General features: G+C 44.1%; 2 protein-coding genes across 3 annotated transcripts; both read right to left on the bottom strand.

Annotated features, from left to right (window-relative positions):
- Positions 1–17,504: 17,504 nt before the first annotated feature.
- Positions 17,505–156,430, bottom strand: RRH (retinal pigment epithelium-derived rhodopsin homolog). Its single transcript, XM_085640847.1, has 7 exons — positions 156,282–156,430; positions 106,721–106,911; positions 94,960–95,059; positions 82,955–83,108; positions 60,718–60,886; positions 33,526–33,704; positions 17,505–18,020 (listed from the first exon to the last, which is right to left on the bottom strand). The coding sequence occupies exons 1-7, from the start codon at positions 156,421–156,423 to the stop codon at positions 17,915–17,917; spliced, it is 1,041 nt and encodes a 346-aa protein (XP_085496973.1). The 5' UTR covers positions 156,424–156,430; the 3' UTR covers positions 17,505–17,914.
- A 17,303-nt stretch (positions 156,431–173,733) lies between these two features.
- On the bottom strand, positions 173,734–243,835 carry GAR1 (GAR1 ribonucleoprotein). 2 transcript variants are annotated; one of them, XM_085635636.1, is made up of 7 exons: positions 243,701–243,835; positions 226,756–226,972; positions 214,260–214,414; positions 199,282–199,341; positions 188,807–188,951; positions 179,373–179,447; positions 173,734–174,161 (listed from the first exon to the last, which is right to left on the bottom strand). In XM_085635636.1, the coding sequence occupies exons 2-7, from the start codon at positions 226,964–226,966 to the stop codon at positions 174,151–174,153; spliced, it is 657 nt and encodes a 218-aa protein (XP_085491762.1). In that variant the 5' UTR covers positions 226,967–226,972; positions 243,701–243,835; the 3' UTR covers positions 173,734–174,150. The 2 variants fall into 2 exon arrangements, with proteins under 2 accessions (XP_085491762.1, XP_085491768.1); XM_085635642.1 differs by lacking the exon at positions 243,701–243,835 and adding an exon at positions 239,287–239,392.
- Positions 243,836–247,714: the final 3,879 nt, after the last annotated feature.

The raw sequence follows: 247,714 nt of genomic DNA, 5'->3' as shown, positions 1-247,714 counted from the left end.
AAATGAAACAGCAAAAGTGAAACATTGTGGAGCACCAGTGAATTTTATGTATTCTTATTTAGTACAGCCAACAACTAAGCAATCCATTACAAATATTTAGTTTTTATACTACATTATTAAATATTAATAGAAACCTCCTGCATAGTTGGTTGCAATTTTATCTGGCTGCCATTTTATTTATTATTTATTTATTGGGACAGACAAATTATTTGTACATACAAACAATGGTGTAATGTTAAACTGAAATTAAGTTTTACTTTTGAACAACCCTGTTTACAGAATGTTTAAAACAGGCTGCCATCCTTGTTAAAGGCAATGGAGCAGCGTAAGTTTTGCTCCTCCATATCCTGTTTAATTAGGACACATATATGTTTACATATGGCCTCATGTACTCGACTGATGTAACATTATTAATGCAATTTAGTGCACTTGAACAGTTACAGAAAGTGCATTTACTGTATAATCTCAACATTTATATGAGTGTTCATATTATCGTTTTCTCTTACAGTAATAATTAATTGTGGGAAGGAAAGAGATCTTGAGTGTAGTTGCAAAATCATGTTGTTTGAAGATGGAAATTAATGAGACATGTGACATGGGATTCTTGAAGGTTCTGTTGTAGGTATACTTGAGGACATACTTTAGCTTGACTCAGATTCCCTTTAAACTCTGAGACTCTCTTGTGTAGCTTTATGCTATACAATATTCTTTGTTTTTTAGAACTTCTATGCTGACGCCTTTCTCTGCTTTTTGGACTTAAATAGGGTTTCCTGATTTTTAGTTTAGAAATGATGCTTAATAGTTTTTTTTAGACAACCTCATGTATAGCCAGGACGATTGAAGCTTTCAATCGAATCACTAGACATTGTTTCTCATTCTTTGTATACCAACTACAGAATTCCTCATTTGTTTTTTGTTATTGATGATACATTTTGAACACCATTCAGATATCCCTTAGTGATTCTGTATTTTTATACTATGTTTCTGCACCTGGTTTATACCAGCTTGGCTTTGAATTTGTAATGAATCCATACTTATTCCCATCAATCCACTCTGAGGTTTACTGTGTGGCCAAATGGGTTACAGAGTAATTGGTAAATGGTAGTTGAACCTAGCTCCTTTTATTGCTAAGGCACCTATAACATTCTGTCGCAGGGGACAAGGGAAAAGGAGCCTAAATTCTATGCATTGTCAGATGGTAGCAGAGGATGGTCGGGTCCTGAGATAGGGAGCAAGGAGACTTTAATATGGGAATAATTAAAATCCCAGTCCCAGAGCTCATTTTCGGTTACAAAGGATTGGTGGAGTTCAAGTGGTTCATGGCAGAGTGTCAACAGTAGAGGAGTGAGTATTAATAGGGTTGCGCATGTGTGGCTTATGCTTAGCTTATGGTGTCATGGTTGGGTGATGTTTGGCGGAGGTATCCTAAATGTTCTGTGAATGGGGTGTTTGATGTTAAGAAGTTGAAGTTGTTAATGGTTCCGACCTGGCCTAAGATTCTGGAATGAAATTAAAAGTGCAGAAGACAGAAATCGTCTGCTAAGGTTTTGAGGGGTCTGTCAAGAGATGTCGTTGACAGCCCATTTGAGACAGGGACATTTATCTTTATGTGTGAGAGGGAGGTATCATTACTGTGGTAGACCCTTTGCTCAGAGGGAAACTGTATTGACTAGGGTGATTCCTCACAGGTTGAGTTTTTCATTCAAATGTATGGCAGAGTAGATCGGAAAGCATTGTTCCGAATTATTCCTTGTGTGATTGAATTCAGTTGATTCCTTAGTAAAGCAGACAATTATTATTTATTGCTACTGTACTGTATTTGTTTGTATGCGAATTGTTGAAGACAGTGTGTTCGTGAAAATTTTAAAGGAGGGTGAACCACTGCAAGGAGTGACATTGACGTCAAAGTGTGTTGCGCTGGGATTGGTGGCTTACTGTAAAGCTGCACTACTATTGGTAGCCTACGTCACGGAGTGCTACGCTGTTATTGGTTGTTGATCTGGAATGAGAATTATGAGCTAAGTATTGGGCACTACTTTGAAATAAACAATTCTACTTGTGATTGTTGATATTCTACTTGAAAAATGATATGTTTTGAGGTTGTACGAGATTTGATTAGGGGAGATATGACGATCCGTGTTAGGGAGGGAGAAGAAGCACCACCCGAAGATACTGCAGGTCAATATATGGTGATAAATGTAGGGCTAAACACTTGGATTTGGCTTAAACAATGGCACAAGAAAATTGAGGAACAAGGTGCACTAGTGTTGCCCCGCTATGGTCCATTTAATATGAGATTCATTGAAAACTGGAGGAGGATTTTATATGCAATGAAGCCACAACCTATACCTACAGAGTTTGAAGTCAATGCTTGGGAGCATGAGAGAGAAATCAGAAAAGAGCTAGAAAGGCAGTGCGCAGTTATGTCCATGCAAGTTGAGATGCAGAACAGAAGTGGAGAATGGACTTGATAGAGGGAGCTAATTTGTATAAGGCATTGACCGGTGATAAGTTTGAGAAGGGTAGAAAGGAGAAGAAAAAGAAAGAGAGAGGAAGTGAGGCAAAGGAATCAACTGAGGGAGGTGAAAACAGTGACAGCAATACTAGTGATAGTCTCTTAGATGTGTTGTTGTTGGAAGGTCCGCTTCCATACAATGAGACCCAAACAAGGGGAGGTGGAAGCGCTTATTCTAGTGGAAATTCTAGAATTGCTGCTGTACCAGGAAATGTCAGTTCTAATTCAATGGGGGTCACCACTGTGAATGTGAATCAAATCACAACGGGAGGGAGTTTGAGTATTTGTGCCACTTGCCCCCCTGCAGCATTGAATGCTCCAGATGCTCTCACCATCCTGGTCACAATTGGCCCTGTAGTCTCTATATGTAATGCCTTCTTCTCAGGGAGTGCAACACATAATTTGGCAGTTCCAGCTGAGTCAAGAGCCCAAGAGAAGGCTCCCACAAGCTTGGATGTAAAGTTTAATCCCTTGGTTCACATGAATGTCAGTTCCCCTTGTGGTGCGAGTACAGTCCCGATGGGAAATCCAACCGGATTTGGACCTTTGAGGTCATTTTAGGGTATGGCAAATTTAGATTCGCTTATTCGGGAGCTACCCCTGATTGTGAATAGTAACACTCTCAGAGAAGAACCAGTACCAAAGGTTTCTGAGGTGCCGCATAGGCTTGATGCTCAGGAGTTAGACAAATGGCTGAAGGTTCTCAATGTCACTTCGACTGACAGTGGAAGTACAGAAATAAGTCAAGGAACGATTAGGTCAACATTGAAAGTGAATTTGATGGATGCAGCTAAATTAAAACTTGATTTAGAGGAAATGATAAATTAAAGTATTGAATTGGCTCAAGTAGACACGTATAAGCGGAATTAGCTTCTGTTTATGAGCAAGGATGTTACTAGGAGAGCGAGACAAGCTCATTATAAATTATCTGAAGTAGCTCAGAACTATGAAGTAGATTTGGAGCGGACAAACGCTTTACAGAAGAGCCACAGCTCTACTTTTGCAATCAGGAGTTTGACAGCATCCAGATTTGGAGTGCGCTAGATAATTGGGAGGTTAAATGGTCAAAAAAGGAAAAGTCCCAAAAGGTCAATAGCGGAAACACTTTCTTCCGGAGAGGAGGAAGTGGGAACTACAATTTTACCTTTACGAAAGGTACCTGGCAGAGGTTATGTTCATGTACCTTGGAGTAGGAGTGATCTTGTGTCATCCACTAATGATTTCCCTAGGTTAAGAGAGAAACCTGTGGAATGGTACAAACAAGTTGAGTGGTTTGTGAAAGTTGTGAAGGTTTTGTGGACTGATTTGAGTGCTTCCAAGTGATTTGTGGACAGCATGTAAAATAACCACTGAGTGACCTGAGAGGGAACCAGTGAGAGACCCTTTGACTAATGCTTTATCACTGGTAGTAATGAGAAAGTACAACCAGGTGATGACATGGTTGAAGTCCAAAGTGTCACTCTAAGACACTGTCTGGGTCAAGATTGATCGAACAACCCAGGAACCCAAAGAGATGACTCATGCATATTATGACAGATTGGTGCAGGTGTTCAAACAGTAAAGTGGAATGGAAATGTTGGATACTAAGGACATGGGACATTTTGTGTCTAGGTTTGTGACAGGATTAAGACCTGAGATTAGCATGATGATTCAACAGCATTTGATATGTTGGCAGAATAAGTTGGATGATGACATCTTGCGATACACTAAGTATTGCAATGATGAGATTGACATACGGCAGAAGTAATTGAAGGGAAAGCTCATGGTAGCTCAAAGGAAAGTTTCTCAGAGAGGAAGTCAAGAGCCACCATTTGTTGGGAACACACCTGTATGCAAGGAGTATACCCGCAAGGAGCTCCTGCCATGCAAGGTCGAGATGGTTTTCAGTCACAAGGTAGGGGTCGGGGTATCCCTACATTGAAAAAGTCTAACCTGTGCCGCTATTGTAATAGGTTGGGGCACTGGAAGCGGAAATGTTGCCTTAATACTGCAAATTAAGTTCAGAATCTAGGGTTTACACAGTCTCAGAATAATAATTCTATTCAACCACAGAATGTACCCTGACCGATGTCTCAAGATTTTATTGTGACCCAAGCCCCTGTGATGCAATCTCCACAACCCCCAATACCTCAACAAGCTGCCAATGGTCCTAGATTTGTTTCGATTCAAGTTCCAAATGTGAATCAGAATCCTTTCCAGGATAACATTGCTTACCAGCAATACCCCATTTTTGAGACCATTGAGAATTTTGGTTCAGATCAGGGGAGGAAGATTGCATGCTTGGCACAGTCTTTGAAGTAGACCAGTGTGGCCCATATGTAGATGGTGAGGTAAATGCCCACACTGTCTGTATTATTCTTGGTTGGTTCCGTTGCTACCCGTTCTACTGCACAGCAGTGGAAGTTACAGACATACCCCTCTCAGGAAGAACTATCTAAGTTGTTGGAGTTGCTAATCAACAAATTAGGAATCCTTTTACTGAGGATGTGCCTTTGAGAATAGAATATTTTGAGGATAATCATCAGTTTGTGGTGTTTGATTCAAGCCCTGTGAGTTTGTTAGGATGTGACTTGTTGTGCATGCTGAATTACACCATTTACTACACACCGAGAGGTGTGGCGTTTCAAACCCACGATGAGTATGTTGCCTTTAAAATAGTTAATCAAACTCCAGTTGTTGCATGTGTAGGAGAGTAGGATCTGCTTCACATGGGTACCCCCACTTTTTGCTGGTGTTTCACTGTTTTTTTACCTTAGTCTGGCTGTGGCCCTGCTAATCAGGACCCCAGCCTAGCTGCTTCCTCTCTAAAATGGTTTGCATGTACATTAGGTAAATATCTAATTGGATTCTGGAGTGCCTTATAAGCCCCTAGTATATGGTATGCTATGTTCCTAGGGCATAGGTACCTCAGAGGCCTACCAGGGGCTGAAACATGTATTATGCCACCCCTGGGAAGCACTCAAAAATGGCACCACAGGTCTGATACTGCAGCCTGGGTAAGGATGTGCTTGCACCCCTTACAGTGGTATAGGCTACCTATATCACTACCACTGCACACACATATAAAACCTATAAGTCACTCCTATGGCAGGCCTTAACAATCCTGAAGGCAGAGTGCCTGGTTTTTATGTGAGAGGGTGCCCCTGCATGAGCAGAACCCCTCTGCAGCATTCGGAGTACCTCCTCTGATGCTGTTTGTGGTGTAGCCTGACCATATACTCTTAAGTGCATTAAAACCTCGCGGTAAATGCTACCTTTGGGATGGCTGCACGGAAACATGTAGTGTTTGGTGTCAAACGCTTTGGAATACTACCCCCCCCCCCGCCAGTTCTGGCGGCGGGGGTAGCATTCCACCCTTTTAGAGGGAGAGACATGTTCACACTGGTCTAACCCAGTAGGACTTTCCTGAGCCCGGGCATCACAAAATGGATGCCTCTGCCACAGACACGGGTCTGGCCTCCTGCTGCTGATCGAAACTCCGGCAGGGGAGGCCTGGACAATAGGCTTCCTGTCGAAGGGAGGTGTAACCACCTCCCCAGACAGGCAGATGTGTATTAGGGCTGGGCGGGAGCACTCTCTGGTGCTTTGAAGTCCTGCACTGGGGGCACACTTGGTGTCCCTGTGCATAGTCCAGTTCAAACCGGTTGCAGGGGCTACCTGCCCCTGCTCTGGCATGAAACTGGACAAAGGAAATGGGTGTAACCACCCCTCTTTCCAAACCCTCCCATAGGTGGGTCCCTAGAGTATGTCCAACCCCCAAACTTAGTATAAGTATGGGAACCCAGTCCTTGTGACTTTAGATTACCCTGGACGAAACTCTGCAACAGATATCCTGGACCTTCGACGTTTTATCCTGACTAAAAGACAGAAGAAAGCTCCCTTGGGGTCAAGGAGTGACTCCCCTTCTTGGCAGGCACCAAAGAAGCAACTGTCCGGTCTGCAATCCCGAAGCTCCCATTGGACGCCGAAGTCTCTGCATCACCAGAGGTAGATTTCCTGACTTCCTCGAGGCTACTCTGAGACCACAGCAAAGCTGAGGCCCGTGGCTATCGTGGGTGAAGAGGAACCATGACCCCTGGACACCGCGTACTATTGCTGGTACATCAACTTCTTGTGAATTCCTGAAGTTCTGCTTTGGGCTCTGAGTAGCCCCAGCCTTGAGCACAGACTGCACTGAAGATCTCTGGCCTCCACTCCACAAGTGACCCGTGGGCCAGGTTCCAGTGCGACCGCTTGAGGCTCCTTTGCGATCGCTAGCCCGTTGGCTAGTGGGTCCCCACGAAGGCAACTCCTCTTCTGCTTGGGCTTTCCTGGTTGCTCCAGACGTGCCCTGACTTACCCTCGCTGGGTGAGTCCCTCAGACCTTGCTGGTCTGCACCGACGACCTTCTTCTCTTTACACAAAACTTGCCGTTGCCAAGGCTTGTTGGGTCCAATCTTGTCGCCGACACTGCAGCACTCAACAGACTTTGTGGGACAGCTCGAATCCGGCTCGTGGACTTCGTCAAAGCCTCCTAGACCTCGTGGCTGAAGAGTCAAGGCACCCATCAACTCACCTGAAGCACCCGACATCTGTGGGCATTGGTCCATCCTGCCCTCAGTCACTGGCTAGTGACCCAGACTCTGTCCCCTCTGCTTCCAGGTTCCTTCCATTCTAGATCCAGGCTTGGATCTCTTCGGACACTTCTCCTGTTCACGGCAGCAGCAGTTCTTTGCAGGCTTCCATTGCAATCGACGCCGCAACCCTACACCAAAAGACACCTATGCACCCGGCTTCCCTGGGTGAAGTAACTCAAGTACTCCGGTGCTCCCGTGGGTGCTAGCCCTAGAACTTCTTAAGTCCAAAAGGGTTTGGTCCTGACTCGATTCTAAGTGTCCCTAATCTTTAAATTTCCAACCGCGACATTGCCCATAGAAGATAACGGGAACCCGCGGTTGTGTTTACACACTGCACACGGCCCCGTGGGTCCCCTGTGTCACTACCTTGGGTGGTTTCTTGGGGTCCGAGTGATTCTACAGGCTCTAGGCCTTGTGTCTAGTTCAGTCGTGGTTCTTATACTACTTTATTGGTATATGGTTTGGTACGCCCCTAGGGCCCAAACGTGTATTGGTGCTATTACTGTTGATTGCTAACTTGTAAATTAAGTACTTCGAACTCCAGTCTCATAAAGAGACTAGAGGGGTGTGTGTATCCTAAATACATATATTTTAAATATATACCTGGTGTGGTTGTCCTTTCATTTGATCATTCATGAGATTATAGACTGGTAAAACAAGCTGCTTTACATTCCTTCAAGACTTAGCCTGAAGGCTGCTCTCCATAGCTACCACTAGGATAGCTTTCAGTAAAGGTTGTCTTTAACCAATTCACCATAAGGGGTTGTTTGGGCTGATACAAGGTGCCCACTAGAACTAGTGGACAGCATATATCAGGCCACCTTCTCACAGCATTGTACTTTATGATGACAAGTGAAGAATTACCCTTGGATCTTAGAATACTGTGAGGTCCAAGGTTTGGAATTTTCCAGGAGAACATTGGACTCATTAAAAGAGTTGAGCCTGCCCATATACAAATAAAGCTAAATGGAGACTATCCCATAGCACCACTTATACTCTGACCCCTGAAATGCTTGCCGGAATAACTACCGTAATCAAGACAATGATTCAACAAGGCATTTTGAAAGAGGTTATGTGGAGTCTATCTAACTCACCCATCATGGGCCTGCAGGTCCCTAGCAGTAAGTCTGCATAGTGCAGAACCTTCACAAGATAAACAATATTGTGATTTCTTGTTGTCTCGTGTTACCGAACCCTGCTGGGATAATGTTTCAAATTCCATGTGAGGCTGAGTGGTTCTTTGTCACTGATTTGTGTCAAGCTTTCTTCTCCATACCCTTTGCATGAGACCAGCAAGTTCCTCTTTGCATTGAGGCTCGGCAGTCATGTTTTGGCATGGTGATGAGTCCCACAAGGGTATATGGAGAGTCCCTCAATTTTCAATCAGATCCATAAAATGAATTTGGAGTCTTTGGTTATGCCCTGTAACGCCGTCCTGATACAGCATATTGACGACCTGTTGGTTGCATCAAATACTCTTGCAAAACTGGCACTATTGCATTGTTGAAACAATTGCCTGAGAATGGACTTAAAGTGTCCTCCAGCAAGCTGCAGAACGGTTTGAAAGAAGTCTTGTATCATTGGCATCATATTGAGAAGGGAGTCAGAAAGGTGTTGCAGGAGAGGATCGCTACGATTTTGCAAAGGAAATGATTTATAGCATGAAAGGAGGCCTTATTTACAAGGCAGTGTTAAGCCACGTTAAGTGGCTTAACGCGACTTTATAAATAAGGCAAAGCCCCTATCGCTACAGGAAAGTAATTAAAAGTGACGTTCCTGTAGCACTAGGGGCTTGTAAATATGCCCTCAAATATCTTGAGAAAGCATGTCAGTAAAAGCCCCTTCTAAGGCACAAAGCATCATCAAATGTTTGGCTGAAGCATTCAGTCTGTCATCATTAAAGATGGCAATGCTAAGCTCCTTAGACATAGAGAGCAACGTGAGAATGGCTAAATTCTACAACTTTTCCAGTCTGGTCATGCCCTAATTTAAGTGAGGTGTTGAACTCTAAACTCCCTTTCAATTGTAATTTGAACTCCCTCCAAGTTGTAACTTTAAAAACGACCCCTTCAAACCTCTGCATGGTCTTTATTTTCCTCGCTCCCCAAACTCTCTCTACCCCATTTCTGGACCACATCATGCCCTTTGGAGCAGAAGCTAGACCCTAGCAGGCCCCATTCTGACCCCAGTGCTCCTGGTTCCGGACAAAAAAGTGGAGATCCGTTGTGGATTCAGTCACTTTCTTCTTCCGAGGTCTTTAGAGTGTCTCTACGCTGCCACTAAAGGTTGATGCACTATCATTGCCCAATGAATCACTGCTTTCGGCTCTTCTGTTCTTGGCTCTGAACAAGGTTTTCCCGCTTTCCCTTTTTTCACCATGAGTTTACATTTTAATGTTTGAGGCTGCGAAGGGCTATCTAACTCATAGTCACCTCTGGCTCTTTGTTGTTCTGTGTTTCATCTTGCATTCCAAGGATGTCTTTCCCCTCTGGTAGTGATCTCATCTGATGCAACTGTTCCTGCTATGTAGATATCATCCTGAATGGGCGACCCCATCTGTAAATTATGTCACAATCTTTAAGGAACTTCATCAGCTGCAGCCCGTGCAGGTAAGAGAGGTGGGGCGGTGGGGCCGCGTGGGGGGGATTTTGATGGATGATCTTGAGGGAAAATTTAATAAATAATTAATTTTCCCTTGTCATGTTTCGAAATCCCCCCTACCTGGCCCCACCACTCTTACCCGCACGGGCTGCCGCTGAACTCTATGATAGTCCAAGGAGCTCTCCTCTTCTGGAGGGTTGCTGAATACAAATCTTGGTAAATAGTGATCAAGTGTCCCACAAACCTGAAGAAGTAATTCTTCCTTGCAGATGCCCTATTTTTTCTTTTACTTACTAAAGGTGTTTTCTGGTCATGATATCAGGAGGGAGCGAGTCCCATGACAGCCTTTCTGTTGACCAAGTAGTGTAGCTAGCTGTTCTGCTGCCCGTGGAGGTCCTTGAATTTGCAGCCCGAAGGCCGCATATGAGAGCGGGGTGCTGGTGATTCCTGTGACAGCCGCCCCGCACGGCCGCAGGTAAGGGCGGGGAGGGGGGCACCGCTGACCCCAAATCTCATTCCACCCAGGACCAATCCCCCGCATCCCCTTGCTATGGCACTGTATTGACCTATTAGTTCTGTTCATTTTGTCCTCTACTGCAAGGAGAGAGTTAAACAGTTTGAACAAATAGCTCATTGTTATTGCCCTTTGTCCCTTGAGGGACTCCTCTAATTCTCATATTATTACACCAGAAGTAGTGCTTTAAATGGACAGACAATTCTAATGGGAGACTACAAATACTCTTTCTTTAAAAATGCTTCTCCATTTAAAGCACTGGCAAGCGGCAGTTTTCAAGGTCTTTAAACGTTTCTTGAAGGATTACATTTTGCTCTTAAAGGCAAATTGCTTCTTCCTCTAAAAAAGCTTTGCTCTAGGGATGTATTGTCAAATGATTTCTCTAATGGAAAGGTCCTTTGGCCCAGCTCATTGACATCTCCTGTGACTTCTTGAAGATCTTTTTCTAACTCCAAACCTATTGCTGACAGGAAGCCCCTGGAATAGTTGAACTAGAAAGACTGCAAACCTCAGGGTCCTCCTCATTTGAATGATGTGTAGTAACCCATCGATCAATGGAGTGTCATTTTTTTGGGGGGCTCTTCTTTCAGCTGACGTTAGCATGCCAGTCGTTCTTTTACAACTGCTTCTTTAAATTCCATGAACTAGCCATCTTTATTGTAGTGAAGGGGTCCCCCAGCCTCAGGTTCATGCTGAGCTTGGATTATGGACCGAGAGTTCGAATTTTTAAGGTTTATTTACCTCATGAGGTGTGGGGTCTACTTTCAAAGCAACTTCACTGGACCATGGCAGTCAACCACACTTTATGCAGTCTTGGGGACTCACCTGCCGAAAAGTAACAAGCTGGGTTATTACATCCTCTCTCTGTTTGAGGCAGCTGCATCACTACTTGGGCTGATGATATTTTCCAGGAGCTCCTGGAGCCAGCCTGCCTCCCTCCTCTCCGAATGGCATCTTCCGGGGCCCCATTGTCTCCAACCCGATGCAAATGGAGGCAATGGGAAATAAGCACGCCTCCCTACCCTCAGCTCTCCACAACGTGCCGGCCCACTCCGTCGTCTAGGGCTGGCTTGCTCTCATCACCTTGCACTTCACCGGACCAATCACTGCAGCGCTTACTTACAGCAGTAGGCAGAGCCGCTACCCGACTCCAATTTTTGTTCTCCATAATCATATCAGTAGGTGCCTTCAGCTACAGCCTTTTCAGCTCTGGAGTGCACATTAGGATGCTCCAGACTATCAGTCTGCCTCGAAGGGCAACACTTCTCTTGACCAGAACTCTCATGTGCCATGCTCCTCAACTTGCTGTCCCCAAAGAGCAGGACCATTCCCCAATCCCACTCCTCATGTTCTTGAAACACGGATGGTTTTTTATTTAGGCGTTCATCACCACAATGGCCCTTTGCCTTTGTCACCATCTTGGTGCACTACCACTCTCTTGGCTGACACTGTCCGAGGTGTGAGTGTCACCTTGGCTTTTCTGAAGGTCCCAGAGTTACAAAAGACTACAGGGCTTATTTACAAGAGGCCTGCGCTGACACTGCAGTGGCGCAGGTCTCTTGATCAGATCTATCAGGGGACGCAAAGCCACACTTCGTGGCTATGCATGGCCTCATAGAAATGGAGTAAGGCAAGGCGGCGCAAAGAACTATGTTGCCTTACCCTGTGTCAAGGAGGCATTGCAGTGGGTGTTCTCACACAACACCCATGGTTTTTGACACTGCCCCAGATTTACAAACTCATATAAATCCAGGGAAGCGCCAAAACCCTATGCCTCCCCAGAGTAGGCGTAACGAGGAGTAATGTTTTCATTTTGCCTCTTTTTATTCCTCTTTCCATGCAGCACACATAGAACGAGGAAAACGCCTCCATGGATCAATCTTGCCAATAACGCAGACACCCTTGCACCATGGTGCAATGGTGCCTGCTTTGGCACAAGGCACCAAATTGTGCGCCGGCCGCTGGCTTAAAGGACAGGAAACCACTGTAACTTGTAAATACAGTGCAATCCTGCCCTTTCAAATTGGCGTAGGGCAGCGCAGCAAAAAGACTTGCAGTGCTGCCCTAGGCCAATTGTTTTGTAAATGAGGCCCTCAGTGACTGGGCCACTATTTTATCATTGCTCGGTCATCGGCATTCAGGGTTGCTCAGTGGAACCAGGCAAACCGCAGGACAGGAATCTAGGGCAGGCGGCCATGACATCTCCTACTCTATGTCCGTCTCTGCCACTCCCTTCCTAGGTTTATTTGTTGTCACTAGCAGTAGAGGTGAAGGCAAGGGGGGGAAAGTAGGGCACGTTCAAAGGAAAAGCAAAGCATATGTATTGTGGCGGTACATGCAGTAGGAGAAGGTGGAAAGAGAGACATGGGATTTTGTGGGTTATTCTTGCCTGTGAGCTGCCATCACAGAAGATACTGGCAGTCAGTGGTTTACGTTATATCCATCAAAGAGACAAAAAACACAATTGAGTCTTTAAGTATCTGTCAATAATATTGACCTGTAATTAACTAAAGAAATTAACTTCCAAAGAATTATTACAAGGGTCTTCTTAGAAGAAGATTTTCTATCACTTAAATATTACTGCCAGGCACACAAGTTGTGGCACTACATTGTGAACATAGTGTGCTACCTGAACAGGAGGCAAAACATTATTATGAAAAATAATATACCATTAACTGGAGGCAAAAAATGATAAGGAAACCACAAATTATATTGGAACTGCAACCTAAATAATCAGACTTCTAAAATGTGAATAGCAGACACTCAACTCATTGAACCTAAGCTGCTGATTAATCAAACAGTATGGGCCTGATTTAGGGTTTGGCAGGCGGGTAAATGTTGCCCGTCTGCCATCATGCCTTTACTCTGCCTACCAAATTTTGAGATCTCCACTGCCCCTCGAATATCTCTATACATTGACTGTCAAACCTTTCCAAAAATGAAATTCATTTTATTCTGTGTACAGAATCCTGGCCATACACCTACCTCTGAATTTGGCGGGTGGAGAGTTTGGCGGAGAGAGTACTCCTTCCTCGTTGTGACTGAGTACCCCCTCTGCCTAACTCTACATCAGTCCCTATGACTTTTGCAACAAAGCACCTTGTACCACCAAGTTCTCTAATATGAGTGCTAAAAAAGCTGAGAAACTAGAGATTTGGAAATGAGACACCAATAAATCATTATGCTCAGCAGCCATTGGCCAAATGAATTAGAGTCAACACAGGCTCGACAGGGAAAAGCAGCATCCAATGAGCCCCCTCGTTTCTCCCTTAGGCTATCCATAGTCAATTCTGAATACTTAAAACAAGAAATTCTTGGGACTGAATTTCTTCCAGATTCCATTGGTGTACATTGATTTGCTTTCCTAAGACGTAGCACTCCACTATATATTTTTTTTCAAATTCAAGAAAGACACATGGAAACTATCTGAAACTATCTTTCCATTTCCTTGTGATATAAAGAGTGGCAACCAGCGTTGCAGTAAAGGCAGATTAGTTGTCAATTGCGTTTGTTAGTCCAAGGAACTCCATTTTAGCATTCCAGTGCTTGTATGGGGGTTTTCAACGATGGAGAAGATTTCTGTCCAAAACATGTGATGCTAAAAAGGAGAAAAGCACATGTCCATCCTGTGTCCTTCTAGCACACAACATCCTGGACAACCGACCTTGGCTCGGGCATGATAAATATCAAAAAGGGTGCAATAGGGTTGCAAAGTGTGGTTGGCAAGTACCGGGATTCCATGTGCTTTAATAAGAGAGACCTGCACTGCACCTGCAACAGTTACATGGATATAGATAACCCCAGCCAACCGCATCACCAGGTTCCCCACTTGAGCAAGTCATTATTACCACGTTTCAGAAAATATCTTGTATACTAAAGGTGTTCTATGGAGCTAGGGGTTGGAAAAAAAAAGGTGTACCTGACAGAATGGCCTCTTAGGGTTTTGCACTTTAAAAAGTTTATGGATCTGAAGTTGTTTGAAGAGACATTGTAATAGAAGGTAAAATTAAAATATACGTCGTTACCAAAACTATACTTGAAGGCCTAGTACCACTTTTAGTAAGTGGATGACGAAGTAAGAGATGGAGGCAAAGTGAGAAATAGCAGAAAACCTACACAACATCATATCTAGTTGTCATTGAAGGATATGAGTAATGTGCTGGAGGGCATGGCCTGTGTCCAAAGGGTATCAACCACCCAGCAACCATGGCCCCCCTAACAAAAGCTATTAAAAGAGTTGTGAAGTAAAAAGTTATTATATAATTACAAAAGACCTGTGATGGTCACCAGGAGCATTAGCACTGAAAACATATTATAAAACTGAATGCTATTTATTATCGATTGTCCCTCAAACATAGAGCACCAGGGGCAGTATTACGTATGCAGAGCATTTTCATGGTTAGCCCTTGGCACACCGTTCAAATGGTGCACCCAGCGCTAACTAGGAAAATGTGCCGCATTATAGTGAATGCATTGCCCCCAGGCCTGTCACAAACTCGTGCTGCCCTAGGAGCAGCACATTCAGGTGAAAAACAGAGCCGCTCTGTGTTTCACAGTGAAGGTGGCAACCCGCCTGCAATTTGAAGGGGGATTAGGGATCCTCTTGCAGGCAGGTATATTCAGTGACTGCACCCGCCTGCGAGGGGATGTCTGAGGGTCCATGGGATCCCCTTCCACCCCATCCAGAGGGCTGCCATCAGGGGGCATACTGACACAGTGTGCCACCTAGGTGGCACACTGTCAGTGCGCCTCCTGATGGCTTCTTAGCCTCTGCACCAATATCTGTAAAATGTCACAGGCGCAGAGGCAAAAGGATTTCCTCATTTGCATGGGGCCACGGATGCCCTCTGATGATAGCGGTGGCGCTTTATGTGTGCCGGGCGCTATCAGTATTACAGAAGGGGACGCACAAGTGTCCTCGGCCCTTTCTGTAATACCAAAGTTCCCCGGCGGCATACAAAGCAGGTGCAAATGCCTGTTGCACCCCCAGGGCACTCTGGTAATACAGCCGCTGGAATCACTGGGATGTATGCCGAGGGGTTTTCTTATGGCATACCAAATTCCACAAATTGCCATAATAAACTTGTATTTGACCTGCTTGAAGTTTTCACTGGTATCCTGATTTGTTTGTGCCCAGCACTCATGACAATCGTGTGTGCCCTGAGGCGTAGCCTGCGTGAAAGGTTCTGAGACACAGAGTGTGACACTGTGGTCAGGAGGGGTGTACCATGCGAATGGCTACTGTCCATGTGCTGGAGCAGTGATGTGGGCAGTGGTGGCAGCATATCCTTTTTCTGATCCGTAGTAAAGGACATGTCTTTTTCCTGTCCTTGAAGAGCGAGATACCTATCAGCCTCATTCAGGTAAATTTCTTACAACACGATGGGCCCGATTCACAGAACTAACTTAAGACAAAGTCCTAAACTTACTACCATTTTGGTATTCACAGAAGGCACTTACTCATTTTGGTATTCACAGAAGACACTTACTCACTTAGGTATTCACAGAAGTTAGGAGTCCTAACTTTAGGACTCCTAAATGCCTTCTGTGAATACCGAAAGTCTTAAAATTAGGATTTTTCTTAGTTTAGGAGGCCTAAAGTTAGGACTCCTAACTTTACTACTAAACTGAGAAAAATCCTAATTTTAAGGCTTTCGGTATTCACAGAAGGCAGTTAGGAGTCCTAAAGTTAGGAGTCCTAACTTTACTACTACTAAATTGAGAAAAATCCTCATTTTAAGACTTTCGGTATTCACAGAAGGCATTTAGGAGTCCTAAAGTTAGGAGTCCTAACTATAGTACTACTAAACTGAGAAAAATCCTAATTTTAAGACTTTCGGTATTCACAGAAGGCATTTAGGAGTCCTAAATTTAGGACTCCTAACTTCTGTGAATACCGAAATGAGTAAGTGCCTTCTGTGAATACCAAAATTAGTAAGTGCCTTCTGTGAATACCAAAATGGTAGTAAGTTTAGGATTTTGTCTTAAGTTAGTTCTGCGTATGCTTATCAAGGTGAGCCTGCCCATGTGAGATTATCATAAGCCTGATATGCTTTTGCCTGTTTTGCCTATAGTGCCTATTATAGACTCTGTGCGATGGGCATATTCCTTTATGTGGTATCTTTATATTAAAGAACTTCTCTTTTGTAAATAAAAAAATAAGCACTAGAATGGGCACTCATTATTGAAGGCTAGTTAGTAACTGCTGAGCTGTGATCTCTACCTCCCTACAAAGCCTTGGACTGCTAGCCTCACTACTCTGAGGGTCTAGTGCGAAACAGCATACTTGGGGGGTCATTACGATGGCGTAACGATCGCGACCGTTACGCCATCGTAACGAGTAACACCCCCCGCCATATTATAATGGCGGGGGTATCGCGGCGGATGCAAAGTGAGTCCGACGCTTTTCTGCCGGTCCGCAATCGTTCCGATTGCCAGCCGGGCAGACTTAGGCCACTAATATCGTGGCGGTGCCTAGCAGGCACCGCCATCCATATTAGAATGTGTGCAGTGAAAGGCCTTTCCATGGCGGCGCCATGGAAAGGCTGGCGGGGATTTGCTTTGGGGGCCCGTTGCGGGCCCCCAAGGGGGTGGGGTGTGCACTTGGGGGGTTACCATGGTACCCCCCTCAATTTCCATGCACAAGGTGGCAGGCATCGTGCGGTGCCTGCCACGTTGTGCATGGAAATTTGACAATGCGGCGGGTGCCGCTGTAAGCAGCACCCACCGCAATGTTAAACTGCGGAATGCGACCTCCAGGGTGGCAGTCGCATCCTAATTCGCGGTGCGGGACCGCTGCACGTCTGGCGGTCGGTCCCAACACAGCGAGGATGGCGGGCAGACTCAGGTCCGCCCGACATCCTAATCAACCCCTTGGTGTTCAATTTACAGTTCCATAATAGGTCAGGCTGATGAATAGCAGTAAGCTTCAAAAACCACAGCAGAGATCCATCAACCCCTGATTGCCCCATGTCGCCCAAACAGGTTCTGACAAGAGGTAAACGCTAAACTGGAATATACATCAATAATATTATTTGCCAGCCAATAGAATCTCATTAAAATAATTTAAACTTAAGGAGTAAACTTAATCAATGGTGTTAAAAAAGTGGGGTGCTCTTCATAGGGTCTAGAGCTCCAGATAAACAAGGCCAACATTGAGTCAACCTTCCGTGGCTGAACAGAATATGGCCTATACCTTCCTCTTTCTATTGAAGTAAACATGGACATAAATTTACTAAAATGCCAGGGAGAGCAGAAGTGGCACCTTGCATCTCTTCATATAGGACTGACTACTTGTACCACCTGTCACCTCTCAGTAGCCTTCTAAATGCTACTGAAGCTCTGCACAAAGAACAGACTGTATAGAAACTAAACAAGGGTATAAGAATGTGTTTTACTTCCTGTTCCTGCCACTTCCTTCAGGCTCCTTCAGACCAGGATTAGCAATGGGAGTGCCAAGGGACCAATAATCAAGACAGATTAAGAAACGGGTATTCCTAGTTGACTTTAGTAAAAGTATCTGATTTTGAAAATGTTCAAAATGTAAGTAAAAGCAATTGCAACCACACAGTAGAAAAACGTGCTGCCAGAATATGGCATATCTTTTCCTTGTCTCTTGGGATATTGTGAGTAAATAACTTGAAGCTGCTTTTCAAAGAGTGTTGCTTGTCACTTAGTTGTGGTCGTGGAAGAGGCGTTCATGGGTAGAATGTTGGTAATATTTATCTCTTTGTGAGACTGGCAACAAATCATCGAAATGATTGCCCTCCGGAACCTGAAATGGGAGACATTGAAAGTAGGTCATTAATATAGGCGATGGTAAAGCAATCTGAAATAATTAACATCAAAAGGACCGTTTTTCAGATAGAACGTCTTGTGAAATAGGATTAAAAGTAGGCTGCAATGGCTTATTAATAGATTAAAACTTACTGATTTAATTTTGTCTTTAAACATATATACATATATTTGCAGATGCAAGACAATACAAAGCACAAGGTTTAACCATTCTTCAACATAAAGCTTCAGGAAATACAATATATTAGATCATGAATGCCCAAAAAAAGGCTGGAGCCATGTTCAATTTTAGGATCTCCACAAGATACATTTGCCTAACTCAATCTCAGTGGGGGTCATTGGAATAGTCAGTGGGTGCCCTGCACATCTGGCATGGCCAGTTTCCTTCATGTACTTATGGTGGATGCCATTGAATTAGATTGTGGAATCCTGAATTTATAAAACATTTCAGAGGACTACAAGAAAAATGTTTCCTATATTTAGTATATGTAAGAAATTATGTTACAGGTTAAGTGGGGTGAAGCACTACTCAAGCTGCAACCACAATCCTTGTCAGGGTGAAGTCACACACAAACCCAAATTAACCCGTGCTCAACCCTCTGGTAGCTTGGCACAGAGCAGGCAGGCTTAACTTAGAGGCAATGGGTAAAGTATTTGTACAACACGTCAAACTGTAGTAAAGTGAAAGAAAACAACCACAAAAATGCTTTCACACCAGATGAGAAAAAGACCCAAAACAAAAAACATCCAATCAGTAGAACTTGAGATATGCAATTTCAAAGATTCTAGTGAAAATAGCACCAAAAAGCACATAGCGCCATTTGTGGATATCTGGTCCGGGACAATATCTGGACCGGGACAAAGTCACAAGTTCAGGTCGAGCACAGTGGAGCGCAGGCCAGTTAGGCCTGTTGAACAAGAGTACCTTAAATCCTTAGTTTTGAGGGGCTGCCCCATCGTCAATGATCCCGTTGTTGAGGGGTTTGTGATGCGAAGTCCAGAGTCGAGGATAAGTCACATAGTCGGGGCGATGTGTCGGTTCTGAGGAGCTGCAGGCAGCAATGTAGAGTCTGGATTTGTCTTAAAGGCTGCCATCAATGAGGGATGCAAGAGCCTGCACCAAGGATGAGTCACGCATAAATGTATTAACAATGTCCTACTGCATAATAAAAAGATTTGAAAAAAAAGGATGTGCCACGTAGCGGCGGTCCCAATGAGGCCGTGAGGGTGATGTGGAGTCCTTGGAACAGGGAGATCCACACAGCAGAAGCGAAGTGCCAGTTTTGCTCTGGGTTGAGCCACACAGCAGAGGAGATGTGTCAATCTGCTGGATCCACAGAGGCTGGCAAAGCACCTTTAGACCAACTTCCAAGGATCCAGGACTTGGGTGGCACCACTTGGCAGGGTAGGACTCATAGATAGCAGAGTCCAGGTGCAGGGGTCAAGGTTGTTGGAGCCGTTCTGTCCTTGAGGCTCAAGTCAGGAGGCCAGGCAACTAGCCCTTGGAGTCACTCCGGTGATCCTGGGTTCAACAATTGCAGGCCAAATCTTTTTCACTCAGGCAGGAGGGCAGCAGGACAGCAGTCCAGCAGAGTGGCAGTAGTTTCAGCAGCACAACAATCCTTCTTCCTGGTAGAGTACCCACAGGTTCAGACGTGTACTAAAGGGTTGATGTCTGAGGTCCAATAGTTATATCCAGTTTTGCCTATGAAGTGGGAGAAGCTTCTAGAGGTTCCCCATTGAAATGCACGGGTGTCCTGCCTTTTCTTCCCTAGCTCTAGACTAACTACAGGGGGTATGTTGTGTGGAGGCAGGACACAGCCTATTCAAGTGTAAGTAGGGCTGTGCCCAACTCCTCCCTTCCATCCTGCCAGCGATGGCCCATCCAGGCACACCTAAGCTCTCAGTTGTGTGTGGCTGTCTAGGAGGAATACACAAAGTCCAGCTGTCAACTACACCCAATCATGTTACACAGAAACAGACTGCAGGCTCCCAATGGCTAAGGCAGGAAAATGGCAGCTTTCTAAAAGTGGCATTTTCAAAATTGTAATAAAATATGTGACTTTACTATAAGAGAGGATTTTTCATTACAATTCCAAAAGCACCAAACATGAACTGGTTACCTGTTCCCATTTGGAAGGTACAGCTTATTAAATGTAATAAGGTAATGCAAATGTTATCCTATCGGAGAGGTAGGCCGTGCAGTAGTGAAAAATGAATTTAAGAGTTTTTTACTACCCGGAAAAGTACATGTCCAACTTTTTAAATACAGTGCACCGTGCTCTCTGGGCTGTCCAGGGCCTACCCTAGGTGTGCTTTAGATGTATTAAAAATGAAGGTTTGGGCCTAGCAGAGGTTTATTTTGTCAGGTCGAAGTGGCAGTTTGAAACAGCACACACATGCTGCAATGGCAGGCCTGGGCGAGGTTTGACAGGGCTACTTAAGTGGCTGCCATAATCAGTGTTGCAGGCCCACTAGTAACATTTAATTTACAGGCCCTGGGTACATGTAGTACCACCTTACTAGGGACTTATAAGTAAATTAAATATGCCAATTGGGTGTAAGACAATGTTACTATATTTTAAGGAGTGAGCACATGCACTTGAGCACTGGTTAGCAGTAGTAAAGTGTGCAGAGTTCTAATGCCAACAAAAAAGAAATCAGCAAAAATGGAGAAGGAAGGCAAAAAGTTTAGGGGGAAGACTAAGACTGACAGGTCTAACAGTATAGAAGAGGTCTAACAGTATAGAAAAAAGTTTTTTAGAGATGCCCATGTGTACACTAAATGGTGGTTACTTGATGGGGGTCAGTCCTTTGGTCAGATTGTGTTTCCACCTCCTCTGCATGCCAACAGCAATGGGTGATTGATGCTCATTGATCCCTGGGGACATTGTTACAGAAAACTCATGTTTATTCCCGCAAGAAGCCATTATAAGTGATTATGGTCCAGGACCAGTCATGCTAATAATGCACTGGGACAAAAACATTCCTACTGGCTCGGGGCATTAATGTTTCTTAATTACATGGGGCACTCTGTTTCCCTTCCAACTTGGCTCACTGATACTCAGAGTGAGAACATTTGCCTGTGCCCATTTATATTGATTAATCCAAGGGGGTATTAAGGGTCATTCCTACCGCAAAACGTGCATCCACATTAAGGCCTGCAGCACATTAAAACCTCTAAAAACCAACAAAATTGACTGAAAAGCCTTTAATGAAGGTTTAGATAAGGCTAACAGGCTAAGGGTACTGGCTGCACACAAAAGCACAAAAAATGCAAACCGGAGCCTCTAGGGTATCAATTGAAACCTTAACTTCTACCTCCAACATCAAGTGTGAAAGGTGGAACTCATATTTAAATAAGAGACAGACATGTGAGAGCGTGGAAGGTATGATAATTCCCTGAGAAAGTTGATAGATTGAGACATCAACTGAATCTGTAATTGTGCATTCATTATTTGATCTGAGAACGTGTTAGTAAAATTGTATAGGTTCAAGACATGATGTAAATGGGGAACATGGCGGCCGCTAGCTAAACGGTCGCGGCTCTTCTCTCCCCCTGGACGATGCGGACTTTGTGTTAGAATGACTATATGGGTTATACTGTAACTTTTTTCACCCCTCGAACTCTTCTTTTTGCTGAATTATACCCCCCAACACCCCCTCCCCTAACTACACTTCTGGAAGATATGCCCCCGGAACTTACTTGGGCTCGAGACTCAAGGTGTATGCTCACACCGAAGGTACGAGCGGCACTTTTGCAGGAGCAGGCACGGACACCGGAGCCGACGGGGGATAGAGCTCAGCGACGCCAGTGCTGGCGCTGGGAGGAGGCCGCACGATTGTATCAGAGAAGGGACCTCGTCTGCTTCCAGTTCCGGGTTGCGGGTGGTAGAGACAGAGGAAGCAACAGTCCAAGCAGCAGCGTCTCCGCCCTCCGGCAGGTTATTTTTGATCCATGCGGTGGTGGGGGCTGTGGAGTGGGAATCCCCCCACAGGTAGGAAGTCGGCGTTTTTCTCTTTTCTCTGTTCAAGGTAAGGCCTGTTTTAAGCTCGATAAGGTGGAGACTTATGAAAATCCTCCTGATTATACCCCACACAAGGCCATCCCTTTAAAAACAAGTCAAGATCCCCTTGTTGAATGTATGGAAGCAGGGCTGGAGTCAGAGTTACGCTTTGGCGAAGTTAAGAGACCGGAGGTAACAAAAGGCGATATACCTAAAGCAAACAGATACACCCTCCGGACGAGAGTGATTTGTGCTTCAAATATTGATAAGCCTGGATATCCCTCCCGCACCCCTCCAGTAATATCTAAAGTGAAACGGAGAGGCACAACGGAGAGAGGAGTTACAGAGGGGGGGGGGGGCGGAGTGAAGAATAAAAGGACGGATAACAGTAAGAGAGGTGTGAAAGGCAAAAAGGGCTCTCCATCAAGGGTTAAAATCACCCCCTCCCTTAAAACATTTTATAAGGTCATGTCTTCCTCAGGCACGAGTACCTCCGTTTCCGTATCTTCTGTTCCTGCTACCTCAGTCAGTGTGCACCCAAAAGTGACTAAATTTGACTCTGCACCATCCATTCAGCTACCTGTAGGGAAGGAGGGGAGTGCACCCACCCACGAGACATCCTCATTGTCAGTTGAGGTGTGCCCAGCCATATCTCTCTCTAACAGATATTCTCCCTTAGATTTACATGAAACCAAGACAGTGTGTTAAGAGGCGTGCAAACTGTGGGATACCAGTACCGTTTCTTCTGTCCCGTTAATGGGTTAAGGTGCCCCCGCAGACAAAGGCTGATTTTAAAGCATCTTGAACTCTCCTCGGCACAGGTCTGCATTTTACAGGAGACTCACTTGAGTCAAACAGAAAGCTCCCTCCTTTTCTCCAGGGTCCCTTGGATAGACTGCTTTTGTACTTCTCAGCAGTCATCCCACAAGGGGTGGCAATCTTGGTGAAACAAGGCTTACATTGCTCTATAAAAAACCATCTGACAGATACATCTGGGAGGTGGTTAGTGGCTAACTTGATGGTAGATAATACTAACTTAACATGTGTGTCATTCTATGGCCCAAACATGGATGATCCTACCCATATCTGTAAACTTCAGTCGATCCTAACATTAGCAACTCCTCCGTTTGTTATTGGAGGCGACTTTAATCTCCTCCTTGACCCAGTTAGGGATAGATCTAACTTGAGTTATTATACTGGCGCTCCAAAATCCCGTTGAGCTCTTATTAATATGTTACAGGATTTAGACTTGGCAGACGTTTGGAGGGCAAAGAAAGGAGATTTACAGGGAGTTACGTTTTACAGCAAAAAGTATGGACATTCCTCCCGGATCGATTATGTTCTGTTAGATACACCATCTCTGAACAACATCGAGGAGATATCAGTTAAGCCTAGCCACCTTTCAGATCACGCGTCAATTCAGTTTGCCTATAGAGCTAAGGAGACGTTATTACAGTCAAGATGGACCCTAAATAGAGCTATGTTGTCCGACCCCGAGATTATTAAGGCTGCTAAGCTTTCCTCTATTGATTTTTTTTAGCTAAATAGGGGATCTACGTCAATGGATTTTATATGGGACGCCTACAAGGCCAACTTGAGAGGTAGTCTCCATAGCCTCATCTGTTTTAAAAACAGATCTGAAGCTAGTGTTCTAAAATCTGCCGAGGAGAAAATAAGTCAGCTGGAGAGGGAGAGGAATAGACTACCCCTTGGGGATTTAGAACACCTACCGCAAGTTCTAAAAGGCTTAGAAGATGTAAGACGTGAGTATAGAGGTAAGCTAGAAGCAAAGTGCAGGGCACAGTGGCAGGCAAGGAATATGCAGAACTTTGAGTACGGGGAGAAAGCAGGAGCCCTTCTTGCTTGGCAGTCTAGAATAGATCGAGCAAAAAACAACATCAGTAGATTGATAATAAACACCACGGCGGAGACTTTAAGTAGATTTGAAGATCTGCAATCTTGCCTACTTTCCCTCTTTTCAGACCTATATAAAGAGGATCTGGAGCCCTCCCCCAGCTCAGTTCAAGCTTGGTTAAGCACAAAGTCTCTCCCCTCTATAACAGAGGACTGCAGAAATAAATTAGAAGCCCCTATCACCTTGGAAGAGATAAGTGGGCAAATTAACAACTGTAAGAACAAAAAGGCAGCCGGTATGGACTCACTTCCAAATGAAGTCTGCAAACTTCTGGCTGAAGAACTGACCCCTGCCTTAGCTTCTTTGTTTAACTCGGTCTACAGTTCTTTTGGTAAGGTTCCGGAGTCCTGGAAAGAGGCAACTATAGTTTTGATTCTTAAACCTGGTAAAGACCCATTAAGAGCCGATTCGTACCGTCCAATCTCCCTGCTCAACGCCGATTACAAGATCTTTATGGGCATATTGGCAGGGAGATTGGCGAAGTTGCTCCCCACGTTGGTTCATTCGGACCAAAAGGGTTTTATAGAAGGTAGGCAGATCCAAGAGCAAACTCAATTAATGATAGGTAATATCGACCTGGCCACTACAAGATCTGATCCATTGGCTATAATCGCCTTGGACGCGGCCAAAGCGTTCGATAGAGTTTGCTGGGTTTATCTATGGGAGGTCTTGGCAGCACTAGGGTTTGGCCCAATTTTTATCCAAACCCTGAGAAATTGCTACCAAGGCGCATCTGCCCGAATCCTTCTGAATGGGACACTTACCTCAAGCTTTAACATCCAGAAAGGGACTCGACAGGGTTGCCCGATCTCCCCACTTTTGTTCAATATTTATATCGAACCATTAGCACAAGCCATCAGACTAGATAATGACATCTATCCCTTTAAATCCCAACTCTACAGCTGCAAATTAGCCCTGTACGCTGACGATCTGATAGTATACACAAACAACCCTGGAGCAGCTCTTTCCCGTTTAGAGTTAATCACGGAGGAATTTGGGGCACTGTCAGGTTATCTGGTCAATAAATCCAAGATGGAGGTGATGGGCTGGAATGTTGATCAATGGGGTGGAGTCGACTCCTCAGAATTAAGATACTTGGGTATCTACATAGTTAAAGATTTGGAAAGAGTCCCCCTTGTAAATCTGACCAGAGTAATCAAGGAAATCGATCGCCTTTTCTCTAGATGGAGGAACCTCCCTTTGACCATATACGGGAAAGTCAATCTGGTGAAGATGATCATTCTCCCTAAGCTCTCCTACGTTTTTTCTGCTATCCCTCTCACATTTCTGCAAAACTTAATAAGTAAAATTCAGAGTAAGATAGGGAGTTTCATCTGGGGAGATAAGGGAACCAGATTGACTTGGAAAAAGCTGAGGCGTAGACTTGCTAAGGGGGGTTTGGCACTCCCGGACATAAGCTGGTACGCAGTAGCCTTCCAGTTTAAAGCTATCCGTATGCTACTTATGAGACCTGCAGAGTCAGCGTGGGGAAGGCTGTTGGGTGAAATGGCAAGAGTGGAAGGAGGAGGAGGAAGAGAAGAGGCCTTCCTGTATAAGTTTGGTGCACCAAAGTACTTTAAAAAAAGTTCGCCTAAAGGTCCTAGGGGCAGCCCTAGGTCTTTGGTATAAAGTAAGAACAGCATGGGGGATAGGGTATTATTCACATTATGCCCCCATTTGGGATTCCCCCGGGACACCTCATTGTTTAAAGGATGGTTTGGCTTTACCCATTAAGAGGGCTGGAATCACAATTTGGTCGGAATTGGCAGATTCAGAGGGGATTCACCCCTGGGAGGTTTTGAGGTCTAGGATCGGCACCGGTCTCTCTAGATTCAAGTTCCTACAGCTGGCTTCGTGGTTTGAGGCAGAGAAAGAACAAGTAAGAGGAAACTGGGAGATAGAAAGGCTATGTCACTCTGCCCATGTTATAAAAAAAGAGATATCGGTGTGGTACAATCTAGCCCTAGAAGCCGTAGACCCGAAGACCCCCCCTTCGATTCAAATATGGGAGCATTCCCCCCTCGAGCTAACAATAGAAGCATTGTTTGAGCCATCATTGAAGCTGCTGTATAAATATATTAAACCTGCGGCTTTAAAAAAGAACCATTTCTTTGTCATCAATAGGCTTTACTACACCCCAGCAAGAATAGCGAAATTTGCCCCAGTGCCAACCACGAAATGTCAAAGGTGCAAGCTTCCCCTAGCTAATGATCTCCACATATTTTTCGAGTGCCCAGAAATAAAGACCTTCTGGAGGGAAACCGGAGACACTCTTAAGGATGTTTTTAAATTTAACATCGAGATTAATTTGTCTCTGATTTTCTTTGGCGACGATGGCTCATTTTGCATAAAGGCATCACAACAGCAAAGAGGACTACTGCTATATTTGGTATTGTTGGCACGAAGAGAAATATATAAGAGATGGAAGGATCCCCAACCACCCAATAGAGAAGACTGGCTTAAGGTTTCCTTTGCTATGGCCCGTCTGGAATATGATGGAGTAGAGGAAAAATCCACCAACCTTTGGCATCCTTTTATGAGCTGGGGTCTTAATCTACGATTAAATCCATTGGTCCAATGATTACACCAGATACCCATACTAAACAAGGGCCTGGTCAACCATCGGAAACATATGTGGTAAGCCGGGTGCCTCCTTCCCCACAGATCGTATAAGCGGCTTCATAAGACCCACAGTTGTTTATTGGTGAGATGAGGACTAAAATAAAAAAAAAAAAAAAAAACAAGATGTAAATGTTTGTTTTATATTTATTACGTGTGATGTGTCTTGTGTTATGAAGTGATCCATGTCTACAAGGTCATGATTACACATAAGTGATGTCATCACTGATGATGTAGATGATGTATTGTGGTACTGAATTTGAGAAAAAATGTCTGACATTTTAAAAGTGTGTGGCGGGGGCATATGTTAAGTTTAAGTTAGCCCTTTAACTGCCCTACTTTATGGTAGCTACTATCTGCCCCCATTAACCACTGCTAACACCTAATTAAAGGTTTTGTGGTGTATTTTTACATACTTAAAAGCACAGTTGAAATAAAGTAATGGTTCAGGCAGTGCAATCACTGAAACATTGATGTGGAGGGAAAAAGCTAGGACATTCACTGAACTTAAAGTGACATTATGGTACCAAAGAAAAACCTAAAAACCAATGAAAATCACCAGTTATTGTCCACTGCTCAAAGCATAACTCACGTACCTACCATAAAAACAATGACTAGCCCCCTATGGACTGTTCCAGATCTCAAAATAGGTATCGTACCAGAATATAATTGTCTTACGACTGTCTGCCATAAATATAATGTCCTAAATATTGTTTACAAAAGTGTCACCCAGCTGAAGTTAACATTAAACATTTATATCCACTGGAATCATATTTTAAAAAAGAAATTGAAGGCACGATATTTATATCTGAAAGCAATACTCATTACGTATTAGAACATTGGAATGTGGAGCACTCCATTGAAGACAATGGAGTGCTCCGTGCTTCTACAGGCCGGTAAAGGCCCGCAAAGTGACATTCCAATGTTGTTTTCACAAAGGCCTCTCGGAGCCCGAGGGGATTTAAACCCCCTCGCGCTCCGAGAGGCCTTTGTTTTATTTGTTAGAACATTCTGCCCTCTAGTGGCAGAATGTTCTAATAGCTTTATAGTCCTTCTTAGCTGGGCTATACCGGCTATTAAAGTCCCGCTTCCTTGTTAAAGGCCCTCTGGGCCTTTAATAGCCAGTATAGCCCGCTACGGCGGGCTATAGGGATATAATAACACATATCCTAAGAAAGTTGCCATTGATAATATCTTCAATTAGGTCAATGTTAAGATAAAATGTAAGGTATCCGGTAATGTCATTTTTGATGGCATCTGTCACATCATTTGAGATCATAAGCAGAATTCAAAATGTACTAAAGATGCCCCCAAAATGTCATCTTTTAATATTTGGGAATCTTTACTAACGTTAAAAACAAGGTGCGGCCTTTGTGGATATCAATGTACCTAAAGGTCTAAAAATGGATGACATATTTTTTGCCTCAACCTGTGTGATATATTTCCTCAGGCATCTTTAGTTAATTTTAAATCATTCTTCACATGTTCTTTGGCCAATCTACTTGACAACATTGCGGCTAGAGAGACCTGGCTTAAGATGGCTTCTTGAAAAAAGATCTCTGGCAAACAGCCCATTTGTGGGGCCTGCTGGGCATTATAGCGCCAGCCCAATGATGAGCACAGACCGATGATGAAGCATGCTACCTAATGTGTTGGGGGGGGGGCTTGTGCCTCGCAACCTTGGTGCCTATAATTATAATATTTTTAAAGGAGACAGTTTGCCCATAGGCCATATATATTTTTGGTGAGGTGAAAAACAATCTTTTCACTCTGTTCGGAACTGCATACTTTTTTCGTGATTATATATGTTTGGGAGTTGGTGTGCTGGACGCCTGTACCTCTCATCCCTTCTTATTCGTTGATGAAAAGAAAGAGAGAATAGCCAGAGGCCTATCCATAGGCTGGGAGATGATCAAGTGGAAATGACAAAGGTGTACAGACTGGTCCCGGACATGGTTGCAACTTACTACCAGGTGTTGTATGCTTCTAAACTGACGTGTGATGATGAGCCAATAGTCAAGTTTGTCTTAGGCTGCAAGACTCAACACTTGCAGACAAAAATCCATCACCAGTTAAAAGAACAAATGATGAATGAAAAGGAGGAGACAGCTCTGCAGCAGCTGCAGTCCGGAATAGTGCCAGATCTCGTGGGCTGCCAATGGAGTTTCACAAGAGACCGGCCAGTGTTACACCCCGAATACTACTGGAAATGTTTCTAGGAGGAAGAACAGATGCTACACTCCCAGGATACCTGCTGACTGCTGCAGTGGTTCTAATTTACAAGTTAGGGAGTCATAGAGGGGACTATGCTTCATATCTACCAGTCTCAGTGAGAGGAAAATACTGGTGAAAACTCTTTTTACAAGGTGAACACTGATACATCATACATTGATACAGCTAGATCAATCCAGGTTTATGCCGACCAGGGTTGTTAGACCTAATTTACAACAATGGTGTAACAATTTATCATGGACTAAGAGAGAGTGGGGGAACTTGTGTGTATAACATCACTGGACGTCGCTAAAGCTTTTGAATGACCTTTCATTCTGCAGATCCTGCAAAAGGTGGACCTTGACCCTCTTTCTTGCCATGATTGTAGCAGTTGTATACTGACCCCTGAGCATACATACAGCCTAATGGCAAAAATCAACGGAGTTTCCTATACAGGGGGAAACCAGGCAGGGATGCCCACTGTCACCAGTGTTGTTTGCCATGGTGGTTGAACCCCTTATGCAATAGATAGGAAAGGATGCATTAGTAAGGGGGGGAGGTGTGCAGGGATTGTAAGCAGACAATGTTCTACTGTACCTGATAGAGCCAGATGATTCCCTGCATAGGCTGAGATTTATATTCACAGAATGTGGAAGACATTTTGGATTAAAAGAAGTCCTTCTTGTTTACAGAAGGTACAGTGGGCGCCATCAATGAACTTACCCATGATTCTCAGGACAGAAATGGTGCACTTTAAATATTTGAAGATTATGGATATCAACAAGTCATCGGGGATTCTACGCTGACAACACCCACCCACTGCTTCGAGAACTGGACAATATGATCACACATTGTTGGAATCTGCCTCTATCCCTGCTGGGGAGGGCGGCCTTGTTTAAGATGATGCGATACCAAAGGGGATGATGGATGGAGCGCTTGAGCAAATCAAACACTCACCCCCAGTCAACTGATCTGGGTTTGATCCATCATCATTCTTTAGCTCTCTCCACCACCCCAGTTCAGACATGGCCATATGCAAATCAGTCTGACCCTGTGCCTCATGGGAACAGTTCAGCCCGGACTGCTAAGCCATGTCTTCCCTGGACCAGAAACAAGCATCCTGGGACCGGTTTCGGGTTCATAACCCTCATCAGCCAGGCTATCTTGAATCCAGTGGCAAAGTGAGCAAGGGACCCACGTCTGGGCATACCCTGCCAACTTAGGGCGAACAAAGCGATACCAAAGGGGATGATGGACGGAGTGCTTGAGCAAATCAAACACTCGCCCCCAGTCAACTGATCTGGGTTTAATCCATCATCATTCTTTAGCTCACTCCACCACCCAAGTTCAGACATGGTCATATGCAAATCAGTCTGACCCTGTGCCTCATGGGAACAGTCCAGACCGAACTGCCAAGTCATGTCTTCCCTGGACCAGAAACAAGCATCCTGGGACAGGTTTCGGGTTTATAACCCTCATCAGCCAGACTATCTTGAATCCAGTGGCAAAGTGAGCAAGGGACCCACGTCTGGGCATACCCTGCCAACTTAGGGCGAACAAAGCGATACCAAAGGGGATGATGGATGGAGCGCTTGAGCAAATCATACACTCACCCCCAGTCAACTGATCTGGGTTTAATCCATCATCATTCTTTAGCTCACTCCACCACCCCATTTCAGACATGGCCATATGCAAATCAGTCTGACCCTGTGCCTCATGGGAACAGTCCAGCCCGAACTGCCAAGGCATGTCTTTCCTGGACCAGAAACAAGCATCCTGGGACCGGTTTCGGGTTCATAACCCTCATCAGCCAGGCTATCTTGAATCCAGTGGCAAAGTGTCTGGGCATACCCTGCCAACTTAGGGCAAACAGAGCGATACCAAAGGGGATGATGGACGATGTTTAAGATGATAGCTCTCCCAAATTATCTTTACATCTTACAAAACAAACCACACCACATGTCTGTTAAATATCTTCAAAGTTTAGATGACATGACCATTGTTCTAGTCTATAGGCTACTGCTGCCTCGTAATCAAGTTGCTGCGCGATGGGAATTAATTTCTGATCGTGCGCATGAAGGGAGCATAAAGAAAAGGACTTATCCTTCCGTGGCCAGTGTTGCCTGATTAATTTTAGCAGCCACAATGGCTATTAAATAAGCAGAGCTGAATTGAAAACTCATTCTGTATCATAAATATATTTTCCAATGATAAAGCATTGAGACCTACTCTTCTTGCTCTTCCTTATACAATTGGAAACTGTCTATTGGGATGCTCAGTTAATTTTATGTCCTGAAGATGACCATGTACTAATGACAAAGGTCAAAACGCCGTTGACGCAATTGTGGCCGCAATTAATGGAGGACACATTGTTTTGTTTGTTGTAGTTTCAGTGTTGCCCTGAAACTCCTTCTTTTATTTAATTTCTCCTTCTCTGTCACTTGTCTGGTTGTGTATGTTTATCAAATGTTATATGTACCAGCTTATATTTCTGAGCCTCTTGACACATTTTATTGAATACATTTTGTATGTTTTTCTAGATTTTTCTTATATTGGCCCTTCTCCTTTGTATTTCTGTGAGTGCACTGTTATATACGTTTTTTGCTTCAATTAATTGTTTGTTGTTGCTATATGTTTGTGCTATGACAATTTTGTGAACACTTTGAACCATTGTTTGGATTAGATATTGATTGCCCCTGGTTCAGGTGGTTAGGGCTGCCCCTGGGTTGGTTAATGATCATAGAATAGTTGTGGCCACAATTTAAAAATCATAGCTTAGGGAAAGCGCTTCCGAACATAAAGAAATATTATAAAGCAGCATACTTGTTGACTGGGCCTTTGCACCAATAGTTGACCCAACATTCTTCCTTACAGAGCATTGTGATGGAAAGAATAGCTACAGATATGCTCTATATGATGGGCGGCTGTCATTGATGTGCCTTCCTCAGTGGCTGTGATGTTGAAAACCTGGGAGCAGTTGACAAGGGAACCTGGGTGGAATGAAAACATTACAAATAAAATGTCACTGAGTTTGGAAAGCTCTAAGAGAAACGTCCCCATCCAGGGGATTCAGGGCATGGGACAAAGTCCTTGAGAGATATACGTGGTGGAGGGCGTGTGATGTCCATTGATTGATTGCAAACAGAGCAGAATTACATGGCTCACAGGTTTTTAAAGGTCTGCAATTCAAACGTGCCCTGACAGCTGACATTACAGAGGACCTGATGAGCAGGAGTCGTCACTGGAGATTAATCTTCTGGATGCTGATTTACAGAGGAAATGAATACCTTTCACTTATCGCACCATGACACACACTCAGGAGGATTTAAATGGCCTTGAAATCAGATGAGAACAGATTGAGGACCAAATGGAACAAAGTCACTGATAAGAAGCCTTGAGCTTCACACGTGAGGTACGAATTAAGTCAAGCTTCCATCTGACACAGCTGAAAGTCCTTAACAGAGCATATTAGACCAAAGTCCTTCTAAAGAAATTTGAAAGGATCCCTATGGAGTTGCTGTGTCATCCAGAGGTATTGCACAAATGCAGTTAGGGAACAAGAGACAGTGCCAGGGTTTTCCCTTACTATAAAGGTGCCCATGGTGTAGATTGAGAAATGGATGGAATAAGATGCCTCAAAATACCAGAAGCTATTTATTAATCAGGTATTGATTATGGCAAAAAAGGGCACAGCATAAGAATAGGGTAGTCTGCAATCACTGAGAATAAATAAACTGTCCCAGCATATGAATTTGTCCATCGTAGCAGAGAATTTGGTGTATAAAGTTAGGAGTTGCTAAGGAAAGCTTAAAAAAATATGGGGATTCTGGGCAGAATTTGCCGGTTTTGCTGATAAATGAATGGCTATGGGCAAGTTGCGGGCAAAGATATTTAAATTATGATTTATATACAGCTCTTACTAATTGATACGATAGCCAGATGCAATCGTAAACCAAGACACGCCTTGTTACCACTGTCCTATCTGACAATTTTGTCAGATTATGTGATTGCGACATATGATTAGGTCACACCGATACTAAAGAACAGTACCTTTCATGTATGTACATTTCTTGGCTTGTACTGTGGATTGTTGGACAAAACCCAATAAAATGTTTTACTTTAAAAAATCGACTTTCTTCAGATTTCATGAGGTACAGAGAAGCTGCACTTCTTGTAGCTTTCCATTTTCTCTGAAACAGAAACTTGCAAGATCCTTTACACTTAACAGGTACCGTAAAATGTAAAATGCTGTAAAAACGGTAAAATACTTTTTCTATCTTGTTAGTATAAGCGATAAAACAATTGTAACAAGTAAGCACATATAATTTGTAAGTTTGTGAAAAGCTGAGAGGCCCTCATTAGTGATGAGCAGGCCTGTCCTCTAGACACTAAACCAGTCATACATCTCAATGTATTCAATGCTAAAACAACGACCATGTTAACATACATCAAGGCATATGTGTACATAACATTATCTTTAAACACATAATAAAAGCCATGCCATACATGTCAATCAAATACTATATAGGTGGTATTGACTCAGATGTTTTTATTCATTAAAATGAAACTTAGGCCAATGATGTTCTCTGACAAGTATATCTAACAGGTCCTGCATGTATGACATTCTGACAGGCATGTAATGCTGCACACATTTCTATGCAACTGCAGATATGTCACCCCTCTCTAGTACAAGTTTCAAATGGTTATTTCACTGAAAACACTAACATACTTACTTTTTATTTGCAATGACATATATACAGGGATTGTAGAAAGTTGAGGATTTTGCAAACAGTGGTGCAATAATGGCCATTGCTGGTGTGATCTTCTTTGGGTCTCCAAAAGAAGCCCATAGGCACACAATGGAGTACGGGGACCATGCCACAAGAAACATGACAATCATTACCACAGACATCTGTAAGATAGCAAGCACAAAAAACTTATGTAAGTGTACACTGCACAACTTTCTTTATTACAATAGTCAAAACATATATACCAGTCCGACTACTCTATATAAGGAACCACCTTTGAGGCCAAAGTTTGTAGTTGAAGAGTGTACAAGTTCCATATTATGCCTTTGTGAACTGGTTGAAGGACCAAGAAAAATTAAATATATTTGTCTGCTTACATTTTCAAATCTGTATCAAAGTCACATCTTGCTTTCTTTCTATCTTCATGGCTACAAGACTTTAGTGGTCATTCCTACACAGTTCTATACTTTTAATATATTGTAATTTCTATTATCGACAGTACATTTGGCCAACATAAAAATCCATTATTTCTCCATGCATTTTTATTTACAAAATTCAATACTGAATCGCATTGCTTTAAGTTGTTGTCATGTGTTTTCTACAAACTCTTCATCACATGATGTAGTTGATTCTGAAACGCTAAATAAAGAGCAAGGGGACACCCTTCTCTTTTTAGGTCTCGCTGAGCCCAGCGCATGCGCTGGCTCAAAGAGACATTTTGTATGTGGGCTCCAAAAAGTGCTACCAGGCCAGCCTAAAGCTACAGTGCATGTGCGCGGGCGCGCGCGCCGCGCTTACTTTCACTTTCGCGGCCGCAGGGCCGCTTTGATCGCGATCACTTTCAATTTCGCGGCCGCACGGCCGCTTTGCTGCGCAGACCCAGCCTCCTCTGCCGGCACACCCACAACTGGCAACATTACTAGTTTCTTTTACTCCTTGCCTTTTTTGATATATTATTCCATTGAAGTGCATGCCTTGCTGGTTCGCCTCTCTTTTGTCCTCCTCTTTCTTATTTGAGCACTCGCTCATGCTTTTCCTTCACTCTCATACATTCTCCCTCTCGCTGACTTCCCAACTCCAGTCATTTTATGTTGACAGCTCCCTACCATGCCAAGCACTGCTGCAGCTTGATTTTGGGTTCTCTCTCTCCTCTCTTTAGAATTGTTTCTCAATTCTCTACACCTCTCCCACTGCTTCCCACCGTTGACTTTGCCGATATATCGAAGGGGGCAGGCCTCGTTGTCTGCACCGCCAACCACAGCAAACAAGCAGCAGGGCAAACTAGACCCACCTCGGGAAAACCAGCAGCAAAGCATGTTGACGAAGACCCCGCGGAGGGGAAAACACACAGACTTCTCTCCTGCCTACCTCCACATGGTTATATTGTGGCACGCAGGGCCTCTTTGTGGCATGGCAAGCTGGGCCCAGGCCTCAGAGGGGTGCACGGAGCTGCCTGTATTAACAGCAGCGTCTGTCTTGACACCAATGATTCCGACTAGACTGGTTCTACTCTCTTTTACTTGCCTCCGGTGCCGTTCTATGACCCATCCACCCCCTTCCCGCCCCTCCTATCTCCCTCCCCCGCCAAGGCACATCAGCAGCGCCATTCGCACCAGCAACAACTCGGCACTAGCTTGATGAAGCTACTGCTGTGAGTGACTCAATCACACCATGAGGGTCTCAAGGTGCTGGGGGATATTTTGGGTGAGTGCCGAGACGTTTGTGCTCAGAAGTCAGTCAGTGCTTTGATGCGTGATTGAACTGTGAATAATTTTATTCACCAGCTGCAGCCAGGGTGCCAATTTTCTTTCTGCCCAGGACGCTACATTTCTTTCCGCCCAGGGTGTTATTCCAAAGCAAAGGCCGACTATGACCGCACATTATGCCGTTCTGTGCGGAAAGCTAATAGCCAGGCAAACTTAAAACAAGCATTTGCAATGCAATCGGTCTCGCATTTACGTGAGTTTAAGCTATTAGCATTGTAAATGCCAATGCCTTTTAGTTATGTTTTAAAAACAAAAACAAAAATAAAAGGCATTGTCATTTGCAATGTCAATACCTCAAACTCACTTTTTTAGACTCTTGTAAGGCAAGTGATGCTTCTGAACGGATGATCATATTGTGCAGAATGAGTGACTTGTGAGATAGGTAGGGATGTTGGGGCAGTGGCAGAGTTGGTCACTTGTGTGGGACAGAGCAGCCACTGTTATAGCCCAGACATAAATGGATTTGTAAGGTCTGTGAAGCATCTGCTAGATGTTAATGACAAAATTTAAACAAGACCAAAAGTTGGAACATTATCCCCAGAACGCATCTTTTCTATTCCGCCTTTGAGAAAAAGTAAAATATTCCGTTATTAATTCTGCGTTCTGCACAAAAGTGGAGAAACATCATTTTATTTTGGAATTACGCTTGCTGGGCAGTGTAAGTGGCATCTTTTGTGATGCTCAGCCCCATTCTGCTAATAGTCCTGGGTATGCATGTAATATTAAAAACGTAGCGACAAGAAACATGAAAGTGCTGGTATTAAAATTGATATATTAATTGTATGGATGTAATAATTATTTTATATACATTTCTGTGGGTGCTTTGCCCACTGCTTTAAGACCAACAGTAGGTGTTCCATTATGTTTCAATTTAACAGAGAAGTTGTGCATTTTTAAGAACTAAGACAGGCACCATGGAGAAATCCCAAAAATGTATTATTTTTTCCGAAATACTTTAAATGGTAAATATTTCCTAAAAGCTTCAAATGTTTGATGGATCGTAGTTCACGTGTAACCCTGCATACATTCTGGTTTCTCAAGTATGCAAAAATACCATTTATTGCTAATGCACCATGGCTAAAATTGCGAATTTCCCCCTGGAGGCTAATCCTCATAATTCCAAAACACAGAATGGGTAGTATTTTCTGGATTTGACAATGGCACCAATGTGCATTGTTACAGAAAATTATAGAATAGTTTTCTTTCTAAATAATAATGCAACACTGTTTAACGGGTGACAGCTGAAGCTTGTCTTTACTCTTTTAGCAGTTAGTATGTTGTGGTTTAGAGCCCATCATTAAACGCTCAAAAACGAAACTGCAAGTCCTAAATGCAATGGGCTGTTCACTAAAATGCAAACAATTGGCTAAGGCGTCACATTTAACGAGGGGCCATTTGGTAGCTGTAACAGGCTTTGACTGTTCTATACTCATTCTACAAAAGACACAAGACTCCTATTACATGGGTGTCCAGGATGCACAAAGTACCGAATCGACTTCAAAGCCGACCTTAATTTGTATCCACTCATTCACACACATGCCTCTACCCCTGCCCTTTCATCCTGGGCACACTCATGCTCACAGGACCAAGCCATGCATCTTGAAGGCAGAAGTTACTTTGCACTTCAATTTGTCTGATGCCATCATTCCCTTCAGAATTTTGCACTATTTCAGGCACTAGCCCATCCACATATGGTAGAAATAAACAAGCATTTGCAATGCAATAGGTCTCGCATATACGCGAGTTTGAGCTATTGACATTGTAAATTACAATGACTTTTATTTTTGTTTTAGTTTTTAAAACATAAATAAAAGGCATTGTCATTTACAATGCCAATAGCTTAAAGTCTTGTAAATGCGAGACCTATTGCATTGCAAATGCTTGTTTTAATATGTTACCACCATAACTTGGTAGTCTGTAACTTTTCAATGTTCTGCAAATGGATTACGGTCGCAAAACATTAATACACTGTGAATTGCAATTTGGCAGGGAAGCCCTAAACACATCCCTTCCAAATAGCTATTAGTTATGCATTTCTAAACCCATTTTGCAATTCAGTAACCATTTAGTGAACCGCAAAAAGGCTTTAGTGCATAACAAAAACGTATTTTGTTGTCACAAATCCTGCGATTTAGAGATTTGAAGGCTTTGTGACCACAAAACGGTTTTGTGTATCTGGTCCCTAGTTAAGGGCAAGTGCAGACTTACAGGTTTCCAACCCCTTAAAACAGAGGTTTATCCTGCTAGAACAGAATTTATGAGTGTAAAGTTACTTCTGGTAACTTTCACATTTTGGTGGAAATGCCTTTTAGTAAACTATAGGTTAAAAAAAGGTATTAAAAGTCTTAAAACAACATTTAAAATATGCCAATGTAGAGGAAAAATGTAAAATACATTCAAATATTTTTTTAACAGAGAATTGAAACAAAATAAATGTTACAGCATTTAACTAAATAAAATGTGTTCGTTAAATGTTTACTTTTTAAATACCATCCTCACAAACGTTTTTACATTTAGTTATTATTTAGTAAATTTTAATAAAATGTAATTGTTTAAATACGATTCATAAATTTAAATTTTTATTAAAAATGTACGTTTTTTTTCTTTTTAAATAAAAATGTAAACATTAATGTATTCAATCTAAAAAATAAAATTGAATATAACTTTTAATCATAGATGTCTAATTTAAAATTCGAAATAACTGATTTTATTTATCATTAATTCTTATAGGATCTTTTTTTTAATTCTCTGCTGCCTTTATTTTTTAGTGTGTTGCAGTACCTGTGAGTGGCCATGTGTGGTGTTGGACTCACTCGAAGGCTAGGCTACAGTACATCTACGTCTCTTTGTGCCCGTTTTAGCTCTAGTAACTTTAGAAGTTCAGTTTGTGAATAGAAATGGGCTTGCTCTTTTTTGGATTAGTGTTTGTGTTTCCATGTCCCTCCCCAAACCCAGGAGTGGCCTGCACAGGTAAGAGCGGGGGAGAATTCGACAGTCGCCAGGGAAAATTAAATCATTTATTTAATTTTCTCTCGTCGTCTGTCGAATTCGCCCACCCGCTCCATCGCTCTTACCTGCATGGGCCGCCCCTGCCTAAACCCCTTTCTACTGACACCTAAATCCTCTTTACCCCTCCCTGAATCCCTACCATTTATTTCTACGTATTCTCCATTTTCCAGCTACTCACCAAGGTTCCTTTCACATTTATTACTGAACTTACATACCTCCACATACGGAGATCTCTGCAACCAGGGCAGAGAACTCCGCAAGATAAGAGATGTTGTCTCCACATATATGTTTATGAATAGTATTTGTAGTACTTGAGCAGTACCACTGTAATACTACTAAATATACTACACAGGGCAGTTTGTGAATAGAGTCCAAGGTGTTGAATTTCTTTGCTCCAGTTTTAGCCAGTGCCATTCAGACCTTTTTGCAGATGTGATCATTTTTCCTTATACCATAGGTCGAGCACATGATTCTATTTTGCACCTTGCATAGCTTCTGTGTTTCCTTCTTTGGCAGTCCTACATATGCTGACATACAATACTACAGTCTAGGTCAGTGGTGCTCAAAGTATGTTCCTAGGGCCTCTTGCGGCCCTGCTAAATGTACATGCGGCCCCATGATGAACAACAACGCATGGCTCCTGTTTGATTGACATGAGCACTACATTCAGAAAAATTTGGTGAAACAGGGGTGCCAACCCCACAGTGAAGGACTCCTTATTTCAAAATTCAAAACTTTCTTACTGCACCATAATTAAGTAAGTGAGCTATGAGACTAGATGTTCTCTCTCCCTAGTATAAAATCAAATAGTTGTTGGGTTACACTCCTGTTTTCTTATCAGATACTTAATACCAGTATTTTGCCTGATTTGTTTTTCCTATCTCTGTTTAAAAAGGAACAAAGAAATAGCTTGAGAAGTAATTATCCAAGAGCATACAATTTGTCACAATGGACAGATGAGATTAATAAAAAAAAAACATGCTATCTGGTTCCATAATTTCCATCTTTTTCCTTACACAACAAATGTGGTGTGAATGGCACAGATAGTGATACTTAGGGACTACCCTTACCAAAGAAATGCCACTGTGCTGTTCACAAGCAGCATATTTTGGCATTGTGGCAAAACAAGGAGTAGACGTTGAGTCTTGGTGTCATGGCAAAAACATTCCCAGTGTCCCATGTCTAGTCGTGGGGGTGGAGTGTTTATGTTTGTACACCTCAGTGAACAACATACCTTGTTTGGGGGGGTCTTTGTCAAGAATTTGTTTTAGCACTCACTACCTTAACTGAGCCTGTTTCTAAGCACCCCTAAAGTTGACAGATGAGAAACTAAAGGCTTAAAGAGATTGTGAGGTCAAAGATTCTATTTCATTCCAATTCAATAATAAAGTTACTAACTTTGTGCACTTAACTCACCCAGGGTAGCGATAGCAAGCAGAGAAGGCTTACCCAAGGATGCAATAGAGGGATAGTGACGCTGTATTGTCAGCTCTGTGACTCTTCTAGACACTAGGGGCTTGATTTAGAGGGCACTACAGAATGAAACCTTCAAAATAACTTGACGACTCACTGACCACGTGATGTACATGCTTTGCTTCTTTTACCCCTACCTTACTCCCCCCACACCCTCCTCCTACCCAACCTTGTTACCATCAATGCGGCCCTGAGTCACACAACCGACCATACTTTTTTGCCCCTAAGAAAATGTTTGTGAGTACCCATGGTCTAGGTAGTACCACTGCCTGGACCAGTAGGTAATTGTTCACAAAAGTGCATATTTTAGTCAGGGCATACAAGTGCAAATTGGCGGACTAAACTCTAGTCTGGCGGAGGAGAACGTAAAGTGGGACTCAAACAGGATCCGTAGAGTTTAAAAATGTGATCCACTGTTGTTTTGAAGTTTGTAAGAATATGGAAGTTTTAACCTTTTTCTAATGGCACATGTGCCATGGCCATCAACATATTGTCTTGGGACCAGCAACTGTGCTTGTAAAAATAGAAGTCTTTGTGAATCGCCCATCAGTGTTTATTTCAAAGGAGGTGTATTTTAAGCAGGTCTAAAAATAATGAGTGAAATAATACGCCCATTTTACATGTATATCTAGTCACATATTTGTTTTACACAAAAGATGCCAGAAACAACCCTATTTTGTTCGGCTGCAGCCAACAAACTTAATAGATATATTGAGGTGCATGGTTTGACAGGCAGATACAAAATACAAGATAAACAGTGCAGCAAATTGTAAGTGAAGAGATATAATTCAAAAATACAGAAGATATACAGCCCGCATTTATTGCATACTTCTCTGATTGCATTTGTGGAAAACAGACAAATAACATTTTAACTGGAAATAGTAAAGATATTTGAATGAATCAGCAAAAAGCAGTAAATATAGATAATTCTCGGCTGGCTGGCCTATTTGTGAAATGTTTCTTATTTGGCTCTTGAAACTGCTCTACAAAAATTGTACAATCAAATTGAACCAAGAGCGAACCTGGGTAATTAGAATAAAACAAGGCAACACAATCAGTTTGAGCAAACTGCAAAACGAATGGATTAGTGTATACATCTGAAAAACGTGTTCAGTTTGTATGGCATTATTTTTTTGCAATTTGATCAAACTAAATCACCAGAGGAGCAATTGTGCTTTTGTGTTCTTGATAAGTCTCAGGACCTGTAGTCTTACAATGGGTGATAGCCAAGTAGCTGACTTCATGGACTTCACATCTGTTTCGTCGTTACTAAGCGATGGTCAGTATTTTTTCTACCGATCAGCTCAGGTTTCTCTTAGTTTAAAAAAACTGTCAGCGCTTTGTAAGGTCTTTCGGGTCCTAACCAATTATGGAAATTTTACACATAATTCGCATAAATTAAAGCACCCCGATGACTTGAGTTATGGTTGCAGATATAAGGCGTGAACATTCTTGGAGGTTATTATCTGACAGCTTATTTTTCGTGTTTTAAAAAAAAAAATTCTAAATCTTTCATTAAAATCACATGAAATGATTAGAAAAAAGCAGCAGGAAGATGTCACACTAGTCATGGAAAAAATGCACTACCTTCAGTGGCAAGTGTTTTTTTTTCGCCTTGCTTTGATATACTAAGACAACTGCCCATTTAAAAATATATCGTTTTATTCATTTAATCTTTCTTAGAATACTTACCCTGAGCAGGAGAGTAGGGGATAGGGGAAATCCAATGCGGAAAATACAAACTTGGTGAAAAGAAAGTCATCTTCAAAGATGTTTCATCCTCACATGTAGGGTATGTTTTGGCAACCACATTGGCCCTATGCTCTTCAACCAGTTCGCAATAATTTGCATCTTTCAGTATCTTGCGATTAGTGTATAAATCTACTGTTAAGGTTGAAAAGCTCCTTGCATGGTGGCATGCGTGACCTGAGTGGCCCAGCTGCAAAGATGTCTGGATCCATGGTGCTGGTTTTTGTTGCAATAGGCGAACACGAATCATGCGTGTGCGCCATGGCATACGCCTGTCTCATGGATTGTGGTCTTGTCGGACCAGGAGGGACACCCAAAGCGATAACCTTATAGTGATGAACTGCTACGCCTTGATGTGGGTCCCTTGCTCGCTGCACCACTGGATTGAAGCTAGCCTGGTTGATGAGAGGTGAAACCCCGAAACCAGTCCCAGAATGCTTGTTTCCGGTCCAGGGAGGACCTGGCCTGACAGTTCGGGCTCGACTGTTCCCATGGGGAGCAGGGTAAAGACTGATTTGAATATGGCAGGGTCCAGACTGGGGTGGCATGGTGAGCTAAAGAACGATGGATTAAACCTAGATCTGTGACTGGAGGTGAGTGGTTGAAAAGTGTCAGCGCTTCATCCCTCATCTTGTTTTGTTAGCACGGCTACTGTGTTTGCCAGGAGTTAAGTAGTATGGGTGCGATAATTGCAGCATATTGTGTAGTAATTTGTAGACGTGTACAGGTCTTTTTACCTGTGTCACTGTAGTGGGGTCTACAGGCTCACCAGATCTGCTGCCGTGTGCTTAACTCTCACTTGGCCAACATAAAGTCAATGTGTAGTGATGTACAGTGCGCGTGTGTGGTATTCATGCCCTGGGAGTGCGTGTGTGCCTGTGAATGGTACAATATATGGACGATTCTGGGTTCCATTTTACGAGACCGAGGGCTGACTAGAGGAGCATTAGGGGGTAGAGGAACACCCCCAGACACATTTATGGATTGCTGCATTCCGGTGAGCTGGGAGGGACACACACTGGAGGAAAAAGAGCAAGGCTCTTCAGTACACTTAAAGGGTGCTCTTTGATTCACAGAGAGTTCACTAGAAAGGGGCCTGGGCACATCTCAGAAAGGAGATGGAGCTAATAAGATAATCACAAAGAGTAGAACTGATGCCCTGTGGTAACCTCTTGATACACATAAAACTGTGGCTGAGATCGATGTGTGAACGTCTAGTTACTCTCATGGCCTGTGTTGTGGATCTATCAGATTTGGTGACAAAACAAGGAACTTAGCCTTGATGAAGTCGTGGGACCACAATCCCTACACGACGAAACACGTGTTGGCTGTGGAGTGTCTTAGGGAGGCTTCTTGAATAAAAGAAAAGAAGAAGACCTGACTCATGACTCTTCGATATGTTTTGGCCTGCTGTGATTGTTAATAACTAACCGATACTTTGAAGTTTTCATATTCACGTGTGCTGGGGAATAAGAATAATTTGTGCTAGCTTTGCTTCCCTCTGTAGAGTTTGTGGTTCTCTACACCTTTCAGCACCGTCCTAGTAGTAGAGAATAGGCAACTAGTGTGTGAATCTTTTAGTGGCGCCAACATACCTATGACCTATACCACGTTGCTATTTGTATACCTTCACTGCGTCTATTGAAAGCACTATAATATAATGTAATATCATTGCCAATATTTAGACAAATGAAACTTCATTATATGACTTTTAAAACTATAACTCAATCATTATGTGCCAAATATTGAATGACACTGATATTCAAACCAATTGTGGACATAGTTTGTCCTATTGCTCACTGTATGTATACTCTCCTGTGTGCTGAACCAATCTGAGATGAAAACTTCAAGTAAGCAATAACTGGATGGGATTGACCCAAAGCTACTCTATGTATTATTTTTTGTATTAGTTTTATTTATTACAAAAGTCTGATAGACTGCTAAATCTGCCTAACAGGGCAGACCTAAGGATATTTTGTGCTCATCAATTGATGTAAATGTTTGCGCAAATTGTGCTACACTGGTGCAAAATTGAGCAGTTTCAGTGCAATTTCATAAGCTGAAGCTTCTCTTATTTACATTGCCATGAGCCAGCGAGGAAGCATTAGCAAGGACTATACTACAAGTTATTCTTATTAATATACACTAATTTCTACACTATGGCACTTTGCTTACTAGGTGGGAGAAAAAAGAGACCACATTTATCTAAACTAGCATAATTGACATACATTTCACTATGATAACTAAACAGCTTACTTCCAGAGAACATGCATGCCTCAATGTATGTGATCATACACATTTGCTGTGATAAATGCACAAGTCTACTTCAAGAGTCAAGACTTCATGAAACAAACCCTAAAAAATGCATGTAAGTGCAAGAATAGTAGTTAATACATTTTTTATGTTTTTTATTTAAATTTATTTTGAAACAAAATTGTACCTGCGTCATAAAGAGCACAAAGAAGTCTACCGAGGTATTTAGAAGTGTCTCTTTTTCATCAGAAGCCAAAATGTTTTTAGGTCTCGCATACAAGACAGTTCAAGCTGCCTGGTTGTGAAAGACCTATTATGAACTTACAGTGGCTTACAGCCCACCCTTTGCTTACCATCGGTTGGCTTTATTGTCACTCTCATTTGCTTGCTTCTTATTCAATTGTTTGTCTTCCCCCTTCCTGTGTTAGTCTCTCCCCTGGAACATAGCATCTTTACCAGACGTTTGATTGGCGGACTTGTATCCTTCCCCTGTTCACTTTTAGGCAACTACTTTTTACACAAGCACTCAAGAACGTATGTGTTTTCCAGCTCTCTGCCTTTCATACTTCTCTCCCTAATAACCCTCAGGCTTCATGTGGCCCTCACTCTCATCTGCTGCACTCTCTCTCTCTCGTGCTTTTCCTCAAAAGCTGCCCCGCCACCCTATATTTCTTTCTCCCTTGTGTGCTGTGCTAACTGACTCTCTCATGTGCCTCTACTACTGTCGAACTCCCTCGCCCCCATGCTCTGTGCTATTTTCTCCATGGTATGCTTCTCCCCCTGTACCCATGCTGCTCTTTCTTCCTCCTGGGCTGCTTTTTGCCTGCTCCACCGACCTCCGACCCCATTGTTCCTCCATACCACCCCAACCCTGCAGGTCTTTTCTTATTTTCTATTTTGCGACGTCACAATAAAAAAACGTTTTATTATTTACTGATCCCAGTGGCCTCTACAAAATGATGTAACCAGCAACAGCGATTCACAACTTTGCGCCTTTTTTCCTTCTTTTTTTGTTGTTGCAGATGATGTTCAGCATCAGCAATGCTACACATCATCAGGAAACTGCATGGGTAAAGCCAATAGGTCCAAACGATGAGACCTATTGGCTTTGTCAATGATTGTTAGTTTAGGAGCTGATCACTCATGCCCCAGCATTTTCTATAATCGGCAGAGTAGGAAACAAATAGGCCCGGCAAATATATTTTGATCATCAATACACTTGGGGGCTAGAGGAGTTTTAAGGACCTGCGTGGGCCAACTCCCCACCAAATTAATGTCACACAGAAAAAGGGGCCACGGGTCCGGATTAGAAGTAGGTTATTTAGCTGTCTGAATGTGCTCTGCCATGCAAAAACAGGGGGTTTCCCTTTTCAGGACGGTTCCCCTCACTGTCATGCTTCATCATAGGGGTGCCTCCTCACGTGAAAGACCTAGTCTTCATGTGGGCTACAAACCCCTCTCTACGAGGGAGGATCTCAGGAATGATTTTATTGAGTCAAGTGGGATGTACTAAACCCCATGTAAGGCTGGTGTGTGTGTAGAAAAGTGCAGTGTTGTGATGTGAGAGTTTAAAACTGGCTACAATGCTAGCTATATGTGACTTTATTCGGCTACCCGTGTCAGGATTAAAAACAGTGAGAAGCTGATAACACAAGTGCCGACATTAGCACACGTCCAGGGGTTTATTGCCCCTGGACATGTGCTGCCCGCTGGAATACTCCACGAACTTGTGGTTTTGGTGCACGTACCACATGACTAATATGCCGGGACAGACGTGGTGAATTCAGCAACCGACAGTGGTTGTATGCAGTACATACTGAACAGTCAATTATACTGGTTCAGTATCATACTCTTGATTTATTCACGTGTTTTTCATGTTCTTTTCACATAGTTGCACTTATTTATTGCAGTAGCTGAACAACTGACCCTGAAGAAGGCTGTGACACTATCTAGGTCTTTCTGGCCAAAACATGTTGGTCGAGTGATCTACACATCTGTCTCTAATGTCGGCACTTGAGGAGGCACCCTTATGATGAAGCATGACACCTCTGGTGTGTGAGGGGTACCGTCCTGAAAAGGGAAACCCCCTGTTTTTTCATGGCAGAGCACATTCAGACAGCTAAATAACCTCCTTCTAATCCGAACCCGTGGCCCCTTTTTCTGTGTGACAAATATATTTTGATGGCATTGCTACTCTTCAGTCTAAAGGCCTAGAGAAAGGACTACTGTAGTTAAGTATTTTTAGAGACAATCTGTAACATCTTATCGGTCAAGTCAAAGTCAAAAGTTTGCTTTATTCGGTTAAAATTTTAAAACCATCAAAGCACAAGACAAAATTTCATGGTACGGGTAAATGCAATTACAAAAAATTCACACAAAAATAAATACTATACATTTTGGCACTAAATACAATAAAAGTATGTCTTTCAATTAATTCAATCATATTACAAATCTATAAAATCATTTCTACTTCAGCATTCCGTCTTCAACAGTTTATTAAAAACAATAGGGTGGGGATTACTGAGAGTGCTAAACCCTATTTCTACACCTAATGGCCCCGACGATGAAGCTAGCAACCCCAAAACAAACCAGAGGAGACTCCAGCATTTGTAAATAGGCCAAAGCAGGCCTCACTTGCTCAAAATGACGATTCTTAAAAATCGGGAGAATATGTTTTTTACGCTGTGAAGAGTAAAAATTACAAAAAAATACCATGTGCAATGTATTTTGTTCAGAAATGTTGTCACAAGGGCAAGGCCCCAAAGTACCCTCTTTGAAAAAACCTTTGGGGTAGGCCAATAGCCAGGGAAGCATTCCATGTTTAAACCTTATTAACAAAAACAGATGGAATGGTTTGTTTATATAGGTTAAGTATGGCTGGATCTCACAACCTAAACTTAGCATGACAAACTTCCTAACTGCCGGCTTCCCCAATTCATCTCCTTCCCTCAGCAGCATCGCTCTGTTCAAAAATTGGGTCTTAAAGGCCTTTATTTTCACCTTGCTCAGCGCACATGGACTGTCAAACAATTTGAGACAGCCAAGTGACTCCAGATTGTTTTTAATGTAACGAATCCATGGGATAGACATAGCTTCATCAAGGGACAAACAGTCTTGAATAATTTGTTGGTTTAGATTCGGAGGCTGCTGTGCCCAAACTCTAAACCAACCTAATAGTGGAGCCACGGAAATTTGATCAATAAGATATCCCACCCCCAAATCCTCATGTATGTTAAAAATTGAAGCAGAAGGGGGAAGAGACAACAATTTCCGAAAGAAAGTATTTTCTACTATTTGGATGTAAGGCGAGGCCTTATAACCCCAAACCTCGCTACCATATAGGGCCATGGGAATACACTTAGCTCTATAAATCTTCATAAGAGCGGGAAGCGGTTTACACCCCAAACGTTTTGCAAAGCCCAACAGCGCTCCTGTTGCTCTAGCAAGGGTATTCTTTTTCTGAGCACGTTGCATGACCCAAGATCTTCTATCGTCAAATACGATCCCCAAATATGGGAAGGTCTGCACTTTTATTAGCTCCTGCCCATTACAGAAAAATTTAACCCTTTTCGCCCTCCCAGTGCCTATTGACATGGAATGTGATTTTTTGAAATTTATTAATAAGTCTAAGGAGACCATAAAATCATAAAAACCATTTAAAAGAGCTTGTAAACCTCTCGCGGTTCTTGCCAACAAGACAGTGTCATCGGCATATAGTAACGCAGGGATCATTTTTGAGCCGGCTTTGGGGATATCTTTACTAAACGAGGTTAAAACCGCACCCAACTTATTAATGTAAAGCGAGAAAAGCAGGGGGGCAAGAATGCACCCCTGTCTTACCCCGCGCCTTACCTGCCAAGCATCTGACAGACTCCCGTCTTCACTATAGCGGACAACTGTGGTAGTGTCCTCATGGATAACAGCCAAAAATGAAATCAATACTGGGTCAAGCCCCAAAACAGCTAGTAAAGCCCATAATTTTTGCCGATTTACAAGATCGAAAGCAGTGGACAAATCCATAAAAGCTAAATGAAGGTCCCCCTGCTTAGCGACCGTGTATTTCCCAATAATGAGATGTAAATTAAGGCATTGACCTACAGTACCCTTTCCTTGTCTAAACCCGTATTGTAGGTCAGAGATTATGGATTTATCCTCCAACCAACTTGTTAAACGGGCAAGGACAACTTTACCCATTACTTTCATGGCAGAATCCAAGAGAGAAATTGGCCGATAACATGCCGGATCTTCTCTTGAACCTTTTTTAAATAGTGGGACAATAACAGCTTTGCCCCAGGAATTAGGAGCACCGGCCTCAGATGCAGCATTAAAAACACAAGTTAAAAGTTTTGCCCAAAACCTTGGATCTGCCCTATAAAGGTCCGCGGGGACTCCATCCGGTACTGGAGCTTTACCTTTTGCCATTGACTCAATGGCCTCCAGGACTTCTTCTTCCTTAAAAAGGATTCTTGAGGCTAATATACTATCCGCAAAGTTTACTGGATTAAATTCTTGAATCTCCGAGTAAAGACCACTGAAATGAGCCACCCATCTATCTGGCGGGATAAGACACTCTTTGTTAGTATTCTCCAGTTCATCGGAAAGTGGACTATTAATCACCTTCCAGAACTGGATACTATTTTTCTGAACACTTGCGTCTGACAAATCGTCCCATGCCTTGTTTCTTAACTGAGTTTTCCTGTCCTTTATTGCTTTTTTATAACATCTTCTTGCCTCTGCAATCTTACTTGGGTTTTTACCGGGTTCTTTCAGTGCCGACAAGAGAGCGGAGTGAGCACTAACACAAGCATGGTCAAACCAGTTTTTAAGTTTCTTGGGCCTTGGTCTCCCATGACTGGTAAGATTGCCCACAACTTGTTTAGTTATCCTATCGAAGGCACCAAGAATTTCCCTCGGTAGCGCCACTACCGAAAGACAGACTAAAATCCTCTTTATTACTTTCATATAAGTTTTCAAGGAAATCAGCCGGGGTGATAACATCCCATCTCAGTCGTCTTCCCTGGCTAATAGACACTAAGTTTGTATTGGAAATCAAAGGCAGTGAAACATCTTTCATCAAGGCCTTGACTTTGATTTCCACAGTGAGAGGATTATGGTCACTTAAGGCATTTTGAATAACACGAAAATAACCCAATAAATCCTTCAAAAGGCGAGATACGAAGATATAATCAATCGTACTACAACGGCCTTGACCCGTAAACGTAGGGACAGGAACCAACAGGTCTTGAACAGGCGTATATAAATGATAAGCAGATACCATACTCTCTAAACATATCCCGCCCTTAGAGTGTTCAAAGTGGGTAGCCTCTTGCGGGCAAAGATCATGATTGTTATTGCCAAGACAATTAAGATGACATACATGAATATTAAAATCGCCAAAAAGTAAAAGAAAATAAGGTCTAACATTCATTGCATCGTACTCGTCCAGGAATGTGAACAGTGCTTTAAGATGCTCTAATTCATCGTGCCTAGTAAATGAATTATAAAAATTAACCACCAATAGTGATGGCAGGTTAACACCTTCCATTTTCACCGCTAAAATATGTGAGGAATTAGTCACTAACAGCTCCATACTATATAGTAACTTTAGGCTGAATAATAACAAAAGACCCCCTCGTGGTCTCCCCAAAATAGAAGGCACAGTATATTTAATAAAAGACTGATACCCATCCAAATAGTAGGGGTCTGTAGCCTCCCATGTTTCTTGAAGGGCGATTATATGATAAGTAGAAAGAAAAGCCCTCCAATTTTGATCGCCTTTTTTAGAACGCAAACCCGCAATGTTCCATGATAAAGTAGTAATTATATCCATTGCTGGAGTACCCCCTACACACCCTAGCTCTTGTATTATGCTATTTTCCAATCAAGTGAGAGAGATTGTGAATCAACTTCCACTCCGTGAATAGGCAACTCAACACTCAGATTTACAGGATCAATAGTGGAAGCTATACCGCTCCCAACTACAGGAGCTTCCTCAATGCACCTCTGAATGGCTCTTTTGCCGTACTCTGCCTGTAGAGGTAACATTTTATCTGTTGAATCACTAAAGTTAACCGTATTTTCCACAGCAGGTGCCCTGGGCGATAAAGACCCAGAGAAATTAGAAAAGACTACTCTAGATACATCATTGTGGGTGAAAACTCTATCAATCCTGAGTCAGTCATTAACATCTAAAGTACTAAGGACCTCATATCTATTACTTAATGCCAATAATTTACTTACAGGGGCGTGCTGAAAAGTATGCTCTCTCATTCCGGCAGGCACCAAAAAATGAGGTGGATAAAAAAAGCCCAATGGGAGAACATTAACATAGTCCTGTTGTATTCTGATAGACCCAGCTTGCCTCAAGATGTGATCTACTATGTCAGGGGAACTAAAATTCACAACAACACAATCACCCTTCAGTGTCTTTTTGGACTTCCCCACCCATGGAACCCTTCTCACCATTTTAAAACAATCATAGAGGTGACTCCCCAAAACTGTCTTACCAGCCAAATAGTGAAGGGATTTATTTTTTAAGGAGGACCAATGCTCTTCCTTGCCGTCACAAATTTTCGGAACATTGGCCAAAATAAGAGTATATGGGCAGGCCTCCGGTGGCAAATGTAATGGACGTTCCTTACGAGTAAGCTCCCCCCGTGAACTTAATCTTTCAGTGTGACCCCTCAACCCGGGACTAACATCACAGTTTGTACCCAGAGCAGGTAGTAGGGGGTTTATAGGACCAACAACAGGTGTCGTAATAGACTCTACCAGTTCAGACACTCTATATGTAACTACACTTAGGGGGTGGAAATCAGATGGATTATGCCTTAACACCGGTACGTTCTGACCCGCTATATGACGTTCAATGAGAACAAGTCTATCATCAATCTTACTAAGTCTATCCATGACTGGTGATATGATCGCTCTCAATCGCTCGTCCATAGGCTTAATCAAATCGACCGACATGTCCCCCATGGTAACTACATCCCCTTGAACCATATGCTCAATAAGCCCATTACCCTTATCAGGAGTTGCCTGAGCCACCAAACTACATTCCGGTCGAACCAACCCTTGAACAGGATCTTTAATCCTGGGTTGTTTAGCTTGTTGACGACCTCCTTTGGGGGCATGATTAGCTTTTCTCTTTCCCTTAGATGCTTTAGCAGGGGCAGCAGAAGGGATCTTTAACTGCCTAGTTCGTGTAGCTGGAGGGGAAAGAGAGGGGCTAGAGACATTCATAAAAAGGGGGGCTGTAACAAGACTGGGCTCTAATACAGGCCCAGAAGGAAGAGGATGGGTAGCCTGTGTAGAACCAAAATCTGCAATAGAATCACCATGTTGTAACACTGAATTAAACTGGGTTAAAGGCTCCAATGACAACCTTCTTTCCACCATTTCTATTTATCTTGACACGGCATTTTCAGCTTTTTTTAGGTAAGCATCTAGTGTCCCTGACCCCCCCGCTATAGAGCCCTTAATGTGGATTTTCACCATAGCGTATACTGATCAGAGACCTCAATGCGTTTATAACAACAACAGCCAAACCGTGGAAGTCCTTGAAAAAGCAAACCTTGAAATCCAGCAGGATGTTGGAACACACAGTCTCAGAGTATGACTAGCACTAGTTAGGGGGGTGGCCCAGTCCAGCCTCGTACAGCCCGCCCGGCGCGTCCCGCATAGCGGAACTCGGCGGCTCTTAAGTGCGCCTCCGGGCGCTGTGGTGTCGTCAGCTGTGAGCGCCGCCGCCGCAAAGGACCTTGGGAGATGTGGTCCAGTGGCGGCAGCGCGGGTAGCAAAATCAGGGGCAGGGGCTCCTCTCGTGGCCCTCTCGTGAACAGATTCCTGGCGGTGTCAACGGCAGGGTAAGAACCTGCAAATGATGCACAAATTGTCCCCCCGCTCCGCCAAACTCGGCGGCTCTTAAGTGCGCCTCTGGGCGCTGTGGTGTCGTCAGCTGTGAGCGCCGCCGCCGCAAAGGACCTTGGGAGATGTGGTCCAGTGGCGGCAGCGCGGGTAGCAAAATCAGGGGCAGGTGCTCCTCTCGTGGGCCTCTCGTTAACAGACTCCTGGCGGTGTCAACGGCAGGGTAAGAACCTGCAAATGATGCACAAATTGTCCCCCCACTCCGCCAAACTCGGCGGCTCTTAAGTGCGCCTCCGGGCGCTGTGGTGTCGTCAGCTGTGAGCGCCGCCGCCGCAAAGGACCTTGGGAGATGTGGTCCAGTGGAGGCAGCGCGGGTAGCAAAATCAGGGGCAGGGGCTCCTCTCGTGGACCTCTCGTGAACAGACTCCTGGCGGTGTCAACGTCAGGGTAAGAACCTGCAAATGATGCACAAATTGTCCCATCTTATCATTAGTGAGGTGAAGACAGCCCTGTGGTTGTCGCTGCTTTTTAAGTCGAGCCTGAGCAGCGCATGCAACTCTGAGGCATGCTGTATTCGAGTATAGACTTGAACCTCTGCCCACTCTCCGTCCATATTTGTCATTGGCTTGTGTCAGTACCCTTCGTAAATGCTGGCTTCTGATTCGTTAACAGGCGTTTTAGTCCCTCCTTAGTACCGTCTTGTTTTCATTTTTAACCTTCCATGAAGACTGTCCCTTTTACTTCTGTTGTTACATGGGATGTCTTATTTAGTCTGTTAGCACTATTTTTTTAATGAGTTTCTCCTACTTCAGGCACGACATGCTTTCCTGCAACATTCAGTGAGCCATGCGCGATTTAAATTTCCAAGCAGCCCAGGACAGTAGCGGCTGCTTCTTTGAAATGGTCTTGCATTTACAAGAGTTTGAGCAATTGCCATTGTAAATGACAATGCCTTTTGTCTAGGTGTTAATTATAAAAACAGATAAATAAAAGCCATTGTCATTTACAATGCCAATAGCTTAAACTCTCACAAATGCTAGACCGATTGCATTGCAAATGCTTTTTTTCTCAAGGTGAGCTGGATGTAAAGCAACATTCCAAAGCTCTTGACTGGTGTTTAATTGGGCATAAAGTGTTTTGGCATGTTTATGATGTGCATTAGTTTATGACTGCTTTTTCATGGGTGTCTCAGTGATTGTGGTTAGTGGGGTGTATTATTATTTCCATGCCCTTGGAATCAGCTGTAGAAGGTTTGCTGTCTACCAGGCGTGAATGTCCATAATGGAGCAAGTGAGGGGTTTGACGTTGTCTGCTTTATGTTATGTTATACAGTTTTGTAAAGCGCGCAGCTACTCAACAGAGTGTCCCAGCGTTAGGAAGTGGGAGACTAACCAGGCAACTGGATTAGCTGTTAAAGAGCAAGGTTTTCAGTTTTCTCTTGAAGATATCCAGACTGTGGGCTAGACAAAGGTCTAGTGGGAGTTTATTTCAATAGAGTGGTCCCAGAAATGGATCTCCCACCTATTCTGAGGCGATTGATGCGGGGCACGCTTGCAAGGTACGCTGAGGCAGAGCGAAGGGTGCGTGCTGGAATGTATGCTCTGATTCTCTCTCTGAGATATGACGCGCCCGTCTTGTGCAAGGCCTTGTGCATTAAGACCATAGCATTAAAGACCACCCTCTTTTTTACCGGGAGCCAATGAAGGCCCTCAAGTGAGGGTTCATGTAGGACATAGGTGGGAGTCTGAGCAGCCGTCTCACCTCTGAGTTCTGCACTATCTGCAGTCTGTTAAGAAGATAGTCTGGGAGACCAAGGTACAAAATGATCTCATAGTCGAGTCACAACATAAACAGGGCCTGTACTACCTTGCTACCAGCAGACTCAGATAGAAGAGGTAGAAATCTTTTCAACATTTGAAGCAAGTTGAACCAGGACCCAACTAGGGCTTGAATCTGAGGTTGGAAGGAGAGGGAGCTGTCAATTTTGATCCCTAAGTTCTTTATGCAGTTTTGAGGGGAACCAGGGTGTGGCACATCGCTCGGCCAGCAGGTTTCCACAAAATTGTGAGAGACATCGCCAAAGGTCACGATCCCCGTATTATACAGGTTGCACCTCAGATGCTGCAAATCCAGCCAGTGAAACACCTTGTGAGACATCGTGAGATCAGCTTCCCATCTAAGGGTGTCATTATGATGGCGGGCCGATTGCCACCACCCAGCCGGCAATGGCGAACCGCCCGCCATCCCAACAGCATTTAACCCCGCCACATTACCATGGCGGGGGGTACCGCGGCAGACGGAAAGTCCGTCCGCCGCTTTTTCACCGGTCGGCAATTGTTACGATTGCCGGCCGGGCAGAACTGGGGCATGATATGGTGGCGGTGCCTGGTAGGCACTGCCATCCATAACATGATGCTGGGTTTTCAAGGCCTTTCCATGGCGGCGAGGCTGCCATGGAAAGGCTGGCGGGAATTGCTCTGGGGGCCTGTTGCGGACCCCCGGGGGCATGGGGGGCTGCACTTGGGAGGTACCTATGGTACCCCCCTACATTGCCATGCTCAAGGTGGCAGGCACAGCACGGTGCCTGCCACGGTGTGCATGGCAATGCACGACGTGCCTCTGGCATTGCGGGGGTTGCTGCTTACAGCTGCACCCGCCACAATGTCAAAGAAACGGACCGCTGCACCACTGGCGGCCGGTCATCCTAATGGGGCCTTAAGTCCTTACCCTTCTCACAAGCAAAAAGAAGCTGTATGTCATCTGCATAAGAGATGACTTTTGTGCTTAAGGACTCTGCGAGAGTTGCTAATGGCGTCAGATAAACATTGAACAGGGTGGGACTGACAGCCAAGCCCTGCGGAACGCCCACAATCAGGGGTCTGGCTTCTGAGGTGTGGGGGGGCAGCCATACATCCTGAATCCGTCTGTCCAGAATTGATGATAACCAGTTTAAGGCCGAATGTCTAATCCCTATCTAATAAAGGCGCGCAAGCAACTTAAGGTGGGGAACAGTGTCAAAAGCCGCTGGAAGGTCCAGCAATATAAGCATGGCTTTGCCCCGGTGTCTAGAGTGCTCCGAACATGCTCCACCACTTCGAGAAGTGTGTTCTCCATGCTAAAGTGGGGGCGGAAACAGGATTGGCTGGGGTGGAGTATTTCATTGTCTTCCATGTGACTGGAAAGTTGGTAATTAACTTCCTTCTCCAAGATCTTGGAGAGAGCCGGAAGAAGGGAAATATGCCTATAGTTTTCTGATTGCTTGGTGTCCGCTGCTGTTTATTTGAGCAGCGGGTGCACTTTATTCTTTTTCCAAGCTTGTGGGACCACACCTGTTGCCAGCGAGGTGTTAAATATGTAGTTCACAGTAGCATTGATGGAAGGTGCCGCCATCTTTAACACTGTAATTGGGCAGAGGTCAAGAGGAAAGCCCGATTTTAAGCTCTTTAGTGCAGAGAGAAGGGAGAGGATGCTTCTAAGGATGGATACGTGAGAGGAGGTTCTCTATGCACCGGGCTCTGTGTGTAGGAAGTATGCACACTATTTTGGAAGCTATTTTGAATGGTCTTATTTTTTCATGGAAGAAAGTATCTAGTTTGTCACACCAGTCAGCCGTAGATGTGAAAACGGGGCGAAGGAAGGCATCAACGATTTTAAAGATTTCCTTTGCTTTATTGTCAGCTTTCTGAATCCTAGTATTGTAGAAGCTCTTTTTAGCTAGGTACAGCTTCCCCTGAGTGTGCACTTGTATTCAGCTTTATCATCAGGGTGATACTTACGTCTCCATTCTCTCTTGAGGGTACAGAGACAGAATATTGAGTAAAAAATATCGGGCGGCACAAATATAGAGTAATTAATATCGTGGTTCAGAAATATTAATAGCAAGAATATCGTACTCAAGAATATCAACTAAAGTAAGTTATATCGATTTTAAAAATATCAAAGTGTTTAATATCGTTTGCAAGAACATAGTTGTTGAAAATATCGTTTTCTTATTGTATGTAATGTATTTTAGTATATATCTTTTATGTATGTGCTGGTTTTTTTATAAGAATTGTTTGTATTTTTAATATATATGTTACATTTTTAGAAGGTATTAATTATGTTTTTAATTGAATTTTGAGTTTTTAGTTCTGTATCGGGTTCTGGGTTTATAGGGGAATAGGATGGGAAGTAATTTAATTATATTAAATGTATTGATTATTTTTTATTTATTAATATTTGTTTAATTGAGATGTTATAGTGTTAAATGTGTAAAGTTATTTATCATTAATTAATTAATAATTGGTTGTTAACTAATTTTAATTAATTAATTATGGTAATTGTGTAATTAAGGGTGGGAAGTAATTTATTGTTAATTGATGAATTAACAATTGGATGTTAATTAATGGGTAATTAATTGTGGTAATTGTGTAATTAATTTTAGGTGTGTGTTGTGGTGTTTATTGGAGTAAAGGGTGGGAAGTAATTTGTATTTAATTATTAAATATATAGTTGCTAATTGTAATAGTTTTTCATTTAAAAATACGTTTTAATTGTGTCTTTTTATTTTAGTTTAATTTAGGTGTGTGCTGTGAATATTATAGTGTTAAAGGGTGTGTAGTCAATTAATGTTTATTAGTTTTTTATTAATATTTTTAATTGATTATTAATTATGTTAATTATGTAAGTACATTTATTTAAAAATGTTGAAGTGTTTTTTATTGGTGTGGTGTTACAGGGTAGGAAATAAAATACATACATTTATGTATTAATTACTTTTTTTGTTTATAAATATTTTCGAGTTTAAAAGAATTATTTATTATAAATGTATTTATAATTTTATTTTCTATATTATTTGTAGTTTTTTTTATATGTAATTAATATTATAATATGTTTTCTTTTTATATATTTAATATATTAGACTTTTCATTTTTTAAATATTGTTTATTTATTTTTATGTTTTTATTTAATTTCTAATATGTTATCTTTGTTTTAACTGTTTGAGTGTGAATAGTAATTTTTGTCTCTCATCTGTCCAACACTTTCCCTAATGTTGCACTCACTGGAGTTGGAATAGTAATATTTACCCCTCCACTATCCAACACTTTCCCTACCGTTGCTCTCACCGGAGTGGGAATAAAAAATGTTACCCCTCCGCTATCCAACACTTTCCCTACTGTTGCACTCATTGGAGAGGGAATAGTAATTTTTGCCCCTACACAATCCAACACTTTCCCTACAGTTGCTTTCACTGGAGTGGGAATAGTAAGTTTTACCTCTCTGCTGTCCAACACTTTCCCTACTGTTGCTCTCACTGGAGTGGGAATAGTACATTTTACTCCTTTGCTATCCAACACATTCCCTATTGTTGCACTCACTGGAGTTGGAATAGTAATTTTTAGCCTTCTGCTATCCAACACTTTCCCTACTGTTGAACTCACCGGAGTGGGAATAGTAATTTTTACCCCTCTGCTATCCAACACTTTCCTTACTGTTGCACTCTTTGGAGTTGGAATAGTAATTTTTACCCCTCCACTATCCAACACTTTCCCTACTGTTGCACTCTCTGGAGTGGGAATAGTAATTTTTTTCCCCTCCGCTATCCCAACACTTTCCCTACTGCTGCTCTCACTGGAATGGGAATAGTAATTTCCCTACTTCTGCTCTCACTGGAATGGGAATAGTAATTTTACCCCTCCGCTATCAAACACTTTCTCTACTGTTTCACTCACTGGAGTTGGAATATTAAATTTAACTCCTCCGCTATCCAACATTTACCCTACTTTTGCACTCACTGGAGTGAGTTATTTTGACCCCTTTGCCTTCCAACACTCTCCCTACTGTTGCACTGATTGTATTGTGAAATTCAAGTTTAAATAATTTTTAATAGTTTAATGTTTTAATTTATTATATATTTTTATTTTATATTTTAAATTATTAATATATATTGTTATTTTTATATTATTTTAAACTTGTAACATAAATTAAAAATAATAGTTTATTAATTGTTTTAAAGTAAATAGTGATGTATAAATATTATGTTTGTGTGTTTATTTTTTATTATGTTTATTTGTTATATTTTATTAAAATGTATATTAAATGTATTCTATTTTGTTCAAATTATATTTAATATAATATATATTATATTATTTTATATAAAAGTCGATATTTTATACATCTATTTTTTACGTCAATATTTTTGTACTGACCTGTTTAAGTATAGGAGTCGATATTTTTACTGTCTATATTTTTACTAAATATTTTTTACATCGATGTTGCGTCAGTGAACCCTCTCGAGCTGCTTGCAATATTTATTTTATGCGCTAAACTCGGAATTGAATCAAGGAGCCGATGGGTATAATCTGGTCTGAGATTTCTTTTTAATGGGGACTAGTGAGTTCACAGTCTCACAAATCCAGCTGTCTAGGCGGGCAGTATCCTCTTGTACACCACCGGTCAGGACTGGAATGTTCATAGTAAGAGCATGATTAATAGTGTACAGCTGCAACTTATGAAAAGCTCGACAGGAGGATGAAGCGTTGTCTTTCGAAAGCGGCTTATGGCTGGTCTGGGGCCACGCAAAGGGAATAAGGTAGTGGTCGATCCATGGAAGAGGGGTAGGTTGAGATACCGCTTGGTCCAAATTAGAAAAAACCTGCTCAAGAGTATGTCCGGCCTGGTGTGTAGGGCCGAAGATCTGTTGTTTCAATGTCAGAGGGTTCATGATTTCTAAGAGAGCATTAGCTTCTTGTCCTGATGCGTTGTACAAATGGACATTAAAATCTCCAAGCACCAGGAAGTATCTCATTGTCCACGGGACCAACGCACTCCCCAACGAGTGCAGACATCTACTGGCTGGGCCAGGAGGGCGGTAAAGAAGAACCCCTGTCAATGACTGGTTGGGGGTGAGGGACAGGCAGAAACCCATTGCTTCCACCTCCTGGAGGCCTTTCGAGATTGAAGGATGAGCATTCATACTCTTTTTTTATACACTATTGCCACCCCGCACCCTCTACCTATATCGTGGTCTTTCCTAAAAATTCTATAATTAGGGGGAATGGGCAATGCTAGTGTGGGGTTGGCAGGGGCCGAAATCCCAGTTTCAGTGAGAAAGAGTACATCCAAGTCTTCATTGGTTAGTAAATCAAATACTGGCAGCTAATGTTTCTGTAGGGATCTGGTGTTCAGTAAGGCAGCCCTAAACTGTTTCTGCGCTTTGCCAGCATTATCTGGGCTGCGATGGGTCCTGAAGGAGGCTGGCGCACTATGGGTCCAGCCACAACTAGGACAGAAGAAATCTTCACATAAAGCGCCAGGAAACCAGAGGGCGGAACATTTCCTAGAAGGGGCAATGCGAAGTAAGGAGATCCTATCGTAAAACAATTGGTGCTTGGCTACTGACAAGGAACCAGCATAGTGGCTGCCGCTGGGCGTTTCTGGGACGCTGATGGGCGCAGATGAGCTTGCCTTTGGTGCGCCTTAGCTTTATGGTCTTGAGGGCAGGGAGGGCAGGACGATTAGAGAGTGCACTGACCAAGATGGAGCCTCTCAGGCGGCTCGGCCCTTCTCAACCCGGAAGAAGAGAGAGTCAGCACCCCCGCTTCCCTGCCAGGAACCGCCTCCACACCTCCACGCCACTTAATGCAAGCATGAGGATCAGCTGCAACTAGGGACCTCACCGGCCGGTAAGTAGCAGCAAGTGCGGCGTGTACATTCTTGTTAAAAACAAAGTGCAAATTCCCCGTTAAAGCCTAGATCGAATTCAAATTCAATGACAGAACACTGTAACAACTGTTACAAAGAGATGCGCGATGCAGTTACAAAGAGTGTAGCGCCATGCTACTAACGTGCCTGATGCCCCTAAGCCTTTATCCCTGAATGTGCCATTTCATTGGCCTGTTATGTTTCTGGATATTTGTGTAATGCAACAGTCACCAACACTTTGACCTCTTAGTGCTTTATACAGTCTATAATCTGCAGTTGTGATTCATGTAAAAGTTTTTTGCTGGGGGAAATTTATTCCTGAACTAGCGAGTTTATGGGGTTTGGAAGGTGTGGGTTATCCTAATGGAGGTGTTTCAAAAGGGTTGGTGAGTTATGTGACGATCTAATTTAACTCACATCAAGAGGGTCATCTCTGATGGATGGTTCTCAGTGTTGATAAGGTTCTTACAACCTTCTGCATAACAGAAGTTAGCTGCTGTTTGTCTGTCGTAAGTTTATTTTAAGTGGACCTTTTGGAGTTAGCAGGCATTGCATTCATAAAATGGCTAGGTGTAGCTAGAAAGAGTAACCAAACATGCTGGTTCTGCTAAATGTTTTAGTCCTGTAGGTAAGGATTCTGGCAATGGTTTAACATCTAATCCTCTTGACACGTGCTGTGCGATTCTTACGCTAAGTTGAAAAATACTTATAGACTGTTCCTTGAGGCTCTGAGTGTCTGTTCTTACCATACTGTGGTGAAGTCCTATTCCATGTTCTTACTTGCAGGTTTCCTCGTGTTAAATGTTTCTATGTTTTTCATTTATCATTTACCAGAAAGCTCAGTTTCTGTGCAGGGTTCCCCGAAATCCTGGCTGAGCTGTTTGGAATTTTAAGTGGTGTGCTGTCTGTGTGGGGAATTATTCACTTTGCTGTCATGGAGGCAGGGCACTGACGTTGTAGAGGAGAGGAGTATTTAGGGATTTCAGTTCAGCTCTGAGTTCTGGTTTTCCTAAACTGATTGAAGGATTTTTGTGCTGGTCACTTTAAGTGGGAGTTGACAGAGACGGCTGGCCAAACACCTCATGCGCAGTGATACGAGTGCACACCACTTCCCCAATAGCAGTGTCATCCCCTGGACCCGCCCACAAGACCTGTCGGAGTCCTAGGGGTGGGTCCAGGGGCTTAAAATAAAACCGGTTTAAAACCTGTTTTACTTTCGTTTTAATCACTGGTGGTGGCGGGTGTGGCACTCCTTGTCTCTAATGGAGCGCCGCCGCTGCATTTTTACAAAAGACGAATACTCTAGTGGCAACACAATAAATGTTCAAATTTTTATAGAAATAAAGTGGAACATATTAATTATCATGCATCATACTACCTTTGTGACATCTAGCTGGTCTGACCAATCCATGTTGAGGCTCTGGAGGCTGCTGCTATGAGTATACTGCTTCATTGCCTTCGAAACTTTGTAATAACAATAAAACATGACAGACAGCGGCCCAATAAAATTAACAGCAACCACACTCATTGTGTATGAGATAAAAGACCTGTGAATAAAACCAAATAGAATGAGTGTAACAAAGAACATATCACATTTCAAGCAACTTTTATTTGATGTACTATTTTGTTTCAGCACAATAGCTTACATTAGTTGAGCTTCACAGGCCTGATATACAAAGAGGTAGCCTCCCTGATAGCATTAGCATAAACATAAAAGTTACCCTGAAAAGTATTAGGGCACTCCTAAATATTGGCTGGTTAAGCTTAATATATGTTTCCATGCACACTAACAGGGCTGGCTCTAGGGCGGCGCAACCGGTACCACCGCATCTGGTGCTGACTTCGGATGAGGGCGCCCTGTTTCCAAGTATATTATGGTTTTAAAAATACCTGCGCTGCGTTCCTTGCCTCTAGCAATTTCGAATAACAAGATAATTCCGGTGATTAACCCCTTTGCCGCGGGGTGAATTCCGTCGTGGTGTGAGAGGGGGCGGGGTTGGGCATGGCGCTACCGTACTCAGGACGGCCCCCGGCCATCATAAATCACGGTGGGCGTGTGCTCAGGTTGGCCAGGAGCCGTCCGAACTCCGCCCACTGATTAATTCTCTTGCACAGGCGGGGAATTAATACCGCGTGGGCAGAGCGGCAACGTTTGGACGGCTCCCGGCCGTCATGAGCACACGCCTACTGTGACTCATGACAGCCGGGAGCTGTCATGAGCACTCAAGGAGTTAATGTTCTTCCCGCAGAGAGATCGGAGTTTTGTCGAGTGGAAGTTTTGACTGATTGTATGTAGCGCAGAGGGTTAATTTGCCTGCCGCAAACAGTGTGTACTATGCAGTTCACAAAGTGCATATAATGTAATTATGGCAGTGGGTTTCTGCTTTTGACAAAGAGATCATTTTGTTACTTGCAATTTATAAGTTAAAATCTTAATATACAGCAGAGAACTATGGGCCCGATTCACAGAACTAACTTAAGACAAAATCCTAAACTTACTACCATTTTGGTATTCACAGAAGGCACTTACTCTATTCGGTATTCACAGAAGTTAGTAGTCCTAACTTTAAGACTCCTAAATGCCTTCTGTGAATACCGAAAGTCTTAAAGTTAGGATTTTTCTTCGTTTAGGAGTAGTAAAGTTAGGACTCCTAAGTTTAGGACTCCTAAACTGAGAAAAATCCTAACTTTAAGACTTTCGGTATTCACAGAAGGCATTTAGGAGTCCTAAAGTTAGGACTCCTGACTTCTGTGAATACCGAAATGAGTAAGTGCCTTCTGTGAATACCAAAATGAGTAAGTGCCTTCTGTGAATACCAAAATGGTAGTAAGTTTAGGATTTTGTCTTAAGTTAGTTCTGTGAATCGGGCCCAGTTAACTGTCATCAAAGAGCTGCAATGCAACTGCAAGTTATATATTAGAGCTTATGATGTTCCCCCCCCCCCCAGTCTTTTCATTATCCTAATGTCACACAAAGGCTTAATTTGGGTAGAAACCAATTCTTATCAGTAAAGACAATGAACAGCCATGGTGGTACGTTTTAAATTTTGAGTTTATGCTTCTCCAGACCAAGCATTTTTAAACCATACTGTCTACCAGTAGGGATGACATTTGACTTCTACAGCTTGTAGCCCTCTGTCTTCTGTAACATTTCCTAAACACTGATTTACACATGTATGATTGATTGCCTCTGTGTAATGTGTGTATGAGATGCAAAGTGCTCTGACACCCTACACTGGTATGAGTGGCGCCATGAAGCGAATTAAATGCACCTGAGAGTGGTTAGGAGACTTGAGGTGCACTGTTAAAGGGTGTTAGTGAGGGAATCCATGACGGAAGTGGTCATGGGGGGGCACCAATAAAGAGTATCGCACATGGCACCACCGACACTAAAGCCGGCCCTGCACACTAATTTACTGAATGGAAACTGCATTAATGCTTAGGCCGCAAGTGCACAACGCCCATTGGGCTAAAAATGCTTTAGCCCAAACAATTGGCCCTCACCCCCTTCTACCTCCCTTAACCCCCTGTCGTCTCTGTTAGTCCAGACTGCTGCAGCTTCCAGGACACACACAGTTCTTTAACTGATGCTCTGAAAATGTGGCCTCAATGACAGCCTCAAACAAGTATTTTTGCAGGTCATCCAGAGGCTTAAGTGCAAACAAAAGTATGTACAATGGGGACGGGATCAGACTCGTGGCTGAAAAAAAACAAAATATGCTACAACTATTTTGTTGGCCTTTACCCTTCAGGTAAATACATATGAAATATAAGCTACACACCTTTAATTAAAGAATAAATGCAAGTTGAAGAAATTGGTGGGAAATGCATTATTTTATGGTATGAAAGCTCAATTGTTTAATGGATCCTGCAGGTGTCTGTGAGTGTAACCAGACAATCTCAGATCTGAATACCAGTTGGTGCATCAGTGAATAGTGGTGTGTATTTGTAGTGCTTCGAGGCCCCAGCCTGCAACGAAAAGTCATTATTTTAGACTTGCATTGCACTTAGAATACAGCAGGCTGCTGCAAAATGTGTAGATCTGGATTAAGATAAACAAGTGTGTTAAAAATATATATAGATTTAGTAGTAGACTGTACCTAATGTAAACCTCTTTTTATACGTTTCTATTAGAAGTACACACCGCAAAATTCAGCTGATACGCGTACATTGCTTCTCGTGCCTTATTATATTTCTTTCTCTATGCCTAATCAGCCCACTTGCAAGGTGTCCATAAAGGACATGTGCACCGATTGGGTACTGTGAGGAGCGGAATTCCACTGTGGAATATGAGTTGTGCATCAATTACTTCATTCTACAAATTTCTCCTGCCAGATTTTACTGGAAAAAACTGAGGAAATTGATTAGGATAAAATGTTATGACATAAATGCAAAATATCCAGTAATGGGTGTGGTAAATGGTGATTTCACATGTTAGGCCACTTTCTAAGATGGGGAACTCATACCCATTCCAGACAACCACCCCCCCTTGTCTAAAGTTAAGGCCGATACAGACTTAAGAATTCTTAGCTGGAATGTCGCTGGCCTCCAATCGAGGCTTAGCGATCAGGTCTGGTTAGGCCTGATCGACATAGTAATGTTCCAGGAGACCTGGGCTACACAAGACCAACATCTAAAAGGGTTCCATTGTTATAATATTTTAGTTCTGAATTTGGTCCCCCCTCGGGGGGCTTATTTATCGGAATTAATATCGCTGCAGGCGGCAGTATCAAGGTTCTGCCCACTAATAGTCGTAATTTTCAAGTTTCTTTATATAAAAGAAGAGTTTCTTTTTATTTGGTTAATTTCTATAATAATAATTTTATTACTATCCCCAATAGTAATTTTATTAAACTTTTTGATTTTATCTCCCATCTTGACTCCCAGCAAGAATCAGTAAAATGTACTTGTATTCTTCTGGGAGGTGACTTTAATGCAAAACCTATAGATAGACTAGATAGCTCTGGTTTTCACAACCCCATCCATACTTGTCGTAGGGTTGCTGAGCTGGCCACTTTTTTGAGTATGCATAACCTTACTGATGTGATGGACATTGTAGATGAAAATTGTGTTATTAATCCACATGTGCCAACATTTCGGGGAAGGGGGTGTTCTTCCACTATAGATTTTTTCTTCATATCCCCCCACCTCGCTGACCACCTTATGGAAGCTGAAGTTATTCCTATGAGTCAACAGAATAGGACTGAGCCTAACACCGTGGCCTATGTTTATTTCAGAATGCGGGGGTAGGAATTTAACCCCTCCAGTGACAATTTGAGGCTTATATGGAGGGGTGTAGATAACAATGACCTTTTCCAGAAGATGGTTAAGGGAAACATGCCCCTTATAAATTTGTGTTTATCAACTCAAGACCAGCTTCCTGAAGTTGTCCATAACTTTGACAAACTTCGTACAGCAGTAAAAATGTTTGTCAAAACCGATATCCTGAATGAAGCGTTATCCGAGATGGTTCGATCACGAGTGCTCGGAGGCCAACAAACAACTGTGGGGAGCCTTATTATCTGACCCTAGATGCCCTCTTGAAGTAAAATTGGCCAGGCGGAGGTATAAAACCACGATTTTTAATCGTAAAGGGGAGATTCTAAAGAATAGGTGTGAGGCTCTAGAGGTAGCGGCAAATACTAAAAAGGGGGACACATTTTGGGGAGCCGTGAGGGAGTTGCAGTCCATGTATCAGCTCCTCACTCCGATAAGCTGCACCACTGCGAGTGAGTCCTGGGAAAAGGACGTTACAGAAATGTATGCTGCACCCACACAGGAGGGTGACCACCTTGTGCTGGGGCCATTAACAAGGATACAGATGACCCTACCTGAGGTGGAAGAAGCAATTGACCAGAGTTTGGGTGCTAAAGCCCCAGGATCAGATGGCCTACCCATCGACCTTATCAAATGCAAGCCAGACCTTTGGTCCCCTTTACTCCTTAATGTTTTTAACAACTTAGCGTACGCCCCATTACCCAGCTCCTGGTCCACAAGTATTATCGTTCCGATTTTTAAAAAAGGGGATCGGTCCCAACCTAATTGTTATAGGCCTATCTCCCTAATTGATAATACCTTATAAATTTTAGGTAGAGTCCTATACAATAAGATTTTAGAGTGGTCTGAGGAAAATGAAATACTAGATCCCAGTCAACTGGGCTTCCGTAGTAAGGTGGGCACTATCGAACAATGCCTTAACCTCAACTTAATCATGGGGAAATACACCATTGCACGAGCTTCTCCGGTCTATTTGGCCTTCATGGATTTGACCTCGGCTTTTGACCTTGTTAATAGGTCAAAGTTTTGGTCTATCCTGCTGGCCTATGGATTGGACAAGCCCCTGGTGTATTTTCTGGCACACCTGCACAAAGACCTTAAAGCGTGGGTGAGAATTGTGTGCAGGGGTGCGGTTTCGGAAGCCATTGAAGTAGGTAGGGGGTCAGACAGGGTTGTGTATTGGCCCCCTCCTTTTTATCATCTACATCAATGGATTGAACAAATCTTTAAAATCCTTAAATCAAGATGTTCCAAAAATCAATGGGAGGCCTCTCCCCGTACTCCTCTATGCGGGCGATGCGCTCCTTATGGGCCGCACCCCGAACTCCCTACGCAGGTTAGTACATGGTTTTGTCAGTCATATGGACAGACTGGGTTTACGCACAAATTTTAATAAGTCTTTTGTAATGTCGTGCGGCCCAAGGAAGCGTCAACTTAATACTATACTTGTGAATAATCAGAAGCTGATGAATACTAGTTCTTTTCCTTATCTTGGGGTGGTCTTTGCTGCAAACAGCTCTTGGAGCGAGCATATGGCTCACGCCAGGAGCAAGTTCTCAAAGGCCACCAATTTGATTCTTAGCCTTCCACGCCCAAAGAGAACAGGTGCTATTTTAGCTATTTTAAAAAATGTAAGTCTCAACAGCCACATACGGTGCTGAGATTTGGGGCTTTGCCAGCAGTACCTGCATCCAACAGGAAGAAAATAGATGTTGTAGGAAATTACTAGGCGTCCCAATCTCTACACCTCAATATATTTGCCATAATGAACTCAATTCACATTTTATTGAAGATTTTATTAGAGTGCGTCCTGCACTCTTCTGGTTATCGGTCTGGAAAAAACCAGCAGCATCCCTGACAAGAGAGATCATTAGTGACTGCATGGCATGTGCAGAAGGTAAAGACATACCATGGCTGTCAGGGGTGCACCAGAGCATTTGTAGTGTCAATAAGGAAAAAGCTTTTACACCGATGGCCGCAAAAAAAAGTGAGCTTGGGAGCGCGATCTACTCATTTTATAGAACAGAAAGATATGAGAAGGAATACAATAAACCTCTTGTTCATAGCTACATGGCCATTGCGGATTGTGCACACCAGTTGGCTAATTATATCAGACTGCCAATGAGCCATTGGGAGAGGAGCCTTCGGTTTCACTTAAGGGCTGGTACCATCAAATTTGTATTATGTTTCCCTCTTGGTTACCACCATGACCTTGATCATATTCCATGCCCGTGCGATGGTCAGAGCGGACAATCCATCCAGCACTTTCTGTTCTTCTGCAAATATTATTTAAAATATATTAAGTGTTTCTTAACTCCTATTTTAAAAAACATACACCCATCAGTCTGGAACATGCCTATTTAAAATTACTTACCCTAGACAATGAAGAGTTAGTTTTTCGCACTGGCACTTTTTTGAGAATTGCTGCTCGAGCACGAAAAACGATGTCCAATCCTTAGGTTTTATGTCATTTATGAATGAATCATAATATTAATGTACATTGTATTCTGTTATGGTTTTAATGATGTATTAGGTCTTTTTAACCTGCACGTTTTTATCTGTTTGCTGTTGTGTTTTTTTGCTTTTATGGATAGAATGTTATCCCAATAAAGTGTATTTGAACCTTTGAACATTTAATGGGGAACTCAGGAGAAGTTAATTATGTTATGCATTGATTACCCCACACCAGGGTTGCAGCAATTACCAAGTGCACTAATTAGCAGCAGAATTCTACATCGCTGGAAACCATGGTCTTATTCTAAAAATCTCTCTTGGTGCTTTTGTCATGATGCTATCTATACAGGTACATAGCTTACATTAGTTTCATTTTGGGGTCACCAAGGCCGCCAAGGTTGCCCATTTTTATCAGCTTTAACTTCATAGCCTCTGATAGCCCAGGTGATGTATGCAGGATCAGGATGGTCTCATCTTTATCCATGGTTGATAAATCTGCTTTTACCGTCATCCTTTTTTTACCATTATTTTTTATTGGCATCAGCATTTACAACAAATCAATTGTGGTATAGACATTTCTCAGCATTTAGCCACGCATAACCAGGTACCAAGGTACATATTCACAATAGTACCCTTTTACCTTCATCCTGAACACAGGTTTTCATCTTTTCATCTGGCACTGTAACGAGCGGATAGGAGAAAGAGGTTTTAAAACTCCTTTTTAAGAAGTCAGGCTTGAACCACAGGGCAGAAGCTAACTACAGGCTCATCTTTCTTTTGCCAGAAGTCACTAAAATTGGTGAGAACTTCTTGAAGAGCATCAGTTCCTAAATGCTAGTTGGAGGAAAATAAAGACCTGGCTTAAGCATTGATGCTGCCCCAGTGACCCTGTACTGCATGACGTCAGACAAGAATACAATGACATTTCCACCCGCCTCATCCTGCTGTTGCAGTCTTGTCGCCCTGCTATCTCCAAATGAGGATCTTGAAGAAATATCTTTTGATTCTGTACCAAATAAAAGCTTATGTTGTTAACGTTACCATCATTTCTTCCTAGATTGATCTGTGCCAATGCTTGCTATGTGGGCCTTGCTTTGCCCATAGAGCCTATTAGAAATCAGGCCTTATTCTGCTTATGTGTTTGCTTCCACGTCTATATGAGCCCTTTATTTTGGATCTTTCCTCCTGATATCATTCCTTGGACTTAGAAGGACTCTGTGGTGGGTAAGGATGAGTGAGGAGCATATTCCCTCTATTTTATTGCTTCTACTATTTGGAATGCACTCCGTCTTGGCCTGAGCAAAACAGAGGAAGGCTCTTAACCCCTTCGCCGCGGCAGGAATTCCGCCGCGGCGCTGGGGGGGGTTTGGGGGCAGGTGCGGTGGCGCTGTGCTCGTGACGGAACCACTCCGTCACGAGCCACGGTTGAGCTGTGCTCATGACGGAGTGGTTCCGTCACGTCTCCGCCCACTGCGCTAATCGCCCGCACAGGCGGGGAATTAGTGCCGCGTGGGCGGAGCGGCCGCCAACGGCCGCAGCATGACGGAACCACTCCGTCATGAGCACAGCGCAACCGTGGCTCATGACGGAGTGGTTCCGTCATGAACGGGGAAGGGGTTAAAATGTATCTGTTTTATTGATTATCTTCATATCTTTTCTGATGTGATAAGTCAGCCCAGCGCTATGATGCCTTTGGGCATCTGTGCACTTTATAAGTAATATCTCAACTTATATATTGTATGTACATGTTTCCACTGTATTTAGTTGATGAACTGAGACACTAAACACATGGTTGGTGGGTATTTTAAAAGACATTTAGCAGAAAGGATGGAATGTGGCTCTTGTCCTTTGGTGATAGAGCATTGTCACCTGAAAGATAGCACAGGTGTCTGATGTCTGACATATGGGTAGACTGAGAGATAGCTCAGCTATATGAAGCCTGAACATATATGTTATGCCTAACCAGGGGCATACCTTTCCAACCTAAAGCAAATGCCTCTATGATCAGTTTCTCAAAGTACATTGTGATTCAGATGTAGATTTTCTTTAACACATGCCTTGTGTGATTCTTCTCAGGAATGGTGTTTATGCAGAGGCAGTACACCTGCACTTATCTTGTGTAAGCATTGCAACTCCTTGTCCTACCTCTTTGAACTATTGAGGTTTTGCAGCAAAATGCGTGTGTGATCATATTCTGCTCTCAAGCTAAGCCTGGGACTGTCAAAAGTAGCATAACTCTGACACCATGTAGATTACCAATGTGAAAGTATTGCAAAATGAAAACACTGCTTTGGGCACTACTTGTTGCTGTGTTACAAATGGCAAACTGGTACCCATATCGTCTGCCTTGTGTCTCAATCAAGGTTGTCCCTTTCTCTACACAGGCCAGGAAAGTGCTATAATTAGTAGAGATACTTAGGAGCAACCATTATAGAAAATATGGTCATTCTTCTCAAAGGAATTTTTGGGAGAAATGTGTAACAAATGTTGCCTTTTATAATGCACGTTGCCCTTATAGGATTTAAAAACAACATTGATATTTTAAGGGATTTAACACTTTATATGCAGGGGGCTTCAGAAAAGACAGGACTGAAGGTCTGACTGTTATTATAAGATATGTGATTAATAGGCACTGTTTCTCTTCCGGGGTGAGCTCTTTAAGGTCATTGCCCATCAGCCACACATTCTATGATTTTTGGGCGGTTGAAAGAATACTTGAATCTTTTGCATGCTAGAAAACATTTTTTGTAATGTTATTTAAAGGCAAATACCATTTTTTTGTCAGGTCAATAGCTCATTTCATATGAGAACTGCTAAATGTTGGATGCTAACAACAATTATTTTATTTTGATTTAGAATAACTCTGATTCCTGGCACAGTAATTAACAGTCAGTAATATCGGCAACTGATTTTTACTCACGTTTTCAATCTCAGGAGAAATGGAAGATGCAATATGAGTCAAGCTCGCTTGCCCATGACATATCCTGAAATCAGATGTGTTAAATGAGCTAACAAGCACGTGTGTGGCCTCCAACAAGCATATGTGCCAAAGTCCCAATGGGCAGACTGAAAATTATCCTTTCTTCAACAGTCAAGCAAGAGCACCTTTCTGAAGAGGAACTTAATATATTAAATGAGCTCATTGTCATTTCACAGAAGGAATTTTCGGAGAATGGTCAAAGAGAGTCCTCCTTCTTGACCGAACTTTCAAAAACCTAGTTGTAAATTGTTTTGTATTGAAATCAAGCTATCAGTTAGTTACCAAACAACTCATTTAACTTTATAAAGATCTGTCAGTAGATTATAAACTTTGTCAAATCGACTAAAAGATGTTTGTTGTAATCATATTAGGCTTCACCAATATGTTTAAAATGCGGAATTTATCACTCTCTTTTCTTGTATTGCCTCGATGACTACCCCCACCCCATATTTTGAAATTTAAGCCCCGCCTTCTTTGATTAACCTGTTAGCAGCCACACCCCTCAAAGTTCAGGTCTTGTTGCACCCACGAGGGGCCTTGTCATGATGTGCTGCACCTCATGATTTATGCACCTGCAGTATGTATAATGAATTTACTTACCCACAATTTCTTGGAGTTAGGCCGCGATATTCAGACAGTATAGTTGAGAAACAGTCAGTTAGGTTTGCCTCTTACTGTTTTCAGCTGTGCTGTCTAACATAGATCTCTAACTAAGAGAAACACCGGCTTAAATCGTTCCACTTTACACACGCAGGTGCATAAACACAAGTGCTCGGCTCTACACTGAGCCAGTGCAGCTCATCTTGATAAGGCCCCTTAACTTAATTAGTTAAAACAGTACCCAGGAGCAGAAACAAACAACGAACAAGTTTAAAAACAAAGGGGCATATTATCAAGGACGGCGTTAAAATTATCGCCGCTTTAGCGGCAGGAAACTGCAGCTAAAGCGGCGATAATGGGCTTGATAATATGCCCTGGAGAATTCCAATAGAAGCCCATGTTGACACCAGAACATGGGCTTCTATTGGAATTCTCTACGGCATATTATCAAGCCCATTATCGCCGCTTTAGCGGCAGTTTCCTGCCGCTAAAGTGGCGATAATTTTAACGCCGTCCTTGATAATATGCCCCAAAGTACCGCATGACGATCTGCGCAGACTCAGTCAGAGCCGAATGCCTGTGTTTTTGGCGTCAGAGGTGTCTAAGGGTCATTTATGTAACTCTGAAGTTCTCCAAGGTAATGCATGAGCTTCAGACACAACAAGTCAGAGACAGAAACAGGCAATCTATGCTCAAAGATTTCCTACTTGTTCTGTGTAAAGTTCATCTATTAAATCTGAGAAATTCTGAGGGAAATGTATGACCTTCTCTTCAGATGCTTAAGAAACAAAAGAAAGGTGCTCATGACACAGTCCCCTATGTACAAAGCATGTTGCGCACATAAGAAGAATTTGAAAGCAGTGAGGGGCCGATTCCGATACTGGTCAGAAGGGCACCGAACGCGACCTGCTCGGAAAAACTACAAGCCGTATGCGTGTTTTCCGGCTGACTCGTACAGCTGTACGAGCGAGCAAGTACGATGCGCGCTACATGAAATTCACCAACCGAGTCGTTTCCGGGCCCGAACCCCTCCGTACGTCTCGGTCGTAAGCTAACCGTGGCGTGCAATGGATGCGATTCATGACCGGGCCAGTACGATGCACGCGTCGGCCAGCCTGTGCATGCCGGAGTGTCCGGCTCGGAAATTGTCTGGGTGGTTGCCTTTGGGGGTTCGCGTCGGACCCCTTGTCACCCGTAGCCCTACGACTCAGACACAGGGATAGACCCATGGGTCTCCCCAACACAGGCATGTACGGTGCGGATTGCACTGACGCGTACCCACTGTAGGGGGCGCACTTGTCCGCGACGTACCCATTCAGTCAATGGGAGCCCATGTACGCGTCGTACGACCGGCTCCTATTGACTTCTATGGGAGTCCGATCGAACTGAGTCCGGCAGCATACGTCCACATCGTACTCGCTCGGTCGGACTGTAGGACTCTGGCTCGGTCAGAAAACACTCCGGATCTGGCTCGGTCGGAGTGCTTTCCGACCCGGATCGGAATCAGCACCTAAATGTTCTCTTTGTACTCAAAATTTAGATTAAAATATCTTCGCCCTCTTGATCCACAGGTTGAGGATCAGTGAAATTAAAAGCTCCTCCTACTTTTATACATTTCCATGAGAATGAGGCATGAAAATCCACATTTTCTGGGCACTTAGGGAAAAGGATTTTATCACTGCAGACAAAAACAGTACATACTATGTAATAATGCACATTTCTCAGAGATTTTTAAAAATCATGCAATTCTGCATGTGACAAGTGTACACTTTGGAGCACTTAAAGAAATCTACAATTGTCATAATTCAGTTAGACATTCTGCAACAAGCTAAACAAATCGAAAAATGTGTTTAGAATCCAATAAAAATCACTATTTTGAAGGAAAGGGTTTAGAGTATCCCTTCCAATAGAGTATCAATGTTTTATGTCCGAAATTCGGTCGCAAATCTGTGAAAAACTATCAACTTCTGGTTCTCATTTTTAATGGGGAAGGGGTCTCAAGGAACCCCTCCACCTTTGTGAATGTATAAAAAATTGTTTTGGAGTAGACAGTGGTTGAGGAAACCACTGCAAACCCCTAAACACACTTTTTTTAGCTACAATTTCTTTCTTAAATGCAGACCAGTTTTCTTTATGTAAAATGGACTATATTATAAAAAATGCACTCTATTGAAAAGCAAAAACAGATATGGTGGTCTGTTGACCCCAGCAGTCCACCATCCCTGTGATTGCATACAATCATAGGGGCCTATTAGGATGGCAGTGCTGGGACCGGCCGCCAGTGGTACGGCGGTCCCGCACTGGCGATTAGGATGCCACCGCCACCGTGGCGGTGGCATCCTCTATTCCCAGCATTGTGATTAAGGGTGGGCGTAGTGGGCGTAGTGGGGCTACGTGAAGCAGCACGTAGTGTGCCCAAATCTACGCACACTACGCGCTTCGCGTAGCCCCACTACGTGCCACCCACCTCCCACCCGCCATTCTTTTAAATAATATGAGCAATGAAAATTAAGTAAAGTAAGTCGACTTACCCGTAAGCGCGGCGTCTCCGGGGCTCCCTCTTTCAGTTTCTAATTTCTTCTGGCAAATGCGCATGCGCGGACGCCCGCGCATGCGCATTTCTCGCGAGAAATGCGCATGCGCGGGTGTCCGCGCATGCGCATTTGCCAGAAGAAATTAGAAACTGAAAGAGGGAGCCCCGGAGACGCCGCGCTTACGGGTAAGTCGACTTACTTTACTTAATTTTCATTGCTCATATTATTTAAAAGAAGGGCGGGCGGGAGGTGGGTGGCGGGTGGCAAGCAGCTACGCTTCGCCCTCGGCGTGTGCGTAGCGCTGCCCTGCTTCGCCTACTTCGGAAAGTGCGAAGCAGGCAGCGCTACGTACACTACGTGGGCGAAGCGTAGTGCTACGCCCGGGGTTAATTGTGATGGGTGGTGCTCACAGCACCACCCGCCACAATGCTGGGAATGCACTGTGTGCATTGTCATGCACAAGGTGAAAGGTACCCCCATATGCACTCCCCACCCCCCCTATACCCTGGGGACCCGCAGCAGGCCCCCGAAAGCAGACTCCGCATGGCTTTCCATGGCGGGGTCTCCGCCATGGAAAGCCATGCACCGCTGCCCATGCTAATATGGATGGATATATCTAGCAGATACTGCCACCATATCTAGCCCCTTTTCTGCCCGGTTGACTGGTCGACTGGCGGAAAACCGGCGGACGGTCTTTCCGTCCGCCGGGGTCCCCCCGCCATACTATTCAAACAAGGAAAATGCGCTGTATGCATGATACAGCCCCATGTGTGGGAAGATGAGCTTGAGTTTATCCATTGTGTAGAGTTCACTTCTTGTGACATGATTCACATGAGCGATCAAGAAACGATTGAGCTAAAAATATTTGAGTTTTTGCCACATTAATAAAATATCACAATAACCTGGTGTTTCGTTCAGACATATCTCCAGTGAACAAACGGTGTCTTATTATGCTGCTCTATATGCTGAGTACAGACACGACATGCAAGTTTTAATAGTCCAAACACAGGCATGTCTCTGTCTTACTTGTAACAAAAAGTGTGCATTTCGAAGAAGCTGAAAATCTTCCTTCCCTCCATCCATCACACAACTCTTACTGCTACATAACCAGGTTTGCGCATATTTCTAAGAGAAAATCTACCTCTAAAGTCCAATCCCTTCTTAACTTCTAGAAATGAATGGAGACTCATCTTTTCAAGCATAATATTTTGGAGCTTCACTTTCAGGGTACTTTCATTATACTCCTACTGTTTCTGCGTCACGGAACACAAGAAGGACTATAATTATGGCTCTCTTACTAACCTTCGTTTAACACAGAGGCAAAAGCAGCACTATGGTTAAGGCTCTCTTGCAATCTCAACTTAATTTCATGTGGTGATCTTCCAATGTTCTTGCACTAGTTCTCACAGCGGTTTTTACTAAGTAATGAAAACCTTTGCTACCCCACCAACTTGGCATCTAAGTCGTATTGCATTTTTTATGAAAGGCTACACACTCCATTGTGTATCATACCAACCAATTTAACTTTTAAACGTGAACTAAAAAAGGTACTCTAAATTGCCAGGTAAGCAGTTGGCTGCCTATATTACCTCATTAGTTTTATTGGAGACGCATGGATTTGCAGTAGTGATGGACAACAATTGAGTAGCCTAAGTCAGTGGCTACTCTTTTTTAATATTGCACAGTCAGAGGCAAGACCAAAAGCAATAATACTACCTGAAGCTGAGAATGAGTTAGTTTGTGCTTTCTATGAGCTGTAATGTTCAATTTGGGGTTTAATGACAATCTATCAAATGTTTAAGAACACTGTGTGAACCAGTGGAACCCCATTGAAAGATTTCTCCATTTAGCAGGGAGCAGGCATATTTGCCATCTCTCACCATTTCTTTTCTTTTTGTGTTAAACCCTAATGTGGTTTTTAAGGACAAACCATCAAAAAATCAATGGGGGGGGGGGGGGGGAAGAGAAGCAGTGATCCATTCAGCTTCCAATGGTTAGTACAAATATCAAAAGGGGGGGGGAGAATGGACCACTTGTCCTGTGTACCAGGGTCTCAGTTAACGTGGGAAGTCACAGTTAAAAAACCCTCATATACGTACACAAACGATGGGCGGTATATGTTGGTTCTCCGCCTTCGTGTACCGTAGTGGCATGATCATTGGGCTTCTTTTGTCAATATGCTAACCTCCACATGGAGGAAGACCAACTGGTTCTGCAGTAGTGGCCAGAGATAAAAAAGAGGGCGTACTCGTGCTCAAAAAAGTGTGAATTTGAAGATAAAATTCCCAGCATCAAATCTCGTGTCCTTTATTCTTGTAATTAATGACTTGGGAAATTAAAAAGTTATCGTGCATGTAAAAACCTCGTTATTGGTTTAATGCACTGGTGATGGTCTAGTGATGGTCTGCATGTTTCAGCCTCGTGTAGACTCTAGAGGCTTTCGTCAGGACCGAAGAGTTCAGGAGAGCACCTTTTGGCTCACCAAAGATTGTTATGGGGTGGGTGTTTTGTACTCACCGCCCTGGTGTTCAGGGATCAGATCTGTGGTATCTGTTTCTGTAAAAAGAAATTGTGAAAAGTATCACATGCTAACAACAAATTAACTGTTAGTGGTTCTGAATCATCTATGCTCAAACGGTATTCATATAAGTTAATCCCCTAAAAAACTAAATTAGGTGGGGGATAATCGTGCGCATTGTTGGCGCCCATGTTGCAAAAAATAATAACGGACTTATTGAGAGGGAAAGAGGTAGGTGAATGCGTTATATCAAGGTTTCTTAGAGATGTTAATTCATTTATACAAGTACATAGTTATTGTGCAAAGTCTGTCATATTGTATCTTGGATCTGATATGTCGCAATATCTTTTCTATGTTGTTTGTTGCGACAAATAAAGTTCTGAAATGTAAAGTTCAGCTTTTACAATTATCAATTATAATTGTGAGCGTACATTTGTTGCATAGGTGACGGTATATGCAGAGGTTTCTGATGTTAGGGCGAGTGGGACTATGGTCGTCTCGATGTTAATACATCATTACCGTGTTGTGGTTCTAGAAGGGTGGCCCGATCAGGGTGAACAGTACGATAGGGGATAATTACCTCTACTGTAGTGAAGAAACGATCCTTCAGGGTACTTGTGAGCTGTTAGTTGAAGCTCTAACAATTAACATACAAACCAGTGAAGCTAAACTCAAAACCACGGTCCATATCTCTGTTTACAAGAAAAAACTTGAAGAAATAAATAAAGAAATGAACGAGACAAAAGAGTACATTACTCAAAATAAAATCCAAAAATTGAATAAAGATCTTAAAAGATTCTCAATGGAGAAAAGGCATCCTTACTCAAGAGAAGACTATGTTACCCCAGATTACAGAGAAGATGAGGATTCCTCAGCTGAAAGCTCCAATAACAACTCTGACTGGAGTAGTGACGAAGGTACCACCACAAGGAGAGGGAGAGGCCAAAACAGAAGGAACCAACGCCAAAGAGGAACTAACTGGCAAATGCCAAGATACTATGACTATCCACAACCTCACTTTCAACCATACATGCCGAATTATCCAGGATGGATGAATCCATACTTCCAAGGCCCACCACCTATGGGCCCAATGATGAATACACAACCACCACCCCCTTTTTTAGGGAGAGGACCTGGACGCCAAAGGGGCAGAAGAAAAGGAGTCACTTGGAACGAGCAAGAAAGACAAATGCATACCCGGAGCATGACCAAGGAACAACCAAGAACCAGTTCAATGAGTCACTAGTAGTCAATCTCACTGAAATCATCCTCACAACTGACCAAGAGAATGTTCTAAACAAAGGTCTCGGCTTCGTCCCCACTCCACCGCTCGATATTTTCAAATTGAGATGCGAGCTAGCAGAATTCTGCATGAAAATCAAACTCAAAGCCTTCTTCATTGACAAAGAAATGCAACCCAGAGAAAGTGACACCAACCTAAGACCAAAATCTACCTTTAATCCACCCACACATCTGGTGCCTGTCGAAATACAAGCTTTTGAACAAGCTATCATGCAAGAAGTAGACAATCTGGGATCCACAAGCAAGAAACCCTACATAAACTTGACCAAGAAAGAACAAAGAGCCATGGACGAACTCCACGAGAAAGACAATCTAATTATAAAACCGGCGGACAAAGGAGGAGCCATTGTCCTCCTGACCAAACAAGGCTACAACCAGCAATGCAATGATCTCCTATCTGATAAAAGGTTTTACATTAAACTTACCTCCGACCGAACCAAAAGAACCATTGAATTAATGGTAGATGAGGCAGAGATCAACCAATGGATTTCGAAACATGAGGCCGATTTCCTAAAAACCAAGTCACCAAGAGTTCCATATTTCTACTCTTTGCCAAAGACGCACAAGAACAAAACCCCACCACCAGGACGCCCCATAGTGTCAGGAATAGGTTCTATCTTAGAACCGCTCTCTCAATTTGCCGATCAATTTTTGAAACCTTTGGTACAACGAACACCTACTTACTTGAAGGACACTCGTGATCTCCTCAACCTACTCGATGGACAAATCTATAATGAAAACACCATGCTCCTAGTAGGTTTAGATGTTGAGTCTCTATACCAGTCTTCCCCAGCAGAAGACTCTGGACACCCTAGAAAACATCTTAATTACAAACGACTGGACCTACAGGACACCCAGACATTTTGTACTGGAGTGCTGCAGATTAGCTCTCACTGAGAACTATTTTGAATTTGAGGGGACCCTTTTTGGACAACGTAACGGTACTTCGATGGGCAGCACATTTGCCCCGAGTGTGCCGGCGCTGTATGTGAGTAATTTTGAACAGGAACACATACAGACCCCTACTAATCCCTTTTATAGAGGGATAAAACTCTGGCGACGTTACATAGATGACGTGTTCATGATATGGGAAGACAGTCATGAAGAACTGAACGACTTCCTAACTTGGATAAACACAAGGGATGATTGTCTCAAATTCACACACACAGCAGACAAAAAACAATTGGACTTCCTGGATGTAACCATCTTTACCCAGAATGCCACACTGCACACCAAAACTTACTATAAACCTACAGCGAGGAACAGCATTCTCTCCTACAACAGCTTCCATCCCCGACCTCTGAGAGATAATCTTCCATACAGCCAGTTCCTACGTCTAAAACGGAACTGTAGCAATTTGGGAGATTACAAGCAACAAGCTAAAGATCTAGAAAACCAACTTGCGAAAAGAGACTATCCAATCAAGACAATAAAAAAGTGTCAAAAAAGAGCTCGCAACCAGCCAAGAGAAAATCTACTGCTAACCATGCAACGAGAAGAACCAAAAGATCTACTGACTTGTGTCACAACGTATAATACTGCATCAAACGCAGTGAAAAAAATCATCAATAAAAACTGGAAAATACGAACATCAAATACACTGAAATGGCCTAAACCGAGATTCGCCAACAGGAGGACTAGAGATATCAAAGACATCTTGGTACACACAAGGCCTAGGATCACGACCACAAGAGAAACCATAACATCAGTATGGAACCTGAGCCCAGTAATAGGACATTACCCTTGTGGCTCCTGCTCCGTGTGTAAGTTGACAAAGGTGACCAAGACTTTACAACTTCTCCCAAACCTCAGATGGGAACTACGCAACCATACGAACTGTAACACCACCCACGTGGTGTACATGATTGTCTGCCCATGTGGCCTGAGATACATAGGGATGACGTGCCGCAAGATCAAGCAACGTATCATTGAACACTGCAGCAACATCTCATGTAAAAAAGCAACAACGAAGATGAGCAAACATTTCATTGAAGCAAATCACATTTCAGAAGATAATTCTAGAGACCCTATTGATCAAAGGCCACAATGCTGAACGAGTACTATTTGAAAAAGGAACAACGCTGGGTCCATCGCCTTAAGACAGACAAAGAGGGATTGAATGATACCATACCTTGGTTTGCCTTAAACAAATGACATCCATAATCATCCTCAATGATCTGAACAAGAAAAGCTATTCGCATTGATCACCAGATATACACCTATCCTCGAAGGTTCTGTGAATACAAAGCTCTAACTCATGAGTTTATCAACGACTTTATGATCAGAATAAGATACACCTAGTTTATACTGAATCCAAAAGCAACATGAACTAATGTCAGCTATTCCATTTCTATCTACAGTCTCTATTTACATTGATACTAGAATCGGTGCCAACCAAATTGCCAACCAGGATGAGATAGTCCTACCTTCATTTCACTAACACCGGTCTATGTAACGCGAGCCTAACCGGGCGCACGTCATCCCAGGGATCAACGTCCGAGTCAGAACAAGCGAGTCTGTACGAGTAACCGGTAAGCCACGCCGAAGCTGTTCCGACAATGCGGCAAACAGTGAGTAAACGGAAACTAACCGGTTCCCTTCTCCATCAGCAATAGGTTCCTAACAGCTCACAAGTACCCTGAAGGATCGTTTCTTCACTACAATAGAGGTAATTATCCCCTATCGTACTGTTCACCCTGATCGGGCCACCCTTCTAGAACCACAACACGGTAATGATGTAGTAACATCGAGACGACCATAGTCCCACTCGCCCTAACATCAGAAACCTCTGCATATACCGTCACCTATGCAACAAATGTACGCTCGCAATTATAATTGATAATTGTAAAAGCTGAACTTTACATTTCAGAACTTTATTTGTCGCAACAAACAACATAGAAAAGATATAGCGACATATCAGATCCACGATACAATATGACAGACTTTGCACGATAACTATGTACTTGTATAAATGAATTAACATCTCTAAGAAACCTTGATATAACGCATTCACCTACCTCTTTCCCTCTCAATAAGTCTGTTATTATTTTTTGCAATATGGGCGCCAACAATGCACACGATTATCCCCCACCTAATTTAGTTTTTTAGGGGATTAATTTATATGAATACCGTTTGAGCATAGATTATTCAGAACCACTAACAGTTAATTTGTTGTTAGCATGTGATACTGTTCACAATTTCTTTTTACAGAAACAGATACCACAGATCTGATCCCTGAACACAAGGGTGGTGAGTACAAAACACCCACCCCATAACAATCTTTGGTGAGCCAAAAGGTGCTCTCCTGAACTCTTCGGTCCTGACGAAAGCCTCTAGAGTCTACACGAGGCTGAAACATGTAGACCATCACTAGACCATCACCAGTGCATTAAACCAATAACGAGGTTTTTACATGCACGATAACTTTTTAATTTCCCAAGTCATTAATTTCAAGAATAAAGGACACGAGATTTGATACTGGGAATTTTATCTTCAAATTCACAATTTTTTGAGCACGAGTACACCCTCTTTTTTATCTCTGGCCACTACTGCAGAACCAGTTGGTCTTCCTCAATGTGGAGGTTAGCATATTGACAAAAGAAGCCCAATGATCATGCTACTACGGTACACGAAGGCGGAGAACCAACATATACCGCCCATCGTTTGTGTACGTATATGAGGGTTTTTTAATGATGACTTCCCACGTTAACTGAGACCCTGGTACACAGGACAAGTGGTCCATTCTCCCCCCCCTTTTGATATTTGTAAGGACAAACCATGACATTTTACAGTTGCATTGCAACACCTGGAAGGTGAGAATCTCTTTATTTGGTGATGACATTGCTAGCTTACATCTGACTCTAAATCCTCTCTGGAGGCTGCCTAGATAACAGCAATATTACTTGGAACCCAAGCAGGGTATTAGCTATATATAGTTAAAACCTAGGTTATCACTTGTATTCATCCAGATAGATTTTCACACAATTATGTTGGAAAAAAGTGGTCAAACACGTGGGTGTTAAATTGGTTAACATTCACTTTCAATTAAAGTTTGTTGCTGAGCTTGTTAAAACATGCTGTAATCTACCACCATCTACAATTGATCTAAAATAAATATAAATTCTCCATATATTTGTGTACCTCTCTTTAGGTCTACTAATGTATCTTTCAAATAGTTATTTCAAATGACTGATTTCTCATATTTCAATAGTTCTCTGGCAGGACACAAGGGTACAACTGGCCTCTGTACTATGATTATCTTCTGAGCAGTGAGGCAAGGATCTGTCTGACTATAGGAGACATTACTTTTGGCCGCGGCAGCTCCTCCGCTAAGGCGGAGGAGCATCACCCTGCTGCTCACAGAGCAGCGGAAAAAGGAAAAATAAAATGAAAATAACAACGTTATTATTATTTCTATTTTTAGTAAGGGCAACGTGGCCAGGTTAGGGCGGGACTTGGGTCACATGGAGAAGGAGTGGTTGGTGCAACATAAGTGGACCTGCTAAACAGTCATGCACACTCAGCATTTCTCCACCTGGCAGTATTGCACAGCCGGGTGAGGAATAGTCCCAAGGATCCCAGGCACTGTCTGAGCGGCCAAAGAGGCCCCTCAGACCAATCACGACGCTGCTGTCATGCTGGTGACAGTAGAGTCATGATTGGCTTAGGGGAGCCCATGTGCTGCCGGGAGTCAGGAGGAGAAGAAGAGGATGGAGGGGAAGCTGCGGCAGTAATCAGGTAAGTGATATTTTGTATTTTTGTTATCCTCCCCCACTCCCCCCGATGCCGTTCGATAGCAACCGCCACTGACGTTTGGGCTGCCACCTATCATCAACTGCGAAAATGATAAATCCTTCTTTATCAGGAATCATGGAGTATTCAGGATATACGGATTAATCTCCTCACTGGCATAAGGTCACTATACCTACATTTTTCAAGGAAGTATGACTGAATAGTTTTCAGTCTCTCATAAGAATCTCTTCAGATATCCTGCAGTAACGCATCCTTCCTCCAGTCCTAATTGTTAAGGGGATAATTAACCATGTAAATAAGGTAATTAAAACTCTGAAATAATTCTTGTCAGCACAAGATACTGTTTATTTTCTGAGATGTAGGAGGATACACTATACCTGATGAATCTGAAATGCTACTAAGTAATTGGTCACTCAACAGGACATAATTACTCCCTTAGGTGAGAATCCGATTTTGAATTCATTTTTCAATTCTCAGATAACTCGCTTCTTTTTACCAATACAAGTCTTCCTTATACTCTAAGTGCTGCTTGTCCTGGACAATGTTTCACCTAAACTGAAGAAGGAACTGGGGGGGTAGTATTAGGCACCTTTTTGCAAATTTGTTCAGTTTATTCCCTCCTATTTAATATTGGCCTGTTCTAAATTCAAATACTGTAAAACTATCTTTAAAGAGTTTGTTATAACCCAGCAAGCATGAGTGAAGGGGGCTCCTGTGTTTCCATCTTCTGTCCTTGATTTTTTGATAGACTAATTTAGTTCCCATGCTATTTTCCTCCACCGACATGAGAACATATTGGGCCCATATCAATTGTTTTTCGCTAATGCCCCAAAAAGAATTATGACCATCTCTATAAAGCCAGCCATGTTCAGAGTAGATATAGTTTTCCCTGCCCTATTTATTTTGTTTACATGATTGTGTCAAGAAAACATTTGGTTAGAGCATGTCAGGATTCTGGCCACCCTCCATTAGAGCAGTGGTATTCTGATATTGTGCTGCCCAGATTTCTAAACCCCCCTGTAGAGGTTCCTTAACCAATTCTTTTACACAGCTGCAACAATGACATTAAGGATATTCCATTTGAAAAAAAGGACTAGTCTAACAAACTCAACATATTTTCTTCCAGCAGGCCAGACAGCCCAATTTGCAGTGTATGAATCATGTGTATAAGTAGAATATATATATTTTCATTACTTACGCATCATTTTTCCTCCAGTTTATTGTGCAGGTAGCGCCGGTGGGATCTGGGGCATAGCTGGACCAACCTATTATAGGCATTAGGGCCCAGAAGAAGGCATTTATCCAGGCTGCGAGGATCAGAGCTGCATAGTTGGAACTAGTCATTCTTCTTCCTGTTGTCAAGGAAAAACATATCAGGTGACTTACTCTTTGCTTTACTACATTACAATGATTCTCTTGGATGTTATTCTCCGATTTCCAGAAAAGGATGCTGTAATGATGTCTACGTGTCTCACCTTGGCATCCCATACACCTGCTCTCTGACTGAACCTTCTACCAATTGAAATGGGGGAGAGGATGTGACCTAACGGCTAGAGCGGTTGACCTCAAAGCGGGGGAACCGGGTTCAAGCTTTGTCAGTGACTCTCAACATCCTGTGGTTCTGGGGAAATCACTTAATCTCCCATTGCCTAACAAAAATGAATGTGCCCGTCTGTAAAGCAACTGGTGCTCATGTAAAACGCGCTGATACCTGCGGGTCGAGTTCACACTATTTAAAACTCCTAAAAATATAACAAATGTTTTACAAGAGAGCAGTCCTAGGAGAATTCTTGTGAAGAGAATGTGTATGTGTATTTGTTAGGTGCTGCATAAAGTGCTGAATTTAGAATATTTTCATATGCCTCGCTATCTTGACCAGCATCACTTTTCTACAATTTTCATGATGAAGATGGAACACAGGAAGGCAGTTGGTTGAAAATAAAACTACACAGTGCACGTCATCAACATCTGCACAGATATGGGTCCCCGAAAAGAGTATCCTGAAACAATGCAACGTCAGTTAGGTTGGATAATGGAGAGATATTAAATGTTTTAAACGTTTCTCTGTATTAAAGAGACAGTTCTCAGAAAAGAAAGAAAGAATACCACCAGTCATGGGAGGAAAGCTAAACAGGTAAAGTTTGGGAGAAAGGAAACAGGCAGTGCTTAATTTGAGCCAGTGGTTTAAGGTGCTCAGCACCAGCACTTAGCTGTCAACACCGGAGCTTATGATGGTCTGCCAAATGGTGGCACTGTGTATTTAATTTACAGACGAGCACAACAACAGTTGTTTGACAATTCAATATAACCTACAACTGACATACCTGCCCCCAAGCCAATCTTATAACCTTGGGAGGCTGGAATAGTCTGAATTGCCACACTTTCAGGAGTGTAATAGTACGTGTGTAGGTACTGTCATTTTTATACTCACACCCAGAAGGGACAAGAGATCACGCCTTCTCTCGCTCTCCGGCGAGAGGTCTATATTACTCACACAACAAGAAGGACACGAACATTAGACTAAATCAGACTAAGCATAGAGAGGAGAAAGAAACAGAAAATAGGGAAAAACAGAAGACTGGCCAACTATGTTCCTGGCCATAACAACCCAAACTGGTAAACACAAAAGGGAATCACTTTGGGAAAACCCAAGGGTTTTTAAAATTGCCCTCACCCACTAGATAGAGGCATTCTTCGTCATAGGGCCACTGGCACACCCTGGCGCAAGACAACGCTCAAGGTGGAGCGATATTATTTTAGAAAAGGATTATGAAACAGAATTTTTTCAAATTAGGGATCCCAAGTGCTAAAAACAAACAAGATTAAAACTGTTAGTGGGTACTCGTCTATCTTTTTATTATAGGTCCCACTTGGCAGGATTAAAAACTCATAGTGAACGGGAATATGTGAGAACCAATGACTCCATTACCATGTCTTTGGACCGACATGTTTCAGCCTATCACTATCGCCCAACAGGGTTAAAGGCCTTCCTCATGATACAGATCCCTTGTAGTTTGTAACACTCCTTCCTAGTCAAGCACTATAAATTAGGGAGGGTGTATATGGCCATACTAGCCCTTAGTAGACACACGTCAAATGTCGTACACGAGTTTCATTGATCGTAGTCCAAACCCGGGGAAGAGTATGAACATCACACTGTGGTCATACTTTTGTCAAGGTGCAATGTGGCCGTATGTGCTACTCTGCTTCCTTCCCCGCTGCTTTTCCCTCTTTCCTGTATATTTCACCTCTCTTTGTTTAGTCTGATTTAGTCTTATGTTTGTGTCCTTCTCATGGTGTGTGCAATATAGGTACTGTCATTGGCACCACTGACATGGGCAGTGGGTGGTGCAAGCTGCAGTGGCCTCCTGACAAGGGCCCCAGCACTTATTTTTTCACAAGTGAAGCACTGGAAACATGTAACATTTGCGAGGAAGGAAATAGAGCACTTTGAGGAGTAGACTAAGCAAGAAATATGAAAATGGAGAACAAGTTCCAGGGTGGATATTCAGTGATAGAGACCTATGCTGGTGCGTAAGCCACATTAAACGTGGAATGGCTATCTTTGTCATTGATTGTTATACATAACATTTAACTTTATGTCTATTTTTATTGTTTTACTGTTACGAGTCGTGCTCGAGCGCGCTCGCCAGATCTAAAACTACATTACCCAGACGCCCCAGGGCGTCATCACGCAAGCCGAGAGATGGTCATGACGCACGCTGCGTCACCTACAAAGACGCCGTCGCTGCAACCTTGCGCGTCGGAAATTCCTTCCTGCCGCGGTCTACGGGTGTTGCAGTTGCTGAGGACCCAGTGCAGCTCCGGTGCAGAAGTTCGTTGGTCGTGGTAGCAGAGCAGCGCGGAGATACTCCTTGTGCTGATAACGCAACTCGTGTGGTCAACGGTCCGGTAAGGGTGCAGTGCACCGAGCCCTACGCAGACCCGCTGTTCCTTCCCGCCCCTCCTCCGTTGGAGAGCCAAGTTCCGGCTCATGCGGAGTAAGGGGAGCGGTTCTTTCATAGTGTCCCACGATATCAGTGGTACCGTAGTCCCCAACTCCTTGAATATTGGGTGAGAATTAAATCCGGAGGCTTCCGGCGCTTCTCAGTTTTCCTATACTATTCCAGAGGCAATCTCCTGGCGTTTGACATTGGCATATAAGGCAGCCTCCTCTGAGGCATCATAGCTGGACACAGTGTTAGTCCTTGAACCTTACATCCTAACTTATTGAAAGGTATTATGTTGGGATTCTGACCTCTGGCAGAGGCTAAGAAATCCCCTTGGCAAGATACTCTATGTGGCTACTCATTCCTGTTCATTGTTGTGTTGTGTATGTGTGCTCTTGACTCCATCTTTAACAGGGAACCTTCCTAAAGATAGCGGTCAACGCGCTCTCCCTGTGAAGCAAGGTGGAGCATTGCTTGGGGTAGGTGCGGGGAAAACCTTTAGACTGTGGTGTGACAAGTATTGGGGAGAACCTGTACCCAACGGTATAACTGTGTTATTGTCCTATGATTTTCTTGTTGCTGTGTATCCTATAATGTAGCCAATCACAGAGAACATGGAGTATGACCACCCTTCGAAGAGTTACGCCATAAAGCTGCATGTTCTTTTATTTTACAGGGACACAGATATTGTGGTATTGTTATGAAGCATGTCTCTAGGGAAGGTATAGCCAAGAAGTTAGGGAAGTTAGGTAGGGTATTAATTGTGTTCTTTTTGTTTTGCAGATCTCCCTCCCTGCTGTCCCCTTCCTTTCCTTCCCTCACTTGATCCTCCTAATGACCTATGCCATAACGGCTATCTTGGCTTGGGTAGATCAAGAGGTGGACCACATTAGCAACAATCCGATCCCGAGGGCTGAACCAACGTTACATTTACTTTATGTTGTTATGATGGGGAATGTGTAGAGATGTCTTCTATGATCTTGATGATCGTGTACTATTACTAGGCAACGCACACGCACTCTCTCTCTATGTGACTGTTCTATCCACATGATTAGAGTGGTCACAGGGACTCCTTCTCAGCAGGTATTGACCCACATCTCTTAATGATATATATTCCCATGCTCCTTGTTTCTTGTCCAGCATTGCTTCACTACAGACATTCCACTTTAAAAGAACCCATGGTCAATCTGTATAGCATTTGAGCTCAATGACTGCCACATCAGAGGCCTTCAAGACTTTTAGATGGTCCCTGCTGTCATTAAGCCCTCCAGATATCTGTAGAGCCTCCACATCTGCTGATCAGGATGTCTGTAGAAGTCTCAGAGTCGATAGTCCATTCTCAAGCAGACTGACTTGAGAGGCAATGGCAGGCTCTATCTTAGTTTGGGAGGAACTGCATGTATCATCTTGGATTGGGAGACCAAAGCAGGTGCCTTCAGGGAGCACACTTTAAAATGCAAAACTGAGTGGAAATTGGAGATTTCATCTTGAATTTGGAGACAATGGCAGGTTGCATTACGGATACGGGTGTCAACTATTTTGGCATTTTTCCTTCTTTGTTCCCATCTACTCAACCTTAGCTGTAATCTGCCAGTGCCACAGGGTGTCCCAGATCCTTCCACTGGCTGCTGAGGGAGAACCCCTGTGCTGAGAGAGATAGAGATTGATAGCACAGTTTTTGTCCAGGGAAGCAACTTGTGAGTCTGCCAAATCTGAAACTTAACACTGACCCTCTTTTGTTCTCATCTCAGAGAACTGGGGTTGTTCGGAGTGTAATTTCCCTCTGGCTCTTATAAATGTGTTAAATCATCAGACTAATTGTCAGTGGTAGGCTAGATTGGTACATTGTGTCAGGGACTGTTCACCAGTCACACTTGTAGCAGAACCCGAGCGAATATCTCATCCCCTGCTGATTCTTCCCTTGCTCGCCCCTTGGGGCTTAGTGGCATAGCTGGTTCGGTCTGGCTATGCCTACCCACTGCCTCTTGATAACCTAGGATAAGTGGTGGCTGGTGTAGCGTCTTCCCCCAGCCTGGGAGCATGTAAAAGACCACACCACACATGGAGCTGAGATTTGCACATCTTTCAGCATGCAACCATTAACTGAACGCACCGCACCACAAACTTTATTAACCACACCCAGCCACACCCAACAGATTATGTAATACTTGTAAGGAGTCTGCTGAGGACCACAAGGAGTTTCGTACACAAAAATATAGGACACAGCAGCTGGTATGAATCCTTTACCTTTAGCTGAAATTCTTGGATATCTTGGTGAGGAGATACACAGAGATTGGCATGTTGCTGCTCAGTTTATAGATGAGAGCACTCTGGATTCCCTCAGGTTTGTGTGCTGTGCTGATGATATCCTTCTCACTGACCTCTGTGGACTTAGTCAATGAAGCCATTTGCATCTGAGTATCTTTGTGAATCAAGCTCTAAATTCTTCCACATCTTTCAGGACAGGCTATACATTAAAGAAGAAGACTAGCTTCTTGTATTTGTTCTCCTGATCAATGCCAAATTGCTTCCGCAAACTAAAGAACTAACTAAAACGATTATCAGAGCAAATATTATGTGTGAATTATATTATCGCAATAGAGCTGTCCTGAAGCAGCTTGCAAACCTTGGATACCATGTGTGAGAGGTGATATCAGAATAAGAGAACCCAGAGTGAAAATAGTTATGCCTCTCATGTCAGATCATTGCTAGTGTATTTTATGGGTGATAGGAGAAACTGATAAATATTGTAAAATATTAAAACAATTCTCTCCCTTTGGTACTTTCCCATTAATGTGAAAATAGAGAGATTGGGCCCATCGAAAGATTAGAAATATTGGAGAAAGACTTATGAAGAGAAAGAAAGGGTGGGTGGCTGGAAAAAGAAATGCAGTATTCCAATGCCCTATTTGTGAATTACATCTTTATTCAGCCACTCGTGGCCACAAAAGTACATATAAACTTAGATAACATTCATTGCATATATACAAAATCCATACAAAGTGCATTGTGCAGTCACATTTCACCTTTATCCCGTAAATATTTAAAAAGAAAACACCGACAAAAGAAGTAAGAACGCCAACAAAGCCAATAACCTTCAGTAAGAAAAAAGCAGTAAAAACACATAACAATCATCAATACATCAGTGAGTTACGCAGGGAAAGTACATTTTTTCAAAACACATCCGACTTCTATGCAGACCTCAAGAGAACTTAATTGCATCAAATATAGTAATATTACTCTGCACTTATTAAAATTTTGCTTCATTAAGACAGGCAGCAGATACAGTTAAGTCACGGGAAGATAAAATACACAAAAAGACAAAGTGCAGAGGAGACTTTGGTGACATCTCATCGTATGGGCATGTGCAAATATGGGCATGTGCAAATATCGGAAGCAGCAAACTGGCCTTGTGGAAAGCAAAGTAACTACCTAATTGGGCCAAGCTTAAACCAGGACAGCAGAGCGCGCATCCCCAAGGTAGTTTGAATAAGGTAGTAATGCCTGACTGAGACCTTCTCTCTGCGCCCTTCTAGAGGAAAGAAAACACTCCCTGATCCTCCCTCTATGATTTTTACAAGTATCAGAGGGTTTCTCATAAAGGGATGGGCAGCCTAGGGCCAATGTCTCCTGGATATATTTAAGCCAGGGTATCCTGTTCCCATGATCACATGATAAACAGTCCAAAGCAATTTCTCTATTCAGGGTAGCTTCCTTTTTGAACCATATAGAACACCACAACAGCCGGGGGGCAAGATTTATCTGATCCTCGTTGTACTCCAGACCCAGTTCCTGGTGTATGGTAAAGTGCAAAGTGGATACAGGGACTCTGAAAAGATGGCGATACACCCTATTTTCTTCCAGTTGGGCCTTACTGACATCTCGATATTCCCAAACCCCTGCACCATAAGTCGGCAGACATTCCCTCCTGTATATTTCAAGCAAGGAGAAAATAGGCTTGTTGGCGATTGATGAGGCGAGGGAAAAAATGGTGCCAGTCGCACGCAGAAGGCAATTCTTTCTGTCATTGACACACTGAGTCCAAGTACAGGCATTGTCATATATTATACCAAGATATGGGAACTGGATCACTCTCTCAATAACCCTACCCTATCAATTGCATTCTTTAGAGACCATCCGGTGATCTAGAATTTGAACAATTGTGGACTAGTATCAATGACAGCACACGGAAGTCATGTTAGGAAAAGACAAGAAAAGCTGATTCTACTGTCTTTGCAACCTGGACTTTCAGCCAGAAATAAAGACACTTCTGGTACTTTACTTGCCAGAAGAGATGGTGGTTTCCAAGTAGACAAAATCACACTGTTTGCACACTGGTGTAGGTAAAGATGTTGAGGGTGTGAAAGGTCGTGAAAAGGTGGATGTGTCTCAGAAAGTAGGTGCGTTCATGAGGGTAAACAACATGAACTGAAAACTATAGATCAAGGGCATTAAAAATCCAGCCAAATGGCAGGTGGGCCCCCCTATACCACATTTCTCAGATTACGAGTCCTGAATTGAAAGACAATCCTGAACAGTTTGTTGATATGCAGCTTCTCCAGGAGCTGGATGTTTGGTTCTGCTATCAGGGATGGATGTATTTAATCTCATAGTTGGAGTCCTGCCATCTTGTTCCTGACAGTGGAGTCGTGGTTGGTGCTTTCTACAAATATTTCATGAAAGGAGGTTTCTATTGGGTGTGCAGTCGATGCATGCTTCTGCAAATACTCTTAGCTGCTCAACCCCTCAAGGTGCAGACTACTTAGAATTTGATCTTGAGTCCACCTTGAGCACATGGACTGAGTTTAAAGCTGTGTGGTCCAGTTCCTTCAAGTAAGGGTACAAACTAACCGCTGATTCTTCAATCTTTACTGTATGTAGTGAACATGCCTCATTACTGTGGATGGCTGAAGTAGCCCTATCCTCAATTTACTAGCTTTGGCTCTTTGGAATGGATCCCTTCTAAGCCGGTTTGTGACACATGCCTCCAGTATTTCAGCCTTTGTATCACAATATCATGATGTACAGTGCCCTATGCTTCTGAAAGGCAAAAAAGTATCAAGGACATGAGACGCACGTAAAGCATCAGACTGATCTATCAGTGTTAAACCACAGTGGTTTTTTTTCAAAACATGGATTCAAAGAAAACCTCTACATCTCCACTATACGATCGAGCAAACAAGCTGATAATGTGTCAGGCCTTCAGGGCTTTACACAGTGGGACAAAATAGGGAACACCTATCCAGATGATGTTAGATTTTGGGGGACATTGATGGCATTACAGGGCTTGCAGGATCTTTACCAGCTCTCCCACACACTATTTATTGTTATTTTCAATTGCGTCATGCCCTAATTGCCCACATACATGTGGACTCCCAGATACCGGAATACAACGCCCTCGAAGCTAAACTACTGTTGGGGAGACTGGGCAAGGCGTCCATTTCCAGGATTTACCACTCCTTGAAGATAAATGCACCAGATTGTTTCCTGGCTTTGCGGTGAAGGTGGGAGATTGCGGTGGGAGAGCTAGACGACAATGATTGGCGGGAGGTATGTATGGCCCCAAGGGAGTTGGCGATCTCCTCAAGCCTCCAAATGGTCCAACTTAACTATTTCCACAAGACATATCTTGTGGTAGGCACATCATGGGCTAATAGTGTAACGATGTTTACACGTGATGATGCATGACCTATGCTGACATATGGAATTCAGTTTGGGGTGGTATTGATTAATTGTTGGTAGGTGATGCAGATATTTATTAAAACTAATAAAAATTGGTTATTAAAAAAATATGAAAAGACAAACCTCCACAAAATACCAGGACCACTACAAGCTAATTGCCTGAACAGGGGAGTAGGGTAGTGATGGAACAAAACAACAAGGGTGAGAGGAATCAGAACAGCGGGTACGAACGCCGCGTTTCAAAAGAAACCTATAACAAATGGATGTTTCCAGACAAGGAATCTTAGTCCTACTCGAATTAAGTTACTCGGAGCTGAGTCAGTATCTCTACGTGCGTGACCCTACCCACAAGAACCACAACGACTGTTCTTCCAGTGCCTCCATTCAAGTGGACCATCAGATGGTGGTCTGTTCTCACTTTCTGCAGCAAATCAGGGGATACGCTCAGTTTGAATATTAGGTACACAGATGGGTCTCTGGGATGAGGGTTGATTTCATAGCTTTCATCCAGCCCTGAAAGAGCACATTCCAGGCACGGCTCATGCCACTGTTGTGCCTGCTGTCACCTGAATAGTCAGTCACGTCACCCTACTGTCACAAAACGCAGCAAAGTTTTTCGGGTAACTTTTTGTCTCATGCTACAATAGCAAATTACCTATATACATGCACTGCTCTTGCTACAGCACACGTGCACACATGCAATTATTAACAATTATTATTAACAAACATTTGTAAAGCGCATCATTTACCTTGCTGGTATCCTGTTAACTTATAACCTGAAATATTATATAACCTCCTGACTTTGCAGCAGTTTTCCTCAATATCGCATCCTTACGTCTCCTGTTTTAGAAAGAGCCAGGGTTTTAGGCTCTAGGCCTAAAACTGAGCAGGTTTCCCTTTACTCTCAAAGGAGCTGGTAGCTTGTTCCATAACTGAGCTTGTTTTAACATGAAGGGATCTTCCACCAGACCTTACTTTCTTAAACCTTGGCACACCTACCAGGTTTGTTGATGAGGATCGTAAACAACTTGTAAGCTGATAAGGCCTACATATTCTTTGTAGTAGCAAAGGGCCTAAACCGTTGACAGCTCTATAGACTATGCATAATGCCTTAAAGACAATTCTCCCTCTCACGGACAACCAGTGAAGCTCCCTCAAGGTGCTCGAGGCTGAATCCTGTCTTGATTTATTCAGGACAAGCTTAGCTGCCAGAATTTGTCTCCTGCTTAGTCTCTTGACTAGGTACTCTGGTGCCCCTATTAATAGGGAGTTGCAGTAATCAATTCTGCTTAACACCGTGCATTGTATCACCAGTTCCTGTCTGGCTGTGGTAGTAATGGAACGATTTTCTTTAGATTCCTCAGGATACCAAACCAGATAGCCGCCGATTTATTAACATGCTTTTCCATAGATAGGTGTTCATCCGTCATTACTACCAGATTCCCTACCATCTGAGCAGTCGCGAGATGTTTCTGAGCTATTGCATGGCCAGAAATTATGCGGTAGGAAGGATGGCGCCCTAAAAGGGGCGCAACACAGAAGCTCAGTTTTGTTTTCGTTAAACTTCAGCGAGTTTCTCCTTAGCTAGCCTGCCATCTCTTTTAAAAACAAATGCAGTCTTACAATCTGGCTCTGGTTGTTCTTATCCAGAGACAGGATTAGCTGTGTGTCATCTGCAGAGTTAATGAACGAAATACCAAAAGCTTTGATCAAGGTCAGGAGTCGGCCTAAATATGCATTAAAGAGGATGGGGCTTAGAGCTGATCCCTGGGGTACTCAGTGTCTAGTTTCCTTGAACTCGAGCAGAATGGGTGGAGTGAAATTGATTGAAATGGCTAGTTCCAGTTTTAAATCAAAGTAGCATATAGTTTAATATGTCTTCTGCAAAGCACGTTATGCAAAACGCATATGACAGATTTTTATTTTATTTTATATAAATGGGTAAGTGGGCTACTGTTTTTAACACAAAGATCCTTTGGCAGTTCATAAATTGTAATCCTTCTAATATAGCACAGTTACTATGAAGAACATGTGCCTACTACACCTTGTAACCCTCACTTTCGTATGTAACACATCCTGTACATTGATTTACACACATATGATTTGTCAATGTATAATGTGTACATGTGATGTAAAGTGCCCTGACACCCTTCATGTGGATGAGTAGCGCTATAATACTATAAAAGAAATAAAACAGAATAGTGGTATTTAAATTGTTAGTTGTGTAGATACTGGGACAGATCAACACATTTGAAATTCTTACAGTGCATGCATATGTCATATATATAGGGACTGAACAAAGTAAAAAGCATGCCTCTGTTTAGTATCTGTAAAGTGATAAGCTATATGCCTTTGTTTCCCCTTCATTGCATCAAAGTGTGAGGCTCCCCATAGCTCCCAGCCAGGGTTCCAACATAAGGAGGCCCAATGGCCCCTTAACTTCGGCCTTTGTTATGGGTGCAGCAGGAATCTAATAAACCTCCTTGCTGCCTGAACATTGCTGCTCCTAAAGAAATCAGACAACGTGCAGGCCATGCTGAATGTGTCCCGGTGTTTAAAAATGACACCGGGACAAGTTTATAATAATAACAATTCCTATTTCTAAAGCGCAAAGGGTTTTAAGGTGCTTAGGGTTTCAAGACGCTGGGGACCGTTGGGGAGATTAAGTGAGCTATTGCCCAGAGTCACATGATGCTGAGCTCAGTTGAGCTGCCACTGGCAATCTAACTGTGAGCCCCACGCTCCGGAGTCAGCCGCTCTGGTCGCTATGCCACTCCTCTCCCTCCTAACAAATTTCAATGGGGCCCAACCTCTTGGAAGGGTAGACAGCGTCTACCCTGTGAATAAGGTGGGTAGACGGTGTCAACCCACATCTACCCTCAACTTGTGCCCTAGCTATACTCCTTCCAGACATGGAGAGCAGAATCAGGCAACCAGGTCAGTGCCCCTAACAGGATTACATGATTTGGCAGTCCCAGCAAGGACGCCATGTTTTGGTGTTGCTTCACTGTTGATGTGGAGGCCCCCTCCATTACCATCCTAACTAAGTAGCCTTTTCCAAGCACTGCTATCTGATGCTCCATTGACAGGCTGGTGAATACTCAAGAAAAGCAGAGAGGTAGGGAAGAAGGAAGGGAGAGAGGGAGGGAGAGAAGAGAGATGTAAGAGAAAACAGGAGTACATGCTGGCAGGATTTAAAATTGTGTTATTTCTCCTGGCACAGGAATTTCAGGGCGCCTGTTTTCAAGTGACATTTAATATATCATAAAGACACTGCTCCACCAGATCTAAAAAATGTTTCTCCTGATCAAGCTATTATTTTGAGCCAAATGCACTATTTTCTTGTCGTCATGCTCAAGATGTTCTAGTGTGGAGAAATATTTTTTGAAGTTCAGGCTTGCAGTACCCTGATTGCTCAAAATTGGTTTTGTTTGCATTGTACCAAGGAACACTGACAAGAAACATAATGTTATTTTATGTGGTTTTCTTTGCATTGTACCAAGGAACACTGACAACAAACAATGTTATTTTATGATATTCATAGGCTTGTCAAGTTTCTATGGAAGTTTACCTATATCCGGCCTGCAGATAGTTAGGTAGCGATCAATGGCTACCACAGTCAGTAAGCCAATACTGGCCATTCCAAAAAATATATTTAAGCCGGCATAAATCTGGAAATAAAAGAAACACATAATGTTAGTGGCAGAACTATGCAAAGACATAGGATTCACAATTCATTGGTGATTTCCTTCAATTAGATATTCACCGTTTAGCATGGAATTATCACTTCAAGGCTCTCTCAGTGCTACCATATTTAGAACTTTTGTAATTGCATTTATATAGTGCTTTCTACCCCTGACAAGGCGTCAAAGTGCTTTTCGACGAGAAGCACGGTACTCCGGAACTCAAAAAGCATTAGTGGTGAATTAGTATAGGGAAATATGAAATTATTTTGAGCAGTGGACATGCAAGTCTGTTATTTGAGTTGAAAAGGCTATTGCATTTATATAGTGCTTGGTACCCCTGATGAGGCATCAAAGAACTTTTTGAGGAGTAGCACGCTACTACGGAACCCAAAAAAGATTAGTGGTGAATTAGTGTTGGGAAATATGAAATTAATTTGAGCAATGGACATGTGAGTCTGTTAGTTGGATTAAAAAGGATACTGGAGGGATAGAAGAGGGAAGGGTTTATTTGGAGATCATAGCAGTAGGAAGAGGTTTAGAATGAGTAAAGTGAAGGTGGAGGGGGAAAGAGTCTCTAGAAGTGGGTTAACGAGAAATATGAAGTATCGGATGAGTCTAGGCGAGATACATGAGGGAAGAGTTTAGAAAGGCTTTTTTGGAGATCTGAATAGTAAAAGAGGTATAGTGCTTCAAATGAATGTTCAGTCATGAAAGTGGCTGTTTAGCTGCAGTTGAGTCTCTTCAAATCATTGTTTGGGTAACTGGAAACATTGGAGTACACCTCTAATGGCAACAGGTAACAAGTAATATACACGTCGTATGGCACCAGAAGATCGTCGCCTAACTATCGTCTGGCAAAAATAATGTGTCCTAAATATTGTATACCCCTTTGCACTTTACAATAGAAATCTACACCCAATGGATGATATTTTTGGAAACGATATTTAGGCCACACATCTAAGTTAGAAGATATTTCTGTTATTGATATTTTCTCATATACAACCCCTTAGCTGTGCAAATGAGCCTCGTTATAAATTTAAAATTTCCCAAAAAGACTCTATTCTGACACATTTCATTCTACAAGCAAATTTTACAGTAATTGCAGCACTGATCCCTCTATGGAAAATGTACAGGTATATTCCTCATTGCACCTCTCTTTTTCTGTTTTTACTATCCCTGTTCACGACACTAATAAAGGGATACCGGGGGTGAACTAGCGAGTTTTATCTCAATGCTAAAAAATCCCCCTAAGAACAGTAAGGCTACCAGTTTTCTAAGTGCTCCCTGGAATAAGGTTGAGCCCACCCTGACCTTTAGGAGTCCGGGTGAACCCGATGATGAAGCATGCCACTATTAGAGTAGGTGAGTGTTATACCTGAAAAAGAGGCTGTCTCCTCTTCCTGCCTCTTTTAGGCGGTAACAAATCAGTTACTTACTGTCCATCTCTTTCCAGTGGTTTAAAGTTTGAGTGAGTGGATACCCGTTTTGCGTATACGAGTTATGTCATTGGGAGTTTGTATACCCTCTCCTTCCGTTTAGGAAAGATCTCTTAACCCTTCACGGGGTATTTGGTTCCCTTCAAAGCCCTCTCTGTTTGAATACTAGTAAATAAGACCCCAGATTTCATCTGTAGTTAAACTGGTGTTATCATTTAGTTATAGAGAATCCATGCTATTATATCCTTCCCTCATCAGATCTCAGCAGCTACGAAGCGTGGCTAGATGACCTACTGAAACAGGATTTCTTTTTGGTTTCTGGTGCAAAAAAGGATTCCGTTAAAGGCACCGCTTAATCCATCAAGGGTTTAGGAATCAAGATCCCTGTTCCTGCAAGAATTCATGAAATACTAGTGTGATTTTACTCTTCTTTCCTTCTTCATACCTATTAAAGTTTGGGTCAAGATAGTGCCAGCTTCCTTGTACATATTGCTTAATTTAATTTTTTTAAAAAGGTGTGTGCATGTGTGTGTCTATATAAATGCAGGAGCTGAAAGTTGTTCTTAGGATCCCAACACTGGGGATGCCGAATGCGGGTGTTGTCAAAATACCTAGCCTCGAATCCACCTCATACCTTATTGTAGCACCACCCTACACTTCTTGTCTCTATCTCAAAATTGCAGGTTGTTTTTCTTCCTGCTTTATTCATTTGACATGGTTCTCTTTTTCCCTGTCTCCTGTGTTCTGCCTTTTCTGAATCTGTCTTTCTTTTACTCTGGGTCAAAGAATGATGATAAAAATAGGTCCCGGTCCCCAAAAATGATATCATTGTAAAGTTACTGAATCACACCCCTATATACTATTGAAAAATGCTCAACGTCACATGTACCAATACAGCCTTTTACAACTCACAGCTGCACTAACACTCAATTTCACGAATGCCTAGTAAGTGTCTATTTCACACGAAAGATTTTAGCAAAGGAGGAGCCAAAGATCTTACTTGAAAATTGAGTGCGCCTTATACTCGATCCGATTTTATGCAAACATAAGAATCTGTTACAAAGTTCATTAGCATGAATTTCTTTTTACAGCCCTGGCTTGCAATCGGTGTATTTGTATGTTCTGTAGGCATTGCTCACAACAAACCTTTTCACTACAGGGCTTAGCAATGACGACGAGAGCCATGCAATGGTCACAGTGCAGTAGATGCACTAATGATCAGCTATGGATGGGTTTCCTCAAAGACTATCGCTGGATCTGGGCAGAAAACTGGTGGCCGACCTACTGCTTTGTATGTATAGAAACAAGTTTTGTACGTCTCAAAGATGGAAGAAGAACGGAAGTAACAAAGGAGTCGAGTTCAGAAGTGATTCAAGGAGAATCTATTTATGTTCTAGCAGTGGTAAATTTGTGGAGAAAGAAGTGCCAGGGCCCTTGTCAGGGGGCCACTGCAGGTTGCACCACCCATTGTCCCTGCAAGCGCTGCCAATGACAATACCAACACAGCTACGAACCATCACCCTCCTACAAGTGTGACAGTTGAGAGTGTTACAGGCCCTCAAAGTTAAAAGAAAGGCTTGGTGGCAGGCATTAGTCATTTTAAATGTAGGTCGAATTAATAAACAACTGTTCTATTGATCAACACTAAATTAGACAAATAGCGCCACCATGTGGCAGACTGTTATAAATGAAGCCGTTGATAATTAAGGGCCAAATGTACGAAATCATGCGTTTGCGATTTCCTGATAGCGAATCTGCAATTTTCAAATAGCGAAATTTAGCGGTTCACTATAAGGAAATCACAAACTGCAAATCACAACAGTGTGTGCGACACTGTTAGCGATTGGTAGGGGCTCGCAAATGGACTTGCCTCATCAATGTGTATGAGACAGCTCACAATTTGTGACCCATTGTAAATGGCTACAATCACAAGGATGGTGGCCTGCTGGGGTCAGCAAACCACCATGTCTGTGATTGCTTTTTAGATAAAGCAAAATTTATCTTAAAAGAAAACGGGATGCTTTTCAAAAACAACAAGCATTTGCAATGCAATAGGTATCGCATTTACGCGAGTTTCAGCTATTGACATTGCAAATAAAATGTCTTTTATTTTTGTTTTCGTTTTTAACCCCTTGCATGCCCGCCCCTTTCCCCGCCCAGTGCCGCGCCTTCCATTAGCGGGCGGAGTTCATGACGAGCTGGACTCGTCATGGGCACAGCGCCACCGCAGCCCATGACGAGTCCAGCTCGTCATGGGCACTGAAGGGGTTAAAACATAAACAAAAGGCGTTATCATTTACAATGCCAATAGCTTAAACTCGGGTAAATGCGAGACCTATTGCATTGCAAATGCTTGTTTATTACTCCTTTGTCTGTCCATAGCATATTCCAGGGAGACTGGCAAGCTTCTTGTAACACTACTGGAATATAAAATGTGCTGCGTCTTGGCTGTTCCAAGGCTGTTGCTAAAGATTTGCCATGCCCTGTGACGTAAGAAGATGCACCGTTCCCCAGCGTGCTGTCAAGGGACAGGATAGTACAAGACAGCATTGTGCCCTATGTCCGAAATTAGTGCCAGCCTGGAAAATGAACAAAGAGTCCATTTAAACTGCGTCCATGATGCTGCAGGGGCTCTTAATGCATCAGCAGCGAGACCCCGAGGGTGTTGTGATGTTGTAATGTGTCGAAAAATAAGTTTAAAAAAAGATGCAAAATTTGCACTTTTATGTAAATCCTGTGTTGCTTTTTACCCCTAGCAACATACACAGCAGTTTGTGAAGCCTGTGAGCAGGGCCGCTTGCATGAATGTTAAGTTCATGTGTCACAGCTAAGTATAACATGTTTGTGCAGTGTGGTGCTCTATGGGACGTGTCAAATAACTGACAATGATACAGTGCTGATTATAACAACAAATTATCGGGGTGCACTTACCTTGTTAACGCAAACGAAAAAAATAACTTTATAAATGCAATGTAAATGTTTATATGGATGCCATTCAAAAACAGTGCACATTTGAGTTCATTTTAGTCGGAAAACAGTAACCCAAAGTGAGCGAAACCTAGATTAATCAAGGACGCGCGAGTGGGAGCAGGGTGGGAGGGAGGGGTGACTGCTGAGGGAGCCTTGGCTTGGGAGTTAGGTATTGGTTACTCTGCGAATAGTGGTCCTGGTGCTGCTTTGGGGGGGAGGGGTGAACACTTGGAACATATGAGAGTGGGGGTGGGGTGTCATTGGAACAGCACACGCTTCAGTGGGAGTGAGCCTTGTGGCATATTAGGAAGTGGGCGTGACAGGGTGACTGGCGAGAGGGTGGGGCAGTACTCCACAAATTAGTTAGTACGTGTGAAGGCAAACGTGTAAATAAAGCTCTGTGTGTTATTTGCGACCGTTGTTTTTATGTTTTATTCTACTTTATGTATGTACACCTAGTTGGACCTAATACATGCAGGTGATCACGGCACCACATTACCTAAACGGAGTCTTCATATCTGCAATACATCCAAACATGTTACTGGCTAGGGAGCCCCTTTCTCTTCTTTTACCCCCTGCCAGCTCAACTCTCTGAAGTTTCTAAAGAATCTATCAAGGTCCCCGGTCCCATCCGAATACAACATTAGGTTGAACCAAAACAAAACATTTTTAAAATAGGAAAACACATGCAAAGAAACAATTGTTTTTGCAAACTACAACAGCAAGCATTTGGTAACGACATCCCCTGTCCAAGCAGACATCTGTCAAATGATCAGAGGTCGATGTGACTGCAGAAACTACAGATAAAAAATACTCGTGTTTTAAATTAAGCCCAGGGAGAGATCACCGGGAGACAAAATGCGAATTTTAAAAGCAGAATAAAGGCAATTTAGATACACTTACCCGGCAGCCTGCAGTCAGTCCACAGGTGCAAGGATTTCAAAACACCTCTGTGGCAGGTCTCTAAGGCGCGCCCCAACAGACATGTCTGTTTCTGTGAGCTTGCCTGCCTGTTTGTGCGCACACACGTGTGTGTGCCTGCTTGTTGTTGTTTTTTTGCCACACAGGGCAGCGTAGATGGGAATAGCGCTGGTAATTTGCCGTTAGGGGCAAAACGTGGAGAGAGAAACAATCAGAAAATTGGGTGAAGGGGGGAGAAATTTGGGCAACTGCTCGGCTAATTGACTCTGAAAGGAGAAATTAAAAAAACGACAGATATGCAGTTTGCAGGACTGTGGCTTCTGATTCAAATGGATGCATTATTAGGGATGTGGGCACGAGGACAGCCCGGGCACTGAGTCCCCGCCCCAGCGCCCCCCATGCTCCGGGTGGCACCAGCGGAGTAATTTATACCAGTTCTGGGTTTTTGGGCGGGGTGGAGGCAGTGCCAGGTCCGAAGGGGCTGGGCATTGTTGGGTGGAGAACAAGATAGGGAGAGAGGGCTCGTTAGTTCCAGCCTGAAATTAAAACAAGCGATAACATTTCTGATAAAGAAGCGAGATCAGCCTGCAAGATCCAGCCGGTCTGAGGAGCAAAGGGGGGGGGGGGGGTGGAAGCAGTCGCGGCCGAATAACAACAAGAGCGCACTGAAGCGGAAACATCAAAGCGGCCGAGAAAGTGAAAGACAACGAGTGCTTTCAGGCTGCCAAATGGTGCGCGCGCCCGGCACACATGCACAGTAGTTGGCGGCCTGAAAGCACTCGTTTGCACTTCCAAAAGTGCTTACTATAAGTCTCGCCAGAGCAGCGCTAAAGCGCTGTCTCAGGCGAGACCTAAAAATGAAAAGCCACCTTTTCATTTTTAGGTCGAGCCTGGGCAGCGCATGCACTGCTCTGCGAGGCATGCTGTATTGGAGTATGGAATTGAAACACTGCCCACTTTCCGCCCATATCTGTCATTGGCTTGTGTCATTGTCCTTCAAAAAATGCTGGCTTCTGATTAATTAATAGGCTTGTTAGTCCCTCCTTAGTACTGCCTTGTCTTCCTTTGTAACCTGCCATGAGGATTGGCCCTTTTAATTCGGTTGTTACAAGGTATGTCTTATTTAGTCTATAAACACTATTTTCTTTAATGAGTTTTTCCTATTGCAGGCACGACATGCTTGCCTGCAACATTCAGTGCACCATGCGCGCTTTCACAGGGCGCTTTTACAAAAAAAAGTATTTGTTTGTCAACTTGACAAACACGTGCTTTTTTGGTAAAAGCGCCCCATACCGTGCTTTCACTTTAATAGTGGCCACAGACCTTTCTTTAGACACAGCTTATCTAAAGAATGGGGCGTGGCCTCTATTAACGTGAAAGTGCAGCATGGGGCCTTATAAACAACAAGAATTTGCATTGCAATAGGTCTCGCATTTTAGAAACTTTGACCTATTGGTATTGTAAATGACAATGCCTATTATTCATTTGTTGATTTTTAATCATACACATAAAAGGCATTGTCATTTATAATGCCAATTTCTTAAAATCTCGCAACTGCGCGACCGATTGCATTGCAAATGCTTGTTGAAGAGTAGGCAGTGGTCCGTCGGACCTCTGCCTGCTCTTAAAATTGTTGGTGCCCACATTCACAAAAGGGAAGTGGTCCCCAATTCCCTTTTGCGAATGGGTTACCCCCAACTTGAAGTTGGTGGTAAGTGTGAATGTTTTGCGGCGGCATTACCGGTCGCAACACATTCCCATCACATAATGCTGAGCAGAGCTGCTGTCTGAGCGGGGGATCGAACCATGAACTCTGCGCCATGGAGTCAGCCACACTGGCTGCTGCGCCACACCTCTTCCCTAAAATGCGCAGCAAGAAACGGCAAAATATGCTGTACTACGCAGCACGTTACATTAGCATTATTGAACTATTTTGTCATTTTCACACACATTAATACTGCCTGCCACATTCTGTTATTACTTTTTTATACCTGATTACAAGGATCAGCAACTAAAGAGTTACTGGTTATACTTTGCAAAGGGTGTGCCACTGTGCAGTGCTATGAATAGCGCTTTTTTTGTAACTTTTTTGAGCCATTTGAGCGATTTTTTTTGTTTTGAAATCTGCAAATTATGCAGCAGATAGAGGATTACGAGGTAAATTCTTTATTCACCTCGGATGGGCTAGATGGGTCCAGAAATGAAAAGTTATTTTTTAACACAGCTATGATTGTGGCCAAGCGGGACATAGCGGCGGCTTGGAAAAGTCCTGATCCACCTGACCTGGTGAGGTGGAGTAGGGGGGTGGACTTGTGTGCGACCCAGGAGAAAGCCCTTTACATGGCCAAGCGGTGCGGTAAAAAGTATCGTAGGGTGTGGGGGAAGTGGTTGGGTAATGTGGAGGGTTCTGATTAACCAGATTCCATACCTTACCTGTGTATGTCTTATGGGGTTTGTGACTGTGGGATGCATTGCTTAAAAGACTGTATTTGATTTAATGATCTCTGTGTATCTGCTGATTTGTTTCACGTGTTTAAAAACAATTAAACTTGATTATCAAAAAAAAAATCTTAATTCACCTTTTGTGTTTTTTTTAACATGTTTGCCGAATGCTAATAACCAGAGGTTGATCTTGTTATATATATTATAACTAAAATGGAATTTTGACCAGTTTACCTCTGAGCAATGAGTATAAAGTTTACTGAACAGCATTTCTTGCAATAAAAAAAACTTAAAGCAAGTGAGGTTTGATTGAGTGAAATAGATTTTTTTATATTCCGATTTGCAAACATGCATAGGGGATTTTTGTTGTTGTTGTATTTTATGGCCAACATTATCAATTGTGATAGGTTTTTTCCACACATGAATGAGAATACCATAAATTGGTTGTGTGACTAAGATTGATTGGTGTTAGACCTGGCACCATTGGCGTGGGTCTCCCGTCAATTTTCCCTGTTGTCTCCTCTGTTTTTGCTGGTGTTAGATGCTCTGGGCGCTGTACCACTGCCATTCAGTGCCACAGCGCGAATGCTCCCTTTGTAAATATGATATGTGAATTGGTATATCCATGATTGGCTTATTTGGTTTCTCTGTCCCTAGTAGCATGGCCTGTGTGTGCCCAGGGCGGGTAAACCAAATGCTGCTGGTGGGCCTGCAGCGCTCGTTTGCGCCACCCACAGAAGTAGCTTGTAAAGTGTACCTCAGACCTGCCACTGCAGAGTCTGTGTTCAGCCCAGAACTGCCATCTTGGCTGTGAAGTGCACCCACTTCCCAGCCCCTGAACCTTCCCTTGGCATCATGTAAGTCACCTCTATGGTAGGGTGCATTGTATGTGTAAGGTAGGACATGCCGTGGTGTGTGTAGCATGTCCTGGTAGTGAATTACACTCAATTTCGTTTTTCACTACTGTAAGGCTACCTGTTCTCCATAGGCCAGAATGGGCAGTTTGACTATTACATTCTTTAATCCTAACTGACCCAAGGAACATGGTAGAAAAACGAATTTAGTATGCCTGAGCTCAGAATATTAAAATACATCTTTTAGTGAAATTTATTCCTATATTCTGTGTTTGAAAATACCACTTTTAAAAAGTAGGTATTTTCTTGCCCAAGCCTTCCAGTGTGCTCTGCTGTTATGTATATTGGCTGTCTGGTTTTGGAGGGACACGGCAGGGTGAGTCAGACCTGGGTTGAATAGAGAGATCTACATTTGGAGTATGGGAAGGGGTAGCTCCTTGACCTGAATAGGGCTGTGCCTGGCAAGGTGAATGCTGGCTCCACCTCCTACTGTGCGTCTGATGGCAGACCCCCTCTTTCTGAAAGGAAGGATGCAGCCTGGTAAACAAAGTGCTCCAGGACTGAGGAGAACTGGTTCTGACTGGGTTCAGTGACTTGCGACTCTTTAGAACAAAGACTTTTGGGGTATAAATACCTGTGCCCAAACCCCTACAATTTGTATTGCTCCTGGACATCAAGACGAACCTCTGTCCGTGTAACTGACAGAATCTGCAGGAGGTGACTATCCTTGAGCTTGTGTGCTGTTTCTTGGATTGGCCTGCAGTGGTTACCATTGGACTTGGAAGAAGAGGGAAAAGGACTTTGATAGAACTTTTATTAATCTTTCTAAAGCAATCACCCAAGGGCTAGGAGAGAGCTAGCCTCCTGTTGGAGTCTCAGGCACATCAGACTTTACCACCTCCTGATTCCTCCCAGCGAGGATTTCTATCTGAAGGTGAGGCTCCTGTGAGTTCCAGGGCCTCTAGTTCTACTACAGAGAAGAGATTGCTGAAATCGCCGTTAACGCACGTTTGCGAGCCGCCGCAACTGAAAGCGCACCGGAAAATCATTGTGCTGCTGCCGCTGAGTGCTCGCAACCAAAGCTCATCGCATCGCACGTTTGCGTGCTGTCAAGTGCTCGCTAACTCCAGAGATCATCGCATTGAGATCATCGCATCACGACATCACAGCGCGGACGCCGGGCGTCTGTCATTTTCATCGCATCGCATCAGGATCGTCGCTCCCTCGCGGAGTGCCATTTCTTTGCATCGCAACCTGATCGCACACGCAACAGGATCATCGTGTCGTCTCCCCCCTCGTGGCAAGGAGTCATCGCATCAACGCCCTAGCGTGAAGAAGTTGGCCGCATTTTCTCAGCACGCATCAGCAGATCGGCGCATCATCTCCTCCCTCGCGGCAAGGATTCATCGCATCGCTACAGCTTCTTTGCGACATTTTGGTTATTTTTGCTACGAAATCCAGGTACTTTGTAAATAAAAGGGTCGCAGATACCACTGCTTTGAACTGAACTCCTCTTTGCACACTTTGAACTATTTTTGCAGGATTTCAATAGTAATCTTATTTTACAGTATTGTGGCTTTTTATCGTTATTGGTCTTGTGTTAAGTCTATATATAAAGATACTTATTTTTTATAACTACTTGTGTGGTGTCCCTTTGTAGTGTTCTTCACTGTGTTACTGTGTATGGTCATAAATGCTTCACACACTGCCTCTGAGAAGAGCCTAGCTGCTCGTGCTACATTACCACAGGGTTGAGCAGGGGTTATCAAAGGGTGTAGCCCTCTTACTCTGACAGGAAGAAGGGTCCCTACTTGGACAGTGGCCAACCATTGCCAACTAGAGACCCCCATTTCTAACAATTGGTGAGGAGATTACATACTGTGCCTACCTTCCTTGCAGGAGTAACGAAGCATAGATTTGTTTTCTTTTTTTCTGACCCATGCACATATTCAGACTGAATAGATTTTTATTTATATACATGCTGTTAAATTACTAATTAAGTCTATAAAGTCAGTATGTATTGTCATTTATATAAACCAACATAGTTTTGGCGCAAAGAAGACCTGTGCTCAACACGTAGACAGTGTTCAACTAGCAGGTGCCTACACGGGCTCTGAAAAATATATGTGCTATATAATCAGGGCTACTAGAATTATGCAATTGTGCAGTCTCTGTGATTTTAGCATAATTATTGTTTTGCCGCATTTGCCACATCATCTATTGCATAATCTGCAGATTTTAACAACAAAAAATGTTTGTTTCTAGCTCAAACGGTTCACAAGTTACTCAAAATGCGACAACACATGTTACAGCACAGTGGAAGGCCCTTTGCAAACCTGTACTGATCACCTTTCTGTTGCTGTATTCCTATATTTGGATGTTAAATTGGTACTAATGAGGTGCAACCAATGCCCACAGAGCATTACTAAGTTTAAAAATGATGAAAAAACGAAGTAATACTATTTAAAAATGTGCCGTATTATGCCTCATATTTTGCCTTTTCTTGCCGCATTATTTACTCAACCCTTCCACATAATTTGGCCCTCTCTTGCTACATAATTCCAGTGGCCCTATATTTATATTCTATCACTGTGCAGCCTTCTGGCATAAGAAAAGATATCAAGACATCCTTATTTGAGGCCCATATTTCCAAACCCTGATCAAGCATACATTTGCACAGGGATTGGAATCACACGTTCAGAGGTAAGTAACTGTTGCATCCCCTGCAGTTTCCCAAGGTAAATTTCAGCAGGTCAAACTTGCCAACATTTACAGGGTGGAAATGCCTGATCAATAACAGTGCATACAGATTTCAGTGCGGAAAACGCCAAAATGTGCAAGTTGTTCCCCATTTGGATGGGGAGAATTTTGATAGCTGTTATTTATCATATCTCATAAATTTCGATTCCAAGGTATCAGTGTTTCTTAGGTCCAATAAGTAACTCATTCCTCATGGGTCCTCTGATAATGTGAGTCTTAGTGTTGCATAGGTCCGATCTAAAGCATTACAACCCCTCACTTACCTGGCATCCTGCATGTCCAAATTTCCAGCTTCCATGCAGGTCTGATGCCGCAGACATTGGGTATCCAATGCCGCTGACTCCAATGTCAGTAAACGCCAGGTTAATAATGATCGCATTTGTCGCCGTGCGGAGATCCTTATACTTCACAAAGATGCCAAGCACGATTATATTGCTAAGAAGACTTATCACTCCTACAAAGACACAAGCACACACCTTTAACTGTGGCATTTTTCATTATAATTTTATTACACTCCAATGAATATGTGGCAAGTAAGAAATGATGGCCCTCCTTCAACATGAATAATTCACCTTGACTTAAGTATTTATGCTTTGTGTTGTAGTCCATTTTGTCTCTCTTCTCATCAAACTAAGGTATATTTAGTGTTATAAGACACTGCTCTATGGGTGTCTATAGCAGTAAAAAGAAACAACACTCCAACTTGGTCCCAGAAGCAGATCACTTCCCAGAACTTGACTCATTGACTCGTACATTAAATTTCAGATACAGTGACATCTACCATCCTAATCAAACAAACGAAGGAGTCATAAAACTCATGGCAATTGAGTATTGTGGGTCATGGCAATTGGCATCAAGTAACTGAATAACAACTACAGCATCACAATAAAAGCAGCAGACAAGTGAGGAGCAGTTGTCATAATGAACAACAGTCAGAAAAAACACACTGCATGGCTGATTCTATGTGTTTCCCAAGATCCACAAAGAGGATAACCTAGAATCCCCAGGCATATCTTCTTTAGATGCACTAACTTAAAACATATCTTGCTAGGTAGAAAATAAACTGAAACCATTTGTGAGAAAGACTCCCTCAGCTACATTCAGGACATCACTTATGTATTAAACAAACTGAATGCTTTCTGCCCCCTTTCAACAGGTATATATTTTGTATTTTTTTTAGAGTTTTATATAGCGTGAACTAGACCCGAAGATATCAGGTATCGGAGCACTTTATATGAGCAACAGTTTTGTTACAGATGTACACAGTCATTTTTAGGTCTCGCCTAGCTATTGCGTTTACGCAATCGCTATGCAAGACTCTAGTAAGGGGCATTTCAAAGTGCTCCCAAAAGTGGATTGCATGGCGAGCACGCGCACTATCACGTGCATCGTGCCGCCATGCAATCCGTTTGGGGAAGCGCTTCAGCCCACTGGCGCCCTCGGCATCATACTTCAAAGGGTCCGCTCCCCAGCCTGGAATGCGCTCTCCCGCCCCCGCCAAGCGCGCGTGCTTGCTTTCACTTTCACGCGGCAGGCGCTCGCTCGCGTCTGGACCAATTTGTCTTGTATTTAATTCTAGCATCTCCGCAGAGGTCTCCGTGGCGCCTTTCAGCAAAGCACATTTAATTTCTGTGTGCGTCTGCCGCCGAGGTTCAGATCTGATTGCATTGTAATTAATAAACATATTGTTCCCAGGCATTAAAAAACACATATTCAAATGCATTACAGAGGTTTGAACACTGCACGTACTTTACGGTCGATAATAAGACGCTGTGTAGAGGAGAACACTGTCAATGTTTGTGTCCATACATTTTTCTGAGCATGTTCGACAATTAGTCGAAACGTCTTTCTGATAATTTCTGATAAAAATAGCCTCAGTGGTTAATAGCAGCTGTTCCGGGTGATAGGTATTTCCAAGACCACTTGAAAGCTTTTGGCGCAAAGGCAAAACAGGAACAAAAAAAATACCTTCCTGGATGAAAATATGTCTTTTGTAAAACATGGGGTAGATTTTCCTCTTCCATGACTCCGTTGTCTCTCTGGTGCTTCGTTCGGATTGGGGTTGGCTACACAAACCCTCTTTCAACATATCGGCTTATGCTCACAAATCATACAGGTGCGCCCGTCAGACGGGAAGCAAGCTGTGGACAGTGCCAGGAAATTGTGCCGATGCGCCCAACTGTAGAAACCGCCCAGGCAAGGAGCGAGGCAGACTTGCTGTTCGCCTCCCGTGGCATGCAGGGTGCTGCCAGTGAAGCTTCGGGACGCGTTTATTTATTTTTACCAATATGTGACTGGCCGCCATTTGCTGCTGGAGACTGGCTGATGTAGAATCTCGTAAAGATACCTAAATGTGGTTGTTTTCTCGTGGCAGGGTGGTAGTGTAAGTGCTTTGAGGCTCACCTCTGGTAGGGGCTTTGGGCTTTTGCTCTGAGCCCACATGCCACATCAAGTAAGGAAGCAAGCTGTGACTGCGCCTCATATAAAGCAATCACACCATCGAGACATTCCTACAAAGCCTACATTTAACCATCACTTCCTAGAAGCCACCTATCAATCACCCTGTTCGCTCCTCTCAGTGCTTCCCTGCTTCTTCTGAACCCCGCTGTGCAGCCCGTCAGCGGGGCTTCAGGCCCCTCCTCAGGAAGTGATGCATCAAGAGAGACTGAAGGATCTGGCAGTAATTGGTGACATCTGGGCATCATTTGCTGACAGCACATGGCACCATTGAGAAATATAGACCCGCTCTGTAGTTAGCTGCGGGTCCCCGAATATGTGTTTTGCATCTGGCTGTCAAGGGGCACGCAATAGGACGAGGTAGTGCAGCAACAGCACCGGCTTATTAGGGAAATACATTAAATGGGGTTCGGTGATCTTTGGGTGCCAGAGCTAGGACATTCCTTCACACACCTAATGGTGAATTAGCTGTCACGCTACTTTGCCCATATTTACTCTCTGAAAAATCTATTTTTGGTTCGTGTTCCCATTAGAATAACAGTGCACAGAAGCAGTGAGACCTGAATCTGAAAATGTAAAGAAAATTGTACTCCTCTGTTGATGTTTATAACAACCCCGTAAGTTTCCTGCTAATTTTTACGTATTAAATCTACCAATTTTAATTGAAATTAAAGGGGACACTGGCAATACCACGGAGGGTATATATGAAGGGGATTGGTTCTTTCTTCTCATGTTCCTCCAACTTTCTGCCAGCGCACCACATCCCAAACAAAGGGCCATGCATCACAGCTCCACACACAACCATACACTGATGGGCCTCATCCTATAAACCTGTGTGAAGCGCAACATGTTAAATAATAACCAGGCACACAGTTTTTTTAAAACTTAAAGAAAGGAAGTCATTAGGGCGTCCTGTCTGCTTAATTTTAGGAACGACCTAAACTTTTAAAGACATCTTGCAGCAAACCTGTAAAAATACAATGTGTAAAAATACGGCAAATTCTCCTCAAAATAATTTTATTTTAAATTTGATTTACATACAGAACCGTCTCACCTTAGTACATAAGATGTCAGTGCATTAAGTATTTTTATAAAGTGATAGTTTTCAAACATGTATTTAAAGACATTCTTGCCCCCTCACCGACAACGATGCCAATAGTGAGACGTCAGTTGTTATGTGCACCCTTTGCATACATTCCAGCAGACCAGATTCAGGTAGGAGAGTCGCAATATTTGAAGCCCACAATGGCTTTACTTTGGGGGTCTCCTGCTAAAATCGCCTACTCTTCAATGTATGTCAATCTGGAAATTCAGCACCTCACTCCCCCCGGATTTGTTTTTCAAAATTGCCCTCTTACTACATTCAACATGTTGCCATGTATGCCTTTGGGTGGTCTGGGCTGCTCTTGTCCATGAGCCACATTATGGTTTATGAAATTAAACACAGGAGGAGGTTTTGTACAGTGCAGTCATTTATTTTGAGGTTTATATGTGATAATGAAGAACAAGCATTGGCTTAGCCAATAGGTCTCGCCTTTGGAACCTTATAAGTATTTAGTTATGCAGTACAATATCCTTGGTGCAACAACATCAACTGTTGCATGGCTAAAAACTTATAAGGTCCCAAATGCGAGACCTATTGGCTATGCCAATGCTTGTTTTGTTAGGCACGGGGAGATTACGTTATTTGCCCAGAATCACAGGATGTTGAGCGTCGTTGCCGAGAGTCGAACCCGGTTCCCCAACTTCGAGGTCGACCGCTCTAGCCGTAAGGCTACATCCTCTCCCCATTTAATTTAGTGACGTGGTGTCACGGTACCCCAACATTTCACACAAAGATGGGACGAAGGCTTGAAAAATGCTCTTGGAACTCAGAACATTCTTCACTATTCTCTAGCCAAGTGCATAGAATTGTCAGGACGCAGGGGTGAAAGTGCTACCTCCTATCATTTTGCGTTCATGTGTGAGGAAGCACTAATTTGAGATCATCTATGCAAAGTGCATTACATTAAAGGAAAAGTCTGTGTTCAGCACAGAGTGTGGATGCTGAGTAGATTGAGAACACACCAAGTGGTAGACCATCAGCAGTAATGTATGTTTCCCAGCAAGATACGGACTCACTCTCGTTGACAGAGTGGCCACCTTGGATATTCAGGTATAACTTTCTATGTAATGTTTGGTGTCTTGCTAGAAAATTTGTGCTACAATGTTGCTGCAGGTGGTCCTCACTACTTGGGTGTTGGTTTCCAAGGGTGAAGGCTTCTAGATTTTGGATTATGGACATTTTGGCTCTCAGAGAAGTGTTCTAAATTTGGGTGTGAGTGGAAAACAAACTTTGAGCTACTTTATGCCTTTGTTTGAACTCTGAAGACTGAGGCTATATGTTCTGCTAACATTCCTGTGACAAACCAGGACTAACGGCCTGATTTCGAGTTTGGCAGATGGGTTACTCCATCTCAAACGTGACGGAAATTCCATCTGCTGTGTTACAAGTGACATTAGATAGAATTCACTGGTAATATATCGGATGGGATATCCGTCATGCTTATGACTGAGTAACACCTCTGCCCAACTCTAAACCAGGCCCTAAATCTAAAGAGATATCTCATATGTATACAAATGTTAATGCATGAGTGTATAAGGTATTAGATGACTTGTTTTGGCAGTTCAGGCTGGGTTGTTCCTACCGGAGCATTGTCAAGACTAATTTGAATATGGCTGGGACCAAACTGAGGTGGCATGGTGGGCAAAAGAACAATGGGCTGGAATGTTACCCTGAGGGATTACCAGTGGTTAGACAAATTGCAAGCATTTGGCCCATCACTTTTTCTGTGTTTGATGTACCGCCTTAAATGGAAGGGTACGCCCAGACCTGGGTCCCATGCTCACTGTGCCACTGGAACCAGGCTCCACCTGACTTAAGGGCCCCAATCAGAGTGATACCGGTCTTGTGTTGCTTGTTTTACGGTTCATGGTCGACTTGTTCTGGCAGTTCAGGATGAACTGTTTCTACTGGGACGTGGTCAAGTGACTCAACTTTGAGAGGTGGTGTGAACGAGCATTGCAGCTTTTCACTTCAATTTCTCAACCAACACATGTTTACCCCTCCATTCTACTCTTATGCGTGCTTGGGTTGTAACATTCTGACCTGATATCTCTCACCCTCCTCTCTAAGGCACCTATTCGGTATGTGACTGACTTGCACCCAGACTCACCAATCTTAAAAGACATTGATTCAACATGTGACAGGTTCTACCCAGTCCTAATTGGTGTCCCAAAGGCCCAACCTTATAATGCAATTTACTGTATCCACACCATACAAGCACTCCACGACTGCTGATCTGAGATCTGTGTAGCCCTGAACAGTGACTGGTCTGTCAGCTCCATACATTCCACCTTACGATGTGACTGACCCCACCATAGCCCCAACGACCTTCAATAATCAAAGGGGAAACAGGTGTCTGACAGTGCATAGCTCCAATTTACTCTTAGGGTCAACGACCTGAGATGTAACTTGCTCTGTCTCAACCTGATCCAGATTTGTTGGTACCAGTAAAGTTTGTAACCTGCTGCAACCCAAATCCTCTGCCCTTCAGGCACACTGACCTTCTAGCTAAGTTTTTTGTATCGAAACTCAGAATTGTACCCCGGGAGAACTTAACTAACATATGATTGACTCGTCCCCAGCCCCACTGGCCATCCAGAGATGCAGACTCAATATGAGATGTACGGTGCTCATGGCCTACCAGCTTCAAGTGGCCAGAAGTTATATAACATTAACTGTGCCCTATTTGCCCCTGCCACCTGGAGGCATCATCGTGACAGGTCATTGACTCTACCTATATGTACCACTTCCTTGCAGCATGTGACTGACTGGGAATTTGGACTACTCCATTGAGGGCCATTTGCCTCCAAGCAACACACAGATGCCCCTGGTATGTGGGGCTCTGACGTGAGCCCAGTATATAATACTTTCCCCAAATCTACAAACCTTTCAAAGGCACCGATCTGGCATGACTGATTCTACCTAACCCAGCAGCCCTCCCAACCGCCGCCACACAAGTCATCACCCCGTGTCAATGTATCTACCTATCCTCCCAACTCTTGACCAAGCGTGTACCTTGCAGAGCTATCTAAAGAAAGGCTCTGAAGCTCAAAAGGGATACTATGGATTGCAGAAGGGGCTCAAAGGAATGCTGACAAAATGCATTTCAACCACTGGATTGCACATGGTGATCAATGTAATGCTGAAACACATACAGTTTAACTTTTGGATTGTACGTGAAACCCCAATTTGATACCAAAAGACTAAAGATTTGACCATCTCAGCGCAACAGAATGGACTCTTCTCTGTTCCTATGAGAGGCATGGTTGTAGCATCACACTATGCCTCACTCAAAGAAATGTGGGCTCCCGCAAATCAAGCAGAGAGTATGTCAAGGGAGGGAAATCTTCCTTTAGCTAGTGCCGCAAGCACCAAGTCTTTAGCTGAATTTGAACCTGCTTGATGAAGCAATGCCTGTTGCAAAACGGTGCAAATAAATGATTTTGGAAATCTACTTAGGGTACCAATTTTTTGTTTTAAATAATACTTTATTGGGTACAGTACACAGAACATGAACACGCCCTCTCTCTCTCTACCCCTCTCTCTCTACCCCTCTCTCTCTCATGTTTGTCTCTACTGTGCATGGTAGTATACATCCAAAATCAGAAGTGTATACTCAATCAGTTAAAAGGACCACCCTAAGCACGTTCGCCCCGTAGTCAGAGAAATCATCTCATGAAGTAGTATCACACAGCAGCAAAGCTGGATCACCAGCTGACCCATTTGCGTAGGCTATTTTCGAAAAAATCAAACCTATCACAGAAACAGCACATATGATGTCCAAGACCTCTCTTATATTGGGGGTCATGCCAAAGGAAGTCAAATGCTCATTCACAAATCTTCTTTTAAAGAAACTTGGTCTATGTGCAACTGGCCCCGTGATTTACAGGTCAATAGCAAACAGAAGCAACGTGGTGAAAGTAATCGAAAAGGAAGCATACGGGAGGAGCCTAGCGCTTGACCAAGATGGCCGCGTGAGCTCTGAGCTCCCGAGACCCTCGCGCCCTCCGTCGACTATCCTGTCTCTAATCCTGTCTGTATGCATGGCATCGTGTAGATGACCTGCCAGGGAGGCGATTGATGCTACCCGCGGTCGGATCGCCCACCGGGAACCGGAGTTATGCATGGCGGAAGATTGCGGCCTATCTCCGAGGAATACCAGGGGCTAGAGTTGGCAGGATGCCCGACTTCTAGTTGAACAACAACGGCCAGGCGAGGTGTGAACTGTCGGATGGAGGTCCCCGTCCTTTCACTTTCGCTTTCTCTCCCTTTGTCTGCCCTGCCCCTGGAGAGCTCTTGGTGGCTTCATTATCCTTTGGACGCTCTACATGCTACTCTGGCGGCCCATTGCAGAACTGATCACTCCTGATTCCTCTCGTTGAGGGAGGGCCGTCTTATCTGAATCGACCTGCTTGGTACCAACCATGTCGGGCAAAGCAGAGGTGGATCGGCTGAAGCCTAAATCTACCAGGCGGGGTGCCTATACTCAGGTCAATAATATGGACCGCTATGCTCTGCAGAAGGGATCACCGAGTGGGTCGAGCCAGTCGCCAGATACCCAGAAGGAGGCCTCGCCCTTGGCCCCGGAGCTCTCGCTGCAGGATGTCATGGGCGCGCTTGAAGGGATGCAGACTTCGATTGGGAGGCAGTTTGATGCCCTGGCGCATAAGGTGGATGCCATCTTGGTGGATGTCAACCTGATCCGTGCGGACTTGGGCAAAACGAATGAACGGGTTAAAACCCTGGACCTCAAGACCACGGGCCTCGCCGATGATGTCGCGGAACTGCAGACCGAGGTTCGTAAGCTGAGGACCGAGAGTGATCTCGCCGCCCGCAGGCTGGAGGACTTTGAGAGCCGGGCCAGGCGCAACAACGTGCGCGTTATCGGGGTCCCGGAGTCCTCGGATGAGGCTTCGGTTGACCTGCTCGTCGAGGACTTGGTGCTTAACCATCTGCAGCCTAAGGGTCTTGGGAAGTTCTTTGCGGTTGAAAGGGCCCATAGAGTGCCGGGTGGGAGGCCCAAGGTGGGAGCCCCACCGAGGCCGATTGTCGCCCGGCTCTTTCATTTTCGAGATCGGGACGCTATCCTGCAAGCATCGAGGGTGACGGGCCCGGTCCCCTTCCAGAACGCGTCGGTGAATTTCTATCCGGACTTCACCCAGCAGGTGCAGAGGCAGAGACAGGGCTTTCTGGGGGTGAAGAGGTGACTTCGGGAGAGGGATCTGAAGTATGCCATGCTCTTCCCTGCCAGACTACGTGTGGTGTACGAAGATCGGACATTCTTCTTTGAGTCTCCTGTTATGGCTGATGAATGGCTGGACGCTTTGCCCCGGCGGCGGACGGGAGAGGATACTTCCGCGGATGGGGACAGTGGCCGGGATGGGCAAGGCTGATTTCTCGGAGCCGGTCTGACTCGATTTGACTTGATTTGATGACTTGATTAGAGTGCAGTAAATGCGGAGGGTTGCGGGAGGACGAGGGGAGCTCTTTCCTCCCTTAGGGTGCTTTTTGTAGATGTTGGGTTTTGTAGGGCGACAGGCACACTGCAAGTTGGGGGGGCTTTGTAAGCTGCAGCAGGGGTGCAGGGTGGGGGGGATGGTTGGGATTTTGGGGTTGTTGTTGGGGGGTCTGTTTCTGCAAGGCGTAGTGATCATCTTCGGTATTGTCCCATGGTGGCTCTTCGGGGGGGGGGGGGTGGGCCTCTTTGTGTTTGGGGATGGGGGGTAGAGGTTTAAGTGTTATTAGCTGGAATGTTAATGGTTTGGGGGATCGCATTAAGCGCGGGATAGTTTTGCAACACTTGAAACGGTCAATGCCAGATGTTGCCCTACTGCAGGAGACACACCTTATAGGTAACACGTGCTATGCTCTTAATAGGAAGGGTTATAAATACATAGCTCATTCGGGATTCTCCTCCGGGTCTAGGGGTGTGGGCATCCTTGTCAGGGCCTCGCTGCCATTTGAGGTGGACTCCACCGTTGTTGACGATAGGGGGAGGTTTGTGGCGGTGGCGGGGAGGTGGGAAGGTAGAACTTTGGTTTTAGTTTCGGTTTATGTCCCTCCAGCCCTGCAGGCCTCCACGTTTGTGGATCTGGGTAGGGCCTTGCTGGATCTCCCGGGGGGTATGTTAGTGGTAGGGGGGGACTTCAATGCTGTCGGCTCTGGGCTGCTGGATAGGCACCCGCCCAGAGACACAGGGGGGGCTCAGAAGTGGCTTCCAGACTTCCTAGACACACTCAGCCTGATAGACTGCTGGAGGCTCCGACACCCCACACAGCGTCAATACACCTTCCACTCCGGGGCGCATGGTAGCCTTTCTAGGATTGACTATCTGCTCACTTTGGCTGTGCACGCCCCTTTGGTTTCTGAGGCCAGGCACATGGCGCGTGGCATATCGGACCATTCGCCAGTGTGGGTCAGGTTGGATGTCGGCCGAGAGGGAGGGGGCAGGGTGGCTCCTATTAACCCCTGGTACTTTCGAGACTCCAAGATGCGCAGCGCACTGGTGAAGACATTTGATAATTTTTTCAAGGATAATCAGGGGTCCGTGGACTCGGCAGTGTCGCTCTGGGAAGCATTTAAGACCGTTCTGCGAGGGGAGGCCCTCTCACTTGTAGTGGCGGCCAAGCGGCGGAGAGATGGCGAGGTTATGCAGGTGGAGGAGGAGATCATGGCTTTGGAGGGAGCGCTAGAGGAGGAGGTAACAGCGGCCTCACTGCATGAGCTGAGCTTGAAGCAAGCCGAGTATAAGGACCTTGTGACAAATGCCGCTAAGACCCTCAGTAGGGAGCAGCAGGGCCGCCTGTATGATGTTGGTGACAAGGCCGGGAAGCTCCTAGCTTGGCTGGATAAAAAAGAACGGGTTAATAGAGTAGTGCCGGAGTTGACGGGAGAGGGGGGAGAGGTGATTGTGGAACCTGAGGGCATTGTCCAGTGTTTCTCGGACTATTTCCGTAAGGTTTATGCCTCAGTGTCGGATAGGCCGCCCGGGGACTCGCGTGACCTCTTGCGGGATATCGCTCTGCCCTGTCTTTCTGAAGTAGATAGAGATGATCTTGATGGAGACTTAACGGTCGATGAGGTGGCGGGAGCTATTCGCGCGCTGAACTCGGGCAAGGCCTCGGGCCCGAATGGCTTGCCGATTGACCTGTATAAATTGTTCCCGGATAGGGTAGCCCCTCACCTGCGCGCCATGTTTGTGGAGGCGCGGGGGAGTGGGACCCTCCCGTTGGACCAGAGGCTGGCGGCAATTGTTGTGATACATAAAGATGGTAAACCCCGAGATAAGTGTGCCTCATATAGGCCCATATCACTCCTCAACGCCGAGCCGAAGATCCTGGCTAAAATCCTGGCGGGCAGATTGGTCAGGGTACTTGGAGACTTGATTCACCCGGATCAATCCGGTTTTATTCCGCATCGCAACACCGCGTTGAACCTTCGGCGCCTTCATGGGGTGATCGCCAGGGCTGGCACGCTGCGAGAACCGGCTATTGTGGCGTCTCTTGATGCCACGATGGCCTTCGATACGGTGGAATGGGAGTATTTGTGGGCTGTGCTAGCCAAGTTCGGCTTTGGCCCTGGTTTTGTGAGCTGGGTGAGGTTGCTGTACGAGGGACCCCTTGCGAGCGTGGTGGTAAATGGCCGGGCATCGACTCCGTTCCGGCTTGGGAGGGGGACTCAGCAGGGCTGCCCCCTGTCGCCTCTGTTGTTCGCCCTTGCTCTTGAACCTCTGGCGGCGTGGATACGCTGGCACCCGGATATACGTGGCCTTCGGTGGTCGCCCGAACACGAGGACCGCATTTCGCTATACGCTGATGACATCTTGTTGTATCTTGCCTCGCCCAAGAACTCACTCATAGTGGTCTGTGACGTTCTTACATCCTTCGGTAGGAATTCGGGTCTCGTCATCAACTGGAGTAAATCGTATTTATACGTCCTGAGTGGTGAGGTTCCGCCGGTCCCGCGAACTTGCTCGATCCAGATTGCTCAGCAGGGCTTCGTGTATCTGGGGATCTTTATCCCCATGGACCCCGCTTTGCGGTATGAGAGAAACCTGCTCCCCCCCCCTGGCGCGCCTGCGGCGGGATGTTGAGGGCTGGCGGAGGCTGCCGCTCTCCCTCGTCGGGCGCGCTGCCTTGTTCAAAATGATGTCCCTTCCTCGGTTCCTCTACGCATTGCAAAACACTCTAGATTGGGTGCCGGCCAAGTACTTTCGGGAGGTCGAAAGCCTCCAACGGACGCTGTTGTGGGATGGGAGGCCGCGGATAGCGATTGCTAAATTGACGCTTCCATGGTATGACGGGGGTATCGCGCTTCCAGACATCCGACGCTATTACTGGGCCACCCAGTTGTCCGCGATTAACCACGGTTTCTATGGCCCGGCCCTCAGCCCTGGTTATGCCATGGACAGATGGTTGTTGCGCGGTGGTAACTATCTTAGGGCGTTGTACTCGCGGTCCCTCGACTCATCCCTCACGGGGCCCACTGGGGTGGCGGTGCGTGTATGGAAGATGGCGACTGACTCTCTGGGCTGGAAGGATAGGCTCACCTTAGCTGCCCCGTTGTTTGAATCTAAAAGGTTGGGTAGGCTTTGGCATACGAAAGGGTTTGATAAATGGGCTTTGATCGTCATTTCCAGGGTTGGAGATATGCTGATTAAGGGTAGGGTGAAGTCCTTTGAAGAGTTGCAGAAGGAGTATGAGTTGGGCGCAACTGAGTTTTTCCGATATGTTCAGGTGCGTCATGCCCTGCGGTCAGTCCTTGTGGAGGGTGAGAAGGTGCCTGAGTCCTCTCCTTTGGAGGACCGGATCCTTGATGGCCATATGCCGGAGAGCACGATCTCGCTCATCTACAAGAAACTGATAAATGTTCGGGCCTATGTGCTACTGGGGCTGCGGGACCAGTGGACTAGGGACGGACTCGAGTTGGACGATGAGGACTGGCAGTCTGCTGTTTCCTCTCCTAAGGAGGTTGCGATCCCGTCGCGTCTGAGGCTGGTGCAGCTTAAGATCCTGCATCGAGTGTATGTGACGGGGCCGCGACTGGTCCATATGGGATTCTCTGAGGAAGGCCTATGTAGGAGGGGATGCGGTATGGTGGGTACTTTCCTACATATCATCTGGGAATGTGGTGTCATCACGGAATTTTGGAGGCGAGTTCATGCGGTGATGGGGGAGGTGACGGGCATTGCTATGCAGCCGGAGGCGCGGTGTTGTCTCCTGAATGTCTGGGGGCCCACTGACCATGATGAGGCACAGACCCAGTGGGTGACCCTGGGTAACATGGTTGCTAAGAGGGACATCGCGCGCTTGTGGGGTTCCGGGGGGCCCCCCACGTTAACTGCGTGGAAAGAAAATATGGACTGGAGTATGCTCAGGGAGTAGACAGTATATTGCGCCAGAGGCCGCCCTCGGAGGTGGCATGCCATCTGGGGGCGGTGGAACCAATACAGGGGGGGAATATGTCTTGCCCCTGATCTGGATCCCCCCCGAGGAACAGCTTTCTTCTTGACCTTCTTTCCAGCTCCGTATGTAGATGTGATGGTTAATTGACTTCTTGGGCCTCTGCTTTTCCCCCTTTTTCCTCTTATCATAGTACTGTGACCGTTAGACGATTGGGGTCCGGCTCCCCCTGGGGGGCTACCACCGTGGGCATTCAGTGTTGTTGCCTTGCTGGGGTTTGTTGTGTGTTTGTAATTATTAAAAATGGAACCTTCTCACTGCTCCTTCAATGTACTGTGGACGATTCTCTATACTCTCCTAATGAAGCTGCCGAACCTCCGGGTTGTCGGCTGAATAGCTGTGTCCAGATTCTTGAAGAAATAAAGGTTTTTAAAAAAAAAAAAAAGAAAAGGAAGCATACGGGTTGATATCACTGGCCTATAAATATAAACTTGTGCAAAATTATTGTTAGCCTGTTTGCCAGACGGACCACGTAGTAAAATCGAGGAAAGTCAATTCACCTAGATCACTCTTCAACTGTTAGGTGCCTAAAAGGTCACCTGTCAGAATCTCTTTCAGAGGCCCACAGGGCAGGCGAGGTTTACTGGGCCCCACTGTGGTGGTTGGGGTCTTTTACTCCTGCTGTCCTGGGGCCCAGCCTACTATGAGGTCTGTGCAACTGGGCCAAGTACTACCCTGCAAGCACTTGACTATCAGCACTAGAGTGGGTCCAGCAGTCTAACGCTATCAACGGGGAGTGAGCGTGCCAGTGTAGATGTAAACACACAACTCTGCATGCCCTCCAACAATCCCAATAAATCAGGTCCATCCCAATACTGACTTGTATGGAAAAATAAGTATTTATTATACACAAGAGTTCAAATCTATCACACTCCAATATTAAACACAATCCCTTGCAAGGCCACGTCTAGCTCTTCGGACGAGTTCACCAGAGTCCCTCCTGTCTGGCCTACTCCCCTGTTCTGAAGTGTCTAGGTCGTATTTAAGGTGCATCTCCCACAGGTGCAACTCCCTCTGCCCTAGACTTCTTTTCACAAAGTTTGTAGCAAGTGCCTGCAAGTCTCCTGCATAGTTTTGACATGTGGCGCATCACTCCTTAGTCCCGAAGACGTATCGAGCACCTGCTCTATGTGTCTTACCCAGCCACAATGTAACAATCCCCTTCTACGCTCCGGCGCATTATCTGGTGATTTCAATACTGGGATAGACGTACTGCGAGCTGGCATTGAGTAGAGTACCTTCTGCGATGCTGGTATCTTCTCTCTGAGAGGAGGACCCTTTCGGCAGGAGTCAATAAACTGGCAGAATGTGGGAGCCTTCAGATCCTGTAGAATCCTCTTCGAAATGCAGGTCTGGTGGTCAACACAAGGTAAGTAGCTCCTGGTCTCTTTGGATTTTATGGTGCACATCTGAAGTTAGTGACGACAGCCCCAGAGCCAAGCTACCCCCTTGTCCTGCCAGACGAGAGGGAACACCCCCAAGTTTCCATGGTCTAGGAACAGGAAACAAATACTGCTAAAAGGTGATGGCCCACAAAGCAGAGGCAAATGACCCTTGGTGCACTGCAGCGTGCAACGTAATGCAACATAATTGATAGAGATCAGGGTACCTAAAATAAACCCACTACCACGGATAGAGTAATTTCACAGTTACACGCACATACATTCATCATACGCTAGGGCCCATTTCACTAACATACGCTCAAATACTCTACCAGCATAAGACCTGTGGGAAGAAAACCCTGCATCTATATCTAGGACGATAGGACCTAATTATAGTAGTTGCCCTTAATCATACTCTATACAATCTATACAACAATAATCAAAATGTACTCAATAATTGACAAGAAAGAATATTCAACACCATGTTTAAAAGTTATATTGCTTTATCTAAAATTAGTCAAAGTAAAATCAATCAGAATAAATCATTTCTCATAGTTACCTATTCTAACTAAGTGTCAGAACGGGTCAGGACCAGTCTCTCGGTAAAGTCTCTCAGGACAGAGTCCTCAGCATCGAACCTCAGCAACGCGTGAAGGTGGCCAAAAGAGTGGGGAGAGCCCTCCCTAAACTAACAGTTTTTATAGTGAAAAATACAATAGAAACACACATAAAGTTGGCTGAATAAACTGTATCACTGAGCAGAACAAGAAGGAAGAAATGTAACATTGCTACATCTGGAAATCTCCGCTCAGGAAAAGTCACAAGACGTGAACTACGGAACAGGAACCAAGAAAATAAAACATGTAACACATTTAATCCGGTTTCTCCTCGGCCATCGAGCCACAGTTCAGAGTTTCCCTCTAAGGCTCCTTTGTCTTTCGAGATGGCCAAGGACACTTTCACTTTTCTTGGAGAACACCCAAAGCTGCTGCCGTCCTCATGGAAAATTTCATAGAAGGACCATGGTCAGTTGTCTTCGACCTTTTTCCAGCAGGGGTCTCTCTTGTCACGTCTTTCACATATTCACTCGAGGCCAGGCTCTCAAAATTAGCCATCATGGATTAGGCCTCCATAGGCCACTATAGACCATCTCAATTAAAAGAAATAAAAACAACGTTACTACAGCATAATGATTAAACAGTGTTAACCCCACTAATACCCTTATGTGTACGCATTTATCTAGCTTTGCGACATAAAAAGCATTAATTCAGACAGCGTTTTGTGCTCAAAATAAATAGCACACAGCAACGTTTAAACATGAAAACTTGCACGTTATTGTAAATACAAGAACAGCACAAATAAGCTAACCCTCATGTACCTTTCTCTTGTGTTAGGACAAACGGGTTGATTAGTATAACACACTTGCACGAGACAAATAATTAATTGTTAATTATTAATAAATTAATAAAACGCATAGACATGCCAGAGCTTCAAAAGCCCCAGAATTTTCTAAAAGAAAACTCTGCTCCAGCAATCCCCCCTTTGGTGATTTTATCACCAAATAAACCCAAAAAAAAAATTAGTGAAAATTTAGTCCCATTTTAGGAAATCAGAAATGTCTCTTCCCTTTAGACAACATTAAACACCAGTCACTCTTTCATCATCTCTCTTTGTCTCTAAATAAACACTCTCCCTCAATTCTTCTAATTCAATCTCTTCTGGTTCTCTTTTTGAAATTTTCGAATTCTTGTTTTTCTTTTCATTTTTCAATTTCTCTTTCCCTCTCCTGTTTTTACAACACACACACACCAATCTTAGTATCAGTAAAGCAACAATTATACAAGACAAAGGAAACAATATTCTACCTATAATAGTACTACCTATTTTTGCAATAAAATCCTTAACAGCTATCATTTTATTAGCTAGTTTAGTCCATAAACTCCCAGTCCCAAGTGGTACTAAATCTTCATGCAAATCAGTAATATTTTTGATATAGACCTTCAGGTCTTTACTTTCGTCAGGAATGTAAGTGCAACAATGTTGAACTTTCAAAATTCCACAAACTCCACCCTCCTTAGCCAAAAGTATATCAAGGGCAAGTCGATTTTGCATAGACATGGCACGTACGGCACTTAATTCCGTATTCACCAAAAGAAACCCTCCTGCGGTATTTGTCGATAAGCGATCAACCACTGTGGACAGTTTCCGAATTCCATAAGCATTCAAAGAAATTCCCACTGCTGGAATCAAAACCCCAAAAATATCACCCACAATTTCAGACCAAGTTTCTCTCTTAAAACGTGTTAATAAGTTAATGTCTTCTACATCTTTTACTTTATCTGTATGAAAAATCTTAGGAAAAACCAGGCCCACATAACATGTGCCATACCAATGGTCAGGCAACTTGTAATAAGCCTTGTTCCCACAAACATAGTACACTCCTGGAAAAATCGTATCTTCTCCACCTCTGAAACCCCAACCTGTCGCAATGAAGTATGTATCATGGCACTCACTAGTTCCCACAAAATATGTATCATATTGGGATTTCCTTCTGGTAATGCATAGTTTACCCTTCTGCGGTGCATCTAGAGCCAAAGTTGGACTAGCCCCATTCCTCAACTCTTTTCCCATCTCAATGTCCCAAATTGTCTCACTCACTTCATATTTTCCCCCTTTTCCATGCATGTTCACTCTCCTTTCCTCAACCATATCCAGGAAAGCTTTCTCCTCTCCTTTCAAACTGCAAGTTAAATTATTCTTAAAAATGTAATCTAATGTTAGTCCTTTTTCTTCAATAAAAATCTCACCAAAAGTGTTAGCTTCTTTAGCTGGATTCAGCTCCTTATTCATTGGCAAGTGCCCAAAAATACTATCTCTGTTAGACATCTTATAATCTATTTTCCCTAACAAATAAAAAACACTACTTAAAATACTACAAGAAATACCATATGTAGCTGGCAAATGGTGATAAGTAACACCCTCTGAGACGGATGCAGGTAATTGCATGCAGACATAGCAATCCCTTACTTCCATTGTCTTCACATATTCATATAACAGTTTAGAAAAAACATTACTAGAAAAATTATTAATTGACCTATCTTTGTGTATGTAACTACTACTTCTAATTGGAACTGCTTTTTGTGAATTCTTCTCTACATTAGTCACATTTTCTATATTCATTCCAAATTCTACTCTAAAAGTAACTAATAAAATTAAAACACCCCATAGAAGCATTAATAATCCAGTACAACAGCAGCACATTCTGCACCACCTCTTAAAAAAGGCACATCTATTTCTATTTTCCTCTATGTTAGCCATTTTAGTTTAGCCTCTACTACTCCACTACTGTTTGAACTTCTTCAGTTCTTCAGCAATTCTTCAGCTTTCAGTTTATCCAAATGATCTCCTCGTTCACTTGATCCAAGTGAATCCTTCTTTCACTCAGTTTGGATACTTGTCATTCTTCACTTCAATTTCTTCAACATCAAATTGTATCAGATCTCCAACGTCGGAATCCTCAGTACTCGACTCTTCTCCAATGTCAGTCAAAAGTACTTTCAGAATTTCACCAGTATTTTCCTCAACCACTTTTCTCAAGACCACTTCCGGATTATCTCGAGTCACTGTTTCTTCTTTTCCTTCTTCAGACAGTGTCACATAAGACCATTCCGGTGATCTGTACTTTTGGTTGGGTCTTTTAACTCTTCTTATTTCTACTGGTTCTTTTGATTTCTTTGATTCTTTTTCTTCAGCTCTCGAAGTTTGGCTTGATACTTCATTCACTTGTTCAGCTTTTGATGAATTTGCTCTTATTACTCTGTATCTCACCCTTTTCACTCGGTTGTTAGGCCAACGATCTCCTTTCACAACCTTTTTCGGCCTTAATTCTTTAACACTCTTCTCTCCAATCGAAGTTCTCTTTCTCAGAACTCGACCTTCTGTTTGTTCATCTTCATCATCTGTTTCAAGTGCCTCTTGTTTCCGTTTCCCAGTAGCTTTTCTTTTCTCCACAGATTTTTTCACCACTGTTTGAGACTTCCCTACTTCTGTCCCTCCTCGGGTCTCCGACACGCAATCTTCTTGCTGTCTACTTGTCCCTTCACCTAGCTCCTCATCAATGTTCCCTACACCTCCTCGGGGGTTTTCCGCAATCTGTCCCTCTCTATCTTCTTCTGACCCTGTTTCCTCAAGAATAATCTCAAGTGGTTCTTCAATCTCCTCCTCTTCTGATTCAGGAGTAGTCTCTGTGTGATTTCTCTTTTCTTTTCTTTTTTCTCCACTGCTACTCGAAACTTCAGGCTCCGTAACAGAATTTGATTTTCCCTCTGATACTCGCAGTGAATCTCTTGAAGCTCTCTCTGCTTCTTTTCTCACTGATTCCGTATCTTCAGGATCTTCACCATCACTGGAATCTGACTCTTCATAATACTCTTCACCAGTTCCCTCTCTCGGGCTTGGAACTCTCAGAGTATGACTTGCATGTACCCAGTGCTTCACTCCAGCACACTTTACTGCAGTCGTTGTAGTCAGAATGACTTGTCTCGGCCTTCCCCACCTTGGAATCAAGCAATTTCTTCTTCTGTGCACCTTAATCCTCACCCAGTCTCCTGGACTCAGATCATGGGCTTGCTTCTTCTCAAGTGTGGTAGCTTCTTCTCCAATCTGGTGAAACACAGAATGAACTGCGTCAGCCAGGCCTTTACAGTAATCCAAAATCATGTCATCAGTTATTGACACCAACTTATTCACAGGCACGAATGCATGGCGCATAGCACGTCCCATGATTATTTCATGCGGGCTCAAACCAGTAGTTCTATCTGGAGTAGATCTCATTGTCATCAGGACAAGAGGTAACACATCTGGCCATTTCATGCCAGTGGCTAAACACATCTTTCCAATTCTATTCTTGATTGTGCCATTGATCTGCTCAACCACACCAGAAGCCTCTGGTCGGTATGCACAATGTAACTTCTGCTGTATTTTCAATGCTTCACAAATTAAACCAATGAGTTCATTTTGAAAGTGTCTACCTCTGTCAGAATCAACTGTAACTGGAAACCCGTACCTAGGAATCAATTCCCTCAACAGTAATTTTGCCACTGTTAATCCATCATTTCTTCTAGTCGGGTAAGCTTCCACCCACCTTGAAAACAAACAGACTACCACTAGAACATACCTCAGTCTGTTCACTTGGGGCATTTCAATGAAATCAATCTGCATTCTTGTAAAAGGACCTCCTTCTCTGCCTATTGTTCCCAAACTCACCACTGTCTTTTTCCCAGTGTTAAATTGCTGACAAATCAAACACCTTTGACAGATGCTCTCCGCAATTGTCCTAAACTTTGCATTGTACCAGGTTTGTTTAAAGGACCTTACCATCGCGTCCCTCCCCAGATGTCCCTGGCCATGATACATCCTTGCCATTGACGACAAAATTGAGTTTGGCATTACTGGTCTGCCATCTCTGTAGACCCAAACATGGTCTGTTTCTCTTGGAGCACATCCTGCCTTAACCCAATCTTGTTTCTCTTCCTCTCCTGCCTCATCCTGTAACTGCTTTACTTCATCCCACGTTTCTAGGACATTAGTAAACATCACAGAAAGGAAAGACATTTCTTCCATCCTATCCCTGTTAATTGATTGGTTTGTTTTGGCGCAATACTGCGCCACATCGTTGGCATACCTGTTACCAACAGTGATAAAATCGTCCCCTGAACCATGTGCGGCACATTTTACAACCGCTAACTCCTTAGGCAGCTGTATCGCCTCAAGCAATTTTCCAATCAACTCAGCATTCTTTATCGGAGTTCCACCCGATGTCAAGAAACCTCTTTGTAGCCACAGTTGGCCAAAGTCATGCACCACTCCAAATCCATACTGACTATCAGTCAATACAGTTGTTCTCAAGTCTTTCCCAATCTCACAAGCTTTTGTCAATGCCACTAGTTCAGCAACTTGCGCAGATTTCACTCCTTTCAATGGTGATGCTTCCATAACCTCTGAAACTTTGCACACTGCATATGCTGCACATAACACACCATTATCATTTCTCAGGCATGATCCATCCACAAACCACACATGGTCATTCTCAGGTAAGGGAAGATCCCTTATGTCTGGTCTCGGTTTTGTACAGTACTCAAGCACATCCAAACAATCATGATCATCTTCCATCTTTATACCCACATTTTCAATATCCGGCAAGAGTGTCGCTGGATTCACATTCACACATCTCTCAAGAGTCACATTTGATGCTCCCAGAATCACTTTTTCGTACTTAGTCAACCGACTATGTGACATATGCTGAGTTCTGCTTCTTGTCAAAAGAATTGCCACATTGTGAGGTACGAATACCCTTACAGGATACCCCATTATGATCCCCTCACTCTGTTCCAGGCTTCTGCATGTCGCAGCTACAGCTTTCAGACAACCTGGTAACCCCACGGCTACAGTGTCAAGTGTCGATGAGAAGTATGCAATAGGCCTTCTCAATTGCCCATGTTTCTGGATTAACACTGAAAGTGCACATCCATTTCTCTCACTGCAGTACAACTCAAATTCTTTTTCGTAGTCAGGCATACCCAAAGCTGGGGCCTCACACATTTTAGTTTTGAGCTCTTCAAATGCTGCCAATTGTTCTGCATCCAGATCTAACGGATCTGTCATTTCACTTTTTGTCAATTTAATCAATGGTTTTGCTATCAGGGAAAAATTAATTATCCACTGACGACAATATCCCACCATACCCAGGAACATTCTCACTTCTCTCTGGGTTTTTGGAGCTTTCATTTCTCTGATTATTCTGATCCTGTCAGTAGTCACTTTTCTCAGACCTTTTTCAATATTATGTCCAAGATAATGAACCTCTTTCTTGCAAAATTGCAATTTGGCTGGAGACACCTTCAACCCTCCATCTGCCAGATGATTCAGTAAAGCTATGGTATCCACTTCACAAGCTTCACGTGTCTTTGATGCCACAAGTAGGTCATCAATATATTGTACTAGCACTGAGCTCTCAGGCATGATCAGACTTTCCAACGATTTTTTCAATAACTGATTGAATATCGAAGGACTCTCCGTATACCCCTGTGGGATACGACACCATGCTAAAATACGCTGGCCAAACCTAAATGCAAAAATCGGCTGGCTGTCATGATGCAATGGAATTGAAAAGAACGCATGACACAAATCAATCACTGTATACCACTCAGCATCATGTGGAATTTGATACAGAATCACTGATGGATTTGGCACAATGGGACAACATGCCACCACAATTTGATTAACTTTTCTCAGGTCTTGCACAATCCTGAACTTGCCATTAGGCTTTTTCAGTCCCATTATCGGTGAATTACACGGACTACTCAGTAGTTCTCTTAGGACTCCTTGCTGAATCATTTTCTCAATTATAGGAGTTATCCCTTCAATTATTTCTGGTGTCATTTTGTACTGAGGAATGTTAGGATATGTAATTCCCTCTTTCACTGCAATTTTCACTGGATCTACATTATTCATCAATCCCACATCCTCTCCTGTAAAATCCCAAACTACTCTTTTCACTGTATCCCTCAGCACTTGAGGCAAATCCTCCGGATTGAACACTGGAAATGTACCAATTAACTCATTTTCTCTATTTTCTAGAGTCATTCGGTAGAAAACATCATCATCTGGTGTCTCAAAAGCTATTCCATCTGGTGTACAAAAAATGGTGCAATTCATTTTACACAATAAGTCCCTACCTAACAGGTTCACTGGACTCGTGTCACAGACAATAAATCTGTGCATGTCTGAAAATTTCCCTATCTGTACCCTTACTGGTTCAGTAAGACGTGTTCTGATTTGTGTATTGGCTACACCAACTACTTGGATTGCTTCATCCGAGAGAGGAAGATTTTTAACATCTGTTGACCTGACAGTTGATCTTGTCGCACCTGTGTCTACCAAAAAAGTAACACCCTCCTCATTTATTTTCCCATCCACAAATGGTCCTGCCTGGTCTATTTCTAGAGTTGCACCAAGTATGCACTCTTCTTCCTCTCCTCGGCACCGTCAATAATCACCCTCAGACTCACTCCCTTCACTTTTTAACAAGTACTGCTGTACTTTGTTAGTACGTCTCGGTTTGTTTACCTGCACATCATTGAAGAATCCTGAGTCCTGATTGTACTTTTGTACCCCTCTATTCTGCGGTAAGGGCGGTTTTGGCTCTTGACTCTGCTGTCTCACAACTTTCTGCTGTTGTTGCTGCTGGTTATTCCCTTCATTCTGCACCTGTTGATTTAAGGATTTACCCTCATTATTCACTAATGGTGGATTAGGACATTCAGATCTCCAATGTCCCAGTTGGCCACAGTTGTGACAAGGGAACTTCTTTTTGGCTTCTTCAAGACTTCCCCTTCCTTTTCCTGTAAATCTCGGTCTATTTCCTCCATTATTTCCTGGATTATTTGCCTGTTCCACCAACTGTGCTTCCTGTCTTTCTGCAACTTTCACTTGTGCCCACATTGCTTTCTCTTTCAGCTTTCTTTGTTTTGCTTCAATTTCATCACTAAAGTATTTTGCATGTCTCAGAATCTCATCTACTTTTTTACTCTGCCAATCCACTGTGTGTTCACGAATTCTCTCACCAATTTCAGGTCTAAGACCATATACAAATCTGTATACAAAATGACTCAAATCTTTGTCACCCAGGTGTTCATCTCCACTGAATTGTTTAAAAGCCAGTATCAGCCTCTCGTAAAAAGCATGAACTGATTATTTTGCTTCCTGTTGTGTTCGATCTATCTTAACCCAGTCTGTCTCTTTTGGAGGAACTTTACTCTTCAGGTATACCATCACCTGATCATACTTCCTCATCACTTCTGGATCTGGTGCCCCTGTTCTTGAATCTCTTGGATACTCCTCAGTAGGCCAACTCACAACTATTTTACACTCAGTCCACAAGTCTGCTGGAACAATTATATCAAACAGACTATTCAGGTCAACCCACAGCACTTTTGACAATTTCACAAACCTATCTACCTGCCTATACCACTCGACGGGCTTTTCTCTCAATCGAGGGAAATCATTCGTAAATGATAAAATATCCTGTCTGGTCCATGGAACATGTACATATCCTCCTCCAGGTATTTCTCTCATGGGATAATTCTCCACTGGTTTCTCCTTTTCTCTCACTGGAAATGCTGAATAAGTTGTTCTATCCTCAGATTCCTCTCTTTTCTTATACCACCTATCCTTCCACTTTTCTACATCACCCCATCTTCGCAATAATGCCACCATTTCTTTAATCTGTCCTGTTCTACCAGAAGTATTCAAATTTTCTATATCCTTTTCTGTGAAATCCATCCTGTACGTTTTCTGCAAAGCTTTTACTCTATCAATGTCAACTCCTTGCTCATTTGCTATTGCTCTTAGTCTATCATGTGTATTTCTTGCTCTCCATGTTATGCTCTTGCACATGAACATTAGCTCACCATCATGATGACTTTTCAGGATTTCTGTTGGAACTGTTCCTGTCACAAGTTCTTCTAATTCTATACGTAACTTAACCACATCAATAACTTGTGAATCCTTGTCCTTTTTCTGAAGAACCTTCATCCAATCATTCAAATCATCAACTGTTATTTCAGCAGTTTTCCTCACTGGAACCACTTTTTTCTGCGGTTCTAAAATCGGCATCCCTGAACAACCAGGTTCACTAACATCCAATAGTTCACTACATGTATCATGTCTGGTTTGTCTCAGGTCACTTCTCCCTGTTCTTTTATCTGAATCTCCTGAAGGACCAACTGAATTTGTCGATTCATTTGCAATATATGGAATTACCAGTCCTTTCTCACCTGCTCTCTGTTTATCAAACACAGGCATAACTGGACCTATTGTTACAGGCACCGTAACAGCTTCCAGATTTTTCGTTAACTCCCTAATTTTCTCAGTCAATTCTGTTGTCGTCTTTGCTAATTTTCTAGCATTTTCCTCACTACCTCGATTCTCTCTCTCCCTGAAAGAACTACTACCTCTTGATTCAGGTGTCATTTTTTCTTTCTCAACTGTATCTCTTATCGGAGAAACAACTGGTGTACTCTCATCTGGTTCTGGTCTATATGGAGGTGGTCTCTTGTAAATCATGTCATTTAAGACCTCATCCTCATACTCTCCATATCTTCTCATATCTGACTCAGAAACTCTTTCTGTCGAAGGAGCAGAAGCTTCGACTGTTCTCATTGGATATAATCCCTCTGTCATACTAGCATCTCGCCATCTTTTCATTCGATCATGATGTATTTCACGATCATGTCTCCTCCCAAACATGTACCTATAATACCCTCCAGACCTTTGCTTTTCTCGGTCATGTACTTCCTCTTCCCATTCCACTAAAGCCTCGAACTGTGTAGGTCTCGGCTTCGGATCTAAGCATAACATCTTTTCCCGTAAATTTCTCAACACGGCCAAATTAAATGAACCATGTTCTGGAAATGCTAGAACACCATCTTCTTTAGTATACTTAACCCAATTCTGCAACCATATACAGGTATGTAATCCATATTTCGCAGCCATGAAGGATGCAGGTGTTTTCGCTGGAGGTAACAACTCACCCTCTCTTGTTTTAACCTCTTTATCCTTGCTAAACCACTTTTTAACTTTTCCAAAGAACCTCTTTTTCTTTTTCTCTTCTTGGTAATACATTTTAGCGCTTATCAAACTCTCTACTCTCTCCGTATTATAAATATACAATACGAGGTTTCTCAACCAATAGCAGCGCGACTCACACTAACGCACCAATCCTGGAGCATCTACGTCACTAATCAGCTCTTCCAATCCCTGCGCGACTCACACTAACGCACCAATCCCAGCGCGAACCCTATTCTGATTCAGTATCCAATCAGTGCGCGGACCTTCTGACGTCAACAGTCGCTGCAGTCTCTGTCTCCTGTCTCTGTCACTCGTCTACCCCTCCTTTACAAAACTCTCAGTAGACTTCGTGTGTCAAAACTTCTACAAAATCTATTAGTTACAACATAAAAACATCTCCATTGTCTGCTTCGCTAACCACAGAATAGTAAAAGAGAGTCTATTTCTCAAGAATCAACAACTTTCATACATCGCATAACTGTTTCCTCTAGGACTTATCCAAAGAGTCTTACAGTCAATAAATGTATATGCATTCACGCACATTCACACGAGAAAAATATAGTACACGCACACAGAATCCTGCTTCCCGAGAACAGCACAACCTGTCTCTGTACAGAATTATAACTCAATCACTAAGCAGCTTACCTCTGCCCAGTTCCTCAAACAAGCTCAGAGAATACCTATTACTCCTCCCGCGATAAGCTTTAACGGAAATCCTTAACGGATCCCTGGGACTTAAGACCAGAGTTTCACAGATAACCTTCACTATCATACACACTCCTTATATACCAGAAATATCTAATAGTAACATACGACGATGTCACTGATTCCGAACCCAGACAATGTGAACGCGCAACTTCAATTGTCACACGTAATTCCTTACAATCCCGTCTTTCCCGAGAGCAGCATATACACCTTCCTCTGCCCTACTACGGAACTGCTTCCAGCTTCCAAGTTCCAGAAGCACTACATATAACTCAACATTTCGACTCCAACATATAGTATTAGTACATATACCAACAACATCAAAATAAATCAAAAATCAATAAGCCAATATACAAGCAATCTTATCTTATCAGATCAAGACAACCATCTACAAACCATCCTCTGCTACCAGAGAAATTGATAGAGATCAGGGTACCTAAAATAAACCCACTACCACGGATAGAGTAATTTCACAGTTACACGCACATACATTCATCATACGCTAGGGCCCATTTCACTAACATACGCTCAAATACTCTACCAGCATAAGACCTGTGGGAAGAAAACCCTGCATCTATATCTAGGACGATAGGACCTAATTATAGTAGTTGCCCTTAATCATACTCTATACAATCTATACAACAATAATCAAAATGTACTCAATAATTGACAAGAAAGAATATTCAACACCATGTTTAAAAGTTATATTGCTTTATCTAAAATTAGTCAAAGTAAAATCAATCAGAATAAATCATTTCTCATAGTTACCTATTCTAACTAAGTGTCAGAACGGGTCAGGACCAGTCTCTCGGTAAAGTCTCTCAGGACAGAGTCCTCAGCATCGAACCTCAGCAACGCGTGAAGGTGGCCAAAAGAGTGGGGAGAGCCCTCCCTAAACTAACAGTTTTTATAGTGAAAAATACAATAGAAACACACATAAAGTTGGCTGAATAAACTGTATCACTGAGCAGAACAAGAAGAAAGAAATGTAACATTGCTACATCTGGAAATCTCCGCTCAGGAAAAGTCACAAGACGTGAACTACGGAACAGGAACCAAGAAAATAAAACATGTAACACATTTAATCCGGTTTCTCCTCGGCCATCGAGCCACAGTTCAGAGTTTCCCTCTAAGGCTCCTTTGTCTTTCGAGATGGCCAAGGACACTTTCACTTTTCTTGGAGAACACCCAAAGCTGCTGCCGTCCTCATGGAAAATTTCATAGAAGGACCATGGTCAGTTGTCTTCGACCTTTTTCCAGCAGGGGTCTCTCTTGTCACGTCTTTCACATATTCACTCGAGGCCAGGCTCTCAAAATTAGCCATCATGGATTAGGCCTCCATAGGCCACTATAGACCATCTCAATTAAAAGAAATAAAAACAACGTTACTACAGCATAATGATTAAACAGTGTTAACCCCACTAATACCCTTATGTGTACGCATTTATCTAGCTTTGCGACATAAAAAGCATTAATTCAGACAGCGTTTTGTGCTCAAAATAAATAGCACACAGCAACGTTTAAACATGAAAACTTGCACGTTATTGTAAATACAAGAACAGCACAAATAAGCTAACCCTCATGTAACTTTCTCTTGTGTTAGGACAAACGGGTTGATTAGTATAACACACTTGCACGAGACAAATAATTAATTGTTAATTATTAATAAATTAATAAAACGCATAGACATGCCAGAGCTTCAAAAGCCCCAGAATTTTCTAAAAGAAAACTCTGCTCCAGCATAATCAGTCCCAATGGACTCTGGCCACACACCTCGCTCACAGGGATACTGATCACCGGATTCCTGCTGGGCCTCACTACCCCCCATGCTCTCCTCCTCCTCCTCACAGGGTACACTGGTCTTGGCAGGCTGCCAGTCTGGTGCTCCAGGCTTAGGACAAGTGTTCTTGGCATCCTGAGTAGTGTCCTCTTGTCCAGCTAGGAGACCAGCAAACCTCATTTCCTGGTCCTGGTTGCAGTAGCTCAAGTTGTGGTGATCTTGTTATACCTCTGAACAACAAGTGGGTTTCCAGCTTCCCTGTTTATGCTGTCTCCAAGCACAAATGAAATGTAGTGTCTGGCTCTTTGAAATTCGAGTTGTTGGTGTTGGGCTCTTTGAAGTGCCCACTCCTCAATTTTGTTCTTTGTTCATGAGCCTGTCTGCCCCAGCAAGGGTGCCACCAGAACTGACGGACCTACAACCCTCGTCACAGATGCAGCAAAGGGGTTACATCTTTGTCAGCCTCCAGCAACATATGCCTCACAAAGATTCAAAGGATTAAGTCTCCCATATTTTATGATTCTGTCTTTCTGTAGGGTGTACCTTATCTGTCCCACCATCCACCATAATCACGGTGCTCAGGCCTTCCTTCCCAGCACCCTTCCTGAATTATAAGATGCCTTTGCTGTGCATAGGGGATGCTCTGCTCCTCTCCCATTATAGCCCTACTCCCAGCCTCAGTAGTATACATCACCAGTCTGGGTCTGCAGACCACACCTCCGTCTTAGCATTTTCTAGGGCCTGCGTGTCCCAAAATGAAACTCACAGACCTCCATGTTATATACTCCCACTGGCACACAAACATGCATTCCTTAGCACACACAAACATGTGTACATTTCACAGGGTTTAATTCCTCTCATGGCAAATAAAGCTGGAAAATTCTAACGGAGTGGTCCTGTAGGCTCCACTCCTATGGCATGGGAATCAGCCCGGCTATTTTACTGCTCACCTAGCGGGTATATTGCCACCACTCCAGTCATATTTCGCAATCCTGGGTGAGGGCAGCAGACCAACCCATTTAGAGAGGCGAGCTTTTGGCGCCCTTCTCGGTCTATGGTAGATAGCAGTCCATCATGGTAGGCATAAGTCACGGCACGCATGCATGATTGGTGTATGTTGCATGATCAATTTCGTAACCAGGGCTCTAGATCCGCACGCAGCTGGGGCACTCCAGGCTAAGGTGCTCAGCCGTTACCATGCAGGGGACTTTCCATACCAACATTACCTCTATGCCCATGCCTATTTAAAAAATGTCTCCCCCCACTGATGTCTATTATCAGCAATCATGATCTTAAGTTTAACGCATATACTGAGGACACCCACATTTTAAATAGGGTAGAATGCAATAACTGAAAGTCAGAAAGTCTCTCGCTTTGTTTAAAGACATTTAGTGATAGGTGTTGAATTACTCCTTACAGCTGAAGGAAGTCATTTCTAAAATACCTTTAGACGGAACGAAGACAATATTGAATAGAAATGACTTGATTTCTCTCCTAATGAATATTTGGCCAAATCGATCATCCTAAAGATAATGTCAAAAATCTTGAAGTTGGCATCTATGAAGCATCAGATATAGAAAACTGTAAAAGGTTTTCACTACTACTTGAAATGTTTTAAAAAGAATAGAATACACCCCAACGTTTGTTAGATTCCTAGTACATTTTGACACTAGACTAGTGTAATGCCCTGTTACAAACATAAACACAGTATGCAATACTCGTGGTCAGAGTAGGAGAGGTTTTGTTATGAGGGATAACCAAGGATGATGGTCATAAGCATGGTTTCTTACATTTAGTCATTTAGAACATTTAAGTCAGAAATTTTGTTTTCACGTAATTAATATTGAATGTCGATTTTACTCTGCATTCTATAACTTTAAAATAGAGGCCTAAATGGGAAGTGTTTGGTGTATCGTTCCCAAACCAAAATGTCCCCCACATAGTGAAAGTTACTTTGCTAACGAGATCAAATGTGAACTATAATGTGGTTGACATCTTTGAACATCTAGTATGTCAAAACGCTTAGCCTGGTTAGCATTGCTGCTCAATTGACGTTTTTCGGCTGCTTGTGTCTCGTTCAGTTGAAGACTGACTATCGTTGAAAGCTTCTCTGGATTCTTCTTCTTCGTGGAATCTGCGGAAGTTCCTCAGTGGAATTGATTTCAAATTCCTCTTTCCCACTGTGTTTTCAGGAATGGCTTTTAGCCACTTTACAGTACACAGTAGGCGAAACAGAACAGCATCGAAGTCCAAGCATCCCTCGAGGGGGCCTGTGACTGTGACATGCCCTGTATCTTCGAAACTCTCAAACCAGACTAGCTATCCTTCAATGAGCCAATAAGGATAGAAAAAAAGAGCCCAACTTATGGTTCCTGGAAAAGCACTACATTGGCTGCCCATTGAAACATGAATTAATTACAAACTCATATTTGTTTTGCTTACATATAAGGAAGGTACAGCCTCTTTGCACTTGAGAAATAACATTAAAGCTTACCACCCCTTAAGTACCCTACACTAATGTGAGGGAATCTACTAATTCAGAACCCTGCAAAGCTCTCTTCTGTACGGGGAGTGTTAGAAATGTGGTTTCTGGTTGGCTAGAGTATGCACCTAAGTCAGGCAGAACCCACCACTCTAGTCAGGGAAAGTAATTTACACACCAAAGATAACCGGTGCTCACTCTCTGGGAGCTTAGCACAGAACAGGCAGGCTTACCCTCAGAGACAATGTGTAAAACATTGGTGCACCACACTCACACAGTAACACAATGAATACGCCACAAAAGAGACTCCACACAGGGTTATATGAAAAAATATATAGTATATTACGCAACAAATGCAGACCATAACAACATGAATCAGAAGTACTATGCATACTATGCTGTCACTTATATAATACTTGTTATCCTGAACACTGCAATTATCAAAACTGCATATATTATGACTTCAGGCATGAAATGCAGCAGGTTTAGTTCAGAACAAAGCGTATAAATTACCAGATATTATTGTGAGTACAAAATTCACCCTCTATCACCACGCGCAATTCCATAACAAGAAGCCCACACAGGCATCAAGGCCCCTATCCGCGGAGCAATTGGTCAAAAAGGGGCATGTAGACTCAATTGTGAAGCGCCAAAACTCCTGTGTGTCCCCCCTAGGGGTGGTAGGGTCATTTTCCTGACAGTGGCTCAGGAGCGAGGCCTCCATGAAGGACTAACCCCAGAACGGCTGCTAGCTCCTAGGTTTGATCCAAATGGGGGAGGGCACCCACGCCCCGATAATGAGAGCGGGGAGATCACATTAGGTCCCCGCGTGTTGGAGCAAGAAAAGGGCTACTGCCCCCGAGTACACGGCACAACGCCTGAGGAGCCAGATTTTCCATCCAGCCGCGCGCGCAGCACAGAGGCAGTTTCTACTTTGTACTGCTCCCGGTTCGATTCTGATGGCCACACACCACTGCTGGGTCTGGACCAGGGCAGTTCTTTGCTGTGAGTGGTGGAAGCAGTCGTACTATGCCAGATTCCACTCTTTGGGGGTGGCAATGATGCCGGCGGGTGCCGCAGCGCGACCTCTGGCTCGAAACTGCTGCATGTCGTGGTTTTCTCTATGGGAATGGTTGCCCTGAGGAAAGACACCAGCCACGGACCCTGAACCCAGAAGCGTTTGACACGCACTATCGGGGCCAATAAAGCAGCACTCACCCAGCGCTGACCTAAGGAACATACAACGAGAAGTAGGCAATCACAGCTCCCCAATGAGCACGCTGCTGCCGGACCCTCAAGGGGTACGGTCCCATGGCAGAGGTGCTTTCCAGGTAATCTTTTGTATCCCCTAGATTACAAGAACAGGGAGGGGCAGTAACACAGTCCTTGGAGAGCACTTGTGGCGGCACAAGAAGTGCGCTGGCAGGCAGGATAGCATATCAGTAAAGTGGGCGTCCTTCTCACAGTCCAGCAGGCAACAGGTCAGCACAAAAAAGCAAATAATTCCAATGGGGGTCTCTCCTGGCAGCCCAGCAGCCCTGAGTCTGGCAATGTGCAGCATTTAAAACCAGCAGCATCTGGTTACAAGTCCCAAGCAGCGTCTGGTTAGACCAGAGTCAGAGAGCAGCTGGCAGAAGGGCAACAAGCAGAAAACCAATCCAGTGAGTCCTTTAGGCCAGCTAGCAATTAGCAGGCAACAGGGCAACAGCAGAAGAGCAGTCCAGATGGAATATGTCTGTTTACAAGGCATGCGATTAGATCGCATGCCATTACAACGCAGTCGTTACAACAACCGCGTTGTTAGTACGCATACCATTATATCGCAAGTCATTACAATGACTTGCTGTAGGGGGCGCGCTGGACTTAGGAATAGTACTATTTACTATTCCTATGCCAGTTTGCGCACCAGCAGGGAAGGTGTTGGATTTTAAATCCAATACCAGTGCCCCCCCACAGCAAGTCATTGTAATGACTTGCGATGTAATGGTATGTGTACTAACATCGCTGTCGTTGTAACAACCGCGTTGTAATGGCATGCGTTGTGGAGGCAGCGTTGAAGACGCTATTTCCCGTTCAGATGAGTCCTTTAACCAGTGCAGCTGTCCTTTTGACAGAGGCTCAGTTCCAGATCCAAAAGTGATTCATCAGACATGGGGTCAGAGCCCCTGAACTTATATGCAAAAATGTCTTTGATGTAGAGGGTGACTTCACAAGAACCTTTAGAAGTGCACAAAAATCCCTTTCAACCCAGACCTGGCTCCAGACATCAGTCGGGAGTAAATCAGCCCTTTGTGAGAGGGCAGACCACAGCCTAAACAAATGTAATGTAACAGCCCTCCGTCTCCCAGCCCAGGAAGACCATCAATATGCAAATGTAATCCCTGTCACACCCAACCCCTCCTGTGTGATGACTGTCTGGAAAGTATGCACAACGTGTAGCTGTCACCAAGCCCTAGATGTGGATTGGAGTCAGGCTGCAAAGCACAAAGAGTCAAAAGCACAGAGAAATGCCCACTTTCTAAAAGTGAAATTTCTAAAATAGTAATGTAAAATCCAACTACACCAGTAAGCAGGATTTATCACTACCATTCTAAACATACCAAACATGGTAATGCTACTCCTTTCCAATCAGGAATTACCACCTAAACACATATAAGAAACATTCCAATTGCTAGCCTAAGAGAGGAGTAGGACTCACAGTAGTGAGAAACAATATTGGCTGTTTATCACAACCCGGACATGTCATATAATAAAGACACATGTCCTACCTTTTACTTATACGGCACCCTGCCCACAGGGCTACCTAGGGCCTACCTTAGGGGTGACCTATATGTAGTAAAAGGGGAGTTTAAGGCTTTGGCAAGTACTTTTAAATGCCAAGTCAAAGTGGCAGTAAACTGAGCACGCAGCCTGAGACAGGTTTGAAAGGCTACTTCAGTGGGTGGCACAATCAGTGCTGCTGGCCAACTAGTACCATTTCATTTACAGGCCCTGGGTATATGGGATACCATTGTACAAGGGCTGTACATTAAAATAAAATATGCCAAATAGGTGCAAACCAATCACACCATGTTTGAAGGAGAGAGCCCATGCACTTTAGCATTGATTTGCAGTGGTAACATGCCCAGAGTCCTAAAACCAACAAAAAGGAGGCCAGAAAAATAGGCAGAGGAAGGCAAAAAAATGTTTGGAGATAACCATGCAAAAAGGGACAGTCCAACAGGGGGCGAAAGCTAGATAATTTAGGAGTAAACTAATGGACCAGTCTTCCCAGCTCTGTAAGGTAAGACTCTAACCGTGAGAAGTTAGAATCAAGTTGTACCTCTTTTAAACTCCTAACCACTTTGGCATCATCTTGATGACCAACACTTAGAGACGTTTTGTGATAAGTGCCTTATAAAAGTGCTGTTAGATGATAATAATAGTAAAAATAGTCGTAATGATAATAATGAATATAGTAACAGTAATAATAATAATAATAACAATAACAATTATAATAATAAACCACCCACTGGAACATTGGCTTTAAACCAGTGCTTTCATATCTTAAATGCAGATGTTTCTGCAGCTGGGAACCACAGTGCACCTTTGGGTCCTGGGTTTTGGGTGAATAAAACATGTACCTGCTTTGTGACATTTTTGGCAGTTTCTCAGCAACCTTGAATCAAGCTCACTGAATTGTCCCACCTTTTGCCACTGCCTCTGAGATATTAGGATGCAGGTTCAAAGTAGTTGATGGATTGTGGCATTCTGTCTGACATCTTTGTTTTACTGTTGAGCCCAGTAGGCGAATTCATAGAAAGAAAACTGAGACCCGAAGGTTTCCAGGAACCCTAAATAACTTTGGGAGGTTTGTACCTTCCCCCACTTGATATCTTTGCCAATGAAAACTATGGGGAAAAAGGCACAACCGGTGCTAGGCACTGAGCAGATGTATCATTGCTATGCTCTACTCTTTTCCAAACATACTATTGCCTTAGTCAGGAAGCTATGACTAACTACTTGCCCTTGCTACTCTCTGAGAGGAAAACATACAAAGACAGCAACTTATTTATCAAAATGGAATGTATTCATACATGATGTCCACAATAGTCACTGCATACAGTGTCCAGTAATCACTTACTGTTCCAGGATTGAGAGAAAAGGCCCTGATAACAATTGTGCCAGGTGAATTTCATTATGTGCGGTGACTCTCTACATTGCACAGATCAAAGTCCCAAGTAATGCGCAGAGAAATGGATGGGTATCACCCTCACAGTGTTCTCCAGGTCGAATTCGGCAGGAGAAATGTGCCAGCGAATCACTGAGACCTACAGATTCGAGGTCGGAAAGTACCAAAACCTGCATGTTATTCCCCATTATTACAGGGAAATTTACAATTGGTAATATTTAGGTCACTCAGTTCAGTTCAAAAGCTTTATTCGGTATGTAAAAATACAACCATATAAGCAGGACAAAACACATAAAATACATAGCAAACAAAAATATCTTGTACACTGAACATAACAGAAGACAATATGTAAAAACATTGTTAAAGTGCATAGTGCTTCCTTGAGCAGTTCACAATTAAACTTAGTTTGCCAACAAAGCATCTACATTATATTTTTAACAAAGTGCAGATTCCATATAAAGTGTCTAATATGTGCAAATGTACAAAAGATGCTAAGTATAGAAACAGTACCAAAAATACAATGTTCATCCGGAGTTCACTCAAACTACAAAGTGCATATAAAAGTCTGAGCGATACCTAAATGTGCAAAGTACATAACAAAATATAACTAATCGACACAGACTATGGACTTCCTTATATTCATGCATTTTAGCACATAAGATGCCACAAAAAAACAGGTATCAGGACTTTCCAGAGTTGTTAAAAACTTCATTGCTGATTTGGTAGAACGTATCTTATGTTTTAAAAGGATAGGTTTTAAATAAAATTTCCTAAAATGACAATAAACTTTACAGAACAATAAAAAGTGACAGCAGCTTTGTTTTGAAATGTTATCACAAGGACACAGCATATTAGATTTGATCTTCATATCCGGGAATGAGACTAAATGATGCACAATCCCTAGCCTTAGGCGGGTTAAGACAAATCTGTGGGAGTTATAAGTCACAATCGCAAGATATGTCTGGAAACCTCTCCTTAAATTCAGATCAAGGTAAGAAGCAACAGTTATTAAATTACTGGACTGATTCTCTCTAGCCGCATTCTTATGTGCTAGAAACCTCAATTTTATATCTTTCTTTGGTATCAGTGCAGCTGCTTCAGGGTTCAGACGAATATTACAATCAAACAGAAGATTAAACCAGTAGTAAATATAGCTCAGCCATGGTATACGAGACAAATTATCAAGGTTCAAACAATCCTTAATGATTGTTTGTGTAAATACTGTCTCGGTTTTGGACCAGATAGAGCGCCAAAGTAACAATGGGCGTAATGCAGCTAGGTCCATGATAAAGTCAATACCGGCTTCCATATGAGTTAAAATATTGGGAACTGAGGGGGGGACAAATAGCAGTTTCTTCAAAAACTTATTTTCATCATTCTGTAAGCTATTAACAGGATGGTGTCCCCATACTCCTGCTCCATATAAAGCGGATGAAATACACCTAGCTTTATAGATAGCCAGCATATCTTTCATTCTCTTTTGCCCTAATTTAGCTGCAAATCTAAAAATACTACTGGTATTTCTATTCATCTTTAACCTCACATTCTCGTCCTCGTTAGTCCATTTCCCATCCCTAGAAAATGTTATCCCCAAATAACAGAAACTGTTGACCGATTGTATTTTAACTTTATCAATAAAGAAGGAAGAATTAGATTTCACCCTCTTTCCGCAGGTCATAACAAAAGTCTTAGTCTTATTGATTATCAGTTTCCTGTCTTTGGTAAATAATACAAATCTATCTATTAGGCGTTGTAGGCCATTCTGTGTTCGTGATAAAAGAACCGCATCATCTGCGTATAATAAAATAGGAGTAACGCTTCCATCAATCACAGGGGCGTCTGAGGGCAATTTGCTTAAAATCGAATCAATTTCATTTATAAATAGTGAAAATAAAAACGGAGCCAAGACGCACCCCTGGCGAATTCCTCTAGCAACTTTAAAAAAGGGCGTGCATTCTCCCATAGGACCATATCGTACTTTGCATGAAAGTCCGGAGTATAACCGGGCCAGAAAGTATACACACTCTTTGGGGGCGCCCAGGTCTAACAGGGTGTCCCATAAAATATTGTGATCTACAAGATCAAAGGCGCTGCTTAGGTCAGCGAAACAGAGGAACAGATTACCATCCTTAGCAACAGTGTATTTATGTATAAGGAGGTCTAAATTAACGCACTGCTCCAACGTCCCCAGACCTTTCCTGAATCCGTATTGTGCCTTTGAAATTATCGAATTGTCCTTGGCCCAGGTCTCAAGTCTATTTAAAATTATTCTGCTCATAATTTTTATAGATGCGTCTAATAGGGAAATGGGACGATAATTACTTGCCTCAGACCTGGAGCCCTTCTTGAAAAGGGGAATGATTATAGACTGGCCCCAGGAAATTGGCATCTGTCCCTCCACTGTTGCGTTGAATAACCTGGTCAGAATGGGGGCCCACAGATGTAACTCGGACTTATATAAATCCAGCGGGACCCCATCCGGGCCAGGCGCCTTGCCACCTTTGCTGTTTCTTAGGCCCTCATAGACCTCGTCCAGGCTAATAGCCAGGGGCAATCTTGGCCAGGTAAACTCATTATTGGGAATCTAAAATTAACCTATCCGGGTTAAAAATATTTAAAAAATGATGCATCCACGATTTGCAGTCAACGTGAGAAGTTATTTCAGGCACTATATCATTTTTTTAAAAAGGGCTGTTTATAGTATGCCAATATAATTTACTATGATTTATTTCGGCCGCAAAGCTGAGATTGTTCCAGGCCTCCTCTTGGAGAGCTTTTTTCCTCTTAATAAGTGATGTTTTATAAACAACACGACAATTTTTAATTATTGTACAGTTTCGAGGTTTGGAGCTCAACGCTTGCTTTAGAGCATGGAGAGCCTGAGTACAGCTTTTGTCAAACCAACCAGTGTTGATTTCTTTTTTCCCCTTATAAGGTTTTGTAAGTAGGTTGTCAATTGTTTCATTAATTGTACATAGGTGGTCAAGTACAACATGCGAGTGTACCTCATCGCCAATACAATAATTTACCTCCATGTTGCATTTTCTTAAGACCTCTTCCAACAATTCATGTGGGACAACCTTTGTCCATTTAATCCTAAACCCATTAGGTCTTACAGCCTCGATATTATTAATATAATTGTTGGCATCCATGTTTTTGTAACCCCAATTATGCAGTGATAAAGAGATACTGTTATGATCACTTAAAGTTTGTTCATTAACACACAAATTGGAGTATGCACAATCATTAGACAGTAAAATGTGGTCAATATATGAGTTAGCTCCTCTTCCAGTAAAAGTTGGACAGTTTTCGTTAGTCCTGTTTTTCGTACAACTTAACATATCCAAGTCAAACTTAGCTAGCATCATATTTAGGGTGGTGCCATACGCACAATGTGGGAAGTGTAAACAATCGTTTTCCTCCATAATACCGCATTCCCTTCTTAATCCACATAAGTTACTCATGGCAAAAGGACAAGGACTTATATTGAAGTCACCCACCCAAAGGACGATCGACTGATGGCCTGAAACCGCCTGAGTCCTCACAATTTCTTTTTCTAGCTGAATCAGAATTTTACCTCTGTCAGCAGTGAATACATTATTATAAAAATGTATCAGCAACAAATCTTTCCCTTTGTCAAACTCTAGACGTAATACCTGAGAATAGACATCCACTGAAACAACTTTTAATTTTGCAGGAGTTTAATTTAGTTGATATTAAAAGCAAGAGACCGCCTTTGGCTCTTCCAGCGATCGAACTCACTGCATTCAAACTGTGTGCTGAATATCCCTCAATAAAAATAGGTTCCTCACACCAAGTTTCCTGAAGACATATTATATCATACCCTATGTTAATAAAATCCCTCCAGAAAGGGGAATCTAACTTCCTTTTCAAACCTGCAATATTCCACGTAACAACGCTGTAACCTGTATTGGAATCACAGTTTGCCACTATACAATCGTTTACTCGTTCTACAAGGCAGGGATCTCAATTTAAAAGGGAGTCTGCGATGGAGGGCAAGGTTATGATCTTAGACCGTTTAGTTCCTATGCTCACCATAACAGCATCCACTTTATTAGATTCAAGTGGAGAGGGCGAAAGGACAGTCGCTACTATATTAGACAGGTCACAGATAGCTTGTTTATCGTTCGACTGCATGGTATTATCAAACAGTCAGTCGTTTTCCTCCAATGAGGACAGGGCAGAATATCGATTAAAAAGGGGGAGGGTGTAATCCCTCTGCATGCTAGATGACTCATTTCCGTGTATATCCCCTCTATTAAAATACATCGGGGCTCTCGGTGGCAAGTTAAGAGGGCAACCAACCCCCCCCCTAGTTAAACCAGGTTCATAATGCTCATCCTGTTGGGGCCGTGGTAGTTGCGAGCAATTCAAATAACTATAAAAATAACCCAGAGGTCTAGCAGAGACTGAATTAACTTGGTTGGGTAAGGAGGCGGCTCTTAGGAGGACGGTTGCCACGTGCTGTGGGTATTTAAAATTAACTATGATACAGTCCCCTCTGGTAGTTTTCCTGCCTTCCCCTATCCAACCAACTCTGCGGGTAGACAAAATATCGTTAGAAAATGCCAGCGGAAAGCCACAGTTTTTGTTGAGCCAGGCAAGTGACTTATTTTTTAGAGAGTCGTGAGTTTCCTGCCTGGAGTTAAGCATACTAGAGTCGACCTCAGGAACATTAATCAATACCACTGCGTAAGGTGCACACTGTGGTGGGAGATTAACTATATGATTTCTCTTGTAATTGATAAACCCAGCATCTCCCTCAGCTACAGGCTTCTGAATATTCTGTGGGCGTGTGCGTGCAGAGAATGATTTGCCTGATGAAGTGGCTATAGAAGAAGAAGAAGGTACTGGTATCGCAGTGGATGACGTATTTATAGGCCGACTTAACTGGCTGCTATCCCCGGGAGTCATAGAAGCTCCCTTACTGTAGATACCAGACAAATGCAAAGTGGGTCCCAAGGCACCGTCTGTTGGATTATGGACCTCAGATGCCGAAACGGCCGGTTTGGGAGTTATCAAAGAGGAAGGTCGATTTTCATAAGAAGCCAAGAGACCCTTTAATCTGACTACTTCTGCAGAGATTGAATTTAACTTCGCCAGCAAGGGGCTAATTAAAGCCTCCAGTTTAGACTCAATGATTGATACCAGATGTCCTATTGAGGCTGTATGAAGGAAAACCCCCTCAGCTTTATCATTGGTCCCCAATATTTCTTTTAACGAATCTGGTGTAACCCCCCTACTTGGTTGAGATGTACCCTGCTTTTTAGACTTGTGAGACACCACCCTCTTCACTGGTGCTTTCCTACACGCCCGCACTTTCCTCTGCATAGGAGAAGGAGTTGGGGTGGTTTTTGAACAGGATGCTATAGTCTGTGGGGGGGATGAGTCATTTAAGGAAATAGGTTCATCGATGCTTTCAACATTAACCACATCAAGGGGTACATCGGCAATCACATCTACAGTGTCAGAGTCAGTGTTAGCCCTACAACTTTCTGAAAAAGATGTTTCAGTATTAGGTGCTAATGTGTCCACTGGGGATACTTCAAGGCTCGATCTACCCAATGAGAGTCTCCGATCTTTGTTGATCTTATTTACAACTTTTACCAGGTAGTTATCCATAGTCCTCTTTTCTCCTGTGCCAGATTGGTTAGAAGACTTAGACTTCGACATCATGATGACAAATGCGATAACCTGTGAGACAGGTATAAGCGTGGAACTAATCACTTACAAGTCCGTCGATAATCAAGGATCCGTGGCCCTGCCCTGCCTCCTCCTGCCCCGGACGGCCACAGACGGCCCGCCCTCTGCCCGGGCTCAGCCCGGCATCGCCCGCGCGCGTCCCGCGACGCGGAGGCAGCGTCGCTCTTTTAAGCGCCTCGTGGCGCGAACGGGACGTCCCCGGGTCCGGTGGCGCTTGGGATGCTGGGGGATGTAGTTTCCGGCTCTGTCCCCACTCTGCGGCCGCTGGTGTGAATGGCGGCGGCGGGGGACTGCAGGACAGCAAATGGTCGGCGCTGGCAAGGTAGGACACCAGCAGGACACTCCACGGTGGGTCAAGTTAGACTGAGGGACCCGCTCCACCGAGGCAGCGTCGCTCTTTTAAGCGCCTCGTGGCGCGAACGGGACGTCCGCGGGTCCGGTGGCGCTTGGGATGCTGGGGGATGTAGTTTCCGGCTCTGTCCCCACTCTGCGGCCGCTGGTGTGAATGGCGGCGGCTGGGGACTGCAGGACAGCAAATGGTCGGCGCTGGCAAGGTAGGACACCAGCAGGACACTCCACGGTGGGTCAAGTTAGACTGAGGGACCCGCTCCACCGAGGCAGCGTCGCTCTTTTAAGCGCCTCGTGGCGCGAACGGGACATCCGCGGGTCCGGTGGCGCTTGGGATGCTGGGGGATGTAGTTTCCGGCTCTGTCCCCACTCTGCGGCCGCTGGTGTGAATGGCGGCGGCGGGGGACTGCAGGACAGCAAATGGTCGGCGCTGGCAAGGTAGGACACCAGCAGGACACTCCACGGTGGGTCAAGTTAGACTGAGGGACCCGCTCCACCGAGGCAGCGTCGCTCTTTTAAGCGCCTCGTGGCGCGAACGGGACGTCCGCGGGTCCGGTGGCGCTTGGGATGCTGGGGGATGTAGTTTCCGGCTCTGTCCCCACTCTGCGGCCGCTGGTGTGAATGGCGGCGGCGGGGGACTGCAGGACAGCAAATGGTCGGCGCTGGCAAGGTAGGACACCAGCAGGACACTCCACGGTGGGTCAAGTTAGACTGAGGGTCACTCAATAAATAAAATTTCCCAGGGCATTAGTATTTATCAAATACCGGGACGCTCGTAATGAGGGCCTTTATGGCCTCATTTGAGTTTGGCGGATGCATGATATTTGATGAAAAGTGGCCGACATCCCAACCTCCAGTCTCGCAGTTCCAATAAAACTCTACTTGGGAAGCACCATATTTCTAAAGGTGGAGCCGCCACTCACTTCGCCAAAGAAAACCTTTTGCCGATGGGTTGTCCGCCACCGGGTCATAGGTCAATGTATGACAGAATATCCACTCTATTGAAGGCAGTCATTCCACTTTACATTTTTCCGCCCTTGAGGCGTCAAGAAAAACCTGGAAGGCCCAAGCAGGAAAACAAAAAATGGCTTCAACCTGCTGGAAGAATACTCTCCATGTGGCAGGGACAATTTTTTTTGGGGGGTGTTCAAAAATAAACTTCCCCTGAATAGATACAATATTATAGTATGCTAAAAGTGATGGATGGAATTCTTGCATTAATCTCAGCCACTGGTAATTACTTGGGCCTCTGCCCAGTCCATCGTTATTTCGTCCACCATGTTGCCTCAGTTTGGATCCAGCAGTATGCAACTCATTCTCAACACTGCACCTCCCGGCACTGCAACACAAGCAACTCAGGACGGGTGTCTGCCTTGTTATGGGCTCATCAGCCGGGTATAGCTTGGTTCCAATGACACAGTGTGCACGGGACACACGTCTGGGCAAACCCGTCCACTTATTTATTTATCGCGTTTCTATAGCACAACTAGACCCGAAGGTATCGGAGCACTTTACAGAGAAATGACAGCAGCAATAGCATGAGATACATAGTGACACTACATAACAAGCATTTGCAATGCAATAGTTCTCGCATTTACAAGAGTTTGAGCTATTGGCATTGTAAATGCCAACAGCTTCAACTCTCGCAAATGGAAGGCTTATGGCATTGCAAATATTTTTTGGGTTGTTAAAGCCCCCATGTCGCATTTTCACGTACATGAAGGCATTGCCCCTTACTTTAAAAACGCTGTGTCTAACAAAAGGTGCGCTGCCACTATTAAAGTGAAACCGCAACATGGGGGCTTTTACAAAAAAAAGCATCTGTTCGTCAAACAAATGCTATTTATATGCCCCCAATGCCGCGGTTTCACTTTAATAGTGGCCGCGCACCTTTCCGTAGACACGTATCTTCTAAAGAAAGGGGCGCCGCCTTCATGCATGGGAAAGCGCAGCATGGGGGCTTTGACACTAAAAAAAATATTTGCAATGCCAGAGATCTAGCATTTGCGAGAGTTTTAAGCTATTGGCATTTACAATGCCAATAGCTCAAACACTTGTAAATGCAAGACCTATGGCATTGAAAACAAGCACCCGCCATTGTCCCAGCTGCTTTGAAAGTGAAAGCACGCATGGTGTGCTGAATGGAAGACAAATACGTCGTGCCTGCAGTAAGACAAAACCCATTAAAGAAAATAGTGCTTACAGACGAATTGAAACATACTGTGTCGCAACAGAAGTAAAAGGGCCAGTCGTCATGGGAGGTTTCAAATGAAGATACGGTGGTACTAAGAAGGGACTAACAAGGCAATTAAGGAATCAGATGCCAGCATTCACAAAGGACAACGACACAAGCCAATGAAAAATATGGGCGGCGAGTGGGCGGGGCTTAAAATCCCTAACTCAATACAGCATGGCTCGCTAGCAGTGGATGCACTGCCCAGGTTCGACCTAAAAATAAAATACAATATATAGTAGGATATATGGAAAAATAGTCCTGAAGTAGTTTGCGTAGGGCAATACATAATTGGGGAGAAGAGAAGTGGACGCACAGAGCTGGCACAGCAGCAGTTACATGAGTTACATATGGAGTAAATGAATATACATAGTAACAGTATGTAAAACTTAGGGAGACATACTAAAGTATACACAAAAAGTAATGGATGGAATGCTTGAATCAATCTTAGACCCTGGTAATTTTTTGGGGCAGCATCCAAATCCAAAGTTATTTTGCACACCATGCCACCTCAGTTTGGATCCAGCTATATGCAAATCAGTCTTGACCCTGCTCCTATGGGAGCAGCCCAGCTCGAACTGCCAAGCCAGGTCTTCCCTGAACCGAAACACAAGCAACCCAGGATCGATTTTGCCCAGGTTATAGGCTCATCAGCTGGGTACAGCTTGGTTTACCTGCAAATAAATTCCTGCTCTAGTTAGTGACTTTGTCCTAGAACATCTTCCTTGCATCACATCTCCATCATAGCACCCGTCCATCACACTTGCCTCGCCTCTAATCACACCTTCGCCTTCTTAAAGTGTAAATCCTCGAACGCACAGCATGCATTGCCTTAATCCAAGACTGTTAACTTCCTATGGTCTGACGGAAACCTTCCACAAACGCCTTAGCTATATGTTCTTTATTGTGTAATTATGTTTATTTAAAAAACCAAAACAAATATTTAAGTTGAGAAAGTCATTCTTTAAGTTGTTTCGGATTTATTTATTTTTAGTTTACAACTACAAGAAAACAACAGTCAACGGCTCTCTATGCGCATGTGTAGTTATGGCATGGTTGTAACAGAAAATCAATAAAAGTATGTCTCATACTTAATACAGTTATTTAGGGCACTTTATGTCCAGGTAACATTCTGTAAAGGCATCACCTATTAAGAGATTAAATATGCGTAGCTAGCTCTGTTAATAATTGTAATACTTATAAAAGTCTGTATGTAGTCACCATTCTATGGGACCAATAGTAGGCTGGAGGTCATGAGGTATGGGGTGGCTGTTAACTTGTCCAAGCCCTCACTTAAAGTCATAAGGTTAGTGGTAACAGCCTTCTCACTGATTCCCACTGACTGGCTGTAACAGTGGTAAAGTCCAAAGTGCACACAACTATCAGATTAGTAACAAAAGCCAAAACAAGGGTCAACACATAGCAACGGATGTTACTTGCTGTCGATGGAGCAAGAATAAAACTCAAATCAAGGGGTCCCAGTCACAAAGATTTTGCAGTGAGTAGGTGTGACCTATGCCTGTAGTACTCCCAGTTTACTACTGAATTTCAGGAGTAAAGCAGGAGTACGAGCCGTACAAGAGTCACCGCAAACTCTTTGCAAACCGGGCCCTTGTGCAACGAGTGAAAAGACACACTTCTCTCTTTACTTCTCTTCGCGCTTTACAAATTCTCTTTCCATTCCATTCCACTTCTCTCTCTCCATAACAAACTGATCATCTCATTGGACGTGCACAAGACCATGGGCATCCGCAGAGGGGGGCAAGGAGGGGCGCTTGCCCCCCCCCCCCCTGGAGCACCCCTCCTTGCACTCCCTGCAGACGCCCATGACCTTCACCGCAGCGTCTTCAATCCCTCGTTTACCCCTCTTTTAAACATCACACCAACTCATCTCTCTCCTACCTCGACTTTAAACAGAGGCCAACTAGAGTCAAATTTCGGGGTGGTGGGGGGGGCTAATTCATCCAGCCATATGCACAGTGGAGATGCAGGGGCTCTAAGAAGGGGTGAAAACAAAACAAAGCCTCATTAACAAGTAAATGGTCTTTTAAAGACCTGTGTGAAGTACTCGGGTGCGGCTGTGTCTGTGCCCGGGAAACTGTCTCAGCCGGGCTGACACACACAAGGGGGCGGGGGACGGGGGTGGCTGCTGAAGCCCTTTGAGCGCAAAGGGACATTGCGCGCCTGACTTTAAACACTATTGGTGCTAAAATCTGTGAATGTGTTAGTTTCTAGTTTAGTCTCCGATGACAGCTTTGCTGGTGATTACAATTCTGGCACAAACTCTCATTTGCACCTGATACAGCATTATTATTTGGGTGCTGGCAATGGGGTATGTCACAAGTTTTGAATGTTATTACTCCTAGCCTATCGATTTGTACATCAAATATCCTCCAGGTAGGACCCTTTGACAATTGCATGAGCAAACACAAGAACAAACTGCATGTATGATCAGCTCATAACAGGAGTAAGAACAAAAAATATAACCATTTGCCTTTGTTCTCTCCACTCACTTCAGAATTAGGCCTGTAAGGTGCTGTTTCCTCTTAAACCCTCGGCGTAAGAACCAGACCAAACTAATGTAACTGTTTGTGTAATTGCGTATTTGTTGGGCAACCTGTGCTGGCGCACATTGTTAATAGATGGTAGAAAGCATTTACCACTTGCTTGTGAGCGTTATTTATTTGAGGTAAACCCACGCCCTTCAGAGATTGGTGCACTTTAAAACGGGTGATTTACAACAAACCTTTACAGTATATTGAGAATGACCTCATGTGGGGTAATACATGTGCTCAGTACAGTGCAGAAAATGAGGGTGCTCCTGCCAGATCCCGGGGCCGTTATTAAGCATGGTCCAGGATCCAGGGTGCCCTCCATGAGGTAATGCTGATTTCGGCCTGGCGTAATTTGCCAACACCATGACACATTCAGCAGCACCCGCCACTGACAGCTCTTTATTCTGAGCATCTGTGAGAAGTTGGCCTGGTATATGCTGTCCACTAGTTATAGTGGGCACCTTGCACCAGTCCAAACAACCCCTTATGGTGATAGGTTAAAGACAACCTTTACTGAAAGCTATCCTAGTGGTAGCTATGGAGAGCAGCCTTCAGGCTAAGTCTTCAAGGAATGTAAAGCAGCTTGTTTTACCAGTCTATAATCTCTTGAATGACCAAGCGAAAGGAGAACCATACCAGGTATATATAAAATATATGTATTTATTCTAAAACACACCCCTCTAGTCTCTTTATGAGGCTAGAAGTCGAAGTACACAAGTTACAAGGCAAATATCAACAGTAAATAGCACAATATACAGTTAGCCCTAGGGGTGTACCAAACCATATACTATAGTGGTATAAGAACCATGACTTTACTAGACACAAGGTCTAGAGCCTGTAGAATCGCTGGGCCCCTTAAGAACCACCCAAGTTAGTGACACAGGGGACCCACGGGGGACGCGTGCAGTGTGGGAACACAGCCGCGAGCGCCGATAGCTTCTATGGAGAAAGTCGCAATTGGAATTTTAAAGTTTAAGGACACTTAGGAGAGGACTAGGAGAGAACCCTTTTGGGCTTAGAGGTGTCTAGGGCCAACACCCACGGGAGCTCCGGAGTACTCGAGTTACCTAACCCAGGGGAGCCGGGTGCATAGGTGTCAAATGGTGTCGGGTTGCGTCGTTGTTTTCAATGGAAGCTGGCGAAGAAGTGCTGCTGCCGGGAAGATGCGAAGTGTCCGAAGAGATAAAAGCCTGGATCAAAGATGAGAAGAACCTGAAAGCAGAGGGGACAGAGTCTGGGTCACTTGCCAGTGACCAGGGGCACGATAGTCGAATGCCCACCGATGTCGGGTGCTTCAGGTGAGTTGACGGGAAGCTTGACTCTTCAGCCACGAGGACCAGGATGCGTCGAGGACAACCAGGAGCTGGATTCGAGCTGTCCCATGAAGGATGTCGAGTACTGCGTCCGGGTCCGGATTGGACACACCAAGGCTTGGCAATAGCAACCCATGCAGAAAGAGAACAATGGCTTCGGTGAGGACCAGCAAGGTCCGAGGAACTCACCCAGCGAGGGCTAGTGGGGGCACGTCTCCAGCAATCAGGAAAGCCCAAGGAAAATCCGAGTTGCCGTCTCGGGGACCCACAAGTCGACGGACAAGGGATCGCAAAGGTACCTCGAGCTGAATCACAAAATGGCAGCCCACGGGTCACTCGGAGTGGGTAGGCCAGCAACCTTCTGTGGATTTTCTGCTCGCGGTCTGGGCCACAAGTAACCCAAAGCACAGCTGCGAGAGTCGTCCGGAAGGTGATGCACTTGCAAATGTGCACGGAGTCCAGGGGTTCCAGTTCCACGTTACCCATGACAGCAACGAGTCTCAGCTTTGCTGTGGACTCAGGTCAGCCTCGGGGAAGTTTGGAAATCCACCTCTGGTGTTGCAAAGTCTTTGCCGTCCGGCGGGAGCTACAGAGATGCAGATCGGACAGATGTGTCGTTGGTGACTGCCAAGCAGGGGAGTCACTCCTTGACTCCAAAGGAGATTCTTCAGTCTTCTAGTCTTGAGTAGAAAGTCAAAGTTCCAGGATTCAGTTTCAGAATTTCGGCCAGGGATATCTAAAGTTCTGGTTACAGAGGTTCCTTACTTATACCTAAGGAAGGGGTAGGACTAACTCAGGGGACCCACCTATGGGAGGGTTTGGAAAGAGAGGTGGCTACACCCATTTCCTTTGTCCAGTTTCGCGCCAGAGCAGGGGCTGGGAGCCCCTGCAACCGGTTTGAGCTGGACTGTGCACAGGGACACCAAATGTGCCCCCAGTGCAGGACTTCAAAGCACTCTGGGAGTGCTCCCGCCCAGCCCCAATACACATCAGCCTGTGTGGGAGGTGGTTACACCTCCCTGTGACAGGAAACCTATTGTCCAGGCCTCCCCTGCCGGAGTTTCGGTCAGCAGCAGGACGCCAGACTTGTGTCTGTGGCTGCAGCATCCATTTTGTGATGTCAGGGCTCTGTTAAGTTGGTACCGGGTATACCGGTGCTGTCATGTCTCTCCCTCTAGAGGGGTGGGATCCCACTCCCACACCAGTTACTGGTGTGGGGGTAGGATTCCAAGGTGTTTGATACCAAACACAACATGTTTCCGTGCAGCCATCCCAAAGTAAGCATTTACCGCGAGGTTATAATGCACTTAAGAGTATATGGTCAGGCTGCACCACAAACAGCATCAGAGAATAGACTCTGAATGCTGCAGAGGGGCTCTGCTCATGCAGGGGCACCCTCTCACATGAAAACCAAGCCTTCGGGATTGATAAGGCCTGCCATAGGAGTGACTTATAGGTTTATATGTGTGTGTATGGGTAGTGATATAGGTAACCTATATCACAGTAAGGGGTGCATGCACCACCTTACTCAGGCTGCAGTAGCAGACCTGTGATGTCATTTTGCAGGGCTTCCCAGGGGTGGCATAATACATGCTTCAGCCCCTGGTAGGCCTCTAGGGTACCTATGCCCTGGGTACACAGTATACCATATACTAGGGACTTAAAAGGGCACTCCAGAATCCAATCTGTAGGGTACCTAAGGTACCTGGAATCCATTTTAGATAGGAAGCAGCTAGGCTGGGGTCCTGAATAGCAGGCCCCAGTCAGACTAAAGTCGAAAAACAGTGAAACATCAGCAAAAAGTGGGGGTAACCATAAGAAGCAGATCCTACTCTCCTACAGCATCAACCTGCAGGCGGAGAAGGGGCTTTTTTATTTTCACTTCCAGGTGGACCCAAAACAATGGACTACTTTAAATGGCCATCAGCCCTCTTTTTGTTCGAGTATCACCTGGTGGAACCCCAAAACAAGGGCCTAATTTAAAGGGCCATAAGCACTCCTTTTGTTTGAGTATCACCATGGTGGGAACTACCTGGAGCCTAAGACCTAAATGCTAATGCAATCGAGGGAAACTAAGACACACAGCTTGTGATCTGTACAAGGAAAATTTGATTTGGAGGCAGGTTTTTGACGTTGTTCAACCTCTGTGTATAAGATATGAGCACACACCGTAAGTATGTCAGATCTGGGTAATTACACAAATTATGATTTTAAAAATGTTCTCATTTTTTTATTTAATTGTTTCATAGCATTTCTCATCCCAGTGTAGGGTGTCAGAGTATGTTACATCAAAAGCACATGTTAAAAAAAGACAATAAATCATAAGTGTTCAAATCAATCTACAGTACGTTACATAAGACAATGAGGATTACAAATTGTCAAGAGTGCCTGGTCAGGAGAAACACAAAGTCATGATTTAAAACCCCGTTAGACTTTCTTACTTCTGAATGACCTCTTTTGGCAATCTTGCTAACAGACAGATTTTGAAAATAACAATAAGGTTCTAAATCCATGCCTTGACCCTTGCATGTAGCGCCTTGATGCCAATCCATAGCTCTCTGTGATACATTAGAATTATTGCAAGTTATGAACAGCAAGTAACAAGAGGATGTCAAAAGCAGTAACCTACTTACCTTAATACATAAAATACAAATTTTAAATTTTCATGTTAAACTTTATGATTCTTAACTGGGTGTAGACAAAACACAGATCATTGCATTAACCACCAGAGAAATCTTACTTTATTAAAGAAAGAGATGGCTGTGGCACAACAACCCTATGGTGTATGGGATCATATGCAGCGTGCTTCCTGTCCCCCATGGCTCCTCCTGCGCCCCAGTGTTTCTTGTGACCCACCTGGCACACATCATGTCGGAGGATGGTGATGAAGTTAACATTTTGCCCCCCCCTGGAAAAATTTCTGCGGACGCCCATGCACAAGACCCACAAATAAATTACAAACGTCCTTGGACAATCCAGGACTGAAAATCCAAAACAGCGCGCCAAGCCTTTTTCCTTGCATGTCCCGAGCGAGGTTGTGGAAATCTCTCTAGGGAAATCTTCCATGCTCCCAGAACATGGTACTACTCACAAGGGACTCAAAATGCACCTCCTGGACAGCTTTGCCACTTTTAGCATCCCACCCCTCATCTTTGCATGGCAAGCTCAAAGCTGCCAGCCTCGCCCTATGACAGTACTGTGTGCACTAATAAAAGGCTGCGCTGTCACAGAACAAATAGCTTTCTCTTGAGTCAACTTTTGGCTCTGGGTGGGGGGCGGGGGTGCATAGTTTCTAAATAAGCTATTCTTCTTGTTTATGACAATTTGCACTGACTATAGGGCCAAACAAATACATATCTACAACCTGTATCTCTCTAATACACATTTTACATGTATTTCTTATTTCCAGCCACTCTACCACAGATAAACCACTCAGTCCCATGTCCAGAGCGGGCCAGGAACCGCAGAGACCGCCGTACCTGCTGTTATTAAGTAGGCTGCTACGATGTTGTGTTCGGCCTGAGAAAATACGGAGTGAATTTCGCCGTCGTTGTCCGCGGACGAGTTGGACGATTCATTTCCAAAAGATTCGGGCGGGAAAAGCGGCAGGGTGCCGTCCATCGCTAGGCCTGTGGGGACAAAAGCACGTCTTCCACGGTACTCTCTGCGTCAAAAAAGTGGAGCACAAAGCTACTATTGAAAGAAATTACGAGGTGGGGCGAAGAGAAGGAGAGGGCTTTCGCTGGAGGGGCACACAAAAGGCGCTTAACCGTTCCCAGGGCCTGCAGACAGCAGCTTGTTAGTGAAACAAAGGCCGGCACAGAGCTCCACGCACGTCCAGCGAGACGCAGAGGTCGCGCAGCCCTACTACCAAAGAGATTAGCTGTCACATGCCCTGCTCCGTCTGCACGCGGAGAAACTTCAAGGTACATCAGCTGGAGTTTTGCCGGTTTTTTTTCCACCACAAATTGTATTCAATTTCTTGCCACAGCAGGGCCCCTAGGGACCACCTGTACACATGGATACATTGGCGGAATGTCACAGTTTAATTACATAAAAACAGACCAGTTCAACACTCTGTGATAGAACTAGTCGGCCTCTCTTCGCTTCTTTCCCAGGCGCTTCTTTCCCTGGCCCGAATGTTAGGCTCTACAGTATGTCGGGCATCTCGATCATATGCCTGAACCTCTACATCAATAGTTTGAGCCATCAACGTTTGAGGCTCGAGGGTAAGGCCCCGATGACCCGCCCAATGCTTCCAAATGATTGGATGTTTCTGAGGACATCCCCTGGCATGGAAGCCTGGCACCTCCAACCTCATACAGAAGTCCATACCTCTCTTCAAGACACCCACTAGGGGCTGCGTATCTGCCATCCATTATATAGCTATGTCCCGCTTGATGAGCATAGGGCCTAGGAATAGGAGGCGGCGCCTGTATCTGTTGCCCCCATCCCTTCTGTGCTGTGCAATAAAGTAAATCTGGGAGATTGCGGGTGCTCCTACCCCAGGACCTCAGCAAGGCACGCAATTACCCCTTTCCAAAACCTATCTAGAGTGAAGCAGGTCCATACAGTATGCAGGACAGTGCCTTCGGCATTGCCTCATCGCAGGCATATTGGGGATGCTACCAACCCTGCCCTCCGAAGCCTCTGTCGGGTGTAGTAGTCCCTATGAAAGTATTTAAATTGGATTAAACTCAAGCATGACGAGATGGCTGCCTCTCTGGGGGACTTCAATGCCTACGTCCAGTCAGCGTTATCGATGGGGCCCAAGTTCAACTACCATGCAGTCCTGAGGGCTTCAAGAGTGGTAGCACTATTTGTGGTGAGAGATTGATATATCTTCGACATTTTATGATCACCTAGGTCTCCCATCAGGAGTTTGCTTTCCTGTGGATTAAAATCGGGGAGGGTCGTGAGATTGGTTACGAATGGCAGTAATGCATGGCGGAACTGTAGGTATCAGTAGAATTGGCTAGGGGGCATACAGCAATTCTTGAAATGACTTAAGAGTGTGGCCGTGAATAACATCGCCCAGGAAGCAAATCCCAATCTGATGGCAACCCCGAAAGCCCTGCAGATTACTAGTTGAGGGGGAAATCTATTGAGCCACAGCAGGGTCTCACGCATAAGATGACCCCACCATCCCATCCGGCGAAGAGAATGATGCCACACTAGTATCATGACCCTTGTGAAGGGGGTAGAGCCCAAACATCCATTTTATCATATAGGTATGTATAAAGTGGTGTCCCTTAACAGCCAGCACTCAACCGCATAAGCTGGGTCGTCCCCAGAACCATACCACCAATCATTGAACACTTGGCTGCTGTGATGCCCCCGCAATATGTAGAGTGAAAGTATGTTCATAGTGCCACCCGAGATGCTCCGCCTCCCCATAAGAATTGGCCCAGCAGAGCATTAGCCTATCGGAACCATGACAGAGGAATCGGGTAAGGGTGATTTCGCAGATGGTAGAGTAGCGAGGAAGAACTACCATTTTAAATAAGGCAGACCGCCCATACAGGGACAGCTGCAATCCCGACCAGGATCTAATCTCAGCCCCGACCCTATCGTTGGACCCAAATTACGTTCCCAGGACACCTCTTGTTTATCCGACAAAATGACTCCCAGATACCTCAAACCCTCTGTAGTCTGTGATAGATCCATCGCCAAATGTCCCCCTCAACGGCCATATGGTAGACATGTCGATGTTAATATATAGGCCCAATGTTACACCAAAGATCCACAAGATCTGCAGAATCCTGGAACCCGATCTATAGGGGTAGGTGAGAATGAAGAGAACATCATCCGCATATGAGGCAATACACCGGAGATTTCCGTTGTCCATTCGAAGCCTCGGATCAAGGCATCTATGCGGACCCACGTGGCTAGTGGCTCGATGGCAAGCGCAAACAAAAGGGTAGACAGGGGACAGCCCTGTTGAGTGCCACGTCTGATGGGGACTGGGGAGATACATTGCCAGCTACTCGCACGGAAGCTGTCAAATTGGTGTAGGGTAGTCAAATATATGACTGAAAGCACGGCCCAAAGTTCAGGCATTTTAAAAGTATGAAGAGATATGTCCAGCTAACCGATTTGAACGCCTTGTTTATGTCTGCTAGCAGCAGAGCCGCCGTCCGGTCTAAGCGGTCGACAGTAGCTTTTGCATTGTGAGCCCATCTGATATTGTAACGCGTTGCTCAACATGGCATTAATACTGCCTGATCCGGGTGAACCAGATGCATCAAAGTGCAGTCACCATGCCCCGGAATTTTGCAGTTTTAAAAACAGCCAGGGAAGCTGAGAATTTTTTTTAAGTATCTCCTATGAAGCCAAAATAAATAGAAAGTCTAAAAAAAAACCACATCAGCCTTTTTGTTTTTTTGGAAATATTGTATCTTTCACATCTTTAAGGGAATTTTAGTACTTTCTCTGCCAATGATGATTGTTATATAGCGTGTTTGTTTAATGATGGTAAAGAGGAATAATTTAGCATGCCTTTCATCCAGGTAAAGGAAGAACTTACCCTTTGTGAGAGAGCACGTTTCTCTCTCTAGAGAAGATAAACGTAATCTGTGCTAAAAACTGTGCAGGCACTAGGAGGACCGTGTGTCTGATCACATGTACATGTACACACAAAAACTGACGGAAATGAGAATTTTCAACAATGCATTGTTCACATGCCGCTATTGAAGATAAAGCGTGCTTTACGGCAGATGAATGCGTGAACTTTTATATTTCTTTTTTTCAGAACAGAAAACAGCTTATGAATTGTAACTCACCATAAATGTATGAAAGCAATCGTTTATATATGGGGTGGGGCTTTAGCGGTATTCCTAGTTTTGTACCTATGGTAGCGCCTTCCCAGCGATACAAAACAACATTTCAACCATTTTTTTAAATACCTGAGGAATTTTATTAACTTTACCTAAAAAAGTCCAGCACTAGAATTATCCATAAAATATTTATTTTTAAGAATGATGGGGAAAATTACACTTTCCCTAGATATTATGGGCCTGGAGGTAGAACAGCAAATTTGTTTTCTAGGAGTTGAGAAAATCCTTTATTACCCTGAGGGTGCAACTGAAGGCAAGTAACTCAAATGTGCGACTTGCAGTCACATTTTCGACAACACACATGACGACCTGTCACCATTCTCAGAGAAAAATACTCGCCATTTCTGTTTCCGCAAAACAATATGTAAAATCCTTTGCATTCTCTTTTTAACACTTCAATTCTGCATCTATTTGCTTTAAAAAGTTGACTACTATTTGGTTACCGTTTAATATTAATTCATGCCCTGAAGAAGTCCATGTGTATGGACGAAACGCGCCGGCTGCTCAAATTCATCAAGATGGTTTTAGTCCTGTTTAAATAAAAGAAGAATTTTTGAAGACTATACATTAGGGCACAGACTGAATATTTGTCGTCGTCTTGTAGTGCACCTTTGCTTTTGGTTAAATTGCTTTAAAAAGCCATTAGGAAAAGCAAAGAGCATTTTGATGATTTTCCACCATGTATGTATTGGTTTCAGTTTACATTTTAAAGGGGGAAAAATATCAGATTTTACTGACTTTTTTTTAATTTTTATGTTTTCTGGCATGAAAATGCCAGCCAGACCTGTAAAATAGCGGGCAAGCAGTAGTCCTTGTGCCGCATGCTTTCTGTTTTATGTCTAACAGAGATCTTTAACTATTTGCCAGAACTTGTGTCACCAAATCTTTAAAACACACAGCTTAGGGTTAAGCTTTGCCCCAGAAGAGCATTACTTTCTGACCTCAAGCTGTTGTTTGTCCATAATTTCACCTCATATGGAGTGTTTGCATTGCACTGCATGAGGAACTATTTCACATCTACAAATGCACATGGTCATCACACACGTAATTTGTCAAGCATGCATTCTTATTATTTATTTTTTCACTGTAGCCACTAACCTAATTAATGATCAGGGACTGTCAGGAGGTGCTCATGTACTGTCTTCTCTGAGCATGCAGTGGTGATTACTGCTTCTCCACCAATCATGTATTTCTTCTTTGCTCTTCAGGCCTTTCATTGGTAGAGATGTTGTCTGATTTTGTATGAGTGCTTTCATTGCAGGGGCGAAGGAGCATGAACATGAGACTGCCTTTTATCACACTGAAAGTGCAGTGATTAGTATCTCAAGTTGTAGGAGTCAGCTTATGAAGTCATTTCATTGGCACTAATTCATGACAGGAGTAAATGAGATGAGTAGGAACAAGAGACACAAACTGATTACAGACTGATGATTCTGATCATTCATCAGAGAGCTTGCCCAAAAACCATATTACAATTATCTGGGAATGCTCAGAGGATGTTCATGTCCTAGGGGGCTTGTCTGAACATCCACTGGGGATTTAGTGTTTGTCCAAGTATGTACTTCTTCACCAACATTTACACATTTGATTGGTGAAACAAATGTCAATGGTTCATGCCAGGAGTGAAAGAGCACCCACAGACACGAATAATAGTTAAAATGCTGACATTACTGTCATGTTGTACGAGTCCACCTTTGCTCAGAGATGTAAAGCTTTCTCTGTGCATATGCTGATGATTTGTATTTCTGATCTGAGCTTGTAGTAACAGGATTCTCTTGCTATGCTTACCCTGATCATGCGGCCTAATGATATTTTGACCTTGTCAGAGTTTGATGGCTTGTATATTTTGAGCATAGACTGATGTTCCAACTATCCACTGACCATTTGGTAAAGAACTGTTTCTATTGCATATGTGCCCTTGGTGTAATTACTTCTGCCTTTAGCATAGCAATTGAAATTTGGCATAAATGAACATTCAGTTATTTGTATCTAGATTTGCAAATAATTCATAACAGGAGAAACATAGTACACACAGGAAACAATGGTTAATCATTAAAGAATGCATAATGAGAGTATGCCCATAAGACTAACATTTTCTGGAAATGCTTAGTGGCTATCCCATGATAAGTGCTTAAGGTCTTCCTTTGTATAGATACAATGGGGGAACCCTGTGTCCCTCAGAACCTGGGAAAGTATAAGTAGAGCTACAATGGTCGGAGAGACAACAATTACATCACTAATAAAGACGAATCTTGTTACGAATACTTTGTATGACTCTCTGCGTAACCAATATGCCAGAATGTACAAGTGGGCTAAATCACAGCACGCAACAACATAAATATCGGAACACAACAATACAACACGAAACTCCAAATAGCTTGCAAAAATTATTATTTGTTATTCTTGATTTTTCACAAAACATTTCTAAAAATACAATTTTCAGGGGCTGTCGAGTTGAGGTGCAATTGTGAAGTGACCAGTGTTTCAAAGTGACAATGGGTGCTCAGTGCTGGTAGTGCAGTGCATAGATACATGGGTGAAGCTATATACAAGTATGTACAAGTTGATGAATGGTCAGAACAACAACGAAAACAATATCTCTGGTTGTGGCAGGGCCGCTCAATAGTATACACCAAGAGATTTGTTAAGACTGAGCATGTGTTATTGTTGACGTTTCGACCCTGATAAAGCGTTACTATGGTGTCAAAGCAGGTCTTCTTCAGGGCAAAAAGGACAGCCCAGCAAGTGGGAAGTATCCCTAGGCGTCCCTCGCTGAGTGGAGGCTGCCAGAAAGATCTGCACTTGTCAGGAGGCTCAGGTAAGTCGAATCTCTGAGATGAGGTTAAATGAATAATTTGCCTTAAAGCAGCACAGCAAGGTAGTGCCCTATGTCGAGTAGGTATTGAATCAGTGAAACTGAAGATAATTCGAAGAAAATCCAGGCAAAACATCTGTGGATGTCTGCGCTTCTCAGTCAGCAGACCTGGACCATTATTCATTTAACCTCATCTCAGAGGGCACAAGCTTGCTGTGTTGCTTTAAGGCGAAATATTCATTTAACCAAATGGGCCCTGCGGCACACAGCAGCGCAGGTGGGACACAGCAGAGTCTTGAGTTCGTGGCAACCTTTCTATCCCTGGGTTGCGAAACAGGAGGCCAGCTCTTCTCAGGCCCTTGGAGATTCAGTTGAAGACACAGCACACAGCGAAGTCTTGTTTGGTCAAGTGGATAGGGTCAGCACACAGCAGGACCCCTTCTTCTCCTTAGCTTCAGTCGTTACGCCAGAACAGGTCAGCCTTTAGAGCACACAGCACGGCAATCTTCCTTTAGTTCTTCAGCGGTCCATCTTTCAGCAGAGGTTCCTCTCGATGGTCGAATCTAAAAATCTGTTGTCAGGGGTCTTGTACTTATACCCCTAGAAGTCTTTGTGCAAGTGGGTCCTGAGCCCGGTCTGATCCAGTTCTGGGTGTTGCTGGAGCACTTTGTTTTCCTGGCTTCTACATTCTTTTCAGAGCGAGGGGCAAGGTCGTCAGCCGCCCAGCAGGAGGTGGAGCCAGCAGAGTGGTAGGCAGGCACAGCCCTATTCAATCCCAGGTGCTATCTCCTCCCTCCACTCTCCTTGCGATTGTCGCCATTCAGCAGAGGGCTGACTCAGCCAACCTCCCAGGGGATCCCCAGCCCCTGTCACTCTCAAACCAGACAGTCAATCCACAAGCGCGCCCAGGCACACAGAAGGGTCAGACAAGAGAACAGCTACTCTCTAAAAAGTACTGTTCTCCAACTCAGGATTTAAAAACAATCTCTCCTAAAAGATGTGTTATTAAATGCTGAGCTCAGGGGTATCAAACACTCATGTCTTATCTTGTTCGTATGAGAAGATAGGCGGATAGCCATTGGCACCCGCCTCCCTCAAGTTAGCCTATGGAACAAGATAACCTTGCAGTAGTGAACACACAAAATGGCCGGTGTTCACTACCAGAACATGTTACCTGCACTAGTACATGCTCTACCTTCTACATACACTGCACCCTGCCCAGGGGGGTACCTTGAGCCTTCCATAGGGATGACTGATGTGTACGAAAAGGGAAGGGTTAGGCCCGGTCAGTGTGGACACTGGCCAGGAGGACATGGCAGTCCGGGGACTGCAGGCAGGCTGCGGCGGCAGGCCTGAGACACTGTTTTAGGGCTACACAGGTGGGTGGCGCAATCAGCGCTGCAGACCCACTAGTAGCATCTGTCATCACCAGCCCTGGCGCACACACAGTGCACTTTACTAGGGACTTCATGGTGATACAGATATGCCAATCAGGTATATCCAATCAATACGATATTTTACACAGGGAGCACTTACACTCTGGCACTGATTAGCAGTGGCAGAGTGTCCAAAGCATCTAAACCAGCAAAACGAAATCCAGCACAGCATCAAAAATCCATGTAGCAGAGGCAAAAGATAGGGGAAAAACCCACGCCAAGGATGTCAGGTCTAACAGTTGGAAAATAGATCGGATTACTGCTGGGTGGATTTTAGCGAGCGGAAGCTTTGGGGAGCTGTGTAATTAGGCGTGTTAGGTCCGGTGCCTGGTATTCAGTAAGAGAACCATACAAGAAACAGCAACCCATCTTCTTTACGTGTCTACATTGCCACTGGCTTTGAATATGTTAAGACTGTAATATTATATCATTCCCGGTTTATGTTTCCACGATGCACCGTTACTAACATGAACTAGGGAAACGTTTTGGAATTACCATACTGGAAGCATTGCTTGGCTGCAAGTTACGCCTCACTCATTTAGCCAGTTATGGGCTTGTAACCAACCAAGAGCATGTTATGATCATGGAATTAGTAGAATTGCAAATATGCAGTGCTCGGAGGGACAAACAGTCAACCCAGGGCTGAAGGTATCACACATGACGTGGCCACCTGGCAGTGTAGTGAGATTCGGAGCGGGGGCCAGATTGTGAGTTTCAAACTTTCAATTAAAACAAGGGATATGTGTCACTGAAAGGTGCTTGAGTAAATACCCGCCTTTGGCAGATAATAAAATAGTGTTTGAAACCGCTACCGACTGGGCTGTTTGAGCCCTTTAACGTTACTTTGCCTTTTCCACATGTCGAATGCTGTATTTTTTGGGAAGAATACACTGCTATATGTGATTCGTTCTTATGTGAATTCCTTTCTGTGGGAAATAAATAGTATTTTCCTAAATATTGCGAAAGAACATTAACTTTCATGGTTGCGCTTTATTTTAATATACTATCAGCACCGCTGGTGAAAGGCTGCAGTGATAGAGGAGCGTCCGGTTCTCTAAAGTGTTCTTGATCGGACCTCCTGCCTCGTCCGTGCCTCGAGGAGGCCGCCCGGGTGGGAAAGCGGGCAGCAGCAGTGAGACAAGGACAATAAATCAACCACGAGAAACAAAAGGGTAGATTATTTTAATTTTTTTATTTTTCCTTCCTCATATACCAATGTGAGCATTCTAGATGGAGAGTCCCGCCCTCTCTCCTCTGCCTGCGATGATCCGGCTCTGTTGTTTGTGACCCGAGGAGAGAAGGGAGGGAAAACAAACCCTCTAGTAGAAACTGTTTTCTTACTCCACTCCAATCTGTTCAGTCATCACACCCCTTCGATAATTTGGAGGCAAGATACCAACAGCGCTCAGGTGAAATCATTGGAATACTCTCATCTGTTCCGCCATGCCACAAGGGCTGCCCAGATCGTATCATAGCTGGTACTGTCACAAGCCATATCAGATTCACTTATATATATGAGATGTTTCAGACACTCTGAGAAAGTAAGAGCATTCTCATTTTTCCATTCCCTACATATCTCTCGCCTTGCCAGGATGATAACATAAAATATAAATTTGGACGCCATGTGGTTGAGATCGGAATCTATAACAGACCCAAACATGATCATCCCGGTAGTGACCACAACCTGTATATCTAGAACCTCAGCCAAAAAGACTCGTATTTTGGACCAATAATCCTTTAGTTTTGGGCATTCTACGAACATGTGCAAGTCATCAGCGGCCAACAGATTGCATCTCGGGCAATGGTGTGCTATACTTGTGATTTTAACAAGTTTTTTTGGTGATATATAAACTCTGTACATAGTGAATAAGTGATTTCGTTTGAGAGGGGCTGACTTAACCACTGAATAGAGCATGATGAAGGAGTTCATCCACCGTTCCTTTAAGTTATTAGAGTCTAGATCAATAACGTCCCCCCACAACCTTTGCAATTCAGATTCTGTCACTCCCTCTGCCTCAATCAGAGCCCAGTACCAATAAGATAACTCTTTTTTCCATCTGCCCTTTCTACTTACTAGATCAAACTTCGGGTTGGAAGCATTAACATCCCATGATATAGTGGTCCACCATACCGAGAGCTGGTAATATTTAAATCTAGTACGAGTTCCCCCTGTCAAACAAGATAACGATTCCCAATCCAAAAGTGCTGAATCCCTGTGTGGATCGCTCCAATACGTTAATCCTGCTGATTTAAGGGGGCGTGAGAGCTGATCTTTGAGGCAATCTGGCATCCCTGGAGAGTTCCATATCGGGGCCTTAGGGGCGTAGTAGGGAACTCCCAGCCTTTTCCTAATATACATCCAATTTTTCAGGGCTGTACCCAAGACTTTTAATCTCACCCTTTTGTAGTACATAGCATCACCATATTTAAATAAAAAGTATTCCTGCCCTTGAGGTATACCATGGAGGAGTGCCTGGAACAGTAGACCCAAGGATGATGCGTCCGTCTTATCTGCCATGAGTCTAAAATTTTTAAAATGATAGGAGTGACAATATATAAATAAGTCCGGTAGAGCTAACCCTCCGGTTTTCAGACTTCTCCTCATCTTCTTCCAGATTCTCGATGTCTTTGTATTCCATATGAACGAGCCAATTTTTCCCTGGACTTTGGCTATATCAGATGGACTAAACATTAGTGGAATGGAATTAAATAGGAAGGTAATCTTGGGTAAAATGATCATCTTAATTAAATTTACCCTCCCAAAGATGTTCAGCGGGAGGCCTGACCAGCGTTGCAGAAGACTGCACACGTCCTTGTAGACTCTATTTAGGTTAGCTTTTGCTATCTCTGAGATATCCTGGACCAAGTGTATTCCAAGATACCTCATGCGTGATTTTGTACCTGGAGCTGCCACCTCCTGATTCCATTGCATAATCTCGGTCTTCTCCTTATTGATCTTATAGCCTGATAATTTCCCAAAGGACTCTGCCTGCTCCAGTAGCCTGGGAATAGCATCTTCCGGATTGGAAGTGAACATTAAAAGATCGTCGGCATATAAGGCAAATTTTAGGGTGAGATCGGCAATATTGAAAGGTTTAATGACAGGGTCTAGTCTCAACTGGCAAACTAAAGGTTCAATATATAAATTAAACAGCAGCGGGGAAAGAGGACACCCCTGCCTTGTTCCACGTGAGATATAAACCCAATCTGTTAGCAAACCATTTATTAGGATTTTTGCCCTGGGAGTAGAATAAAGCAATCTAATTGAGGTAATAACATTTTCTGGAATCCCGAAGCCAGCCAATGCCGACCATAGGTAAGACCATTTAACTTGGTCAAAGGCCTTAGCTGCATCGATAGCCACAATGGTCAAAGGCAGTTTTTTTTCGATAGCGACATCTATGGCAGCAATGACCTGAAACGTTAATTCATTTAACTGCCTACCAGGGATAAAACCTCTCTGGTCACTATGTACTATCGATTTTATGACTTTTGCCAATCTCGCCGCCAAGACTCCAGCAAAGATCTTATAGTCTGTGTTTAGCAGCGAGATTGGCCTGTAAGACTCAATTCTTACGGGGTCCTTATCCAGTTTCAAGATCATGGTGACTGTGGCTTCTGACCAAGATTGTGGAGTTGCCTCACTAAATAGGTGTGTTTTATTAAACAGGATCGTAAGGGCCGAGACGACTTTATCCATGCCGATTTGATATCTCTCTACCGGAAGCCCATCAGGTCCAGCAGCCTTCCCTTTAACCATTCGTTTAATCTGATTATGAACTTCACCCTCTTGTATTTCTGAACTTAAGTATTTTCTATCTGCCTCTGATAGCTGTGGTAATTCGAGCTGATTTAACCACTCTTCTGCACCCTGATTCGGAATGCCGGTTTCTTCCGCATAGAGATCCTGCATAAATCGTTTTGCCTCGTTGGAGATCAGGACATTGTCATGGGAAATACCCCCTGTATCCCGTATATATAAGCCCTTGATCGAATTTCTGGCCCTATCGGACCTAACCTTCCAGGCAAGTAATCTGCCATATTTCTCCCTGTAAGCAAAATTTTGCAGTTTACTTGCATCCCATCTATCTTTGACTATTTTATCAATGTGAGCCTGATATTCGACTTTCAAGGAGTCTAGCTCATTCTGTATGATGGCTAAGTTAGGCAGTTGATCTAACGAGGCCTTCTGTAACTGTTGTTCTTTCAGTTTTATTTTCATGAGCCGATCTTCTTTTCTTCTCACTTTATTTCTCCTAATCATTAAGGTGGTTAACTGCCCTCTCAAGCATGCCTTGAAGGCCTCCCAAACCGTTTGATCTGTCGCCGTACCGCTATTTACCCTGAAGAACTCAGTAAACTCAACCTCTAGGTACGATTTCACCTCCTTATTTAAAAGTAATGATCTATCCAGAGTCCACCTTCTTGATTGCTCACCTTGCTTAAACTTAATCATTAATTCTACTATAGAATGGTCCGACAGTATGGCTGGAATATAGGATATCTTTTCCACCCCAGGAAGTAATGTTTGATCCAGAAGAAAGAAGTCTATTCTGGAATGATGTCTATATCTACAGCTGTAGAAGAAGTAATCCCTGCCACTATTATTTCTGGCCCTCCAGATATCAAGCAAGTTAAAATCCTTCACAATATTTTTAAGCTCAGTTAGTGATTTGAGTGGGGGGGGGGGTGATTTTAGCCCTCGAAGTGCGGTCTATAGTTTCGTTAAAAATCAGATTGAAGTCCCCTCCTATAATGATCGGTGCTTCGTAGTTCAGGAGACTCGTTTTTAGGCTAAATAGAGCACCTGGGGCATCTAAATTAGGCCCATAGTAAGCTGCGCAAGTAAATCGTGAGCTGTCTACCACTAGAGATGCGGTCAGCCATCTACCTGAACCATCGGTCTCGAATTTCTCTACCCTAATCCTGCTGTTAACCCTGACTATGATTGCCACTCCCCTAGTGTTTCCACTCTGATCGGAACAGAGAAGGTCCTGAATCCATTTTTGATTCCTGAATGCTGTCTTACATTCTTGTGACTCCAAGTGAGTTTCTTCGAGAAGGCAGACATCAGCTTTTAATTTATTTAACCATTCGCAGATTCTACAAAGTTTCCTGCTTTCCCTTAGTCCATTGACATTCCAACTTATTATTTTAATTTTATTTGCAGTGCCTACCATAGAAGAAAATATTCTGAGATATAAGATTCAGAGATGTCCCAATCATGTTTCTACAGAGGAATTGCATCTTATTTTTCTCAGCCTTTAAGGTTGCATGAGGAATGTTTTTTTTTTCTTCATAGACCCCACCCTCCCCCAAACCCATCCCACACCCTTGACCTTGAGGAACCCTCCCTTACTAACCTTGGCGATCAAAAGGGTAGATTTGAGGGAAAACAAGAACAAGCAGCAGGAATTTAAAGAGAAAACAAGGAATTCAAGGATTGCAGCGTCCCGCAAGTGGTGCTCGCAAGAGCGAGCACCAGGCCATATGTTTTGAATTATCGTGTCCGTGTACGATAATTCAAAACATATGGCGCCGTGCGGTTAACTGCAAGCAATAGGCCACACAGGCACGAGCGTGTGTGTGGTGAGCTTTTTGAAGCCCTTACAATAAGTCTAGCAGGGCAGCGCATGCGCACTGCTAGGCGAGACCTGAAAAGGTGTTTTGCAAGAAAACAGAGGTCTTATTTTCATTGATAAATACAGGCAGATCACATCGTAAAAAAAAAAAAAAATTGCACGTTTTCCAAATTTCGCAGCAGTTTTGTAAAAATCTCGGCATTTTTACAAAACTGTCGATTTCACATTTTTTTTGGCAAATCTCTAAATCCTGGAGGGTCTGATTAACATACAACTGGCTCACTACCTCAACACACACCAGCTCCTAGACACCACGCTTCTGACTTTTATCAACCTCGGAGGGCGTGTTTATCTAGCGTACCACAGTCAGTCTAAGAAAACTGACACCTCCCTCTGCTAGTGCCCACCCGCCTCACCGGTGCTTCTGGGGCACACACAGGGTGTAAGTGCTGTGGTAATAGTACTTTTAAACACACTTGTGGTGTGGACGTGGGAGGATGTAGGTAAAACACATCACGCCGTCATTGCATGGTATGATGACATCAGCGGTGGCCTTCACACTTCTCGGGCTTTACCACTTCTACTTGTGCACACGTTTATTTTTATTCAGTTCACTATAGCAAGGACAGGTAGTTAAGTGTTTGTCTCTTCTGCTGCACCGGAAGAAACAAAACTGCTCCGCCTCCGGATGAGGTTACCCAGCCTCACATGAGCCACAAACAGGACAGTCCCACGCCCACAACAAGCGACCCTCTCAGCTCTTTGTTCCTCGGTGTGCTATAATTACTGACGCAGCGATACACATAGTCGGCAGAATTCAAATGCTTCCATTTGCGGCTATTATTCCCTTAAATCGACCGCTAAATAGGAGGCTTCAGACAGACAAGTGTTCATCAAGCCAAGATCACGACGTGACATTTCTGAAAGCGCTCTGCCGAGTTTCCCGGGCCTGGGAGGCTTTGTGATGGAATATGAAGCTATATAACATGTATTGAGCGAGGATGCTTAAACTCACACTGCAGTTTATTTCAATCAATATTGCTGTTTTATGCTGAAGGTCCTCGCGCAGCGCTCCTCTCTAACAGGCTGTAACGTGTGCAGCATTAATAAATGTTGGCATTTGCTCTGATTACTCCTTCAGCGCGAGCGCCGGGCATCGAGAGACTGCCAAGTCCTATCACTCGTCGACTGAGTAACTATCATAATTTAGTAGCAGGCAGCGGAGAATGTCACTCAATTACACTGAAATTATAATAATGTCACACATAAGCAATCTGAAACCTTGGCAGCTATGCTGAAACTTGTAGATTAGGTGTTAAAATTGAATGCCCAACACGCCTCCCATGGCTTTGGTTTAAAAAATAAATAAATAACAGGGCTAGTTGAAATTGTCACAAATGAAGAGTTATGCCATTTAACGGGTATGCATTTAGTCGCTTGTCATCCAACCCCAACTTGACGGCACAAGGGTACTCAGTCCCCACGCACTCATTCTGGTCTCCGCCAAAACGCTTTAAGAAATACAGTGCACTAATACCCTGCTTTAAGTATCCAGAAATATTTTTGCACACCTGGTTCATAAGGTCAGGGTGAGATACGATTCCGCGCAGGTCAAAGTAGGCTGGGGTGAGGAGGCCACTCTTAAGCTTGAAGCTCCCAAACTTAACAGCCTCGATCTCAAAGAGTCGCAGAGCCAGCGCCTCCATGTCTGCGAGTCGGGGATGAATAAATATGAAAAGGATGCGAGCGAGACACACCGCGTTTCAACAAGCCAATCACCAACCATAGCCCAACCTCTACTAATAGGCACAGCGTGATGGCGTCACCCCCGTGGGAGAATTAAGCAGTGACGAGAAATAATAGGAGTGATAAAAGAAATGCGTATATCCTTATCGTGTATATTCTTGAAATGGCGTGCATACATGGTTAACAGATTTCCTTTGAAACAGCCGATTACGTGTTTGCTTTGATACTGCATGTGAAAACTAAAGGCAGGAAATCAAGAATTATCGAAGCAGCCATGTTAATGCCAGGCAAAGCAATAACAATATAAACCCAAATGGAGATGGAAATGGAGGCTCGGGTGTATACCGTAAAATATGTTGTCTACGCTGCGTGACCTTAAATGACTGTCTCCCAAGACGATACAGGAAAATCCAGTTTTGCACGAAACTCGTTTTTTTGCCTTCATTTGTGCCAATGTGGAGGCGCCTTTCTGATTGGTACGACTACGCTTACAGCTAGCTCTCATTGGTTATTGCAGCTCTCTGCAGCTATTGCAGACTCGAGCAAGGGCAGACCACTCCGCCGGCCGAAAGATTGACATCGTAATTTAAACTGGAAAAACAAGGCAGAGCAAAAGGCACACCACCGCCTTTCTCCGAGGCAGAGCAGAAATGCCTCGGAGAAACGCAGCGTCCTTTTCGGATTCGGGGGCGTGTTTGTCTTTTCTCTCCTCCAGCCATTGGCTGGAGGAGAGAATGAGACTTCTTGCAAAAAACACGCCCCCCGATCCGAAAAGGACGGGGCCTGATCGGAATGACTGACCTCTTCTCCAATGGCTGGCCAGCGTTCAAGAGGCCAGCCAATGGAGAACAGGGGAGAAGAGGGGCGGGTTCAAGCCCCTCTTCTCCAAGTCATTAAATCTCGGATCTAGACTGCGCAAGCGCAGCCTTCGCAGCCGAGACCTAAAAAACAGTGGAGATTGGAAGTCACCCACTAAAACACAAGACGATGAGTGTACTGAAACAACTGAGGGGCATTTGCTTACTTGTGAAGATGCATCTTCTTAACACATGACAGGTGGAAGATTAGGACAAGTGCTTCCCTGCCCAGTTCTTTACATCAGCGAAGTCCAACACTAAAGAAGTAGGTATTCTTATCGCTACATATTTAGGCTTCTGAGTACAGGACGGTTATGCTGACAAGGAGTGTAAGTGACTCCTACTTAACGGAATACTGCTTGGGGAGGCTGATTTCCACGCAGACACATTTAAATGAGAAGTTACAGGAGGCAATATGTGCATTAATATGTTCAAATGACTGGTTATAATTAATGAGAATGATAACAATGTATTTTAAGTTAAGGATATGCTCCATGTCCATGGTTCTGTGCTTGGTGTACGCAACATCTACTCAAGGAGTCGGTGACTTTCGCAAATTAAATAACCGCAGATTAATAAAGTATATATCCATAAAAAAGCGAAATTTAACATTTTAAAACTATGTAAATACAAAGAAATTTAAATTCAAGGCTAAAAATTAAGCTGGTATACTTGTTTTGTAGCACTAGCGTGAGTACAGCAAACAATCTATTATGGATGACCGGTAACCTCAATTAGAGCACAAGTATGCACCGACCAAAAGAGCATGCGCAAGTGGCAAAAAAGACAAAATGACAATCTAGAGTCTAGTATATAGTTTGATCTTTTAAAAGAAAAAAAAAACATTTTGTAAAGCTCCGAGCTTCCCACTACAATATTTTTTATTTTTTCCCCAGGTATTAAATCAAATATTTCATAATTTGTGTATTTGTTTAGTATACAACACTGTATTTTTTGTATGGTTTTGCAGTTTAAAAATCACACTAATTGCTTAGGCGGCGTCCCACAACTTCCAGTTGTACTTGTAATTCATTTGGAATCCACAGAAATCAAAAGGTCAAGAACCACTGCTCTGTGATATGTGCTAGTGCTAGATGACTGTAGAGTGAAGAAAGTTCTCAGAGGTCCTAAAGATACCAATTATGTTTTGAGACCCTTTGACACAGCATCTTATAATCTATCAGTTACCGAAGATGTTCAGAGAGCATAGCAAGTTCTTTTTAGCCATCACGGAGGACTACAAAATAGAGCAATATGTTGTAAGCTTATTTGTTTAACTACGCATTTAGAAAAGAAGAAACTTGCCTGTCTGGATTTAGTTTCAAAAGGTTACAAGTTATCCACGCTTCACTCGCTCTCCTAGGTTACTCAAGAAAAATGTCTCCTAGAATGATGAACTCCTTGGACACTGCAAAGACACCAAGAGGCACAAACACCCCTGCAGTCCAGCTGACTTAAAAGCAGTGGGTCAGATTAAACTCAGGAACCTTGCAAATAATTGGGGTAGAATAACAAGCTGCACCTTGAACTCTGACAGGTTGATGACAGCTGGTCGGAAAGGAGTACAACCAAGTTTCAATAGCCTTCACCAAACATCAATTTGTTTTTTAACAAATTAGATTGCATAGAATGTTAAAAAAAATACACTACGTCCCAAAGTACTGGAAAGTGACATTGTTTACTGGGGATGAGATGGGTGTTATAAGCAGCTTACCAAGGACTAACAATTAGTCCTGTAAACTCATTTCCATTGTTCAAAGTTTTTTTTATGGGCTAATGGAGAAGATATAAAAAAACAGATGATAAATCGGCCTCCATAAACTGATGCAGAATAAAAAAAGTCCATTTAAAAAGAAAATTTGAAGAATTCAAGAGTAGAACATCACTTGTTTCACTGCTCAATTTCAAGAAATGCCTTTGCTTATATGTGCAAGTGCACAATTTTCTGGCATGTATCATCATGCAAACAGTGGCTTTATCAGTCCAGTGCCATCAGAATATGGCAGTTGCACAATTTACTCCTGCGGAGCGATTAGAAATAGGTCCAGATTTACACCAGAGAGGTCCATAAATGCTTCAACGTCCACCTGTTAAAAAAACAACAAAACATATTAAGTAATGTATAAGACTCTCAGAAAGACATACCAAGCCAATCCTACCGTAATGAACAATTACTCAGGACGCTCTTCCTGGAGAAGTTCTGCAAGGGGATCCAGGCCACTCCACCAACCACTCAAAGATATCCATGGACTGGATCCTTTCTCATTTCCCTGTTCTGTTTTTTTTTTAACCCCCTCCTCTATTCGCCCAAACTATCCCTTGCTGGCATCATGACATTTGGGTTATGTTACCTCGGCACTACGAATGAGTGCATCCACCGTTATTGTTATAATGACTTAATTCACTGCACATGACCTCACCAAAGCAATGTTCATTTCCACCCACATTGTTGCAATCATCTATTTCATGTTCGGTTATCCATGTATAGGTTGCCAATATGCATAGGCTGCATTCTTTCATGATGCTGTACTGGCCTTTTCATTCGATCCTCTTGAAAGTATGTTTTGCAGACAGATTGTACGGCGCTATACTAATTACATTGTATTGGTTATACTTCTACAAAAAAAGTAAAATGGCAACAAAAACTATTTTTAAAAAATGAAGAACAATTAGTAAGCTAACAATGTCGGCAATCAATAAGGCTTCATGCAGGTTTACAAACTTAGGCAATAACCATTAATCTGCCTCCTACTCACAGCGTTATATGACTCAATGAGCAGCAAGGGAGAAGTGTTCGAGAGGAGGGTGAAACATGCTATTCACAGGAGCCCAACTCTACAAAGCATACATTAATAAAGCACACAACAATAGCCTAAAACAGATCATGATTGCCAGATTTCATAGCAGTAGCCCATTTTTCAGCTGTACAGCAGTGCTGCCAGCCCTCCATTTTAAATACTGTTTGGCAAGCAACATATGTGCTTTGAGGCTGTTCAATCAATTTGACTGAATGTGCTCCAACATTCTGTCTCTGGGAGCAAGAGACTGTTCAGTTGTTAGCTGCACCTGTGATTTTAGAAGTTCACTTACCAATGGGCACTGACTGGAATTAGAATTTCCAGTATTAATGTACCTTTCATGAACAGATTATTACTTAAAGAATGAAGAATTGTAGCACCCGGTAGAGTGGTTTGTGGGACAGTCACTGCATCGCTCAGAAGACAGAATTCATGGGGGGAAAAAAACAGTTAAAGATTAAAAAAACATCTGTAGAAATGAAAGTCTGCTGAATTACTCTCTGTAAGTTGGAAAAAACTTCACAGTTCTCTGTAAAAATGGATTTTCATGCAACTGCTTTTTGTGCAGTGAAGGCGGGGTGGGAGGGTGTGTGGGGGTGTGTGTGTATGCGCTACATAGATACATTAGTGGATATTCATACAGTTTTTATTATGCATATTCCTTGGGTAGACATTTGGGTTTTCTACTAAAAAATATCCCTCCATTAAGTTATAAAAGGCTTGTATCCCAGTAGCGCTCATTGATAGGTTACACTAATTTTAACATATGTGAAGGATTGCTATACTCTTACTACACCTGGCAGCATCCTGCAGGTTCTCTTGGGCCACTTTTATACTTTATCTTCTTGAGGAGACACCATAAACCCTTCTACTGCTGGGAGGCACGCCTACATTTGTGATCCAAGTGCACATTTGTCAAAAGCTTCCATTGACAAATGCCATACTGAACTTATCCTTTACCATTTTATGCAGCACCCAGGGGTCAACCAGCAAATTCATGTTTTGACATTTCTTTTCATTAACCCGGATGGCATGCCCCATGAAAGACTTACAACTTAGCATTTGTTTTTATATCCTGGAGTTTCTCTTCATTAGTGAAGATCAGTAACCACTAATGCTTTCCACAGTTGAAATTGTTTATAAAAAAAAAAGGGGGGGGGGGGGGGGGTCCAAAGTTCTCTTACCAAATGCCAGTATTGAGGAAGACCAAGTCTGCCTAGTTTTGATTCCACCTCATGCCTTTTTTTTATACCACACTACATTTTCATGCTCCTTATCGCACTCTTGCAGGTTTTTTACGCATCCATTTCTTCCTTGGTCACTGGTTTCCTATATTTCACGTCTCCCTTTCTGTGCTTCTCACTTGTCCTTTGGTCAAAGTCAGATGTTGAAAGATAATTCCAGGTCTCCAAAAATAAGTGCTGGTGTCTATCACCTCTAACCACCAGCACAAATGGAACATAAATGTGTATATAATAAATCAATATTTGAATGAAGCAACAGGGTATGACACAGGTCTTCTCCAATACAACAATGTTGATTTCCACTTCCGCTCATATCCTTCATAGAATGTGTAATACACACACACATATTAAGATTACAGGCATAGAATAATTTCTTTCAGGATAGTTCTTGGTGAAGTGATAAAGCATACACCATGCAATGTGCTTCATCCTGCACAACAAGGGACTACTTCAGGGCATGTGTCAAGTAGCATAATTGAAGCTCGAAGGCTAGCCCTGAAAAAAAAAGTCTCAGTTGGAGATCGTACATGTACATTAAGAGGAGTACACAGTGATCCTGTAAAGGACTAGGAAGGTGATGTTAAAAATGTTAAAAATGCACCATATATTAAAAGCATTTCCAAACAAAAGATGATGTGATGTCACACTAGATGCACAGAGAAAGAATAACTTCAGAATTGAGCAGATGGAATACAAACGTAGGACCATGGTGTCTTTCATAAATTGAAAGAATCTCAGTTGTTATAAGCCAGGATGCTGAATCCAAAACAAGTATGTGGCAGTGCAGTTTTCTAACATAGTTACCAGGAGGGTGGAATGTTACTATTGCTATCTTTTTATTTTATTTTAATCGAGTCACATGCCTATGCCAGTGCTTGGCTAAAGGGTGGCATATTCCTAGTCTCTCAAATGTGTTTCCACTGAACTGCACATAAAGGGGAGCGAACAGCCTCCATTTAATTAAGATACACTGTAAATGTGAACTTGGAATGTCTTTTTTCCCCAGTTAATACATTTTGCACTGTGTGGCTTTGAGTTCCATTCAACCCCTGTTCAGTTGCCTTAGATATAAATTAGACATACTTTTCATAAAGGTGTCGCCCAGTCCCCCGCATTGGGACTCTTGAACCAAGATTTCACATTCACAAAATGGAAGGGGTATTTATGGATTTTTTTTTATGGTAGATGTTATTACATCAGATATGTGAAAGGTTGCTGTCTTCTCCATTAGGATGATAAAGCAAATCCCTGGGATATCTGATGCCGGCAAAAAGTTACTGAACCTGCAAGTGAGAGTGTGAAAGTAAAGGTTGCACGGTAATGAAAATTACATTATTGATTTCATTCATTTTTATTCAGTATTAAGAGTGGAATATGATATTCTTGGGCACTGAATGTGCAAACCTTTCTTAAGAGCATATTAGTTACAAATGTTAAGTTATTTTGTAAGCACGACAAAGTATTGGCCTTGGTTTCTGTATTGTCCAGATGTTATTGCTTTTGCTCACTTGTAAAGAAAATGCTATAAGGTATTTGTTTGGACTCTAGTTAAAACCCACAAATTCTGATTTGACTATTTATTGAAGTGACGCACACCTGTTTATGGTGTGGCTTGACAACGCAGCTGTTGCCAATTATGTGAGCATAAATAAAGAGGGGCTTTGGATCCACCCACATATTGGGAGTCAGGAGTACATGTTTTGACTAGGCAGAAGTTGTGTGCCTCAACAAAAAAGTACTTGCCCTTCACGCAGCTGTGTTGTATCCAGCTACCTAAGCTTGTACTTCCAGGGGTACACTACATTAGAATGCTATTAAAGAGTCTTAGATAACTAGATAATTCTCTGACAGCAAGACTGATGGAAGAATGGCAGTCATTAACCAACATGGATATTTAGGTCTAGCTTAACAGTGTAACTCTAATCTGGCCTTTTAATCTGCACCAATATTATTCTACAGTTCTTTGCTTCCACACAAATACATATCTATTCCCATGCTATTTACTTGCAATGCTTTACATTAGCATGCAACATTCCTTTAAAGTCAGACTTATTAGCATTGCCAATGCAGGTTTTTTTACGTAGACTTAACAAAAAACTTTGTCCATAGTGCCTGCAGATTTCTGACAAGACAAACTGTGCCACTTATGCCTATACAAGTGGTGCTCATATTATCACACTCATAAGATGGAAAGTCTCACTGGGTTCGTTCTGGTGTTGCATACTGAGTCACACATCGATCGCTGCAGCATCTGCGTTGGTCCCTCAGCTATTTGGCTCTTTATGTCTCACCTACAGCTTAGCGGTCTATTTTAGAAATACCTATTGTAAACAATGCCAATACTTGGTGTGCTTCAGGTCAGCCTGCTGACATGCTTTGGTTGTTTTTTTTTTTGGTCTTTCTCATTTGATTTCTCCTTATTCAATGGATTTCCTTCCTCTTCCAGTGGTGGAGCCTCCCTCAGAGCATACCTTTTTTACTGTTCTTTTGATTTGATAGCTTGTACCCTTCCACATTCAAAGCACTTTTTTTCTTTTGCTCTGGACACTCAATGGGAGTAATCTTGTTTTCTTGCTTCTCCCTTCACACCGCCAGACCCTGTGTGTTCTGTATAGATCATGCTTTTAATATTTATTTGACTTTGTAGTTGGCTTGAATATTATGTATGCTTGTATCTGAAATTAAAGTCCAGTGCAATCTTATTTCTGTAGACGTAGATGGAATCAGAACATTCAGTGATCAACCTAACAGTGTGCAAGTCAAGCTACTCCTAGGCCAGGGATCGTTAACACTAGAATTGGGTGATCAGTGAGCTAATCATCTAATTCTGGATTTCCCAGAATAGAGGCGTGGAAGTTCATGGCAGACCTCAAGTTGTCCCGATTTCCATTAAGAGAGGATTGTTCTATACAGAAAGCCATTTATTTATAGGATATATGTAATCATAAATTTACTAAAAGAAGGAAAAGTCAAATTATATCGATTTTGCCACCATAGATTTTGAGGAGAGATGGATGCTCTTTTGATTTAAAAAGAGCAATTGATAATCTTCCACACAAACAGCCTGTGGATAGGTTCTAAAATGGCAATCTAGGACTCAGATGATCTAAGTAGTATGAGTCGCAGATCAGTTCACTGATGTGTAAGGCCATGGGCCAGCAGGAATCATGTCAGGAAAGGGCCAGACTTTGGTTAGAGGAGCATACTACTCCAATAGCTATCAAATGAACAATCTGTACTACAGTGTCATACATACCTCTGAATCCACGACCACCACCTCCACCTCTGCCTCTGAAACCTCCACCGCCTCCTCTTCCACCTCTGAAGCCACCTGGAAAAATAACACACATTAGAATAATAAAAGATTTTGTTTAACAAATAGGAAAATGTTGGTACAGATCTGAGGATATGACAATACTCTGTTAAAGGAAAAAAAAAAAACAGAAAGCCTCTCGTGGAACAGCTACATGGGTAATGATTTTAAGAGTGAAGTAAACTTTCAAAGTCTCAGGCCAAAAAAATGGAAGATACATTATAGCCTGTTCATTTTTTGAAACCAGATAAAGGCTGATCGGAGAAGATGAACAGGATGATAGACCAAGGCCTGTGCTGCTTAACCTAAAATGTAGAATCTGAATCATTGATTCAATACTGCGGTGCCATTCTAGCTGTATCACCAAAAATGTTTACTGTGTGACATGCCCGTGTGGGAAGACATATATAGGCCGGACAACACAACCAGTTAAAATGAGCATTTTACAACATAATTCTAGGGTGAAATGCAACACCCAGTTGGTTGAACATTACCAGGCATGTAACCATGATGAGAATGATATTTTATGGTCAGTCTTACTGGTCATTAAGCATAACAACCGGGCAGGCTTACAAGTTCAGCCTAACAGAAAAGAGGCTAGGATGATTGAGAAGTAGAAGACCGCTGTACACGGTCTAAATGACTGGGATGAAATTTGGGCATTGATTCGAGTCTGAAACATTGGGGATTGGAGCAAAGAGGGATCCAGCCACTGTATATATACATATACTTTTTCCCACATGCATGACGAAGTACATTTGTAGGAAATCACTTGACTGATTTGGGAATAATGTACACCATGTAATGAACAACATTGATGGGAGAATGTATTACCAATGTATACGGATACGAGTATAATGTTCTTAGATAAACCTACTGTGTATAAGTATCGTGCTTTATTAGACTAAAAGTTGGGACTATACCTTGTCGTTTTAATTTCACTTATGAGTACTTCGTTTGGACCTTGGTTTTATCATCTCCCTTACTGTTGCTCACTAGGCTAATTATGGGATTGCTGTAATATGGGATATATGTTTAATTTTTAGATTTATTTATGCACAATTTCTATATTCCTTTTCTTATTTATTTATAATTTGAGAATTCAGTGGTGGAGACACTGTCACTAAGTCATTTTTAGGTCTCGACCTTGCTATCGCGAAAGCGATCGCAAAGCGAGACTATTGTAAGGGGGTTTGAAAAGTGCTCCCAAAAAGCAGATTGCATGGCTAGCACGCGCACAATCACGCGCATCGTGCCGCCATGCAATCCGCCTTTTGGGAGCACTTCAAAGGGTCCGCTCCCCCGCCTGGAATGCGCTCCCCCGCCCCCAAGCGCGCGCGCGCGCCACGCTCCGCCGGGCTTACTTTCTTCATACACTCCATTCGAGTACCTGTAGCCCCGATTGTCTTCCTACATCGTACTGCTGTGTGTTTGCTTTTGAATGCACTCGTCCTGCCCTCCTCCGGCTCCCTCATGCTGCTTTAGCCAAGCCTAAAACACCCCCCTACCATTTGTTGATTTGCTATGCTGAGACGGGTCTGCGCATCAGGGGAGGCGCTCCTGCTGCAAATGGAGGGTCTCCGCCTCCACCATGGCTGGATGCAAAACTGGCCATTCGCGTCGGCGGCTGTCAGGCGTCCAGGATACTCTCCTCCCACAGTCCATTCTTCTTAAAACAACCGCCGCCTCCCGCAGCACAGCATTTGTTTACCACTCTCCTCCCTCTTGTTGTTGCCACTGCTAACCCTTACCCCACTCTTTAAAGTCCTATTGCACAGCAGCACGCACTGCTATGCATCATTGATTAAAGTTAATCAACAGAGCTCTATGGCGCGTCAGCGCTGGCCGGGCCAAAGCGCTTTGTTTTGATTTACTTTAGGTTGGTTTTAACAATGCTTGGAATATTAATGCAGCAATTGGGTATCCTTTAGTTTCCCTTATTCTGAAGCGGTGTCCTATCTATCCAATATCAACTTCTGTCCGCGCAAGAAACCACTATCCAAGCTGTTTGTTTACAGCCGGACCGGATATTCACAACACCACTAGAGTCACCAGCGCTTCATATGTGGGTTTCTGTTTATGAAGGATGACAGTGCAGCTGAACGAAAATGATCTGCAGAACTGCCTAAAGAGCCTTAACACAGCTAGTGCCCGACCCCAGAGGTTCTTAAGAGAACACCTAAACGTTGTAGATTTAATTTATTGCACGTTTACAATGCTGTTCATCAAAGTGCCGCTTGACAGGAAAGCAGTCTCGATCTATTTTGCTTGCCTACGGGCACATTTGTTTCAGGGTGTTATTCGCTATGTTAGATTCTTCTCTGTTACTGACATTAACGTTCTTAGGGGCATATTATCAAGCCAGGCGATACAATTATCGCCGTTTTAGCGCCAGAAAACTGCCGCTAAAACGGTGATAATGGGCTTGATAATATGCTCTATGGAATTCTAATTGAAGCCCATGTTAGACGCCGTTCACATTTAACATGGGCTTCAATTGGAATTCCATAGAGCATATTATCTAGCCCATTATCGCCGTTTTAGCGGCAGTTTTCTGGCGCTAAAGCGGCGATAACTTTATCGCCTGGCTTGATAATATGCCCCCAAGTGGCGTAAAGGCTAGAGTGGTCTACGTAGAAGCTGGTGGACAGGGTTCGCGTCTAGACGGGAGGCAAATCATTGAATCTCGCCGTGCCTAAAAGTGAATGTAATGTAATCTGGTGTTCATCTAAAGTGCTCCAATACCTTCAAGGTCGAGTGGGCGCAATATAAAAATCCAAAAAAGGGTGTATTCCCACTATAAACCTCTGCCACATAGTTACAACTATAGTGGTTTAGATATGAGGGATATTGTGGTAGCTTTTCAGAAGGATAGTTTGATTTTTCAACCAATTTGCTACTCCTTTCATGAACTATGTGGCGCTCTTCCATTGTCTTGGAAATGGATTACAGCAAGTTGTTTTGCATAATTTTCCATCCTAATTAATGTTTCCTCTTCTAAGATCATGTGAGTTTAAGCTACCACCAGGGGCGACTTGATTTAATGGGAAACAAGCATTTGCAATGCAATAGGTCTCGCATTTGCGAGAGTTTGAGCTATTGGCTTTGCAAATGACAATGCCTTTTTGTTGTGTTTTGAAAACCTGCGAGGGCGCACTTTGCACTTATAGTCCTTGCTTACAAGATGCAAGGCCGGCAATAACTGCCCCTCTTACTGCCAGCCTTGCTTCTCGTAAGCAAGGACTAGAAGTACAAAGTGCGTGTTTACGCACAGCTTGCAGCTTTTCAAAACACATAAATAAAAGGCATTGTCATTTACAATGCCAATAGCTCAAACTCTCGCAAATGCGAGACCTATTGCATTGCAAATGCTTGTTTCATAGTGGTAATCAGAAACCACTATAGGGAGCTAGCGTTTCCTTTAGAGAGGTCGGGTTGAATGGAAGTAACTCTTCCAGTTCTATCCGTCTCACGCCCATGTGTCCTTTTCCGGATATGAACCGGTTACTCGCTGTTTGAATCCAGACGCCGATGGAGTCCGGGCTGAAGCGTTCCATGCTCACGCGTAGACTGTGGTGATACGGATAGGCGCACAAGTGGGGGTGAGTCTTGATTTTCTTTTAATGGCATTACCTCCGCTTACATGAGAATACAGATTTACAGGAGTTTTCTCCACTCCATTACAGCAGCCATACCAAAATAATTTTTCGAGCACTTTTGTGGTCTGATATTAGCCCGTTCCCGGATGTACATTTATTTAACACAACACCCCGACGAGCTTGCATGAGATAGTTATATCATTAATAGTTTTCTGATGTAGGTCATGCTTTGTTCTATTCTGGCCTTAGAAGTGTGGCAGTATTCGAGCAACTGAGAAGACGTCTTTCGACACAAGGAATTGCTTTTCTTTTAAACTCCGGCAATTCTACGATAGGATCTAGCAGTAAGTGTTTTGCACCTCCAGCAGGACGATATTTATAGTTGGCTTTTTGGAGTAGGAGTTTTAGTAATAGGGTTCACAGCATGGTTGGGAATTAACAGGACCCCCTTTTTCTATCTTTGACTTGTTTTTATCACTTGGTGGTTGGATGCACTTATATTTTTGAAGGTCTCTGAATCTTTCCTTGTTTTAGATATGATGGAATTGGCATGCACACGTTTGGTGTCTTTTTGTGTGGGTTTTAATGCCTTTTGGATTTATTCCCTCTCACCAGACTCACTTGTGTTATTAGGAGCATGCTGAGGTTTTTTCAGCACAGCCTTGTATTTTATCCGTAGGTATTTTGAAATATAGTAATATGATTTATATATTGTGAAATTGTACTTTAGGTTGTTCCTTGTACCCCAATCCTGATGAGGACCAACTAATAGGGCTGAAACGCAACTGGAGAAGGAGGAATCAGTTAAATATTGAATAAAACGTAATAACGGACAAGCACACAAACGTTTCGAGGTGGATAGGATACCTCGAAGGTGCTAAGGATTACCTCACAGTGGATCGCATTGTATTTAAGGAGCGGACACGTTTTTGGTAAATTTGGGGTTTAGGAAAGGACTATTTTTGTTGTGTGTAATTTTGTATGTTTTGTAAATGTATACTGCATATATCTTCTTTGGATTTTGTTGATCAAGGTTGACATACAAATTGATGATTGGTCTTAACCAGATATGAAATTAAAAGAAATAAATTGTGGTTATGACCTGGAATGCGCGATGGATGTGACCTTATTGAAATACATGTAAATTTTATGGGACCTTGAACCAGTGTATAGGAGTAATTAAATGTACCCTACTATGAATCCTTGGGATATTTGTTCCTCCACATCATTTTTGTTTTTTGGGCATATTTACAGCTCAGATAGTGGAGGAGTACTTGGACAAGCCCCTTGTATATTTGGTGTGATAAAAGTAAACCAATGCAGGGACCTTCACAGTCAATTACCTGTGCCTCCAAAATCAACCCTGAATCAAGTACAGAGACTACATTTTCAGCAAGGTAGTTAAAAGTTGGTTTGCATCTAGTTCAAGCACCTTCCAGGCTCCTGCCGAAAACCAGCACTGGCAATGGTAACAGGCCAGCCTTGACTGTATTATATATGGCAATAATGCACTGTAATCTGATTTAAAAAAAGATTTTGTTTTGTTCTATAGTTTGTGAATATAAAAAGTAGTAATTAAAAGCATTATATATAAATATATGTGCACTGAAAAAACCCAAGCGTTAAAGTGACTTTATAGTTAGGAATTGAAATTATATCTTACTTTACATTAAAAAAATAAATACTTGATCCCCAAAGGAAGAGGCCTTTACCAACTCTGCAAGTCCCTAGTAAGTGGTACCTAAGGCATAGGTACTAAATAGGGTAAGAGTTGCAGCACATCTTGTACCACCCTAAGGGAACCAGCACCAAACTCCTACCGACAGCCACTGCAGGCTGCGTGAAAAGGTGCTCTAAAAAGTGAAAACATGACATGACACACCTGCGTGCCATGTCCCCTAAAACTGCATGAAATATTTGTTAAGTCACCCCTTCAGCAGGCCGTAAAGCCCTAGGGCAGTGTGGATTATATTATATATGAGGACATATCTGCATTAGCAGATATGCCCCTGTGCTGGCCAGTTCAATTACGGACAGTGCAAGTGAACAGGGAAGGAAACCCTCTTGTGGTATGCACTAGTCAGAAAGTTTCCCAACTATATAATGGCTTTACTGAAACCTAAGTTTGGTATCAAACACCTTATTAATGAACCCACACTGATTCCAGCGATAGATGTAATACATGCACCCAGATGGTACCTTAGAGGTACCCCCTGAAGCCTAGTAGCCCTCTAGTGTGCTGGCTGCTGGTCCAGTACAGCCTGCCACCACAGACTAGTTAGTTTCTGACCTCCTAGGAGATTAAAGCAATGCTTTCAGAGGTCAGAAACAATGCCTACACTGGCGGGGGGTATTTACACCTCCTCAAGGAAGGCAAATAAAACAGCATTTCAAGGCAAGAGGCTTCAAAGGCTTCTGCCGCCTTTGATATGTGATCCAAGGTTTCCCCAGACAGGTAAAATGCCAACCCTCTGCCCTGGGCCCGTTTGGCACCAGGACAGGAGTGAAAATTAGCTGGTCAGGAGGTGTGTTCACCCTCAAGCTAGTACCACTCCTAAAGTGGGCTACCTGATTTGCACACTACTAGGAAAAATCCACCATCTTTGTTTTGGTGGAATTAGGTACGCTGGGTCAGAGTTATGCCCACTTTCCACAGGAAGTGCTCATATAGAGGGTGTAGTCACCCTAACGGTAAGCAGCCTATTGGCTACTACCTGACACACTCTGTAACGCCCCTAAATACAGTATTGAGGTGGCATCCCTGATGTCAGATTTTGACGAACACAAAGTGGACAAAGACGACTGCTGACCCGTGAACAGAGGAGCAAGACTGACTTGGCGTCAACCCTGCCAGCCTGCCTGCTGCACCAGACTCTTGTGGAGCAACCGAATCATCCTGCCGCTGTACAGACTCCAAGAAGAGGGCTGCCAGTGCTTTGCCAACCCTCAAAGAAACTCACTAGGAGTAGAGGAGCTAATCATCTACAGCCGCAAGCACCAAAGCCCGGTCACCGTCCTGCCGATTACCAGGACTACAGATGCAGCAGCCGACCAGGAAGAAGTAGCCGTGATACTGCAGGTCAGATCTGTCTTCCCTCCAAGTGTGGGGTGCCAGGACCAGCAGGAGCTGCACAACAGCAATACCTGGGGTACCGGACCCCTTGCAGTAGCCAGGGCTTGTTGTGTCCAGACCAGACACCAACACCGAGAAAGACAGACCTGCCCGTCGAGGGACTTCAGGGACAGTGAGATCCACAACAAGAGTGTCCTTGCTGTCCTGTTGGCTCTCTTCTGCAGAAACCCAAGACAAAGAGCGTGTCCCTGACCGCCGCCACCAGACACCTCAAAGCACCTCTGCACCTGCGACCCACTGCGCAAGACCAAGGGGGGTGACGGTGCCTATAGGATCTTGAGACCTACAAGAGCAGAGTCCATCCTTGGGTCTGGCCAGCCTGGACTTTGTCGCTGCGTGCAGCCCCTTTGTACAGGCCCCCTCCGACCGCGAGTGACTCCAGCAAACGTCCAGATGCCAAAAGACACCACTGCACCCGGGCCCCAGAGCCCGAGGAGGACCAACAGTCTCCCTACGTGCTCGAGCATCTCAAGCACTAAGTCCATCTGTGGGTTCCTGCTTGTAGCTCTTTCCCACTGGACTGATCTCCATTAAAGTAAATAGGGCACCCAACACTGAAGAACCTCTGCACCAGATGCCCCAGTGCCGCCTGAAGTGACCTGCTGGTGCTGCCTTGAACCTTGTCCCATACACCTCCACTAAGGTCAGGGTTATGTCCACTTCCCACAGGAAGTGGTCATATAGAGGGTGCAGTCACCCTAAAGGTAAGTAGCCCATTGGCTACCACCTTGACACTCCCTGTAATGCCCCTAAATACAGTATTTAGGTGGCACCCCGATTCCAGTAACTCAGATTTCAGAAGAACACAAAGAAGGAGTGAACAAAAGACTGCTGACCCGAGAACAGAGAAGCTCAACTGACTTGGCGCCAATCCTGCCAACATGCCGGCTGCACTTGATCCTCGTGGTGCAACTGACTTGTCCTGCTGCTGTTCAGACTCCAAGAAACCCAGAGGGCTACCAGTGATTCGCCAAGCGCCAAAGGAACTCACTTGGAATAGAGGAGCTACTCCCGGCAGCCACAGGCACCAAAGAAGCAAGGCCCTGTTCATCATCCTGCCGCTTACCAGGACTACAGACTAAGCAGCCTCCCAGGAAGAGGCGCCGTGCTCCTACAGGTCAGACCTGTCCTCCCTCCAAGCATGGGGATACTAGGACAAACCGAATCCACAAAACACCAATACCTGTGGTTCCGGTTCCCCTTGCACTAGCCATGGCTTGTTGTGTCCAGACCAGACACAAACGTCGAGGAAGACCAACCTGTACGTCGCGGGACTTCAGGGACAAAGAGCCACACAACGTGTGTTTCCCAGCTGTCCTGTTGGCCCCCTTCTGCAGAAACTCAAGACAAAAGAGTGAGCCCACGTCCACCTCCACCTGACATCTCAAGGAACCTCTGCACCCTCACCTTGAGTCAGAGGGAGGTGACGTGCCATCTTTGGATTTGGCCAGATTTCCAGTGGCCGCCTGCAGCCTCTTGCTGCACTCCCCCTCCAACCACGAGTGGCTCCAGCACGCACGATGCCATAAGACACCACTGCATCTGAGCCCCACAGCCCGAGGAGAAGTGGACCAATGGTGCTCCTACGTACCCAAGTATTCTAAGGACTGACACCTCCCCTGTGGGTTCACCCGGACTAGCCCCCCAGTCCCTTCCCGCAGCCTCTTTACGGCCATAGTGATTTCCATTAAAGTGAATGGGGCACCTGATGCTGTGATGCACCTCTGTACCTGGCCACCCCAGTGCTGCCAAAGTGACCCGCTGGTGCTGCTTTGGACACTGCCCCATACTCACCTGAAGTCCAGGAGAACAGTCCGATAAGTCGCAGCCAGGTGCCCGAATGCAGAACGTTTTCCCCCATAGGATAACATTACCACTCCAAAAAATTGCAAGATGTCTACTTTTGAAAAGTGTAAAAATTAATTACTTCAAAAGTACTTTACCAGTTTGCTGATCTTAGTATCTAAAGTCATATAAAAGTATGTGTTAATTTTTATTGAGTGTGTCTCACTCACTGCAGTTGTGTGCGCAATAAATACTTAACATTACCCTCTGAAATGCCCAACGTCTCGCCTACACTACCACAAAAAGGCGCATTTGTTATCATTTGTGCCTCTGTATGCCAACTGGGTTTTGCCTTGAATCTTTATACAGTGTACCTCTTTTTGGTGCACCATATAAAGAGACAGCTTCCTACAGTGAGGGACTTTTAACGAATGGGTAATTTTTACAGTGTATGATAATGTCCATGTTAAATGCTTTTCTTTGAAGGTGGCTTCCGTGTACACCATTCAGTTTATAGAATTAGTTGAATGTACACAGTTTCACAGGCAACCGTAATGTTGCACACATTCTGGCTTTTCAACTAACCTGATTTCCTATGTCATATTAATCACACCAGTTAATTTTCCAAGTGGTGTTGTCCAACAAGATGTTTTATAACAGCTCTGATGATTGAAGAATTAAACTGCGTTCCAAGATTTTCAAATAAGAGGAGAGACTAAGCTCTTCTTTGGTGGCGAATTTGCAGTATTAAGAATGCAGCAGTAAACAATTCAGGAAACACAAAGTCACTGACAGGCATGAGATTGAGCATATAAAAGATGCATCTTTGCCAATACCATTCAGACCATGAAAGAGCTTACCTCTACCAAATCCTCTTCCACCGCCCCTTCCTCCACCTCGTCCGCCTCCCCTGCCTCCTCTGCCTCCTCCACGGCCACCTCTTTGTCCTGGGGGCTGAGGTAGAAATCTTTGCAAGGGCAGCAATTTCATCGGATCTATGTAAAACTGCAAAGATTAAAGAGCGAATAAGAATGTATTGAAATGAAAAGGTACATGCCTCTAATGGTTCAGTGTCATTAGTGTACCGTTCGTTTGTGGCTTACAACATTATACTATCTATCAAAGAGCCACAACGGTGTCCCCAAAAACAAATACCAGCTGAAGCAGAAGTAATTCTGTACGGACCTTTTTCTGAAGGAAAGGTAAGGGCTGGTGCATACAATTGTAAAATTAAAAGTCTGCAGCATTAAAGGAGAATAATGGTCTTCTGAAGCATGGAATAGTTTATGGATTCACATGCTTAAAATACACATCACCAAAGAAGCAAACATCTAACTAAAGCAGTAGCGAGGAATGACACAACAACTGAAGAGTTTTTGTTTAAGGACAAGGTAACTTTATCATGCACCCAACAGAAAAATATCAGTGTTGCTCAGCATCCAGGCCCTGCTCATTTTAAGCTTTACCTTGGAGACAACATCAGTTGTTTTACCTGACATTCATCCATAATGTACATACAAAGAAAGGCTTCAGGTCAGCAGGTAAACAGCAATTGACATTCCGCTTCTTTCCACTGCAGCATGGTAAAAGGTGCAGCTCACTTTACCCACTGCATCCCTTCACGTTGAGTGACTGTACAAAGCACGGGCAACGGGTTCACATCCACCTAAAAAATGTTCCTTTCTCCTCAATCACAAAGTCGGCTTAGTGTGCTATTTTAACTTTAAATATTTTTTCCCCCCATTTGTCTCCACTTTGTGTGCCCACTTAATGGTGATTTATTTTCCATTTTTTTAAAAGTTGCTCTCAAAGTCAATAAGAGATTTTGTAAAAGTATAGCTATTTGCAATTTGAGCTTTTGGGTAGGTGGTGAATTATTCTTTCCTCCTTCACAAAAAATAATAAAGAAAGTGGAGCAAAACAAGGTTGTGAAACTTATAAAAATCTTCTAGCCAAACGATAACATGCAACACTAGTGAATTTACTTAAATGTACATTTTGATTGCAAGCACATGGCACTCAAGCTTTGGTGGTGGCAAGTTTTTTTGCACAGAAAAACAATAAAACTGTTTTAGTGGCGTAACATTTAGGTTTTGGAATTAGATATGTAGCAACGTTAATAAGCCCAATAACCGATGAAATGAGCCTGCTATATTTTAGTGAACCAACTCCAACTTATGCCCCATCATGTAGTGCTAATGACCTTATATACATCGGTTAGGACATAGGAAATAGCGTCATTGTAGAAATCACTGATTATGCTTATATACAAATATTGTTGAAATTACTAATGAGATCAGTTAATGATTTTGACAATGTGCTACAGGCCACAGGCTAAACCATGCGTCAAACATGCCCTATGTGTGGCTGAAAATAGTGTGCTGTGGAAGTTTGATGCTTGTGAAGGGTTGGGTGCATGGCCTTGCAAGAGCATAGGCAAGGAATCAAAATCCTGATGCAGATCGTATGCATGGTTTGGCTGGAGGTTAAGACTGAGATGTTATGAGTGATGTCATGAATTATCTCATTTACCATATCGGTGATGTAATATGTGAGCTCATAAGCAGTGTATGATGAGTTGCAAGTTACAGCTATTCCACTATACTTGAACATAAGTAATTTAGTGACTTTTAGTGTTTTTATTTCTTTTTAATACTAGCTTGTGCCTTGTTCCAATCCTTCACTAGGACAATTTTAAGTGTTGCCTTTTTCAGTGCATTTCTTCTCTTTTGTTTTTATTAACATGAGTTAAGGTCTTAGCACCTAACTATAACATTACTTTAAACCTTGTTTTTGGAGTAATGTACATATTTAAGCCGGAGATAATGTACACGTCTGCTAGGATCCAGATCAGTTCAGCCATCTTTTTATTTGACTATCAAAATTTGCATTTTTAAAAAAAATAAGGAACGCGTTACTTACCTGTAACTGCGGTTATCCAGTATTGGTATCTTTCATAGATTCACATGCCTGAATCATTCCCCGTCGTCGGGAATGGGAGTCACCGGTAAATAACAAAGTAATGTCCAGAAGACATAAGACAGTCATAGGCCTCAGAGGCCTTAGCTTAGTAAGCTATCCACGTCCTTATGTAAAAAGGACCAAATTTTGGCCAGAGCCAATCAGCTAACACCACCCTCTAGAACCTTCCTGGTAGGAGCTCTAGTCCCTCAGATTTTCGTGAGCACAGTGCTAAGCAGCTGTATACCGAGAGATCCGAGAGAGCCCTTCCAGGGGAGGCGGGTGGGTTGCATGTGAATCTATGAAAGATACCAATACTGGATAACCGCAGTTACAGGTAAGTAACGCGTTCCTTATCCAGTATTAGGGTATCTTTCATAGATTCACATGCCTGAATCAGAGTAGCAAGCAGTGAATAAAGCACATTTCGAAAGATATGGATAACATACAGGTATTAGATAACCACATCTATCCGAGATAAACAACAGTGCTACCGTAAAGCAATGAATAAGTAAAGCATACATTATAGTGCGAAATGTGCATAAACTGAGGATGGTGGGATGAAAGAAAGGGCTCACCTCTATTTAAAAAGATGACGTAGTACCGCTTGACCCACTGACGCATCCTTCATGATCTCCGCATCCAGGCAGTAATGCTTGGTGAAGGTATGCGGCGTCTTCCATGTGGCCGCTCTACAAATGTCCACAATGGGCACCCCAGCAAAAAGAGCCATGGAAGTAGACATGGCCCTTGTGGAGTGGGCACGGACCGTTGTTCTCAACGGACGTCCTGCCTGTTGGTGACAGAAAGAAATGGCCGAAGAAATCCAGCGGGAAATGCTCTGTTTTGTGAGCGGAAGCCCTCGTCGAGGTCTGCTGTAGGCTATGAATAGCTGATTTGATTTTCGAAAAGATTTCGTTCTCTCAATGTAAAATTTCAAGCAACGTTGAATGTCTAGTGAATGTAGAGTTCGTTCCGCCACTGTTTGTGGATTTGGGAAGAATGATTGTAAAACAATAGGTTCGTTGAGGTGGAAGTGAGATGGAACCTTGGGGATGAAAGCTGGATTTGTGCGGAGAAGGACTCTATCCTTTTTGAATTGCAGGAATGGGTCCTGGATAGAGAATGCTTGGAGCTCTCCCACTCGCCTTGCCGAGGTAAGAGCTAGTAGAAGTGCCACCTTCCAGGAAACAAATTTAAGGTCAGCTCTGTGGATGGGCTCAAACGGGTGCTTCATTAGTTGAGCTAGAACTATGTTAAGGTGCCAGGCCGGTGGAACAGGCTTTACTGGAGGGAATGTGCGAAACAGTCCTTTCATGAATTGTTTGATGAGTCTATGAGACCATAAAGAGGGGCCGGAAGAAGATCTTCTGAAACGTGAGATTGCAGCTAGGTGAACTTTAATGGAGGCATGAGCAAGACCAGATTCTGCTAGATGTAAAAGGTAGGGTAAGACTTGTCCTGGGGTGGAAGAGAAAGGATGCAACTTATTCGTCTTACACCAGATACAGAATCTTTTCCACTTGAGTGAATAGGTCTTGTTGGTACTATCTGCTCGAGCTCGAGCTAGAATTCGCCTGCAGTCTGGAGGAATGTCTAGGCCCCGAAACTCTCTGAACTCAGGAGCCAAGCTGATAACCTGAGAGAGGCTAGATCCGGATGTTGAATCTGCTGATCGCTGAGCGTCAGAAGAGATGGAAACGTTTTCAGCCTGATCGGAGGTTCCTGGGAGAGGAGGTGAAGTTCCGAGAACCAGTGTTGGCGTGGCCAAGCTGGGGCTACCAATATCAAAGTGCAAGGCTCCGCCTTCATCTTCCGTAGTACCCTGGGGATCAGGGGAAATGGCGGAAAGGCGTATGCAAAGACGTTGCACCATGCTATCGAAAAGGCATTCCCCAGGGATCCTGGTTGGGGATGCCAGCTTGCAAAGTATTGGCATTTGGCGTTGCGTTGGGTGGCGAATAGGTCCAGCTGAGGTGTGCCCCATTGGGCGAAGATATTGTTGAGGACCTGCTGATCCAGCTCCCACTCGTGGCACGCTGCCTGCCTCCTGCTTAGATAATCTGCCAACACATTGTGGGTGCCTGGAACATAATCTGCTCGGAGAGAGATGTTGTGGCGGAGCAGCCAGTTCCAGATTTTCTGCGATTCGCGCGAAAGTGTCAGTGAACGAGTCCCTCCCTGCTTGTTCAGGTAGTGCATTGTCGTGGTGTTGTCTGTCCGGACAAGCACTACTGAGTTCTTTATCCTCGGGAGGAAAGCCACTAGAGCTAGGTAGACTGCTCGGAGCTCTAAAAGGTTGATATGAAGCATTTTTTCCGAAAGGGACCACTTTCCGCTTATCTGTAGCTCCTGAAGGAAAGCTCCCCAGCCTTCTAAGGAAGCGTCCGTGGTGATTATATGAGGAGTAGCAGGAAGCAAGAAAGGCAAGCCTTGCGAAAGGTTCTTGGGGCAAACCCACCATTGCAGAGCCTGTTTGATCGCCGGGGTTACTTGGATGACGTCGTCGAAAGACCCTGTACACTGGATCCACTGGTTCGACAGAGCCTCTTGTAGGGGTCGCATCCGCAAGCGGAAATGTGGGATTAAAAGAATGCAGGAAGACATCATCCCGAGGAGGGATTTGAAGAGGCGCACCGAGAGTGTCTTTCTTGTCATTACCTGGAGTGCCAGAGATTGAAGTTTGTCCTGGCGTTCCTGTGACGGGAATGCTTTCCTGTGGATGGTGTCTAGTGTGGCTCCCAAAAATTGCATGCATTGGGATGGTTGCAGGACAGATTTGTCGTGGTTGAGAGTGAGCCCCAGTGACTCGAAGAGTGTCAGACAAGCGTTGGAAGAACTTATCACGCCTTCTTGTGATGGGGACTTGATAAGCCAGTCGTCTAAATACGGGAAGACTTGGTGGTGGAACCGGCGTAGGTACGCCGCCACTGGTGCTAGGCATTTGGTGAAAATGCGTGGCGCCGATTTGAGCCCAAATGGCAGAACCCGAAACTGGTAATGCCTGCCCGCCACCATGAAACGCAGGAACTTCTTGTGGTTGCGGTGTATTGGGACATGAAAATAGGCGTCTTGAAGGTCCACCGACACCATGTAGTCGTTTGCGTTGAGTAAATGCAAAACCTCCTGTATGGTAATCATTCGAAACGACTGTTTTTTCAGAAATTTGTTGAGATTTCTGAGGTCCAATATGGGTCTCCATTTCTTCTCTTTCTTTCGGATGAGAAAGAAATGGGAGTAGAACCCTCTCCCTCGTTGGCTGAGGGGAACTTTTTCTATAGCTCCCTTTAGAAGCATAATCTTTATTTCTTGGAGTAATGGGCGTAGGTTTTTGTGAGCCCTTTGGCGGGGAGGAGTTTGAGGAGGAATTTGTGTGAATTCCAGGGAATGGCCGAATTGTATTAATTGAAGGACCCATCGGTCCGTAGTTATCGTTTGCCAATTTTTGAGAAAATGGGAGATTTTTCCGCCAATCTTGTAGGGTGGAGACAAGTTTGAGCCCGGCTGCATCTGGAAGTCATTGCCGCCGCGCGGCACCTTTTTGTCTTCCTCCTCTGTTACGAAAGGAAGTTTTGTGGTAAGACGACTGTTGTCGCTGCTGAGATTGTGGACGGTACTGCTGGGAAGAGGAGAAAGAGGAACGCTGTTGAAAGTCTCCTCTGGAGGAAGTCTGGCCTCTTCCTCTTGACCCACGAAAGGAAGGGTTCCGAGATTGCAGAGACCCCAGGGCTCTGGCAGTGTCTGTATCTTTTTTGATACCTTGCAATGCCTCGTCAATAAGAGAACCGAATAGAAACTGGCCATCATAAGGCATGTCCAGGACTTTTGTCTGGACCTCCGGCCTGAAAGAAGTTGCCTTGAGCCAACCCTGGCGCCGGAGAGCAGCCGCACCAGCCAGCTGTCTAAAGCCTGTGGAAGCAATATCCATTGCACAGTCTATCAGTTCCGTGGCAGATCGCTCACCCTCCAACAGAATCTTCTTTGCCTCTTCTTTTAAGTCAGAGGGCAAATCCGCTAGATATGGGGCAATGTCCGCCCACATTTGTCGGTTGTACCGTCCCAATAGTGCAGTAGCGTTGGAGGCACGCACTGTCAAGGCTGACATAGAGGAGAAACGTTTCCCTATGTTATCCATACGTCGCCCTTCTTTATCCGGCGGAGCTGTCAACAGCGCAGCTGGGTTGTTCGACCTCCTCTGCGCAGCCTGAGTGATAACCGAGTCCGGCTTTGGATGGCCTGTAAGACAAACCGGAGCAGTGTCCGGAGCTTTATACTTCTTGTCCAGGCGTGGTAGAACCGGTGGCATTGATGAAGGGTTCTGCATTATCTTTATGCCCTGGTCCCAAATATAATCTATTATCGGAATTGCCCGGACGGTCTTCTTGAAGGGTTCCTTAAAGTCATATAAGAAACAGTCCTGTTGATGCGAAGGCATCGGGATTTGGAAGCGCTGGGCCGCCCTTTCAATGATGTTGTGGAAACCGCCGATGTCGTCGGGCGGTGAGTCGGCTGTGGTAGGGACAGGCGAAACAGGAGCCGGAAGGATGTAATCGTCCCATTCATCTTGTTGGGATTGAACGTCCTGGAGTTCTCCTTCCTCAGGTTCCTCCTCCTCCTCCTCCTCCTCCTCGTCCGTGGCGGGCCGAGGCGGAGGTGCCGTCCTCTCCAAACGCAGTGGAGGCGGTCGTGGCCGTGTAGCCTCCTCCTTGGAAGGCCCCGCAGGCATCGGTGGAGGTGCCGGAGTCGGAAAACGCTGCTTATAGTCCGTTATTAAGAGCTGAAGGTCTGTGACCAAGGTTGCCGGTAGACACACCATGGAAGGTGGAGGCGGCATGTATTCTCGATGAGGAACCTCCTCATAATCCTGGGGATTGTCTTCGTAATCCGAGACATCCTGGTACTTCACATGGAGTTGTGATGGACTAGTCGCCGCAGGAAAGAGACTAGCGTCGTCCGAATCCTCCTCTTCAAAGAGGCGAGTGGGAGGCAAGGTTGAGACCTTACTGGGCGAAGTGAGGGCCGGAGTCAATGCACGCTTGGTTATTTGTACATGCACAAATGTACTCTGGTCGTCCGAGTCCATACTCCTCAAGGGGCTCGATGGTATAGCTGTAACCGACGTTACAGGTATCAATGCCGTCGACGGGATCGTCGTCGGGGTCGTCGTCAACGACGAGGATGATGAAGACGGTCTCCTCGTCGACGATGACGTCGACGACGGCGTCGTCGGTGATATTCTCGTCGACGGTGTCTTCGTCGTCGACGGTGTCTTCGTCGACGATGTTGTCGTCGACGAAGATGAAGCTCTCGTCGACGGTGTCGTTGTCGTCGACGCTCCTGTCGACAGCTTACTCGACGACGCCTTTTTTATGGCTAACGTCGACGGGATTGACTTGCCTGCCGTCGACGATGGAGTTGTCGTCGTCGAGGACATGGAATGGGATGTCATCGTCGATAGAGTCGTCGTCGACGATGTAACTGAAATCGCTGTCGAAGGAGATTTTCTCGTCGACGCTACTGTCGACATTGTTGTCGTCGACGAGGTGGCAATAGGCTTTTTGAAGGTGTGGGGCATCACCTTAGGAGACGAGCTCCCTGGAACAGGCGAATCCTGGACCTCTGAAGACTTTTTCTGCGTCTTCTTTTGAGGTGGCTGCGACGAAGGGCCCGGCGATGCCACCCTTGGTCTTTTAGATGAGGAGTGAGACGCAACTGAAGAACTCTCACTCTCCTCAGAGGCCACATCCTCCTTGTCCTTTAGCCTTTGCAGCCAGATTAAAAGGCGCCCCTCTCGGTCTTTCAAGGTCTTAGATGAGAAAGTCCGACATACCTTGCAGTCCTTAGAACTGTGACTGGGATAGAGACAATACAAGCAGTCCTTGTGTTGGTCGTCGATATGTAGCCTCTTTTTTCCACAAGAGGCGCAGGGCCTGAATAAACCCTTCTTAGGTGTATCAGCCATGCTGAAAATCCAGAATGTTGAGAGAAATGCTGTCAAATCCAAAGAAATGAGCAGAGCTCAGTGGAGACTCCCTTAGCACGACGTGCGGTAGAAAATCTGAGGGACTAGAGCTCCTACCAGGAAGGTTCTAGAGGGTGGTGTTAGCTGATTGGCTCTGGCCAAAATTTGGTCCTTTTTACATAAGGACGTGGATAGCTTACTAAGCTAAGGCCTCTGAGGCCTATGACTGTCTTATGTCTTCTGGACATTACTTTGTTATTTACCGGTGACTCCCATTCCCGACGACGGGGAATGATTCAGGCATGTGAATCTATGAAAGATACCCTAATACTGGATAAAGTAGCTGTTAAGCAACTGAGAAATGGGCAGCCTGAGTAAATAGATGTGGAAAGAGGATGCTGTCCTAATGCAAATAGCTATCTTTAACAATGTTAAACCCTTTTAAAAGAACATTTATTTCAGCATGCTCCTCAGGAAAGGCTTTAAAAATAAACTCATGTTTCAACCAAATTGCATGCAGGAGTGCTCACTTTTGTCTTCAATACAACAGGTTAGTGCTACTATGGAGTTAACTAACAAACTGCTGCTGGTGTTGGGTACATGTTTCACTCTGCATGTCAGAATTGGTTACAGAAACGGATGACAAAGATACTGGAGAACTCACAAAAAATGGGTCCTCATGCTAATTTCGCAGAGAACTAACCATAGTTTCTATGAAATAAAGAAAACCTTAATTTCTTCATTTACAACAACATCCTCTGTAGCAAACATCTTTGATTTACACCTTTGATTCCAGCAACATTGTGTTCAGTTGTGGTATACGTTTATTATCAATACAGAAGGCTAGTGCTCTAGTTATTAATTACAATAACAGTGGTTAAGCCACATACAACACTGGAAAATCAACTGACAAGCTGCTGCTACTGCTGGAAGTACATGCTTCATTCAGCATTCCGTCCTTTTTTACCAACATTGATGAGGAAAATAGTTGAGAGATTATAGAAAGTGTGCCCTAATTTTACTTTTCTAGAGCACTAACCGTAATTTCCAAGACAAAATGTACTCCTCATTTTGTTGAATTTTAAAGGTCAATTTCATATCTTTGATTCCATCAAGATGTCATTCAGACATGCTATAATTGCAGAATGTAATTGCTGCAATTGTCCATTACAACACTGTGGGAAGCTGCACTTGATTATTAGGCAAATAGCTGACAGACTACTGCTGCTGCTGCTTTTGGGAGTATATGCTTTACTCAGAATATCAGACTCTTTCTCTTACATGGAAGAGGACAATAGTGTGAACTTATATAGAAAACATGCTTTCATTTTAGCTTCTGGAGCATCTTCCATCACCTCTATGAAAAAACGAGAGAAAACAGTTTCTCAAACATGGTTGCAGAGGCCAGACATTGCTTTGCCAATGCCTCTTAGCAGTTTGAGAGCAGTAGATAAGAGTGTTGCAGTATGGGAGGGAAGGAAATCTTTAAACAGGGGCCGCTTGTGAGAAAGGAGGAAAGAGGTGAGGGGGGGGGGGGGGCTATTATATGGAATCAATGGGTGATGGGTGGAAACAGCAGAGGGAGCTCTGGGAGCTCTGAAAACACTCCTAAAGAAATTCTGGGACCATGGAGCCAATGATGGAACAGGACAAAGAAAAGCACCTTATGCAGCTTCTCATGGGTATCCTGACAGAGGAGGTTCACTAGCTCCTTTTAGGGTCAATCCTAGATTTGGTGCACATTCCTGCCTTTAGAGGTCTGCACAAAGAGTCCCAGATCTTAGGAAATCTAAGAAGGTCATAGATTCCCATGACTAATCCACTTCAAAAGATTTATGAATGATGATTTTCAAACAGGTGCAAAAGTCAGTGTACATAAACGTGACACCAAATCTGCATTAGGAGTACCCTATCACATTTACACACTTCTACTTTGGAAAGGTACTCCTGCCTTTGACAGAAGCAAATCTGCATTGGATTAGAGCCTAAGCAAATAGCTTTTTCGATATTAGCTTACTTTACGCAGCAGTACACACAAAAACTCCGAAAACATGGACCAAAACTCAAGTAATAGGTGGTTCTCATTTCTAGGGAGTGCAGTCATGAGGACTGATCTGGAGCCTGTCGGATGAATTGAGAGCGGTAGCGCAAAAGCAGCCAACCAGGAGAGCAATGACGAAACCTGAACAAGCAACCACAAAAATCAGGCAATCCCAGAAGGGTTACAAACATAGTGACCCAGTGACTGAAAAATGTGTAAACCACAGAGGAAACTGAAAGATTACAGTTAGAGATGTATTTAAAGGTATGTGAATATCTTTACCAGTTGACAGTCTCTATAATGAAAGGAAAAAAATCTGTTTTGATAATTGTAGAACTAGGAGGATTAACATTGTGGTGTGGTGGGCTTACCTTCTGTAGCTTCTTGAAAGAAGAGGGCTTCATATTTTCTGACAGCTTTACTGAAAAATACTTTTGTACAGCTTAAGGAATATAACATTAATGTTTTAACTTAAAGTTGGGCAACAAAAAATTTCAAACTGGCTTTCACCACCCACACATATAAAGTAAGTAACAAACCTAATTTTAAACATTTATTTCAAGTTGAAGTCAAATCTCTGTCTTAAAACAAGATCATCCTGGTCATAAGGGGATTATAATTGTTGTTAAGGGAATTTTAATGGCGATTTTTTTTTAACTGAGATTAGGTGCTGCAAGCAAAGCAATCTGTCCTGCACCATAATCATTAGTGAAAGAATGTATGGCCTGCCTGCTGAAACAGATATACGTGTGAAAAAGAGTAGAGGCAAAGAAGGAACGGGCTTTGCTGGTATTGCAAAATTCTTCTCCTATAATCACAGTAAGGCTTGCTCAGATTGTCAACATTTTGGACTCAGGAAAACTAGGAGGCAGGAAATAAACACTAAACACAATTTTGTCAATCGTTTAGTTTACTAAGGACAGAATGGCCACATGTCTTTGGGTGTGACATGGCAGATCAACCCATCTCTATTTCTGTTGAATAGACATTGCAGAGCAATATTATAGGAAAATACAGGCATTTGTTGACTAAAATGTTTCAATTTTAGCAAGAAACATTTAGTAGAAGTGTCTAACAGGACAGTCCTATGTTTTGGAACTTATGGGTTGAAAAACAAACACTGGCATAGCCAATAGGTCTCGCTTTTGGGACCTTATAAGTATTTAGTTTTGCAGCACAATATCCTTGGTGCAACAACATCAGCTGGTGCATGGCTAAACCTTGTACCTTATAAGTGTTTGGCATGCAACAGCAAAAGCGAGACCTATAGGCAATGCCAATGATTGTTTTAAATGGATTGTCTCTCTGCCGATTTATGTTATGTAGGCCTGTACTCTCTTGTAGCCTTAACTGATGGAATGAGCTTTGCATGTGTTGGTTAAACTGTTGCGCTTTCAAACATTTTGATACGCGTGGGCTGCAGAACGCTCAATTAATGTTAAAGATATTTTAATTTATATACCATTTTATATTTGTTTTAGGTTTTAGTTCTGTGTTTGCTGTATGGATTTAATTAATTGCTATTTTTGTAGATTTGTATGATATTTGTAATTGCTTATGTCAATGAATTGAATAATGCGCAATATTTCTGTAACATTGCATTTTTTTTGGAAATAAAGAGTCTGATCATACATGTGTGCATTCATATATAGCAAACATATTCCTGTTCTGCTGAGGCCACCCTCTTCACTGACTATAAAGATGGTTCTATATTTTGAATGAGGCCAATTGCACAGAAAGGTATACTTTGCAAAAGTCTATGAAATTTGTTGCAGCTTCACAAAAGCGTGCAATCTTTGTCACGTCACTATGAAAATCATGAAATGTGGGGAAATATATGTCATCAGCAAGTCCCGTAGTGGTTGCAGGCAGCAAAGACGACACGGGCAAGTAACAGCTTTATAGGTAGGTAACTGAGTTGCATTAAGTTAGGAGTCACGAGATGCGTGTGTTTTACGGTGAACATGAAATATGACAGTGCAAACTGATTAACTGTAATTTTGCTGCAGAGCATGACATGCACAATCACGACAATGCCCCAAATCGTGGATAGATATCCGACGCCGAAACGGGAGAGGTTCCGAGGACAATGAAAGAAGTAAAGAAATGAGTGGCGGCACAGTGGGGGAATAAAAATGTGAAGGAGACGCGTGAACTCTTCTATGTTCGCATTAAAGTCTGACGAGCGAGGGAGCTAAACGCCATAAAGACGGTGAGATGCGAGTGCTATCTCAATGAAAGATGGGGCTTATGGCCTAATCACAGCGCAGCGCTGGTTAAGTGAATCTCATAGGTAAAGCACAGTGGCTTGCATGGGCAGGCTGACTAGCAATGTAACCCCACAAACTCGTCCCAACTGTATGTAATCCAAACGGAAACCCCAACAGTAGACGGGGCAACTAGTGTGAAAACAGCTAAGCAGGGGTGGAGAAAGTTAATACAACTGGACGCTAATTGTAACAGATTAAAGAATTAAATCATTAAATCAAAAACGGGCACTGTGCAACAAGTTACCGTACAGTGAAAAAGATCTAAGAGTGCTTAATGGTGTAACGTTCTATACAGTGATTATATGGCAAATGTGACAAAAAGAAACACAACAAACACCAGAAAATGTCTGTCTGAGGCGGCATTGGCTTAGTTGGAAGTGAACTGCTCCTTAAAGAATTCACATCAAATTCTTCCGAAGTTAAGAACAACAAGCTAACGAGGAGGGAGGGGGAGAAGGGAGGGGGGGAAGTGAGAGCAGACAGCAAGTGGGTGGAGGAGGATTAATGAGCCATGACAGAAAGGCAGATGGCGGCTGCGGGCGTGCACGCTCACGTGCACTCAAGCTTTAGGCCACCAAAAGCCTCTGGTGGCACTTTTAAAAGCCACTTACTAAATGTCTCGAAGAGACAGCATGCGCTGTCTCAGGCGAGACCTAAAAAGTACTGATGTACAGAAAACCAAAGGCAAACTTATCTTAAGGAGAAAAGGGCAGATTAACAGGAGCATCAAATGCACACTTTTGTAAGGGGCAACAAAAAACTTTGTTGAAAAACAATCAGGTCTGGAGACTCACGAATAATTCAACCCTTTTATCTGAGTAAGGCCACTACTACTTAAAGCATTGGGAACTTGCACTGGTGGAATCGAAACCATGAAGCACACACTAAAAGAAGAAATAGAAGATCGAACTTCAAAAAGCATGGCATCACAGGTCCGGACCAAAGCAAGAAAAAAACAGGGAAAACATTCCTAGCACCATTGACAAAACTCTTATGACAATCGCAATGGTACATAAAGATTTTCAATTCAAACAGATGCAGCTTCTACTGGAATACAGATTCAAGAATCAGCTTCTGCTAATCTGCATGACTTAAACAGCAAAATGCCTGGAAACAAAACAGTGATTCAAAAACCAGATGCGACAAATAAGGTCATTTTATTGGAAGGAAGTCCAGGATGAGAATAATGCTGGGCACATTAGACTTTTTGGACTCCAAGAGAACTAAAAACAGAAGGCAGTCTCCAACAAAAAAGATAATTTGGATAATAGTGCTGCAACAATCCCACTGGAATCAAGCTATTCTGACTGAAGAGAGGTGAAACCCTGAAACCGGTCCTAGGATGCTTGTTTCCAGTCCAGGGAGGACCTGGCTTGGCAGTTCGGGCCAGACTGTACCCATGAGGCACAGATCAAGACTGATTTGCATAAGGCTGGGTTCAAACTGGAACAGCATGGTGAGCAAATAAACAATGGATATAGGCCCAGATCTTTTTACTGGGGTGAATGTATGACATTGTTCTGCATTCTGTCCATCAACTGTTGTTTTTGCAACAATGTGGGTGAGCTAGAGATCTCCAAAAAGAGTAAATCCGGGAACAAGGAGTACTTAATTACCACAAAGCAACATTTTAGTTTTGTAGATGAATATATTTCTGTTGCCTCTGCGTGCAAAGGAATCCTGGGTCTTTCGGTGCACACAACGGCGGGTGCCTAAACTGGCAAAAATACATGCAAATAAAAACCATCAAAAAGACAAAACGGAAGAGTCAAATCAATGCAGCCAAGAAACAGAAATAAACATTGATCAAATCCCTGACTTGAAAATGATGTTTGATCTCATGTTTAGCTTAAAAGATGAAGAAATGACAGAGGAACAAGTACTGGAAGAACTATCCATTGAGACGGATAAATGATTGGAGAGTGGGCTAAGAAGGATATTGTCCAACATTATCTCCTGGAAATAGAATGGATATATTTGCAGAGGCTGTAATTGGAAAACTGGAAAAATTAACAAAAGGAAGAAATTTAAATCAAAGAGAAAATTAAAATCAAAAGGAAAGAGAAGCCATCAAAAAACTGGTTGAAAATGAAATGATAAAACCCGCTGACAAAAGGGGGCAATATTGTGCTTTTGGATAAAGATGATTACATGAACGAAGCTCTGAGGCAGCTAAATGATACTACCAATTATTGCAAGATCCAGTCAAATCCAATGAGTAAAATTACACTAGATCGGAGTAAGAAGTTACAGGAGTGAAGGTCTAACCTAATCAGCGATGAAGAGCACACATTTTTGATGAATGACTTTCCGGTAATTCCCACAATATACTTCTTACTGAAGATCCATAAGAAACTTCACCATCCCCCAGTAAGACCCATCGTCTCCTCGTGTGATTACCTGAGAATACGAACAGACATCAGCTGGAGCAATCAATATTTACTGATAACCAGCTATCTAATCTCGCTATACACATCCATCAAACATGAAATCGGATTGGAGGTGTGCAATTACTTTCTAAAACATAGAAAGGTAACTGAGCTAAAACATACATGGATGTTGATTTCAATGATTGAAATGTGTCTAAGGAATAATGTTTTGATCTTCAACAAGGAATGAATATGCTACTTACCAGTATGCATCTGTTCTTGGCATGTAGGGCTGCTGACATTCATATCTGTGCATAGATCGCCGCCTAGTGTTGGGTCCGGATGTTTGCACGTTGTTGTCCTGGAAGAGTCTTCGAAGTATCCTTGGATAGGTGACTCCTCCCCTGGACTACAGTGCGCATGGGCATCCTCTCCATCCTCAGATTGTTTTTCGCCATTGTGGCAGTGATGGAGTAGATACAGAAAGTGATGACCATGCTTGCAATAATTCTGAGAGCTGCAGCTGCGACAGGCGCCGGGGAGGAGGGAGGGCGATATGAATGTCAGCAGCCCTACATGCCAAGAACAGATGCATACTGGTAAGTAGCATATTCAGTTCGAGGCATGTGGGCTGCTGAATTCATATCTGTGCATAGAATACATAGCAGTGCCCTCTATTGGCGGCGGCTACCCGTGCCAGCTGCAGCGGTCTGAAAAAGTGTTTTGAGAACAGCCTGTCCTACAGCTGCCTGCTGTTTTGACTGCACATCTACGCAATAGTGTTTTGTAAATGTGTGTGTAGTGGACCATGTGGCTGCTCTGCATATATCATGCAGGGGAATATTTCCTAGGAAGGCCATGGAAGCCCCCAACTTGCGTGTTGAGTGGGCTCGTGGTGGAATAGTTAATGTGCGTTTTGCCTTTTGATAACAGATTTGAATACACTTAACTATCCATCTGGCTATCCCTGCTTTGGAGATGGCGTTACCTTTGTGGTGTGGGGCAAAGGCAACGAACAGTTGTTTTGTCTTCCTGAAGGGTTTAGTCCTGTCGATGTAGTACATGAGGGCCCTCCGTACATCTAGTGTATGTAATGCCCTCTCTGCAACAGTTTGTGGGTTTTGGAAGAAAACGGGCAGTTCAATAGTCTGGTTCATGTGGAACTGCGATATTACCTTGGGCATGAATTTGGGGTTGGTACGTAGTACGACCCTGTTGGCGTGAACCTGAATAAATGGCTCTTGAACGGTTAGTGCCTGGAGTTCACTAACTCTTCTTAGGGAAGTGATCGCTACCAGGAAGGCTACTTTCCAGGTAAGGAATTGAATCTCGCATGAGTGTAGAGGTTCAAAGGGTGGACCCATCAGGCGTGTGAGGACCAAGTTGAGGTTCCACATTGGAGCCGGTGGGTGACTAGGTGGAATGACTCGTTTGAGTCCTTCCAAGAATGCTTTGATGGCAGGCACTCTGAAGAGAGAGAGGTGCTGCCTGGTTTGCAGATAGGCTGATATTGCGGTCAAATGGACACGTATAGAGGTGTACGCCAGATTGCATCGGTATAGGTGTAAGAGGTAACATATGATGTTGTGGATGGATGCGTCCAGCGGGTTAATGTCATTATTACCGCAATAAATGACGAATCGTTTCCATTTGGCTGCATAGCAAGCTCTTGTAGTGGGTCTCCTGGCCTCCTTGATGATGTCCATACAGTCAGGTGGCAGATTGAGATAGCCAAACTCTAGGACTTCAGGAGCCAGATCGCCAGGTTCAGCTGTTGCGGATCTGGGTGCTGAACCTCTCCATGGTTCTGCGTCAAATGCGCGGGTTTGATCCGCAGCCTTTGATGCGGTACCACGGAAAGTTCGAGGAAGGTGGTGTACCACGGCTGGCGTGCCCACGTGGGAGCAACTAGGACGAGTGTCAGGGAGTGTTGTCGGAGTTTGCGAGCCACCAGCGGTATCAACGGTGCTGGGGGAAAAGCGTACGCAAATCTGCCGGACCAGTTCATCCATATCGCATTGCCCTGCGACTGCGGGTGTGGGAATCTGGCGGCGAAGCTTTGGCATTTTGCGTTTTCGCTTGTCGCGAATAGGTCTATTTCTGGGTGACCCCACTGCTGGAAGTACGGTTGGAGTACCGATGGGTGTAACTCCCACTCGTGCATCTGGTGGCTGTGTCTGCTGAGCAGATCCGCCATCTGGTTGTCCTTGCCGGGGAGGTGTTCCGCCATGAGGAACATGTTCCTCTGAATGGCCCACTTCCACATGCTCTGAGCCAGATGAGACAACTGTGGAGAGTGTGTCCCTCCCTGCTTCTGTATGTAGTACATTGCGGTCATGTTGTCCGTCCGGATCAACACGACCTTGTTGCACAGATGTACTTTGAAAGCCTTCATGGCCAGGAAGATTGCCATCAGTTCCAGAAGGTTGATGTGCATCTTCTTCTGTTGTGTCGTCCATAGTCCCTGCACTGTGTAGTGGAGTACATGAGCTCCCCATCCCTGGAGAGACGCGTCCGCTGTCAGTACTATTTGTGGAACAGGCTCTTGAAACGGTCGGCCCTTGCAAAGGTTTTGTGGATTCCACCAATGCAGAGAGTTGTATGCCCGACCGCTCACCAACACTAGGTCTTTCAACTGTCCTTGAGCCTGATTCCACTGACGTGCTAGGCACTCCGGAAGTGGGCGCATATGTAATCTCGCGTGCGGGACTATGAAGATGCAGGAGGCCATCATGCCTATCAACTGCATAAACACTCGCGCTGGAAGCGAGTGGTTGGGTCTGAACTTGGAGATCAGCGCTTGTATGCCGTTGATCCTCACTAAATTTGGCTGAGCTGTGGCCGCCAGAGTGTCTATAGTCGCACCTAGGTACTGTTGTACGTGTGCGGGCTGGAGATGAGACTTTGGGTAATTTAGTGAGAATCCCAGACTGTGAAGAAGGTGAATGGTACGGGACACGTGGCTTGCACATTGCTGGGCTGATCTCGCTTGAACGAGCCAGTCGTCTAGGTAGGGGTAGACGTGTATGTGCTGTCTCCGTAAATGTGCCGCCACCGTAGCTAGGCACTTTGTGAAAACCCTGGGCGCTGTTGTCACGCCGAAGGGAAGGACTTTGAACTGATAGTGCTGCCCCTGAACAGTGAACCTGAGGTATTTTTTGTGTGAGGGGTGGATGGGTATGTGAAAATACGCATCCTTGAGGTCCAGTGATGCTAGGAAGTCTCCCTGCTGGAGAAGCGGAAGGACTTGCTGTAGAGTGAGCATGTGAAAGTGCTCCGAAAGAATGTACTGGTTCAGGGGTCTCAGGTCTAATATAGGCCTGAGCGACCCGTCCTTTTTTGGAATTAAGAAGTAGAGGGAGTAAACCCCCGTGCCCCGCTCGTGGACGGGTACGACCTCGATAGCGCCTTTTAGAAGCATATTTTCTACCTCTTGCTGTAAGAGCGTCAAGTGCTCTGAGGACATAGGACGGTTTCTTGGTGGTATTGTGGGTGGAGTGGAAGTTAACTCCAGACAGTAACCGTATTTTATAATATCTTTGACCCACCTGTCCGTGGTGATGGAGTTCCACGTGGACAGGAACCGTTGTAGCCTTCCCCCGACAGGTGTTATGTGGTCGGGAGGAAGGGAGAGGGCGTCACTGCTTGTTCTTGGGGGAGGACCTGGTGTTGCCGTAGCCACGTCCTCTGCCCTTGGTACTGGAGCCACGATAGCCACCTCGGGTGTTCTTATCGTAGGTGGTCTGCGTATTACCCTTGTTATATGTTTGTTGTGACCCCTGTCCTCTGCCTGCTCCCTTGTTTCCGGGGCGACGAAAGGAGCCGCTCCGAAAGGACTGAGTTTGTAGGGCGCCCATGGACTTTGCAGTGTCCGTGTCCTTTTTTATCTTCTCGAGGGTGGCGTCAACCTCAGGCCCGAACAAAAAGCCGGGGTTGACGGGCTGATTAAGTATATTGTTTTGTACCTCAGGCTTGAATCCTGAGATACGTAGCCAGGCGTGACGTCGTAGGATGACGCTAGTGTTGATGGCCCTGGCAGCCGTGTCAGCAGCGTCTAGTGCACATTTGATGGCAGCATTCGTGAGTAGCTGTCCCTCTCTGATAAGGATTTCTGCACCTTCTTTGTAGGGGTCAGGGAGGTGTTGAAGGAGGTGCTCCATTGTGTCATAGTGCGCCCTATCGTAGCGAGCGAGGAGCGCTTGAGTGTTAGCTATGCGCCATATGCTTGCAGCTTGTGCGGCAACTCGCTTGCCGGAGGTCTCCAGCACCTTGGACTCCTTGTCCGGGGGAGGAGCGTCACCCGTTGTCTGCGAGTGTGCCCTCTTGCGGGCATTCGCCACAACGATGGAGTCGAGTGGTAATTGTCCTCTGATGTAAGTAGGATCCCCAGGTGCTGATCTGTATTTCTTATCGATCCTGGGGTTTATCACTCGTGCCCTGGTGGGTTCCCTGAAAATGTCAGTGGCTGGCTTAAGGACCCCCTTTAACATTGGCAGAGTCTTTACATGTCTTTCTGAGGATGCAAAGGTGTCCATTAGAAAGTCATCTTCGATGATATCAGAGTGAAGCTGTACATCATGGTTGTTCGCCGCCCGTTCAATCAGAGCGTTGAACGCCGCAGTATCCTCTGTGGGTGACGTTTTTGCCCCATATAGTTGTGGGTCCTGTGCATCAAGAGGTGCACTGGGGTCTGCAGGGTCGCCCCAAGTTTGGTCAGGGTCCTGCTGGTCATCAGGGTCCGTGTCCACATGGTAGGGGACTTGTTCACCCATGTAGTCCTCCAATGCATCCGTGTCGGAGCGTGTGGGGGAGGCCCGGTGTGGATCCTGGTAGGGTGAATGAAAGGGTTCATACAGGAGAGGTTCTGTGTCCACAGGCAGCTTCCTCTTTAGCGGGATCCGGAAAGGTTCCAATGGCGGTTCCGAAGTTATCCTTCGGTCGTGGAGAATCATCCTGCCAGTGTCGGCGTCGATGACGCGTGACGGAGACGGCTCGACAGGCGTAACCGCAGTTTTGGTGGCCTGTGTCCTGAGTTGAAACGCCTTCGGGATTGTGGATGGAGGCAAGCCGAAGGTAATGCTGGTCGGCACCGACGAAACCGCTGGATCGATCGAACCCGACTGGGCCTGGAGGGCAGCCTTGGTTTTGCAGCCTGGCATTGCGCCAGGCCGTACTCGGGGCGCCTTAGAGGTCGTGGCCCCCGCCAGGGTCGTCGAGGCGGCTGCAGATATCTTCTGCGCCCGTGGTGCATCGAGCCGAGGTGCGGAGATCACCGTCGACGTCTTCGACACGTGAGGTTTCGGTGTCGTCGAGGGAGTGCTGCGAGGCGTAGCAGGCGGGACGGCCCTCGGTGTCGGTGGCGTCGACGCCGGTAACCGAGCAGGTTTGTCGGCGCCGATGGCCTTCTTCCGTTTGTCGACTCCCATGTCGCCCGTCTCGAGTTCGGCACCGAAGTCCCCCTTGGTGCGGTCGGTGCCGACACGGTGCGCCGGCGTCGAAGGTGTTGAAGGCCTCGATCCGACTAGCGCCACTTTCAGTTTCGGTTTCGTAGGAACCTGAGCAGCTTTCGGTTTCGGTTTCGTGGAAGGGAAACCAGCTGGCTTAAGCGGTAATGGCTGCCGCTGAACGTCCGAGGCCGGGCCCGAGGGCGGGGCCGAAGGACTGCGTGATAGGTCTCGGGTAAGGCCCGAAGGCGATCCCTCGACCGGAGCCATAATCTGTGGCACTGGTGAATTCTCGGTTTGAACAGGTAGGCCTTGTTCATCATCGGAGCTACTCTCTTCGGCCCCTAAGGCCTCCTCGTCGTCTCCTACCTCGGTGTCGTCTTCACCTCTGTGGAAGAGTGACTAGTCGGCCTCGTCCGATCCGGGTTCTTGGTCGGAAACGGGACTGGAGGGTAAGACTTCTACTTCTTCGACGTCGTCCGCGTCGTCGAAGATGTCAGCTGGGGCCGGTGCCGCGTGCTGCGCTTCGAGCCTCGCCGCTCGACGATTCCGCAGAGTCTTCTTTGAACGGAACCGGGCACAGGCCATACATGTCGACTCGTCGTGGTCCGGCGAAAGGCATTTGTTGCACACCGGATGGACGTCGATGTGTGGGTACTTCGCATTACATACCGGACACCTTTTGAATGGCGTCCTCGATTCCATCGTCGAAGTAGTTGATGGACAGGTAAATGCGAACAAAGTCGGTGCTGAAAGTTAGTAAACTAACAGAGAGTATCGAAAACCGATCGATAAACAGTACCGACGCGAACTAAAGGCCTTGTGGCCTCGACAAAATTTTTTCCTAACTTGAGCTAAGATAGCACATCCGAACCCAATGGCGGAAAAAAACAATCTGAGGATGGAGAGGATGCCCATGCGCACTGTAGTCCAGGGGAGGAGTCACCTATCCAAGGATACTTCGAAGACTCTTCCAGGACAACAACGTGCAAACATCCGGACCCAACACTAGGCGGCGATCTATGCACAGATATGAATTCAGCAGCCCACATGCCTCGAACCTGTATTTACAAAAAAGTGGAAATTTCTCTCTCTCCAAATTGTGCTATCACCACAATGGGCTGGTGGGAGAAAATAGCTTGGAGCATGGAACATCAAACTGAGTTGGACAAAATCATCTTATTGGGTCCACTACATTGAGGAAGTCTTTATAATTTGGAATGGCACCGAACATGAGTTTGAAGAATACTTCTACAACCTAAAAACGAACAATATAGGACTGTCATTCATATGTGCAACAAGCCAAACAGAAATTGCTTTTTTGGACACCATAATCTACATTGACAACAATCAAATACATTCTACTCTCTTCAGAAAAAAGACTGCCACAAACAGCATTCTACATGGGACAAGTTTCCATCCCAATTTGTTAATAAGAAGCATTCCTTATGGCGAGTTTGTTCGAATGAAACGGAACTGTTCCAAACCTGAAGATGCTGAAGAAAAAATCCTGGAAACAACCAACCGACTCAGAAAGAGAGCATACAGAGATACAGTGCTGAACAAATGTAAACAAAGAATTGACATGAAATAAAGAGAGGATACATTGATCCCTAAAAAGAAAGCCAAAAAATTAGAACAACAAGAAGCACCCAGATTTGTGACAACCTACAGCAAGGAAAGTGGGACAATAATCGATAAGATCAAGAAATGCTGGCACTTAATTCCAAGTGACACATATGTGGGACCACTTCTGGGGTTACAACCGGTTGTAACATAAGAAAACAAAATCTTTAAAAAGACCTGCTAGTGAAAAGCCACTTTCAAGAATCAAAGAAAAACTGGCTAAACGAACAACAAAAAGGCTTCAAAAAGTGCAATTCATGTAAAGCTTGCAAAATTGGCAAAAACAAGGCAAATATAACGGAGTACAATGGTAACGTCATTCAAATCCATCACAAAATCACCTGCATCACTCAATATGTTATCTACAACGCTGAACGCAACTGTGGACGGAGTTATTTCGGAAGCACAATTTGCATGTTGAAAAAACGCATCTTAAAGCACATAGAGCCTTAAAAAACAAGGATATGACGTATGCCACCGCCAAACATCTGCCACAATCCCAAAATGAAGACTGGAAATCAATGTGCTATTTTGGAATGGACAACACCACCTTATGAACGTGGAGGTAACAGAATCAAACAATTGCGGCAATTGGAATCACAATATATCATAAGGCTCAGAAGTAAGACACCGAAAGGGATGAATAACGATGAGGAATTTTTGTACACCTGGAAGAACTTGAATGATTATCATGAAGATTTCAAATTAAGTACTATACCTCAATAAGAACATGTTTAAATGACTGTATGTTGGACGCCTACATAATCATGATGAATGGGTACTATACCCTGATAAAACAGGATGTCGAGATGCAACACCCTGAAATGAACTGATGGCACAATGCCAATTATAAGTAATTAATGCCGCGCCAACATTATAAATGTACTATATTAATACATGGCGAATAATGTAGTGACGCTTAATGAATGACAATAGAGCAAATTCCTTGTAAATAGTTTGTAAATAAAGTTTCAATTGAAAGCACTTCAATTCCCACAATGCCACATTAAGGCGGAGTGGGTATATATAGTGCATTAAAGGAAGGACTCACTAACCGTGATCAAGGCCTAGTTGAGGCTGAAACGCGCTGGTGGAGTGTTGCTGGATTAAATTCGCCAAACTTTATAAGCTCCGGAGTGCTGCGTCCTTTGTACACAATATTTCTGTTGCCTCTCTGTACTTCAATACATTCATACAGTCAGAGAAGCCAAAGGAGGAATGTGCCTCCTCTAGGCCAATATCTATTATAAATGAAGAGGCCAAAAACTCTACACAATTACCTACAAAGACTGGAGACTTGAATCACTTGGAACAGTGTGATATCAAGCTAGGCAGATCAGCACACCATAACAGCAAATGGTCTTAAATGCCCTACCTTTGAGAAATAAACAGCAGGAGCCACTAGCCCTCATATATAACATTTCGAGAAGGGGCTTGATAACCTTTCATTGAATTATTTTATCACTTCACATGTGGAGTGTGGTCCGAATTTCATAGCACACATTCATAAACTGCAAACGGTTTTGACGGCTACACTTCAAGTGAGGGGTTCCCGGTTGAGCTCTTTCACAATTGAGCAGGGGACCAAGCAGGGATGCTGCTTTCATCCTTGTTCTTAGTACTGGCTATTGAGCCATTAGCACTAAACCTACGAGTTGATCGAAAATGTACGGCTTTCAATGCACAGACAAATTGCAGGATATGGTATCCCTTTACGCAGATCGTCCGCTAATTTATCTTAGCCACCCTAACAGATGAGACGCGCTAGTCATGACTATGCAGGTAACGTGGCTTCCATTCAGGCCAATCTTACTGGAAAAAGACTTGCTTCTTCCCCTTGTGTCTCAAAACAGACAATAAAACTTGGTATGCCAAATCAGCATTTCAGGTTGACACCCAAAACGTAAAATCTCTTGATGCCATTGCATGGGCTGGAAATAACCAACTCCCACTGGAAGTAACCCGCAGAGATCTGCCTCACTGGACTACCTTATCCTTACTAATAATTGGGAGAAGAGCATTAATCAAGTGGATTAGTTTACCTAAAATGGTGTATGTCCTACATAACTACCTTTGCAAACTCCTAATCTCTTTCTTTAAGACATTAACTTCTATCCGGAGGCCATAGATTTGGCTGGTTAGCCCTTCATGGCTCGCCAAGATTAAATGCTGCAAGCACACATACAACACCGAGCTGGGAATGACAGATTTTATTTCATATTAAAATGGCAGGCTCTCCCTCAGACCCTACCTATAGGACTTGCACACTGAATGAACTACCATGCTGCTGAAGTTTTGTACATTTAATTAGCTAGAATGGACTATTTTATGCACGATCGCAATTGAGAAATCGAGCTCTTTACAGTCTAATCAGTGATCAGGAATCAGCTGTTTTTATCTCATCCTTCTTAACTTGTAAATGTAGATTTTTGATGCGTCATGCTGTTTAACTGAATATTGTGAAGGTTGTTTATTAACTTGTACAAATAAACTACTATACTACTACCTATAGGACTCTGCTCTGGAGGGAATACAGCCATTACATTTTTAAATGTAACCTCACTATGAAGCTGTTCCGTCAAAGATGACTATGTACCTCTCTAGGGCACACCTTGATGCTGCATGCGGTTATCCAACTGACTTCTAGTTCAGACACAGAGCATGTTACTGGTCAAAAGTCTCGGGGGGGGGGGGGGGGCTTTTTTCAAATCACAGGCTATTATGGAATATACTCCATATGACTATAGGCACTGAGACCAACAACTACTTTCAGACATGAACCTAGAATCAATATTTGTATTCCTCCAACCAGAGATCATCTTAAGGGGACTCAGTTTATAGAGCTATGCTAGAAAATTTATTAATTCATAACAATGACTGAGCTGCATACATTACCCGCTCACCTGTTGCAGTCAAGCAGTTTGCGCTTACATTTGCACGCAGAAAATAATTAAACAAATAATGTTGAAGCTATGCAAGGCAAAACATTTCCAAGTATCACTGCAACAGTAATATGTGCTTTTGAGGAAAATATGAAGTCACAGCAGCAATTTGTGAAAACTGTGTTACAACTGCATCAAAATACTGTAGAAAAGCCAACAGAAAAATCATGGAAATATGGTAGGGAGAAATAAAAACAGAAATTGGATGTAGTGGGCAGGGAATTAAAGTATTGATGCCAGAGTACTTGGTTACGCTTGTGGTGGATGCACAATTCTAAAAATCTCAAAAAAACGGTGGCACCTCCATGACATTAAAAATCATCAACTATTTAGTAAGCTGTCCACGAGCCATGAAGTGAAAGAGGAATATTGAAACACACTTGCAACTAAATAGAAAACTACTTACCAGACAGGATTTGGAAGATGGCCTAGCAAAACTGTTGCATACAAAGAGAATGTATGCTTTGGAACCATACAAGAAAGTGTAAATTGTGACCAGGAGCCACAGCAAGAAACACCTCCTCTAAGCAAGTGCACAATAAACCTGCCTGCTTATTGGTACCAGCACAAATGCTTAGATTAAACAACAAAGAGAAGAGGATTGCATGCAAACCTCCAACTTGCAGGTCATGCACAAGCAGGGCCCCGTCTGGATGTTTCCTACTTTAAATCAATTTATACTTGTAGTAAAAGGATACAAAGTCTCTAAGCTGTCCAAAAATTTCATCCACTTTCCCAATTTGCTCTTTGTTTTCTAAATAGATGGGCGCGTTGAAGTAGGGAACCCTGTTCTCTTCTGCTGTACATTTACACACAGCATCGTCTTCGCATGGATGCATAAACTCTCCTACCACTGAAAGAGAAAGAAAAACACTAACTTGCAGTTTAACAACTTGAAACAAATTGATAACACGGAGTACATTTAGTTGAAATCAACAAGTGCATAATGAAGTATATTGTCCTGCAGCGAAGCATAACAATTAATCAAACTAAAGTGTAAAAAATGTCTGAGCTGCACATTAACTTTCCTGCTATATTCCATCTGCCCTTACATAAGCAAGGTATAAAATGCGTGCTCCATTAGGGTGAATTACCCGGAATGAACCTGCTTAACATGAATAAGGGGCAAATGCAGTGGCGGCTGGTGACATTTGAAAGTGGTAAGGTGTAAACCAATTGTCGTACAGCACTGTAGCGAGCGAGACCAAACCACCTACAGGGGGTTGGGGGGGGAGGGGTTCTCCCCCACGAGCAAATTTTGAAAAAAAGAGTGGTCAAATGGTGCATTTTCAAGCAACTGTGAGAAAGCAGGGAGGTTAATAAAGCAACTGCGAATCTGTTCTAACAAAGATAGTGACTGGCAAAACTGTCTATCGCTTGTTCTGCTGACATCCTAGGCGCGCAAAAAGAAACCAATATACTATTGGGTGTAAGGTTAGGTTTGTGCCTGAAACAAGAATATAATCATGCACACATGGACACATGCTGACCCCAGCAGACCACTAACAGGCCCACAAACAGCCAAAACACGGGCCCACACTCGAATCTATCAGATCGCCTGGTGCTGCCTGGTTGCTCTATAGGTCAGCCTGACCCGGCTCCTCCCAGAGCAGAGTGGAATAGGTGCCACAGGCCCGAATGTAGTAGTTTCTGGGTGTAGGTGGGAGGGGGTCTGAAAGGCCCCAAAAGAAGTCCAAGAGGGGCTCAGAGAGTGTTTAGAATCCATTCCCTGTAAGACTAGTCGGTGAAGCTGCAGCAGCTCAGAAAACAGGAAGGAAGGGTGAGCTCCCAAGTGGTGGTCGCGAGAGACAACTCCCCCGAAGGGTGGATTCCACCCGTTTGTAAATCCGCACATCACCCTGTGAAGAAGGCAGCGTTATCAGCCTGCGGTCAGTATCATGCTATCCGGGATAGGCGCCCTGCAGTGAGAGGTAATGAGGCACCCGAGCCGCGCTGCCCGAGTCTGCGTGCATGTGGGTCACTGCATGGGGGCGCAAAAGGTGCCCTAGCAGTGTGTGAGGTGAGATACACAGAGTGTGAGGGACTCTGAATACACCCAGCTGGGCATCGTCAACAGGAGAAACCAAACTTCTGCACTGGGGCATCCCCATCCGAGCATGGTGGGCACCTCTGCAAGCCACAGGCGCGTATATTTAGACACTACACACAAGCACCCACTTCACTGACATCACACACGCAGGTACCCACACCTATAAACACAGGCACACACTTCACAGACAAGGACATCCACCCACACACAAACATTTGCACAGGCACACGTCACAGACAGGTTAAACAATAACTGGCTTGATTATAAATTAGTTTAAGTATGTGAGATAGTGTCTAGCAAATAAACAACTGATCCCTGAAGAAACGTTGTTAAATAATAAAGCTAACAGATTTTGTATAATTTACATTGCCTTCAGAAACAATGGAGCAAATTGAGTTTGTCTGAAGATAAATTACATATTCTCGATTTCAAGGCATGGAAATGCTGTCAGTGTTCCTTTCCTTATTCATTAAATACGCTAGAAACAGGCCCCTGACTCTGTTGACGGGGGCCTAATGGCCTTGCTTTTATAGTATTCTTGGTTCATGAATAGTCTACAATTTTCAAAGGTGATAGCTTCTCTTTTTTGGCAGGTTTCTATGGCCTGTAATGCTGTTTCTATAGACTAAATGGTGTCTCAGTCCATTTTAGATTCTTATAGTTTACTGAGTACATAGTGCTTGGTAAGTTATTTGCCCGGCAGTGGAAAATTGGCTTGACAGCCAGCTCAGTTACCTGCAGAAAGTAATCCCCAACTTTTCTCTAATGTAAAATAAATCAAGTTAAAGGAATAGCGCCAGTGTGACTATTGCATATTCTAGAATAGAATGCAAGGTTGATGTGTGATGGGACCGTGCCAAAGGCCTCTAAGCCTGGGTTCTGCTGTTTATTACACTCTCTCAACCAGAGTCTGGATGGTCTATTTCCTTTACAAGGTGTTTGGCCTTTATGTCTCGTCGTTTATCTTGCCAAGTCCCCTTTATGGAGATACCCATTGCTGACCTGGAGTGATAGATATTAGAATGTTGACAGGTTCCGAACTGTAATGAAGAAATTGTGCAATCTAGTCCGGATCCTGACGTGCAATAGACAGGTTATCTTGTACGTTCTAATGTAACGTCACAGCAGCAGTGCTTCCATATTTGCTGAATGAATAAAGCATACTGGAGAGTGAGCCTCCTACTATCGTCCACCCAGCGTCTGTCTGGCTTCAGTATGTACACCGGGCTTGCCAAAATGAAAAGTAGAATTATGGGAACGTATTATGAAGAGTGCATTACAAAAAAGACTGCCACATCGTACTTTCAGTTTACGGATCACTGTACATTTCTACACTATCCAAATATGACGTTTCTCTGTTTCATTTGATGTATTTTTAATTTTCTTACCTGCCTCGTCCCTCGTGGCTCCAGCACTGTGTGTGTTGCAATTTGCAGTCTGGCTGATTTTTCACCCTCTGCTTTCGAGTCCCCCGCTGCCTGCACATCCGATGTGCTGTCTCAAACTGAAAGCGCGCGAAGAAGACACTGATTCTGCGCTGTGTGTCTTCAAAATATGTGAATATCTACAGCGCAGACTCGAGTTTGCCACCAATAGTCTCACCCCTCATTACCAACCTGTCAAAGGGTGGTGGGGTCAGTGACATCACTGACCTCACCCAACCCTGTGAGGAGTTTGAATGCTTTCAGTCCCTGATTGACATGGAGCCCCTGGCGCTGCAGGGCTTGAGCCCCTGGCGCTGCAGGGCTTGAACCTGAAGCGCCCGGGGCTAACTTCATAACCATGTCCTCAGGAGGTGGAGTTTAGACAATGATTTTGCAGAGCTGATGACCTCACAGTCTTCAGGGCTGTGAGATCGTCCGCTCGGCAAATGCTTTTGAAGGCAGATGCCAAGTGACAGTCTGCGCATGTGCCAGCACCATGAGCAGAGTGCTGCAGATCCCGGCAAGGGAGATAATTCCTTCCAATGCATTTTTAATGCATTTGTTTTAAAGCAGCACAAACACTGCTTAACTTAATGAAGCTTAAGCCTGGGGGGGGGGGGGGGGGGGGGGGAGTAAAGGGGGCGGAGCACCAACACCCAAGTCAACGGACCGCCCCTGGGCAAATGTAGACCTTAGTGTTGAGGTGGTACTTAACTAATACAACAGAGCTCTGTCCTCCGTCTCTTGCAGTACTCTGATCTTCTTGGACAAAATAGAAAATACATCAGTGCCTTACAGACAAAAGTCTGGAGTGTACTTGACAATGGACTCAACAACCCAAAAATATAATTTACTATTTATGTTCATTAGCAGCCACGTGAAAAGGACTCATACAAATAAGATTGATGACCAATTTTCACTCTGAAAATCCATTTTAATATCTGCAGAAGGAGCCTGGTGGTGTACCAACAGACTTACCTTAATTTTAAGTCTGGGGTTCGCCAAGACCTTCTGATTTTACTACAATGATATGTATAATATAATTATTTAAAGAGGCTTTCAGCCTGCCCTGTTATTTTCATTGGTCTGTTATTGTGTCATTCACATTTTGTTTTCACCCTCTACAACATACTGCATGGGTTTAGCCCACTTTAGCCACTGACTAACTTCGCTGTGAGTGACGACATTCTGCCCTTTTAAAAGGAACACATCCACACAACAAAGCAGTTGGCATTAGGTGGTTTTGGAGATCAAAATAAGTTTGCTTTTAGTCAACATTTAAGATTGAGGACAGCTTAGCAGCTACCTCGACTAAGTTTTGTAAAAAGTATGACAAAACAAGCATTGAAAAAGTCAAAATCATGACAACCAATGACAGGCCTACTTTATTTTTTACGGAGTTTTATATAGCGCGAACTTGACCCGAAGGGATCGGGTATTAGAGCACTTTACATAGCACCAGTTGCGTTACATGAGGACACATTCATTTTGTTAGGCAAGGGGAGATTAAGTGATTGGCCCAGAATCGCAGGATGTTCAGCGTCATTGCCGAGACTTGAACCCAGTTCCCCAGATTCGAGGTTGACCGCCCTAGCCGTTAGGCCAACTCCTCTCCCCAACTACTACTGCCTTTGACAATGCTGGTTTAACTTACAGATAAGTCTATGAGATATGGCACAATAAAAACAACCTCAATGCCAAACAAAGTACAAAGGAAAGAGTACACCCCAGGTTACCAATATTTCTCAACAGCTGCACCTTTAAGAATGTCCAACAACAATCTAATCTTACCCAACTCCAATCTTCATATCAACAACCAATCTCACAAAAGGAGATAGGCAGACATTTTCCCACATGGCGGAATGAGCCATGCCTCAGATCACTGCAAACATAACCAATATGAAAAGCCACACACTAGACCTCATCTGCATGGTGTTTTGTATTCAGCATGATGGTACAAGCCAAACTTTGATGGGCTTACGATATGCAAGTTCCCATCACTTTTACTAAAGTTGTTCCCTCATGATGTAAAGTTGTTCTTTAGCGCTCACACTATTATAAACTAAAGGAAATTGACATGGACAATATCTTCCACAACGTTCAAGAACTTAGGGCCTCTCTCTGCACTTCTCCAAACAGTAAAGACTTTGCATTTCTTGAATGCCAGTATAGCTGCCTGACATTGTAATTTTGCCCCGATAAAATCAAATAAAGCAGATAAATTGACACCCTTGCCGCTGGCTCTGGATACCCGGTAATGGAAGAGCAAATGACACTCCCATACGAAAAATCACTTGAAGCTAAAAGTAATTTTCAAAGTTAGTCTCAAAACCTGATGTCATCTGACTAACAATTTAGGTATTTTTGTTCAAAGAATCTTACAAGCTTGTAAGTGGTCGGCAAGCATTTTGATAGGAGTCTCCCACCACTGAAAAACTGGCAACGTACTATTGTGAAAGTCCAGAGTAATTGCATTTCCAGGAAATGTAAGGAATGGATTCCCAAAAAGGATTTTTGTTCTTAGGCGAAAAAGCTAGATGTGCAGCTGCAGAGCTTTTCATTGATATGTGGCTTTTCCAACTAGTGGAAGTTTCGTATAACCGAATTCTGTGAAATCAGCAGTACTTTTGGGTTCCTCGCAAATCACAAATTGGCAACTTTATTTCAAACACAGAAGACTAGATTTCTGACTTTTTCCAGGCTGCCATTGTGAATCTGGCCCTGGGTCTGCATGCCTACACAGACGACTGATACCAAATCTGTAGATCATTTTGTTAATATACAGTATCCAAGTTGAGACAGCCAGTGGTTCCCCTGCATCGTTGACAATGGATAGACAGGATTACCGAGTCCATGAAAAGCTGACCACCAACTTGTCATGCACAACTGGTTTAGCCCAGATTAGGGCTCATTAGCCAGGAATAGCTAGTTTCCAGTGGCACAGTGAGCACGGTACACTGAGGGGGTATTTTGGGCAAAATATTAGACTGGGATGCGGCCTATGTAATTACCAGTGGCTGTGAATGATTCAAGCATTCCATCCATCACTTTTTGTATCCTTCAGTGTGTCACAGTAAGTGGGACATTTATGCCCACACCATGTCGGTCCTGGGATGTTTGTGTTCCAGGTCAGGGAGAACCTGGCCTGGCAGTTCAGGCTGGACTGTTCCCATTGGAGCAGGGTCAAGACTGATTTGTATATGGCCAGTTGTAAACTGGGTGGCATGGTGAGCAAAAGAATGATGGATTCTTGGACCTGGACCAGAAGCAAGCATCCTAGGACCAGTTTCGGGGGTTCACCCCTCATCAGCCAGGATAGCTTGAATCCAGTGGACCATTGAGCTGGGGGCCCACGACTGGGGATACCCGACACACTTAGGGCGAGAAAGCAAAAGAGACACAATGGATGGATGGAACGCATAACAAATCAAAACATTCACCCCAGTCAAGAGACCTGGGTTAAATTCATCATTCTTTTTCTCGCTATGCCACCCCTGTTTAGACCTGGCCATACGCAAATCAGTCTTGATCCTGTGCCTCATCGGAACAGTCAAGCCCGAACTGGTAATGGCTGGGTTCAAATTGGAATGGCATTGGGAGCAAAAAAACTATGGATTTAGTCTCAGCTCATTGTACTGGGGTGAATGTATGACATTGTTCTGCATTCTGTCCATCAATTGTTCTATTTGCATTGGATCCCCAGACGTGGGTCCTGTGTTCTCCATGCCACTGGAATCAAGCTATCCTGGCTGATGAGGGGTGAAAACCCGAAACCGGCCCTAGGAAGCTCGTTTACAGTCCAGGGGGACCTGGTCTGGCAGTTCGGGGTGGACTGTTCCCATTGAGCGCAGGGTCAAGACTGATTTTCATATGGCAGGGTTCAAACTGGAATGGCATGGGGAAGCAAAAAACCGATGGATCAAGGCCCAGATTTCTGTACTGGGGTGAATGTATGACATTGTTCTGCATTCGGTCAATCAATTGTTCTTTTTAGATATAAACTGTAGTAAATCACTAGTCTTTCCTATCACCCCCTTAACGGATGAGCACTCATTTAATTACCGCTTTTAAGTGGTTTGTGGATCCAGAAAGATAGCTAGGAATATTGGTCAGCCGAGATACAGATACTATTCTCAAAGAAAACTATGGTGCAGCTATTTCTAAACTTTAGGCACAAAAATAGTGATGTGCCTCCCCTCTCTCCCTAGCAGGCAAGATAACCCTGCATAAACTACTGTACTCGCCACGTTTCCTTATTTACTAAATAACATATCTATAACATTAACAGACACTTTTTCAACAGAGTGTGATCCTTAGTGATAAAACTGGCCTGGGCCAGTAAACATACCAGGTTTTGATTGGAGATCCTCACACTCCCGTACAAACAGGGTGGGTTTGTACCACCTGATATAGAGCTATTTTATCTTTGCGCACAGGCACAGTATTACTAACTATTGCTACTACCTGCCATCAAATCTTCTACATACAAATTGACTGAAAAAGGTAATCCTTCACCCACGTGCCTCCAGGCTGCAACCTATCAACATAACAGATGAAAGAGTAAAGGTCGACTATTGCCTGCACAGTAATGGCATGGGAGTCAATGTGCACTAGAGCTAATGTGAATACTACTCTATTACCCTAAACTTACTCCAACATATGAAAAGCAATCACCGGATCTCCTACACTCAGCACGTCTGATAAGCTTAGTGATCAGAGGGCACATGTATACAACTTGATGACATAACATTTGAAGGAGGCCAAATGCACTTCTGAAGTTTCAATGTTATCTCTTAATCACAGCCTGCCAAGGCATCCCTACTCATTGCAATCCCCCTCTACTTAAGACACTATAGCTACTACAACATGCTAAAACCACCAAATGCCTCATCAGACGTTTGCATAACTCCATGCAGCCCGACGCCCTGATAATCAGATATTTATTGTGTGACAAATAAAACTGCGAATTACAGCGTTAATGGACTGAGTTGGACCAGACATACTGTTGCAAGCAAACTTAAGGATTATGCACCTTGAATTCCTCCATAGAATTTATTACACTACCCTTACATTAATAAAAAATGGCCTCAGGACTGACACTATCCCCTCCCCTGCTTAAGTTACAGAGGTACAGGGCAGCGAATGCGGACTTACTACACTCTGCATGGTTTGGCTCCGCAAGATAATGACAAACCATCCCAAATAAAAATGATGGCATACCAAATTGCACTGAACCCAAAGGTCTGCTTGCTGGGCCTTTTCATGGCTCTACTGCCAGGTGGGACTGAAGCTTGCAGCATTGGCGCTACTGGTTGAGGAAGGGCAGGTGGTGCAACACTGGGGACCGGGTTCCTCTCCAACACATAAAAACTAGTTGAAGGATCCAATAACAAAATGATATTCAGAATCACTATGCTAGATTTCCCAGGGTTGTTACTCTTCAGCCACATCCAAGTAAAAGTCAGTGTTGAAAAGATTACCCCCACACAGCAAATCCCTGCTCACATTCTTCTTCCTTGAAGGGATGGCTGTCTCACCATTCACTCGATTTGTGACAAGTTTGGATAAGATTTATTTTATGTATTTATTTAGCGATTTATAGAGCGCCTGGTGACCCGGAGGCATCCCCGCGCTATGAAATCAGTGGAGATCTGAGGGGAGGGGGAGGGATACTATTTGGGAAAAAGGAAAGTTTTCAATCTTTTACGAAAGAGGAGGTGACAGGATTCCAGACGCAGGCTGCGAGGAAGTGAGTTCCATCCTGAGGACGCTTTGACCGCAAAGCGTCGCCCACCGGTGCGTACCTTCCTGAATCTAGGGACAGTGGCCAGGCGTTCGTTGTTCGAGCGCAGGAGTCTGGGAGCTTTGTAGGGGGTGACCATGTCTTTCAGGGCAGCTGGCCTACACCGTTGATGAGTTTGTGGGCAGTGCACAGAGCCTTGAATTCTACCCTCTGGCCCACAGGAAGCCAATGTAGGGCCTTGAGGGCAGGCCTGGCCGAAGCTCTGGGGGGGGAGACTCATGATGAGCCGCGCCGCCGCATTTTGAGTGCATTGGAGTTTCGCCAAGGTGGATTCGGGGGCACCGAGGTAGACGGCGTTGCTGTAGTCTAGCCGGGCAAGAATGAGACCCTGAACCAGTAGTTTTCTGGATAGGGGAGGAAGAAGTGGAAGGATCTTGCGGATGGATCGCATGAGTCCAAAACAGATTCCTGCTGTTTTGGCTGCCTGGGTCTTCATGGTCAGCTCAGGTTCCAGCCAGACTCCCAGTGTCTTAATTTCCTTTTTCGGGGTTGGCACCTCACCGAAAACGTCTGGCCAGACCGACGGGGGAATGGTTGTCCATTTCTTGCCCATGAGCATGATTTCAGTTTTCGCTCCGTTGAGCTTCAGAGAGGACTCGCTCATCCAGCTGTGAACGTCCTGGAGGCAGTTCAATAGGTTGTCTGGGTGGTTGTCAAGGTGAGATAATGAGACGACCAGTTGCGTGTCGTCCGCATAGCTCACTATTTTTATCCCGTAAGGGGTAACAACATCCTCAAGGGGGGCCATGTAAACATTAAACAGGGTGGGACTAAGCGAAGACCCCTGGGGGACTCCGCTTGAGAGTGGTAGAGGGGCAGAGTGAGTTGCCGTCCCAAACCTGGAATGAGCGGCCTGATAGAAAAGAGTCTATCCAAGCGAGCGCAGCACCCGCGATTCCTGCCCTGGCCAGACGATGGAGAAGGACACGGTGGTCCACCGTATCAAAGGCTGCACTGAGGTCCAGGAGGATCACTGCCACTGATCCTCCTGAATCCAGAATGCACCTTGCCTCCTCGATGACAGCGAGGAGTGCGGTGTCCGTGCCATGGCCGGGGCGGAATCCAGTTTGAGACTGACGCAGGAGTTTGTTGGCCTCGAGGTACTGGGAAAGTTGCACATTAACCAATTTCTCAGCCATCTTGCTGATGCATGGGAGAAGCGAGATTGGTCTATAGTTGGCCATGTCATCAGGGTCCAGTTGAGGTTTTTTGAGAAGAGCCTTGACAACAGCGCTCTTCCAGTTCGGAGGAACAGAGCCTTGCGAAAGAGAGATGTTGATTAGTTCCATGATAGTGGGAGCTATGCTAGGGGACACTGTTTTTAAGAATCTTACAGGGGCAGGGTCAAGGGGAGAGCCGCTTTTCATCTTGGCCAGTGTAGAGACTACTTCGTTCAAAGATACTGCTCTAAATGTGGACAGCTGAGGGTGTAGGCTGTTACCCATAGGGTTAGTGGCCGCCTCTTTGTCCGTGTGGTTGGATGGACTGGTAGGTGGGAGGGAGGGAGGCTAGTATCCGGGCAATTTTGGAATCGAAGTAGGTAGCCAGTTCCTTACTTCTGTCCGGAGGAGGTGAGTGCGATGAGGGTGGCACTGGTATTTTAAGTAGTTCTTTGGCTATGAGGTAAGATTCCCTCGCCGAGTTGGAGGAGTTTTTTATTCTGGCGTCATAGTAGGCGGCTTTGGCAAGCTTCAAGGTGGATTTATAGATTCTTACCGAGCTGCGGTAGGCGTCCTTACTGGCATGGAGCCAGTCCTTTCTCCACAATCTCTCTGCTTTTTTGCACTCTTTGCGGAGAGATCTGAGTTCACGGGTGTACCAAGATATAGCGGTGCAGCAAGTGGTCAGTGAAGGATTCTTCTTAGACCGATTGTCCCTCTGGATCTACATCATCATCATCATCATCACTGGCAAACCCTCTAAAGAGGGAAGCCTTATACAGGATTTGTTATATTATATTGGCCAAAACAGCTATAAGTTCAGTCCTACTGGAGCAGTTGGGCCTGGGGGTATACTCCTATCTACTCCTAGTCTGCAGTCCTGGAAGTGTTTCTTCCAATCATCAGTCTCACGGTGGTGAGCTATTCTTTAAATCAGGGATGAACCATTTTAGATTCTACAACTGCAGGTGATCATACCTAGTCTGTCCAGGTACTTTTCTGACTTGTATAGATCTGGAAGGATGTATATTTTCATGTGCCAAACCAATCAGGGCATCAAAGAGACAGGAGATTTTTGATTCTCTCTGGCCAGCTATAGTCCATATCCTTTGGACTGAAGTCAGCACAAGAGTATGCATAATGGGTTTTAGCACTGCAGCATCTGAGAGGGGTTCATGTACACCCATCCTGATAGGATGGTGAATTAAGACTTTCTTACCCAATCTGACAAACTGATCTGATGTGGAAGGTCTCTAGAAATCTTGTAAGATTTTCAACAAAAAACTGAATGTTGTACCATGCTATCAGAGATAGAGTTCGTCAATGGATACCTATTGTAGGGCATGTACTGCTTCTACCTCCCAGCTAAAACCTTTTCTCAGCTAGTAATGGTCTCCTGTCGGTCGCTACATTCACAGGGCGGCACAGCAGATTGCGTTTGTGGTGCCCTACCCGTTGGTACCCTAGCACTGGTTTCAGCCCCCACCTCTAGTGCAGCATGCTTTCCAGATTCAGTACTGAGAGAGAAAGAAAACACACCCTGTGGCTCCCTATACCTCGAGTCATGACAACAGCTGCCACTCACCGATTATGGGTGTTACTCTGGGGACTGCCTCACCTCTTGGGTTGTGATCAGACCAGTAGTCCAATAGACTTCCAAATAAATGGAACGGAGATCAGTTTAGACAGGGAAACAGTCCTTTGCTAGCATGATTCAGGGACAAGGCCTTCTTGCTTTTGTGGCCTTTAAGTAGACAAATAGGACACAGAATGTTACATACAAAGGCATGGGGCTCCAGATCTCCCTCTTTGGCACTTCAGCACACTGATGACTTCATCCGAGTCTTGTCTTTAATCAGGGCCTTTTACCTCCTATGGCTGGAGACTGTCCAAGTTGACACCCAGTCGTATGGGTCCTCCTTCAATTGGCTTCCCACTCAGCCTGGAGGTCTTTCAGGTGATCAAGAGACATTTGGGTACTCCATGAACAGGCATGCTTGTTTTCAGACAGTAAATTTTGCTGTCAACATTTTGTATGAAAGGGAATGGGACATTTGTGGTTTGCCTTTCCCCTACACTGTCTATTCCTCTAGGCTCTCCTCAAGATCGGGGCGCATGTGTTCACATGTCTTCTCAAGGCACCCATTCTGGCCTCAACTGAGAACATTATCCCACCGAGAGTGCGGGGTCCGGTACCACCCCTCAGCTTGAAGGATGAATAGTTCAGTCTCGTACAGGCTGGTAAGTCCACTAAGATGGCTTCCATCTCGGATTACTATACAGTTTATGAATTTGGGAGTTTGAATTAAGGCTTGTTCTTTAAAAGGTCTTAAATTCGTACAGTGCATGTCACAAAGTTTGAGTATGGAGCAAATTTATTAAGGACCTCCACTTTCAATTTGTTACATCCTCAGTGAGGACTGGTAGAAGTTAACAAGTGGTTAACTCCTAGATTACTTACTAGTACTCTTCATGACACCAAGTCCTAAACCCTTTCAACCCTGCCCACACAAAGCGGATGTTCACTGGTCTAATGTTTAGTAGAACCTCCTACTATTTTGCAATGAATGCTAAAGACCCCTCTTAATGGTAGGCTGAACGCACAATGGTGTTAAAAACGTATTGTCCATCAAAGACAATTCAATCATTTATAACATTAAAAGTTGCAAACCATTTCAATATGTTTTAGTGTTAGGCTGCATGCACATAAAAGAGCACACGATGAACTGAAGTCACTCAAACAGATAAATCGCTTACCAACAACGCTCTCTGGTGGTCCTTGGTCATATCCTCTATTAAAACCTCCACGCCCAAAACCGCCACCACCACCACGTCCACCACCTCTGAAACCGCCACCACGTCCACCACCTCTGAAACCGCCGCCACGTCCACCACCCCGATCGCCACCTCCTCCTCGATATCCACCGCCGCCTCGATTGAAGCCACCACCGCCTCCACGGTAAGACATTTTATGCTACAAAAGAGAGAACATTTATTATTGGGGGGAAAAAACCACACACAAAAAAACGGATAAGCATTGCTTAATGTGAGCTACAACCAACAAACATTGGCAACCCTAACTGGTCTCTACAAGGCAAGAGCTATTGGCTTTATAAATGTTAATGTCTTTTAGCCATGTAGCCCAGGAGAACATAATTTAAGCGGGAAAGCCACAATTTATCTGTGTTTTCTGGTCTAACTCTGTAGAAAACAGACAGGAAACAAGCATTGGCATAGCCAATAGGTCTCGCTTTTGGGACCTTATAAGTATTTAGTTATGCAGAACAATATCTTTGGTGCAACAACATCAACCGTTGCATGGCTAAACACTTATAAGGTCCCAAAGGCGAGACCTATTGGCTATGTCAATGCTTGTTGAAGAGGGGAAGCAGCATTGGTAAAAAGCATTTTTCTTTTTGCAGATGCTGGAGAGCATCAGCAAACAAGCATTTGCAATGCAATAGGTCTCGCATTTATAAGAGTTTGAGCTATTGGCATTGTAAAATTACAATGCCTTTTATTTGTGTTTTGGTTTTAAAACAAATAAAAGGCATTGTCATTTACAATGTCAGTAGCATAAACTCGCATAAAAGCAGTGTGCGGCGTGCAGCAGTGCGCGGCGTGCAGCAGTGTGCAGCGGTGTGTGGCGTGCTTCGGCGTGCAGCAGTGTGCGGCGTGCAGCAGTGTGCAGCGTGCGGCAGTGTGCAGCGTGCGGCAGTGTGAGGCAGTGCGGCAGCGTGAGGCAGCGCGGCAGCGTGAGGCAGCGCGGCAGCGTGAGGCAGCGTGAGGCAGTGAGTAATGCAGCAGTGTGCAGCAGTGAGTAATGCAGCAGTGTGCAGCAGTGTTTGGCGTGCAGCAGTGTGTGCCGTGCAGCAGTGTGTGCCGTGCAGCAGTGTGCAGCGTGCGGCAGCGTGAGGCAGCGCGGCAGCGTGAGGCAGCGCGGCAGTGCGAGCGGCAGTGCGTGGCGTGCAGCAGTGTTTCGTGTAGCAGTGTGCGGCATAAGGCACTGTGGCGTGCAGCAGTGTGCGGCGTGCAGGCAGTGAGTAATGCAGCAGTGTGCAGCAGTGTTTGGCGTGCAGCAGTGTGCGGCGTGCAGCGGTGTGTGGCGTGCAGCGGTGTGTGGCGTGCAGCGGTGAGTAATGCAGCAGTGAGTAATGCAGCAGTGAGTAATGCAGCAGTGAGTAATGCAGCAGTGTTTGGCGTGCAGCAGTGTGTAATGCAGCAATGTGCGGCGTGCAGCAGTGAGAGACATACAGCACTGTGGCGTGCAGCAGTGAGTAATGTAATGCAGCAGTGTGAGGCGCGCGGCAGTGTTCGGCGCGCGGCAGTGTGTAATGCGGCAGTGTGTAATGCGGCAGTGTGCGGCGTGCAGCGGTGTGGTCTGTAAACAACAAGAAAAGCGGACATCAAAGGAAGGGTGGGAGGGAACGAGCATATGGGGTGTGAGTTATAACGAAAGTTAATTGTTGTAAGAGGGGATGCAGGAAGTGAGGCCGAGCGCGCGCTGGCGAAAGCAGTCTGCTGCTTTCAAGTCCGATGCCAGATGCCAGCTTCGCGCTTGAATGCTTCACATGCACTGGCCATAAACCGCATTCCTAAGGGCTTGTGCCCCTTACTAAATCCCTCTGAATGCGTGAGGCGGCGCACACGCAGGAAGTAGTTGGTGGCAAATGGAATGCGCGTGGTTGTGCGCGTAACCGCCAACCGATCCGCCTGGGAAGCCTTTGGGAGCATTTTCTGAAGCCCCTACATAAGTCTCGCTGAGCGATCGCTTACGCGATAGCCAGGTGAGACCTAATAAACGATCAATTTGTCTTTTGACTGAAAGCCGAGCACTTTACATGAGCACTAGTTACATGACAAGCTCACATGCATGGTTTATAGGCATAGGAAGATTAAACGATGTGCCCAGGATCCCAGGATGTTGATCCTACGCCAGGACTCGAACCTGGTTCCACGTCTGAAGATCGGATCGCAATGGCACACCCTGGGTAGAGGGAGGCAGTGGGTCAAAAAACCTAAAGCAATTTAGGAGCAGCTGCTCCCTGCTGTAAACAAAGGAGCCATCATGTGACCAGCATCCCCCCCAGCCCCATTCTTATCCCGGACAAAATGTGCGTTCGGGGCAGAAACATGTAGCCCTGACAACAAAGTTATAACTGAAACTAAAAGGAATTTAGAACTAACACAAGTCAACCACAGGAACAGATGTGCAGTTTACAGAGTGAGGGAGTTCTTAAACTGTAATTAAGAGATTGTCAGTGCGCAAAATAAATAAGTAATGGAACTTTTATTGATCAGGCTTCAGTGGGTCACAAAACAAGAAAGCGCACTGAAACCTTAACCCCATGTTTGACTGTCCATGCCCACCTCTGAATGCCGCCATGTCGGTTTTCTTCATTCAGAACCACAAAGTGCTCTCAGGAAATCAGTGTCTGCTGCACACGCACACAAAGAAACACGAACTATGGTGGGTAGGAAGTGATGGCCGGTGAGGGCTCGGGTGGTAGTTCACTTCACTCATGTGGAGTGCTAGAACACAAAACCAATCGCTCCAAAAACAGGAGCAGCGGATGGACACAAGTACTTTGTTCATGCTCTGGGGAAGGGACACACAAGAAGAGGACGTGACCCAGGCATAGCTTGACAAACAGGAACAACAGAAATTAAAGCTATGCAGAAGCAAACGTGTGTGTGTGTGTGTGACAACATGTCTAGAAGAGACAGCACATGTACTATGAAGCCTAGACCTAAAAATCACTGCTCAAGAATGCCAAGATTTGGCAAAGCCAATAGGTCACGTTTTCATGTGCTATTACATGCAACCAGCTTTTCTGCAATGATGCAACATGTTGGTGGGAGGGGGCGGGGGTGGGAGTGCAGAAAGTGATGTCACAACCCTATCGTATCCCTCATGGGCTTATTTTACAGCTAAAGCGATTCAGATTTTGAACATGTATTCAATGCATGCATTTTTAAACCAAAAATACACTTGTATGAGGTTTATGATCAAATATATGGTTGGCAGTGATCTGAACTGGTCTAATTGCAAATGTGATTTACACAAACACGACAAATACATGTAATCACGCTGGAATGTGAAAATAAACCTTTTCAATTTCTGTTTTACTTTTTGGAGACCACAACACCTTAAGCAAGAGTAATCCTGCACTTCCATTTTAGATGGAGGTGGCCTGCACTTCACCAGACAGAGGTAAGGAGATGGCGCCCTTTATCCATGCCCCCGGGTGATGCCACACCAGGCACACCCATATGTGGGTTTAGGCCGACCCCAACACAAAAGTGGAAACTAGAATATGTTTTTTTTTAAGTGGTGCCCTCCAGGACCAGATTGTCTACTTTGCTTAGGCACTTAAATCTGTAGAAAGTATGTGATTAAAAGCCAATTGTGGAACTTTACATGTTTATATGGATGATATTGCAAATATCATTTTAAAAGTGCAACATATGTGTTTCACTGTGAAGGTGTATGTGCAGGAAACCATTTCTCTAAAATATACGTAGGATTTCTAGATTACAAGTGCGGATGGGGTTCTACTATCACAACGCGTTACTAAATCTACATTTTTCTGTGTTCTTTAGGATTGATTCATTGGGTGTATCCCCTGCCTCCAAACATTGACACATTTGCATATTGCTAGGTTTAGGGGCTTTTTCTGTTTGCCTTTTTGGGATGTTTTTCTTTAGAAACTGTAAATGCATTTGTGATGTTTGCGTCCATGGGTGAGTGGGCGTGTTGGGGTAGAAATGTCACGGTTCCCTGTGGTCGGTAGAGTGAGTCCTGCCAGGCTTTCAGTAGCCAGGAGGCAGGCACTTCTAGAAACGAAAAGAAGTAGAAAGAGTATGCTTAAAGCACAGTTCAGGAGTGATGTATGGATGGGACATGGGAATCGAGAGATAAAGAACGTGAGGCAAAATGGGCTAGAGAAAGAAAGTCAGCAAATGGCGTATTACACCTAAAAATGAGCGGAATATAAGAGAACGAGTGGAAGTGAGAAAGAAAGTAAGACCAAAGGCAGAAAAACAATCAAGGAAAGAAAAAAACATGGGTAGAAAAAAGTAAGTGATTTGCAAGAAAAGCAGAAAGGAGGAGATAGAAATTGTGAGGTAAAGACAGGTTTACAGATTAGTGTTTCATAAATATATAGAACACCTTTTTGAGATAAATATTTTTAGGAATTTCCTGTAGACAAACTAAAAACCAACTGGCCTAGAGAGGCTGACGTGCTGGGGTCTTGTGCCGTCCCTATCCGCGAGGGTCCATGTGATGGACTGGTACGTTGGGTTTCTATGGGTTGTTGTGAAGGTCTTGTGCCTTTACTGTCTGGGCGGGTCAATACGAACGATTGGTGCGTAGGGTTTCTGCAGGTCTGTTGAGACGGTCCTGTGCCTCCCTGTCCGTGAGGGTCCATGCCACGGACTTGTGCGTTGAGTTTCTGCAGATCTTTTGCAAGGGAACGGCGCCAAGGGTTTCATATGGGAGCCTAGTGGGGCTGTTTGTTGTGGCTCTTTTTGCATTGGAAGGAACTAGTGTACTGTTTTTGTTGTGGAATCTATTGGAGGTTCAGTGGGTATTTGTTTTGGGGATCTATTCCAGGCTTTTTGGGGAGTTGGGTAGGCTAGGGAGTTTCTTGTGGGGTCTTGTTCTCTCTCTGAACTTTTCCTCCTCTTTGGCTAGGGAGAATGGGTGCTCAAGGGAGCCCCAGGACCCCTCTCGTGTTTCCCTAAATCTACCATTCACAACACAATGTCTCACAGAGAGCTTGTATGGTAGAGCACGGTTTTCTACTTGTGCAATTACACGTCAGCAAGTGAGCACACTCAACAGAAAGCGAGGGGACGTTATATTCCAAAGAGGAGTGGTGAATCTTAAAAACAAGGTTGGGAAATCCAAAACGCTGTTGTCTTACAGACAGAGCGAACACAACATTGGCAAGTAAGTTGTGTTTCATTTCATGACTGCACAGTGCTTCTAATGGAGCAGGGTTTTTACTTTAAAACCAAATACCCGTTTCATTTTTGCATGTTATAATTAAAAGTACTACTGATTAATTATTAATCACTAAAGATTTGTCGAGTCTTGTCTAATCAACCTTATTAACAGAAGAATTACACGTGGGAATGCTATTGCATGGCTAAAATAATAAGTGAACTAAGTTGGTGAGCAAACTGACAGAAATAGATGTTGCTTATGTGATGTTATTTTGAGCTTATAATTAATACGCATTAATGGCTTTTGATGTAGCAAATGGCTAGGTAAATGCATACACATAAGGGTATTAGCAGGGGGATAACACTGTATAATCATTTCCATGCAGTAATTATGTTTTGTGTTTCTTTTTACTTAAGTTGACCATTGTGGCCTACTAGAAAATGGCTACCACCCACAGCCTGCATTTGAGTAGCTGAATAATTGAAAGGAGGCTTCGCGCTGACTGCGACCTTGCCCTCCTGATGAACTGAAAAGCCATGATCATGACGACCAATCCGGGAGAGATGCCAAATGCCCCTGAACGTGAAGATTTGTTACCAATCTAAATACCGACATGATGAACTTATAATGGTCCCACGAATGAGATACATTTTATCCTAAAGAGACATCCGTAGAAGTAACGAATTAGTTATGGACTCCTAATTTCTATTCATTATTTGAGACTATCAATGCGTGAGAAAAACTATCACTGTATCCCAATGTACCAAGACGACATAATTTCCGCCATTCGACTGTTTTGTAAGATATGATTGCAACATGTGGAATGTAAATTTGGTATAAATATTAGTAGACTAGAGAGGTCTAGCGCCACTTCTTCCCGAACCAATGATCAGAGGTCCCGATGCTGACGGAGAGGACGGTGACTCTACATGACGGCTAGAAACTCTAACCATTTTGCTGAGGACCGGTTCTGACTTAGGATCTGACTTTTAGCCAGAATAGGTAAATATGAGAGAAATGAACTTGCATTTAATTGGCTTTTCTTACAATTTTAGATAAACAATATTCTGTTTGAATTCCTGTGTCGAGTGGTTATTTTATTGTCATGTTTATTGAATATTTAGTGTAAAATGATGTTTCACCAAATCTATTGCAACTAGTTGATGCCATTGACCTCAAGGTATATGCAGATTGGTTAGGTACGGAGAAGGTGTTTCCCCTTATACATGGCACGGATAGAGTGGTAGGATGAATGTTGGTGTTATGGGCCCCACCAGCGTGTGATGTGTGTGTGTGCGCGTGTGACTGTGAGATCACTCCGTCCGTGGAAGTAGAGGGGATTCGGAAGCTCTGATCTGCACCACTTCCCTGCTCGAAAGAAAACAAAATAAAAGGGAAAGACATTGGGGGTGTGGCCAAGCAGCGTAGCGCGATGGCCGCTGCCTAGTGGAGCTCCGTGGACCCTGACTCTCCCGTACATTAAACGGGCACATTTATCCATCACCCTGAGAGGAAATGTAGTTACCGGAACGCATCTGGCACATAATCCTGCAACAATGGACTATGTCGACCACCCACGAGCCCAGATAGAGCCCGTCTTGATCGTGGCCTGCTACGAGTACGCACGCCGGGACCTCGATTGAGTGCTGAGGCGGCGTGCATGCTTACGCAATCGGGTTGGTCGTGCCGCAGATCCTGGGTCTGCCGCGCTGCACTATCCCCGGAGACGCCCGAGCGGCGGAAACCACCGGCTGCACGAGACCAGAGGGGCCAGGGCTGCGAAATTACATAGCAGGGGCGAGAGCACCAAACACAATAAACGTACGGCGCCGTGCAGGAGAAATAGCGGATGACGCAGTGAGTCTGCATAGTGGGCCTGCCATTAACCCAAAAGTAGCGAGAGCGGTTTAAGGCCCGGAACGGGGGGTGCACCCCCCCACCGGAGGGGACAGCAGTGCCCGCTCAGAGGACTGTGCCCACATGTGTCAACCGCCGACTGTAATGCAACGGCAGGGGGCAGACTAGACCTGCACAAATATTCGGTGGTCTGGAAGACACAGGTACTGGAGAGAGTTAGAGCGCATCCTCCCCTGGCAACCCACATCTCCTTGCTAAAGAGCCAGAACAATCCACACTACGGACCAGGAGAGTGCATGAGTTGCGAGACAAAAGGTGCAGTGCGCCTTGACGCCTCAACAGGGACCACACAGTGACAGCGGACCTTCGTCTGCCCGTTGTCTCCCCTAAGGACCCGGCTGGCCCTCACGCAGAATCTGAAATCAGAACCAGTGAAGTGCTTTCATTGCCAGCGCCTGGAGTGGGTGCGGAGGCCTGGTCCTGCCACATACCCTCAACTACCGAAGAGACCAAGGCGGTCTGCGAGAGGCATAAGGTCATCTACGAGAGGCTCCAAATCTGTACAGCACAACGAACTTGAACGTTATACCCTCCCTAAGGGGCCCTTGCAAGACCCTCCGCTCAATGACAAAAGCTCTGGAGCGCAGGGAGATATGGACCCAGAACCCACCCTTAAGGACGTCATGGCGGCAATAGCAGGGATCAAGACCTCGTTGGAACACAAGATGGACTATCACTGTGGAAGTTAACCTGATACGAGGAGACCTTAACAAAAATAGTGAAGGAGTTAAACAGGTGGAACTCACAGCCGCAAGCCTCGTAGACGATACCTCACAGCTACAATCCGACATGAAGGACTTACAAACCTTTCGAAAGTTCGCAGAAGCCAAACTGGATGATTATGAAGGACGTCTGCGGCGAAACAATGCGCGCATACTAGGTGTTCCGGAGAAATCAGAGGGCCAGGCAATAGACCTTTTTGTGGAAGACCTTATTCTTAAACACCTGTAACCCAAGGGGCCAGGGAAATTCTTTGTCATAGAGAGCCCACAGAGTCCCCGGGGGTCATCTGAAACCAGGGGCTCCCCCTTGTCCAATACTGGCCAGAGTCCTCAACTTCCGGGATCGGGACGTTATACTTCAGCATGCCAGAGCGGGGCCTCTGCTCCGATATGACAATGAGGACATAACCTTTACCCCGATTTCACCCAAATGGTCCAGAAGCAACGACGATTCTTCCTGGGAATCAAAAAGACACAGAGACAAGGGCTAAAAATATGTCATGTTGTTCCCAGCCAGGCTCCGAGTGGAGGCTGATGGCAGGGCCTGGTTCTTCGATTATCCGTAGTCGGCGGCAGAATGGTTGGAGAGCCTCTGAACAAAAGACCATGCAGTAGGTGGGGTGAACTATAACCAGACTGGGCGGGTAATGGCCAAATGACGCCGATGATGGACCGGACCCGAATACGAAGTGTATCTGGCCGGGGTGGGAACGGGAAACAGATGCCGAGGAGCACTGTTGGACTCACACGCAAGGCAGGGGCCTTCCAAAGATAAAATACGAACAAATTTTGGCCTTCTCATAGGGGAACTGTATTATAGTAGCACATGGGGGGGCGGGGGAGGGACGGAGCACCACGCACCCCACTTTTCTACTTTTAGTTAACTAGTAGGGCGACAGGCCCTCTACAAGTTGAATCATGGGTAGTTTGGAGCCAAAGTGCAGGGACGCAGGGCAGTTGGGAAGGGAGCTTAGCATTGTTAGAATTCCAGTTTAATGTTGTAAATTATATATCGACAACACAAGTATGTATCGCAACATGGGAGCAGTACACAAACTCGGATTTAGATTGGTACGCAGTGGGACACGGGGGTTAGGATCCTCAGTTGGAACGTCAATGGGCTTGGCAATAAATTAAAAGGTAGCGTGGTTCAACAGTACATAAAGAGACAAGCCCCAGACAATCCTTTTACAAGAAACACCAGGTGGGAAACACCTGCAAGGCGATGAAAGGGGGGGGGGTACAAATCGTTGGCTCATGCTGGCTTCACAACCGGATCGCGAGGGGTAGGTATAATGATCAAAAATTTGTTTTCTTTCACCGTTCAATCCACATGGTCAGATGACCGGGGTAGATACATAGGAATCTCAGGGCTCTGGGAGGGTAAAGCTGTGACGTTTGTTTCAGTCTACATGCCCCTGGGTTTCCAGGGTGATACATTTAAGGACCATGGCGCGATCCTATTATCACTCCCAGAGGGCCTACTTGTAGTAGGGGCTGACTTTAATGCAGTGGTCTCTGGAATGCTAGATCGGCACCCCACACGTGACATTAGGCCTGCAAATGTGGCTGCCCAACATTCAAGGCCATGGGGTTGGTGGATGGGTGGAGAACACACAACCCAGATAGGATCTAATCCACCTGCTTATCAGGGGCCCACCACAGCCTTTCCCGCATTGACTATATTCTGGTCCCAGGCACTCAATATCCGAGAAGTCCGGCACTTAGCCAGGGGAATCTGCGACCACTCACCGCTATGGGTGCATGTGGTCCTAGGCCAAGCAAGAGTTGGGAGAATTGCTCCCATCAGTCCCTGGTATCTCTGGAACCCAGAAACCCGGAAAGAACTAAATCAGGCTACGGAGCATTACTTTCAAGAGAATGTGGGCACGGTGGATTCTGCCCAAACGTTGTGGGAGAACTACAAATCGGTAATCCGTGGGCAGGCCCTGTCCCTTATAGCTGGTAAGACGAAAGACAGAAGGACATTTCGCTGAATCAGTCACTCCGTTTTACCCAGAATCTTCTGCCACCAATACAAAGATTGAAACAGGACATAGGGAGCTGGAAGTCTTTGCCACTCTCATTGCTGGGCAAAGCTGCTCTCTTTAAAATGATGGCACTAGCCCGCTTCCTGTACGCCCTTCAGAACTCATTAGATCCAGTTCCTAAGTCATACTTCCAGGAAATAGAGAGCCTCCAGAGAGACCTATTGTGGGATGGGAAGCCCAGGATCGCTTTGACTAAACTCACCCCAAATAGGTACGACGTGGGCATTAGCCTCCCGGATATCAAAAAATACTATTGGGCGACCCAGCTAGCAGCCATAAGCCAGGAGACCTATGGTCGTCTCGATGACCCAGGACACGCCATGGATAGATGGCTTTTGCCGGGAGGAAACTACAGTAGAGCACTCTACTCCCGACCTTGGAAATACTCCTTAACAGGACCAACCAACCACTCGGTCCAGATATGGCATGTTGTAAACAAGCATCTGAGATGGGACCGCAGGCTCACACTGGCAACCCCAAAATGCAAAACGTGTGGAGAACGCAGGTATTTGATAAGTGGAATCTTATCAGGATCTCACAGATCAAGGATCTTTGGGTTAAAGATGAGATTATATTGTTTGCCTCACTCCAACAGCAATACAGTTTGGCAGATACTGAACGCTTTAGATATCCCCAGATCCGCCATGCCCTCCAGACCCACCTGCCCAAGGGGTCTCCCCTTCCGGACGCCTCTTCCATAGAGGATAGAGTACTGGACGGCCACCTGCCTGAAAAGACCATCTCCCTGATCTATAAAAAAAAATAATCAACAACATGGAAGACCCTCTTCAGTCCCTTAAAGAGAAATGAATAAGGGATGGACTTGAGCTTGACGAGGAGGATTGGCAGGAGGCGGTTTCCTCCCCGAGGGAAGTGGCGATTCAGGCTTCGGCGCTTAGTAAAGCTCAAAATCCTCCACAGGATTTACAAAACGGGACCATGTCTAGTCCGCATGGGTAGAGCAGAAAGTGGGGAATGTAGACGTAAATGTGGGAAAGACGGCACCTTCATACAAATCATATGGGAGTGTGACCAAATATAAACTTACTGGCGCGCTATACATCGTATCCTTAGTGAGGTACTTACACTTGGATTACGCCCGGAGGCGCAGAGGTGCCTCCTGAATGTATGGGAACCTACGGACCTCACTTTTTACACAAAACTTTGGGCAACCCTGGATGTAATGATAGCGAAGAGAAATATCGTACGATAGGGGGGGGGGGGCCTTCAACCACCCGGAATAGAATAATGGAAAGACGATCTAGACTGGTGCATGTTCAGGGAAAAGTCAGTCTACATAGCCAGAGGGTGTCCGGGGAAATGGAACCGGGTTTAGGGGGCCTTGGAACTCCTACCGAGGCGATATATGTATCCCGTCGACACACATGAGTGAAGATGAAGACCTCCCACCCCCCTAGTTGGTCCACACTGTGTACTATGGTTTGAAACTATGTAATCTTGAAACGAAAATATTCAAAATGTACTATGTCTCTTTAACACGCTATGTATGTTATGTTAGGTCAATGATACTTTAATTTAAAAAAAATTAAAAAGGACATTGGGAGTTTGTCTCTTTACATGTGCGCAACGATATACATATATATCAGGTGGCACTAACCCTCAACACTCAAGGGCATTTCTCCCAGACAGGTCTAATCTTTAATGTGTTGTGTTGGTGGTTAGTTGCTAAGAGGTGCATTAGCCTGGTATGTACATAATTTCTATTCGACTCAAACTGCAAGTGCAACCACTGCTTCACAAGTGGTTTTTGGTGGTCCTCCTTTAAAATGTCTTTTCCATGAGGCTTTCAAGAAAAGCCTTTGAGTAGCAATGCCACTCACAGAAATGTGGTTGTCCAGCCTGGAGCACCCACAACAGAGACACAAAAGAGGTGTGAGGTTTCTGCACTGAAGTGCGACCATGGTAGACAGAACGCCTGCACTCACCTACAGAGCCCCATTCAACCTGCAGCTCCACCCCTTCTCCCATCTAGCATTTACCAAAGAACAGTGCTTCAGGAAGTCTAATCTGCAGCCATCTGCAATCAAAATCCTCACTGAATTTGTAAACCCTTCTTCCATCCCCACTCACATGGTCGCCTGCATCTCCACCCTCCAGCTACTGAAATTGAGGCAATACACTTCTACCATCTGGGAATCTGTCCTCACCTTCCAGCTTGTGGCAATTGAAAACAGAGATATTCAAATAGATCTCACTCTGCTTTGATATAAATACTATTAATACTTTCAGCCAAACCTGACGATTAACACCAGAAGACATCCACTGCATTTGCAGAATGTCCTCTTCAATGTGTGCAATATTTCCTACGTTCTTTCTTACATTACTATGATCTTGAAGGTACCGCTTCGTCTGAATGCAGCCTTTAGCTTTTGATTTCTTGACATAGGCCTTCAGTCTTTATTTTTCACTTTTAACCCATGAGCTGATTAAATGACCTGGCTTGAGCGATGGTCTAGCAGTAGCCTAGCAACATGTGGCTTACCTGAATCCAGTGGCTATCAAAAGAACTGCTAACACAATCTTAACAAGTAAATAATGTTTCTTACAACATTCTTGCATTCTCAACTGCATGCTGCCCCAATAATATTCACTACATTCCTTAAATCTGACGAGAAATACTGACCTTTAATTAAAACATCCAATTGTCGCCTCCTTCCCCTCTTCTCTTTCAAATTCCCCTCTCCTTCCCTTCCATCCTCTGAATGCCTCCTCTCTCTGAGCACAGCCTACTAGGACACATGCATGTTTTCATTATTCTTTATTATTGCATTTCTGAAAATTGCCCAAAACTCATTTGCAGTATCACAATCTCTCCTCCTCTCAAAGTCATACCTATACTAGCAACACCTAATCTCCTCTAACTCATCTATTATTAACACCAACCATGTGCATGATCCTATATACACCTTCACTAAAGATCGCAAATAACCCTTATTAGTTTATTTAGGCCACCATAAAGAAATTGGAATGACTGCATGGAACGGTTTGCTTGAACGTGCAAATCTAATCCCACTAACACAGGACTGACAACTAACCTTGTGTTCCAGGGCAGCGTACTGCCTAGAGCAAAGAGCTTCTGTGCCTCATCAGGATTAGTAAGTGCTATATAAATGCAATTACATAAGCTTTAACATGTATGATTGATTTGTGCTCTTCTTTGTTCATATAGGTTTATAGGGTGAATATATCCTCAAATTTTGTTCCGGATGTCTTAAATACAGAAAAAGTTGAGTACTCGTTTGCGGTAGTCTTTTCTTCTTTCAGACCGCAGAGAATACCTGTCATACAGAAGACGCTCCTTTGCTGATACTTCGGTTCTTAAACAACTGAAATACAACTAACAGATTTTTCTGCCGTGAGAAAGCCCTGGCCTGCTGGCCTCTGGGCGAAACCCGTGTCAGCTGTTCCTTGTTTAAGTACATGTCTTCAAATAAAGAAAAAAAAGACTACTGCAAACGAGTACTCAACTTTTTCTGTATATAAGATGAACAAAATTTGGGGATGTATTGCACCCTATAAATCTAGATGAACAAAAAAAAGAGCACAAACCAATCGTACATATTAACACTTACCTTGGAACAGGGGATCCCAGGGTGAAACCACCGTTTTGGTTTGTGCCACAGCCCAAATTGGGTCCTGACAAATTGTGTGTGAACCCTGGTAATACCCACCAGCTACAGCAATTACATAGGCTGTTCACATTATCCAGTCATTGAGCAATAGACGGATTAATGATTTGCAGTTTTTTCAGTTAGGAGATCTAAAGATACGGCCATGCTACATTTCCCCACAGAAGGGCATTTCTTTCCAGCTGCACATCACACCCTCACTCTGTTATCCCACCCCTGGCCCAGCACACAGACCCACATATCAGTTAACATCAAGAGTCTCCACAGCTCCTACACAACCTCCAAGTTGATTTGATGTCCATAAGGGTGTCACTATGAAAAATTAAAATAAGCCACAAAACTTCTTGATCATGTCTAATTATGCTGAACCCCTTGAAATCCATGCTGGAAATTGCTTTTTAGGACAACAGTTTTAAATATTGACTAATGGCATTTAAGTGAATTAGAAAAAGAGAGGAGAGTGGCTTAACAATACAACAAACTACCTACATGCTATAAGAAAAGCTACCAAAAGATAGGACTAACAAAGGTAGGAAGAGGAAAGAGTGCAAACAGTCTTATGACCTGGTTGTCTAGCACTGAAGGGTGCCTTTAATTCTTATCTGCTAGTATTCAGTTGACTGGGTGTGAGTGTTTGATTGGTTCTGATGCTCCGTCCATCAACACCCCCTTTTGTACCGCTTTGTTCGCCATAAGTTGGCAGGGTATGCTCAGACGTGAGTCCCTTGCTCACTTTGCCACTGGATTCAAGCAAGCCTGGCTGAAAACAGCTGAAATGCCAGAAACCGGTCCTAGGAATCTTGTTTCTGGTCCAGGGAAGGCATGGCTTGGCAGTTCGGGCTGGACTGTTCCCATGAGGCACAGGGTCAGACTGATTTGCATATCTGAACTGGGGTGGCAGAGTGCGCTAAAGAACGGTGATGGATCAAACCCAGATCTGTTGACTGGGTGTGAGTGTTTGATTGGTTCTGATGCTCCGTCCATCAACACCCCCTTTTGTACCGCAGTATTCAGCCTATAGCCATTTTCACAATTGCATATTTTGGTGTTAAATAGCATCAGCATGTGGACTTAGTTTTAGTGGAATAGTGGAAGGCGTCAGTTATTGAATGTTGCGATAGTTCTCTTTTCATGCAGAGGTCCTGTATTGCCCAGAAAGCTTCGGACGGTATGCCGCTAGGCTGATGGGGGGGGCACTAAGATTGCAACAGCCTTGAGGGAAGCAGCTGGATAAGGTAACTTTGCACATGTGGGCAAATATGTAGATAGCGGCTCACAAGCTACAATGCTGGAGATAGACTCCTTTACCAACCATTTCTTAATGGCTAATGCAATCATATGAAAAATACTGTGAACTGGCCCAAAACTAGATTAATACTTCAGATAAGCAAAAGCTGAGAAGGCCTGACAACCTAGTCAATGGATGAATTGGGCTGATCCAAAGTCCAACCATATTTTGCATATGTATACATGACAAAAGTCACTGGCTAAGCTGGACCTAAAAAAGGCACAACCACACTTTTACAAACTACTTTTCAGTTAAAAAAGAAGAACACACAGAAAACTAGTGAGGATATAGTATTTCAGTGAATGTCACATGGAATTTTGATCCTTATATTTCATAAACAAATTCTAAACAAATATTTATACCGTTAAAAAGGTTAGCATGCACTCTGGTACCATGCACTTCGGGAAGTGCAAAACCTAATAAAATGTAAATGTTTACTCAATGGATCAACAGAAAATTATCTTTAGGTTTGTGGGACTAACAAATACAAAATTATCATATTTCTTTGGTGAACCCCAATCAAACTGCACTTTAACCTGTAATTTTCACGTTGGCTGAGAATATCACTTTCACAGAGTTGAAAGAGAAATCAGAAAATGTTGTTTATGGAAAATGTTAAAACAAACTTTTTTGCAAATATATATATATATATATATAAATAAATATAATCACTTCACTAAGTCTGCCCTGCCAAAAGTGGCAAGCTTTGAAAAGAAACTCCAAAGTATTTTAAAAGACACTGTTCTCAAATTGCACTTTTTAGTTTGTCTTGTACTACTACAAAACATATTACAAAATGCAATTCACAAACTACATGCAGAGTTTTACAACTCTGCACTGCCTATGCTTATATTTTCAGAGTTCTCCACCCAGACTGTGGACTTTCGGAACATGCAAATATACGTTTTAGTAGTAAATTTGGGAGGAACTGAAAGGAGTGGGTGCCAAGAGTGTCAGAATTACTACTACAGGAAATGGTATTATGGAGGGAGTAAGAGTTGTTTAGGGAGCATCAAGGAAATGTTTAGGGACGGACGTCGGTCACATACACAAGAGCAGCAGAACCACATTATTCAGGGGCGGAGATATGTAATTTACACTTTTGTAGTAAGTTTACACTCTGAGTTTGTGAATACTTAACTAAAGTAGTAAACTTACTACAAAGTGTAAACTTATTCAAAACTGTAACTTACTTTTATGAATCTGCACCTGCGAGTCATACACATCTTTGCACTTTTAAAGGCGTTAGCATACATGGCAATTCTGCTGCCCATCATTGCAAAGACTGCAATGATGGAAAGCAGAACTGCCATGTATGCAAAAGCCTTTAGAGCAACAAAGACGTTTGTGCAATGCATAACTGGCAAAGTGAATGCTCTGCACAGATGGGCTCCATTGAATACCTCTTGGGACATAGGAAGCAGCCACACATGATTTCGATCTTGCTGTGAAGGAGACACGATGTGACTTATTAGGCAGTGCACGATGTCCAAAGCCCCACTCTCCAAGGTCCAACCCATTCTCCCCATACGAGTTCACAACGTCCATGTTATACTAGAGTTTTCTGGGTTGAACAGTGAACGACAAAGAGGGTTCTTACCCCCTTGTACTCATAGGAAAATGTATCAATGTCTGGTGACCACTCGTGTGGTACCAAAGCACCGGAGTTTCATCGACTTCCATTGTGGACTGGTGAGCAGAAAACAACAACATAAAAGTAGTAGTCGTGGCAATATTTCCCAAAGATCTGTCAGCAAGGGTGTGGTGCTATAGAAATTGGTGGTAAAACTGCAAGGTTGCCATGTTTTTTTCAGTTTCTAATAATAATCACCGTGTATTTAGTCTAATTGGTTAAATAAATAAAAAACTACAACTCTTTACACCGCTTTCGGTTGTGCAAGTGCAGAAATATAAACATGTTGGCTAACTGACACCACGCTGGGGGCATCGACTGCATTTTGCAGAGGAGGTACAGACACAGGGCAGCGACAGAGCCAAGAAACTGTTGACCGAATATAATCGCCCGCACGCCTTCTACAAGAACACAACACAACCGGGATCTTCCGTGCTACCCCGCAAGCATTCTCTCGGCCACAATCACCTTTCACCGAACTACTCACTTGCCCCGCTGCACTCACACCCTCAGAATGGAACAGTTCACTTCCAGTCCAGCACCTGACACGTGGTGGGTAAGGCTGACTACAGTCGCGCACGGATGACGTAAGAGGACATCAACATAGAAGACGCCCTTAAACTTCTCTGTTAGATCGGTTGAAGAAGCGGCCATATTGAAGCGGCTGCCCAACTTCTGAAATACGTCGTGAATTGTATTTTCCCCATAGACTGTCATTTAAAAGGTAATTTCCGACGGGAGACCGCTTAAATAAACCCTTTTGGCTTAGAAAATCGTCAGGCTCCCATCTAAATGTAGAGAGGTGTGGCTCACTGGTTAGAGGCGGCAGACCCGCATGCAGAGAATCGGCCAGGGACCAGGGTTCAATTCCCGACGCGGCAGGGTCGTGGACCAGGGTCAAAACGGACTCGATAATTCTCGCCTCGGTACCTACTCTAACCAGGAACACACTCGGCAACTCTGGGCATTAAGCTTGCCTCATCTCTACAACGGCCCCCCACAGACGCCGGGGATGCCTGGTTTCACCTTGGAGATACCCAGATAGGGACCATCTCACAGGGAAAGCCAGGACGGGTTCCCCAGCGGTCTTCAGCGCCGGGACACTTCCGTTGGAGGTAGCTGCGCGCTTTACAAGCTTCCATAACCATAACATAACATAAATCGGCTGGCGTGTATGCTTTAAGGACACTTTGGCCATTGAAATTTATTTTAAGATAATTCGTCACTTTATAGAAATTCAAAGTGTTGTCCTGGCCAGCTTCTGTAATTTTACCCGTTCCTCCGTTATTTTACGCAGGCCAAGGGCGAGTAGTTCTACAACGGGCTTCTCCAACGGGTAGCTCTCCGGCTATCTGGAAGTCGCTCCCGTGTGTGCAGCTCGGCTTACTGAACTAGAGGTTTTGTTTGGTTGAATAAAATAGGTGTACCAAAATTGAAAACACTTGTATTCGAGATGAAAATGTGTGTATTTTTATAACTCAAAAACAGATGTTTGGAGAAAAATTGTTGAATTTCTCAAGTACACTTAAAGCTAATGTTCGAGTGACAAAAATGATGCTGTTCGAGCAAGAATATTACTGAAATTTCCTTGGGGTCCATGGTATTGGAGCTAAGGATTATATACATCACCAATGCAGAAGCATTCAATGTTGGCCAAGCACTTTTAAATTAATCCAGTAGATGGCCCCAAAGACACTGAAACGTATTGTATTTCGGAACTGTTTGAACACGAAGAAGTGCGTATTTCTTTTGAAGTTTTGTTGAGTGCATGGTTTAAGACGAAGCCTACCAGACAGCTGGAAAAAGGAAAATACTTCTTCTGGACATTCTTAAAAGCTACTCTGGGGATGCATTAGGCTCATTGCTTACCAATGACTTTCTGGTTTGTAGCTCACATTTGATCGTTTTATATTTACTGGATTTATTTGTTTTAGGATGTCCAGCTTGAAGTTAGTCCATCCTGTGGAACCAAGCCTGTTTACTATATTCGTCCATGAGTGCTCACTTTTTCTAAACAGGCCTATACATTTTGTTCTTATTTTGTCACATTTGCTGTGCATTAAAAGACACATTTCAAATGCCAAGCTTTATCTTCAGAGGGTAAGGTAAGGTAAGGTATTTTATTTGTACATGATTAATTAAAACCTTTACAAAAAAGAAAAAAATTGAAAACATTGCTAAAAGTTACTAAAATTCATTTTGTAAATCTTTCTAAAACCTAAAATGTTACTTAATCTCAGTTTTTAATCATCATTGCGATTAAGAGTTCAAATGCTTCAGGGAGTCATCACGGAACTGTTCAGTCTGGCTTTTATTGATCCACATTCGGCGTCCTCTTGTGTCTTCCTGCTACTAATTCAAAGAACTTTGTGACCCGACAGTTCAATTTTGTTTTGGTTGGGTTAAAGCATAATTTGACCGCTTGCCTGCATGTTCGAACACCATGTAATTTAAAAGATGGGCGTAATAAATTGTACCTCAGGTCCTTTAATTTAGGGCAGATACAAATTGCATGAATGAGATCTTCTTTGCCAGCTTTGCACAAGCGACACTGTTGCGGGCACTTCTTTCCCCAGGCGGCAAGTGAGGGGCAGCTGGAATTACCCCAAGGCGTAATTTTATAAACTTTTCTTTTGTTTTTAAATTCATTCCAATGTAAAGGTACGCTTGAGGTTGCAGTGTTACATAATCGCCAAGTGTGATCCAGCCGTGCGCTCTTTTGGATAATGTCTCCTTATACCTTAATAGGGGAGATGATCCATGCTGATTTTTTCCCGACTTTTTTTTAAAGGAAATTAGATCAGTAGGGGTGCCCCAGTCCCAAAATTTGGAGTGAATCAAGTAAGTAATCTCTGGCTGAGGATTTTCGGTGTCGGAGCAACTCTTCCCATACATTTGAATTTAGAGTGCCGGCCTCAGCGCTACGGATTTTATACCAGCCAATAACATACGCGCTCCGTCTTTCCAGTGTTTGTTTTAAGAGGCCAATTTCTAGTCGAATTTGCGCTGGAGAAACATATCTTGGCAGATTGAAGATTGTCCTGTATGATTTGGCTATCACTGTATCCAATAGAGTAGCGTCTTTACCTTGAAGGGGTTCACTCCCATATGTAAGGGTCAGCTGTAGCTTTACTCGCAGAACCTGGAGCAAGGGGTTAAATGTTAAATCAGGAAGTTTAACCTTTAAGGATTTTATCGCCAGGCAAGTCACGGTTCCCTTCCCTCGCAAGGACTCTAGTTGGGGTTTGAACGAGTTCTTGTTGTCCAAAATTACTCCCAAATATTTGTAGGTAGTTACCAAATCCAGCCCTTGCCCATTTAGTTGCCATTTGAGTTTCCTCTTTTTTCGGTAGTTCACTGCCATGACTTTGTATTTGGCAAAATTTATTTGCAGGCTGTTCTTTTCCGAAAAGGCGTGGGTTACATTCAAAAGATGTTGCAGGCCGATAGTAGTCTGACTTATTAGAACCAGGTCGTCTGCGTACAACAGATTAGACAGCGGAATTTTATGGCAAGACCGGAGGCTCCTATTATGCTTTCTTATCTTGCTTTTTATTCAATAGCAGCCAAGATAAGTATCAGAAACTACAGTTCCCAGGGGCTCAGGGAGAAAAACTGACCAATGGGGACGTAGCAAACAGAAAACCTAAGACCAATCATAGTAACAGTAACAATAAACGTCATAACTGACTGCGCAGCTTCCTCTTTTCTTGCTGCTCGCAGTCAGATAAGTGCCCTTTTCTTTGCTCGCTTAAATATTTCCTGTGAAATCATTGGTTTTTGTATAATGTATTTGTGACTTGTTTACATTTTGCCTCACGGTATTTCCACACGCTCGCTTTCACTTGTTATGCCGCTTTGACACCATACGCGCCTTCGCGCTCACTTTCATTTTCCCCCCCCTGAGTCTCCGGTGGTGCTGCCCATCGCGCGCTCACCTTTCTCAGCTCGCGCTCTTTCCCCTTACGGCGCCTTCGCCTCACGGAGTGTCCCTGGCTCAGCGCTTCGGTTTTTGACATCACAAAGGTCTTTTCTGCTCTTTTCCTCTCGCTCTTTCCAACGCGAGTGCCCCGGCTCTCCTATTTTCCTGTGCACACCCCTGGGAGGTTGCTTCTGCTCGACTCCTCCCCCTTGGCTCAACATTAACCCTTGCCTTCCTCTAGTTTTTGCAATTATGAGCTCTGACAGCTCTCCTGTAAGAGACCAGGCTTCTCAGGAAGGCGAAGCCTTCAAGCATGATTTAAATACATTTATAAATGCCTCGGTGGAAAATGCTGTGGAGTCTTCAATGAAACGCGTGTCCAAGGGCATGCAAAACACGATGCTAAGTCTGTTGTCCAAAGCCTTGGCCCAGTCTGCGGGGGATAGCAGACCAAAAAAGGTGGTAAGGTGGTTGCCTCTGCTTCAAATACTGCCTCATCACTGATTAGCGAGGTTCCCTCGCATTTGATTGAGGACAAAGTGCCTCCCAGGCCTCCTTGCAAGGAGGGGTTTATAGGTA

Source organism: Triturus cristatus, chromosome 2_1 (assembly GCF_964204655.1).
Source record: "Triturus cristatus chromosome 2_1, aTriCri1.1, whole genome shotgun sequence".
NCBI classification, from domain to species: domain Eukaryota; kingdom Metazoa; phylum Chordata; class Amphibia; order Caudata; family Salamandridae; genus Triturus; species Triturus cristatus.
The sequence above is the reverse complement of the archived record's forward strand: the minus strand, read 5'-3'. Positions and strand labels throughout refer to the sequence as shown.

Coding starts and splice junctions, on each gene's coding strand:
- RRH (XM_085640847.1), bottom strand. CDS start 156,423: ATGGACGGCACCCTGCCGCTTTTCCCGCCCGAATCTTTTGGAAATGAA. Junction 95,060..106,720: donor TTGGACATGCAGGATGCCAG/GTAAGTGAGGGG, acceptor TTTTATTTCCAG/ATTTATGCCGGCTTAAATAT. Junction 60,887..82,954: donor AACTGGAGGAAAAATGATGC/GTAAGTAATGAA, acceptor TTTTATTCACAG/GTCTTTTATCTCATACACAA.
- GAR1 (XM_085635636.1), bottom strand. CDS start 226,966: ATGTCTTACCGTGGAGGCGGTGGTGGCTTCAATCGAGGCGGCGGTGGA. Junction 199,342..214,259: donor TTGGACAGCTTAGAGACTTT/GTATCCTTTTAC, acceptor GCTGTACAAAAG/TATTTTTCAGTAAAGCTGTC. Junction 188,952..199,281: donor CTTTCAAGAAGCTACAGAAG/GTAAGCCCACCA, acceptor TAATCTTTGCAG/TTTTACATAGATCCGATGAA.